A 288,358-nucleotide genomic window follows, 5' to 3' on the forward strand; every position below is an offset into this window, starting at 1 on the left:
CACCTTTTTTTTTTTTCCCTCTCCATACTTGTAAAATCAAACCATTCTAAGTGTTTCAGTTTATAGTACAGTGTAAATACAATGCAAAATCCCACCAGTCTAAACTACAGAGAGAATGTTGAGCAGTATTACAGAAAACACATTGTTGATTTTTTTTTATTCTCCTACCATGAAAATTTTAAGGCACATGATAGTTACAAACACATTAGCTACTAATTACCAGTAAGCTTCTTGGTCTAGTTATTTTGTTTTTCTGAACAGTAAGAACCAGATTGGCAGGCCTTGTGGTATCTCCGCTATCTTCCTCCTCCTCACTTTGGACCTCAGAACATCCTACCCTGATGTAAAACTTAAGACAGACAAAAAAGGTTCATAATACCTTCCCATTAAATGCACTAGATTAGTTACTGTACCAATAAATCAGAGAATTTCTGTCAAAGATAAGTAAACACCAGATTTCAGGGGCATCAAAACAAAGACATTTTTGCAAGAAACTATGCCTATATAAACACCTTCAAAAACTGAGAGAGCACGACTGTGCCCCAGCAGCACAAAAATCCTGACTGAAGTTATTGGCACACTGTAGTTTTCACCGAGTGGGCATTCGGACAAGCAGGAGAGGCTGTAACCACCCGACTTGTGCCCGTTTGGCTCCTGAGGCGCTGCGTACTCGAAGGGTTTACCACGTGCCTCTCTCACGGGGAGCTGAGCCGATCGCTCACCTTTAAGGCAGGTAACAGAAGGGAACTCACCACCTTCAGTCTCACAGAACTGCTCTAGGAGCGAAAACTGCTCTGCCTGGCGTAAGCCTCGCATGCTAGAAGGCATGACTGGAAACTGCTCCTCAGAGCTGGCAAGAACTAATCTGCTGGAACAAACATGCCACCTCCTGCTTTCCTTGCGTCACTTACAGCAAGTCAGTTCCTCCTCCCTAAGACAATCCCTTTTGTGATGTCTTGGCAACAGAGACAAGATTTTTGTTCCTGATACAGACGCGTTCAGAATCGGCATGTCTGAGTGCACAAGAGTAGAACTAGGACAGGCATGTCTTTTGCCCAGAAGACACTGAAGATCAGGATCTATGGCTGCCCAAGCTGTTCTCTGGGGAGCATTTCAAGCTGGCAATACATCTTGAGTTGTCAAGTTACACTTATGGCCAAATTGCTACTGAACTCCTGACAGAAACAAAACGTCCTAAAGCCTTGCCTTTCCACTCTCCTCCTTGAATGCTGCAGACAGACCGACCAACCTGGGAAGGCTCACACATTCAACAACCAAGCTTGATGCTTCTCCCAGGGAGGAGTCTTGACACACAATGCTTGTTTTTGATGTGGTTTTGTTTGTTGTTTTTTTTTTTTTAAAAACCTCCACAGCTTAGGTGAAGGTGCCTGGGAGGAGTGCAAGCCACCTCCCTGGGAAGAAAGTTCTGCAGTAATTATGTGCCATCAGAAAGTCTCCCTCTCCTCTATGTTATCTCAGCCCTCACTGGGCCATCAAATTTCCTCCTCCTCTTTAGCAGGAGTCTTGCAACGCCATCACTTCCTTCCACAACCATCCCTCCCACTAGAATTTCTGCAGGTAGAAATCTTTTCTACCCCAGCCCTTTGCAGGCAAATTCCCTCCAGTTTTCACAGTGGAGCCAACAGGAAAAGAGGAGGTCACATACCCGAGCCCTAAAACACACTGCCTGCCTTTTAGCAGGAGACTCCAGATCCTACTGCAGCTTTAGTCACACACACTGCCGCTTTCCCTTCTTTACATACAGTCCCTGCTGCCAAAATACAATTACTGGTTCATCCACCTACATCCCAGAACAGCTCAAACTGCCAGTCACACTTGTGCCAACAAGGGAAGAAGTAAGGGCGGGTGTGGGCACACATCCCACCAGTGAGCCTGTGGCCATAGATAACAAGGACACTAAATCACCAGACCTGGTTCAAAGTATCTTGCTTTGGATTTCAGCTGGTGGGCTGATAATACGAGGTGATAGTCACACAAGTCACCCCCCAATCTATTTTCCTTCCTCAATATCCAAACAACAGTTTGGTGAGAAGAAAAAAACCACAGTAATGTAAATGATGATGGGTTATTGCTACATACTTGGGAATTCGTCATTATCATAAGGCATGGGAAGGGCAGGGGTAAGACGTATGATTCCCAGGGGAAGTCTTGGCTCATGGACTTGGTATGTGGCTTCTTGATATACCATCCTTTGCTTTTCTGCAGCAATAAACCACGTTGTCAGCTCACAACTACACTGGCTGCCATGAACACTTACCCCCAGGAAAACAAAGAACAATTTGCTACAATGACTCCGGGCAGCCAATGCCATCTCACCTGACAGGGACGTTTGCTCATCACAGGACGCGATGTAAATACAAAAAGGATTTTTAGGGGAAAATGGGATAGGGTCTGAATTTGCTTCTCAAACACTGCTTGGTGTTTTTAGCCCGTTAATGACAGAGACCAAAGTAGATTCCAATCCAGATGTTGAGTGACCCAGTAACGCCCCGAGCGCCATGAGATGCATGTGATAGGATGTCACGGACGTAATTTGTCCCTAGTCGCTTCACTTCCTCCTTCCTGCAGTTTTCTCTGTTAACCTCTTGCTGGCTTTGAAATATCTGTACAACGACTAAATCACAAAGTCTTAGCAGAGACTCCTTTCAACAGTCAGGTCTTTATTTTAAGTGAACTTTTGCTCAGACTCCTTTGGTAAATATGTGGTTTGAAGTAGATCAGGGACAGACTGACAGCACGGCCCTTCTCTTACACTGTTCTAATCAGCTACAAAGCAGGTTTCATTGCTAATTACTGAACGTTTTTAAAAAAATCCTTTCATATACAAAAAAGAATACACCAAGTACATAACCAAAAGCGATATAAAACTCTTCTGTGTAGCTTGGTTAAAAGGGTCTCCGCGTATTGGCAGAACAAGTATGAAAAGAGCACCATTGATATAATATACAGTCAGACTATGTATCTGGTTTCATTGCCACACTTTATGTCTACACATAGAGAGACACTGCCCCGACACAAATGCAGATAATCACAGATGTATCTCTCTGCTTCCCTTGATCCGCTGAGCATCTTTGGCCCAATAGGACTCCCATGTGGGTGAAAAAACAAACCTTTGCTATCTTAATTTGCTCCAAGAAATTTCACCTTCCCCAGGATCCAGAAGTGACCACTGCAACGTATGTGGAAGATGAGCGTGAAAAAGGGAGGGTGCGAAGGAGCACACGTATCATCCAAATCACTGACAGCTTCTGGCATCAGTCTTTTTCCCTGAATCAACAAATGCTTCCCTCTCCTGCAAACTACTTTACATGGTTTTGTTAACCTATCCTCTGCACAACAATATATATATATAGATATATAGATTTTTTTATTTATTTATATATATGTATTCATGTCAAATTTTTAATATACTCAAGAAGATACAAAGCTCTTGGTACTTGCCTTTTTTTAAAGTTTTTATATTTTTTTTTTACAAAATGTTTACTATTACAGTAATATTTTGGGGGAGGTGAGGTTGTTGGGTATTTCCCCTTTTTAATTACAAAGGAAACGGCAGGCACTGAAAACCGCAAATGATGTTTGCTAGATTCAAAAATGTGCTTTCCAGTCACACCGTTTTTAGGAGCTTGTTTAAAACTAAATGTGGCAATCAAAGAACAGTGGCAACCAAATAAAATCAGCAAAAGTCCTCTGATGCTACCAGACGTTTGCTTCCTATTCTCATCTGCTGCCCTTGACCAATGCCTGGAGAAAATCAGTGATCTGAAGTCATTTAGTTCACGGCATTACCAGAAACCATGTATGCAGAGTACGTTCTTGTGAAGTAAAAATTCCCCCTTACACAAAGTAGGCCTTGGCATCTTAGAGGAGAACCGTTGCACGTGGGTGATTCTCACACCAAACGAAATACGTAATTTCAAAACAAAAACCCAAGGAACACAGAAATCATGATGATGATTTAAAAAATGCCAAACCAGTTCCCTTTGTGGCATTTTTCATCAGGATCTGTAGCCCAAAGCAAACATGGATCCAATGTTTGGATAGTTTTTACCATCAAATATAAGTGACAGACCCATCTAAAATTTATAGCATGTTCAAAACAAGACATCCTACAAAAAAGCTCCTATTTTCTTCCAATGTGTTAACAACTATGGGAAAAGAAATTGTTAATCATCATCATCAATGCAACACTGGTACATTTAAAATGTAAAAGCTCCTTATTGCAACTTTTGAGAACAAGAAAATAAAAAGCCAGCCAACTCCATTTCTCAGCATAGATTTCTGAACCAGGGACACTGAAACCTTCAATAAACTGCTCTTCAGTAGTGGAAATAAAAACAGAGCCGTTACAGAAATCAAAAGGCAGAAGTATTGTACACCAGATTATAATGATAATATAGCACTGTGATTGATATAGCTTACTCTAAAAGCAGATTATACAGCTTGCATCAATTCTGTCATCCACTCTCCAGTTCATTTGACCAGCGTTTAATAGTTTTTATTCTGCATTTTCTCCCTTCATTGAAATCCAATAAACCCACTCAACATTCCTGCACTTTCTCTGGAAATAATAAAGAAAACCTAAACATTTTTCAAAAAGCCTTTAAAAATGCTAGATTCACAGTTCAAAAGGAATCCCCCGAAACAAAACAAAACAATGTGCCCCAAACCAGAAAAGTGCTATTATCTTCATGGCTACACCTACGATATTATCTCAAATATTCTGCAGTTTCTCTTTCACTTGTGAAGCTGTCTTCTTTCCTGCCACGTGACCTTCACTTCTAATACTTGGCACCATCCACACGTAAGAGTAACATAAGAATGCAGCCAGCTAGATGGAAGCTTGGATTCTCTTTTCTTGCTTGCTTTCTTCTTGCAGGAGTGGGAGGGAGGGGGAGGCGGTAGCTATTTCTGGTGGGAATGTAACTGAGTTAAAAAGCAAATTGTCTCGCTGTAAGGCATGGTGCTCCGGGGTTGCAAGGGCAGTCAGTTGTGTCTTCTCCCCACATCCTCCTGGAATCTGCGGCCTGGCCAGTGATGCAGTGCCCTCCAAATCTGAATGGCAGTGGTGACTGATGAGATCCTCTGTGTCAATTCAATGTTTGTTTCTCCCCCTCAATTAAAAAAAATGTGGTTGGACTCTAGCCCTGCAAAATAAAGTCAAAATTGATTAATACCAGCAAGTAACATGACCCTGGTGATCTCCATGACCCAGTAGTAGGACAGTGAGTGACTGGAAATGCCAACCTATCCCCAATATATGGGTTCCTTGAAGGGTATGAGTGGGAGAAAACAAGCACAGAGTTAATTTTTCAAAGTCTGTACCCCTCCTGTAAGACTCCACTGCTCAAAGGAAGAGTGCAGAAGTGAAGCGTACAGGCACAACACACATACATTTATCTCTGCCCTTTGGCTGAGCCAAGACTGACCATGCAGTGCTGACCAGCTGTGGGAAGCCAACCGTGCCAGGGCCTGCTCCGTGCCTACCTAAAGCTGCCTGGCAGAGTTGAAAGTCTGCTCTGGGCAACTGCTTCCAACCCAGGAACAGAAACAATCTATAAACAGCACTTATACTAGACTCTTAAAAGAAGAAGGAGGGAGGGAAAAAAATAATCCACCACCACCAACCAAAAACATACAGGAGTTTTCTCTCCCACTAATGCAAGTGGTTTCCATGAAGAATTATGGGGGTGCATGACGCTCCATGTTTTGGAATTTGGGCCTTTAAAGGCCGATTGTCCACTCTGATGGGAAAGTTGCCCAGTGCCTTCATGACAGTCACCAAGATTTTCCTTTAGTCATAGCCAGGGGCACAAAACCTGCTGTTCCAAATGTAGCGTCCCATCTGATGGAGTGGTAGAGGGCTGTCCAGCAAAACAGCGGGAGACAGATTAGCAGTGGCAGGAGCAAAGAAAGGCCAGTGACATTACTGAGCAACTTGGCACGTGGTGAAGGCAGAGAACTAGAAAGTGACAAAAAGGCCCCTTTCTGTAGCAACAGGAAGGAAAAAAAAAAGGAATTGAGAAGTGGGAGCTGTGAGTCAGTGTTTATTGTGTAACCCAAATTGCCTCTCCTTGCAAAGTATCTTCTGTACAGCCAGCAGCTTTCCTGCAGGTGGGAAGGGCTGTGTAATTCATGGGACCCTCGGGGGACATTCATAAATACTCAAGGATATGCATTTCCTTACGTCTCAGGCTAATCCTTGTAATGAGCATAGAGGGGGAAAAATGGTTGGAAGCAGGAACACACTATTCCAATTCATTCCCATGGCTGAACAGCAGAGATCTTTCACATTTCAGCTGACAACCAATCATTCACGATATTAATTTTCTGTCTGGTTATTTGACAGGTTATTTTTTAATCAAACAGTGGTATTTGATTGCATTTCATTAAAGATACACTTTATAATAATAATATGAACACCCCTTTTTTTTTTTCAAATGCATTTTCATTTGGCTGAAAGGACCCAGTTAGCCTTGAAGAGATTCCACAGATCATGCACGAGACAAGTTAATCACAAGCACCAATTACCATTAAAAGGACCTACCATGCATGCAAATTAGACCCAGGAGTCAACAGGCTGGGGTTTAATGTCACGGGCATCCACCAGATTCACCGAAGCCCTGTTACTCCTGTTAATGTTTTTCCTATTTGTGTCATTCTGCAGCACAGGGTGCGGAGTTAAAGGCAAAACAGAGCGGATTAATCAAACAAAACCACCAAACAAGTCAGCTTAAAGGAGCGCAAAGGAAAATTAGTGGTAGAGAAAGAAACAAGATCAGCAAAGGCACAATACCGACAAAAGCATCGCAACAGCCAAAAGGCTGCACTTTCCTGCCGTCATTATTCAGTTCTCGGCCACTCGTGAGCCTCAGAGCCACAGTTACCAAACGATTCACAAGACACAAGATCCCACAGTATGTTTCTGTTTCACAGCATAGGGAGAAGGATGAGTAGCAGCTACTCAGCTCTGCCCAGCTGAGGGCATGGTGGTGCCCACCTTTGAGGTGTACAACGGGCGAAATTCAGGCTACTTTTAAAACCAAGAGGCAACACAGACTATGGAGACACATTGTTAAGGTGAAATATTTTTTCTCTTTTTCTCACGAAAGCAAAGCAGCTACTCACTGAACTCTGGGTTGTGCTTCATTTCAGATATACACTGGAGTTCGGGCTGCTTGATGTGATTTTTGAGGGTTGTATCGGACCACTTTTATGAATTTTGAGTGGTAAAAATAACAAGTATTTGTTAATTTTCCTGCCTTATCCTATTTTCCTCAGACATTTTCTGTCAAGCTCCTGTTGATCGACATTCGTATGTCACATTATTGCATCCATTCCCACTGCATCCTTGCAAAATGTATTAGAACTGCGACGGGGGAACTAGAAAGTTTGTTTCGTTGACACTGGTTCAAGCAGTTCAAGCACTGGCAAATTGAAGAGAGTGATCTGTGCTTAAAAAAAGTCCAGCTGGACTGAAGCCATTCTCCAGGGCACACCTTCACAGAAAGGCAGGACACAGAAGGAAATGCGTGACCAGGCAAGTTAATACAGGCAGACTGATGCAGCAGGACATCTTCCTAACTCATCATCTATTTTTCCTTCAAATCACATTTTTATTTCCCTTCTTCAATAACAGTGGGTTTTCCTTTCAATTGACTGAAGTTTAATTGTTTCCACTGAACATGAATCACCTGGATTTTCTGATATTGTCAGTAACGTGCTGAAGGTTATTAAGGACAGCCTTCTGCAGACTAACAATAGTGTTTTCTACCACTGACTTTTGTTTCACTGAATCCTCCTCTTTCTCCTCAAAATTACCTCCCTGGGGAAAACACAAGCTTGTTTTGAGGCCAGAGAGAACTGATGGCCATGGCATTAAGCGACTTTTTAAAAGGCACAGCAATGCAACAGAAATTACATAGAGCCTACTAAGCTGCATTTGCACACAACCCACAATACAAAGAGCTTTGTGAAGATTTTTTTTTTTTTTTAAATTATAAAGTTGTCTACATTTGTTTTTAGAAGACACACACACAACTACGCATGTTTCTCCCTCTTCATTTCCTTGGCCCATGCCTATAGTCCACTACCAGGATGGTGAATGAGTGTTGCAGAAACTTACGCTGCTCACCACACTGCTGTACAGAGACACACCAGCTCACACCTACTTCTCATGGTGAAAACAATAAAGCAGTATGACAGTTTGAAGTGACTATTCTCAGAACAAAGTCTGAACACACTTACACACTTTAGGGCTAGGGAATGCTGCCTGGATGAGGGTGACACAAGAAATACTTTCTATTTTTACAACCTCATTCATTTACAAGAATATAGTGATTGCCTGCTTTAGTTCCTGCACTGGAAAGCAGCATTTTGTTTTTATTTCTAGTTAGCTAAGTTACGAAATGGTGCCTTTACCTTAAAAAAAAAAAAAAAAAGCAGCCCTTTACAAGCCCCTGCTGAGTAACTACTCTGTATTTCTTGTTGAGGACACCAGGCTGCTTTTCTTTTAAAGGCATTAACTAGCATTCAGCAGTAAGAGGAAGCTCACTTTTAAAGGTTCTTTCTCTGAGGCATCTCCTGTGTTATCGCTGGTCTTGTATTTGCGCTCCTTCTCCCGGTGATCGATGGTGGAGTACCCATCTGAGGAGAAATAACACCACAGTCAGGCATGAAGCACAAATAAGAGCAAAACCAGAGCTGACGCTAGCGGAATTCTTCGGCAAAGAAACAGGAAAATAAACCATCACAACCCAAAGAAGCCGTAAGCCTGCTTTTCATGTGTGCTCCAGCTCTGAAATTTCATTTTTACCAGCTTAAAACAAAACAGAAAAGCTCTCTTTTTATATCACTGCCAGATGCTGGCACTCATTAGCAAGCAGCACTGTTTGCATCCCGGGCTGCTGCAGTTTTTCGTGTGCCCAAGGAAAGCAGCAAGTTGTCATCTCGCGCCCTGTGGCTAATGAGCTCCAAATTCAGCCCAAATCTTGTGTTCCTTGCTTAGCAGCCTCATTAATTGGCTGTGTTCATTCTCTGAATGCTCTGCAGCATGTTCCCGCTCTTCCTGAGCCTGACTACTAGCAGGACAAGACAATAATTTGGAAGAGTCCCTTTCAGAGCACTGAGAAAAAGGGCCTGTCCAGTTGGAAGAAGTCTTGACGCAAACCCTGCTGTTCTTGGACTGTCTTTCATTACAAAGTGGCACCTGTTGGTGCTTTTTCTCCTGACAACTAAGAAACAATATAAAAGCGTGATAAACACAAGGAAGAAAAGCAAGAGAGGGTTTTATAAAGAAATGGCTCTAATTATTTCAGAACCTTTGCTTTGAATCACTGTCAGTCAATGAAAATCTTAATTTATTTTCCTGATGCATCAGATTTCCCTCATTATCAGTGACAAATAGATCCTCTCCTGCTCTGCTTTGACAGCATTGTAATCTGGAGTAAATGACACTCAAATTTATAGCTCCCTGTAGGCTTTTCTTTTCCTCTATGTAATTGAGGGATCATTAACGTTTTCATGTCCTGACAAACTGGGCTCTTAGAACACCACAAAAAGGTTTTACATAAACTACCAAAAGGCTCCTCTCTTGGTCTATTACTTGCCTGCAACAGGTCGTTAATAAAAAGTCAGTCATGTTTTTTTGTGGGGTTCCCATGGCATAAAGAGGCAGTTTGCCCACATGACAAAAGCACAGGCAGCTAGAGTGACTTGTACCAAACAGTCACAGAGCAGGGCCCTAAATGATGTTTATGCTGGCCACAGCCAGGTTAAGTTTTAAAAGATCTGTAGTTTTCCTATGCATCTTATAAATCACAGACCTGCAGAAGCACCTGAACTAGCCTATATTTATGACATCATGGATAGTAACAGATTATTTAACCACACTGCCCAAAAATAACTATAGAATTTTGGAGTTATACATGTAATACATAGGTTTAAAGCGTGAAAATAACTGCTACACAGAGCTTTATTTAAAATTATTTGTTGACAATGAAGATGCCTAACATTCTTGGCTATTCCTTTTGAACAAAAAAAGAAAAACCCTAAAGCCTACCAGCTGCATCCAGCTCCTTAGCCAGCATTTGTGGAGGAACGCATGACCAATAATTCTCTTTCAAATGATAGGCATGAATACTGCTAGTAAGTCATATCCCAATCTAAAGATTCATCATTTATTTAGGAGTAAAGAGTTCACATAGGTACGTATTTAGGAAGTATGTTGACTACCCAAAAAAATCAAACTCACAACAACTGAGTGGTAGCTTTTTACAAGCTAATATTAGTTATACTCGCAATGATTTAACAGATCACTTCGCATTTTTGTAGTGCCATCATCATGGGTGATCCACAAACATTTTTTAAATTAATTGCGAAGATACAAAGGAAACCTTTAACATACCCCTAGAAAGCAACAGCTACTAAATGAGTACAGCAGCTGTGATACTTCCCAGGGAGGAAGGTCAGAAGTAAGGACTGCAATCACAAAAAATTAAAAGCACAACAGATCTTTACTACTACTACAGAATTAAAAAAAACATGCTCAGCCAGTACAGCAGCAACAGGAAGATCAACCTTTTGCACAGTGGCAGTTATCAAACAACAAAGAACGGTCAAGAACTTTGTTCTTCATATCTAAGTTCCAACAGATTTTGCAATTCATACTGTCAGCCCACCGTTGTGTGGTCTGCATGCTAACGGTGCCGTGCACGTCAGCACTAATGGATTATGTGCTTCTAAAAACCACACACTGTGCTGTGACTCTGTCAAGATAAGCAGCAGCAGAGACAGTAAGTTCATGATTTGACCTAATAAAATAAGAAGTATCTTGAAGGAGGCTACATCAGAGAAGTAGCATCTCAGTGCCCCAAGGACAACAGCTCTCCAAAGAAATTAGAAAGTACTGCTTCTCCCATGTTTTGGATTCATTGTAAAAAGTGATCAGAATTAACTCTGTTTCTGTGGCATAAAGGAGACTTACAGAGATCTTACTGCTACAAGGTATAAGTGCATTATTCTGAGTTCATACAATCCAGTGTATAGACAAAAGTTACAGTGGTCAACAGAGGCACGTCCCATTCTTGGCTTGTTTATTCCTCTCTCTCAACTTTCTGCTTGTTGTCTTCTGTATTGCTTCACTGTCTCCCATTCACCGTGGAGCAACATTTTAATGTCATTGCAAATCACATGACCAAATACAGGTTAGGCAGAGAGCAGCCCTGAGGAGGACGACTTGGGAGTGCTGGTGGATGAGAAGCTCAACATGAGCTGGCAATGCGCGCTGGCAGCCCAGAAAGCCAACCTTATCCCGGGCTACATCAAAAGCAGTGTGGCCAGCAGGTCGAGGGAGGTGATTCTGCCCCTCTGCTCTCATGAGACCTCCCCGGCAGTGCTGCGTTCAGCTCTGGTGTCTCCAACACAAGAAGGGCATGGAGCTGCTGGAGTGGGTCCAGAGGAGGGCCACAAAGATGATCTGAGGGCTGGAGCACCTCTCCTATGAAGACAGGCTGAGAGCTGAGGTTGTTCAGCCTGGAGATGAGAAGGCTCCGGGGAGATCTTATAGCAGTTTGCCAGTACCTAAAGGGGCTACAAGAAAGCTGGAGAGGGACTTTTTACATGGGCGTGTAGTGATAGGACAAAGTAATAGCTTTAAACCGAAAGAGGGGAGATTTAGATGAGATTTAAGGAAGAAATTCTTCACTCTGAGGGTGGTGAGGCACTGGAACAGGTTGCCCAGAGAAGCTGTTGGATGCCCCATCCCTGGAAGTGTTCAAGGCCAGGTTGGATGAGGCTTTGAGCAACCTGGTCTAGCGGAAGGTGTTCCTGACCATGGCAGGGAGGTTGGAACTAGATCTTTAAGGTCTCTTCCAACCCAAACCACTCTATGATTCTATAAAAAACCTGCTGAGTGTCAGTCTATCCATGCCATCACAGCTCTCAACTTACAAAGATCAACCTCCGGACCATCAAAACAGAGGAGGAGCAGAAGGGAAAAGTTATGCCTGAAGATAGGCATGTAGGACAGGGGCATCTGAACTATGTGTCTCTGGTCTGAACAATTCTCAGCTCCCAGATGCACTTGCCTGGTTGTCAGATAATTGAGACACAGATATAGTTCTAGAGAACTCACAGAATTGGCATACAGCCTTGAGATCACAGTTCTGCTGCTTCTACAGACAGCTCAGCGTCACAGCCACCCCCAGGCAGCACCATGACAATAAGCATTGATGATCTTTAGATTACTCAGTGCAGAGCCACTTGTCTGGAGCTGATAAGGTCTGACAGACCTGAGCTAACTCTGCACTGGGCTCTGTAGTGTATCCCACAGTAACTCACAATACATGTTTTCTTCCATCTCCCATGACATCCATGCTCTCCCCAGGACTACCCCCCCTCCCCGTTGCTCCAGACAACAGGAATCTGACTGGTCTAGTACTGCCGGCCAATGGGGAACAAATCTTTCCGCCTCCCTAGCCACAGTGATAGTGAATTAATTTCTTTTATAGAGAATGATGACTCCCACAGCATTAGCAAACACGCTGAGATACCAACAGCAATCATTTTGCAATCCTGAAGAGTCGTCAACCTGGGTTAACAGTAAAGGCCCAGGCACCAAGACAGCTGAACCTTGGTAAAAAGAGGCAATAGACGAGTGGCAGACAGGCAGTGATGTTCTGGAATAAGCAGTTTTGTACACTGCAGGGAGCAGATGAACGCTCTGGGCTGGAAGGGGCCCGGCTGAATGGATGAGTACCTGTAACGTGTGGGGCATGGACATCCACTGAATTCTGCACTGACACACCGTATCGTGTTTGAGGCAATTACAGTTCCGTAGCAAAGCAGTACAGCAGAAAGATAACTACGCAACCTGGAAGCATCTGAATTAAATGAAATGGACAACACAAAGCTGGAGGCAGATGAGAATCCTCTAAAAGACAGTGAATATAAAGTAGAAAGATCTTAGGGCACGTGATGTCAGAAAGAGAGGAAGACAAGGGAAAAACACGCAACTGAAACCAGGGCACAGAACTTTCTGCAATAAAAAGAAATAAAAAGATAAGCTGGGATGTCGAACAACTTTCTCTGGTACTCTGTCATGCATTTTCTTTGCAAACATAAGCGAGGTCAGTCTCTCCTGGAGGCTCAACATAGACTGGTGCGGAGTACATGGGGACACAACCAAACTGCTTACTGGAGGTACAAACCCAGAGGACTGCGCACTGATGTTCTGCTCCTTATATCTGCCAGTTCAGTCCAGAGTGGAAAATGAACAAAACCTCCAGAATACAACAATGAAGTTAAAATCAGAAAATATAGTCTAGAGCAGCTTCTCATCTAAGTATGCCCATAAGACAAAAAAACATACAGCATTTCAAAAGTCTGAAGAAAAGAGATGAAGTACTAAGTTGTTATTTCAGTTCCTTGGAATTAAGGATAGTAGACTAGTCCCTTCTCAGTTGACCTCTGAAACAGCATGAAGTGATAGTCATATTGGAGTTAAAAAGCACTCAAGAACTGGGGTCAGGAAAACTTGACAGATTTCATCTTCTAAGAGTGATGAAAAGATTGGAGAACAGAACGGCCCAACAAATCTGCCTGATGTTGTACATATGCTGTTAATCTGCGTTTCGCTTTGTACTCGGAGCTGTACCAGCAACTCCTGAAAGCATAAGGCAACAATTAATACTGAGACTATAAACAATCAGCACTGCCCATACTGCAGCACCTGCTAGCACTCAGCTATCCTGCCAGGCAATCTTCTCTGAAGTTATTTTCTTCCATTGTGACAACAAATGTTTCAGTGTTCCCTTAGACAAAATACACATGGACAGTTGATTCATGGCAGGTGGCATTTCATTTTTCCTAAGAATACAAAAGGTAATATATACCTGTTATTTTAATTTTTGAACATGCTTGCCTTTCAGCTTGGTTCTAGACTTGATTTTTTTTTTTTTTTCAATCAATCAATTGAATCAATCACAAATAGCAGTATTTCAAACAGTTTGAATTGGAGGCATTAATTATAGGTATTTAAATAGAAATAACGTCAACTGGAAGAAGTAAAGCAAATTCCCCAGAGACCACACAGCACCTTTATTTACCTCAGTAAAGAAAAAACCCCTTTACAAGTCTTAAACTACAGAGCTTATCAATCTCAAAGCACTTCACTGACAGTAGATGGCTGTTCTCAGTCTGTATGAAAAAGCCAGGCTCGGCTAGAATAAGGTAAACAAAAGGTGGAGCCAGGAATATCATACGTACTAACTTATTTTTGGTTTTACCTACAGAAAATGAAGGCAGAACGGATTTAAACACAAGCATTACACTGAAGTAAATTTTCAGCTCCTTTTTTCCTTCTGAATTCCCAGACTTCAGTATCTGTGACAGGGAATGCAGCTGCCTCGAGGGCCAGAAACTGGAATGAAAGCTAGGTCAGTATATCTCCAATATATGCTTATAGTGGAGAAAGTGGTGTGTAAACTCTACATATATTTAAAAGAACAAAAGACGGGAAAAAAACCCAAAAGACAATGACCAATCTTTTGTAAGGTAATGTTCTGTTTTTAAATGTCATCTTTATCCATCTGAAATAATATCTCCTAGAGAAATAGTTGAACTTTCCTGTGAGTGACAGTGTGCTCTATTGAAACAGACAGAGAGTTTGATCTATGACCGAATTTACCTGGGCCAAGTTCATCCATAGGTATCATATCACGGCTCCCAGCCTTCTCGTTATCTATAAAACAGAAACATTGAAACAACTTGAGTTACATTTGCTTTTCTCAAAACCTGGTAGTTTTAAATTAGTCACAGCACCAGAGAGGTCCATAAAGCACTGAATGCAGAGACTATTGTAAAAAAACCCCAAACTATTCAACTGTTATCCATTCAGAAAGGGAGGTTTGATTTAAGCTCTCCGGAGAGCACATGTAATCCTTGTATTTTCTGCTTTGGCACTGTAATATAGAACTCCCTCTTTCCAAGTGATAACAGAAACCGCAGTTCTGCTTTGGACTACCTACTGCTACGAACAAGCTTCTCTCTGGTCTCCAGAATAGAAGAGAAAGAAAATAAGTAAGGGTGCAGCTTCGCATGGCACACAACCCAATCTAGCAGCCTGCTGAGCCAACAGAGAGCTAACCCTCAAAGAAAACAAGCAGCTTATTGTCAGATCAGCAAACTGACCCAAGTCATCCTCCGTCTGCATAACCTGCCAGACTTGATCAAAGACAGGGATCTTGGAAGGTGGAAACAGGCAGGGCAGTGTGGGGCTGTCTTTTTTTGCAGTAATCTACAGTAAAACCAGGTAAAGCGCAACATGGCAAACTCTGCCGTAGGAGACTAAAGATTTCTGAAAAGAAATTTTGACGTCTGAGTGTTAGAAACTAGAATCAGATTCAGAGACAAGGCAATCATCATGTAATTAAAGCTGGAGCTACACCAGTGCTGGTATGGCTGTGGCAGGCCTCCTGAAAAAGCACAGACAGGTTTAGCTGGAGTTTGGATAAACCCATCCCCAACGAAAAAACCTGCACAGCAGAGGAAGAAGCACTGCCAAAGCAGGCATGTTTGTTTAGAAAGGAAAAGACTCCAGTACTGAGCAGGGGTAAGGCCAAGGCCACCGCCTGGCTGAAGGCTAGATTTATCAATATACAACATTGTCAGATAAGGATGTTCTCCTCTTAAGTTCCAGCTCACGTCTATCCCAAATTCTGCCAGGAAGATTTAGCTCATTATGTTGCATACAAGTTGAGAAAACAACATCAGTAGTGTACATTTCACAAGGGAAGGAATATTATCCACATGCAGCTAATAGGATTGATCATTCTGGGACTGTGGCGTAAAAATCACCACACAAATAAAACATTACCCCCTCACACCATAACACAGACATGGCAAATCCAGAAAACAAGTAAAACAGAAAAAGTGATAAAGAGCAGAACTAACCTTGACTTTTATCCACCAGAGGCAAAGTACTGTCATCATAGCCAGACCTGCCAGCAGTACCTTTGGAACTCTTTGGAGTTGCAGAAACAGACTAAGAGACAAAAATCACACAAATATGAAGTTGCTACTCAGGGAAATTGAACAAGAAAAATAAACAAACCAACAGTATGGAGAGGAATTATGGAATGCTGCAAAGCTGCCCCTTCTGTGGATAACAGGACACTGGAGTATTTTTTATTTTCATATAGATTTCTTGGTGGGATTTTTTTTCCTGTTATCTAGACAGTAGCATTGTTGGTCTGTAAAAGGAGCAAAACCTCTTCACAAGGAAAGATGAGGAGGCTGCATGTCAAGAACAGGTGGCTGCCCTACGCTGCTGGATGGAATGTTTCAAATGAGAGACAACTAGTTAAGACAAAACATGCTAATTCTTCCTCCAGTAAAGCACGAGCATTTGGCCGATAAGTGGTGGCATGCTTCCAAAACCTAAAAAGATACATTTTGCAGATGACTGAAAAACATACCCAGCAAGTATATGTATGATGCTGTGACTGAACAGATCACAATGCATTGTTCTATCACCTAGAACAACAGAACTGAAGGCCACAATCTATCAGACTGTAACATTAGACTAAGGTCAGATATCTTCCACTCAGACATTTCTATTACTAAATCTAAGACCCAGCATCTTTACCTGGAAGTGTGATTTGTTCCACCCATCCTTCTGCAGGGCGTTTCGTAGCTCTTTATAGCTCCAGATCATCTGAAGAACGTGAGATGCTGCTTTTGTTTCTCTGGGAGACTGGCTGATTTGCAAGATAAAATTAGAGCTTAAGTATCAAGCAGTACAAGATTATTTGTGTTAACCTCTTCGTACCAAAACAACGTCCAGGAGACAACCTAGTACTCTATACAGCTATCCTTTGAACCTATAAGCTATAGGATATATGAGAAATCATTCAGTGACTTCATATCTATAGGTATCTGCTGACAAAAAAACCCAAAATCCAAACAGAAGTTGCAAATTGTGTAGATTTCTGGGTTTTCATGTGTATTGCTGGGCAAGCACTGAGGCCAGGGTGACCCTTTTGTCTTGTAGCTGTCATTAACAAAAACTGCATGGATTCCATCTTGCCTGGATTTATGTAGGAAAAAAACCCAACAAAACAAGTTCTAAGACACTTTTCAAACCTTCGTCTCAATTTACATGTATTCCTCACAATTCAATGATGTTGCTTCATGGTTTAGAATACTTACAAAGCAATTTGCGTCAGTGAAAAAGAAACTATTTTAAAAAAGAAAATGATATTTTATCCATTCCTTACTAAGTCAGTACACAAGCACTCTCTGTAACATAATAGAGGGATAGATTCTTGGTTGGCTATCATATTTCGTAACAATACAGCCAAAGTCTTAGCTACTCTCCCAAAAGTTTTCTGAAAACACACCTGTAACATCTAAGCAGCTGAACTGCATAAAATAAACTTTTCTCTAAAGCAGTCAGAATCATTCAGTTTTCAACAGAACTGCAGAGTGAAAATTTGTCACTTCAAATTACCAGCACCAGCCCTTCGGCCAGAACGATTACTGCACGTCATTAACTATTTTACTTAAAAGAAACACGTTTCATCACTGGCATTCCAGGAATGGAATGCTGCCACAGGACAAAGGCCTCCCACAGTAAAAATACAGATCACTGTTTCACTGTAAATGATGCCATACATGGTGTTAAGATGTATCTGACAAGAAGAGAGCATGTCTTAACACGACTGAAGTGACTACTCAATTAACTTTTTCTTTTTTAATCAAGTAAATCTATTAAAAGCGCTGACTTTTTACTGAATATATATTAATTGATCTGAAATTAAAGGCTCTGAAAGGTTAGGATGCTTGAATACTTTCACAAAGCAAAGCCGCTGTTCATAGTGACGTTTTCATGTTTGCAGTGAGTTCTTAAGCATTTTGCTTTCAACTGTCACTCACCTTGACTTGCTGATAGCTACCAGCTTCTGAATGCCCTGCGTCTGGATCAGAGACCTTGCATTTTCTGAGCTGTCAGTAATGATTTCATGGATGGTATTCAACACCGCGACCACTGTATCCTCTTCCAGGTTCTTTGCAGATCTCTGTTGCCTGCTGGGCAAATTTCTTACCAGCTCACCCATGGCATAACTACCTAGATAAGGGGAAGAGACACCACTAGTCAGCCCTAATAATCAATTCAGCTTCCCATCTTGAATGGTAAAACTCAAGGGTGTCTGCCAGGTCAAAAAACTTTAGAATGCACATGTTTTGAACCTCAAGACTCTAACTTCACAGTTTACTTATCATTCGTTATTTCAAGGTGATTGAGAGTTGAGACCCAAGACAAACTCCATCACAAATGCTAAAAGGTACTGGGGAGGAAGAAGAAAGTTATCTTTATTGAGAATTTTACAGCCAGCATCTATCATACTTTGCAATGAAGCAAAAAAGCATCCAGCAGCTGCTGCTAATGCCACATCTTCATGCTAATACACGCACATGGCTTACTCAACTTAGCCTCGTAATAGGCCTTCTGAGGCAAGGCGTGCAGCCATGCATTTATTAACCTTCCCCCAGAAAAGGTAAGAGTATTTCCTCCCGGGTGCAGTTAGCCTTCTCAGAGTATAGTACTGGAGAAAAAAGGAGTCCGGAGTTTATCACTCCCAGGTGTCTGTCTGTACCATTTGCCTAGCTACACCTCTGAACTAAAGAACCTGATGCATTAAGGCAGAATCTCACCTTGCTATTTCTTAGCATCAACTTGGATGATGGCCTTAAATGTGTGACTAATATTTCCCAGCCTGACAAGGTTATAGTTTAAACAAATACATCAGTTAAATACAGAGGTATCCAGAGGAAAACTCAACCCACAGTTGAATCTTTCAGATTCCTGCTTATGGGCAGGTGAATGCTTATTTACCCCCTTGGATTGGAGCTAGTGAGCACTGCTGAAGAACTAACTCAAAGAAAAGTTGCTTGTAGAAGCTGGACACCAAACGACTACCACGCGAAAGGATGAGAAGGGAAGGAGGAAGCAAGAAAAAGGGACAACTTTAGAGCCCATTGTGCTTCCCCAGGTTAGCTCAGCATGCCAAGGGCAAGACTCCCACTCTAATCTCAATAGCAGGCCTAAGGAGCAACGTCTCTGTAACCACCACGTGTGACTAGGAGCACAAGCGCAACATCAGCCAGAGCTAAGGAAGAGACAAGAAACCTCTTAACCCACCCGCTCCTCTGCACACCTAAGCACACTCCCCTCTCCTGCACAAATCTACATCTGTTTTTACTCCTGAGTTAAGAGATTTCCCCTCAAACCGTGGCTTGTCTGAACGGGCTGGGAATACATTCTGAGACGACAATCCTCCACTTGGTGGCTACAGAGTAATCTTAGCACAGATGGAAACTGCACAGAAAATGAATCCTCAGCACAAAAGACAGAAATTGTGAGGTCTCTTAAAGGTATCCAAGATTCCACCCTGGTTAGAAAAGTTCAGAAGATACCTATAAGATCTTTATTGCGACGATCCATGGAAAGGTTTCTCAGAGCAATTGACACAGCCCTCACAACCTTGTCAGAATCGGACTGGAGCAGCTCCACAAGCACTGGTAAGCCTCTCTCCTTCCGCACGGTTGCACGGATATACGTGGACCACTGATCCGCATGCACAAGGGAAAAGAAACAACACAGTATTATGAGTTCATATACCTGCCCTTTCCCTGCCCCTGGCATTTCTTTCTGTGCTGTAATTCATTTTTTTTTCCTGCAAAGACTAGTTAGGTTGTGTGTGCTGATGCATCTGTAACATAACCCATCCTTCAAGTTCCTCAAGCACCAAGGAAGAAATGATGTAGATGTTCATCCTACAGCTTAGCAAGCTGCTGGGGAAAGAGGACAAAAATAGAAGGAAGGAGCATCATCCGCCAGCATCTGTTCTGTACGCACCTCAGTGTCAAAACATATCCCTCTGGATTAGGAAAAAAGAGGTAATTTGGAGGGAACAGTAAAGCATCCAAAGCATCTGTTCTCTTCCCCCACCTCCATTTTCATGCTTTTATTCTGTTTCATGATTGATTTTAAAATAAACTGTATTTAAGACAGCAGTGAAACACCACCCTGATGATACTCAGGTTGCTGCTCAGTCCCACTTTGCCATGCCGTTCTAGAAGTGACCAGGCATACTTTTAAGAGAATTGTCTGATTCATGCTACAGATGCTTCAGAGGACACTTTGGAGTACAGCCTCCTGAGCAATCTGACAATCCAATGAATTAAGTATTCAGGACACTTTACATCTAACAACAGGCTTTTCTGAATGGATGCAGCAATGGTTAAGTGGTTTAAGTAGTAAAACCTGCTCATGGTTAAATTGTCATGAGCTCAGTGACACTTCCAGTACATAAACACCATCTGTCCAGAAAATGCAAAACATCTGAAGTGGGCAAATAAGATGAAAATAATTTATGTGGAGTTTCCATCTCCTTCCTTTTTAAAGGAGATGTAAATGCACAAAGTAACAGCGCACTTATAATGGGACATAGCTTGCTCTTTCCTTACACAAAGGAAATGAAACACGCAACAGAAGACTGCACTCACCGTCCAGTTGCCAGCGCTGAGATTCTGCAAAGCCCCTGCTGCAGCTTCCAGAGTGTTGAAGTTCTGACTTTCAGTGAGGATGGAGAGGTACAGTCGGACCACATCTGGCTGATACAGTAATTCAAAGCCTGCAGGTTGGGGAAGATGAGAACAGAAGCAAGAGAAGCAGAGAAGGAAATGTATGAATAAATGCATAACATACCTTTATTTAATCACATATAAGAACAGCCAAGAGAAAGCTACACCACAGAAAGAAGGGCTTCTGCCACGTACAGGACATTTTATCCACAGTTGTTGAAAATGGTGCACAGGGGAACTCATGCACAGGACATTCACCTCGGCTGAAGGCCTCTCTGCTTGTCTTCAGGCTGACAATTCTTTCTGCAATCTATGCTATGCTGTATACCACCTAGCGGGCTGAGTTACTACACCACTACTACACTATGCATGCAGTAACAAGGTGACAAGAGACAATTTTTGCCTGCAACAACTCTTACTCTGCCTCTGTAGATTGGGTTGCAAATTCATCTTGTGCTCCCGTGTTCATTCAAATCTATCTCAATCTCAGTACCTTTAGACACAAACAACAGGGCCAAAGAGAGCAAGCTACAAAATCACATCAGTCACCCTCTTCTCACACCTAGGTGACAAAAGAAAGATGCAAGATGTCAAAGTGACTAGAATCCCCAACTGGCAAGGGCAGGGAGACATGGTGACTCCAGTTCAAATATTAAGTAAAGAAATAAAACAGCATCGTACCACACTGGGAGACTGCGACAGACACAGATGTTAACTAAATATCCCCAGAGTCACTGTATCAGCTTTGCAGTTTAAGCACAACAAGAATGAGAACTATTCTCAGCTCTGCCATGGATTTCCTTTTGTGATGCTGAGTAACTGACAGTAGCATCCATGGCTTGACTTCCTCATTCAAAGGATTAGGATTTTACAAGGATGTGTAAACTGATAGGAGCTTTAAACAGAAAGAGGGTAGATTTACGTCAGATCTAAGGAAGAAATTCTTCACTGAGGGTGGTGAGGCACTGGAACAGGTTGCCCAGAGAAGCTGTGGATGCCCCATCCCTGGAAGTGTTCAAGGCCAGGCTGGATGGGGCTTTAAGCAACCTGGTCTAGTAGAAACTGTCCCTGCCCATGGCAGGGGGGTTGGAACTAGACGATGATCTTTAAGGTCCCTTCCAACTGAAACCATTCTAAGATCCATCTACCCACATTAAAAAGGAGGCCTTAGGCAAGAACTCCATCATTCCAAGTTGCATATTTTGAAGCAATTTTTATCTTTCTTCACTAAATGTGGCATGACACGTGGCATCAATGAGGGAAGAATATGCACGCATTCGGTTAAAGGACTTCCCAGACAAACATCATCTCAAATATCATGATGCTCTTCAGAGTATGTGAACAAAAAACTAAATACCCTAAAATGTTTTGGTGAGTGCAGGAAGGCACAAGCAACCTATGGTCAACATAGACTCATCTGCAGTCACTGTAGCTGGAAGACATTCCTGGATTGGTGGCTTTTGGGGTGTTTGCAATATGTAAAGTTCAGCAAGCATTACCTAGGAAAAGATTTCTGGTTAAATATGACATGACAAAAGGCATAAAGGTGTTAATGAGCTTGGGCAAAGAGGAAATTTGAAGGTTGTTTGAGCAGAATATTTTTTTATTATTATTTGTACACATGAAAAGAATTCTTTTCACATAACAAGATGTCACCCTACAAGTGTACCATAATTCAAAGCAAGTTTTCCACTAGCAAGACAGGAAACCTACAAAATCAAATCACTTCCTCTCTTCGGTGCTTTCTCTTTAAAATCACCCATCTCATATACATATTTTTTCAGCAGGTATGACAGATTATCGCATTTCAGACATCTCAGATCAAACCTAGAAGCAAGAAAACTGGACAATGCTATCCTGTCCAGTGGATATCCTATCATTTTTTCCCTTTTTTAAATCCTCTGGTGCTGAAGGCTTTCTGAAATTAAAGCCTTACATTTCAAATCTAATTGTTTCTCAACATTTTTCATACTAGTTATTGCTGTGGGGCTATGTGAGTCAAGATCTCAGAACTCAATATTTAAACCTTGTATAACACTACTTGCAAACACAGGCTGTGTTAACCTCTGGATATACAGGGCTTATTTATCCCATTGAACGCATGAAAACACACTTCATCAGCCAAGGGTTTCTTTGCCCCAAAACAAAAAAATGATCTATACATGAGGATCCATGAGCTCCCATGTGCTGGCTCATACCTTCCCTGCTCAGCTTCTCACATGCACCCCAGCACACTTGCATTCTTCTCAAACGAGTGGACAGTTAACCTGCTCCATGTCTGTGACTGGTTTTAATGCCAACACTTGCTTGCTACATGACACCCTACAGATATATGCAAGCTGCAACAGATGGCAATCCCTAAAGGCATCCTGCCAATCCATACCACTTACTTTCCTCTTCTCCAGTGTCCTCTCCTTGTGTTGGGATCATTGCCCTCTATATTGAATGCTGAGAAAAATTGTAGTTACTTAATACATGAAGCATGAACAGTTGTATAGCTTTTCTCCATTCCTTGAATAAGTTTGTGATTATCTGACTCCAATATGACCTTCATATCACCTTTTTCCTTTGCCACTTCACAAGGTGAATTGGCAATCTAAGAACTTCTCAAGAAAATACATCGCTGCCTGATAAGTGTGCAGTATTCCTCTCCTGAACACCATTACTTAAAAAAATCTCTTAGGATGGCTTACTGGAATTTTGACATTGTGTTATTTTAAGGAAGCTTTGCTGTAATGCAAATCATCAGCAAAAGAGATGAAGGCAGGTTCATTAACAGATAATATTCATATGGAGCATTCACCACTCCTGTATCTGAGCTCAGACTCGCCTGTGGTTGAGTAGTAGACAATTGTTCAGCCAGTCTTCTCTCACGGCTTTGTTTTCAAGTGCCTAGTCATAATTTCGGCATACTTGCAAACAGCCTCACACATTCACCCTCTCATTTAAGTTCAGTCTACAACGTGACCTTTCTGTCAGTCAGTACGTTCCTTTCTGGCTGGACACTCTTCCTTCTGCGCAGCACCTCACTGCGTTTGAACGCTAAGACGCAACAGCCCTCTCACCTCCGCTTACCTCCTGTGGACAGAGCTGCATTCCAGTCACGCACCTCCCACCCGCTTTCTGTCATGACTTCTCTTCATGCATGAAAGCCTCTCCTTTCTCCTACTTACTAATGTAAGAGCATCTCAGAAATGTCTTCACCTTCTCTCTTCAATAATGCACAGCATTACAGTGTTTCCTCTACCAATTACCAGCACATTTCTGCTTTGGGACATAACCCCTTAGCCAGTTTGGTGGATGATTCCCACCTCATTCCACACATCCCCACTTCCCAACTACATTTATGCCTCTGCCCCCTTAGCATCTGCTTTAAACAGAGTTAGCAAGTGCTACACACCACGTATGAACTGTCCTCCCTCATGTCTCTCCCTCTCCTAACTGCTGCACGCTTCCAGCACTGCAGCACTTCTGTGCCAGCCTGGCTACGCCAGAAAAAAGGCAGGAGTTGCTAAAATAAAGTATTATGAATGTCCCTCATGGATGGCTGCTCATTAGCAGAGATGAGAACCTAATAGCGAGAAAGTTACTGCGGCACCGGAGGGTTTTTCCCTTATTGACAGCAAGCTGACACTTTTCATAAGCGTTATAGTCCCTTAAAAAGAAACAAATAAGTTTTATATTTTCTCCATCTGCCTCCTGTCCTAATGAATCCAGCTCTGCTATTTATAGGATGCAATTTATCCGAATTATTATACATTTCCTTCCAGTGTTGTGTGGAGGCCTCGCACATTTTTCCATGAAGCGCTTCAAGCATGTTCCTGGGAAGCACAGCTGGTTTCACCTCCATTAAGCACCTGCTTCTCTTCAAAACTGATTTCCTTAATTTCAAGATCATCTTAATTATTTTTTCAGGTAATGCTACTTTTGTGCAATATACAGCTAATTGCTTATATCCATTTTTTAAATGGAAATGAGGAAAGAGGGTCATTAGTGATAGGTAATACATCAAACGAGAAAAACATCCACTGTTTTTCTTTTTCTTTAAAAAGTCGTTGTAATTATAGCCCAGATTCAGCACTGCCCTTAAAAAAACAATTTCTCCTGTAATAAATGAGACTTTTTCAACAGTTACAGATTTGTGCTGAGTTGCAATCTACATTGTTTCCTCCTAGAAAAGCATGAGGATAAGTCATTTATTGCCTTTTTTCATTGCAGAAAGCAAAGTAAACGAGTTCATTATATTAGGTTTTGGCTTTTAGAGAAACACAAAATGCCTTGGACACTGATGTCATTGTGAGTGCCAGACATTTTACAGCATCTAAGCATTCCTCCCAGCTAATGGCATGAACATGTACTCAAAGGAAGATCTTCCACATTAGACTCTTCCTTCACCAACATGCAGTAGCCTCACCTTTCCGAAAAATGGAAGATGAGCTTCTTTGTGGCAGAGTTGCTCAAAACTGGCAAATGGATTCTTTCTGTGAGGAATTCACGCTACCAGGAGGTGCCAAGTGGATTATCCTTTTTTTTTTTCCCACAGAATAGTAGCACAGACAGCAATTTCAACCCTGAACAGAAAACACCTAAGGAATTAGCTGGACACGATTAGCCATCTTGATCTATTCAGCTCTCAGTGTCTGTGCTGAGAATGATGCAGCAGTTCCTGGATTATCTCCTCCACAAACCTATTTGCTTTCATCTTGGCAATACTGATCTGCGCCTATATTTAGCTACATTCTGGCGCTAACATGAAATACTGCACCAGGTGCCTATCTGTGATACGCCAGCTTAATCCCAAATTCAGACAATTCTCTTTGGAGCAAGGTTGCCAAACTACTTCCCTTCACCACTCATTCCCTTTAGGATTTATTCTCCCTCTACATGCATGGGAAATTATACACTTGTGGATACTGGTCAGGTGAGAGTTCTACTGCCATAGCAGAAACGTGATGCTTCATTTTCTGTCCATACAAAAACTCTGGGCTGCTGTTTAAAAAGAGGTAAATTTCATATGAAGTTGGAACAATACTGGCAACACTGTAGGGAAAAAATGAAAAAACTCTTAACCCTGAAGGAAAAAGAAAATAATAACCAAAAAAACCCCACTAAACCAAACTCTGTGACTCATTCTTGCAGTGTCCATAGGCACCTTTACATGAGCGTTTTGATTCAGACCATTTTCAAAGCGAATTTCCCACTCACTATACTTTAGTTCCCAACACAGAGAAGTGTCAGCACCGCCTGGACTCCTTTGGGGATTAAATAAACCAAGAGACGCACTCTGGGACCACACCAAGGGTGTGCTGACCCGGGATGGAAGTTCAAGGACTGATGTGCCCGTACCGAGCCACCGCCGCGCCGCCCCGGGAGCACGACGTGCCGGTTACCGGCAGATGGAGCGAGAGGAGCCTGAACAGCAACTGCTCCGCAAGGTCAGATACTGACAAGACTTTGCAGTATAAGAAAGCAGCTCCCTAAGCAACTAGGAAGCTATGAGCCAGAAGAAAGAAAAAAATAAAAAAGTAAAAAAAAGGTAAAGAATCACGTCAGTAAAAGAAACGAACAATTTGATTCTGCAAGAAAGAAAAGCCCCACGGATCTTGGGCTCCTGCCCTCTGCCGACAACAGGCTGGTAACTTCATTACAGCCTGGGAAGCTCATTGTTTGCGAGTTAAACAGTTGCAAACCAAAGTTCAGAATTATATTTGCTACAGAAATGTTTTCAGAACATGTAAGCAGCAAATCAGCCCAGCAGTTTGACCCTCCCCTTCCAGGAATGCTTCTCCCCACACTATGGTTTTATAATAGACTACATGAAAAACGCCATCGAAGGCGGGGGGGAGGCAGCTGGTTACTTTTATAAAAACAGTAATCAGATCCTTAAAAAAACCGACCCATCAGCTCAATTCCATCTGTACGCTGTGCTTCAGCAGCCGGTGCACAAAGCAGCTTGAATGCCAACATAAACTTGCAAGATTCTTCTAATTGAAAGGCTTAACAGTAGCGAAAACGCAGCCAGCTCCAACAGAGCCAAATGCTCGGCATAATCGATGGAGAATGCAGCTCGATGCAGATACATGTAGAATACTGAGTGTCATACAACAGAAGCATACCAAACTTCTGCAAAGAAGAAATAATAGGTGGAAAGTTCTGAATAGTCCCTGTAGCTTTCACTTCAAGGTACAGTACAAGTCAGGACAGGTATTGCGCTTACTGCAGAGATTCAATCAAGAATGCGGCATCCACCACTGAGCAGGAGCTCTGAAGACAGACAGAACAGCCTTTGAATAGCATTGAAAAGAACAACCAGAATACTATGGGACACAAGAGACTCAAATCAGGCTTGAGGAAACGTTTAGGGGAGTTTTTCTATTTAGAAAATGAACATCATAGCGTGTGACCTTTCCTATTAAGTCACACATGAGTTCTAAAATTACGTAAACTCTTCCCAGCTTACTACGTACTCCCACAATGAAAGAAGCAATGGCACACTAGTTAAAAAGGGAAGCAAGCAACCCCCCACCCCAAAGGATGTACCAGGAACGTTACCAGCACTACCAAGTGTGGAGGTATGCAGAAAAACAACCCAAGGAGCCAGGCTGATTGCAGGGAAGACAGAAAGGCAGCAAGGAAAGGAAATTGGAGGGCAAGGCAGTGCAGGAGAAATAAAGATGCCTGGGAAAGCAAACTGTCTTTTGCTATTTCTAGTATTCTTTACATTTCCCAAGCTCTACAAGCTGCCACCAAAGTAACTTCTCTCACAGAGAGCGCTTTGTAAGCGGTTGGTTATATTCCACTTCATATCCAAAGAATATGCAATTCAACAAAGAGATGGCTCAATTAAACACAACCCATTTTGACCTTGCGTGAGTTCCAGCACTTCTGTTTTCTGTGAGCAGACATTTTAAAGCTAACACAGTTTTCCCTTTCCAAAGGCCCTGCAAGCAGCGTTTCTCGCACCAGTGTTTGACACGCTGCCCAATAACAAAGGCTTTTTCAAGCATATGCAGCTAAGTCTCCTGGCAACTGGAGATGTTCCGTTAACAACCTTCTCGCCTCTGCTCACTAATCAGTAGCGAAGGCTCTGGAGGACCAATACTTAATAAGGATCTGAATGTTGCTGCAGATAACTAGAGCACTACCCAAGCTCCTAGTTCAAAAGAGGAACGTGCTTGTCCCCGTAGGCCCGTTCCTGAAGGACAGGAAATACCTGGCAGCCAGGCGGACATGGAGAAGGAAGAGCTGCTAAAGGTGTACACTGAAAGGGCGAGGAGGCCTGCGGGTGAACTGCAGCACATTTAAGCATTTGTAGGTCACCTTTGGCAGCGTTTTTTGTTTGTTTTTGAGAAACATCATTGTTACAAGATACAATGCTTTGGACCTGAAGTTAACATTAAGCCCTTTGGCTGAATGGTTAAAATGGATGGTTCATGTAAATAGCTTCCTTTACCTCAGTCCCAGAAGACTTGCATCTGACCTTGGAGACTTAAGTACAGTACATGAAATGTTAACACTGGCTCTCCCACCAGTTTCTCTAATTCAAAGTTATTTTTATTTACTTCACAGTGACAACTGAACGCATTTCCTTTTAAAAGGAACAGGATAATCATGTCATTCCAAAAGCAAGTATGTTTTGAAATGCAATTTGTATCCAAAAATCAAACATTAAATAACATTTTCTCCCTCTCTTGCACACACAATATATGTTGGAGTCTCTGCTTTGTGAGCTACATATCAAACACAATCTCTTTGGAAGTACAGGTTCCCCTTTTCTCATAACTGGCTTACCATGGTGTTTGCAAGCCTTCAGAATGCACCCCAGGCCCTCCATCGCCACTGCAAAATCCCCGAATGGGACTTGGTTCAAAATCCCGGCTCACGTACAGAAGTGAACAGGAAACCCATTCGCATCAAAGGTCTGCCAGCTCTGCAGGGTGTCCCAGTGTGACACTGCTAGCCATGCAAGGGCACTGTGCTCCTGGCAGCTCAGGCACACCTGACACTCTAAGCTAGGGGTGAACACTCTCTTGCCTGGAGAAATTCTGTGTCTGTGGCAGTCTTACCGGTTGTCATTTACTCTTGTCTCAACCACTACAGTGTTTTAAGACAAAAGACAGATCAGGCTTATCAGACTGGTCATCTCACTGACAGTGGATCGATAGCTAGGAGAGAAGCCATGCAAATGCTCCTAGAAGCCAGCAATCTTGTGGGCTATCTCCAGGGAAGCTTCTTCCTGAAGCTTTCCGGTCGGACACATGCCTCTAACAGCTGATACCGAAAGGACACTGGGCACAGTGATGATGTGCTTTGCTCTGGGGACTTCTTAAACAGACAGCAATTTGGTCCATGCTTACAAGATCAATACCAAGCGTGTAATCGATCATGTTATGTTTCCGTGGGAGGGGAAAAGCTGAATTTCCAGATGCTGTCTGCTACATAACAGGAATATTAGAACAACAGTGAATCAAGTCAAACGTCCATACTTCCTAGAATGGCTTAGTTTGGAAGGGACCTTTAAAGGTCATCTAGTCCAACCCCCTGCAGTGAGCAGGGACATCTTCAACTAGATCACGATGCTCAGAGCCCTGTCCAACCTGACCTTGAATGTTTCCAGGGATGGGGCATCTACCAGCTCTCTGGGGCAACCTGTGCTTTTTACCACCCTCATTGTAAAAAATTTCTTATGTCTAGTCTAAATCTACCCTCTTTTAGTTTAAAGCCATTATCCCTTGTCCTATCGCAACAGGCCCTGCTAAAAAGTTCATCCCCATCTTTCGTATAGGCCCCCTTTAAGTACTGAAAGGCTTCAATAAGGTCTCCCTGATCTATTCTTTTAGATCTCAGTGCTGCTGCTGCTACTGCTGACCATGGGTGCTTCTGACCCGTCTGTTCCTGTCTCTGAGCGAGTCCAGAGTTACACATGACTGACTCGTTTTCTTCCTCCTCTCTGAAAGGACCCAGATGGCAGTGCCTGGGATCGCTCACATGCCCTGAGGGGTCTTCTCCTTTTTCCTGGCACCAAACAGCTCTATTTTGTCACCCCTCCTTTTCAGCCACAGATAGCAATTGCAAGGACTGCACAATCCAAGCTAGAAACAAGAACGTTGCCCAGGCTGTCTGGCTTTGGGTGTTTGGGCCAGTTAGGGCAGCAGAAAATGCAGAAGCTCAGGGAGGTGTCAACTTACTGTCCTCAGAGGTGCAAGCACAAGCCAAGAATATGTGAGGACGCCACAATAATCCAAATCCGTAGCACTGCCAAAGATCATTCCCCATTTGCAACTTTGGAGAGACACAATAATGAGGTGACATTACAGAAAGCCTCATTTGATACAAGCAGGTGTGAAAGCTTTCTTAATGGGGAAAGCTTTTAAATGGAGGAATCTCTAGGCTGAAACTTGCTTACTCTCTGCCTTGGTAAGGCTTGAATTCACTGCTTTTTGGAGCATATTGCAAGCCTTTGCCGTTTAGCTAAGCTTTCCCAAAGGAACAGAAAGATGGTTGGCAAAGCTAATGAGGATTTGGAACTGGAGGAAAATTATTATTTTTCACATTACATAAACAAATGTGGTTTTACAACTGTACATTCATGTATACATGCCAGACATGAGCGTTTCCAGGGACTTTTTCTTGAACTGAAAAAAACAAAGCCAGGTAAAAGCATTTTCCTTAGAAAACCCACATATAGCTCAGTAAAGCATGCTGCTGCTTTTCTGATCATAGTTGCCACATGATGCAGCTGAACAGACCTGAGATCTAAGACAGACTCTTCACGGCTGTTACTAGCGCAGATGCCTAATTGTCCAGTCCAACCACCAGAAGGTCTGAGCTTACTGTATAAAATGTGTTTATTAAAGAGATGCTGAGTGGTTCCCTGAAGGAAAGCCCATGAAAAAATACAGCACAGCACAGTTATGTCCAGTAATAAAATACAACGTGTTGCTGTTAGCATCTTATCAACAAGTCCAAGAGCCTCCTAACACAAAAATATCTCAGAACTAGAGTCATCACTGAAAATCAACAGCACTGTTAAGGGACTCCTTCCTTCGACTTGTGGCTGCCTGGACCTAAGCATTTTCTTTCCTCTGGCCTTTTGTGTGTGTTTAACTAAGGATCATGTGTTCCAAATTGCCCTTTTTTGGCCTCAAGCCCCTGTAAAACTCAGCTTTGCAGTTCCAGATGCCAATCAGCTGCTTTGACTCTAGGAAGCTAATGAGCTTTTAGTTTCCTCCCAGCTCAGTAGTAGAAACCTGTCTGCAGAGAAAAGCTTACTGCAAAAGGAATCGTGCATTAGTCCTTGGCTCCAGATGCCACTTAAATAAATTTATTTTATTAAAAAGATTCTGACATTATTCAGAACTGTTTAGATGTTGAATAGCTTTATAAACTTAATGTCAGAAATCCCAGCAAGTAGGGAAGCACAGAAAATGAGAAGAAATACCACAGAAGACAGCTGCAAGGCAAAATAAAAAAGCCTTCGTGATAATACTTAGTTGAAATATCCACAGACCTTCAGTACTTAAAGGTGGAAAAAGCACAGAAAGCTCTTCTTCACCTCCGCAGACCCAAAAGTGCCCTCCCCTGCTATGTGATTTATATGGGACATAGTAAGCCAGTAAATGAAAGCTCATATGGGGCTGTGGAGCAGGAGAGAGGCCAAAGTGCTACACAGTGCAAAGCTGTGAGATCCAGCATCAGGTGGGAAGCAGCTGTCAGACTGGAGAGCTCTGTGCTTACCCACCTGCGATGATCCCACACAGCCGGCAGCTAGGGAAGGGCAGCAGCCGGCTGGTTTTGTGGGGCAAGAGGGCTGGAGGAATTGCATCCAGTGGCCACTTCTTTGTCTGGATGCAGCGTCCACACTCCTCCAGACCTCCATGGATGCTATTTCTCTGCACCAGGCCTGTGGTGAGTCAAGGTGTGGGGGGACCCACAGGACCTCGTGGCACCAGCCCTTCTCTGCCTTTATGTGTTGGGGTACTGGCACTGAATCTCAGCCAGCAAGGCAAATCCAAATCCTCCATCGCTTGGGAGTTTACAGAATTGGGATTGCTTTGTCAGGTATGGGACTATGGGGGTTTCCACTGACTGTGCTTCAAAACACTGTCTTGCTGCTGAGGGACTTTCTGCTCTGGTTTGAAAGCCCGTGCACTTCTGACAAGCGTTGGGATGCATCAGCAACGGGCGCTGCTTAGAGCTGCGACAGACAAGGATCAACAGACACTATTTCCACTCAGGCTGGCACGTGTCAGGTTCTCCCCTTCACAGCCTGTCTTGAGTTTTATCTTCAGTACCAAGGGAAAAACAACTTCAAGAAAACACCCAAAATCTTTCAGAGCTCTCACACACTGAGCTACACTTTGGAAGCCAATTTGAAAGCATCTTTCTGGGTTACTCATGCTTCACCGAGTCTACTTACACTTCCACATCTCATCATGATTTTTTTATATAAAAGTCTCATAAATGCTCGTAAGCCATTACACAGGTATTGGGTTATTCGTATCAATTCAGTTGCTTGTTAGAGGCCCATCTGCTTAAGGCAGTGAAGGGCAGCAGAACTCCACAGTTCGAATTCCTCAAATAAGGAGGAAGAATAAACCTGTCTATTCTCCAGTGGCTCTACCCTCATGGAAATATCAAACACTTCAAAATACTTCTCAGTAGGAAGGAAATATCTGGATATAAATCAATCTTTTTTTTTGAGGAAAGGTTATCAGAAACCAAGCTGAGAAGAAGCTAGCAGGTGCAGTCTCAGCCTAGAGAAATGAAAGATCAGTGATTCCGCGTCACCAGGACTGATACTGGCAGCCTGTTTGGTTCATTAAAGGCAGACTCCTGCAATCTTGCCTTTATAAGCATTTTATAAGCAAATGCCATATGGAAACACTCCCTCACATTATTAAATAATTTATTATATGCCAACCCAAACACTTCCTCCAATCCTGTTTGTGTCCTGAAATTGCTAATTAGTTCCTGCCACAGCTTCCAAAGTCAAAAGTGTGTTTCAGTTCCTTTCTCAGATTCATGAAAGCTGCCACATGCACCCAAAGGCAGCCCAGTGCCTCTAATCTGCCTCAATTACAGTCACTATGCTGCTGTCAGCCAATTCAAGTATCTCCCAAGCATCTCAGAAAAAGAATTTGATGTTTTCAATGTCAAATAAATGTCAGGCCAGAGTGGATGCAGCATGAACAGAAGGTTTTCTTCAAACAAAAACCAGACCTTGCAGCCCAGGTTTTCAAGGTACAGCATTTAAGTACTTAATTCTCATGGATTTCAGCATAAGCTAGAAATCTTGAAGGCATTTAGAACAGAGATTTTCCATTCATCCTCAAAGCACTGTGTCCAGGCAGGGGCTACAGATGGTGAGAGGTGAGAGAAGATGTTGCTGCTCCTCCCTCATTGGAATTGGGACGCACAGGGATGTACCACATTGAAGGTGTGGAGTGAGGGGGTACTTTCCTCCTTTCTGCCAACCACTCTCTGCAGCTTTTTAGAAAACCAGGAAAGTTTTTATTAAATGTAAAAATGTCTGTTGTTTGATGCACAGACTGAATATTCAATAATCCCAGGTGGAACTGACACAAAACTAGCTTTGCCCATAGAATGATGGGTTTCCTGGAAGCACAGATGTTGCTACAAAACTTATATTTGGATTACAATGTCAGATAAGACAACACAATCTAAAGAGGACTAGCGCTCTGAAGCTTTAGCTGTCCAAACACACACACACATTTTACAACCACAAATAAACCTATTTGCAAGTTAAAAAAAAAGAAAAAAGAAAGATTGGGGTCTCAGTGTCTAGCAACAAGTAAGATACTTGGTTGAAACGAAGCAGAGATGCTTTTCAAGAGACAACAGGGGAACATTACACATCGTCCACCTGCAGCCTGGCCCCATCATCCTACAGGAATGGCCCACCAGAAAGTCTATTGAGAAATACTACAACGAAGCCAATGCAGACACTACCTCAAAGCAACTCTGACAGCTGCTTTGAAATCACTTCATCACCGTTAAAACAATGAAAAGATCCCTAACCAAACAGCCACTTCATTTAGGACAGTCTTCAATTTCAGTGCAGCTTCCTTATGGCAATATCATGCAATTAAAAACTGGGCTTAAAACCACCCATGTAAAAGATTCCAAGCAGAAGCTGAGATTTACTGCAGAGGTTGTTCATGCCTATAGAAAACTCTGAAAAGATCAGTGTAATTGTAAATAAGGTGACATACTTCTTCAAGAGCATCAAAATTTCTATCATCTTACAACCTATACCCATTTCTAATGACTCTGCATATATGCAACGCAGTGCTACGAATCCCTGATGGCTACTCATGGGCCATCTGAGTCAGTAGCTGGATCTAGAAATAGGCCTCCAGACTGCAGTGAGGGGAGTGGCAGCAAATTTTAAGTGTTTCAGGGAAGCTAGGATCCAGCCTCACAGAAAACTGCCAATACAGTTTAATTTTGACGGGTTTAAACTCAGCATTGTTTTCAGCAGGCAGATACATAGGATTTGGAAAAGACCTGCTTGTTAGGATTTAACTATTAAGCAAAACCTTGTAGAACTGCCCAAATCTGGAAGCAGTGCTCACTTAATTGAATAAATGGGATTAGGTCTCATGCTCCTAACACTCACACTTTCCCATTCCTTGAGAAATCCCAAACACACTGCAATGCAGCTAACACCTTAGTTATCCTGGACACTTCTCATCTCTCCTCTTACACATCTGTAAATTGCCTTTTGTGCTCTGCAGTGATCACTAGCATGTTTTACGACTCAATGCACAAAGTATCCCCAAAAGAGGAGAGGGAAACCTGCATTTGCAAGGAATGCAGACTTCCAATTTCTTAAGTGCTTAAAGGTTGTTGGGGACACACTCCAGTTAAGGCAGATCCTTCCTCTAGATCTTATTCTTGTCCTTTCACATTTGAGTGAGTCTTCAGAGACGCTTTTCTTGCTCATCGTTTTTTAAGCTCTCAGCAGGACAAGATGCAATTATATGCTCAATCATGATTACAGATTTGCTGGTTGCAATTTTAGAGGTCTCAAAACAAAATTCATTAGACATAATATTCTTCCTGGCTTTGTATGAAGAACTGATGTTTCCTAACGGAGTGGGCTTGCTACCTGGCTTGTTAGCATGAGCCAGCAAGAAAGATATTGCTCTAGGAACCAGGAAATCTCTTTATTCCCAGTTTGGCCACTGAAACGCCATGTAACTGCACAACTCACTTCAGCAATCTGTGTCCCCCTTTCCCCTCCCACTCTGCTCCTCTCTTGCCTATCTAGACTGGTCTGTTCAAGTAGACTGCCACAGCGTGTCAGGTACCTACACTTTACTAAGGCTACTGGTAAAAAAAAGAATATGAAGTTGCTGTAAATGTCTCCTATAAAAGCAACAATACATTCAGTAAAGTAAGGAGACTGCAAGGCGTGGAGAGCATGACAGAACTGGACATAAGGCGGAAGAATTGCTCTTTGTATATCTTCCTTCCACATAAGCCTGAATCATGGTTTATTCCTAAACAGACAAATAACATTTCACGCTGTTACAGACTTCCAGTTTTCCCTATGAGCAAGACACAGAAAATTCAGGGCTGAAACTAATGGTCTGAGAGGTTGAAATAAAAATGTTCTCCTTTCTACCACATACTGATCAACATTCAGGTGATACTGATCACCTGAAAACGTCTGGGTCAGCAATCAAGGACTCAGTAGGTTCAGAGCAAGGAATGGTTGGATTGACATTGCTTTCTAAACCACACAGAGGTAAGATTCCTGCCCCCCTCCCGCTGACAGGTAAATTTAAGTGTCTGCTTTACAATGTAAAACGCCTGCCTCTCACTTCAAGGTCATTTTTCTTCAATCCACAGACAGAGGTATATGGCACACTACGTCATATCATTCCCCTGTCATGGTAGAGAAGGGGGGAGCTTTTCAGCCTGTGCAGAGCACTCAGGGTTACAGAAATAAATACAGCTTTATACTGCAGCTTTTGCATTCAAGATATCTTAGCAGTTTACAGAGTAATGAGTCAGATAACAGGACTGCAGCAGCTGTGTAGGTAAACGCGCTAGAAATTAATGCTGAGAAAACAGAAGTCTTAATTTTTTGATTCTCTCTATTTGCCTTTCTGCAAAACATGACTGCTGCTTCAGTCTGACTAATGAGCATCAGTGACTTCTGCAATTTAGCATGCACAGGCTACTTGAGATTCCAGTTTATTTTAATTTTCAGATTAACTCCATGATTAAAGCTCTCCATTAACTACAATAAATACTGTTCAAGCAAAAGTGGAAAAAACACTAGCCACCTCACTGCATGCACCTCCCGTGTCGCGGCTGCATTACAAGGAAGGCCGCCTTGCCTGATCTCTAGTACCTCAATTTGCAATTACTTCAGAATCATAGAATTTCATTTTTATTCCCCTTTCTCTCCCCTCTCATTAGCTGTTACAAGCAGACCCTCAAAGAGTGATTAAGGTAATGTTGTGAGGACTCCATGGTTTATTGTGCTGGCACCAGAGAAAGTACATATTGTAAGCAAAAATATATTTGCCTTTTAAAAAAGTCATACCTTGGGGGGGGAGGGGGGAAATCAATGAACCTGAGATCCACCAGTTAAGATGTATTTTGCATATATGCCCCTTTCCTAGGTTCCATGGGCAAATGGGCTCTCTCATTCTTCTTCTCATCTGAGTCACCTAGCTAGCTGTCATGGATTAAGTAGTTTTGGAAAAGCCTTGTCTCTCAAAAACGAATGTGCGTTTTTTTTTTTCAGACAGAATTTTTTTGGTTGACTTTGTGATCAGCTAACAAGAGTCACACAGAGCAACTAGGTTGAAAGAGAGTGTGGAAGGTCACCTGGGCCAGCTTCCTGCTCAAAGTAGGTTCAATGCTGAATTTAGACCAAGTTATTTGTGGCTTTGTCCGGTCAGGTCTTGAAACCCTTCAATTAGAGAGAACCCTTCAAAACACTCTGGGGAACCTGCTCCAATGCTTAACTATAGGGCATTAGTCTGCATTTTTGTGGGCAGAAGAATACCAGATGGGACAGCCAGAGTATCTGACCGACGCTTTAAGTGAGATTCAAGAGATGTCTCTCTAGAGTTGGGTTTTGAAAACATCCGAGTCACACAGGCCTCTGAGAAAGCTATCCACGTTCCTACTGCTCCTAAAGGCACAGCCTTCATAACACTTACCCGGAGCTATAACGACTTCCTTCACTTATGCATACACTATTTCTGGAAATCTGGCAAGGGATTTAAATCAACATTACACCATTTTTCTGCCTCAGCTGTTCTGAAACTTTCTGCCTTTCTCTTAACTTGTCAAGTAGCTTTGTCAGCAGAACTTTGCTGCAGTACTTTTGACGGACACTAGAGACAACCGTAACTTTATGCAACAAGGTTTTTGTAATTGATTTTGACATGAAATTTCATCTCTAAATTCTGACAGAAGCTAAGTTCCTTGTTCTTCATGGTAATACTGCCTAGGCAATCAGGACAACTTTCTGATTCAAACCCCTCTTCAAAGTATCGTCTAGTTTTTTACGCTTATGCTAAAAGAGGGGGAGAAAGTCTCTGAGCTTTCATTGTTGTTTCTCAACCGAAACTGAGTGACATTGCAGAAATCTGTCATAACGCAACAGTGATGGATGGATGGAGTTTTTCACCACAGTGACTAAGCCCCAAGACTAAGGCTGTTACAGTTAGGTGGGATAAGCACCTACCCACCAACTCCTGCTTTTATTCCTGGCAGGCTTTCTTGGCACATTGTCGTTCTGTAAACAGTCCTTGAGCAGCGTTTGTATAATGAGCCATGCTCTGTAATAACAGGCATTCTATTTTAGAGTAACAATTAGAATTGCTTGTAAAATAGAAATGCTAAATGAGACATGCAAAAACATATACACAAACCCAAGGGTGGGAAAAGGTGAGTATTAACCATTCTTATCAGGGGCAAAAAGTACAGGGAGGACTGTAAAAAGAAAAAAAATATGACTGACAACGATCACTTTCCAACATTAACTATTTTATCATCAGAAACGTTAGCCAATATAAAGGACACAAAAATCCCATCAGTGGTTGAAGGGTTAAGATCCTGCATTGCCAGAGCGTGCACAGTGCTATAACTAAAGCAAATGCAGCTGAGCTGTAAAACTTGCCAAGGTCTGGAGTTATGTATTGGTTTCTGTATACATCTATCTATACAGAGCATCATAAATAATATAGTTGAACTGCTACGTAAAAACATACAGTAAGTGTAATATGCATAGCAAGAATATAAAGCAATTCATAGTATTACATATTTTCAAAATGCTCTCCACAGCATGAAGTCCTCAACCCTATCCCATTGGGGCAAGCCACTACCATCCACCTTTATCAGAAATTGCGTTTTTATTCAGTTTTTCTATCACTGTGGTGCTAGCAACAGTTGTGATACACAATACTTTGGCAGAATTTTCCTGTTTTTACAAACATATCATGTACGCTCCATCTGCACTGCAGCAGTGAAAACACCAGTGATTACTCTAGTGAAGGCAGTGGAAGTAGCAGACATTTCATGAACGAGTTCACTATAGCCCTGGCATCTGAATGTAATTAACTTAGGCGCCTAAGGCCACTCAACAAGTCAGTAGCAACACTGGAATGTGAAAATGAGACTTTCTTACTTCCAGCTCTGTCTTTTGCTGAAGCTCCAGATTACTCCATCTCCTTAGTAGCTGCTGTAATTACCATGTGCTTGAGCGGAGTTCCTGCTGTTTAGTTTTTCACAGGCTACTTTATTATGCAAGTATATATAGGCTGTTCTAGTTTAAGATGTTATAACCACATGCATAAGTCATTTTCTGTGCATTTATAACTTGGCCACAAATTCACATCAGGCTAGAAATGGAATTTACCACCTGGGATTCTTGTCTTTTGAAGATACTGCTAGTTATTATAATAGATCTATATTCTTGGGTGTCAGCCTCAGGCAAGAAGGCACTGGAAGCTGACTATTGGAGTTATTTCTAGTCCCATGAGAGTTGCAGGTAAAAGAATCTAAAAGTGGAGAGGGAGAATCTTGTCTCCAGCTGCCATCTTTTCCACTCCACGCACTGAGGAAGACTGAACATTCAAGAATGCGTGAGAAGGAGAAAGAGGAGGAAGAGTTATGGATGTTCGCTCACTATTTCCAGGATAACCAAAGTACCTTATAGATGAGTCAGATTTTTCTCATTCAGAAGGAAGAGTTTGAAACAATTCAGAAAGACAGCTGTCTTCCTAACTCATCTTGCACAAGATCTCTAGCTGTTAAGACAGAGGTAGAAAGAAAAGGGAAAAGGAGGAGCTCTGCAGGCAAACAAATTATAGCAGAACCAAGAAATTACGGACAAGAACAACCACCTTACGACTTCATGAAACGCTTCACATTCTCAACGTTGTATAAATATAGAACTGAATGAAGTACTCATATCACTAGAATCGCTCCTCCTGCCTCCCCCTCCCAGCAGTTGTTTCCCACTGCTCCTGCAGCTTAAACTTCAAAGCTACATAACCTAAAACTGAAAAAGACGTTCACACTATGAAGTGTCCATACTGGGGGTCGGGAGGTGTTAGAGGCATATAACTATCACAGCTGAAATTTCTTTTCCAGTTCACACTGGTTATATATCCCCTCCATGTAGCAGGACTCTTCAGGTTCCCAACTCAAACCTTCCTTAACTGGGCAATTTATAGGACAGTCTAGTCACACAAACACTGTGCTTCCCCGTACTACAAAAAACAAAGCTTTTCTGTTCCACAGATGCCATTTCACCTCTCCCAGGAATCCAGTCTGTCCTATCTGTAAATGCAGTTCTTGCCTGGATGTCCCCATGGACAAAGCAAGGGACCAGAAAGCACAGCTCAAAGGTGCAATGTCGAGGCGTTCTCAGAAGCGAGAGCGCAACAATTTGACAAACATGGTAGCAATTACCAGAACGCAAAGCCAAAACTATTCTTCGCATTCTTGAGCGGACAGATAACACCAGAGTAAGAGTGGGTCCTGTAACGGTCTCAAATTCCTCTCGCATGATTTGGTGGAATAACTAAACCCCACACAGCAGAGCTGTGAGAGTCTCAGCAGCATTGCTGTACACTGTTACTGTGCAGGGTTTCAGTCATATCATTAGTATTTATCCCAGAAAAATATTTGTTTCCTCACAGTCTCCAAAGTGAGAATGTTGTAGGATAGAACATTGACCAATTAAAAGAATTAGTGGCAGAATTCAGAAAGGCCATACACACTTGAGAAAAGCAAGGTTGAAATGCGAGTCCTTACCAATATTTGAATATTCCTGCAAAAATAACTACTACGAATATACAATATTAAATGCCTACATGAATGCAAGTGATCACACCCACCAATGATGACGGTAAAACTACAGATAAGGCAGACATGCATCTTCCACCTCAAGAAAATGCTGATCCTAAGACAACACACACGTACGTCAGCGGATAACAGATGTATCTAGCGGCTGACAAACGTTGCCATACCTAGGTAACTACTGAACTACAAACATCACTTCAGGCATCTGTATGTGAAGAGAGAGCTAAAAGGATGTAGCTCTTGACAAAAACCACATTTGGCCTACAAATGAATAGTAACATAACAAAACAAGCAGACCATAAAAGAACCTTGGACACTAAGCAATGTTCAGTGATATAACTTAACACCCTCTACAAAGGTTTGCTGACTCCTACACAGAGCACTTCGTTTTATTAAATACAGATTCTAGCAATATAATGCAATACAAAAGCATAATTATGCCCTTTACATGTTTGTCAAAGTCCTGTTGCAGCAGCATGGACCAAGATAAAAGCCCAGAGATTTTGTGCAGTTGCTGCTGTTTAATGCATTGCACGACAATCTTGTACCATGGGTAGCTGTGGGTAAAACATGCCATCAGGGAAAAATCTGCTGCTTTAACTGCTCAGCTAGCTCAGCACCTCTTAAAAATAGTCTGGAGTTGTTTTGTTTTTTTAAACCTTACGCCACTGAGTAATGTAGAAGGAAACAAGATGTCGTTCCATGGACAACATCCTTCAAAGGCCAAGCTGTTCAAGGCTTACTACCTGCACAAAAGTAACACAGAAGGAACAACTCTTAAGAATTGTGCTAATGATTTATTTTCGGCAACATCTGTGCAGCAAGGTGAGCTTATCACGAGACAAGACTGTGAATCACTAACTACTAGGACGACTTTAGCAATGAAGTCCAGCACTCTGCATGGGTATGACACAAATCTACCAGAAAGAACTGACTGATCCTAGCAATAGCAAGGACTGAATAGCCAGTAACAGGTAACATCATGGCAATGAAGCAGTCTTTATTCAACAGGTTTCAAAGTCAGCTGTCCCTGAAGAGTGAGGCAGACCCTTCTAACTCTTTCCTTCTCCTGCCTTGTTGGCCTACATAAAACTTCTCAAGCAAAAACTGCAAAACATTTCTAATCATGTACAACTCCATAGCAAGTTTCCTTGTAGGTACTCTGCAGTATGTACTGGGACTAGGACTGTGGCAAAAATACAGGAAAAATACCTTCTCATCTCTGCAGCTGAATCACTACCACCCACCACTGCTTACCCCATCTAGAGTTTACAGAAAACTTGTGTAAACCCTGTAAAAAGATGCCTGTAAAGAGAACCAAACTCCTACTAGAATGATTTTTCTGTTCTAAGGAAGTTTTATCAAGCTAACTATTGGCGGCAGAATTTTGCACTCCATTTGAAACCCATGCTAAGCGAGTAACCATTAAACCCTCTCCGCATCTGACTCATGCAAGAAATGTACACATCAATAAAACACAGGAGGTGTCACCCTGTGCCAATATAGGCTACAACTCTTACAGGCTTAGGTCAGTCTACTTGACAATAATCACTGTTCTAGAATACACTTTGCTATTAGTTCAAATGCTTGAGTTGTCATGTTAACAACAGTAAGAAGCTATTTCAGACTTATTCTTTTCATTGGAAGAAGATATTGTAGGGCCGAAACAAGACAAAAGACATAACAATACTCCTGGACCTCCAATTCACATTCCAGCTGCATCTCCCCTCGTGATTTTTCAAACTCTTCAGTTTCAACCTTAAACTTACAATTTATCTTCTACATAATCAAGTTTAACAGATCCATAAAGATCACAGATAAGAGTTTCCACCTGTAGAGCACCACTCAGCAGGCCAGGCAGCAACCCACTGACATGTTTCAACCCAGCTTTGAACAAACAAGTGGCTCAACTTAAGAACTGCTGAAGATCATGACAATAAAAAGCAGAGCATTCCAGAACAAAGAGCAGTCAGCTATGGAAAGAGTGTGTAAGCAAGAAAGGTGCCTGTAATCCACAGGTGCCTGCTCTGAATTCCTTGCAGATGTTGAGAAAAAGAATGCGAATTTACAGGTACCAAGCTGGAGAAAGTTCGGCAAGGGCAGGCTCCATATGGGAATTTTCTTATTCAAGGCAATGAATTTTCTCTGACTCAAAGCATTGGAAGACAGATGAGAAATCTTTCACTGCTTTGTAAATTATGAAAAACACGCGGGACCAAAATGAACACTCTACTCAGTAAAGCAAAAGAAGTAAGAGATACTTAATAATTCTGATAGGAATTCTCAACAACGCACATGAAATACTTAAAAGATGTTAATATGAGAACATATTACTTGCTCTCACAGAGGAGATCTTCCCAGTCCCTCAATTTCCACTAGCAGGCACAGGAAGGGTGTGGATGGTACCATTAATCAATCAGTTCTACTCACTTATTCACAATATGACAATCAAAATTAATGATTGAAGGGAGCTGGAAAGGGCAGGTGAGTGCTTGAGTCAACTTGTAAAGATTTTAAGAAAGCAAATTAAAATTGCAGTGAAATGAGAACAGCAGCTAATCTTAATTACAAACCTAAAGGCAGGGTAAAGCTTCAGTGAAGTTTCTCTCCCCACACTACATGTTGCCTTTAGCTGAAGACAAATTGCCGGCATTTTTGTAATCTACTAAGTTAAAGTCATTACTCTGACAGTGCCAGGAAGTCTAATTTCCTGGAGCAGTAACACAAAGATTTATACGTGAATTTAAACACTCACCTTCTGGAATAGAAAAATCTATCATCAGCACCAGGCTACATGGAAAGTAACTGAGGATTTCAGGTAATGGAGAAAGAAGAAATTCACCTGCTGACAAGTTCACCTAACCTACCTACGAAGGCTGCTGATCAGGGTAAGTCTACACACAAAGCTGAGCTTTCAAATGGATTCAGCTTCTCTGTGAGGTCTCTGCTGCAAAAAAACAGACTTGTTCAACTATAAGCAGCTTTAGTACTAGTTCAGTATTTCTGCTCAACTCTCTCCTAAACTTATGTTTCCATTAAAATGGAAGTAAGCGTAAATAATCAAAATGGAAAAGATAAATTAATGGCCACTTTAATAACTGATTTAAAGGAGAGAATGAGTTAGCTCATCCACCAGGCTGAAACGTACCTGCACACCTTATGGCTGAAAACTTTCAACTCCCTAATGAGACAAACCAAAACCGTAGCTGAACTTCCACACCTAAAGCACCTCAGAGCATCTACTTTTATGCCATTGGATGTTTGTGCGCATGAACAAGAATCCACAAGATTTGCTTAAACGAAATAGCACAGAGGTCTAGATTTAATTAGGAATAACCTACTGATTTCATATAAAAAGCAGTTTTGCTCTTTCGGACTTTTCTCTCCCATGTTCCAGCACTGATGAACAGAGGCAGACAATCCAATACCTTCACATCAGGAGGATTAAATGTTACAACCTCCACAACATCTTCAGAGGGCTGACACGTATCAATGCCGATTCTTTTCAGAAAACCTTATCACACAGTCTGCCATCTGAGACACTGCTTTCCACTGCACAGATATGATTAATCCTGATCTTCCCCCCAATGCATGAGCCTCCTGTCACTATTCCTGCTCAGAAATAAGGACTCTGCGAACAAAGCAAAGGAATTGTACTATGCTATGCATTTAATGTGCACACAGGAGAAATCAGCACTCGCACCGCGGCAGTGCAGAAGAGAACACACTGCTGAGCAGCCAGCCAGCACCACTATCAGTGACCTACTTTATACTGGGGAAGGGATTTCAGCAAGACTTCCCCTCCACCCCTCACGGAAACAGGAATTTTTGAAAGTACTAAATTTAGCAAGGTCCTGAGGACAGCATTCATAATTTCTTGTCAGTGCGGTCCCCTTCTCATATGGCTCTCTGCAAGCTCTTATCACTACCCAAAAAAATTTATCCTCTCTCTCTCTAACTGTCAGAAAAATATACTCTCCTTTCAACAAAGAGGAAACAAGAAGCTTCTCTTTCACAACCTTTCCTCATGAGGACAGCAGGACTCTGGACACTGGCAGAGCATATATATTTATTTTTTAATATCAGATGAGACAGCTTCTGAAAGCACTGCAAGTTCTCCCGTCTGACATTATCCAGTTTACCACAGATAATGACCCTGAACTGGAAGCTTTCCCCTGCCAGAATGCCTAGCACATAAAATTATTAAAGTCTTAGAAATGGTTTCAGGGTTGCTCAAATGCTGTGCTGCAGCAAAATCTGATTTCCATTAAAAAACCAAGAGCAATCAGAAGAAAAGGAGACTAGTTCATCACTTTGAAAAAAGAATTGCCTTCATTCAGCCATTCCTCTCCAGAGCAAACAAATTCCAGGAAAAAAATAAATTACTAGCATTTAAACTATGTAATAACTCACAAGACCCTCTGGACTGTTCAGGATATGAATGTGTTCCTAAGCTGCCTTGAACAAAGGCTGAGAAAACACAGGCCTCTCACACAGACACTAACCCATCCTCACCCCCCAACTAGAAACTACAAAAGTTTCTGGGTTTATGACGTTTGGCTACAGGACAGGCAGAGATTCTTGCAATTAAAGTAATTTGAGACCAAAAGAAGTTTTCAGAGATGATAGAAAATAGGTCTGAACTAGTTCACTGCTTCTAGTTCACATATTTTCAAGTGATCGTAAGCACACTATCAATTAAGCTCAGTGATCACACCTAAGAATATTTTATAGGGAAATCATGACGTCAGGTTCTTGAAACCTCATTCAGATCCACCACATAATCACCATGGATGTTGGCTATAAGATTACAAGAAACTTAACAACCCTGCATCCCAATATTCGTTAACTACCACAATGTTCATTTGCTGCATTACATGAACAAATCTCATTACTGCAGTTTCATTTGCCCACAAAGATTCCAGCTGAAAACTCACTTTAATATGGTTTTAATAATACATGAAAGAGATTAATCTATAATTGTTGATTTTTGAAATAGCACTTCATTGTGTCACTCAAACTGAGTGCTTTTGATCATTAAAACTTGCATGATTTTTCAATCTTAGTAACAAGGTTCTGCTTCAGCTGAGAGCTGATCTCATCAGAGCCAATTATACTCTATGGCATAGATTTGACCGGAGTTTTAAGGGTTTGAAAACTGCAATTTTATTCCTCTTATCTTACAGAACAATTCAAAGTCCCTGCAATCTTGTTAGAACCTTTAATATCTATGAACTCTCATGTACACTAGATGCTTAGCAGCAAGCTACTAGTAAAAAAAGTGAACAAAAATGCATCACTGAATTTATTTTTTACTCTTAGCACACAAATTAATAGTTTCTCATGCCTTTTTCCATGTCAAAGAGCTTCTTTCAAAATGCTGTGGGAGATTCATCCCCTGACTTAATCTAGCATGAGATATATAATCAGATTAAAATCTATTCTGCTTAGATTAAATGGGAGCGTCTTGAAATTATCAAACAAAACCTCAAGAGTGTGTGATTTCTAGCAAATGAATATCACAACGAGCTGCGTAAGCTCAGAGACAGACATGGCTCCCATCAGATATGCCACAACACTACTACCATCAGCAGAGCCGCATGAAAGATTTTTATCTTATTTTAAAGAAAGTTAAGCAAGATCCATTTCTTTGTAGAAATCCTTGATTTCCATCTTTTCCCTTTAGTGGTACCTACATTCCAATCACATTTAGAAAGGAATGAAAGTGCTGAAGCCCTTGCTATATTTTGCATTCCTTTCTTTTTTTGCATCCTTAAGAAGTCTCCTTGCTCTGCAACATGACCAACGCCCAGCCCTGAACTGATGACATGAAATTAAAGGTTGGTGAGGAGAGGTTTCCTGCAATCTGAAATAGGATGGCATTGCACCTTCTAAGAGGTGCATTAGTAACTTGTGCAATAATACACCAAATGAAAATTAGTGTTTAGACATTATCCTAGAAACTGTACTCATTGTAAAGGGTGTCTGTGAATAGATTAGATCCATCTATGTATTAGGATTAGTTTGCATGTCGTCAATCAGAGCTTCACTGTCCATGAATTTAAGTGAGAGTGCGGCACTTCACGTGTAATTACTATACCATTATTATCAGCACATCTCTAAGAATGTTAGATATGGCCTCTGTTGCTGCCTTCAGTTTACAGTAGGATATTGAAGCACAAATTAGTTGATTTGATCAAGGTCACTAAAGTAGTATAATTCAGGTATCCCAAGTCCAAGGATCGCTCTGTTGAGTCACACTGTCTCTTTATACTCTCTGAAATTGTACAAGTGATGCAGGAAGAGTTTAAGATTTTCCTTCTGAAGAATAATCAAGTAGTTCTGGGTATGCACAGATCATTAAGGTGAGTGTGCTATGGGACAGCTTTTCCTGCAAGGCTAGGTTGACAGGGTGGCACCGCAGCAGCTGCAATGGCAATGGCTGAATCTTTGCAATGACATTGCACGCACTTCAAATGAAAACCTGTGCAAGTCTCAAAACATCGATCAATGCTTTAAGAAGTCTGACAAGATCCCAAATCATCTCCTAATCTCCAAATAATAAGAGCACCACACATGCAGGAAGGGAATGCAGATTGTTTGTGAAAGATTTCACCTCTGCCAGAGCTGAAATACAAAAGCACAATGTAGAAAAATTTTTCTGTGAATCTCCTGATTTTGGAAAACTACAAGTACTGCTCACTAAAGACAAAGAGGAATACTGCATTCAGGAGAAGAATGATTATCAGTAAAGACAAAAAAATGGAACTCATTCCCTGCCGTCAGTCTCAAATTTGTCAAAACAACTGAATAACTACTGAGGTGCCAGCGAAGGGAAAGGTTAGTGGTAAGTACACTCACCTAATGCATTTCCTAACTCCTTACATTCACGTCTACTGCAGGTGATTTGCAAATGGAGTTGTAAAGGAAGAGGGCATGCACTCATCCCTCTGTGGAGTTACAATCACCTAACACCACATCAGATGGGATTCTACAAGATTCTATCAATTCAGCAGCTTTATATAAAAGCTGGTTATACCCAGTATTGAATACTAGGTAACAACAAGCACTGTCACATCTATTATTTCAATTAACTGAATACAAAAGAAAGAAATCAGCTCAGTATGCTCACGTCTCAAGTCCCTTTAAGAGCCTCCAGCTCCCAGGCTACTTGTTATTTCCAAAAGCACAAACATTAGCATTACCTTTTGCTGCTTCAGACCGCTTAGGCAAATCAAGTGTATCAAAATTCCTGTCCAAATCTCCATTCTTCTTTCCTGTGCAAAAAAATAAGACAACAGATGGAAAAGACTGTCAGTATACTGACAGGTAAGTTACTGTCATGTGCATCTACAAGATGAGAGAAGATACAGACTCATAATATAAATCACAGGCTACTACCCATATTTGTACATATCTGACTTGAATCCAGCTGCGTAGCTGTGGCTTTAGCATGAGCAACTTTGGGACAAAAGTCCGTGCTACTTTCACGCTGATCTGCAAACATGCTTAGCGTAGCATTTCAGTGGGTCTTAAGAGCGCTTAAAATCTTGGAAAATTGTGCCATTTCCCTTCTTGGCAAAGCTATGCCCCTCCCTCAGAAGCCCAGTATTTACTTGTTATTTTCACAGAGGCATTTTGACCTGAAGCTTAGCTGAAGCAGAAACTGAGCAGCAGAAGAGGAAAAAAAAAAACCCAGGCTTGCTTTGCAGCCTCTGTTCTCATTGCAACTATCAGGCAGGAAGGCCTGGATCTAATATGTTGTACAGACAGCAGCCAACAACTTAACCTCGAATTACCCTTCAATCCATAAAGTGCCATTTTGACTATTTATTAGAAACTAAAGGAAATAATTCCATACTTTTGCTAAGAGGCAGTTTCGAACCAGTACGTCAGCTTTAATTTCTACAATCCTTCCTAGAAAGCAGAATGAAACCTGGACTTTAGTTAGGTTAGGAATTCAAGGTTACGTAAACAGCTGGGGAGGGAAGGGTTAATTTTCATCCCCTCTTCTTCCCCCAAGGAGACAAACTGCCTTGGGTAAGCCCGAAAGGGTGCTGTGGGATGAGTGGGCACTTTGCCATCAGAGAAGTCCTGACAGCAGAGAGAGAGATTTGGAAGAACATGCAGGAATCTGCATGGCTTCTGAGGACAGCAGTGTACAATTTAGCTTTCCCAAATGGTTTTGAGGGGGGAAAATAATCAAGTTATTTAGTCCCTCTCCCTCAAAATCAGGGAAGGCAGGTGTGAAGGGATGAATTCAAAACAGCACAATTTAAGCTGCCAGAGGCGGCTTCCAAACAGGGACTCTACCAGGCTGTTAACGGAGGCTTATGGGAAGGGCTGAAAGCTCCACAAGTCGGGATGCTTAAAAGCAAACAGGAAAATGGTCCTTGAAAACGCGACATGGAGATTAGTCTGACTCTTAACTAGGAACGGGTCACAAAATGGGAAAGGCCAACCCCTGCTCTGTTGTAGCAGGGAGCCGGTACAGCTTCTGCGCAATGAATTCAATGGGCCACTCTACCTTTCCTCTTGACAGAGGATAAACATATGCAGTACTATATAGACAAGAAATAGAGCTTTTAAATACCAATATGAATACCTTGAAATAACATCAAGAGGAAAAACACCACCACCCTGAAGGTAGTATTCCTTCCTCTCCCTATCTTTGGAAATATCACACACTTTTGTTTTGAAATGCCAACACAGAGTACCAGCCAACTTTAACTACTGTGCAAAACAAAACACGTATCTAGAAGTTCTGTTCACCTGAACTAATTTGCTTAATTAAAGTATGAAAAAGCCCATCTAAGCTGCCAAATGGTCATGCAACCAGGTATCACGCCACTCCTTTGAAAGGTATCTTTTCTAAAGAAAGGGACAGGAATTTGCTGCACTTTGCAGCCCTCCATCCATTTTTCGATCCATGAAAGAATGAGAAGCACGTTGCTTGGGGAACCAAATACCAGAAAGAAAAAATGCTGTGCATCACCAAAGGACGTTGCATTTCATAATGGCAGCTGAATTCAGTTACCAGCTGCAAACCCTTGTTGACCCTTAGAGCACAGGCAGGAAAAAGCAGGGCAGAGGGAGGGGAGAAAAAAAAAAAAAAGCTTTGAAGGAAGTCAGCATTTAGGAAAGATTACAGACTTAAGGCAGACCAATAAATGTGACTCCATCTTATCTACAAGTAGGACAAACTGTTTTTTCACATGACCCCGAATTTGTTGTCTCTGGCGTTAGTTTAAGCTCAGAATATTTACTTGGAGAGCCAGACCTTATTCAACACAACTACTCATTTCAGAAGTTCTCTCTATAATTTAAAGGTTGGGGTTTGGTATTTCTATTAGCCCTGCAGAACTGAGATGACACAGTAAGAGTTCCCTTCTTTCTAGCGCAATATTTAGTAAGCACTATGTAATTGTGCACAACGTTTTAAGGAAGAGATTGTCCAGGAGGGCAGTGTTGGCTGCTACATCCTGTTGGCGATGCAGAAGCAGTTGCCTATTTACTAAATCATCTTTCATTAAGACAGCACACTCCACCTGCGCTCTGTCATCTTCAGTCGCAGTGTCTCAGTTTCTGGGCCAGACTGCAAATACTGGCCATCTTCTGTGAAGCTTTTGCTAGTTTGTCTCTCAGCCCTCTGAGAAACCAACCCACCTCGCAGGCAAAACCACGGCTGTTCAAACCAGAAGCTGCCAGCTGTTTACGAATGGAAGCAATTCAGAACACAGAGCTCTGACCAAGGGGATTTCAACTCTACAAATTACTTGCTTAATCAAATTGAGCAAGGGCCAAGTTCAGAAACACTCGAAGCACCTACATTTCCCTGGCCTTTCCTATAGAGGGGAGGTAATGAAGCTGTAAGAAGACTCCAAAAGAAATCCATCTTGAAGGCAAAGGTTTCAATCTGTGGCCCAGCTGTGTTATTTTTCCCATTTGATTTTCATAGGATCAACAAATATTGGCTTGGAGTTTCTAAAAAGGTGACCACATTTAGCAAGTTCAAGAGCCTACCACTTACAAATCTGATACCATGAGAAAACCAGCATCGCTGCCAGCTTCTGTAGCACTGAACCCCTGCCTCTGTCACTGAAGCCCGTCAGTAGTGCCAGTGCACAGGGATGCTGAAACACCACTCTAGCAGCAGAAAAGTAGTTTAAGATCCTGGTTTTGTTCATTTCAATTTCTGCCTTTCTGTGTATCTCCCTGCTCCCCAAGTTTTCCAGCCTGAGGTATGCCAGAGAAAAGACGATGCGGTTGCATCAGAAGCATGGCTCCAAGCTCTGCCAAGAGCCAGGCGGCTCCAAACATGCCTGCTGACAGGGCTGCTTTACGAGACCTGGCTGAAGGAATGGGCACAGCACTCTGCTTTGGGAAAACTGCCTGACGTGAGACTTGCTTGTGCAAGATGCAATTTACCATCTCTGAAACAGTGGGATTAAAATTCTTTCCCTCTCTCCCCCCACTACTTTTCATTATGTGAGAAACAACCAAAACATGACCTTCGGCATTTTCAATCTGTCAGAAACTCAGTACAGACTCTGAGGTGTGACCCAGAGTTATTAACCACTAATGTTGCTGTTGATCTTCCTCAAATGTCGTTTTGCTTTACCGAATAATCAAAACAGCTATTCAGCTAGACCGTTCTGGCTGAAGGATTAATTCCCAAACGCTTCCTTTCCAGTTAAATGAAAAATTTCAAGGGAAAGAGATTCTTCGTAACAACCTCCCCTCACTCCTCGCAACAGTCAGTACTGTGCTTCTTCATACACCCACTGAACCAGACAGACAGCACAAGGGCTGACCTCTGTCTTGCCAACACGCCCATTCTCCACAGGCTCACCAGTCAAAGTCTGAAACCAGTGTCTCACAGAACACTACTGAGCACCATTTGTTGGGTGGAGCAGTTAGGTGTTGTGTATTTTTTCCCCAACATTTCTCCTTTGTCTGAATGCTCCAGAACCCATTGTTGTGAAGCAAGTGTCACAAACTGAAAATGACTCTGCCTTTACCCCCAAATCAGTCTCAGTGACACTGAGGAAGTCTCCAGGGCACTCACAGCCTAACAACTTCCCAGCTGAGAAGCGAAGAAGGAAACTTTAGCCTCAGCCTTGTGTATTCCAATTGCAATTTTACTTATTGTGCTGGGATGAGAAACTAAAGGGTGCATCCCTCGAGGCATCATCTAGCTAGTCTGAGTGCCAGTAATAAAGATGCAGCAGCCCAGGCATGCATGCCCAAGCAGACAAAATACCAAGAAGCTTGAGAATACGCATCTAAGCTGCTGAGTCTTCATGGCTGCTGCTAACCAGACCGGCTCGAAAAAGTACCTTGATAGGACTGGGTTGGTGAGGCAACTTGCACACTTTGGTGTTCCCTCTCTCATGGGGTTATCAGGCCAGCTGCAAATCAATTCCCTTACTGCACTTACACTAGGAATGAATAAAACCTTGTCTTTTCTGTTCTCAGGGTGGGAAGACCAAAGTGAAAATGTTCACTTATTTAGAGGATTTCCATGCCTACTGAAATCAACAGGAGGATGCACTGGGGGAGCAGAGGAGAAGGCAAATGAACAAGACCTTGATCTCAGCTCTTAGCCTTGCATGTAAAAGCTGAACAAAGCATATTATGGTGATGATGAAAAGAAAGTAGAGCAAAGACTCACCTTGATTGAACCACTCCTCTAATTACCAGAAAAGCAGCAAAAGAAAAACAAAAATTTACAGGAAGGAAGAAAATACAAAGGAACAGTCACAAAGAGGCAGAATTTCACAGAACAGGTTTAGAACCTGAGTATTACAAGAATACTACAGAACTTTCATCAGTTAAAAAAACAAACCAAAACAAGATATTCCACTTCCTCCCTTTTGCTCCTGCTGAAAAAAGTCTTCATCTGCACTGTTTTTCTTCTTTTCATTAAATGAAAAGGTGCTCACAGAATTGAGGGGATAAAGGGTGACTAGCCCTTTGCAAAGGTGTTTGAAATGCTATGATCAATGACCATGAAATAAAATAAAATAAACATGGAAACAGTGCAAGATTAAGTGAACAAGAGGGGGAGAGAATTGATCTATTTTCAAGTCCTAGACTGAGAAAATTAAGGCAGGTTCAACAAGGTATTCACATAAATATAACAGTGAGAAAAAGAAGTTTGTTCTTTTAAAGCACGTTTATTAATGGACTTAAATTTTTTTTTTTAAACAACAGTTGTCTATCCCCCCTCTATCCTTCCAATCTACATACTACCAGATGCGAGCTCAGCATTATTACATAGATTTCCCTCCAGAGAACAGCAAACTTTAAAAAGAGCACTGCAAAGAGGGGAAAAAAAATATTAAGATATACTTCAGAAATGGTCATTTCCTGCTGAACATACAGAGACAAACCCAAGCTGTCACTGAGCGCCTGCATCGCTCGCTGAAATCTGTGGGTTCATCGTCAGTGTCAGATGATTTTGAGACCAATTTGTCCGAAAAGACATGATCAGATGCTTTGGCTGATAAACAGAAACTATCAGGGCGTACAGACACAGAAGGCAGATATAGGTCAGCCCCAACAGAAACAGGCAGACACTCGACAAAGGACAGCCACCTGAGAGCACTCTCTTTCCACTGTCATAAAGAGGATGATGACAGTTCTCAATCAGCACGCTCCCCTCCTCCCACAGTGCACACTCAGAGCTTTTATGTCTAAAAATGTTTTCACTGACTGTGTTGCTCTCAAGCAGCAAAACAACAGGGACTGCAAGTGGCAGGGAACGGGCTCGAGTCAGCACATGTTCAAGGTTTCCAAAGGATATCACGCTGAAGCTTCATTCACTGTGAGAACAGGCTGGCCAGGCAGGTAAAATTCTTTCTTCAGTTCTTCCCCAGTCATTAAAAGATTCCTATCAATTTTTACTTAAACAACCACAGTTTAAATCTAGTTGATGACAGACTAGTCTGCAAAAGCAAGTTCACACTGTGGTGACTTCCCTAGTACATATGGAAACATGTAACATTTTAATAACATGTACAGGTCAGATCAAAGGAAGAGTACGGTGTGGCACACAGTCCATCAAGTTCAAATAATTCCATATTGGCTCTTAAGGACAAAAAACCTTCCTTAGACTTGGCTATAAACAGTAAGCCAGGATGCAAGTACACTTCAATGAGGAGAATGGAGCCTAGACAGAAAATGGAGTTAATTGTCTCTGTATTCAGTCTAGAATAGTAATTTCTCTAAACCAACAAAGAAAATGGATATAATTTGAGTGTCTCATTCTAAAGGAAAGATAGAAGGGGGGGTTACTGAGACTTTTAATCCTCTCTTGTAATGAAACTCATTTGCAACACTCATGCCCCAGAGGAGAGAACAGGTCTAAAAGTGACTGACAATTAAAAGCTACAAAATCATGCTTGTAATTTAAATTACTGAGAGAGTGATAGAATTGGGAGGTGTCATGTTTTGGTTGTGAGTGGGAGGGCAGGCTTTTAGTTTGTTTTCAAACGTGAAACTGGAGGCATGGAAGACACACAGACAGGACTACCATGCACAGGGACGAACACGCACTGGCCTGGCTTCCAGAGGCTGGGACACATGCTATACAGCCAAGCAAACAGACTTAAGCATACATTTGACAGATGCAAGAACACAGCAACGCAGAGGAGAGGCAGAGCAGATCCACCTTTGTCCAACAGCAGTGCCACCTGTCAACATGCACCACTCCTATTTGAAGCCAAACAAAACCACAGCAATCATGGAAAAATTCCCAAATATCTAGTAGCAATGCAACAAGGGTGATGAACACATGCCACGACACTACAAACACATACCTTCACAAACCGCATCATTCTACACCAGCACGATGAATGTACTTGCAAGAGCAGGCCTACACAGCAAAATTTATCCCCAAATCCATTTCCAGTTCTGAGCTCTCTGCAAAACATACCTTTAGCTTTTTTTCCACCAAAACAACCAGCATCGTCTTTCTTCTTCTTCTGAGAGCCTCCCGTGCTTGTAGTCTGACTGGCATCCAGTTCTTGGTACTTATCAGCTCCGGGGACCTCTTTGTGGACGTGATAGGACAGGTTCCGCATGATGCACACGCAGTTCTCCACGGACTGTTACAGAGAAATTTATGTCATAAGGAGTATTGCACCCTCTTATTTGCAAACTGTTCTATTACATAGTGGATGGTTTGGGGGAACTGAAAAAAGCCCACCTGTCCCAGGAAAAGAATTTAGCTTTCAAGGAAGGTTTAGTCAGGACCCCTTAAATTAAGCTTCATTCTTGTTCTAAAACCATTTTTATTCTTCCAGAAGCGAAGCACTTCATAAATAGTACCCACTCAAACTGAAAACTCTCTAATCAAAAATACCACCTAATCTTAAATAAAGAATACAACTCACCAAAAGATCAGACACACAGCAGAAAATGATCATATAAGGATCTTATTTTAATGCAAGCCTCTCCCACTCTTCCGGCCTTTACAATCCCCAAGGGGCCAATTTTATTAAATTTTCTGTGGGTCAAAACCTAGGCCTTGTGAGGATTTCAAAGAGAACACACACCGTCCTGCAGTAATAGCTGATCCATAGCATGTCAGGTTCTGACAAGAGCAATGCTCTGTAGGTTGCAATGGAAACCACCAGGTGGTTACAAAATCCGCTTCCAAAATTATCTGATTAAGTGACAGGGCTTTAGAATTCCCTTGCACAGTCCATCACACAGCAGTACTCAGAAAGAATAAAATAACAATGCTTTACAAGCCTTACTGGTGTGATAAAGCAACAGTATGCTCCCTCTTTTTTAAACAGGTTACACTTATGATATTCCTTATGCACATAAATAACACTTTTAAGTGCCACAGGATAAGATGATGAAAAAACAGATGCATTAAAATCTGCACCTAAAAAAAAAGCCACAAAAAAGTGTTGCAGGCTTGAAGACATATCTTAATGTCTAAGCATTACTGTCTTTAGAGGTGGTGCTGGATAAACTCTTTAAAATGGGAACTAACTCCTTTGCTGGTATTGTGCACAGCACAATACAATGGGACTCAATTCTGATTTGGAGACTGCACTTATAAACGTCAATTAAGTAATGCAGAACAACAGCAATAATGTCACTGACAATAACAAAGGACTACTCTGCCCACCTATCACAACCTCTTGCCTTTGCTCACCTCATCAGGCACACAAGGTAACATAGCAGAATCACGCTGATACTCCATCAGTAGTACCATGGACATTACGACAGAGATGAGAGGAAGATAAATATTTTGTAAGGCAAGCATAATCCTGTTCTGATACTACCACATAGCATTCAGATCCCAGTGCAACACTTCAGCCTAAATTAATGGAAACATCCATTAAGTTTTAATACTCATGTTCACCTTATTGTCTGTATCCTTCTTGCCAACCGCAGACTGTAGAGCATGAAGGAGGGCATCCACCAAGCCATCACACTCTCTCAGTCTTCTGCGTGCTTCTGCTCCATCTGAACTTACATTCCTAACAGGAGAGATTTAAAAGAAAATTTAGCCCTCTAACCTTCACCATAAAAGTGTGTCCGTTTATGCTACAATTACTAAGAACTCGTTATCTTGGATGAACAATTTGCAGGCAAAGTAGTCTGACCATCTTATTAAATCTCAGTAAAATACGGGCAATGTACTTCTCCAGCTCCCTAAATCTGAATGAAAGGGGAAAACAGCCACAGAGATGCCTACAAACATTTTTCTGAGGTGCTGGTGAGTTCAGTCATATACCTTAAACTGGACAGGAGTTTTCAGAACAAATGATACACAAGTCAAAAATTTAATTTAAAAGTGAGGAAATTTTAATCTGAAAAATACTTTCACCACCTGAAGAAAAAGAGGCAAAAATCACACGACTGCTCAGCAGTATTCATGGCCACAGAAGTTGAAAAATTAAAAATATTAAAAACAGGTGTACAATAAGCTATGTTCTGTTTAATCAATCTGTGTATAAAACTGATCTTCACTTTCTTTGGCATCTCATCCGCTCCAAAGAAATCAGGATAGGAGTCATCATGTACGACTGCTGTCTCCTTGACCGCTCAAAGTTTCTCCAAATCTGTTCTGCACCCCGAGCTTTCTGACTCAAAGTTATTGCCATCCAGTTTAAATCCCACGTATTGACATTTGCAGCCCACCTTTTGCCCTGTGTACAGCAGATTCAGCACAAAGCCTGGCTCAGTCACACTGAGAAGGTAAGAGAGGACAGTCAGTATGTTTACGACTCGGAATTTCTCAAAACATTGCACAAGGGAAGGGCATGGGTAGAAGATGTGAGACAGAGCAGTGAAAGGCTGCCCGGAGTTGTGAAAGTTGCACAGATCAATGACTGGAGAAATTGTCAGAGGGGAACTATGAACTCAGCCTCACTCGTGCAGCGAGCGTGCGCTCTACACACTGAAGCCCCAGCCTTGCATAAGCATCAACCTGCCATTATCCAATAAACAAAATTCAAGTCAATTTTCCAAATGCTGCCTTTTTTTTTTTTTTTTTTTTTTTTTTAATATTTTCTTTTTTGTGGGAGAATGAAGTGACAAAATGATTCTTATCTTTGCTTGCTGGCGAAAACTACATGGGAAGATTTCTCAAGGCTGAAAGGCACTGATTTCGACAACACAGCCAACATGTCAGCTTTCAGGGTCTTTGAATTCTACAAACCCGTGCAAGGTTAGCTCTCAAAAGCTCATGACACAATCCTTACCTTCTGCTATCGGGATCATGCAGCCAATTTTTCTTTTTAACTAACTAGAGGGACTGCCAATCTCCAAGTAATTAACAAATCAATCATGGTCCCCTCCCATGTCCTCCCAGCACCCAGGCAGGCTGGTATGTTAATTGGATGACTAGGAAAAAACCCCACATTTTCCCAGAGACCTCTCAAAATCTGAAGACACTTAATTGTGAGCTGGTTGCTGTAACAGCACATTAACTTTCAATTAACACCACAAATGAAATGCACAGATAAATGATTCCTTTCCCCAAATCCTAACACACAGCCTCACCTCTAGCAATGGCTGACACAAGGCAGGTAAAGTAGATATTAAAATACAATTCCACAGGATATATGGAAGAGAGAATTCTACATGCTGTTTTTCCATCTACAGTTGTACTAATCCTTTCATATCAAAGCCCAAATGTGAATTTTAATGTAAAGTCTTTATGAAACTGAAATTAGAATTCAAATTCTCTGTGATACTTTTCAGGAGTTATAACAATAAACGATAGCAACTCCACTTTCAAGCACATCTGTTAAAGTGGAACATTACTTATTAAGCTTGAGGGTGACAGAATGAACTAAAAATGGTCTTATCTGGAGCTGTGTACCACGTTTCTTGTTCTCTCATTAAGACTTAGAAACAGACAGCTGAAATAGATATGGAACACCTGTAGACATCAAAAAATAAAAAAACTGAATTTTGAAAAAAAAAAAAATCCTTCACACCTTTCTTGCCTCATGGCCCATTCATAAGAGATTCTTCTATGGTCCATTTGTGCTACCATGCTTATAGCACATCTGTTTTACTACTTTGGTTATCAACAGCATCACAGTATTTTGTATCCTGCTTTCTTATTTCTTGATCTGTATTAGGATTAATATTAATGTAGATATTGATAAAGTTATAATTGAAAAAGATACTATAAAAGTGCATCAGTAAGAGCATGGCTTGCTGATACTACTTGCTGTATCTTCAACTATAGAAAAATCTACTGAAAATTAATGCCTCAAGAAAAAATTCTCACATATATCACACATAAATAAGCATGAAAACTCTGCAGGATCAAATTAATAGCTAATTAATGCTATGAATAAGTCATCCAGACATCAAACTTTGCAGTTTTAATGTTGTAACTAACACATCAGCAAACGTATCCTTATGAACACATCTGTAAATCTCACCACTCTTGGGATTCTGCTGGTTCTCCCTCCTTGGGTGATGAGATCCCTGCAGCCCATGGGATTTATCTAACATGAAACAACAAAACTCATTTACTTGTCTGTAACTATAACCCAGATCTACTAGAAAGCTCAGCTCACATTCTTGTCCAAGAATTCTGGGCAATGCAGATCTCAAAGACTAAGTGCAGGGAGATCAGCACCTGCTTCACAGAGTCTGCTCCTTCTGCTGCTCCAATGCTGCAAAAAGCAGCAAAAATCTCCCAATTCCCATGGGAATATTTGCATTTCAGATACATGCACAAGTACGACAAACATCCCTAAGCACAGGTGAGCATGGTGAAAATCAAGAGTATGCTTTGAGTAAGCTGTCATCTGGCAATCCCAGGAGAAGAGCTCCCAGGGTTGGTTTCCATGATCCAGAGCGATCTTCAAAAGCTCCTGCAACCCGGGAAGATGCCAGGTTGCATTTCTGCCTTGGGGTGTTAAGACTCTATACTATCTACCTCCTTGAAAAACAGCACCTGGTAGTCATCAGTCAAATTCACATCTTGAGTCTTCAGAAGCAACTTCAGAATGGAGGCAAAAGTGACTACATAGACAAGAGAGCTAGTGCTAGTACTGGTCATGAAAAAGGATGGAAACTGCAATGGAATAAACAACTTGATAGTGCACTCCGCTGACCAGAGCCAGGAAAAGTCTCATCTAATCATCTGCCCTGGAATTGTTCTTGATGCATCTTTACCGATTCATTACAAATCATGGAATGAAAGACGTAATTAAATCGTGTTTCCTTTGAAACACCCAAAGCAGAAGTTTCTAAACACCTTTCTTTCAAGAGTGATGAAAATCAACAAATAGGTGACAAATTCCAGCAGACGTTAACAGAGGTTTTGTAGTTGTCTTACACAGGGCAACACTCCACAGAAGGAATGTAAAGCCTCACCCAGGTTACTTCTTTATGGAGTTGTTTTAAATTTTGTCCAACATGCTGGGCACATGATTTCTAACACTGAAAATAATCAGCTGCAATTAAGCTCAGGGTCATTTGTAATGAGGTTCTGCTTTACTCAGAAAAACCATGCATATTTGACAAAACATCAGAGGATTCACCTATTCTTCAGTGGATGGAGTGTTTGACACAAGAGACTGACTAGAAACCCCAGCTGAGGTGCTGGTTCGCTCTGTTACTTCGGAGCCTGGCTGCCATGGAACAACTGGAACGGCCCAAAGATTTCGCCATTGTACACGTTATCTCAGTGACTTCCTTGCTGGGGCAGTTTAATATCAAGAACCTCTGTGGATGAAGTCAAAGACACTTTTTAAGTTTGACCAACTTCAGACACAAACTCTGCAGGGCTTCTGAGGCACTGATTATGGGCAACATCCTGTTGTAAGTGAAAATAAAGTTGACTGTCTGTCTATACGGGTGGGAAGGGCGAGGAGGAACTACCTGAACTACTTTTATACGAAACAGTGATGAATGACACCTGCCATTCATCTCTGGTGTTCTGTACAGTCTGCTTCCCTTTCCTTCTCTCTTCACTCCCAGAGAAGCCTCTGCTGCTTTCCCTGACTTTCCCTGCTTTTCAGTGCTTTTCCAAGAGTGCACTAAATGAAAAACGTATTTTAAAAACAATAGTATCTTTCTTGCATCACACTGCAAAGGGTAACAGAAAGCCTCACAGTGTGCTTGCCGTAAATATATACACCACATTCAAAAGGCAATTCTAGGAGCAAGACATGGAATTACTGTCCATATCACTCAAAGTACACAGGAAGGAAACCAACTGTATGACTGATTTTATGTAAAACAGTAAAGCACAAATCTTATTTCAGAGATTTTGAAATCCCTAGCCTTTAGCTGGAAAAAGCGACCTGGATGCTTCCTCAAAATCTTGGAGTCCAGACTGTAGACAGGACTAGTGAAAGAGGATTTGTTAGGATGTTCAAATATATGCTTTCCCTGGGAAAACATAACAGAGGAGCACTAAGTAAATGTTAAATAAAAGTAAATACCTACCAGCACAGAAACACATCAGGCTAGGAATCCAGTCTGCTGGTATTAAAGACTTCAGAAAATGGTGAGGAATGTGTTGAGAAATCTGTTCATGCTTTAGATAAGGTTATCATTATCACCAAATAGTCTTCCTAATGAGATGCAAGTCTGAACGTTAACATTCGCATCCGCAGAACAGAGTTGGCATTCATCACTTCTAGGATAGGTGAGCTGTTGCTACTATCTGTGCCAAACACCAAAATTATCCTCAAGAGAAAAGATTTAAAAGTAATTAAATGCACGGTACTTAATTTGCACTATTTCAATGCAAATCATGTAGCAATGTCCCCACTGTGCTCTCCCTAACAATCTGAAAGATAAAGTGGAGATGTGGAGAGTTTTTGTATGGGTTTTTTTTTTTTAATGATGAAGAGAAACTTGAAAATGCAAGCATCAGGCAGACATATTTTTTTCTCCGAACATTAAAACTAGTATTTCCAAGACTATTGCTGTGTCTGCCACCTGGCTGGAAAGGGCCATCAGTCGTTATCCCGCAGTGCTGCAGCTGAAGCTGAAAGCCAGAGGTTCCAGTATTACTGAACACTTACCATCCGCTTCAGTTCAGCGGTGTAAAAAGCATTTTGTTTAGAGACCCTGTTAGGGACAAAGACAACAGGTTGGGGACTTCATTTTTTTTTTTTTTTTTAATATAAACAGAAAGCTAAACTGGAAATTTTTAAGATATCCTCCTAGTAACGTTTCCACCTTTCTCTGGAAGAAGCATGGATGCGAGCTGAAGCTGAGACAGTGATGAGCTCTTTTCAACAGTCTCTTTGTGCATACTGCAGGGTTTCTGAGTGCCCAAACAAATCCTATTTTTACTATTGTAAACAACCTTCCAATAGCTATTTTTGCATTGCCTGGCTAAAAAGTGACATTGGCTCCTACATAGTCTGCCTCGGCACTGCTGAAGAAGATAAGGATACCTGTGATCATCACGAGCCAGAGAGCCACAAACGACTGGCGTTTCCTCGCGGGCTCAGCCAGCGTACTGAGTTACGGCAGCGCTGCGGCGGAGCTGCCAGGCAGCACATACACCTCGCTAGACCCTGACCAACATCATCACTGGAGCTTTGCTGTTCAGACACCGAGTTTTATACACTTCAGCTGATAAAAAACCTTCAAGGTTCTTAGAAGTCTAATTTAAATGTATTAGTTTTCTATCCGCCTACTCTGGCAGTCAGAACCCTTGCTATAAAAATAGCCTTCCACATCCACGCTTAGCTTCACTATTAAGAAATTTTTATTTGGATGTCAGCCAAAGGAGATTGATAAATAATAGTTGCAGTAAACGTACTCTATTTCCAAGCATATTTCTAGGTACTGAATGTCCCAAAGGAGGAATATAAAACATTTTAAAATCATTCCATCATTTCATGCAGAAGCAGAATGAATTCCATACTTCAGTTCACATGAAATACCAAAAAGTTTAATTGGTATTAAGTTCATTGTTCTGAAAATAAGAGAGAAACAGAAAGAAGCTGCCTGTGACACAAAGATAGCCTGATCCAGGCAGCTCTGGTAAAAGAGCCCTGTACAACACAATGGAGCTTGGCAGCAGACAGCTGAATCAGAAACCGAGCAGACAATATTGTAAAGAAAACAGGAAGAAGTGAAAGTCAAAACGAAATGAACAGAAAGACAGGGGAGCTCTACTGCTGGTGAAGTTAGGTAGGGAGAAGCTGTTCAACTGAGAAAAGGTGTATCAGATCTGGACAGGAGATCCCACTGGAGACTTCTGCTCCACTTAAGCATCCACTTACCAGGCAGACCCAAAAGAGAAGCAGCGGAGCCGCCCTGGTTGCATTGCACGTAAAACTCTTCCAGCTATTTGAATAAAGGGATTGGTTTTGCTTAGTTGGTCAAACGCTCAAAAGAGAATGTACCAAAAGCCACCCCTGAAAAAGGACTTCACCAGCTTAGTCTGCACTCCAGTGACACTGGCACAGAGTAAGAGGTCTACAAAGCAGTGCCACATGTCTTGTATTCATATCAGCACTGTCTGTAAGAGCTCCCTGCAGTAAGCAGAAGCTCAGCAGCCAGGAGTCCAGTTTAACAAGGCACAGAAGTCAAGTCCATCCTTTGTTATTTAGAATCATAGAATGGTTAGAGTTGGAAAGGACCTTAAAGATCATCTAGTTCTAGTTCATTTGTGGCTTTCTAGATCCAAAACATCACGTAATGTCTTTTCAGTAAAATGCTGACTGGTTACCTCCTACATGACCTACTTGGAGGACCTTTAGCTTGCTCTCCTGTAATGCAGAATGATGCAGAAATGCAGAAACACAAGAATTCCATGATGCCCAACAGCTACTTAGCTTCCAAATTATTCCAGTGTCTGCTTGGAGGAAAGGCTAAGGCGCTCCTCTGCTTGATTTATCACACACGCTTGCTGCACTGTGAAAAGAATCTTAAAAATACACAAATGAGGCAGTATTTATCTAATAAAGGAATATGGCTCACATGCCTTCCAAAGCAAACTATGTCCATTACAGAGGCTGCAGTGAGCTCTGTTTCAGTCTTGCTCTTCATCCCACCACAACGACAGTCATTTTTGTAGACTCCCTTCACTGACAGCCCAGGGAGAAGGGACCTAGATTCATTCCTAAGTAACGACAGAAGGTAATAAGCAAGTGTACAACTTTAAATTTATACTTCAGATTTGATTGTAAAGCATTAAGGTTGCATGTAACTAGGTTATGTCTCTGCTGCTAAAATCTATGCATAATTTATTTATATTACAAGCTAAACATCAGAAACTGTCAGGAGGAACCCTAACAGCTCCTTACTAGCACGAATTAAATGCTCTGCTCATCATTTAAGCCCCAGGACAGCCATATGCTGTGATCCTGCATAGTATCAGTAAGCTAATTAAGAAACTGCCTTTGCTCACTCCTCTCTATTGTGTGGGTTTTTAATTTGAGTTGGTTTTTTCCCGGTCTGGGTTGGGCAGATAAGCTTCTCCCTTTTCTGTGCTGCTTGCTGCCTCCAAAGTGGAGATTGACAGGAAAATTTCTGTTCAGTTTTTATCTTTTTCTAAAACTATTCTTTTGCTGAAAGTCCAGTTCAAAAGTACCTGTTCCACAACACAACCCTGACAGTATCATTACCTCCAGTTTCTGCAGCAGCAATCTCCAGAAGGCTGTGCCCCGTATGAAAACAGTAGGAGCGCAGCAGCCTCCAAGCACGGTAGGTGGATGGACAGGGACAGGGCAGCATCTGCCCTCATCTCCTCTGGGCAGGACAGGGAAGCGCTAAGCTTTGCAAGAAGTCCTGTCCAGGCCTCCTTGGCTAAGCACCTGCCCTACCAAAACATAAAAAGGACTACTTGAACTATGATAGGGGAGGACATTGATTAAGAGGAAAAGTCAACCAAATGACTTTGTCAAAGAATACTTTTTTGGAGTAGAGGAAAAATGTAGCTGCTGCAAGGAGGGCTCTGTACTAATGCTAGCCTCGTGAAGCTCAATTACTAATTTGCTGCTGATAAAAAAAACAGAAAATAAAAGCTGGCATCCGAAAACTCAGAGTCACATATCTCCTCTGTCCTGCCATGCTTCAATAAGCAAAGTTCCCCTGACACCAAGGGCAGCTTGGCTGCCAGCACTGTAGCAGCATCACCTGAGCTTCACCTCCTGCGCCCTGCTCGTCGCCAGACAGTGCTTCCAGCTCAAAGATTTGCACTTAAGTGCCTTCTTACTTCAGTCAGTTGGAAATGAAGGCTGCCTCTAGTATATGACAGTGTAGGCAGAACAAATATTATGTGACTGTCACCACATACTACTATCATGCCTGCAGGATTTAAAGATGGATAGAGCTTGAAGGTAATTCACTTTGAAAGCTCTAACTTCCAAGCACTTTTCTTCAGAGAAAAGCCATACATTAATCATTAATAAGAAAGGAGGACATAAGCACCTGGCTTCGACAGCCTTTCTTTCTTTCCTCAAATTCAGCATGCAGTGATGGGAAGAAAAAACAGACACACCAGTATCACCGAGACACTCACACAGTTGTTTCCAGGGTGCAAAGGGAGAGAACTTTTCTGCCAAAACAAGATCATAGATTCTGTTTGACAAACCTTCTTTACCTCCACGTGCCTCCAATGCACACACTCCTCCTACAAACAGTGTGCTGTAGGTGTTTGCATGCACACATATATTCACAAGTGTATAAAGACATTAGGACTCAAGGAACGAGTCCATTACCATCAAGCCATGTTGTGTATGATCGAAGCACTGTGAGTTACATCTGCAGGACAAGATGTACATGCATGTACCTTACTGCTCTCTGTCCTCCTCAGAAAAAGGCTTACAACATTCTCATACAAAAACTCTACTTGGCACATCCTAAGCATTAATGATTTCCCATCAAGCTCCTGCAGTCCTCTTTCCTCTGAAGTACATTAAAGTAACAGGAGCCTTGCAGACTCTTATACATCATTTCTCATCCTACTGGATTACGTTTTTGGCTCTGCATCTACCAAGTCCTTATCCCATGTTTTCAAACATTGTATCTCACATTTACCATAACTCTTAGGTTTTGATTCCATGGGACTGAACTCTTAATTTATATCTACAGGAGGTGCTTATTTCCAGTTGTTGTCTCTAGGATCAACCACTTCAAAATCCTTGAAGTACTGGTATTTACCAACTTCGAGGAAAGTAAGGACAGAGGTGTCAATCCCATGTTAAAGACTGGAAAGTGAAGATAAGTGACTGAAGTCTAGATTCACTCAGGCACTCAGGAGCCTGAATCTCACCAAAAACCAGGAGACAGGGCTATTAAAAATCAGACCACAAAAAGGTTTAGATCATTAATCTTGGCTGTAATTATGTCAGAATAGTAGCAGGACAGCAATTAAATCCATCCTCCTTAAGTCTCGTTACAGCTCTAGCCACCAGGTTGTCCTTTCTCTTCTCAGGAGCTGATGTCTGACAAGCTGTTATGTGCAATTTCGATCTGAGGAAGGCATGTTTTCAGTGGAAGTCAAGTGGGTGCAGTTTGTGTTGGCACACCCACGGCCAGGTCTCTGAACCCTGAGGCTATTTGTGAATGCGAATTTCTGCGTACTTGGAGAATTGACAAGAAATGCTGCAACTACAGATGGTACCCTGGAAAAAGGAGCACTTTGCATCTGTTTGCTATGCAAATTATTTCATTTAACATTTGTTGGCAGCAGGTCAGTTTAGCACAGGAATCAGGCTAGAAAGTTGGCAATTTAGGAGCTAAGTTCTACTGTGTCCTCTTAGAAGTGAAAAAATCCAACGGAGATTTAAAAGTAATTATGCAGAAAACAGTAATTAAGCCCAGAATTAATTTCCTTTTTAAATCATTAAAATCCTTGCTGCTTCCAGAACTAGGAATCAATACCTACACAGAAAACAAAAAAGACCATGTGACTGCAGCAGCGCTCTGACCCACAGATGTGGCACTTTCCCTCTAAAGCAGAGAAGCACCTTAGGAGAAACCTGGAGACAAGGGAAGGTCTCCGGCACTGCCTGGGTGCGTATGAGCCAGCCTCAGCTCCACCAGCCCCGCACACAATTCCACTTGCACTCTTCTCCTAAAGCACCTTCACGTCTGGGTCAAAGTTGTAGGAAGGATCATGAAATGGCCTTGTTAAGACGCACCAAATCATTAAATTATTTACACTAGAGAAGAGTACAATTTAAAAACAAATGCTTCTGAATTGCAAATCCCAGTAGGGATTTAGGGGTTTAAAGAAAACAAAAAACAAGACAGTAACCAGAAGATATTCTCCACATACTTAAAATAATAAAATACAATGTGAAGACATAGAACTTGTACGCCAAATGAAATAAAGGAACATCTGTGCATATTTAATGATTCTCTTAGCAAATGCCTGCCTTACTTCTTCTCCAGTCCTACTTTTCCATAACCAAAAATCCACTGAATTTCAATAAATCAGTCTTTGCCTTGTTTTTCACTGTTCCTTTCCAGATTTCCACCATACCTATTTCTCTCAACAGGTTCAACAGAATAGAAGAATACCTTCATTTTATAAAATTACATCCAAGGTAGCATCTATCATAAGGCTCATGACCATTTAAAGTAGTAAAATTATTACAGATATTGTAGATCTATTCATCATATTGGGTCTGCCCCTAGAAATAAAACACAGCAATGTAAGAGGAACATCTTTTTCTTCATCTCAGGATGAGAACAGAGACAAAATTATCATCACCTGCACTAGGTTCTGAAAACTTCAGTGTTTCTTGGTAAAGATTACAGAAGCAGCATGCAATAAACTTCATTATCAGATCACAGTTTGCAAATAGGCTGTGCTGCCAAGTCTTTATTTGGCAAAGGGGAATACAGGATTCCCAAAATCTTTGTTTGAAGAGAGTTTCTGGCAAGTCAAGTACATGGATTTTTTTGTTACTTCAGAAAGTGGGTAGAAATCAGGGCTATACAAAGCCAGTAAACTGCCTTAGCTTTGGGCAAGGGGCAAAAGAGTGCATGGATCATAGATTCACAGATTTCTAGGTTGGAAAAGACCTTAGAGATCATCGAGTCAAACCATCCCTAATCCCCATTAAACCATATCGCTAAGTAGATCATCCACCCTATTCTTAAACACATCCAGGGATGGAGACTCAACCACCTCCCTGGGCAGCCTATCATACTGCCTACCTTGCAAAGTTAATTCCCAAGTAAAGCAACTCTGGTGCAGGTACAGATGTCTGCTAAGATATGGGCCCCAATTACTGACCCCTCTGCTAAAGGATCCTTCCATCCCACATATACCTGTGGCACTACACTACCTGTGCTGCTAAGACCAGATGTTAATCCACCCTTAGGCACACGCAGGCCAAGTTGACTCGTAGGATGCAATTCACCCTGCCCTGCCCAGACCTGGACACACACCAGCACCTGAACTCCCAAAGTGAGGAAGGAGAGAGACTTAAAAATTACACAGGGGGAAAAAAAAGGTATTGTTGACAGGACAGGATTGGAAAGGAAAATGGGATGGATCAGGATTTGAAGAAGAGGTAAAGGCAAATAAGTTTTTTTTTGTTTCATAGTGTTTTTTTTTTTTAAATTACTTGTTTTCAATTATTTTGCAATAAGTGTTTCCAAGGCTTCACATTATCAAAGGAGAGACCCAGACTGAGAAAAAAGTAAAGATGAGAAAGCAGTGTTAAAAAAAAAGGCAAATAATTAACTGGCAGTTCACGCTGTGAATCACTGAGTTTGAAACAAACTCGCCCACATCTGTTGATAAACTTCATTAACTGAAAAAACGATACTGAAAAGAATGCCGTCCTGCATGCGTAACACCTGCCTTCTGCTTTGGCATCCGAACTGCAAGAACATCTGAAACCTCAGGAGTTCAAAGATTCTCTTGGTTGTTTTGGAAGACAGCACAGCACACACCTGATGCTCGCTTCCAAAGGGGACAAAGGAGGCTGGCACACCATCAAGAGGACTAACCTCCCAGTTAAATATCAAATTGGTAAACAGTTTGTAGTCTGCAATAAGCTCCATTCATGGAAAATTGAATTTCTAGGACCAGCTACCACGTCGATGAGAGAAGAGTAGGCAAAGGGGTTTTTACACACTGGCGTCTGCCAGACAGATGGCTGCAACCATTTATTCTCTGCTGGTGCAGCAAACTATCTTATCTTGTTGGTGCTTTTAAGGATGAGCTGCGGAGGATTTCAACAAACAATGCAAAATTATTTCCAATAGTAGTAATCGTAGTTACTTTTGATATGTCCATTTTTATCGCTAGATCTGGAAGTGCTCTTACAAAAGGCAGGTAATATCACCAACATTGTAACAACAAATACCATCAACAGAACGACAGGTCATATCTCACCAACTCCTGCATCTTTCTTTGTTGCCCTGGACTCACCTTATCTCACAGCAAGAAGCAAGGAGACAGCAAGACAGTTCTCCCTCCCTGGAGAGGTTGCTCTCTCCACGGCACAGAGAGACATGGAAAAACTACTTTTTCCAGATTACCTTTCCTTGCTAACCTGCCATCACGTCTCCATTTACCTTAAGCAACTACTTTCAAGCATGAAATCACCTTGCTCCACATCTGACTGAAGCTTCAAATTTTCTACAAGGAAGCACATAGTCCCACATGACTATGACAGCAGAGACTATAGATGAAAGGACCGGAATGCAAGATTGAGCGCACCCTCAGCAAGTTTGCTGACAGCACCACACCAAGCTGAGTGATGTGGTCAACACGCTAGACAGAAGGGATGCCACCCAGAGGGATCTTAACAGGCTTAAGAGGTGGGCCCATTTGAACCTCATGAAACTTGACAAGACAAAGTGCAAGGTCCTGCAAATCAGTTGGGGAAATCCCAAGCAGAAGTACAGGCTGGGTGGAGAATGGATTGAAAGCAGCCCTGAGGAGAAGGGACTTGGGGGTGCTGGTTGATGAGAAGCTCAACAAAGAGCACTTGCAGCCCCGAAAGCCAACCGTATCCTGGGCTATATCCAAAGAAGCATGGCCAGCAGGTCAAGAGAGGTGATTTCCCCCTTTACTCTGCTCTCGTAAGACCCCACTTGTAGTACTGCGTTCAGCTCTGAGGTCCCCAACATAAGGACATGGAGCTGTTGGAGTGAGCCCAGAGGAGTGCCACAAAGATGATCTGGAGCACCTCTGCTATGAAGACAGGCTGAGCTGGGGTTGTTCAGTCTGGAGAAGGCTCCGGGGAGACCTTCTAGCAGCTTTCCAGTACCTAAAGGGGGTCTAAAAGAAAGCTGGAGAGGGACTTTTTGCAAGGGCGTGTAGTCATGGGACAAAGGGTAATGGCTTTAAACTGAAAAAGAGGAGATTTAGATTAGATCAAAGGAAGAAATTTTTTACAATGAGTGTGGTAAGGCACTGGAACAGGTTGCCCAGAGAAGCTGTAGATGCCCCATCGCTGGAAGTGTTCAAGGCCAGGTTGGATGAGGCTTTGAGCAACCTGGTCTAGTGGAAGGTGTCCCTGCCCATGGCAGGGGGGTTGGAAACAGATGATCTTTAAGGTCCCTTCCAACTCAAATCATTCTATAATGCTATGAAATACATTTCCCCCCTTCATCAACAGAAGCAGTCACCATTCACTGGCTGCTGTTCTGAGGCATTTGAAAAGTATTAGGACCACTTTTAATTACCAAAAGTTCAAACTCTGTAACTAATGTATCTCAGTACTGCTATGCTCCTCACGCCTTTTCATTAGCCTTAAGAATGTAATGTCCAAAGCGGCACAAGCTTTTGCATGTCCTTACTTTAAAATTAAAAAATCCAACCAACCAAAAAAACTCACAGCTATCCTGAAATGTAGAGGTTCAAGTGGACCCACATACTAATAAAAATTTATGATGTGGATTAGGTTAGTCTACTAATGATCAATTTATTGTTTACACTTACTGGAGAATCTCATATTCATTCAGATAATCCTTTTATCCCCCACCATGACTAATTTCCTCTTGGAGAACACCATTAGGAAAGGAGACACTAGTAAATAAGAACCTATGATGTCTGGAGCCTACTTAAAGGATGTTAGTTTCCAGTGGGATTGCAAATGATTTCAGTAATGGGCCCTTTCCGAACACTTTTCATTACTTTCTTCATCTGTGAAGTTACTCAGGGGAACAGTTACTGCAATTTAGAGACCACAAGCCCAAGAAACAGAAACGAGCCAACTTCTGAAGATGCATTCATCAGTAGAAATATGGCAGAGTATACTTCAGAGCAACAGAAGGTACGATGCCAAATCTTTATTAGTTTCGTTCAAACTAATTTACTTCATTATAAAGCTGAAGAATCTAACAGGGCATCTCCACTAGTTTATCTCAAAGAAAAGTAAAATGAAAGACTCTGTTTAGGGAACATTGGTTCTTCAAGTTTTTCAGACTGCATTAGGACTCCTCCCGATCCCAGCTTCTGGCATGTCCTACGCTCAAGGTGCTCTCAGAAATGCAAATACAGTTTCTAACCAGAAAAGGCTTCTTTGCAATGAACATCACGAATAGGTTCCTAAATGGTCAGTAGATCAGGTTCTTAACTAATCTCTCATAGGTCCTTAATCACCTTAGCTTAGAATAAAAGTGTGTCCACAAAAACACTTGTGGCTAAAACCAGATCCACGTTTCAGGCTCACTGTAATTCCACAAAACCAGTTCCCCAGGATCTGCAAAAAAAAAAGCCTTTTGATAGGGGAAGACCTAAAACCAAGAAGGGAGTTGCTTCAAAACACGCTTTTCAAATAAATAAAAACAGCACCATCAAGAGGAGCAGAGAAGGTACTCGAAATTTGTAGAAACAGCCCTCTGATCACACTGCAATAGACAAATGAAAGTGTGATTCTCAGTAATTGCAGCACAGTTTGCATTGCAAAATGGTTGGTTTTTTTTTTTTTTGTACTTAGCTTGGCAGTTAACCTTAGCTGGGTCACTCTCCATTGTATTATAGACCGCCCTATATAGATCCACTTGCCCTGACTTGCATAAATGACCTACTTTTCACACTGACTCCACTGGACAGACCTATACTGACAAGTCCTTCAACAAGAGTCTGTGGCACCTCCAAGTATTGCTCCTCAAAATGAGGATATCTCTACAAAAATTAAAGACACATGATACTTTCCTTCAAATCAAAGTAATTTTAACAAAATCCTAAACACAGGATGTGGTGAACAGATTAATACTCCATAGTTCTGCCTTACCGTAAGCAACCAGAAGTGTTCTTGAAGACAGTTGTCCACTCAGCATCACGAGGCTTAGAGTCCTCATTCGGCTCACTCTCCCAACCTGAATGGGGTATAATCACCTCATTGGTAAGCGTCTGCAGACCGTGGTTGATGATGACCATCTTCAGGGGCTCATAGGAGGATAAGTTCCACAGGGTGCCTGCAGGAGAAACAGTGATTATTAAACGACGAGAGAATTATAACTATTTAAAATCTCTAGATTAAATAGAATCACTAGAAGGTTAAATGATAAAACTAAATGAAAAGGCGAAACCACTTGACGAGACGCCAAACTGGCACATAGCTTAGGGAAAATTCCACAGTCGCTAAAACAGAAATGTTTCTAAAAGCATGGAAGCACTTTTATCAAGACATGGATATTGTTGACATCATCAAGTCCCACAACAGAGCACATAAATGTGATGTGCTGTTGAAGATTAATGGGATTTTTCTGTTACATATAGAAAAATTTAACACACACACACACACAATGTACATAAACTTTAAGCCTAGCTATGCCTCAAAGTAAAAATTCAGCCAGTGCAGCAGACAAGTATTTCGAGCAAGTCTTAAAAACAGAGATTAATTTATGGAGTATCATTGATCTTATGCTTATCCTCCGCACAAGACAATGTTTCAGTCAACACTCCTCTCTGTTTACTTTCACGCTTTCCTGCCACAGGCAGTATCTCTGTTCAAATCACACGATGCCACAAGCATATGATTCCTTGAAGAAGCTGAGAATCAAAACTCCTCTGTCTTTCCATTTTTACCTCAATTATGAGCCAAAATACACAGAAATCAAACATCAGAGTAGCATAACAGAACAGCCTTACAGCTGTAAAAATACCCAGCCTTAGATAGGTGATGCAAGTTCTCAGGAGCAGACCTGTGTCAGTATCCTGACAGTTATGGCTCATTAGGTTAGGATTAGAAGAGGACATTCACTTCAGAGATAATTTCTGCACGGGCCCAGCCTGGCAACATTTGAGAACTAGCAGTAACAACACTTGGAGGGAGCCAGTTACACACTTTTGATCTCCAAGGAAAACTGAAGACTACCAAAATTTCAGAGAGACCAAATGGAAAAGCTACATTCCCTCAACACACAGGAAATCTTTCCTAAGTGGATACAATATTAATCTGAGGATCCCTGTGTTACTACAGCTGTGAGTTTGTCCATATTATAGTTGTAGATACTCACCTCTTAGTACACACGTCTAAAGCAAAACAACAAAGGTACAACCCTTTTGTTTCAGTCCCTTTCAATCACTCCGAGTTTTAAACCCTACAATTTTCAAACTTTAAGAATGACTGGAAGAAGATTTTGGATCTATTACTTTGGTCGCACAGCCCAACAAACACACGGCAGCCAACGGAAAGCAGGGAGCTGTGAGGGAGTTTGCAGTGGTGCAACCATCCCGCGTGCCGGAGAGCTGCCCGGGCCACCCACCGGAGCCAAGGCAGCTGTCTCGTGGGAACCCTCCTCCACACTCAGACCTTCCCTGCTACAAGTTAGAAGTGTCAAATGCCAAATGTCCTATTTTAATATCAGAGTATTATCCATATAGGGTCATGACAGGTACCCGGTCAGGACGGGAATTTTATCTCCATTGGAGCACTTACATGATAACCTCCAAGGCTGATGATTAGCAGAGCCTTGGAAGTCAAATGCTATGGTGTCTGCTCTTCAAAGTGATCTTTACAAAATCCAGGCATCTGTTCAGACTTAGGAGACCATACTAATTAATAAAGAAACTCTGGGGCAGACAAGAGAATGAACACCGCAATATTTCTTTCAGTCTTTTTCTAAAACCATATAAAAATATTACTTTTTCAACCTGATTCTTTGCCATTCATAGACAACTCACTGTATGAGATTGTCATAACCTACATTTTTAGCTTTCAAACAAGACTGTATAGGTAAAACAGAAATTAATTTTCCCTTTATACCCATTACAATAAATCACCCTTTGTTATTGCATAACATCAAATACAATGGACAATACAAAAAACCAAAACCAAGTAGAAAATGCTAACTGGCCCCATTTTGATGTGGAAGAAAGTCTATACTATAACAAACTGGATCAAAACCACACATCATACAATAAACAGACACCCGTCAATATTTATAATAAGACTAAAAATTGACATATAAGCTACCAATTAATTTAAAATACTTCACTAGACAGTCTTTCTTTAGTTATTGTACACCAATTCCTTAAGTGCATCAGACTCACTGATATACAAATAATAATTACAATTAAATCCCTAAATGCATCACTGGCTCGGTACTTCAAAATTCAAATGCAAAATCAGAACATCAAGCACTGAACTAGATGGATTAATCCCAGGAAATTATACAGGATAATTATCTCCGGAGCAAATGTAGATTCAAACTGAGAAGAGTGGGTACAGAATACCCTGGTTCTGGAGGGTTATTTTCCCTCACAGGAACATAAATGGTATTTGCAGTGCTCAAAAACACAGTATTAGGAAAAGACAGTATCAACTGAGGAACCCAGTACAAAACATTGCAACTGGAAACAATGTGAAGACTTAAAATCTTCTGTATGCAGAAGAGCTAAGTTTTAAAATCTGACAGCCCTGCACATGTAAGAGCTCCTTCCTTAAATGCATGTATTTCTCTTGCACCTGAGATGAGACTCTGCCTTTTCCTCTTTCCCAGAGGAGTGACATAACGTGTTATCTGTAGTGTGAAACTACAAAGGCAAATTTCACTGCTTAAGAAGAACTAGGCAGATATATACTTAAAAAGCCAAAATTACCTATAAAGTTTCCAAGAGTTACAGGATCATACAAAAGTCTTCCAGTGCTCAAATCTTTTACTTGTTTTAAGCTGTAGAGATTTGTGTCTAGATTTCAATACCTTCAACCCCAATGTGTAAAGCAAAATCATCACCTCCAAATTCCCTCTTCTCTTATATTCTCATTCACCAGTATTCATTTCAAGAGACTAAACGCAACTGGGATTCAAGAGTATTCTAACTGGATTGCAACACTGAAACCAGCAGAAACCCACCAACCTACCACACACAAGTCAGCTTCGCTGAAGCCAGTAACCCTGTCCGGACCAACAGAGCTACCTGCCCTTACGAAAGGGTCTCTTGTACATATTTATCCAGAATTTTTATGAAGAGGCTGACTGCAATTTATGCAATAAACTGTTTAAGGCAAACACATTTTGGCTGTCAATCTCATTGAGTGGCTACCAGGCAACGGGGGCTGAAGTTAAACAGAATGTCTTTCCTCCATCCTCTTTGAAGGGAAAAACCCAACAGTTTACAAGCTTTTCAATTTCTCATCCACCTCCCATCTCCTAAATGCTTCACAGAAAACACCAACAGACTGTGAAGAATAAAAGACAGTCTTACTATAAAAAAAAAAGGCACAAAGCTTTCAAATTATTACAAAACATCATACCACTTAAATTTGTAATATTCTCCTTGATGGCTGCATAAGGAAAACCGGAATAATCCCTTGGCTGAACAACACTCAGCGAAGGAAAATGTGCAGCACTCAACAGAAAGGTAGCCCAAGATAAAACAAGGATGAGGGAATCCTGTGGTTCCAAAGGCAAGTAAAAAGTTCAGACTCAAGGTTAACTTAATTGAGAAAATATTCCACAAGAAGGGATATAGAAAATAAACAGTAATTTTTTTTTAATTCAAAATTATGAACCAAAGAGGTCTAAATCCAGCATCCTTTCAGCTCTTGAGAAATAAATTCCATGGAAAAGATACTGGTGGCAGCCATGGAAACTTAAAAAAAAAAAAAAAAAAAAGAATGAATTCAGATCATACTGTAGGTTTTAGCAGGATGAGAGAAAAAGTTGAGTTAAAAAATATTAAAATCTTTGTAAATTTGACATCCATCTTTAAAAATCATTCCCTGTCTCTATTAGCATAATACACTAAACGATCTAACGAGCTGGAAACACTGTTTTTAAAACTCTAAGTATAATCAATTCAAATGAATAGCACTCAAGAGAAATCAAGTCACTAACACGGCAGTATAAGGCAAATGAAGTTATCCAAATGTTCCATGCACTTTCACTACAAGTATTGGCCTTTTTGACCACAAACTGCATGAATTTTACGACTAGAGAAAGATGATTAACTATTGCTTTTCAGAATATTATCGCAATCGTTATCAATTTTTATTTTATTCATAAACACTATTTGTAATATACGTATATAAATTCTAACTACAACCATTATCTCTACTCCTTCGGCATGTTAAGCAGAGACAATAGCTACAGGTTTTTATTTCAAACATCATGATTATTGTAAAAATACATTAAAATTTACTGTAAGCTATAAACATAGCTGTATGATTTATGTAACATTAAAAGTGATTACGGCCACAGCCATAATTTCCTAAATCTCCGCCTCCTCAGAGCTGTGAGATTTCTAAAGAAATTGTGACAGAACATGTACATGCTATTATCTTCTGAAATCCAAGGGAAATCTTTTCCTGCTGCGCTTGCTTACTTGCAAAAATCCAATGTCACCAAGAAATGAGATGATGCAGCTGTTTAATTCTTTATCTATGGCCCATACTAAATCATCTACCATATGGGAAAATAAAGTGCTCTGCATTATATTCACTGAGCACTTCTTGTTGCATGTTAGTCCTGTATGCACTTGTTTGACAGACGACTTGGAATCATTCTGAGTCCTGAAGATCGGATTTGTGCTTCTTCCAGTTAAGTGGTGGCCAGGCTGAGAAACTCAACATGAATCACTGTGTCGTAGAATACACCATGGAAAGGTTCATCCTTCTGACAAGCTTTCTAGTAGAAAATGGAAGGAGTAAGCTCATCTGTAATCAGAAAGTTCAAGACAGCATGGTACTTCAAAGGGACGTTAGCATCAGATGAGCTGACAGGATTTTAGCATACATTAATGCCCAGAAGGTATGAATTCTGAGTAAGCCGATCAATCTGCAAGTCTCCCTTATAGTATTAGGTTAAAATATTTCCTCTGCAGAGCATTTTGAAGGTCAACCATTTTTCAATTAAAACCAGTTTGGCAACATCCAGCATCAGGAAAATCATGTTCTGCACCACTTAAAAAAATCAGTGCAATGTCGTTAAACAACAAAATTACTATCAATGTTCTCACAAAGAACAAAATTATTCATTAAAGCTACCAACTTCTGATTGTTTTTCAAAGAACGTAATAGAATTTTGGTCTTGCATATCTGATGGGAACATTTGCTCCACAAAAAACTTATCACTCAAGATAAAACTTTTTGCAGCTTTCCCAATCAGAACAGATTTAATTCCTTATCAGCTTTAATCCTTATTTCTCTCTGTTTCTCAATAAAATGACTCACTGAAAATTCATTAGTACACTTCCAAGATTAGAGAGGGATACATAGGACAATTTTGGGGAATATTTCTCATCACAACTCTACTCATGATTTACTTACAGACATTCTAACTGTTAAATCAAGCTTTTCTCAGTGCAGTAGGTGGAAGACTTTTTGTCACTTCACATTTTAAAAAGAAAGAAAACTGAGATCTGTGGTATTTCATGATTGTATCTTGAGTTTTGAAGGTATTTTTACAGACCTCGCGTATCTATCTTTCCTTGAGGGACATCATGTTTTAGTGCCATTTGCAGATATATCAAGAACGTCTGGTAAAACAGACGTGGTATTAACCCAGAGGTGATTTTCAAATTCTACTAAAACCAGTGCTATCTGAAAGAAAAAAGCTACAGACTTGCTTAATCTGACAGTAGTGTTGTATCAGTGTACTCATTTTACTTCCAAAATTGCATGTCAATACGTTGTCTAACTTGCGTTCTTCAAAACATATATTCTGGGAAGTAGTCAAGTGAACACAGTTCTGACACATCAAGTCTCACAAATTCAGCACTGAATGTCACACATCCAATTCCCCCTCATGCTCCCCTGCCACTGCATCTACCTCTTGCATGTTTTTAATGTATTGGCATGGCTTTTTTCCCACTCCATTAACCCACTGACCAGACCCAGCTGCCTGGTCTGATTCACACTGTTCTGGACAGCTGCAGCTTCTGTGTCAGATCACCAAGTTAATGAGAGGCCATAGAGCTGTACTAAAGCCAAGGACTGACTCTCAAATTAGATGAGAATGATGCTCTCTTTTGCCAAAAAGCACCCTCTCTAGCTGCAAATAATGTGTCTTATTGTATACTCCTATGTCCCTCCTGTCCTGAAGGCCAGCAGTGTCCCACACTCAGCCAAGCAAAACTTCATGACTGGAAGTGCTCTTGAATCTGGACATCTGAATTATTTGAATTTCTTTAAATTATTTAAGTATCTTTGGAGAGCAGGATTATTTTCTCATTCGTCCACATCTGGGATGACTGGCTGATGATCACTATTCAGCTTTCAAACTGCAGCCAGTATTGAGTTAAAGAAATGTTAAACCACAGAAAAGTCAATGTGTCATACCAAATTTCAATTTGCAGCCTGTTAAAAGAAATAAACAAGCAAACCTTGTATGCTGTTGTCTTTTCTTCCTTCTCCCCCCCCCTCCCCCATTGCTGCAGAAGATCCCACAGATTTCACCCCAGACAGAATGAGAAACTTTCATGGCAAAGGTAGACTTTGGTTTATCACTAGGGACAAGTACCCTGATAGGAAGTCAAGACTTCTACTAGGAGAACATTGGAATTGTGATCTGAATTTTTGAGGCTGCAAAACACAGTCCTTTTGTAGCAGCCCTGGCTGAATGCTCCCTTTGCACTTCAAGTCGGCTCTTGTTTCATTCTGCTGACTTTCGGAGCTCATTTTTCGAATGGACAATTCCACATTATCAGCCGAGGCTTTGAACATTGACTGCAAGTACACCAACATCAGTCACAGGGGCATTGCTGGAATACTCTTCTCTTCTATACTGATGCTTGAATGTCTCACACCGGATCCGGTGATATCGTTTTAGAAGTGGAATGGAATTATTCCTGGTTAGGTGGAAATTAAATGCACGTCATCTGTTGCTGGACATCTGTTCAGGTTACTGCCCTGAGTATTCCTGGTGTTTCTCAGTAAGAGGAAACAAAGAGCTTTAAATAGCAAAAACCAAAGTGGAATAAAAATACAACATTTAATTAGCAGGAGGTACTGTCAAATGTAATGCATTTGAACTGCAAAACTAATTAATCAACTGGAAATCAAAGCAATCGCCATTTAGAGTGAAAAGGGAAAACATCCAGTTTGTTTTTGCCATCTCAAAAGTGACTGATTACCACTTAGCTTTATAATGATATTCCTTCAGAGTAAATTATAGACTGGCTTCTCCTTTCTTGCATCTAAAGAAATAAATTTATTCCTTCTCAGCACTCCAGAAATTAGTTTTGAGTAAACTAGAACAGTAGGTAAATAGATATTTTTTATTTTGAAAAAAGTAATAAATTTAGGTCAGCCATCATACTAAATGAGTGCAACAAATGCAATATAAATACTACTCAGAATTTCCATGTTAAGAGACAAAGCACAGACAACAATCAAAGCACAACCAACACATGATACTTATAGGTTCTCTGACAAAGCAGTCAGCTCTCCTTTACCAGCTCACTGGAAAAATATCCCTGCTGGTTTCTACACTGTATATTTAGACTTAAATATCTTCTAATAGCTGGGGAAGAACAGTTGGAACACTCAAGGCCACTGTTCATCTCAGAGAATTATGATTACCAGTAAAAACTTGGAGAGCTGCTATAATATTTTTGAGGCTATTATAGAATTATGATATTTCCTTCTAATGGCTTAATCCATGCTTGCAAGAGGGTCTGTCTGGAGAATTCAACACTGATAAGGTAGCTAAAAACAGTTTCAGCCCTGGACCCGTTTTCACACTCACAAAACTTTCTGAAAAATTCTCTTCTGGCACTGAAATTCTTTGCAACTGCCCTGGTCTCCATCCAAGCACCCCCTGCTGCTTCTGAAGAGAAAGGGAAATCCATTTCACTCCTCATGAGCTATGGGAGACTGAAGAACAATATATTTCTCCTTAGTTTAAAAGCTGACATACTTTTCCACCCTTTTCCACTTAATGGCTGAACTTTGAAACTTGGCATATGCTTTATTACTCTTTTTGGATGATGTTCAAGACTAAGATCAAATAAAAACCAGGTTGAATAATGGAGTTATAAGTAATTGAAAATTCCCTGCAAAGTGTGCACAAATTCAGTAACCTCAAAACGTAAGTCTCCCTTTCCCAATTACTGCAACTCCTGTGTCCAGAGCATCTCAACAGCAGACTCCACACTCTTTAAAATCCGAGTTTCCCAGCCCAGAAGTGCTGCAACTTTATACACAGCCTCAGAGCACCCTGCATCAGGGGCTGGAGACTGACTGTTCTATCGATATGAAGTAGTCAGGACATGGCAGCAGAATTGTTTTATAAGAGATTAACAAGGAAAGTTTTAGATTAGCATATCTTACCTCATGATTGTAATACACTGAGGGCAAGCACAGTACAAATTACCTGTCAATGAAGTTGCTATAACTCATTTAAGCTTCAGTAACTCAACCACATGCAGTTGCATGCTACATCCAAGAAGCATCATTCATCTCTCAGCAGCCAGGGAAACCCAAGTGTGCTACATACACAGATGATCTGAATTTCCTCCTGAAGGACAGGTTTGCCTTAGGCTTTCTCACACCACAAACATGGTGTGGCTAAAGAGACAGCTGCAGCCAGTGATCTAAATTCTCCTTCAATCCTCCAATCTCCAGAAATTCTTGGTCCTGAAGCTGAAAGCGCTCCTCTAAAGAATAAATCATTAAAGAAACTACAGCCACTGACCTGTAATTAGCTCTCTGACTTCCATGTCATTTGTTTTTCGCAATAGTCTGATCAATGCAGGGATCCCATCACAGTTCTTTATAGCCACTTTGTTTTCATTATCCTTCCCGTAGGAGATGTTTCTGAGAGCCCCACAGGCTTTACGATGGACCTCCGGCTTTGGATGATCAAGTAGGCCCACCAAGATCGGTATCCCTTTAAGATGTCTCACGTCCTTTTTGATTTTATCGTTCTCATAGCACAAGTGCTGCAAGTAGGCTGCGGCGTTAGACTTAACTGGATCAATAGGGTGGCTGAGCATGGCAATTACTTCGGGGAGGTCAGGGTCCCTCCACCGGGGGTCTTTGCGAATGCTGTCAATAGAGGGGGAGCGCTTGCCCAGACGGTCAATACTAGCCATGCTTCCTCTCTCTGGCTGTGCCAGTGGTGCTGCATAGCCACCATGAAGGTAAGGGATCCTCTCTTCAACCATCTCTGTCTCGATGGGGTCATCGTAGCCCCTGTAAGAAGCAACAGTCCCAAGAGAAACGAAAGGGAGAAAAAACAAAAAAGCACATTTAAACACTCTGTACCTCTGAATCAGTATGGAGATTTCAGCTGTGAGCAAACATTTTAATATCACAAACATCATTAGGGGCAGCATATTTACACTTTCAAATAATTTATTTGTAGTAACTTGAAAATTAACCATAGCTGAGTACTCAGCAGCAATGGGACCAGAGCACAGTATCTGTTTGGCTAGCAACAAAACAATGACAGGAACTGCACGGCATCAAACAGATTGCTTTCATTTCGGTCACTTAGCAAAACAATTATGGTAGAGCTGGATTGCATTTAGTAGGAAACACTGAGCTTCATTAATGCTGCTACTTCTGCAAGAAACCAAAACACTAATTAAAGGCATTCGAGGCGTGGGCAGAGACCACAGACTTTTCAGTGAATTTGATTTCAGATCAACAGATCTCACATTTCAACATAATTTCCATATTGATGCTCACACAAGTATAGTGAACTCATTGATATATATAACAATGTCAAAGATGATGGAAAACCTAAGTCCTGAATCTAAACATGTTAAAAAAAAAACAAAACAGTATCTTGTACAGAATTACTTGGAATACAGGTAAGAGGCTGATGTCAAGAGACCTGGGTCCAGTGTTTAACACCAGGGTAATTTTTTTGACATCCAAAACAAGCCTGGTACTCTGAGCTTTCCCGCTCAGGATGGCAACTAACCTGGATATTAGACACTTTAAGATCGTTCATAGCATCAGAATGAACAGCAGCCACCTTGTGCCATCATTCACCGTGTGTAACTGAACTAGCATCAGTCACAACCAGCTAACACGCCTACTCAGATATTACTGTCTTAGTTCACACAAAGGGCAAAGTTACAATCAACACAGTTGAAAACATTCTAACACAGTACATTCTCACTCTACAAACGCCCATATTCTTTTTTTTCTTAAAAAATAAAAATCAGTATTTGACAAATACTTCTCTTTCTTTTAACAACCACTGCTGCAACAATAACCTCTAACCTTTGGAAAAAAATCCGCCCTCTCCAATCGCTTCCTACAACTAGCTGTTAAAGATGGAACATTTCTGCAAGAGATTTGTAAGGAAAGGCATTTACAACTTCAGAATTTGTTTTTGAGATTCACTTCATCCCTTATTCAAAGTGACACCTTTCATCCTCCAGGACACGCAGAGGAGCTTCAGCGCACGTACCGTGCACCTGCCCGGGAGACAATCCTTAAGTCCTTCGGAGAAGTACAAAAGGAAATCTGAAGCTTGCACACAATGACCCACTGGTCATAAATTCTTCAATTTTATATGTGAATAAGCCCACAGGGCAATAAGGTGACTTGCACCCAAGAGTTATAAACTCCTACAAGCCCTTCCATCTTTGCAATCTCTCCTTTCTCAGGCCTTGCCCCAAAGGCTCACACCAGCTCGCAAACCTGGCTGAGAAGGATGAAGAGCTGAGGCGATCCACTGGGGAGCTGCATCAGAATTCGAATTAATCCCACTGTTTTAAACCTCAAGTCCAGAAGATGATTCTTCTTCATCCTCCCTTCCCTCTAATACTACTTAATACTACTCTTAATACATGTGAACATAAATTGACTTCTTAGGCACTGGAACAGGTTGCCCAGAGAAGCTGTGGATGCCCCATCCCTGCAAGTGTTCAAGGCCAGGTTGGATGAGGCTTTGAGCAACCTGGTCTAATGGAGGGTGTCCCTGCCCATGGCAGGGGGGTTGGAACTAGATGATCTTTGAGGTCCCTTCCAATCCTAACCATTCTATGATTCTTATATATTTTATTTTTTTTTTTTAAACAGCAGCAGCTTTTTGCCCTACTGTTTTTTTCCTGGACAGATTAGCTGTGTTCTCAGTATTGTAGTTACCTCAGTCAAGCAAGTAGTTTTAATTGCTACAAAAAGATTCTTAAAAACTTTCATTTTAAGCACTGACTGATGTTACAGAACAATTTCTGATGTCACACTGAAGGAAGCATAGACCATTAGAGCTCAGAAAGAAAATGGAGCTTGCTGTTATCCTAAAGGGACTGCTAATTAAACTAGGCTCTGGGGAGAAGAGCAACTGGAGGTGGAGACTGAACTAAGTCTTGTACAATTAACGCTTTCAATGTTAAAAGCACCTCCAGTGACTTTAAGCTGCTTTAATTGCTGTTCTAAACCATAAACTGAATGAAAGGATAAAAATGGGCCAGTATCCAAAACTCAGAATGAATCTGAAGAAATCCTTTTATCGATGCAGTTATTTGTGTATGTATAATTCAGTACTCGCTCTACGCAGTAATTTACAACGTCGGGACAGCCGTTGTATTTTGTGTTACAGAACAAAGCTGTTTCCATCTTTCCAAGAAGAAAGTATCAACACTGAAAAGATTTACTTTTGTACATACACACAGGGCAGAAGTAATAAAAAACACTCCTTAACTAGTCCTCAAACAAAATTCCAGTTTTACATATGCAAATTTGGGACAACCAGCATTAAAACTACAAGAAAAAAAATCATTTCTCAAACTCATCCTCATGTTAAATTCTTTGACTGCATAAAAGAAATAGCAGAAGACTAATTTTAATAATTGCCCTCTGCACAGCTGTTGCTGGCTTGACTCGGTAACTCACAATTCAGCACGGCTCAGTCCTACGAGCTGCCCACAAGATAACTGCTCACCTCCTCAATTACACTGGCACAATTAAGTTTTTCTCTCCTTCTCGTTCATGCAAATACACAAAGATAATTATCGTCTTGGGATGCAGTTTGTTTGCCTTATTTCCATGAAGCCTTCCAAACAGAACGACACAGATGGGCCCACCTTCCTCATGCTGTATCAGAGAGTCATAGAACGGTTTGGGATTGGAAGGGACCTTCAAGATCATCTAGTTCCAACCTCCCTGCCATGGGGAAGGGACACCCTCCACTAGACCAGGTTGCTCAATGCCTCATCCAACCTGGCCTTGAACACTTGCAGGGACGGAGCATCCACAGGTTCTCTGGGCAATATGTTCCAGTGCCTCACCACCCTTAGTGAAGAATTTCTTCCTTAGATCTAATCTAAATCTCCCCTCTTTCAGTTTAAAGCCATTGCCCCTTGTCCTATCACTACATACCCTTGTAAAAAGTTCCTCTCCATCTTTCCTGTAGGCCCTTTCTAGGTATGGAAGGCTGCTATATAAGATCACCCCAGAGCCTTCTCATCTCCAGGCTGAACAGCCCCAACTCTCTCAGCCTGTCTTCATAGTAGAGGTTCTCCAGCCTTCAGATCATCTTCATGGCCCTCCTCTGGACCCACTCCAGCAGCTCCATGTCCTTCTTGTGCTGCGGACTCCAGAAATGAATGCAGTATTCCAGGTGGGGTCTCATGAGAGCAGAGTAGAGGGGCAGAATCACCTCCCTTGACCTGCTGGCCATATTTCTTTGGATGCAGCTCAGGATATGGTTGGCTTTCTGGGCTGGTATCCTCTCCCCTGTGCCACACAAAGCTCCTTGGTTTCATTATGTTTGTCCAAAATAAAACTTCAGAGTTGGGACTTTAAATTGCAGCACTGTCGTAACAAGAGAGCACCATATAATTCTTCTACCAACAATACTAACTTTTTTTTAATTGTTAATCACTAGTTCTTAACTATGAATGTGAGTATCTGAAGAATCAGTCATTTAAAAGAAAAAAAGAATAAGAAAAAAGATCACATCCCAACTTGCTACTTATTCTAACAAAGCTTTTTTTAAAAAAAGGGTTATTTCTTCCATCGTTCCGATACAAAGCCACTGATGCACCAAAGACAGCCAACAAGCTTTGATGATTCTTGCCTTTGATGATCACTCTCTGATGAAATCCCCAGGACACCGAGCTGGGCTAGAACAGGATATGGGAAGATGCTAAGTGTTTCATGCTGCAGGAAAGAGGTTGCATTCCTCAGTGCCGTGGGTACGGAGAGCTGCAGATGGTTTAAGAGGAATCACGCAGGTGGTGGTGGGGAGGGCAGCATTGCTTAGAACCCAGAGGCTACTGCTCCGTGGTGAAGTGGTGCCCAGAGCACGTACTGCTGGCCCCATCCTCACAGCAGAAGCAAAGCATCCTCAAGGAACGAGACCATGAATTGTAAGTGACTTTTAAGAACTGTTGGCCTTTTCACACAGTCCCATTCCTACATGAACTGTTCACTTGTAACTCTGCTCCTGCCAATCTCAACCTGATTCTGCTGGACCATATCCTTAGTCAAATAAGATTGTAAGTCTAACACAACCATCTTAGTACACAGACAGTTAATTTGAAACAAGACAATGTCTCTCAAGAAAGAGAAAGGCTGAACACAGGGAATGCCATTGCTGAAATAAGCCCACACAGGTCAGATCCAACATACCTCTGCGGGGTGAAATGGTGTCAATAGTTGGCCAGCCACTGGTTACTGCACCAGTAACAAAATGCAACAGCTTTACTTGGCAGCAAAGTTAACACCTGGACACTTGGCCCTTCAAGACCCTGAGAGAAACTCTGACATCCTGGTAATGAACTTCAGAGCTGTACAAGAAAGCTCAGCGAAGGTAAGTATCACACCAATTCAGATTCACATGACTAAATACAGTGATCAAGCCTGGAGAAGGTACTAAAAAAAAAAAAAAAAAAAAGAAAAACTCAAAATAACCCACACTGTAATTAAAGGAAAAGAGTCCTAAAATATTTTACAAGGAAGCTCTCTAAATACTAGCTTTGCCACTGCTTAACAGCATTGAAGGGAAGCAGCTCACCAAGACAGATCGTCTGCAAAGGAGCACAACAACTGATCGGGCAGGATAACGCAGAACCACCACGAGCTGCCTTGGCAGGAGACCCCCAGTCTGTGCGAGCGAGGGTGGTCTGGCCCAGGTCAAGTCCCATCTCCCTCCTTTGGCAGAGGGCCTGGGGGGTCAGGAGAGCAGGCAAGGCAAAGGGTGAAGAAGTCAAAAGCAAATATCTATCAGGGAGTTAAACACATCCAGTTTCTGAAGACAAACGAGTAAAATTAGCAACTCATTTACACACAGAAAGAGTAAAGAAATCCTCTAACTCGGACTTGTGGGGGCCAAATGTGATTTTTCACTTTCACACCAGCAAAGCAACGACACTGGAAAGGTAAATCACCTGACACAGAAGGACTAACAAGAGCTTCAGTAGATAGAGTCATCCATGATCCGGAGGCCAAGAGCTCTTTACTCTTGAGACTGAAGAGACCTGCGTATGCCAGGGCTGCTGACTACACGCATCTTGCCCTCCGTCTGTCTGTGGCAGGGCAGCTGAGCTTTCAGGATGCCGTGGGTCTCACTAATCACCTATCTCGGGGAATTGATCAAAACACATTCTAGCACAGATAAAAACTGGGAGAGAGCTTGCGGATTTATCTTCCTTGTGGCTTCAACATAGGCACATTTGAGGAAACAGGTGAAGGATTTACACAGTTAATCCTCAACAATTTATACAAGTATTACATTCACCACAGTTTGCAGCTGGTGTCTGCTTAGGAGAAAAGACCAGAAAGGCTTGGGATTTCAGTAGGGAACTTTGTACCAAACATCCGAGAGGAAATCTAAACACTTTGCAGAATGAGGTCCTACTTTTGCCAGCCTCTGTTCCCTGACAGAAGGATGCAAAAAAGGATGCAAAACTGGACCAAAACCTCTCTGAGACAAGTATGAGTTAGAGCCATATGGCTAAAACACTGAAGTCGGATTGACTGGAGCCACCTAAGAGCTACTAATGGATGAGCTGACTCAGGCTGCAGCCTCCCATATAAAACACAGCCATACATTGGTCTGCTGCTACCTGCATCCAGATCAACTCCCACCAAATTCACTTTAAGGAGGAACCTCAGGAAAAAACCTCAAATCTTTTCCAAACTAACTGCATTTTTTGCTTTACCCTTTTCTGCCCAGGTGTCTCCATACACTCCTGCCCCAAACTAGACAAGATCCCAAGGTCGACTACATCCTGGTGTCACACTTACGGTTGGTCATTAAACCAAAGAGGCCAACATACAGTGTGAGGTGAGTCCTCAGCTTTAAAGACATCTGCTTGAGTGCTGCTGTGAGACCACACTTGAAATGAGTGAAGACAGGCCAGAAATGCTGACTGAAACTTTATCTACAAATATAAGCCTTTATATTCTAGACTGAAAAAAACTCCAGAACATGAATAACGTGTGTAATACCAATATTCTCACACTGTCTGTACGTAACAGAAGCAAGAGAGACCTAGTGTTACAGTTCCTTCATCTAAAATCTGGCTCGTTTCCTGGTAAAAATAATTTAGACCATGGAGTGACCAACGAATATAGTTTCAGTTTCTTAGATCAGGCTTTTGTCATGGAAAATTTAACAGCAGAAAACTGTTTTGTTGTTGATTTGGTCAACATTAAAAATTCATATCCTGTCTAGTCTGGAATAACAACACTGGCAATAGCTGCTCCAGTTTTTAGGAAAAAATAAGTCCCATGAATGCTAGTACAAGCGCAAACTGTAGTACTCCAGTCTGGAAAGAAATTACCACAGAGGCAAGAGACAAGAAGCTGAACAGAAGATAATTTACAAAAATAGGATTAATTATGAATTGCCACTTTTCTTGTCCATTTGTGTTAACTTCAATTTAATGATTAAAAACTACTCAAACAACAGTAGGGATGTTTTTCTGAATTAAAAATATTCAGTACTTCCTGTTTCTCTTTGGAAAACAACTGTATACAAAACACCTAGCAAGACCGTAAGACTACACATTTTTAAAGACTATAATTAAAAAACCTCCTAAATTAATGAAGGCAACCTACCAAATGAAGGAAAAAAGGGCATAAAACCAATTAAAGATGTGTAAATACCTTCAAAAGCAAATTTGAGTAATATTAAATCAGTATTATACACCCCAAATGCCTTTCTCTCACCCTAATTTATTATGCAATCTGACTTAAACCAAGCCAGAGCACATACTGAGAAACAAAACATTAAGTGCCAGGTATTCTTGAAGAAAATAATATATCCTACAGCAGAGACTCAGTATAAAAGAAAACAAGACACAAACTCAGCCACAAGCACTGAAGAGACAACAAAGGGAATATTTGCCTTTGTGCACTTGGCTGGATTTGTAGATGTTTGTGAGAAGGCACATTTTTCCCCAGTTTAAAATGAAATACAAGTAGCTTAAAATGAGGCTGCTGATGATAGAAGGAGAGCACAATAGATACTTATCTCTACGATCAAACGGAGCAGGCAAGGGATGGAAAGAACAATCTGAACTTGTAATCCCCTTGACTAGGATCCCCTCCAGACACAGCTGGTTGCCTCCTTATCACACAGGAGGTGAGACTCACTACCACAGATTCAGATGAGAAACCTCCGTTCAGTTCTCTCAGACAGAACGGCATCAAAACGATGAACCAACAGCAAGGACCCTTATTCTACTTCTAAACTATTAACAAACGAGGGCACCACTTAACTAGGAAGAAAATGAGAGAATAACCCCACAGTAAGTTAGCCAACAGAAGAATTCTGTTCAGAATACAGTGAGGATGCCCAAGCCGAAAGTCAGTGTGCTGTGGATAATCTTCAAACAGTGCTATTATACCTACTTTACACATACAAACTTTTTGAAATCAGAAAGTGCCATTACTTTATAACATTAATTTCATCATTTTCACAAGGAATAACTTATTTTAAAAAACCTAGAGAGGAATAATCAAGTAGTAATTACCCTCGTCTAGTACAAAGCACTATTTGTAGTCTTTAGTTTCTTGCAGATCAGTAGCTTATCTGAAACACAGGTTTATTGAATTGTTCAAGTATTTCTTTGAAATGTCAAAAAGTAACTATTTATGAAGAGGCCCTCATACAATCATCTTACATTCTCACCAGCTAAAGTTTGCTGCCACAGTCAGGCTAATTATTTGTCAAAGCCTCTTGATCATATTAAATAAGGAAAAAAAAAAATCACAACAAAAGAAATGTAAAACAAAAATTGTAAATTGGTCCTATCCAAACTGCAAGGAACAATAAATCAAAGGAATGTTTTTTTCTAAAAAAAAGACTTTAAAAATGCAAATGGATAGATAGGTTCTAAGAATACATTTAATTATTCATTGTGCATACAGTTTGAAAAACATTAATAAAAATTTAAAAGCACTTCTGACTGACTGTTTTTAACAAGAACCATAAACTTGCTTAGATGCAGGGGAGCACCAATTAAAGTTTGATAGATTGATCAGTATTTTGGCACCCACTGGCTTGCAGCTATTCCCTTTAGCTCCGTAATATGTTGATGTGGTTCCACTGGTTGGTAAGCTTACAAGATCAAAGATATCACAAGGGACTTAAAGAGGGTTCTGGGAGATACGCCTTGACACTTTTGTCTCTTTTTTTCTTTAAGATATAGATGACAATTTGCAGGTGCTTGATTCCATTTAGCTTTAAAATGAACTTCCAGAAATGTGAAGGAAGATAAAGCTATGAAAGTACAAATGAAACCACAAATGACATAACATCTACAAGTAGGAGTGCTCCAAGACAAGAGAAGGAAAAGCCCAACCCAAATCCCACTGACAACTACCGCTGATGAAGTGAAGCCTTCGGTCGGAAGTATTAAGTCTAAAGACCACATACACACAGAGACAGGTGACTTCCAGACTCTCTTTACAGCTCTGGAAACTACTCTAAATTAGAAGGAAAATGACGAGAACTAAATCCATATCAAAACATGAATCATGAGGATACAATTTCATGCAGGCACGGGCAAAAGATTGTACACTACTTGGAAAACAAAGTATACAAGTTTGTCAGGTTCATACTCAGATGACTTGAAGCTCAGTAATAAGACTCTTCCCAAGCTTGGGTTTTGGTTTTTTTTTTTTTTTTTACTCCAAACGCAAGAGCTGATAGCTGCAAGCCCAGCATCAACAACTAATATCATAAAACACTGCATAAAATAGAACATCCCTTGGAAAGGGATCGAACCAGAAGTAATTTGTGACTGGTCACTTTAGTTACATTAAGTGCAACACAGATGCTCTTATCTCCCCTTTATATAGGCACAGAACAAAATAACAATCTCCTCTTACAAAATGTTCAAGTACTTGAGTGAGGTTCAGCACAATCTGGTCACACAGCTGAGGGTGTGCAGTTAGCACAGGATCCGGAACTGAGGCTGTCAAACACCTCACAAAACAGCTTTTATACAACATGGCATCCCTTCACCACCAGGTATCAGCTCGTCTGCAACCCCAACCAGCTGTTTAAAATTTTTGTTTGGCAGACGTGCACGTAACCAGACCTGTCAGAAGTCACACAGATACAAATCCCTTTTTCAACTTGCTAGTGTGGGATGGCTCTGGGACAACACAATGCAGTCAAAACTCTCTTTTAGGAAGAGGAAAACAAGTAAGTTTGCCCTCTAAGTGATCATCTCTATTTCTAAATTCAACCTAAACTAAGCAGCTCAGAAACAACGTGAAAGGGTTCTTCAGCACTACCCTCACTCCTTTCTGTATTTCATGTGTGTTTTGCTGTTATTTATGGGCTAATGAAATGATGGGTCCTACCTTTTTTTCTCTCAAGCAATTCCAGAACTTACCAGACCATTGAGTTCAAATGGACATGTTCAACTAAGCAAAATAGCTACAGATAGTATTGTAAAAAAACCAAATGGGTTTTACCTTCCTTTGTGAGGTCTTCCTCTCTCTGGCACACCTGCAGATGTCCTCCGGTTCACAGTGGAGTAATCAGGATCTAGTTCATATCCTTCATCATCTACTCCAAGGCTGCGGTTATCATCTTCCAGTCCATAGGGCTCTGGCTGGAAGCGTTCTGGCTGGGAGCGGTTCAAGTCAACGTTGCTACCCACTGGCACCTGAGGCTGGGCAACAGGACCATAGTTATCCCTTCTGCTTGGCAAAGTGAAGCTACCATCATCTGGCCGGTAACTGTTTCCTGGCACGTAGGCATAGCGAGGACGGTAGTTGACACCACGAGACAAGCTACCGTAGTTGTCAGATAGATCTCCATAACCGTCGTGACTGATGTAAGGGCGATACTGGCCTTCGTGGCTTTCAGCGTAAGAATCGTTGTAGCTGTTGTAAGATCGGGTTAACGTGGATGATGCTTGTGGTGTGATGTACCGCTCCCCATTCTTCATGTACCTTCTGTCTATTGAATCTGTGTAGCTTCCCATGGGAGACGAGCCATCCATGGAGGGCAGGCCATCGGGCCCAAGTGGCACCTGACGCACTGTTCTGGTGGTGACTGTTTTGACCATTTTGGTAACCTGTGAAGAAGTAGCCAATAAATATGTTAGTTTTCCGCTTGCTGCACAATGTGATGAGATATATGGGGAGCTAGAACAGTAAAACAGGGAGACAGCATCACAAAGCTACTAGAGTGACATGACTGTTGAAAGGAAGCACTGGTGTACTCACAAGTTCACCTATTAGGTTTAGCATCTAATACTGGGAAAATATTTCTAAAGAAAGCTGAAAAGACAGGCCTAGAACCAGAGTTAAGTGCATTTTGGGGCTCTTGCTACCAAATCAAACATTCTGCAGTCACATGACAGCATGTGGAAGCAATATGAAGTCATTACACCAGTTCAAACTTGACCAAAATGTTTCCAGGAGGCATCTTTCCTAGAGCAGACTTTACAATGTTAAGGAGCCACAGCCTGTTCTCCCACGTTAGCGTAAATACCACATCACGCTCTCTAGTTTAACAGAAGTACAGTTATATGCTCTTGCCTGATCAGGATCAAGTTTTTACCACTGTGTAACTTGATGGAGCTAAAATTTGGTAGTAATATTTAAGAAACCATGATCTCAAAAGAGAAAAGTTTCAGGCTTCCAGCTTTTGGACAGCACAACTACTTTCTCTTTTACGATGTGCTTACATCTGACTATGATCATACCACCCAACAGGTAGTTAGTGTCATTCCATCATTTTGGTGACTAAGAAATTTGCAATAATGAGCACCAATGTCATGCTTCTTTTGCAACCGCAACTATTCTAAGCATACTGGGCTAGACAAGTTTGTTTAAAACATTAAAAGAAAAATCTGCACACAAATACATCTTTATCTTCTTTTTCCTGTGAATCACATTTCATTTCAATACAGATAGCATCAGACTATTTCACATAACCGACAAAAACTGGAAATGCTAAGTGTACAGAGGGCACTTGTGTTGAAGGTTTCTTGCTAAAGGGTTAAGAACAAAGACTCCTCAAGAGTTTCCAAGAACATTCTGCCTTCAAGGGAAAGGTCTGGCAATCTGAGTAAGACAGCGTTGGACAAAAGCCACTACTATTTGCAAGCTAGCAAAGGAACTTCTGTTTTGGTTGGTATCTGGGGTCCATCAGTTTCTGTACTGTCTTCCAGAGTGACCAGCAAAAGCTGTTTTGGAGAGAACACAAAGTCCAGCAGAAGCCAATCTATCCTTGGGTTACCTTAACCCCAATAAAGTTACTTTAACCTATAAGAGTTACCTGAACCCTAGTAAACAGTGACTTTCAGCCCTTTGTAAACAAAACAAACTAAACAACAACACAACGCACCCGCAAAGATGAGAAGGAGAATCAATCCACCAGATAGTATCGCACACAGGGAAGAGAGGAACACAAAATAAAATTGTTAAGAGATATTTTGGGTTTCTAAAGTATTAGAGGTAAATAAGCACCGGTAAACGACATTTTTCTTCAGGTAAGCCACAGAATCAAATGGGTACATCAAGAGAAACAATAACTATAACATGTACTCCTGGGTAGCTCAGTGGCTCTCAAGTTCAAATAAATATTTTGACCTATAGCCTCTGATTTGAACATTTAGATCGGCACCATATTAGCCAAGCTGCTGCTAAAGCAAAGTAATTAGAGTACATCTCTTGAAGTGGCTCCAGACATGTCCTCTAGCCAGATGTTTTCACACAGAAACCCCAAATAGAAAAAATTCACCCAAACAGCATTTCTCTTCCTTGAGACATCTGTGAGCAAATGATACTCCAGCCTAATGAAGTAACGAAATCCTGCAAGACTGAAAGCTGCACAAACGGCTCTCCACCAACAGCACAATTAAACACCACCATGACGCTGAATAAAGCACAGCCAGGTACCAACATGACCTTAGTCTCTAATTCAGGCCAGAGCTGAAGGAATTTTCCTCTTCAACCCAAAGGTAAACATCAGGAAAGATGTTACCTTCCACACCTCTGAATCCTCTTTTTTCCTTTCTTTAAAAGCACACATTTTAATGATGAAAATAAAGGAAACTAGAAACTAACCATTTATTTCACAACAGAATCCAACAGTGGGTTTTGCTTATTACCTGCACACAATACTTCTACTTTCCACTCAGTTATCAGCATGACTGCTGTCATGGCATTCATAAAACCAGACAGCATTTAGTGAAGAAAAAGAGCTGGCGTAGCTTACAGTAGCTCTTTGTAAAGTGGATATACACAAGGCAAGACAGCTCAGTATTCTCCCACTCGAGTATGAAACAAAAGTTTTATTCAAAGTAATACGCTCATAAGTGATCTTCTAAGAGTAGAAAAAGCAACACTTCTCAGGCCTGAAATATGCGAGCTTTGCAAAGCTGTGACAAAACTGGATGCAAAGTGCTGGATCTTTGTTTTCTTGAATTTGGGAACCAGTAACGGGAACACCAGGAAGTATGGTAGCATTTCAAGGATTTGATGAATCAGAAATCGATACTTTTGCCCAGGAAGGAACAAAGAGGCAGTTTTCCAGATGACAAGACGAGGACTCGCATAACCTCACAAAGCCCTTTCAGCAATATTCAATGGGACCTACATATTTTAAATCTAATTCCGAGTTTTGCTTTTCAAGACATACGTTGCCATGCATGCATAATTTGTCGTGCAATTTTTCATAAAGTTGTGAAGATCAGACAATGCAAGACACCAAATACACCACGTCTGACAGCAGAAATAACACAAAAGAAGGAACAAGCTTTGACCTGCAGCATCCTTGGACAAAGGCTGCTGTATGTCTTCACCCAGCATTCCTACTGACAGTTCTGGACTCTTGCTCATTTTTGACTGTTTAATGGGTTTTTTTTGCAAATCACTGTTACTGTCAAACAGGACAAGGTAACACAACGCAGAAACGATATGGTAAGGACAACTGTCTACCAATATTAAGCACATGTACACAAAAAAATACAAAACAGAATTTCAGAACACTTTGAAAATCAATTCCTAGACAATTTGTTTACCAGTTACACTTAATGAGATTTTCACCATGCTCTGGTACTCTACAGAGTATTTACAGATTTTTTTATATATATATATATGACCAATACAGAATGCAGGAGATTGGGGGAAAAATTTCGAATTATCAAATTAATTTGCCTTACTTCCAGTCTTCAAGACTAGCATGGTGTTTTCAATAGCTGTGGTTTGGCTAGTCAAAAAGACACACTTAGCATCACCCAGCACATGGAAAAACAAGTTTAGGATGTTAGCAGAGCTTCACCTCTATCACTTTCTGAATGCTGCCCCTATTAACAAGTGGAAAGAATCAGGACAATCAAAACCCCCTTGTCAGATACATAAAAAGGAACATTTCACTCAAGCATTAAAGTACATATTTCTCATGGCATAAAAGCATTCAGTAATGCTAAAGGTGTTATGAAAGGGGAATCAAACCGAGACTTTTTATGTCTTCAGAGAGAGGGAGTATTGGCACTCATACCTCATTTGTCAGGGGTAAGCATTGAGATAGAAGATTTATCATGTGATAAACAGACTTTGTTGCCTACAGAACAATAAAGGGAAGCTTTTCAGAAGCAATTAGCCAGCAGACAGAGGAACGTCCATTTATTAGGTTTCCAAGCAAAAAAAACAACCCCAACAAACCAAACATCTTTATTTCAGGAAATCCAGCTCAAGGGAATGTTTCTTTTATATTTCTTAAAAGAACACAGGCAGTCTTCAGCAGCTGGCAGCACAGTATTCTTCTCTCCCAACATTTTTGTGGTTTCCTAAATACCGATCCATTAGCCAGACAGAATGAAGCTATTCCAAATGGGAGTCCCAGCAGACTATCTTATCTGAGACACACGAACCTCCAGATGCACTCAATCTCGAGAAGGATTTATTAGCATGAACTCCTCACTACAGATATGCTCTAATGAAAAATTTAGAGATACAAATTACTTTAAGAAAGTGTAATTTGACTTCCTATGTTTACTTTCCATCTCTAAAGAAAATTTAAAGACTTTTTTTAGCCCAATTACAAATCAAAGATGCTCAATTGTTTCGTTGCTACAATCTCAGATCACCAGATAAAAGCTTCAGATTACTTCCCTATGAAGAGGTTGTCCAAGTATGCTTTAAATGTATTTGCAATTCTTTATTCCCTGTAAACTATATTAGGGTTTCAACCACAGTAAAAAAGGAAAAAGTTCCAATATACCAACTTATTCAGGCCGTCTGTCTGCAACCAAAATCCGATGAGACTGAAAGTTGGTGCTTTAATTGCTGTCCTGTCCCTGTCGAGTGTTCTGTCCCCCCTCCAGATACCACTACATTTCAGGTCTACTGACCTTACCATTGTTGTCCTCCTCCAGATAGCAATTATTTTGTTAAATAATTCCTCCACAGGCCCCATGATAATGTTTTCCCTAATTCTGTTTCTAGAAATACATTTGCCAACAGAACACAAAGGAAACATCTGAGGAAAATACATTTGTTGAAAATACATTTGCCAAGAGAACACAAAGGAAACACATTTGAGGCAGATTCTGTATTTTTCTGTCCCTCATCCTTCTATTTGACTTGAAGAAAAGAGAACAAACATGAGACTATCCAGTGATTGAACTTACCGGATGCATGTGCAGATGGTACAAATAGGCCCCTCGAAGTGCACAGTACCGAGAGGAAGACAGACAGTACTGAAATTTCAGTTGAAGTGGGCTGTCGCGGTCAAATGCAGTCATCTTAACCAGTACCTATAATTTTGCCTTCCATTTTGTTATTGACGTTTGGTTTTGGTTTGCCCCCTTTTTTTTTTTGTAAATTAAGTACATTATAAAAGCTAACAGGGCTAAAAATTTTGTTGAAACTATGTCACAAACCAAAAAACAGACGAGAAGGAATGCGTGAGGATAAAAACATTCTGACACTTCTGAGAGCTTATTTTTTAACTAAGGACTGTAAAAATTAATCAGCCCAAGCAGGCTGAAGCTATTACCTTTCTATTAAATGCTGTGTAAGAACTCGCCCCATAGGTTTTCAAAACAACAGCTCAAATTTCTCCCTTTCAATTTTGAACTCAACATTTCACATTTTCAAAGGGCCCTCAACTTCAGCTGAAATCCATTCCTGCTCTATTACCCAATTCCCTTGAATTGCCTGCAAAGTTTCAAAGAACCATCTCTCAGGGTACCTGGCACCGCCACAACCAGAGAGTTTGAGTCACAAGCACTTTCCCACCGCTGGTGCTAGGAAGTGGGAGCAGCAGCTCATCACTGTTGGGCCACTGATCTGGCCTTGCTGAGTATTAGAAAGCAAATAGACTGGAAGTGAAACAACTTTATACACAGATTGATTCCACGGTTTATCATAAAATATCATTTTCAATGAATAAAAGTGTCCTAAATTCTCTCCAATCTTTTAGAATTTCAAAGATAGAAGGTACCTGAAGAAAGGAAAAAAAAAAAATCAAACATTAACACAAGCACACACAAATCTAATTTGCTTTACTGAGTTCTCTCCAGCCACTTAGAGACAGGGTCCCTCTGACACGTGGCAGTGTTCCAGCCGACGGGCAAGAAGTGGCAGTCTTCTCCCCAAGGTGACTTTCACTGTTTCAGCATGATACGTACTTGGCTTCCAGAGAGATTATAAAGTTGAAATGAAGTATTATCTGCTACATCTTTTGTGCAGTGAATCTTATGTAGGGACTTAGTGTAGTACTAAGAGAATAACAGTTTGAGGAAAATTACTCAGAGATATCTCTTTTTGAAAAGGCAGATGTTCTCTATTTAAAATATGTCAAATACCAAATTCTATTATGCCTTCTTCCTGCTTCACCGCTACAGGCATCTTCAAAGATGTGGGGAAAAGTGCAGCAAAATGCTGCAATGCTGTCAATGCTTCTGGATTAAGGTTGTTTACTTAATACAATACGGAAGAGAATAACCTCTATAAATTATGGTTTTGAAACAACAATAGGGAAAAAAAATAAATTAACTGCAGCATACAGGAACATTCCCATTTACAGCTTCTGCTGTGCTTCAGTTCAAGAGGAGGAATTTCAGAGGCAGTCTCCACAAAGCTAAAAGTTATACAATTTAACAAAAATAAAAAACAAATGTCCTTTAAAGATCCAAAAACACACACTAAATGTCATTATGTTGACCAATCCCCACATAATCTATCCAGTAAAAAAAGTACACATTTGGAAAACTTCTCTGGTTTCTTTGGCTCTTAAACAGGACCTGTGTTATTTACTCTGTCCGGGGAAGCATCTTGTGCTGTCACTTTCTTTGCAAGACAAATACACTAGAGATTGAGACTGGCGCTGTCCAGAAGAACCTTCTAGTTACAGAGGTAATAAAAATAGGTTTTAAACCCTTCCTCAAAGAAGCCTACAGCAAGCACAGCAATGCAGAGCATAAAAAAAAAAAAACAACTTTATTTGTATGTTGTGCTAATCACTTTGATTTAACAGATGAGACAGAGTTTTTTTTTAAAAAAAGAGAAAAGCACAAGTGCAACCCCCTAACATTTAATGGACACAAGATGACTGTCTCAACTTTAAACATTACCCTTATTAAGTAACAGATTAGATATTACTGAAAATATATGTGAGGACTCCCATCATAGGAAAAGCTGCACCTTTACAAGGATAAGAAGTACCTGCACACTAAAAGCAAGGCCAGATTCATGGGGGTTTTTTGTTAGTTGGTGGTTTTTTTAGCATTTTTTCTTTTCCTTTTTTCCTTTTTTTTTTTTTTTTTAAATCTGAGAGGGAACAGCAACACAGAACAGCAGTTTCTGCGCTCAACAGAGATCCTGCTACTGCACGCCCAGCAGACGTGTTTGCATCTCTCATCCCAGATAAATGCTTTCCTTCACTGTCCTCATCTAAGCAGCAAGGTCAGAATTTTGCCACTGCACAGAGGAACCAGGAAACTTAATTTTCTCTGTAAGGCTCTCATATGTAACGATATGACCTATAAAAGCACTGTGATGATACCTATTAGAAGTGATAGCAAGTCGATGCCAATTAACTCCAGGACACTTAACTGATGCTACAAAACCTGACTGACAACAGTTTTTATTTTCACATTCCCTATAAAAATAAAAAGCAAGTTGAAGACCAATGTGATTAAAAAAAAAAAAATTAAAAAAATTCTGACCTCAGATTCACATCTAAGAGCTGTTAAATCTATGTCATACTATCACAGCAAGGAAAAGTCAAAACAAAACCATTTCAGAGACAACAACCACCTCAGCAAAGTCACAGCACCTCTCCTGACAGAGCCAGGGCTAAGCCAACCCCATCTGTGTTTTGAGATTTCAGAATGGCTTTTGCTCAACAACTGGATTTTTTTTTTTTTTTTTTTTTTTAAGAGCTGGCCTTTTTAGCAATGAGATACCAGGAAACACCTCCGGATGGTACGTAAGTTGAAGTCAGTGGCATTAATTGAAACAACACAAATGCAGAGCAAGACAGCTAGGCACCCTGCCCCATTCCCGACACGCTTCGGTGCCTGGAATGAAATGCAGCAAGGGGAGGAATCCTTGCTCTTTGAAACGGAACAGTAGCTTTAGGGTTGCTGCTTTTTCAGTTTTCTTTTCCCATATGCAGATACAGTGCCTGTTCTGGAGCTGCCACTGTTGTCGTCTGTGGGAAGATGGAGAAATGGCAGGTACACCTCACAGAAGAAAATGGCACCTTTTATGCTATGACAAACATGCAGCTTTATCAGTGGCACGACTATTTCAGACAAACTATTTCATTCCATGTGGTCCCGTTATCTAGGGACCCCTGACAGCCTCTCCTCTATTTTTACAGTCGCAGCTATCATTTTATTCCCTTGCATAGTTGCACTTAGAGTGTCCTAAAACTATGCACTACTATTAGTGCATATAAAAAGGTGTCTATCACCACTGTAATTTTATCTCTTCCTTCCTGTAACAGTTGTTGTTGCTGCCACTAGAAAGAAAACTGAATTTCTTTCAAATAAGCTACAGATTAAATACGCTAGATTATTTGAAGAGCTAATAAAAATTTGGCGTTTTTTTTCTGCCTGTTTTATTTTTAAGACCTTTGTCTCCTTGCAACAATGAGAAAATAGGCCAGTTATACTTACCTTCTCACTAATCACAACAAACATTAAACCAGATATTCAGTTTACAGAAAAGTGTGCAGGCCTGCTGACCTCAGGAAATCAACATTCATTTACACCAACCTGAGGATGTGATGTCCTGAATAGGTATCTTAGAGGACCGCAATGCTGGAACACCAGTGAAAATCAACACTGATTTATGACCTCTGTTCAACTCCTTTTTACAGAGAAAGCAGTTGGACAGTCTATTTTTTTTTTTAAATCAGTGCTGTTCAGAAATTTTTCAAAAGGGAATCACCCATAATCTTTCACAAGACCAAAACCTAACCAAGATGTCAGCTCAACTTCAAAGACCCCAATGCCAAGGTATATTAGTGTTCCAGTGGTACCCGAAAGCACGTGAGGTAGCCATGAGCATACAGCACCTTCTCAGCAGAGACTGCAAAATTATCTTACACAAGGGAACAAAAAGACATCAGGAACACATGCAATATCTGTCATCCAGCAGAACCTGAGGTACAGGTTGCTTGAGAACACACCTAGCTTTCCCCATGCATCAGGAGTACAATTCCATTCACGAGATTGTAGCAGAACTTACAGGCTGTGGTGTTACTTAAATAGGATGCCTCTTGTTCTGAAGGACAAACACATAATCACATACTGTTATTACAGATCATAACTGATTTGTGGACACATTTCCAAGCATATTTTCCTCAGCCAAAAGTAATTTAGTCCAAGCCCTACCAACTCATCTAATACTTGTATCATCGTATGTGTTTGCAGGGCAATGCTGTGAACTGTTCCAATAAAATAAAGTGAATCTTGAAAGAATAAACAGCCTGGGATGGGGTTCTAGTGTTTTTGTTTGCTTAACCTGGATAATTTCTACTGTTCAAGTTCACAGCTCCATCAACAGCTGTATCAGCACAGCTGACAGGGAACAAACTAGACAGAGGTGAAACTGAAAAAGCCCTGAGCTCAGCTTCACTGGCAAACCAAACATTTAAAATCACTGAGGATCACAATAGCATGATTGTCATCACCCATGCTACTCCCTGCTATTTTTATTTTGTGATTAGGTGGTATATTTTGCTGTTTTCCTCATTGGTTATTAACCTCTCACCTTGGTTTCAGTTCTCCTTGTGGTTCCATCTTCAGAAGTGACAATAGACACATGGGAAGTGGGAGTGCCTGGGTCTTCCTCCACAGTAACTGTCTCTTCCACCATTTCTTGAGGCTCTTGCATCATTGCTATTGATGTCTGGTTACTGGGACTTTGTTCCTAAAGAAACAGGTAAAAAAAAAATTAAGTTTTCACCTCTACCATCATGGTATAACTACTCTATTGATTTCCGCTTTCTCAACTGAAAAACACATATTACCCAACAACTTGCAAGTAGAGATTCAGAGAAAGAAATATTTACCGTCTCAAAAAAGCATACTGCAACTACACTGGTACGGCTGAGCTCAGCTCAGCGAATGGAAATCATGTGAAGCATCTATCAAGGACTTCATATTTATAGGCAACCTACTACAGACTACTATCGTATATTTAAACCCACTTTAAACTTTCTCCTCAATGTTCGGCATAGGAGGAGTGGAATTTTTGTCTGCAAAAACATTCATTCTGTTCTGCAGTGAATAGGACCATTGGCATTCAGAGCAGTTAATCTTACACACCATTAAAAGTTATTTCCATTTGATAAAATACACTCAGTTGCAGACTATAGAAGGCTATAAAACATCAACACCTACTATTGGCTATCAAGACCTTATTAAACTGACACCTTTCTCAAACTGTCCAAAGCAATGATAATTTTAAAAAATAGATAGCTAGAGATTAATAGCTGAATTATATGAAATGCCCTTCTGACACCTTCCCTTTGCTAAGTCCCTAAGATCTAACTGGCTATAAGCTTATTTAACATTTATAACTGATAGACAACATAAAGAAAGACTAAACAGAAAGAAAGTAGATCAAAGGCTGGTTCTTGCAGGGATACTGCCCAAAGAGGACGCTTCTGCTCCTCACCAGCACTAACGTCTGAACTTTCCTTTTTCTTATGCAATTGTGTGTCTCAGCACAGAAATCAGAGAAGCTCCCCTTTGGTAGAGGAATCTTTTTCAGAAGTTTCACAGCAAGTGGTCAATAAAGAACTGGCTTACATACTGAGAAATAAGACTTTTCCCCAGCATTATGAATACTCAAACTACGTAAAATGAAATGACAGACTGTTCATTTCATTATGTGCCCTGAAGGTATTGGATTACACAGCCCTCAAAGCCAAAGTAGGGCTTCTATTTGCACATCTTGTCAAACAGGCACACAGAGAACACCCTTTATTAAGGAATATATGTATACACACACATGAATATACACAAACAGACACGCTTTTTTCCCTTAAAAAAAAGAAAGAGGAAAGGAATGACACAGGGCCCTAAATTGCAAAGCGAACGTGTTTTCCCTAAAGAAAACACCCTGGGCAGATTCAGTATACCTTTTCACATTGCAGGAAAACAAAATGATTGGGATGAAACTGTTGCTATAGAGGTGCTGAGTCGAATTACATAAAGGTTTAAATATTCTCTACCTGTGAGCATCTTTATCACCAGGGAACTACAATATTTTATTTCATAACATTTTATTTAGAAAAATTGCATTTCATCCCAATGAGGAACTTTCGATTGCCCCCTTTGCTGTGCCATGTTTTGCGCAAGTGCTGAAGGACAGTATCCTTCCAAGTGACTTTATGCTGCTGACCAGGAGTAGGGCACTCAGGTCTCATTAAGCTCCACTGGGAAAAACATCATTTAATCCTTGCGTGATCTGTAATTTGCTTTGAAACAAGCTGAGAAGTCCTTGTTCGGTTTCCTTTATTTACAGCTGTATTCTGACATTCTGGAACATGGACGTCAGTAAGGAAGCCACTTTCATTTCCAGGTAAGCACTAGTATTAACCAAGACCATGACAATAAGCTTCAGGTAATCATCTCAACCAAAACGCAACATGGACAGCCTTCACAGATAACACACGCTGGACCACCAGAGTGATGTAAGCAGGCACTACTTCCATTTCTATTGAAACCACAGAATAACTCAGGCTACAGAATCAATTAATGAGAATAAGGCTTCTGAAATCCTAAAGAAAATAACTCCTTCCAGTCTGCAGTACTTAATCATTAAGGCAAGAACTTATGATACACGCTATATTTCTTATGGTAGGGTTCAGATGTCAGATTGTGTCTTCTGCTCACCGCTTTAGAGAGGAAAACTAGCTCCTGGGACAAATATATTAATCCCTTCACGTTCTTCTTGGAGATACTATTCTAACTGCAACTCCCTTTTCCCCACCCCACAGTAAAGATTCCCTCTAAACAAAAGAATTTACACAATATTGCAATACAATAAAGACTCAGAACTTCTATTCATCTTCATGTAACCTCAGCCTTGTGAGCAGCAAAGAAATCAGTGCGTGCGGAGATTTTTTTTTTCCATTAAACCTTGTCTCTGTGAACCTCATCATCATCTCCAAGGCACTGAATGCCAAAGCTGCTTCAAGGTGGCACTTTCTCACTCCTCTCACACACGTATGCACATACACAGATCTCATCCATCATCCTCATTTCTAGCTGCATCTCGAGGTGACTGCATGAATCTACATCTCTTCATTCCCCTCCAGATCCTTCAGATGCAAACTCTGCTTTGTGATAATAAACCTGAGGAGATGGAAGATGGAAAGATATATTTTGCTCTTTGAGCTTTTGCAAAACTTTTTCTTTATGAAAAAAATAAAGTCTGCCTTTGTATTCAGACTGCCTGTGGGCAAAGGAAACCTTTAAAGCTGGGCACTTAAACATGAGCAAATTGCAAACTAGAGCATATTGACTTTAAATAAGCACTGCACTAGTTTTTATCCTCTGGCTGCTTCTAAAATGAAGATTCAAGCAGATATGGTACAGATCTGCATTCCTAAAGAGGAAAGTATTGTTAGCAAGGGACTGTCCTAAGCATCAGGAAGAATAAAAGCTTGCGATGTTCAAGGTGGATATTCCAACACAGGCAACTAATCAGACTGTATCTTCCTGTGTCTTCCTTCTTATCATGGGAGCCACTGAGGATGGCATGTGGGCAAAGAGGACAGCATATCATCCAGCTTGCTCTTCCCTGAATTAGTTCACGGAGGCAGTTCTTTGATCTCCAAGCCCAGTGCTTTCTCCACAGCTAACCTGGAGTTGTCACGAGCTAACATTAATGTAGAAAAGATGCAAACATTTTGTTATCTGCTTTTAGTTTCTATCATTAAGGATTTTAGGTCATCACAAATTGCAGAAACTGGGACACATTACCCCTTTCAACCACCTTCCTCTGTGCTTAGCTTCTAAGTCAGTATTTAGGACGCTCTTTTGCTAAATACATTTCAGCATCTCAGATACCAAACACTTGGCAGGTAAGCCTAATTATTAAGTAAAATGCAAGTTGCCAGAGAGAGCTGGAACACGACACCACTAATGAATAATCCTACCAGTAGTTCCCTGCCTGCTAGAGGTAGCTAATTCCAGTTTAGAACACCACACACTCCTTCATTTACCTTGCTGGGGGCTTTCAAAGCAAAAGCAAGCACATGGATCCTCTTTTCCTACCACACTGGCCAAGACCCTGTGGTCCTTCCTGTACCATCAAACAAGAGAGTGTTCCCCAGCACAAGAGGGATCTGCCATGCTGCAGCGATCACTGCCATCAGCTGAGCATCTCGAAAGACCAAATCTAAGGGAGATCTCCTCTTCAGAGGGAGACCATCAGGTTCCTTCACAGCTCCTACAGGTTGGCTCCCTCCTCCTCCAAGGGCTCTCTCTTTGACAAACTCGAGGCACAACAGCCATGCTACTGAAATCGTGTCAGGGAACATCAAGGACCAGCAGCTTCCCGAGGGATGTGGCACTGAGGGGGATCCTGCGGATGGCCGGGCAGGGGCCTCGCTGGCTGGGGTCTAGTTCCACAGCACTCAAGCAAGATGAGCAGGACAGCCCTGAGACGGCAGCCAGGGCCAACTCAAGAGGCAATATCACAGTGATGAGGGTGGCTCAAGGTCAACCTGGGAAGCAAATCTGCATGTCAGGGATCGGATCAGGTCCAGAGATAGCCAGGCAGGTCCACAGTGGCAAGGCAGGTCTGAGGTCAGGGTCTGGATCAATGGGGTCCATGGCCAGGCACAGGTATGGCTATGGCTCAGCTGGAGATGAGTACTCCTCCAGCATAGTCCAAGCACAGACTGAGGGCCCAGGGCTGAGCTTGAATAAAGCTCCCAGCTCTCTGGGTTGAGAATGTGGGTGAAAGCCCCATGTGACGCTAGTCAGGTCCAGTGAGGTCTGTCAGTGCCCTCAGGGCCCCGAGGGATCCCCCACAGCTCCTCTAAAATGGCAACAGGAGTTCTCTTGCAATAAACACACACATTTCAAGGTCCTATTCCCCTCCAAATTGCTAAGCATTACCCATGAGGTCCCTTTCAAATAATAATCTTTGGCTCCTTCCAAGAAGATTAGAAAACACCACCAAATTACGAGAACAGATTCCAATTCAATTATTGCATATGGTGTCAGTAGTCACAGCTTTTCTCCCTGCTTTTCTGAAAGCAGCAAATGAATCCTATCCTGTTGATCTGTGCTTGCATCTCCAGTGTGCTTTTAAAAAGCCAAGCTATTTAAAAAGAAAAACAACAAGCAATTTATCCCCAGCCTGTAAAAGTAAGTGCAGATGAAACAGCTAAAGACCTTGTAAAATAAGCAAGAATCATAAAATAACAGTAATTCTTGTTTTGTTAAAAACCAGAGTGATTTACCATTTAGGGCACATATCTCCTAGGGCTTCCTTTGTATTAGAATACTACAGCTTCTATAATCATCACCATTTCAATTCCTAGAGTTACATTTCCATCAAAGTAGTTATTTTATATCTTTTTTAATAAAAGAATAACCTCCCCCAGGAGGATCAGACATTCCACTTTAAAACAGTAAACAAAGTTATTTATTCTCTGCCACAGAAACAATTTAAAACAGTCTGGAAATAATATAAAATTGGAGATTATTACTTCCACTAAAACAGTCCCTCTTCAAAAACACTGAAAACATGTACATCGAATCATCATTCTCCCAGAGATATCCTTTGTTCAGTAGATTGCAACGCAGGCTATTCAGGCTACTGGTTACTCCAGGCTACTGTCAGATACCAAATTTTAAGGTTTTTGCAAAGCACAAAGGCTGGATTCTACATCAGCAGACATACTTGTCCTCAGCCAACCCCAGCACAGACAAAGCTCAAGTGTATCAACTCCTGTGAAACACATTACAAGTCTGGGCATAATTAACGGCACTGGACAACAATGCTAATTGAATTAAACGTGGATTCCCTCTCCTCCTCTTGCTCTTTGTTTAAATTACTTATTAAAGCTTCAATCTCCGTGAAGCATGAGATTATAATTTAAGTCCAAAGCAGGCAAACATTGGTTACATTGGTTTTGCCAAAGTCTCATGCTGACGTTCTGCCCCACTGGTCTCCTTCCAACTTAGGTCTGCGCTTCCAGCTCAGTCATGTCCTCAAGCTTGTTATGTGCCGAAGGCATGTGGAGAAAGAAAGACAAAAAAGGCAAGTCTGCAGGAACACAGCAGTTCAACATGTCTGTCTTGAGATCTGCATCAGATTGGTATCCCAATGGGACATCAAAAAGGAAGAAAATCACTGGTGGAGTTTGTTGAACCCCAAGTACTTGTGGCAGATTTTTCTCCAATAAAAGATCCAGCTCCCCAGCAGCTGAAGACACTCAAAACTGATTACTGTCTCATTCTCCTGCCTTGTCAGAGCTCCCTTTCTTTTACCATAGCCTGAAGAACCTTGCTGTGCTCTCTGCCCTGGATTTCTCTGGAGAGCTTTTTGTGCATCTCAGTAGCACAACAGCTGGTACCCAAGTTAACCAGCACACGCACATCACTGAGCCTGCCATCATCTGAGAGGCAGCTGCAGAGGAGGCTGTCTTACTCTTTTTAGATTGTGCTTCAGGAACAGAGAAACAGGTAAGCCCTCACATACAGCAGGGCACCTTCTGGAAGCACACGGAGGCCGTGTGTTCAAGGACTGCCACATGCTGCACTACTCCAGTTCAAAAAAACACAGCAAGGTCCAGGTCTTCAGCACCCAGCACGTGCCCAGTCATCCCTCTCTAAACTCTTCACAATCAGGGGAAGGACTGCTGCAAGAATGGAGCATTATGCAGGCAAAATGGCACCGGAACAACAAAAAGCAGAATATCTTGTTCCAAAATCTAGGCAGCATAAAACACTGAAAAGAGAGTTTGCAAGACAGACAATGGTTTTAAGATAGGAATACATAAATACCTACTTTGCACAGATAAACTGATCTCCACTTAGTAAGCCTACTTCTCTGGTTAAACATCATGTGAAACAAAATGTGGGGTTTATATATATAAATATATACATATGTATATATACAGCGGATTCAGCTCACTCCAACGTGACCCCACACACATTAACCTATGACAAGCTCCAAGCTCTGTCAGAGCTCTCACACAGGCTCTGCCCTAAGGCTGGTCAGTTCAGAACATAAGGAAAACGTTAGCCCTAAATGAAAGCCGGCTGTCCTGGCATGGGGTACCAGAATGAATTCAGCCACACACCACAATGCATGAACTGTTTCCTGAACGCTTACACACTTCCTTTGTCCTTTAGAAACACACACGACAAGCGACGAACAAATAATGCCAAGAGCGTTTAATGCGCCAAGGTTAAAAAGGAACATTTCAGCAACTGAAAAAAAACACCCTCAACTACAGAATTTTTGAAAAGCCACAAAGAGCAGCTTTTCTTGCAAGCAGGCATGGTAATTCACCATCTGAAGGCATCACACCTTTCAGGGAAAGCAAGAGGCAGAGGTGAAGGAGAAGGAATCAAAAACCAGACAAGGTCTGTAGTAGTAATATTCATCCCCCAAGTACTGCAGGACACACTGGGGTTCTGTTCAGCCACGCGGTAACTGCCCATCACCAGGGAAATCTACAGTGCTTGCCCAACGGTCAACAAAGAGGGCTTTTATGCTATTTTAAACAATCTGAAGTGTCTCAGTTAATGGAAGACCGGGCAATTGGCCCTCAACTATTTCTAATTGACTGGAATGATGGATGAAGCTAAAGGGAAAGCTGACCCACTGAACTTTTCCATACAAAGCTAGAAAACTGAAGGAGATTGTAAACAGTTTATAAGAACGAGAAGTGGGAGAGGCAGAATCCCAGAGGCTTTGCTCCTCTCAACCTGCTGTTGTTTCAGACCAAGGAAAACAAAGAGCTTCAACTCAGAGCAACAAACAAGAAAAAATACAGGGAAGGCCTAAACAAATAGGGTATTTTTCCCATGCTCTCCTCCCCTTTCTCCAGTAGCTACTTAGCTCTGCCATGCAAGCTGGTCCTTTGAATCAGAAAGGGCAATTTGTCACTTTGACAAGTAAGACGTCTCTCAGGGGTCTGAATTGCCTTGCCCTGCTTTTCAGATTGACTGGGTGTTAACCAAAGATGCCAAGACATTACATCTCAGTCAACTTCAACAGATGTGATCATATATACTTAAAACTTAGGTGTTAATCAGTCCCACTACACTAAAGGTAACGCTCAGCAAATCACGCGTGACCATTGATTTTCAGAACAAAACAATCCCAGTAGCTTTTGTACTGCAAAAAGGCAATACTGCTGCAATGTGACAGAGCAGTCTGCTGACCTAAACAGCTCTTAGGAGGGAAGACTGAGGATGTACATCTTCCACATAGGGAAATGGATGCATAACAGGCTCGAATTCACAGCACTTATCCTCAGGCAGCTTAAGGAGGTATCTAAATGCACAATAATTTCATTCTTTTCTCCCCCAGTGGTTCAGCAAGATCAAGTAGTAAAATAGACGGATAAGCCATTATTTTGAATATGAAAATGATAAAGGCAAAAAAAGAGAAGGAACACCTGGCACACACAGTATTAGGGCTAGCTCTGTTCCTCTTAGCTGTCAACAGCATGGCTAGTGTTTATCTGGAAAGTTTGCCCACTAGGAAACCATACTAAATGAGCAGGAAATGACTATTTCTCACCAAGATTTGTACAGAGAGTTCACTGTGATTTGCCAACCTCCCAAAGACAAACACAATGTATATTTGCATGCTTAATCTTTGACCAAACCCAGAACAGATCCAACGTGCTTCCTCTCTGGAGTCTTTCAGATGAACTAACCAAGGTTAAACTAGGGAGATTTTTAGTGGGATGAGGTTACATCACAGATTACAGTTTTCCAGCAAGCTTTTTCCTTCATCTCCACCTGCTGCTTCTACAATGCTGGCATTAAGGGTGGTGTGGGATGACTCATTTGCACATTCCTTTCTGCAAGACAGGCATTCAGCTTTCATTTCTTTTTGGCCCCACAGTGTTTGGGTTATAAATTGAACTGATGCATGTATTACTAAATATCAAGTCCACAAACTTACATGCACACAGGTGTCAGAAGTACAAGCTAGGTCCTTCATCTAAAACAAAAAAAAGAACTGTCAGTTTGTCAGAGTACAGCAGTAAGTTTATGCAGTCCGTGTGTCCCAGACTCTACCCCAGCCACTTAAACACGCCACTACTGCCTTAAACCAAAATCTGCCAGACGCAGCCTGTCAGTTTTAGGCTAACACATGCACGCCTACTTGCACTGCTACAAAACTACCTTAGAGAATTGCTTTGTTAACTTCAAGGCAGATGTAAACCATTTCTGCATTCTTTGAATTATGACCAAGACTGGAACATTATTTGGGTGTCCTAGCAGCCATATCAGATTAGTGTTAAATTTAACTAATCTCCTCACCCACCCACAATCTTGCCTGTAGACCTGAACTAGGCAACAAAAATGCTTTTTGTGGCAAAACACAATGCCACAACACACACACACACAACTAACAAAAAAAAACCCTCTTACGATCTTGAGGGAGACAGAGCAAATGGATCACTAATGAATTTCTAAGCCTGCATTCCAAGTGAGCCGTTTCTTAAATAAATTATTTCTCATTCTAGGGAATACAAAGTGATTTACAATAAATCTCATCACCCTTCTCCTAAGGAATGTGCTTGCCAATGTCTCCCACTATTAAGTACCAAAGCAGGTTTGCTTGGCACCAAGACAGCAGGACTGCTGCAGTCCAAACTGCTCCCTAAGAGATTACCGATGTTAAATCACATTCTGCGTCTTGCCCCCTCCCTCCCCCTCCCCACGCCACACCAAAAGCCACCGTCTAAATAAAACCTAGCAGGAAACGTGTGAACAGCCTCGAACAGAGGCCCAGCTCTCAATATTACGTAACTCCAGAGAGCAAAAATGTGACAGCAGGAAAGAAACTGTGCGGGAGGTCTCTGGATGACTGCAAGTCCATTTGAACACCGAAAGACACAAACAAGCCAACAAAGCCAGAGGCCGCTCCATCTGCTGTAAATCTTCCAAATGGAAGAGATTCCAGCAGAAAGACAATTTTCCCAAGTGCGATGCAGTTACTGAGCTATTTCAACTGGCCAAGAGATCACCAATGGCTTTTTCTCCCCCGTAGTCCATTTACTTCACATACTCTGTGTATTTTGTAAGACCGAGCTTACAACTGCTACTTGTACAAGCACAGACCTCACACAGACTAGAAAGACAGCAGGTAGACTTGCTAAGCCAGTGTTAAACTAGCAATGAGCAGTAGAAAGAGAAGGAAAAAAAGAAGACGAAAGCAAGCACTTGGATATTAGGGAAGATGCTGAGTAAGAACATTTCATCATCTCTATTTGGCATCTGCATGGTCCCTTCTGGGACAACTTGTTCAGCTCTCCCATCCACAGCTGGGGAAGGATGCGGATACACTGCAGTGGGCTCAGAGCACAGCTAACAGAACAGCCAGACAGAAGGATCAGAAATAGAAGGCTGAGGTACTCAATGAATTTTTTGCCTCAGTCTTCAATGGTAAAGCCTCTTGTCTTACCACCCAAGCTGTGGAAAGAACTAGCAGGGACTGTGAGGATGAACCACCGCCCACTGTACTTGAAGACCAGGTTCGAGAACATCTGAGGAACTTGAAGGTGCACAAGTCCATGGGACCTGATGAGATCCATCCGCGGGTCCTGAAGGAACTGGCGGATGAAGTTGCCAAGCCACTGGCTATTGTATTTGAGAAGTCGTGGCGGTCTGGCGAGGTCCCCGATGACTGGAAGAGAGGGAACATAACCCCCATTTTTAAAAAGGGGAACAAGGAGGACCCGGGCAACTACAGGCCGGTCAGCCTCACCTCTGTGCCTGGCAAGGTCATGGAGCAGATTCTCCTGGGAACCATGCTAAGGCACATGGAGAGCAAGGAGGTGGTGGGTGACAGCCAACATGGCTTCACCAAAGGCAGATCGTGCCTGACCAACTTGGTGGCCTTTTACGATGGGGTGACAGCATCGGTGGACAAGGGTCGACCAATGGATGTCATCTACCTGGACTTGTGCAAAGCTTTTGACACTGTCCCGCACGACATTCTTCTCTCTAAATTAGAGAGTCATGGGTTTGATGGATGGACCACTCGGTGGATAAGGAATTGGCTCAATGGCCGCACTCAGAGAGTAGTGGTCAACGGCTCAATGTCCAAGTGGAGACCGGTCACGAGTGGCGTCCCTCAGGGGTCCGTGTTGGGCCCGGCCCTCTTCAACATCTTTGTCGGTGACGTGGACAGTGGCATGGAGTGCACCCTCAGCAAGTTCGCCGATGACACCAAGCTGTGTGGTGCCGTCGACACGCTGGAAGGGAGGGATGCCATCCAGAGGGACCTTGACAGGCTGGAGAGGTGGGCCCGTACCAACCTCATGAAGTTTAACCAGGCCAAATGCAAGGTCCTACATCTGGGTCGTGGCAATCCCAGGCATAAATACAGACTGGGTGGTGATTGGATCGAGAGCAGCCCTGAGGAGAAGGACTTGGGAGTACTGGTGGACGAGAAGCTCAATATGAGCCGGCAATGTGCTCTTGCGGCCCAGAAGGCCAACCGCGTCCTGGGCTGCATCAAGAGGAGCGTGGCCAGCAGGTCGAGGGAGGTGATTCTCCCCCTCTACTCTGCCCTTGTGAGACCTCACTTGGAGTACTGCGTCCAGTTCTGGAGCCCCCAACATAAGAAGGACATGGACCAGTTGGAGAGGGTCCAGAGGAGGGCCACGAAGATGATAAGAGGGCTGGAGCACCTTTCCTATGAGGACAGGCTGAAAGAGTTGGGGCTGTTCAGCCTGGAGAAGAGGAGGCTCCGGGGTGACCTTATAGCGGTCTTCCAGTACCTCAAGGGGGCCTACAGGAAAGATGGGGAGAGGCTGTTCAGGAGGGCCAGTTATGATAGGACAAGGGGTAATGGTTTTAAAATAGAGGGAGGTAGGTTCAGGTTGGATATTAGGAAAAAATTTTTACTATGAGAGTGGTAGAACACTGGAACAGGTTGCCCAGAGAGGTGGTGGATGCTCCATCCCTGGAGACGTTCAAGGCCAGGTTGAACAAGGCCCTGAGCAACCTGATCTAGTTGGAGATATCCCTGTTCCTTGCAGGGGGGTTGGACTAGATGACCTTTGAAGGTCCCTTCCAGCCCTAACCATTCTATGATTCTATGATTCTATGAAATGTGTCTCATCCTGTCCTAAGGTCCAAGCTATTCACCTCAGAGAGAAGGTCAAGGGGTGATTAGTGATTACAGTTCAAGTGCTTCAAGGTGCAACGGAAAGTTGATAGAGAATCCTTTGGTTTCAGAGATAAAGGTTTTAACTAGTCCCAGTGCCAGGAAGCTGAGGGAGATAAGACACATATTTTGTTCTAATTTTTAGACAGCAAGTACGAGCAGTGCAAGAAAAACATATATGCCAATAGGCTGAACATATTTATTTTTAAGAAACATGTTCCTTTTTAATCAGAAACCTGATAATGAAGAGGTGCTCATGTGCATGCACAGAAGTACTCCTACTTGACTGCTACATTGCTCTGAAGATTTTTTCCAGTCTAAGAACAAATTATTTAAAGCTTGTGAAGGACTCCCCTCAGCTCGCCTCTAGCAAATTATACTTAAATTCAATAAAGAGATTTTCGCCAGCAAGGGAAGGGGCTAATGAAGGTTCCCCATTCAGCAATGATTTTGGCTTAAGGAGTTCCCTTTCCTCCCACCAGTGAGGGGCCAGCAGTACTACAAATAAGGCTGAGTTGCAAGCCAGAGCATTGTGTCAACTAAGAAATCACCGTCGCCAAGGAATCACTCTGTGTCCCATCCCCCAAAAACAGCTCCCAAAACCTGTTGTGCCAGCATAACTGAGATAGTTGCATAATAGTAGGAACCAGTGACTGATGGGCAAAAAAGAAGAGATGAGGACCATTTATTCAGGCACTGTCCCCTAGAAAACTCATAAGAAACCACTGGGTCCATTCAGTGTATAATAAGAATACCAAATGTCGACAGTCAGGCAATTCAGCAAGAACTACTACTACTCCACTATGAACATGAGTTTCAGAAAGGAAAAGTCATTTAAACTGAGGTGGAAGTCTTTTGCCCAGAGGTAAATATCTTCACTAGTAAAGTAAAATAGCTCTAAGTTTCTTAAACATGCTTGGCTTTTTTTCATTTTGTATCAGCTGTGGCTAAGTGTTCCACATGCTTGCTGGAAATACACACCTTTGTGACCACTCCTATTGGCACTGAGTATACAGTCAGCACTTCTGGATTAAAGCATCTGAATCATAAAATCCAATCATATTCACCAAGCACCCGATTGTTTATAAAGTATCTTTTTTATTATTATTTCTGATGTGCTTTTGTTTGGCACTTCACAATGGCATTCAAATATGATAAAGATTAAGACAAGACACAGCCATAGAGCCAGCAATCTAAGTCACTTTCTAACAGGTTCTCAGAGGGCTTTTCAGAGAGCCATTTCTCAATTAAACACACACAGATAACAACAAGAGATCATACAGGATGAAATTAAAAGACTTGCTATTAACGAGCATCAGTCAGAAAACTAGATTCATGCTCTGAATGCTCTACTTCCCTACAGCTGGCAAGACAAGCTGCAAGATTGCTGTTCAACCCTGGGATAGGATAGCTGTGTTTCACTCCCACTCCTTATTGCAGCTTTAGCCCAGGAAAGAGGGAATCTTTAATTTTTCCAGAGAAGCCCTGCCAAGCTAAGGCTGCAAACAGGATACGGTGTGTTAGTAAACTTCTAGCCAGCTTGCTCATACCCCGGCCAGCACTCTTCAAAGTGCCTTATTCCCTACGTACATGCTGGCAGCATTGACTACTACCTCGCTTTCATGCAAACCAGTCTCCTGTGTTAGTCTCCCTTTGTTATTTGGGATTGTACAGGATGTGTCATTTTCATCTGTTCTGGCAGAATATGCGGCATCTAGGTATCCAGCCTTGCCTTCTTTATATAAAAGGAACTGCTTCCATAAGACCCACCTTCACTATCAAAATTTTGGCAGAAATAAGCTGGTTCTTACAGTGAAACTCCCGTAAGTGCAGTAGAGGAAGAAAGTTCTCCGTAAAGCATTAGCAGCCCTTGTATCATCTATACACACAGCTGTCTTTCTCAGAGTTCAAATGAAGTTGTTTTATTTTTCTTCAAACTCTTCACAAAGAATCAAAAAATAAACAGCCAGTCATCCCACTCACCTTTTTTAAACAGTTGGACAGACTCAATCAGTACAAATTTAGCAGCAGCGAGCCCCTGCCAGTGATGGACACCCTGCCAGTGATGGACACCCTGCCAGTGATGGACACCCTGCCATCAACACTGCTCCTGCCTCCAGGACTCACCCTGACCACAGCACTGGAAATGTCCTCAGAAATACACACTAGAAGGGTTCGTTCTCCTTTGGTTTTCAGCTTTTGGGTTTACTCGGTTTCTAAGAGGAGAACGGTACCTTAGTAACTACTCACTGATTTAACAACAGATAAAACATAAGCACGGAAGAGAGTAAGTTTGCCAGCAAGGAGATGCAAAAGCAACACCAGGAGCCAAAAGCACACCCAAAAAAGATGGGATGAAGAGAAAAAAGCGTTACAAAACACACGAATCTATCTAGGAAGAGGAAAACCAAAACAATAAAGCATGGCAGGGAAAGGGCAGCAGGAGAACAGGAAAAAATGAGAAAAGACAGAATCCATCAATGGGAAGAGTAAGTGTCACGTGAAAGTCAAATCAGTGGCTTTCACATGGGAAAAAAAAAAAGCACAGTAGGAAAAGTGGAGGAGGGGGGAAGTATGAGAGAAGTATTTCAGTCTTTAATTTCATCATGTTAACACCGCTTTAGCTCACCATGTAAATCTTTCGATGAATAGTAGCTCTTTCCACGCACGGCAGTACATTAAGATTCTTTTTTAAGGCTTTCCAAACAACACAACGTCATTCTTTGGCGTTTTATGTGGTTTGCCTAGACTATGTTTTTGTTGCTAAGCTCTCATTAGGTGTATCTTGTACTGATACTTACTGACAGGGAAGAGATTATAAAATACAAGCAACGCAAACACAAGCCCAGCATTCAATTTTACACAAGCAAACACTCATGAGCAGCAGTATGATGTCTTGCCTGTGACTTACGAATACTTCTATAGAAGTTCAAGTTGAACTGATGGCACCTGAACCGTTTCAGAGGCGTGTGAGCAATTCATTTAGGAAAGGACAGAAAGGGTCTTCTTGAGGCCCTCGTGGAGAGAGAACACAACTCCAGATGTATCACGATCCACCTCCCGCACCAAAAGCTGATGTGCTACCACATCATTTCCAGCCTCCCAGCAGGACGGCTCACTGCATCTGACGCAGGAGCTTGGGATCGGGGAGCCCTGAGCCACAAATACCAGGGGAACACAAGAACAACACAAAGACGGAGCCAAATTAATAAATCTTGCTTACAAGGGATGACAGCTAGCAAGTCAGGAAGAGCAAATGTAACAGTCTAGCTATTTGGGTGGAAGACAAAGATATCCATCCTGAACAGCAAATTCTGTCAAATACCAACGAATGCTTCACACACCACAGGCAGAAAACTAGCCCAATTCTACACTTAATTCAATTATCCACATCAACAGTGACCAAACACATCAGTATTTACAGCTTCCCACCATTTATCAGTTCACACATGCAGAAATGAAATCGACTTCTGAACAAGGAAACCCTGGCAACTCTGATCACAGGAAAAAAAACAAGAAAAATATTTTTGCCAAGAAGTTTAAACTGAGTACAGCTCCATTTAAAAAATTAAAGGAAATCTAAGGATAACTGTATGATTCACTTAAAAACTACCCAATGCATTGTAACAGGCTCTTAGCATGTATTTAAAATGTGTTTGGAAACACAGAAAATATACCGGATAACGTGCTCTGTATACCCACAGCAGTAGGTGTTAAAGCTATTCTTAATCCTAGCTTTGTAAACCTTGTAGGCGTAACTCATTGTGCTTTTAGATCCATAATATTTTGCAAAGCACTGCAGTTCGGTGGCTTATAAACATGCCCAGCCAGCTCACTGGGTAGAAAGATTTCTGCTGACTTCATGTATCATTTCAGTTGCACTCATCAGGGATTAATAATTTTCCCCGGTAAGAATATAGGCTGCAGGTACTAAGTAGAAAAAGTTATGGATGTGTCAAAGACTGGTGACATTTTGATAGGTGATATTTGACTATACCAATAAAGACATTAAATATAAATTGTACTAATGAAAACCAGGGTCCTTCATTAAAAAGCGAAAAGCACATAAACAACCCAGAAGTGACTGAATACTGCAGAGCACTGCCTAGTGCATTGAATCACGTTCTGAAATAACCAAGATTTCTTATTTATTTACTATTCACTATTTATAGGTGTGTTCAGAGAGTTTTTCCTTGAGAAAGGGGAACAGGGTATGTGGCAGCTGTTCTATCATACTAATTTATACATGACCACAGATACTCAAACATTAATAAAAGATGCTTTATTCTCAACTAATTAATTTCAAAAATCTCAAACTTTTGACAAGCTGCCGAAGTAAGTCCTCCCCTAACCCAGATACCTGCTGCTCTTTAGAAGCAAGACATTTAAACCTGGAGCTCTCTATGTTCTCTGACCCATCACAAGCCGCTGAGATCGTATTGAAGAGGCACAACTTCAGAAGGTACGCTGGGGAAGGCACAATACAAGGCTACCACTGGGAAATACAACTCTTCTCACAGTATTTGTGTCCAGCCCTACTGCCTCCAGTCATTCTGCCAGCCAGTTACAATCCAGGGAAACAGCTGGATTCACAATTAATTTTATCTGCAAGAGAAGGTCAAGTTGTCCCATACTAACGATGTTTCCAAAATCCCCAAAGAAAAGCTGACAGCAAAAGCCACATAAACACATATAGCAAACAAGCACTGAAGAGGCACTTCACTATTTCTTTCATGAAGTTCAAACAGGATATTTAAATTTCAAATCTTTTGGAAATCTTACTGCTTTTTGAAAGACATAATTGATAAAATTGCTTTGTCACTGTAAATGCATTTTATACCCGTAACTTCCCCAAGTGGTAGCGAGATCATCAGATAAGCCTCTGCATTCTTTGCAGGTTTTCATGAAGAAATTTCTCCTCTTTTTCACATAGTTGAACACACACCGCAAGAAATAAGACCATTTTTTAATGGAGAGTATTTCACGTAATGAGATGAACCTGGAAACCATAAAGGGAGACTAACTTAAACATTTCTGGCTCAGTTCTCTATCAGTAAGGTCACATCTCAGCACACTGCCAATTCTCCTTATTTTGCAATGAGGAGTGATTTTCCATCATCGGGTATTTGCATTCCAATAATAGGTTTCTATCTTTATACTCAGCAGGAAGTAAGAATACAAATCCACATAATTAGTTTAATGGAATTTTACACAGTTAAAAAAAACTTCAGAACAAATCACTGAGTGAATTGCTTCAAGAATATTACCTTCACACCTGCAGGAACACCATAGCAGAAGAAATCATCAGTGAAATCCACTGCTTATAGCATTAAACAGCATTTTGCAGTTTCAGCAGTTAATCAAGTTCAAATGGTCAGTCGCAAACAGCTTTTGTAAACCATTTATATCTTGTTACTACTAAACAAGATTCACAAGAGGACTAATTCGCTGTCAGGACCAGGCGGAGAGATTTTAAGATCTTCACCATCAATCACCATACTACAACACAAGCATTAGTTTACTGTTCTCTCTTGGAGCTATATGATCTTGATGACAGACGAATGGACCTTTTTCTAAAAGACGATAAATTAAATGAAGGCTTGTAATTCAGTTAAATTGCCCTGCAGTGACTATTAACTATTCAGTCTACAACACTCAAGTCAGTGCAGATGCAAACAAAGCTATATGATATTAAGAAGGCACTGAAAATACACTGCCCATTCATGCAACAGCTTTTTCCCAACTGTATGTATATGCTTCAATACATAAAATAGCTATATTCTGAGCTGATAGCTCCACATGCACACCACTGATGAACTGTGCTTCTCAGCAGTCCACAGGGCAATGGTGAAAACTGGCATGTGTTGACATCAGTTGTATGTGAAAATGCTGGTGGCTGAGAGACAGCTTAAGCATTAACTGCAGTCTGCTCTTCTAAAGGCCTGGCAGCAATAGTCTAGAGGAGGCGGTCCCCAGCCTATCGAGAGAAATAACAAGTGACAATTCAGGAATGCATGTTCAATGTCCATTCATGCATGCATGCAATCTTGGGCCAAACAGCAGATGTGTTAAAAGGTTTTCCCCGGAGGAAAAGTGTTTATTAATTAACATCTACCGAATTAATTGGTTTCCCATATGCTCTGCCATGTTTCTAAGACTGCCCATATTACTGGAAGGTGTCAGGTGTAGTGACTACTCAGGAAGTTCATCAAGACACTTCAGTCAATCCAAAAATCTAATTTACTTTTTTCTCTTCACCAAATTCTAAGTGTGTCCATCTACACAGAAGTCATGCAAAACGCATTTAAAATCTCCAATCTATAACCACTTAAAAGAAGCAGCCAATACATGCTCTTACTTCAGACACAAGCACGGCATAGAGCAGAAAAATAGAAGGAAGATGCTGATCTGAGGCCATTGCCTCATCTACTGGCCCGTTATCTGCAGTAACCCTAGTGTTCCTTTCACATACTTAACGTTACACTCCTTACATCAATCTATTCCTAGTAGCTGGTGCCACTACTACCAAACTAATCTTTACATCCACCATATCCTCTGCTCCTACTCCCTTTCATCAGTGCAGGAGAGGTATTTTTGGATTCTGACTACATCTGGCATAAGTATGTACAGTGACATCACTTTTCCAATGTTATCAATCTCATTGAGAGACTTTATCCATCATACATCAGTGTCAGCTGGCAGGGTCCACGAGTCCGTTCAATCTTGTCAGTAGTCATCCTTCACCAGCCTGGCTGCATAAACTCAGACTGTAGTAGAGGAGGAGGGAGAACAGTCCTTCAACCATCCTCTTGTAAACATGTGCTAGCACGTATTGTGCCTTCTCATCTATAAGGACAAGTTACTCACCAAGATGTTCCTCCTCCACTGCAATGTCACCTCTCCAAAACCCCTGGATGCACCTACACAGTGCACAGCCCAGCAAAACCCTTTGTCAGATGAAGGGAGGACAAGTACCCATTATGACAGGCTCTCTAGCCGATTCAAAGGCCTCTGACGTTTATTTAGTCCAGGTCTCCAATTTCAGCTTTCCCTCAGGTACACAATACCCACTTACTCCGATTCAGAAACTTGAACACCGACAACTATAATTACCCATACCCAGTGGTGAACTCAGACTGCAGCAACAGCATCCATGACACAGATGAAGCTAGCTGCCCCAGCTCCCTTTCATAAATACTCTAAAGTCAACATCTATAGGAGAAAAGCATTGTCCCAGCTAAATCAAAACACTGCATTCCAAGGTTTTACTACTACACCATCAGTACAACAACATGCTGCCTATGGCAAGCTGAACAGGCCCAAGGACCAGATGTTCGACCACTGTTTAGACAGAAACTGCTCTCACAATATCAGACAGGTCTTGCGTGCAGCTGTAATACCATACTTGAGACCTCAAGAAAACGAAGCTGGAAGCAGCTCAGCTGTAGAACTGCAACAAGACACTTCTGCTGCAGGAAATTGTTAAAGCACCCCACAAAAGAAACTTATCAATATACACAGGTGGGACTGTAACGTGTTCAAAAGTAGCTTCCTACATAGGAAGATATCACCAGGTCATGCTAGTAAGAAACAGTAGCAGCTGTAGAGAAGGCTTCAAATCACATTCTTCAGTTAGAGGCCTTGCTAATAATAATTTCTTTACAAGTACGTAATCACTAGAACAAAAATTAAAGCTACCTTCAGAGAATAACGTTTGCTGTGAAGAAGGCTGCAAATGAGAGTCAGTAGATCTATGTTACCTGTCTGGCAAAACATATTTTCACTCTATACTGGGCATATGACAAGCAAGACTATTGAAGTGATCACTATAAAACATTAGCACCAATGCAGTGGTTAGGAATGCAACAAATGAAAACGGTGGGAAACTCCTCCTGTCTGGGAGAGTTGTTTCTGAAAGATTTGCAACATGCCACATGGAACTTGGTACAGCACTTCATTTTTCCAAGAGATGGCACATCTCTCTCAAAGCTATGAACTACTCCTCTTTAATTCGGAATATCTGCCCCATACAATGATTAAATCCTTTGACATTTCATTTAGGAGGAAGTATTTATCTTCCAGATGCTAGTAAAAAGCATACAACAACAAAAATGATGAATGTTCAGTTTCCAGCCACTCTGACGCAGCATAAGGCTACACAAAGGATTTGAAGAAGCGGTAACCACAGTACCCAAAACATCACGTCGATATAACCTCAGTAACCCCTCTGCGTACAGACTGAGCTGTTCCTGGAGGCATCTGTTTGCTCTTCACAGATTCAGGCTTGAGGGGATCTTTTCCGTGCCTTTCACTTTGTTTTGGTTCACTACCCTGCACACAGATACAGAAGACTTCGTAACACATTTGCAGTCCACCTGGAAGACATTAATGATTAATTTCCAAGCAAATCAAATATAGACAGCTCTTGGGCTTTCTCTGTTTCTTCATTGCTTTCTCTGAAAGCAAGGTAAAATCCAGCTAGAGATATTAAAAAATTGCAGTATATTTCAGTCTCAGCACAATAGCTGGTGAGTCTAAGGTTTTAATCAAAACCCATGGATTAGGAGAAATGATTTCAAGTACATGAAGTGCATGCCAAATCAAATCTTGTCTTCTGTCATACCAGCTAACCGTTGTACAGTGGAGTAATGTACAAATATTATTTTAACTGGGTTTTATATAAATCAGATTAGGTGAAAAGATGTGAAGGTATGATTTTTACTGCCAACCTCACCCCTAGGAGCACAGAGGCTGAGGAGTGAAGCAGGAGTTTTATGAGGTCCATGCTGAAGAGGGCTCTGCATGTAGAGACAATTCAGTTGGTGGCGAAAGATTACAGCCATCATGACTCCCTGCCTAGCCCTTTGGAAGATGTCATATTCATTCTTCCATGTCTGCAACGCAGCTCTGGGGAATGGCTAAACATAGACCAAAAGGCAACCGACAAGAGGCAACACACACTCACGTCGCTGAGCGCCAGTTCAGACCCTTCCAGGCAGCTCTTGCTCTAAAGGTGTTCCACAAAAGCAAACTCAAGCAAGCCACAAGAAGCTAACGCATCTCAACTGCCGACACATGAAAGCATCTGACAAAAGCAGTGGGGAAATACCAATTAGAGATTAAAGAAAAAGGAAAAAGCCACAGCTACATTTTCATTTATCTATAAATCGACGGTTTGTGCAGTCAGTGGAACCAAGCTATTTGATATAGCTTTACCTCACCTATCAGTTCCTCCCTCTCGCAAAAGAAAATACTGTTCAGGTTTTTCAAGAGAGTTAAAAGGAGCTTCCTGCAAAGATCTCCCCAGACAAAAAGCACTACTGACTTCTTGCAAGATATAAATATACTAAAAACTCAAAAAGTTTCTGAATTCAACTTTTGCTTTCACAGTACAGGTTGTCAGATGAGTTCTTGATGTCTTTTGTAGTTGCACATTACCTGGAGGCTGACTGTAGGAAAGACACAGCCACAGCTTCTCAGAGTAACTCCTGATGCAAATACTCTGTCCTGAAGGAAAAACAATGCTCTTTCGAAATAAAATTAAACCACCGGTAAAGCAGAAATTACTCTGGAGTGAAGCCACTTCTAATAATAATAAAATCCATGCAAGGACAACTGTAATGTATAAAACTTACACTGGAATAGACTACACAGATCAGTACCGCTATCCTAACATATCTGTCTCTGTTCAAATTCACAGGACTTTTTCCTCAGTATAAAGGCTTGCAATAGGAATTCAGGAGAATCTTTGACAATTTGATACACAGAACACACAAAATATCGAAGTACAAAGAAAAAATAATCAAGAAGCAGCTTCATGGAGCATGCTTAAAGGCTTCGTTTCCTGCCTGAAATTTGCCTCCTGATGGAGCAATCCATGATGACAAATGACAGTGTTTTTCCCATCCAGTTACCATTCCAGATCACAGATGTTCTGAGGACAGTGGGAGGTAATAGTCTTAGCAAAAAAACAGCCGGATGACCAAGGAACGAAAGGACAAAATGGTTGGACTGTTTTAATAAGGAAAGGTCAGATGAACATGTACACATAGCACGCAAAAAGGACAGGGAAATGAAATTGCCTTGATTGATCCGATTTAACTGCTGAAAAACAACTCACATCCAGAGATTTGCTAATGGTGTTCTCCCAAGACAGGCTTCACATGACAGATGCATTTTGTACCTCTGGTAACACCTTTAGAAAGAAAACCAAATCATGCGTAGAGCGCATACAGCAGCATCCGCTCCCAGCACTGGTCTGTGCAGTCAGTCAACTTCCTAAGTCTTTTTTCCTTCGTTCTTTAAAAAAGAAAAGAGGGGAATAGATCGCATCTGTGACACACCTTTAAGTAACAGAAACTCAGCCAGCTTTTGCAGTAATCTGAATGACTCCTCTGAATCACCTTGCATTTTCCCACAACATACATGAGTCCTACACAGATAGGATGCTGTATTGCAACAGATAAAGAGAAAGCCTGCAGAACTGAGGTCAGGGGTTTACACCACTGGTAACTGCTACTCCTTTTCATTGGAAAAGGCAGTGGGCTACACATGGTGTGTGTAAAAGAATGAAAGCTAAAGCAAACAGCTTGCCAGTCTTGTTAAATTACCTGTACTGAGTAAGAATCATAAAAGCCATGCAACATACAAAGAAACTATTAGGCTCAGTTAAGTTGGCACACACTGATCAGGAAAAGACATTAGAATACTGCCAGAAGTCCCAGCACGAAAGATTTCCAGTTTAGGATCCATTCACCAAGTGTGAAGTATTTTAAGTCCTACAGCTGACCAGGGCTTACAAGAAGAATCCATGAGCATTGTAGTGTAAGCAACTCAGCTGACTGATGGCTCAGGCGTAAAAACTAGTTAAGGGAAAAGAAACAGTAGCTCAGAGAATGGCAAAAACATAGACCAACTTCTACATGTACTCCAACAGTACCTGGAAAATTGTGTTATAGTCATGATCTAATTAGACAACAAGTCATATATTAACATTTGATGAATTGATGATCTCTACTACTGTATGAAAGAACCTGAAAATTTTTTACATTTAAGAAAACCATGAAAATATTTTCAGAAGTTGCATATGAGTCACTCAGATGATTGTGCTGTCCTTCATTGAATGTCAGAATGGTTTGAGGTGGAAGGGGTTTTAAAGACCATCCGGTTCCAACCCTGCTGCTGTGGGCAGAGACATCTTTCAGTGAAAGCCACACTACATTTTCTGTTTGTGGTGTTCATTCTTTAGAAAGAAAGAGGGAAAAAAACCCTTTTTGCTAGGGTGCAGCTAATGGTAGAATGAACTACCTCATTCATCTAAATCAAGCCAGCTCTAAAACCTGCAATAACCATTTAAGTGCCTACTTTGTTAATTATTTCACTGTTTATCTAATTCGTTATGAGCATCTAAACAATAAGCTCATTGAGCATAAGCTGAGATCAGAGACACTGAAGACACCCATTCAGACTATCTAACCTTCTGCTCGCTGTGGTCTGTCCCCTGCAGCCTCACTCAGCAGCGTTACTGGGTTTCTTACCCCCTCGAGACTGTTCAATCACGCCACAGCTCAATACAGCACAGCTCTACAAAAGCTTCCTCTGTCTGTTCTGACAGCAGGTCCTCTGTAGCCTTTGTGTGTACTTTGGGGATGGTTACCTCCGATCTTCCAATCTTATTGCAGGAAAAAAGGTCGCCTTCCAGCATGAACAAGGACGATATTCCCCAAGGGAGAGAACATGTGAATTGCTGTATTCTTAATCCACTTTCCTTTTCCTCACCTGTTGCTTTTGAATTCATTATTTTGCATACAGCTGCAACAACAACTGTTCCTCTGAAAATCAGGTCTTCTATAAATAGATACTACAGCTCACTCAGGAAACAAGCACAATACGCTTTCGAGAGGCCATGAGGAATTCAAACTGTACCTCCTACATGCCCTCCGTAACATTCTCCATCCACTCCCTTTCAAAAGGCTGTACAGCACTTGTGATTTCCTTAAAAAGACAAAATGCATTTCACCTTTCTATGCTTCATTTCAGTTTGGCATTTATATAGCTCAGAAGATAACTAGACCTTTTCTGGCAATTTTAACATATGATTAAGCGTGCCTCAAATTGAAGTACTTTCACTTTTCTTGGAGATGGCAATTGAAGCTAGCATACCTACTGGCCTGAGAGGCTGTATTAGCAGTTCAAACACTGTTCTCTTCCACTCCTGAGGAGTGATGTAATCTTCAGGTAGAGTGTAATACCTGGAACCTTGGAGAAAAATAAAAACGGAGAAGTGACTGCGTGCCTTTTCCTTGGTGGACAAGCCCATGATCACTTCACTCCTAGTGGCAAAACACAACTGGAACAAATCAAAACAAAGCCCCAGCCACGCTTGAGTTCCTTCTAAGGGAGTGGTATTTTCCTCAAGTATTTCCAAACAGCGGTCAGGGTGGGTGGGTGTGGGGAGTCAAAGCCTTCAGTACAAACTGTTTATTTAAATAACTCCTTTTAATTGCTCTTCCTCAAATAGCAGTTTTTAGCCACAGAATCACTTGTGCCCTGAGAAGGGGTGAATGTGTACCATTGTGACCACAATTACAGCACAGTTACTAACACCAGTCTCTCCATTTCTGAAATAGAAGCTTCCTAAGCTAATAATGAATTAAACCATTAAAAAGCAGTGAAATTGATTTTCCATTTAGCAATAGTATAGGAACTGCCAAATGGTTTACTCTTGACTGTTTACTGAGCACCTAAAATGATGCAGATCATTACTTCCAGCAGGTACCAGGGATGTTAACCTGAAGATTTACACAGGACTCAAAACCCAATATTGTAATATAGCCACAAAAATGCAACCATACAATGTATGCTAGCTTTACATAAAACAATATGCTCTTCTGAGAAATTACAGTAATTTGAGTATGAGAGAGCGAAAAGCCTTAAATCTGGCCAAATATTGTTACAACAGCCAGGGTGAATTTACACAGCACACCAAATGCCAATTCAAAACATTAAACAAAAGCCAACCATCTTGGGCTGTAAATTTTTGCCTCCCAACTGCTGTGTAGGCACATTATTTAGGGCAGCTGTGTTATTAAAAAAAAAAGCTCTTATGCACGCACACAATTCCGTGCAGACCTTCGACCTTGCAGTGAAGGACTTAGCGTGTGTTTAGGCCAGCAGAACCTACTTGACTGGCGTCCCAGATTTAGCACCGAGAGGAAAATCCATCTACAGCATAACTCTATTAAACGAATGTGGCTGCATTTAAGTCAAGAGCCAAGTCTGGCTCATGCAGTCAATGCACAATTAAGTATCAGGCAAGCAAAACGTTGGAACGAAGAGAAATTTCTCAAATGAATGTTATAAACTGGGATAAATAAACCACAGTGACAAGGGCCATCTTTGAATTACAGATCCATCACAGTTAAGCCATAGATTCTCAGCCATTTCACAGAACTGAGAAAAAACGTGATCACTTCTCATTTTGCAGATAGGCAGCCACATGCCGAACGACAGGTCAGCAGCAGCAATTAGAGCCAAGCTCTTCCCTTCTGACCCACTCCCGTACCCCAGGAACCATTCTTACCTTTCCAAAATCTAATTTTTCACGAACTCATAGGATTTACTTTCAGTCTATTTCTTAACACCTCATTTAAAAGATCTTTTAGCAATCTCAAACAGCCCAACTTAGGCCAATACCATAGCAGCTACCCTAAAATTAAAAGCTCAACCAGAGCAGAAAGCTTAGTGACACAGGACATCTTTCATCAGGAAGCCTCCTTTAGCTATCACCTATAATGCCATGTCTAAGGCACAGCTCTGCTAAATCTATGTCATCACAACAGTACTAATGAAGGAATACATGGCTCCTGCTAGGATAAAGCCATCAGAAGAAAAGAAAAGCCAGACAAAAAAAAAAAATTCATCTGGAAGCTTTTATAATTTCTATTGAGTGTTATACTACTCTCCCCCACTTCTGAAATGGTTCAGGAACTCACACAAACACATTCAAAAACACATATTTGAAAAGACAGAAGCATATAACAGAGTTTGTCCTGGAGGCACAAAACAGAACTAGGTCAGAAATCGGGTAACATTTGACTTGCTCAGGCCAACACAATCAGGCAAAAAATGAAGTTTTGATTGGATTATGGCCATGCTGGCTTGAAGCAGTTATCTCCTACACTGACTTCAGTCCTAACTGCCTTGAGCAATGACACTATCACGTTCCACATTTTGAAGAGGACGTGCTTGGTTTCATCCCTGCGCGTCTGCACATGCACAGCCTCCCTTCTTCACCCACCAGCAAAGAGGAAAAACCTTCCATAACCTTTTCCTGAGCTTAACTAAAAGTCACCCGCTACTTGTCAACAGAAGCAAGAGCAGAGCAGACAAAGGCCATCTCAGAGCAGGCTTGAACCTCCTCTCTTGCAACACCCAAGCGCGCCTATGCAGGTATTGCCATTTGCCTTACACCGTGCAGCGCATACGAATGCAGCCCCAAGCTTCCTGCTTCTCCCCATTAAATCATTCTATTTTGAATACCACAAGTATCTTAATATGGGATTGGTTAACCCTGCACTGTTTTACCTATTCCAAAACTTACCCTGATTCTCTGCTGCTAGAAAGAGTCCCGGGGTAGAAATTTTCAGAATTTTCTCTTCCTATCCACCGTTTTTCTGTAATGGGCTTTCTAGCCCCTCCTTTTTCATTTCTTTGTGGTTTTTTTTGTTGTTGTTGTTGTTGGTTGGTTGGTTTTGTTTGCTTGTTTGGGTTTTTTTTTGGTTGTTTTTCTTTTCTCTCCCATATGACCAAAGGCGGCAAGATTTATTTCCCCAAAACTGTTGAATCAAGACAGCTGAATAGAGAAAAAAAAATAGAAAGCAGTGGAAGGGTAACAAAAGTGGATAAACAGGGAGGTGAAAGCACAGGGGCGGGACCCCACTGGGAGCCGGCGTAAGAGCTATTAACACCACGCAGTGAAACCATGTTTAGACAAACCCTGAGGATACACATCTGGATGGTATTGTCAGAAGTGACCTTGCTACAAAGTAGGGACAGCAACAGCTCTCCAATACCGCAGGAGATGTCCCAAGCAAACACAGGCCCTGTTTTCATTCGTATTGTGTAACTTGAAACAATTCAACCGCCTTCCAATAATATTTTACAGTTCATAATCATCACCTCCTCTATGTCCTGAGAAGTTCAAAACCAGCCTTCATTTTAAGTCTCCTTATTTCACAGAGGAAGAAACCGAGGCACAGATTATCCCTCGGTGTTTCAGCGCCTCCAGTTATGCTGAGCTTACATGACAGGACAGTTGTCAGCAACAGCCAGTAAGTCTCAAGTGCATCAGTGTCTGACAGACTCCTGTCTCTCCCGTCATCCAGAGGAGACTCCAGTTCTTCCACTTTTCAGGCCACTGAAGAGTTAGGCTGATAAAGTTTATTCTTTTTGTGCAGCAGATTTGGTGAAATGTCCCACAAATAGCAGGCTGCCTCTGGAACTCATTTATCAGGAATTCAGCAATGCTCTACACAGATGTTGCATATCACTTTAGGCTCCTGCTAAAACGCAAAATGTGTTGGACTCGAATATGAAGGATTAACTCCACAGGACTTGAAACTGCAGAACTCCCATGAACACTGACAGCAACTCCCTCTCACGGCAAGGAGAGTATACCAGCATAAAACAGTGAAGCGACCAAAGCAAGAAACTACAATTCTCTGAAGTTCACTGGCCTTGTTAGAGCCCTGAAGCCTTCCCCCCCTCTTGTCCTCTTCCCCTCATACTTTTTTTCCTTCTATTTAGTCACAAGTCAGATCATTTGCTAAACTTTTCCTAAGCGTTCCCCACGCCAAAAGCACTGGCTGTCCCCAGTTTCTAGTCAATTTTCTTACATTCTCAACATCAGCTACCAATTCTATAGCACAGCAGTTCTAATCTCCTTTGCTATTTTCAAACAGCATTCTCTTTCTGCTGCTTTATTGCCTGTCCTACCTTAGCATCTGATGTCCAACATCCATCTCCTTCAGTATGTGCCTGAAGCACTCAGCCTCCCATTTAGTAACTCTGAAAAGCCAGCTCTTCGACCAATACATCAGCATGAGCCACTTCTTCCTCCCCTTTCACAACAACCTTTTACAACCATCAAATACAATTCACGGGAGCTCTGCCTCAGAGTTTTATTACCAGTTCCTTTCAATCAAAGGCACTGGGCCAAAACAAACCATCTCACTTATTAGTCCTACAACCTACTGTCGATCACTGCCATTCTTAGCATACCTGGGTCTGCTTTCCGCTGCATTCTAGGGATTGCTCGTATTGAGAGGTATAAGGAACAGGACGCTGAAGTGGGGCACCTGACTCTCCACTGGCATAACGGAGAGCCTGAGGAACAAGGATGAATAATGACTAACCCAATGTCATCCATCTATAGAGACAAATGACATGTTTATCTTCTTTAAAAGAAGATTTATGACCTGTAAGTGTTCAAGTTCAGGTTATTTGTAGAGCGTTAGTTCCAATTCCACAGAGCCTAACCTCAATTTTTGCCCAAAGTTGCACTATTAACAGCAGCTTCTTTCCTCCTGGGAAGTATCAACACAATCATCTCTCAGATTCTTTAATATGGGCTTACAGCGAAGTAAGGCAAAAAGCAAACAACAAAGGAGACAACAATCCAGCTTAGAGAGTTCTTACCTTTTAGTTGGCAAACAAGTGAAAACTCCGTATCTACAAAGGTAGATCAAGTATTCCAGAAACACTCTCTGTCCCACATGTCTTATTCCTACATACTGAGAAAGCCTTTTCCACTGGATTAAAGTCCTGCAGTTCAACCTCAACACTAATACAAACTTTTCAAGTATTTTCTCCTCTTGCAGATAATCCATGTGCTTTTTATAAAAACCTTCTTCTCAGAAAAAGAAGAAAGTTCTCTAGTCTCCAACCTGAAGCTGGCTTACACACATCCATAGGTCAAATCTCAAACCCTCCTATTTTTTCACATTGACGAGAAGAAAAGCATGGCTGTTGTAACAATGTACAAAGACTAAAGAATCTCCCAGTCATGTGAACCTAAGCCCTGCTTAGACAAACAGTTGCAAAACACAGCATCACTCTGTAGATTTTCTAGTCTTACAGCAAATTTTGACTGTCTGTGTACACACATTTGCACGCTTCTCTTACAAAGTCTCTTTAGTTCTTTTTGTAGTTCGCCAGCTCACTCCTGCCTTTACTTTTATAGGCATCATTCCACAGAAACAATTTTTTCTTCTTTGCATCCTTGCTGCTGATGTCTGTGTTAATTAATCAATAGACATGGTTCACTCTAGCAATCATTCCTTGTTACTACACGGCTCACCACAACACTGGTCTCGCCATCTGCTGCACTGGTGAGCCTGGCTTGTGCAACAGGATCTGCTGGCAGGCTACAAGGCAGGCAGCCAGATAGCTGCTGCCCTAACATCATCATCATCCTTCTCTGTTAAAATACCACATCCTTCTCCACACAAACAGAGCAACTGCTCTCCAACTGAGCCATCCAAATCACCCACTACCCTTAGCATGAAGATATATCCCAAGCTTTGAAACAAATGTTTTTGTGTTTGAAGGATGTCAGGGGTTACATACAGCAATCTATTCAAACATTTCCCAGTGCTGTCGGAAAGCCAAGCGCAGAACAGGCAGTCAATCTGTCAGACTAACAGGCCAGTACCAGCTGTCTAGAGAAAAGAGACACTTTGTTGGTCAAAGGGTGGCTTTACAACTAAGTTATTATGAGTGGTTGAATGATACCCATAAAAATTCTTTGATTTGATGCTAATTTGATGCAAATGAAGTAAATCACTAGGTTAGCCCTAGTCTTACCGGCTTGACTTTTTTCAAGCTTAAAATTTTCTTTCTAGTTTATTGGGCAACGTTTTCAAAAGCACCTAAGTTCTGCTGACACCCAGTATTTCCCCCACCAGTGTAAGTAGATGCGCATCTGGAAAGAAAACAATCCTTTACCGTACCAAAAGTGTTATTTTGCTTGCAATAAGCTAAAGAAACCTTACAATAACAAGCGATTTCATCTCCTACGCACAGGAAAGCATGAATAGGGCAACCATGGTCTAAGGATGTGATAAACGATGGAGCAAAGCTTTTTGGAACCAGCTTCCACAACACCAGCTATAGTGACTTGTACACACAAGCAAACGCGTGGCTGGCACTCAGCGTGAGCACGAGAGTGGCCTGTGCTTCAGCCAGCTTCTGTATGAACACATCCGACAACAAACCACTCATAAAACACAATCTTTTGATGCTCTTAACCCCGTAGGGGCCAGATTCCTCAAAATGGTAATGCAAAAGTAGTACAGAGGACTGCTAGCTTAACATGGTTGCATGAAGATATACAATATGAAAGTCATATACCCTGGATGTTTTGTCCTATAGTAACGCAAAGCATTTTCCATCAGTACAAGGACAGTCTTTCGTTAGTAAAGGAAGATTTCTAGGGGAAAAAAAAATATCTTTTTCAGTTTCTGAATAGAAAAGTAAGAAGCATTTACAGACATTCTTTTGAAAAAGGACAGTTGAGACCATTCTGTTGTCTACTTCAGAGACCTTTAAAGGACATTTTGTAATTTCCAGCCAAAGTATATCAGTCTACCATGGGGAAGGAAGAGGAAGGAAAGGGGAAAACAGTTTAATTTCCCCTGCTCATCTGAACGTGCATCAAGTGAGCCTTTCAATAACCTCATAAAAATGGGCAAGGCAGACAGAAAATAATTTAGGACGCATTTAGAATTTATTGACTTGGCCTGGTCATATTTGATAACGTATCTTGCTGTTGGTATGGCAAGTGGGGAAAATAAAATTAAAGTTGATCTGTGTAAACTGGCAGGTTTACTTTTCAATGGAGCTCAAAACCAAACTAAACAAAAAAATCTCTGACCTCTTTTTGGAATATATACTCTTAAACACCTCCAAATTAGTCATATTTCCTCTAATCAAGAAATGGGCTCCAAACCACTCCTGATGGTAGACATGAGATGGAGCACTTCAAGGCTAGTCACTTGCTCTTTCCTCCTGCAGCTCAACACGGGCAGTGGAAGCTTCGTTTACAGGAGAAGCTTCATTTCAGAACTGCTAACTGAAAGCAGCCTAGTATCTCGTGTCCTTCCTACGTCAGTTTGACTCAGCCTTACTTACTACCTCCTTCTTGAACAAAGTCCCTGTGTTTTGTTTCAGCATGAGGAGGGAGGTGGGGCTGGTTGTTTAAGCCAAGAAGAGTCTACAAAGCATGGATGCATGATCTCTGTCTTTCTATTATGCAACAATTCATCCTTTCTCCAATCCTTCCCCATCACGCAGCCAGGATGCTGGCAACTTTCTCACCATGACTTTTGCAATGATGGCTTTGTGTGGCACTAGCTGCCACTGAAGAATAACCTGCACCTCTTAGGGAAGCTCAGTATTCACTTTAGTTACTTGTAACTCGTGGTTCTACACAAGAACTTCAAAAAGAAATCTTAAGTTCTCCCAAGGCTTAAGTGCAGGAAGTATATTAAGAGACATGAGATGCTTCAATTTCTTTATGCTTTTTTAACTCTTCAAACTTAGGTCAACTTCTCTTCTGCACGTGGGTCATTTCTGAACCCCCCAGTTGCCAACATAGCACACCAACCAGCACACACAAGGAGATCCCAACCTGGAGAGAAGATCAGGTACAAGAAAAAACAGACGCACTGTTCAGTCTCTCTAGCTTATGTGTGGAGTAAGTCATCTGAATTTGATTGTGTTTCAAAAGAAACAAACTGGAACACCCAGTGGCTTTTTTCTCATCTAGTTTTGAACACACTTCATCTAGTTTTGAACTTCACTTCCCCCAGCCAGAAGGGGCTGGGGAAAAAGCCTCATGTTGCAATGGGAAGCTTTTTGCCTTACAGCTAGAGAGAGAGCAATCCAAACATCTACAAAAAAAAAAAAAAGCACAGTAGAAAACAAAAATAGCCAAAAGCTCTTGAAAACGATCAAGCATAGTGTTACCTTGCACTCTGTCTCTTGATTACGGAAGAGGTTTGGGATGCTTCAAAGGGCACAAAATTTTATTGAAAAAGCCACCACCTCAGCATGGACAACAGAACAGCAAAGCCTGCTCCGGGTTCAGTGCTGAAAGGTACCAACCTCAATGGCCTGTTACCAGAGGATTACCTTTGTAGCTTCCTATTCAATGCTGTTTAACACACCACAGCACACATTTTAGCTGCTAATTCAACTCTCCAGTCAAAACAGGCAGAAGCAGCAAATAAATCATTTCTCCCCAAACCTTAGTTCTAAACCTACAATCATTTATTTTCATACAGCAGTGTTTACACATTCATCTCCTCTGAAACACAAAGCTCAGTAATCTAACATGGTTAGCATGAGCCTAGATACATAGACTGAAGTAGGGTCAATTTAAAAAAAAAACAGCCAATCAAAAAACCACAAACAAACAAACACAAACAACAACACCACCACCACAACAACAAAAAGCAATAAACTACAAGGGAGACGACGATGTTTCAAGGCATGAAGCAGGTCTCTCTTACTAATCACTATGCCAGTTTTTCCAATGAGCTACAACTGAAAAGTCAACTTAATAAATACCTCTCATTTCAACAGGCAGGACAACACCAGGCACCAAGAAACGTTGCAGCTCAGCAGAAAGATAATGCAGTGATCATTGGGTGGGTATAATAGGGGGATTATTTTACAATTACAGCAACAATGAAAAAGCAATTTACACAGTAACACACTGATGTACTGGCAAGCGCCTGTCCAAAGGGATTAAATAAAAGTCTGACACAGACTACAGACAGAAGAATGTCTTTAGCAAAAGGTTTATGAACTTCCCTAGACAGTCATATTTCTGTGCAATGTTCCTTAAAGACAGTATTTTGCATTTAGATCCGTTTCAGATAACAGAGGCACAATACACAAATAAGAAAAAAAGAGCACTTAGAGAATTCTTATTTATTTAAAGAAAAGCAAAAGCATACACGAAAGGAAAGGTCACTTTTCATTGCTTCAGAAGGCATACTTCAGTAGCCCCCAAAATATCTTTATTTCTTGGGTTAAAAACGGTCAAGCAACCCCAGAGGCACCACTGGGGGAAGTTCCTGCAGCAGCAGCAGCAGCTTTAATAGAGGATCTCAGAAGCCCTTAGCAAGGAATACTGAGAAGTGACCATGAGAGGGGACAGCTAGGCACAAACACCAAGCTGGTGGAGAGAATGGTTCCCACTGTCTGATGCTGCTAAAGCGACACCCCCAGTATTTTCTGAAAGAGATCCGCTTAACGGAAACAACTCGCAAGATAACCTGCAGGTAGATCAGGCCCCCTTCCAGAGCAGGGAAAATCCAACTGAGAGGGGTGGGAAAAAAAAAGTATTTCAGAAGAGAAATTCAGGTAGTGCAAAGGGAGGGCAGACGAACATTTTTACAAACCACAGAGCTTTTAACTCTGGTTGATTTATTAAATGGGTCGTCCTCTTTTTACTATCACTTCAGGCAACAGTTGAATTATTCAATGAGCTCCAGTTGACTATGTTGTTTCTAAAACACTTGGGCCACCTCTGGGGGAGGAAGACAGAAGGCAAGGTGGAATGAAAACATGTTTAAAAGTTAAAGAATTTAACAGAAGTGGGTCCTATCCATTTACGAGATGTCTCAGAAGCAGGAGGGACTAAGTATTTTCTGTAAGCCTTCTCCTAAGGGAAGTGACACCACACAGGCACTACCATGAACTGGAGATGTGCAGCTCAGCTGTACAGCTAGCAAAATGAAGACAGTCTTGTCTCTCTAATAGTAGTACAAGGGCGATAACCCTTCTGCTGCACCAACAAAATAGGATACATGGCTTCAACCTTAGGGATACCAACCATGTGTCTGAAAATAAACATGCTTTTCCCCTGGAAGTTTCCCATCTCTAACAGAAGTATCAGAAGAATTTCTCCTGCAGTCCAGCAGAGTGAAAAGCTGGTTCTTGATAGTCCTTCAGAGCTTAGAAAATGCAGTGCTTCTTTGCCAGCCCAAACCAGACAGACTCTAACTGGGCAGGGAGAACAAGAATGAAGCCAGTCTCTAAGTGAGGAAAATACCAAACCACCAGTCTAATGAAAATAACACTCCCTTGACTACACAATTTCTGATGGATCACCAATTCCAGGACTCAACTTCATAGTGGCTCATAGTGGCATTTAATTAATGAAAACACTGTGTGAGCTCATGCAATCAGTGGGTAGTTTCCAGATTTCAGCAGTAGCAGAATGGTTGGTCACGAAAGAGAAAAACAGGTGTTGCAAAACTCTTCCTGACCTAGTGAAGAAGAGGTATTTGGTCCAGAAAAAAGTAGCTTGCTAGAAGAAAGCCTGTTGACAGCAGGGAATCTTGCTATCATTTGTGCCTAACTCAGTAACCAGAGCTGGTTGCAGGAAAACACAGGAATCAATCAGTATGTCAAGACAACATCAAATTAAGTCATACATAAAAAATAATATAATGAGAAATGTGAAGGGCGGGGCAGCAACTCACTGAAGCCAAAACCACACACAGTTCTTCACTACACTCAAAAAAAAACCCCCACAAAAACAAAGAAACTCCAAAAACCTGTCAATAAATTACTTCCTTATGACATATGTTATTACTGCTCCCCAAAAGCAGTCCCCTTGCAAACAGATATGCATACTTCAAAATAAAGCTTGAGTTATTCATGGCTTCTTCCCTCTTTAAAGATTACAAGAAATTTATAGGCACATAAAGACACAATCAGAGCATTTTGAGCTGAGTAAATGACAAGATTCCACATACCAACTAATTCTCCAATATAAAGATTAAAACTAGAATGCAGCATTGATAGTTAATAAGCGCTTTGGACTTTTATAAGGATTTAATGTTTTCTTCTTGGCATCTGTGAGAAACCGCTATACACAAAGATCCTTCCAGACTTCTCCCAATTCTCAACGTCACTGCCCCTGGAACAGTTGTTTATATCTACTCAAAGGGATTCAAAAGAGGTATGTATGCTACAGCTAACTCTAAAAATACCGATACCTACCTTTCTGAGACGTAAACAGACGTAAGGCTACAGCAAAGCCTGCTATTTGGGACAGGCAAAGTTCAGATGTTTGTCACTTACCTTCTCTGACCTGGTTTTCTGCAGAGCAGCAAGGACTGGCATTGTCACGCCATCTCACAGAATGACAAAAATTCAGTCCAGAAATTCAAAGGCTACATAGAGCTACCTCTCAACTACAAGTCTGGGGTGGCTGTTTTTTTGAACATATAGAAATCATACACATATGGAAACCATGAGAGAAAAGAATGCTGAGTTTTCTAAATAGCTGATAATCTTGACGAATGAGAAAGCTTCCCAGTTTCCTTTTAAAGTCATTCAATCTTTCCGGGAATCATGACTTTATGTCTTAACTCAGATATTTAGTTTGAGACTAATTTAAAGTCTGCAAGTAACTATAATGCCTGAGAAAGATATCTCGAAGTCAATGAAGGAAGTAAATATTTCTCAAGAACATCTAAAAACAGTAAAACTCAGCAAAACTAAAAGTCAGCGACAATCAACAGGGACTCAGACCTGGACCCTATAAACTGCCAGCCCCACCACGTACCATGGACCAAGCACCGGAGTCTGGTTATCAAATCACCTTTCTTTGCCCTCAGGTTAGATGGATAATAGTCTATTCTCACTGGATTTGTCTCCCACAAAGAACTCCCATTTCTTTCAATTTTTGCCTTGAACCAAAACACTCCGTCCCAACTGTTGCATTGTCTTGGGAACCTGATTTGCTTCTTCCCTCTATACGCTACATTTTTTATTACTAAACAAGCAAGATCTTTTTCCAGAAATCTTTTCATTATTTCTTCCTGTGTCTTGATCTCCTAGCTTTTTCTTTGGTAGCTGTTTATCTTTGTACAGATGGAGTCTGTCCATTCTAGCAAATCCAGGCTCTCTCATTACTGCAGAAATAGCACTGATGCAGGAATTTTAAAAATGTGGGTTTAGTTTATGCATGCTCTTTGGGATAACTATTAATGCAATGTAAGAATTACTCATTACAATGATTTCAAAAGGATACTTTAATAGCCTTTATGTAAAAAAAGTTCAAGTTTCTGAATCACCTATGTAAAACAATCAAATCTGCCTGTTTTTTTCTTTTTTAAACTAAGAACATAGTTTTGTTGTGTTCCAGTAAAGCTGCTTCATTGTAACCACGCATATTGCACAATGCCAATTTTCAGGCTCTAGTGTCATTGGGAAATTCTCACTCCAGTAACTCCCATTCAGTCCTAGCCAAGAGCATTAGAATATGTATTAAGCTGACATGCCATTACCCAAAGAACAGCACCCTAACCAATCCATTTCAAACAATCAATGAAGTTCATTATACAGACCCAAAATTCAATATTGCGAACACATCTTTGAAGTAATCTAGAATATCGTCACTGGGAAAATTATTCACTAAGGCCACCTTCTTTTCTCATTAAATTATTTTTGCCCCTTTTTTTTTTTAACATAAGCAAACAAAAACTATCACAGAAATTATGCAACAGACAGAAAAGGGGCTTATATAAAGCAAACATTGCCTTCTGTTTGCAACAAGCTGAGAGCATTTGGTAAGCATTTTCTCTCCTCCCCTCTCCCTCTTTTTTTAAGAGTAACCCTTCCAGCTGGCAAATCAACTTTGAGAAGAGATGTGCAGGTGAGTCATGACTCCCTTCTTGGTGTGGCCACTCTCATGGCACCACTGAGCGGGAAAACTGATAGAACATGGTGCAGATTTAACAGTGAGCAGTTCGGACACCAAATGCTGCCTGAACTTGCACACATTTTTTTAATCTTCACTTTTTGGAATGCCAGGTACACAGAGAAGAGCAATGCAAGCTAGAGAGGCACCTATCAGTAGGTTTAATGCAATTCAAGAAGACTTATAGTTCCTGTTCAAATAACTCTACCTTTCTCAGACTTTAAGGAACATCACTCCATCACACAACCTTGAGACAGCTCCCCAAAAAGATGTCTTGCATTAATCAAACTATGCAGCACCACAGATTATCCTGGTTCATAAGGGGCTACTAACAGGTTTTCAGCAATGAAGAGCGTAGGGGCAAGAACCTGTTAGAGATGAGTAACCTCTCATCAATACCTTCTCTATAGACCAGTTCCCTCAACAAGTCACAGGTAGTCACGTTTTCTCCTGATGGTCAGCAGAGGAAGAAGGCCAAGACCCATGAAAGATTCTGACAAGGGAAATAATTGCTCCAGGGAGCAGCTGCCTCACATCAGCCTGGGAACAGAGGAAATCGCCTGCAACAGCTCCTGACAGCCAAAGAGGAACTGTCAGAATCTGCTTGCACGGTTAGCCTGTGTACTTACAGTTTCTACAGCACTCACACTTCTGCCTACTCCTTCAAACAACCCAGGGCTGCAAGCTGCCAGGGGACCTGATACAGCTACATCTCATCTTGCCAACAAAGCTACATATGTTAGCACTCTGATATATGCACACTATCAAATAAACTTGGGAAAACGGAGAGAGGACAGAGGTGCCATGGTACTCAAATTAGACCTTTCAAATACCAAACCAGCAGCAGTCAGGACAGCAATCTGACGCCATCTCCAACAGCCTACTTTAAAACACTTTACAGGAACCATTCACCAGAGCAATCTCCTGAGTTTTCACCAGCATTCAGGTGATAAAACAGCAGCTTACAAAGAAGGTTTGCTCTTGGAAAGTTTCCTAAAAGATGATGTGCCACCTGCCACCCTACCAGCCTAACTTCCAGCTTTGAGTGTGCTCCCTTTCCCCACTAAGTCTCCAGCCTTTTAGATGATTACCATGTAATGAGTAGCAGCAAACAAGATTCAACTCTTTTTACTCCAATGAGGAATCATGGAGGCTTCTTGTGCCCAGGGAGTAAGGTGAGGAAAGCCGGGAACAGTAACCAGGAGAGACCAGCCAAAGACACAGCAACACTCATAAGCAAGGCTGGAGACCCAGCTCGTAACAAGGGCAACCTGGGGAAGAAGTAGAAGCCTGGGGGAAGAATGGATGAAGGAGGAGCAGAATAAGGAGCAGCCAAAAGACAGAGGAAGAAGAATTCTGAGGGGAACAAGGGAAGTCTGACGGTTGGGAGAGGATGAGGATTTTTTTTTTTCCCCCTGCCTAATCTGCCAGGGAGAGATGGAGCTGGAGAAAGCAGGTAGGAGGCCTTGCTGCACAGAACCACCACACATTTAACTGCAAGTTTCTCTCATGTATTTTTTTACTGTCCTGCAGAAACAGGTCAGACTTGAGTTATATATGTGCAAAAACTCCTCACCTCTGTACTTTGCAGGCGATGTTTACTACATATGTTTCACTTGCCACGTCTCTTACCACCTAGTGAATACACAGGGATAAACATCTGGAAGCATCACTGTCGCTGGCAACACAGCCATAGCTAAAGTTCAAACCATCAGCCCTAGAGCCACGCATGATTCCTGGCACATCTAAGGAATCCTAACACACCAGAGCACGGTTCCCCAAGACCAGAGCCAGTATCAAACCCTTCTTCAGCCTGATGATGGGCTCTCAGAGCTTGTACTGACTCTCGGCAGCAAGAGGAGCTCTACACTCTTAAGTATGTGTGAATTTTTTACATCTAATAAAAACAAGGCATGCAACATGGAAGGTGGAGAGAGGGAGAACAAATCAGACAGCCCAGGATTCTTTTTTCAGATTCTGTCTCTAGAAAAATAAATAAACCAGGGAGTCTTATGGCACAGGAGGTTCTAATTGTTCTTTGTAGACCTTTGAAGTGCAACAAAGAGAAACAAAAGACATTAATCTGGGTGGTAACCATGCCAGTGACCACATTCCAAAAGCCATGGTGCAGTTAAGGTACCTCACTGCTACACCAACATCATGCTATATCCTCTTCATGGCAGATGAGAAACACGGAGCTGGAATTCTTCAAAACCACGGAATGGAAATCTCACATCAATTCCAGGAATGAGTAAAAAGTCTTAACATTCATCCACTTGACGGGCATCTATCACATTTAAAGGAAGACAAAAAAACCCTTTCTGTTCCTTAAAGTCTGGAAATTTCACAGGGAGCATTTCCCCAGCAATGATCCTCCTACACTTGGCTAACTAGTTTGCAGCCATTCCAAACGCCTCTGGAAACATCAGCAGGATCCACATAGCACAATTAAAAGTTGGCATGTAATCAACCACACTGCTGAACTACCAAATGTTTGTCCTCCAATTGCTATACAACAACTCCCTCTGCAAAAACGCCCCTCCAGCACTGCACTCTCGGCTTGGCAATAGTCAGTTTTGGAAGTTTGCAATAGTTGTAACTAAATGTATCACTTTCAGAACCAAAACAGTGATGTTTTTCTAGACATAGTACAATCAATTTATCTCCCTTACTAAAGCTTTTTAAACCTGTCTTCAAGGCTCTCCTACCACTCAAACTGTCTTTTATTGGATAAAAGCAGTTCCTGGGAAATTAATTTGTCCTTCTCATTCAACTGCCCTGTCTTCATCTCTCACCCTCAGACCTGCTAGAGCACACATTACCATTAACGGAGGCCTCATCTTCAATAAAATCTACAGCATAAAAATGCAGAAATAGGGAACTCAGTAGAGGGGGGGTCATAACCACACACAAAATGTGCATCCAACACATAGACCACGTATGGCAAAATAATGGTACACAAATATGCTCAGCCTTCTCTACAGTGCTCTACAAATCACTGCTCCATCTCACAGTTCTCAAGGCTCACACAAAATGCCTATTCTGAAAAGAGCCCAGAGTACGACTTTGGAAGAGTCAGGCAAAGGAAAAAAGCCAACCATCTCCAGCTATTAAGCTACGCAGCTAGCACAGACAGTGCACCCACCACAGCACAAGAGATGACTTCTATTTTCATGCTGTTACTGAACTCTCGTATTTTATCATGATCACAATTCCAGGTTATTTCACAAGATGCTGCTGCTATGTCCTTCCACAGTAATCTCTAAGTCAAAAAAAAAAAAAGTACTAATGACAAGAGAACCACATCCTGCTTCTGTAGGCTTACAGTAATTCTGATCAAATTTCAGCTTTAGTTAATTTAATTGAGACATTTCTGAACAGAAAGGAAGACTGATCTTTCACGCAGAGTTAAGGGTTTCCAGCCTGAACTCGTACTGACCCCATGGCTACAGCACCCACACTGGCTGACAGGCCCTACACTTCAGTGAGAGCTCGTTAAAACCAGCTGAGCAGATGGGCCATGGAAGACCCTGGTGAGGACAAAATAGGCTCCACATGATAGACTCCCAAAACCATTAAACTGACTTGGGAACTTTTTGGTTAAAACACCACCGTCCCATTCTCACTCAAGAAGTCTAAGAGATATCCTTCCAGACAGGTACAATGCCATGTTTTATCCTACAATGGATACAGTGTCACTGTGCAAGAACAAAGAAATCAGTATTTGGCCTTACATCATTGCTCTCATGGATTTAAATCAAACTCCTAATGTCAGAAACATTCCTTCAGAACTGAAAACTCAAGACTAATCTCCTCTTAATTCTTACTGTCACTAAAAATAAAAGCAAGACTTAGCTTGAATTTTGTGTCGTTGCTTCCAGCTACATCTCACAACTCTTTTCCAGTCTGCTTTGGTAGAAGTGAATCTAGATTTAAAATTCTTTTTATCATTCTCTAAAAAGTACGTAAAATATTGACTTTAATTTGGGATGGAGGGAATCCTGACATGGGCACATGCTAGTTATCCATATTCAAGGAAAAAATATTAAATTCTATGTTAGACTTTAAGGCATTGATGACATTCACCTTCACAGAAGTCACTCAATGATTAAACTTACTGACCAAGAGTGAAGCATAAACCTTGTCAAGTATGCAGCTTTATTTTATTTGCCATCTAGATGAAAGGAAGTGAAATACAAGAAGATGCCTATATTTCACATCTTTTCCCTGGAAGCCCAAAGTGTTCAAACATCTGTTTCTTATTATGCTAGACTACAAAGAAATTTCAATGTCCTACAGAAATTATAACTAAAATGCATCTCCTGCAGTTTTCCAATTTAGCAATTTAGTCTTCCCACCTTGCTGCTTTTCCACACACCTACAAACAGTTATTGAGGTTTCAAACGCCTCTGAATTAGTCATATTCTCTCCCCATTCATACCATTCAGGGAGCAAAGAAGCAGCAACACCAGGGCTATTTTGCCTCGTTGGGCTGCACAAGACATGCAGCTCAGAAGCACACAGGCGTGCCCCTTCCAGCAACGGGCAAACCGTCGGGGTGCACAGAGCCTCAGAAGAGAGGGATGAATTAGCCCCTAGAGGTGCTTACTCCTTTCTGCTAAGAAGTCCCTCAAGGCTTCCCAACAGACACAAAACACCTACCTATCATTCACAGGTTTCGAGTTCAGTGATTCGAGCCCCCACCCATCCACATTTCTTTTTATATGTAGTGTTCAAATTTTGGTCCTTTCTCTCACTGAAGAGGTTTCAAAGTGCAGAAATGAAGGCCTTTTCATGATTCTAAAAGCGGATGCGCTAAAAGTAAGGTTGTTTGCAGCTTCTCTAGAAGATCCTTGTAACTGTTGAGAACTGTAGAACAAAAAAGCTGACGACATTTCACAATCAATTTATTTACACTGGATCTCCCTGAACAAACAACATTCAAATGGAAACCATACGCAGTTCACCTGAAAAGACAACAGGGAGCAGTGAACTATAACATCTCCTAAAAGCTAAAGTGGATATGCCTTGCAACCTTCTCCTTTGAGCTGGTCACTTCAACAGAGAGGTTCTGGAAACAAACAAAATCCCATCAAATCACTATTCTGTTTGCTCCAAGCTGCATGAAATAAACATGCATCCTTCTAAATCAGCTTATTGGACTTCACAGCACCATCTGAGCTTAAGGTGTGCACACGAGATTTTTTTAAAGTTTTTAAATAGGAATGCTGGAATTTTCCAGCATTTTGTCATGCTCACAGCATTGTTTTCCAACGTTTCAGACCAAAGGTTATTGTTTAAAAACAGCATCTAAAGATATGCCAAAGTGTTTTCACTTCAACAAGTTTCACTTCAAGTTTCACGTTCAGTTCAACAAGGGAAGCCCAAAGTCGTTCCCAGGCACCAACACAAGCTGGGGGCCACCCGGCTGGAAAGCAGTTTGGCAGCAGAAAAGGATGGGGGGGTCCTGCTGGACACCAAGTGGAATGTGAGCCAGTCTGGAGAGAGAGGATCTTAATAATGTAAATAAATACCTGAAGGGAGGGTGCAGAGATGACAAAGCCAGGCTCTTCTAGTGGTGCCCAGTGACAGGACAAGACACAGGGCACAAACTGAACACAGGAGGTTCTGTCTGAACATCAGCAAACACTGTTTCATTTCGAGGGTGACTGAGCACTGGCACAGATCACCCAGTGAGGTTAGAGTATCCATCCTTGGAGATAATCAAAAGCCATCCGGACATGGTCCTGGACAATGGTTCTAGGTGGCTGTGCTTGAGCAGACAGGTTGGACCAGATGACCTCGAGAGGTCCCTTCCGACCTCAACCATTTGGTGATTCTGTTTCTATTTTAGCCACTAAAATATATTCTACTGTTTTGAAATTATAAATCTGTATTCCAATTCCTCTCCAGACAATCCCCACCTAAAGCAAGTCAACAGGAAAAAAAAAAACCACCTCAAAGCATTTCTGAATTGCATCCTCCACATTCAAATCTGCAGCAGCTATAATGTATGCATGGTAATGATCACCTTCACTTGGGGCTAAATAAACAGACTTCAGTCAGCACTGCTTCTTACTGTGACACAAAAGACCATGAGCTTCCTTTCGCTCATCAGACAGGCAAATGTAGATAAAAATAAGACTGTAACACTTTAGAACATCTTGTCTTCCAGATACCTACTCAATCCACATCATCTAATTAAGTTAATATGCCATAATCTGAAGTGATACAGATTAGAAAAAGAAATTCACTGGAGTATCTGTTCCACACAGTTTAAAGTGTATCTCTGCTCTTTCTATGTACTTTCAGGTATGGTCTGAAAGTTAGACTTCTCAAACACCAGAAGTAGTGAGGTTTTCCCTCAGATAACCCCAAAGTCATATTCCTTTATTTCCTCATTGCAGAGCACAGCATCCAGGAACTGTAACACGCTTACCTTTATCTCAATAACAAAGTGCTGACAATCCCTCCAGAATTCACTCCCCTGGATGAAACAGCACAAGGATCTTTCAAAATTATCTTTAGCAGTTGACCAGAAAAGCAGAGATGTCCTTAAAGCCTGCCCATTCTGTCTCACCTCCACTCTCCCCAGCTCTATCGGATGGCCCAGCAAAGCCACCTCTGCACACCTTCAGACTCCTGTGATCCCCTAAACGTGACTGCTTTAAGAAGCCAAAGCACGCAAACATACACTCCACAACCTCTCTTTTAAAAAGCTCCTTAAAATCCAGCTTTTCATCAATCATCATTGCAAAGCCTCTCCACTCTCTGCCTATGTGACCTGACTTATTGAGAGAAGAGGTTTCTGAGGTTCTCATCCTGCAAATCGACCCATTTAAATCAGGCACCTTTAACCGCATGGTCCCAACTGTGGGTTAAGAGGCATGTTCTCATGTATGTTCTTTGCATCTGCAATATATTCGTAATACCAAAACGAATACTTGCTCTCTGTCACACTTCTGTGCTTGTTTAACCTTTACATCATTGTTTTCCAGAATTAATTCCATATAATTTCTAACAGGCTGTCTCCATGGTATTGACACGTCCCATATTATTACATGTTGACATTCACAGCCACTTCAGAGAAAAAAAGGCCCTTGATCAAACTCTAAATCAGTAGCCAATTTTTGGTCTAACGTGCTTCTCACTAAACTGATCCTTGCTATCCAACACAAAAAGCAACTGATACATTGCACACAATTTTCATTCACCACATCTCAATTAAAATTCTCTAACAAGGAAAGACTGAATTCAAGAGTGATCATCTTAACCTGATGGCTGAAAGTTCAACTCAGCACCAGCAAAAATAACTTGCTGTGCCATCAACACCCTCCTCTTAATAGTCTGCTGCTCTGTGTGTTTGGTAGCAACACACTGGCCTCATAAAGCAAAAAAAAAAAAACCCAAACAACACAGAGCCTGGATCTAGTGGGACAGTTTGTAGCATTTAAGCCACCTACAAGGCCTCTGGAGTGTAAAGATGATGCAATATCAAGCAAAAGGAATTCCTCAAAACATCTAATTCCTCAAAATACTCTAAACAGCATTACCATGTGCCGAGTTCTGACATCACCTTTTCCACTCAGTAGTGATTTCAAGCATACCAAATGGTGATGGTCACCACTGGGTATCTGTTGTGAAGTCCAGAAGAAAACTGAGGCAATGCTTCTTCATATGCTTCATCGTTCTATTTTACCCCTTAAGAGAGAGCCCAGAGATATCTTGCCACTGCTACTGATTCGTTTGCTTTCCAAAGACAACTCAGCAGGAGGTATAGCAGACTCTCCTGGACAGTCACACTGCTCCCATGGCTGTTCCTCAGACATCATCACTGAATCTGAGGAACAGCTGAGCCTCCAGGCTATGAAATACTTATGTACTCATGTGATGATGACTTCCAGTTCTGGCAAACTATAAAGCAAGCTGAAATTTTCAAAAGCATTATTACAACAAGTCAGGCATCGAGTAGCTCCCAAACTTTCTTGACAGCTAGCTTTCTGCACTTAGTAAATTCCTATGAATTAAGGGAAGAAGTAATTGGCTGTTTGCATTGTATTGTCCCTCCAAAATAAGGAGTACCCGGCTATAGAGGTTTATTCTCTACATCTTGCACTACTTCAACAGACAGCTACATATAGTAAAATGGTGATTATTTAGCACATCTTTACGGCAACAATTTCCCTCCCAATTAATTTTCAGTTCCTCAGATTAATTATCTACTCAAATTTTCTTGATGCACACACTGCAAGAAGCTGAATGCATTTCCTGTAAATTAAGTTGCCTTCAGAGATAACGATGCTCCTAAAAGAACTTTGACAAAGCAAAGAACCAAAAATCCATTCCACTAAACCTGCCTGGGGGTAGAAGGCAGAAACCAATGTCTCTGGACAACGAAACTCTGGAGCTTGAACCTGAGCAATAAGCTGCTTTCACTTGTCCTCAGGGTAATGACCCTAACATAGTAAACAAGAAGCAGTTCTGGCCCAAATAAGAACAAACTCAAACAAACAAACAAAAAAAATCAGGATAATCAGTATTGCTCACAACTTCAGCCACTGTGGACCTGTACTCAGGAGTCTAAATGTCCACTGAGCCTGCAGATGGTCCAAACCTATTTCTGTCGCGTTAGCGACACAGCCCCTGTAAATTTCTGTAATACCTGATTGGAAACTTCAGGAGAAAAGTGGAAAGCAGATCCTCTGCAGAGAGATCAAGTACTTCCTTCTCTGTGTCAGACCAGAAGTACCAGAACAGCAGTTGCAACTGTGCGCTGTTGCACTCAGGAGCAGGAAAAAGAAAGCATGTAGACCTTTCTCCATTCCAGCAGCTCCTTTATTTTTTCTTGCCATTCTTTATTCTCCTACTCCATGACCTGATATGAGAAGGGGCAGTGCTCCCAACTCCTAGGAACAAAGCAAGAGAGTTGTCCAAGCTCAGTACCTGTCAAAAGCCCTTTGCTAAAACCAGCAGCTGTATTAAAACCATTTAGTGGAATAGAAACCGCTGTCTGTACAGGGAGGCGAGCAGCACCAGAGGCACTTCTTCCTGTGCAGGGCAAGGGGAACAAAGCACCCCGAACAGCGGAGCACTCACCTCTGCGTGCTGGTACAAAGGTGCCAACAGCTCACCGCTGGACTCTGCCCTGCTCAAACTCCTAGTGCAATCAAAGCTCAGGTCCCTCAGCTGGTTTTCTTGCCACGTTTCTTTCAGATTGTTTGGTTATTGTTGAGTGCTGGAGTCTAGTTCTGCGGTCACACGCCTGAAACATTACTACTGTACATCGACTGCTGCACAGGGACTTTGCTTTCACAGAATGTACTCCTCACCCAGTTGCGACAGGTCTCAGGCTGAGCAGTGTCTTCATATTGTATCCTGCTGGCATGAACCTGCATGGCTTTGCCTCATGTTGGAGGCATGAGGGGAGAGGAGACACCCTTCTTTACAGATGTAAGATTATTTCAGCACTGTACAGTCAGAACACACAGAAAAAAAAAGTTTCTTACTAATCAAAGTTCTATCATTTGAGCACAACAAAGGGGAACTTTCAGAACAAAGCATGTCTGGAATCAAGTACGTGCTAAAAGCTTACAAGTTTCAAGCCTGTCTAGACAATTAACAGGTATAAATGGAAATGCACAATCAGGCAATAGAAAGAAGGCAGGGTTAGCATACTATACACTGATCTTATAAAATATTTAAGCAAAGCATGTGACCATTGATAATACGCACTTTAACTGAACAATAGGCTACACAAACAACGTTTTTTTTTTTCCCCAGACCTTTAGCATATAGGTATCTGTGGGAGTGAGGGAGAAGAAAGAAAGAAAGAAAGAGAAAGAAAGAAAGAAGAAAGAAAGAAAGAAAGAAAGAAGAAAGAGAAGAAAAGAAAGAAAGAAGAAAAAGAAAGAAAGAAAGAAAGAAAGAAAAGAAAGAAGAAAGAAAGAAAGAAAAAACCAAACCATACATAGGGACATATTCCAATTTTTTATGTTACAGCTCCTGTAAAATGTATTTGTAATATTATGCACATTTTAGTTTAGAAACAGACAGATGTACACACTAATAGATTCTGAAACCTTTAGTCTTTTGAAGAAACATACTCAAGAGGAATGATTCTGCTGAGAATAAAGCTCTTGTACTTACCTCCAGTCAGCAACTTCAGCAGTCTGTGCTCTGCACTGAAGCTGGGCTGGACAAAACAAACAAGTCTGTGCTTTAATAATTGATAAAGCCCCCACCCAGCTAAGGCCAGCATGCAGCTGTACAAGAGTATAAACATACTGTAATTGAGTGTGTTTAATTCGCCTGCTTAAATTCAAACAAACATGCATTTTTCAAAACAAAGTAGAATATCAAAAGAAGACCAGGTAACAGAAGTAATTTAGTTTCTCTTCTTCTGAATCGCACACTTCGTCAGATCACAGTAGCTATTCACGAAATGAGCTATGGACAAAGCCTAGGTAGGCTCCTTAGGCTAACGAAACCAGCAGTGATAACTTCAACTAAGGAACACCTGGTGAGAGATGGTTATTATTTGCATGCTCTGCTGTTAACAATAAACAGACTGAAATCAGCCAAAAGCCAAGTTCTACTGGACCTCATACAGCACACCAGAAGTAAAATTCACTTGCTTACAAACCAGTTAGGAGTGGAAAGCTTGCATCCAGGAATATTCCAGGTATAGGTATGTGACAGATCAAGATTCCTGGACAGAAGTGATGGAGACTATAGGCTCTAGCTATGAGTTATGAAATTACTGTCAGCCTATGGACAGGTATTTCATAAGTAGGAAGTAGGGAAAGTGGTCATGAACCAGTCTCGGTTCCAGCCATCGCTTGGAACACTGTATTGAACTGCACGATTTCTACATTACAGCTCATCCATCAGCTGCAAAGATAACAGGGAGCTTTGTCTCCCATTATCTAGGGGCATTCCAGTCTTATCAGAAACAGCCATACAACAGGCTACTGTTTTTTTGTGGCAAGCGAGGAACTCTACACCAGGAGCAACGCTCAGGCTTACTAGGAAGGGTAAACTCACACACAACTGCTTACTTTAACTTTGATAAAGTAGTAACAACAACACAAACCCACTTGCTTCCTAGGTTTAAAACACAACACGTCCTATTTATTCTCATAGGGAAAAAAACCCAACACAATTAAGAATGCACCATATCATGTCTTTTTTTCCTACTCAGTCTACCTACATACAACTGATCAATTCTTCTGGAACAGGTGAACAGTGGGTATTACCTAAAAAAGCCAAAGCCTCAAGAGGACTTCACTTATTGTCTTTTAAGACAGAGTGACCGTTCGTAAACTGAAACATTCTTATACGGATGCCATATACACATGCTTATACGGTGTCTGATCACCACCACCATCCAAACACTAAATAGTTTCTGTGATGCAGCTGATGTTATGCAAAACTCCAAGAGATAATGAAGACACTGTTCTCCAAAATCATAGCTACTGTACCTTGTACGCTAACAAAATACTACACCAGCTAAAACAGCTATGAAGACAAAGATGATAAATAACAGAAAACATAAAAAAATTGTTAGAAACAAATTCTACTCTGGCAATTTGTATTTTCAATGCTTTTAAGACCTGTAACACTAACCCTATATATTATAAGCTGGAGTGGTAGTCAGTCTACACTGCAATGAAGCTTTCAACGTTCCAGATTTTCCTGCAGTGTCCTCACTTGCTCACCTACAGATTAAAAACAAATTAAAACACAAGTTGATATTCCTGAAGCACAAGTTTACAAGTTTCCCACTATATTTGTGATTATTGTATGTGTTTAGGCTCTTTGCCGTTTGCATAGTGTTTCTTTGAACTGATGTCTATCAGATAGAAAACAGAAACAAAAGCTATAGGAAAGTTAATTAATTCTGGGATAATCCCAATACTGGACAATCATACAGTTTATTGGAAAATGTAATCAACACTGCAGGTATAAAATATTAGAAAAATATTTAGGCCAGTATCTCTACTCCTCACAACTACTACAGGATGGAGCTGCACACTTCTGCTGCCATTGCTGGGTGCATAAATAACTGGCTTTGAATTAGACCCAGAAGAGGAATGAAAAATTGATGTTACACCAGAACGAGTTTTTGCTTGAGGTTCTTTTTTCCCCCAGTAAAGTTGAAACATTGATGCCATTTTTACAACAATAAAATAATTACTTTTCTGTTACTGAACTTGCACAGGATACCCCTGTCACCAAGGCAAGGGGCTGACACTTCCATGAAAGCATCACTTCTACCTGTTCAATGGGCATGTGTGGGGTAGGGGAGGTGGGGGAAGAGGAAAGGAGCACGGTCAGGTCATTAAGCTGAAATCTCAGGAGGTGACCAACATCATATTTAGGGAAAGATTCATTCAAATTCATAAGCCTACTGAGTGAATAAGGTAGGCAGAAAGGATGTTGGTATCAAAAAGGAAATTAACGATGACCTGAATTTAAAACACAGCAATCGCCCACACAGCCACACTGACTCACAAACACTTCTGTGCTGCAAGGATCCGTTAGAGGAGGTTGCATTCTGGGACATGTCAATTAAAATTAAGAATGAAATACTCTGTGCAACGGTGCTGAATGGCATTTTCTCTCAGAGACCACAAGTTCAAATTGAGATTTCAGCTGTGCAATCAGATTTCCATTCTTAACTCTTTCATTTCCAATGCAATTGATCAGCTCATGACAGTCTTCCCTGTCCTTCAATTCTCAACTAAATCCAAAGACATTTTATAGAGACCTGCACCTGCCTGAAGTCCAAAGTCTGGACGGTGACAGTACTTCTACAGAATTAATGAGACATGAGTTCTGCCAGAAAGCCGGCTCTAAATTGCTATAAGTGCTATCAGAATGGAATTGAGAATTTCAGGGACCAGTAAAAAATTCTATGTGGCACCATAACAACAGACTGAAGTGCACTGCTCAACTAGTCCAACTGGGCAACCATTTTGAGAAATTTGTCCTCAACAGTTGCCAGGGCCACTATGTAGTTATTTGTCCGATTGTGAAGTTGGCCTTCGTCACCTCCCACCCACTAACCATGTGTGCCATCGGATCCCAACCATGCTTCACAGCAAAGTTCACAGCCTGCGACCGTTCTGGACGAAACCAGGAGCCCACACGATCCTGTGGGAATTGGTACTGCATTCCCACCACTGTTACGGGAAACACAATACAGCAGAACCACAAACAGTATTTCTCCTTGAGCTGTACTATGTGAAGTGCCAAATAAAGCCATCTTGACATTTTTCCTCAGGAGAATATAGAGTGGAATTTTAAGAGGAAGAAGAAGTACCTTTACCCAATTCGTCAGCTACCCAAAAATACAGTCGTTGTAATCCACAGGAAACATTAAAAACAACATCGTTTAAGTGGTGTGTTTCCATCATTACCTTAAATTTTAAAGGCATCTTTAAAAAGCATTTATCTACAATTTACACCAGAACAAAGCTAATTCTCCCTGTCCCTTTAAAAGAAAACAGATTTTTTAGAAGAATAAAACAAAACACTTAAGGGAATTTTAAATACAGGAAGGAGGGATAAGAGCATGGGGAAAGAACCCAACAGTCTTCGTAAATATTTTTGTGACTCTAGTTGCCAAAACAGTATCCACATAAAGTATCTCCGCCAAGTTTCTCCGAACACAAGAAAATCCAAAGAGCAACAATTCAGGAAACATACCCACACATTTGCAGTGTATTTATACAAGCATACACAGCACTTCAGCTGCTGTGGACACGACTCTTCCTTTTCTGTCTTGATATACATGGCAGATGCTGATTTTACCAGTGTCTCTCTTTTCTGGAAACTCGCTGGAATCCAGCCAAGCTGGGATGGGTGTTAGACAGTATTTGCTATGCCTCTTGGTAGAGACAGCAAGGAAGAAAATTACATTTTGTTGAGTATTGAAAAGTTGCGTTGGCACTGTTAAGCTGAAATTTTAATGTGTCAGCGTTGTGAAGAAAGAAAGAAAGCAAAAAACAAATGGAGCCCATGGAAGTGAAACACAAAGATGATTTTGACTGGAGTCTCAAAAACTAAGTAGTAGAAAAATTTACCGAATTAGATGCGTGTTAAAACAACTTGCAGACATATGTTTCATTTCCTATTTACACACCTAAACCCACAGCCAGATTTTCAGAATTGTTCAGTGGATTGATAAAGCACTCTCATTGATCTCTAATCATATTTAGGGTATACTTGAAAGGTCTGAAAGTCTGTCCCTTATTTTTGGTTGCCTATATAGCAGCCGTTTTTTATTTGAAGATTTGGCCCTTGGAGAACGGTAGGAAAGAATACATTTTTAAATCCAACATATCAAAACCAACCATAACATTTTCAACCATGGAACTGAACAACATTCTCTCTCTCACTTCACATTCTCATAGAGCTGATAGAAAATACTTTTTTTTAATGTTAAAATACAGAAGCTCCAACTGCAAATACAAAGGCCTGCCTGTCACTATTACACAAATAACGAATTTGCACTTCTCTGCATCTCCTTGTATTGTTGCAGCCAAGAGAGAAGGGTGTAGTGTCACCTTCTGTTTGCTTCATATTTACTGAATGTTATCCAAGGAAGTCTTTTCTGCTATCTCCTACATCTAAAATGATTGATGACTGCTAGTTTTGACGTAATTACAAATGGCTCTCCCCTCCAGAAATAACCTGCTAAAAGAATACTGTACCTTAGAAGCAAAACATTACCCTTAAAAATTGCCAGCGGTATGCACTAATACATAGCCCCAGTATTACTATGCCACTAACTGGTGTCATGACTGTCACTGACAGATGAAAAGCTGAATAGGAAAGAGAAAAGAAATGGGATGTGATAAGATCACATCATAAAATACAAGATAAATGTGTCACCATGACCAACATGCATTCTAACCTCAGGTAATAAAACAACATGTCATGGTACAAAGAGAAAGAATGACCCAGATGAGATGAAATTGCTAAGGACAAATGCGAAGCGTTCCTCATCTAGCATACACTTACATACACCTACTCACATTTACATCTGCTAAGGTGAGAAATACAATTTTTTAAAACTCTTGTAAACACACCATAGTCCATTTCTTTTGCGCAAAGAGGAAAATGAAGAACCAGAAAGTACAATAAGCTTATTAAAAAGCACGGGGCGGGGGGCAGAAAAGAGAAGAAAAAAGACAGAAGCTGCAGCATCAGGTTCTGACACTCTTACTGCTAGGACACAATCACCCTGCAGAAGTGAATGAATGCCATAACTAGCAGACTTAAGAAAGTTTCCATATATTTTATTAAATACCTACTAACTTGCTTGCCAGTGCTAGAAGGCAAGGTCAGGCTTTCCACGTAACTGATTCATTCAAATTTCATCCAGAAAACTGTGGGCTTTGCTTCACCCAACCACCAGCGATAGCTGGCATCCACTCCCATCATCCAAGCTTGTTGCCTCCCTTCCTGGGGAGCAAGACAGAACTTTGTTTCCCCTCCTATTCGCAAATCAGCAATAGGGTTCACCTGTAACAGCAAATAAACTGTGCAAAGCACTTCTGAAGCCCTTACCATGGCAGTGTAGGTTTCAATGCAGTGTAAACCAAGGCATTATGTATGTCCTGAATTCTTAAGTTTTGGGAAAGTTTTAAGTATTGCCATTCTGATGCCCAAGTAAGGTGAGAGGGTTAAAGTCTCATGTGGGTCAGGAATGGGGTAATCAAGTGCTGCTTTAGGAGGGGCTTTTACCTGCTCGCTTTTGTTACCCAAATGAGCAACAGGTGAGAACACCCAGAGGGAAATATCTCACCCATTAAGTCCAATTACCTCTTTCATCAGCATTCGAGAATGGTTATATGATACAAAGACCAACTCTCCTCCAGTACTGAGATACAACCATATTTATAAGATCTAGTAGCAAAAAAAAAAAAAAAAAAAGGAAGAAACAACTACAGTAAAGAATTTATTTGCAGCTCACCAGCTAATTTCAAAGTATGACCAACTCAACAGAAAACAACTAAGGCATGATAATGCACAAGCCAAGCAGCATTTAGGGGAAGTAATGAAACCAAACAGCTTTTCAAGTTACCAGCACAGAAATAACCATTCCCTTCTCATTAAAGGCAGTTCTTAGTATCATTAGTTACTCTTAAAAAAAAAAAAAGAAAAAAAAAAGAAAAGTCTATCAGCAATCCAGGAGTTCAAGGGTTTGTCTCATGGACAGATACCATGAAAGCAGGAAGAGTCAGATTTTACAACAGTAAGCAGCATCAACACGTACTGTACAAATAAAATCTACAATTTCCAAAGTCACTCTTTACTTTCACAGCATCTGGCATTTAAGTTGAAATACTTTACAGCCCAGGAAAAGAGTATTTATAACTGTTCCCTCATTACGGCATCATAAAAAATGATCTATAAAGAGTTGCACTCTTAAGCTAGTGAAAACCATATCTAGGATTCATCAGAGACTTGAAATGGCAGAGAGATCACCAAGACAGCGCAGCTGGGCAACACTGATCTCCCAAAACATATTGCTGGTTTTTCAGATGAGCTGATAACCAATATAATTGAGGCCAGTAGCATAAAGCATCTGCTGGATTAAGTTTACATGGTAATACACTCCTAATTTAACATATAAGAACAATAGGAGAATTATTCTGGTCACCATTGCTACCATTAGGAGGAAGGTTTAAGAAGGATAAAACACTAATAGAAGTCAGCAAGGTGACTGAGAGTAAACGATGTACTTGGGAGAACATCCACATGATCTGATGCAGAACCAGAGCAGTTGCTCTATAGAATTTATGCCAGCTCGAGACAGTGCTACCATGGAAGAGCTTCTAACCACCATTTCAATTTAAAGAATTAGGGTATGGTTTACCAGTGATTAACAAGGATTCAGGAAGATATTGATAGCAAAATCCAGCCCCCCACATCACCTATTTTACAATCAAGTAATTTTGTCCATTCAAAACAAAATAACTTGGTTTGCATTATGGTAACGCAGTACCGTGTGAAATACAATATAGAGTCTTACATACTGGTTTCCTCATCAAACCTTTCTCCACAGCTACTTGGAATTTAACATACTTTCAATAGCCTGTATTAAACTCCATCTCATTCAAATCTGTAAAGCTCTCATCTCTGCATAACATTCTGGTATAAATACTGGTTGTGTCTTTGTTAAATGCATCCCAAAACCAACCAGCTAAGGCCCTCATGCTGCCATGCCTGGAAGCCAAATGGGCCTTTATTCCCGTAACACTGAATTCCCCTGAGAATCATATCATCAAAAGAGACGGATGCAAATAGCTTCAGATGCAAAACTTACTAAAATGATTTGAAGGAGTTTACAATTCAAACAGCAGAACAGTCCTGATCACACACAGGAACCGTTTACATCTCAGGGTTCTACCTACCCATAAACAAATTGTGCTGCCTATCTTTTATCAGCTCCTTAAAGAATTACAAGTTTGTAAATTGAAAAGTCTTCTGAACATTCCAGATTATTCTAATCGGTGTTACACCACACATCCAGAGTGATCCTACTTAAATGAAAACATCTTCTCTCCTCCATATATACACACACACGAAAATACATTCTCTAAAGCATAAGAATAAGCCCTCGCATTCTGGTTTCATTTTAGGCTTTCAGGAACATCTCTTTCCCTGAACATTACAATAGTCTGGCTATGAAAGTTTTACTAAAAATAAAAGTTCAGAACTGTGCCAAATGATTTAGTTCGCAGAGGCAGAAATTCTCAAGCTCAAAAATTCTCTAGGTTTACTTAGAACAGTTTTCACTTTATTTTTTTGAATGTCAAAGAGAAGTGTTGTGATGCTAAGGATAGATGCGTGGGATTAGCCAAAAGGGAAAACTCGGGCATTTCAATTTCCTGCTGTAAGCAGGTGTGGGCTTGACTCATCAAAGAGGCAAAGAACACCACTGAAACTAATGAATTTTCACATTACTGCAGTATATAGGGAGCACTGACTCCTTGGAATCACCACTCCTTAGTAAGAGAGAAGAGATCTTGCCCACCCGTTTGTAGATACAAAAGATTAAGATTCTCCAAAGAAAGTGAGATTTTAGCGTCTGCGTGCTCATCAAGCTTCTCTCAGGTACAGTTACAACTGGTCACTGCTTAGGCATGCAGACAAATGAACAAAAAAAATCCCAAAGCCTGGCTGCAACCTGATGAGATACGTGAGACACAAAGGAAGGTGTGAAATTTAAAACTATCAAAGTCTGAGTATCAGTTTTCTTTTTATCCAAGAATTTGAAATACAGTCTCTCTAGTCTCAAGATTTAAAAGAGATTCACTCTTAAACCTCTCTTGCTATTTATTCCATGGTTGGGACACAGGGAGGAATCATCAGGTCCCACTCATCCTTAAAAGGAAAAACAAAACTAAAGAAAACCTACGAGCAAAATCCCACGTTCCATTTCTCACTAGAAACAAAACCTTTGAACACAGACTAAGCATCATCTCTATTATCCTAACTTAACTACTGTGAAAGCTACTGCAATATTAATTTCCTTCTCTTACCTCCCGGAGTATACACAAGTCTGTGCAACGCTATGAAAAATACAGAGGCTAATAGGAAATTATGAGGAAGACTCCGATTAACAAAAGTACCTTAGAAGGCACAGTTAAATAGAAGAAAGTCCCCATCCACTACTGACCCACACAGGCACCCTTAAGTTTTTCTGCTATTTTTCCACTGTCATTGTTGGGCACAGTTGAGCTTTGCTAGACATCATCAGTCACATCAAGCATATTTTTCAAAAACATGAACAGGGTCTTTTTAGTGCTCCACTCTGTCCTCTGGGAGATCTGACCAAACCAAATGTACACAGAGCTCCCAGGCCAAGCCAGCTGAAATAGGAAACCCCTGTATTGTCTTGATGTTGTTTCACCAACAAGAGTAGCTACATGAGATCCTATGCACATGCTTCTGTTCTTTTCTTGCCCTTTTCTTTCTCCCACTAACCTATTTTTAAAAAAGTCGCTTCTCCTCTCTGTTTCACCCCCAGGAGGAAGGTATAGATCTGTCTGTAGCCCCTGGAAATCTAGTTTAAGATGTCATTCCTCTTCTCCTAGAGCCTGTAGGGTTTGCTTCAGTTTTTATGAGGCATCAATTCACTGGTCTTGTCCACAAAACGGTCCTGAAAAGGTGTGTTTGCATAACCAAGAGGGCAAACTGTTGCATAATTTGGGAAATCAACAGCGAGCTGCAGAAAAGGACAGGATCTTAACCCAGTGAAGCTGAAGCTCCCATCTCACACGGCCATACCCACAAATATTTCCAGAAAGGAGAACAAGCAGTGGTGGAGTTTGAAATTTCACATTATCTTAGAAGTATTAATTCTGTGTCTCAGAGTGGTATATTGGGGGGTGAGGGGAGGGAGTAACACCTCTTTAACTTAGCACAGGCATTTCAGACGTTTTGGGGTGGGAAGAAGCAGTAAGTTAAATATGTTATGGTATGTTCCCTACAACTTCATGGCATACTTCAAATGAAACAAGAGCTTTTAAGAAGTTTTTCTGGATATAGTTCCACATATCAACTTAGAGCAACTGAGGAAGAGATGCAGGAGCAGGTAAAGACATGCTGAGAACATGCTAAACTCCTCATATTCAGAGAAATGCCTTAATTGTTTAACATCCAAATATAGAGACACAACTGGCCCTAACCCTACCCCTACTGAAGCCAGTATCAAAACCTTAAATTAACTTCAGAAGTGAAGTCCTCAGAGATAAGTGTGAGATGAAATGTTTGTGAACAGCCTTGTTGGAAACACACAGCCCGTGCAGTTTCAAGTGCAACTGTTCAACTTGCTTCTCCCGCCATTTTATCTTCCATAATCAGTATTTCTACATTATGAAACACATTGAGTGTACACACTTTTTTAAAAAAACCCTCAACTTACGTTTAGTAACTGCAGTGTAACTTAAGCAAAAAATGCAGACAGCCTGATTCTGCCTGTACACCAGCTCACCTCACGACCTTTGGGACAGGTGCTTAAGCAACATGGCCTCGGGAAGCGCAATCGCTGGAATGCTTTGCTTGGTATTTCTGTTGCTGTTACAAAGCTGTACAGAGGCAGACACGCAAATTAGACATTATAAACCCTCATACCCCAACAGCACTTTCAGAAGAACATGGTGCTTCTAACGGCATTTTCAGAAACAGAACGCTTCTATTCTCACAGCCTACACAGTGTGTCCTGCTGCAGCTCCAGAGCATCCTAGTCCTGGTGAAGGACCTCACCGCGCAAGCTTCTACCAAGAGGTAAAGGCACATCTCCACATCCGCGTTCTGAAGTTCCGCACCTGAGTTAGGCAGTAAAAGCCTAAAGAGTTATAATGTCCACCCTCCCGTAGGGAATTGCTGCCTCTGTGGCAGCGCTAGCTGAAGGGAACATGTGCCTCTGCTCAGCTGCTCCAGTACACAGTTCAACATCTCAGTAACTGAGTCCCAAAACACATTCCCTTTGCCCAGCTCTACTACAGAGGTCACGACTGCTGGCAAAGGGTTTACTTCGGGGAGCAGGGAAGAGTCAACATTGTAGACTGCTGCATCTCTTCACTCCAAGGTAGCAAAGCACATTAGACCTGCTTCAGGCCTATTAAACGTGAGAATCCATGGGTGAATCTGTACAGAGATCCATGTTAAAAATTAGGTTCCCTTCTTACTTGGTTTTTCTAGTATGACTTGTTCAACTATTTGGAAAGTGATGATGCTTTTGCATGCTGCACTTCCATGAACATTTCTTCCATGAGATCTCCAACATCAGCACACACTCCTCTCAGGTATGTCACTAATGCATTAACCACATTTTTGTCCTGCCAGATCTAAGATTTCATACTCTCTCACATCAGTGTTATCCTCTAGCGAAATGCTTCAGGGATAAAGTGCTGAGGAAGGGCAACCTTACTGAGTTCAGTGCGTGAATGAGGAATGTTAGCAAAGTATCTTCTGAAGAAGGAATAACACAGAACTAAAGAGTTTTGGCCAAATTCACTTTAAGTGACTCCTTTCCCCTTCAAAACTTCATGGCCCTGAGGCAAGCCAGCACTTCAGGTTTCAAATCTAGATCAAGGCTGCCTGTCATATTTTAACAGCTCCAGACTTCAAGATACTTCGGAGTTTCACAAACTTTATACTTACTTTCAGGCCACTGCAGAATGTCAGACTGCAGATACTCAGCATGAACTTCAGCAGCCTTCATCCCTCGTCAGCAGGAAGGGAAACGGCCAAGGGAGAACCCCAAGAAGGTGATAACTGAGCTGCATGCTCACAGCCACAAGAATAGTTTTTCAGCATTTGTTTCTTCTATCAGTGCTCCCAGGTACAATACTGCTTCAAGAAGCATAACTATTGCCAGTATAAGCCAAAAGCACAAGTAGAAGTTACTCTTGGTTCTTTTCAATTAACAATTTCCTAAGTGTCTTTAACTAAAGACATAATGTGTTTAGATAACGAGGCAGAAGTCCATTCTAGTATCTCATATTTTTGTCTGTATGGATTCTGTAGATGTGCCATTCACCTCGAAGTCATTTATTTGTTTGGCTTAGTTTTACTTAATTGTGATCATTAAAACTAAAATATTACTTTCTAGAGGCCCTGTAAATGCACAATAAATTTATTTGACAACTCACGGTTTAAAACTACTGCTTTTCGTTAAGCAAAGCACACTCTAATGCACTGTCGTGCTATCAGACTGATCAGTCATATTGCAAAAAGACCTCGGATTGAATCAAGAACCCTTGCTCCATCAGAAAAGATAAAATAACAGATCTCTGTCTAATCATCAACTATGACGGGCAGCATGAAAATTAAAACCATGAGATTTTTTTTGTTGTGATATGGAAGGAAGAATTTACAAGTTAACTGAAATGCATAACCTAAAGTAATTAACTGTAATCTTCCACTTTCACTCAAGCTTTTCCTCCCATTGAAATAGAAAACCCAGAAGACAAGAACACAGCTCTACTGTACAGGTCAAAAGAATTTAAATATACCTCTTCTACAGTTAACATTCTGCTTCTTACCTCTAGCTTTTTTTTCTTCATGTATTGAAAAAAAACAACAAAATCCCAAAGAGCTGCTAACTCTATCTATCTAAAAATCAACAACCCATGGCATGTAATTTGACAGGTACTGTAACTTCAGGTCAGGCAGTACCAACAGGGCCACATACAGAAATAAAATCCCTTCTTACCTAAGAAGTCCACAGGTAGCATGACACACAAACACCCACCCAAACAAAACCAGGATTTGGTCACCTCTAGCAGGCAGGGCAGCAGTTACAGGGACTGCCTACAGACAAAGAAATGACCACTCAAGGGCCCAACTGAAAGGGCTAATTTCCCCTCAAGGGAACCAACACCCTCTTTGCATCAAGAAATGATTCAGCCTTCTGTTACTGAGGCGGACAACTTGAACGCAGCATGATTAAACCAAACTGAAGCACCTCTAACAATTCCAGTGCACTGAATCTAAACAAGTTCATAGATGTATTATCAGTGACGTATTATCATTACCTTTCCTTATCCTAAAATAGCGTTTTAAATGAAAAAGGCAGAGAAGAAAAAGGAGGGTTAAGAAAAAGAGAACATCTCATCCTAGTCTGAGGAGCAGCTCTCCCCTGCCGCCACCTGAACTCATAGGTTTCCCAAGGCTTACAAGGTAGATGAAGGAGGCTAACATGGTAAGGACTTTTAAATTACAGCAGCCTACATGATCTCTGTTTATTTAAATCCAGTCTGCAACAGCTTTACTCTGCAATGCCCAATGACACTCCAAGGTAAAGAATGGTATTTCAAATCTTTTTGCACAGAGCTGTAAGTCTTTTATAATTATTAAGATGACAGCCAAGAGGGCTTTTGGTTTAAGATAACATTTAGAGTGAAAAACTGAAGTTATTTCCCTGGTATGTTCAACAACAAAATCAAAGAGAAAGCAGTGGAACACCGTATGGGAAAAGCAAACATTTAACAAAAGCACAATAGCAAAGCTTTCTTTTTTAAAAGCACTATTCCTAGCTGTTCATGTCAAAGAGTTCCCTAGATTTATTGAGCAGGACCAGAAGGTCAAAGCAAACAATGGCTTGCTTTTTTGGGTGTTTCACCAGTTAACGCACCAGAGACAAAAGCAAAATCTCTGTCGAATGCTCTGTTAGAAAGAGCAGCTCAGCTTTTGCTCTTGGTTCTAAGTTAAAAAAAACCGGCCACCCGAGTAAACAAACCCTTCCAGCCCTGACAGCTTTCTCCTTCCCGCACAACCAGGACCACCGCACATGTGGACGCAGAGAACTGCCAGAGCCCGAGGGGACGGACACAAGTTGAGCACTAACCTGTTTGAGTTCCGCAGGCATTTATGCAAGGTGCCAGTTTTACCGTCCCTGGCAGAGAACAGCTCCAGCCTCCTGCAGACCCTCTGGGACCCAGCCTTCTGCTCCGAGAGCCTCCAAAGTCTGTTTCCTCCGTGCCGCTCGCTCCTTTTGTGCCCTGACCAGCAACCCGGCCGCTCGAGAGCCCCTCGGCAGCCTCCCTACGGACAGAGCCCATCCAGGGCAAAGAGACCACCGACCAGCGCCGCTCCGATGGGAGAAAACACCCCGCCGGCGGCTCCCGCGCGGGACGCGTCCCTCTCACATGGCTCCCCCCGCCGCTGCCCGGCGCCCGGGAGGCTCCGTCCCGGGGGGCGGAACTGACGGGCAGCCGCAGCCGGAGCGCGGCCACGCCCGGCGCGCCGGGGGAGCGGGGAGCGCCCGGCGCCTTCGGCTTCTCGGCTGGAAGCGCAGGCTGCGGGCAGGGAAGAGGAGGGGACGGGGGGGCTCGGCGGAGGCGCTGCGGCGGGGAAGCCTCGCTCCGTGCCCGGCGCGGGAGGGCGGCGGCCCGCGGGCGAGGAGGGCACCGACCGGCTGCGCGCCCGGAGCCCCCGGGGTTCCCACGCTTCCCGGCCCGCCCCCGCGGATCTCTGCTGCTGGATTAGAGAGACAAAGAGGGAAAAACGTCGCTAAGCAAAACGACTGCTGGCAGCGCCTCGGAACCCGTAACCTGCCGGCTGGGGAGCCAGAAAGCCCCTCACGTACTGTCTGCGCTGACGGCGCAGTTGCCTCGTGAATTGCAGGGAGGTCGAACAAGAAAGCGCAAGAAAGGAAATGCTCGAGCTTGCTTACTTTTTGCACTTCACTTCGAGATGAATGCCATTCCTGATGCACCAGCAACAGAGAAAGATGATTATCCATCACAGCCTCCTCCCTTTCCGATCTTGCACAGATGCCGCGAGGCTTATAGCTCAAAGTACAAGTGGCCTCGTTTTTTTAAAACCATTCACCTGCCCACAAACCTGTCTCACATTCATTAAAAGATTGTCTTGATAAATGACTCATTACCAAAATGAATGCCAGATGTGCTGCACCTTCCATCCACCACATTCTCCAAAAAACCTGGGACTTCACGGCACAATACAGCATGGTTTTCACATCCATTTATTGCTAGTAAATTGGAAGTACTCCGCTTATAACGTTCGGTCTTTGAACGGGCTGCCAGGCTGCGAACCTCCATGATATTCCTGGGAAGGAGGAGAGCCTCCCATACTTCTTCTAGGATCTGATCCTTCTTTCTGCCTTTCCCAAGAAATTGCAGAAAGGGTATGTATTAATAAACATATTAAGACATCAAGTCTTATAAAAAAGAGACCTAGGTAGGTAGGTGTAAACCAGCCTTAACTAAACCTGAAGACTTTTCCCCCTCTGGACCCACCACAGGGGCAGGAGCACATGCTTACCCAGCACTGGAAGTAAAGCCTTGCTCTTCAGGTGAAAACAGTCAATGGGGTCTATGAGGCAGCCAGCTAGGTCCTCCCCAGTGCTAAATAACCAGCACTGCTTTGCAGTCACCAGCCACGGGGGAATGGTTGTTTTTCCTCCTTCGTACTAGGTTTCTGAAGCAAACTAAAGCAATAAAGAAATCCACCGCTGTAACAGCTGGTGGCTGAACAATGGTAATTAGGGACTGAAAGCTACTGAAATCAAATTAGAGACCATCCCTGGAAAACAGGGATAGTCAGAGACAGCAAGACCAGCTATAATGCAGAAAGGAAGGTACATCACAATTTAATCATCTTTAATTATCAGAATAGGCGCCTTTGCACAAAGTGTCTCTTCATCCCAGCTTCAGGTTCCTTGAAAATTCTAAAACATGCTTCCAGTGTCAATGTAATTAACATGTTAATTAATATCACTTCTACCAGATCAACATGAAACTGACATTTAAGACCAGAAGGAAAGTTTCAAACTGATTTAATCCTAATTTCAGCTTTCCTGTTACTGTCAGTGTCAGAGTTCCAGCTGAATATTAGAGCTAAGGCTTTGTATTTTAGGGGCAGAGCACAGCGCAGAACTACGTTACCCAACTCTGATCCTAGTTTGTTTAAAAATAAAGGCTGTAAAGGTTGACAAGGGCAATGCTATATGTTCCACAAGGTTTAGCTGAAGCAAAGTATTTGCTTCACTGGAGGGAAAAAATATGCTCTGAGTCTATCTACAGTGGAATAATTTAAAGGCAACTGGTAGTGGCCCTTAATAAGATACTTAAAGGCCAAAGTGAAAGGAACACATTTTGTATGAGTCTCCTGCAGTTTTGTACAGCATTCTCCCTGCCTTTCCCCCCACCCCCCCTTCTCCTTGTCCAACTTTTCTTCAGTTAACAAACTAAAATAGCTCAACTTCTGTTGAGGCCATGCTGGCATAGAAAAGTACCATTCAATTTAGGCATGCACATGGATATGTGCCAGACCTTTATACACTGTCAAAGAAAAAAAACGTTCTAAAGTCTATATCCATAGGGCACTGAAGTAGCCACTCTTGCATGCAAAATGACGAAACTGAAAACCTTCCTGGATGGACTTGCCAATTCTGACTCACATAAGAAGTCTCTCATGTCGTAAACCCACAGGTATTTGTGCAAGCCATGCAAGATTAGCATTGCTGAATGTTGAAGTCCCACCTTCTGGAGTCAGGTTTTATTTAAAAACATAATTTTCCTTTCAAAAACATAATAGATGCTTGTAGGCCTTTAGGTTGTAAAGTAAATTTTGAAAATGTTTTGACTTAAAGCTAAAGATTCTTTTCTTAAAAAACAGGCAAAACACATCTGAAGTCTCCTTATTTCTTAGCCACTTGTGATATTTTACCAGCTCATACGATGCTGAATGCTGGGATTTGACAATGCTGAAGTAAAAGAACTAATTAGCTAAATAAGAGTTATGGATTAGATCCCTGAAGTTATACCGAACTGTTAAATTTTGACAGCAAACACTCTATCCCTTAGTATCAGACTGCTGACTACATCGCAACATCTCACCCTTTTTTTTTTTTTAAATGAACCTTAATTTCTTAATCTGCCACATTTTTCCCAGGTGCAAAAGTAGGGTTAAAACCGTCTTTCTTCTCTCTGAGAATTAAAAATTTATAAATAGGAAGGGATTTAATTCTTTGGAAGATGGAGTAGTATAGTATCTGGGCCAAGCTCTCTTTTTTTCATTTTCTCCCATTACCCTTAAAAAATTCTCCATCACTAGTGCTGCACTATAAATTGATCTGCTCTCAGAGGCAGTAAAAATGAAATGGTTTACAGCTCTGCCTGGAAACATAACATATGGCTTCAGTGATATGTAACTTCCATAAACCCAACAGAGCAAGAAGGCACAAGATGAATCAAGAATCCCAGCTAACCATATAGGCAAAAGCACCATGATCACCCATGACAACTCTCAGGGTTAGATAGCCTATAGTCATATAGGTGCTTCCATGCCAAAGGTATTTTATTGTTGTTCTGTGAATTTCATGCAGCAAATAAACAAGTGAAAGAACTAAAGAACATTACACTGTGATGTGTCAGGGTGCCCTACTGTAATGATTTTAATACAGACAAATGAAAACAGAACTAGATGATCTTTGAGGTCCCTTCCAACCCTAACCATTCTATGATTGTATCTCCAAGATACATTTTGAAATCTTTCCTGTTAGCATTTCCATAATTTCTAAATATATTTGAAAAATTACATGAGCCCTTTCAAAGCATCTGTACTTGCTCCAAAATGGTTGCATGACTAGTCAGACAAATGCACCAAGATATTTTTAACATTTTCCATCAACATGGTTTTGACAATCTTTTTGCTTTTATACTGCAAGGTTAGAAATAGAGACAAAGCCAGGTTGCCTCTAGCAAGGAATAGTTTGTATATAAATGGACGATGATTTTATGTGTCATCCTTATTTAAAAATCCAGTATTACAGAAGAGGTCTACAGGATCACAAGGCTGAAGAACACTATGGCAAAGAGGAAGCAGACACGTTCTTTAGAGGGACACCATTAGGCATTTCAGTAAGTTCAGGGGATTTTCATTTGTATACAAATACAGCTTCCATCTTGCTACATCTCATATCACTCAACTCCATTTCATCCAAGTTGTCATATGACAGGACGAGAACAAGGACAGTCTGGTGACAGCACTGCTTACATTAGGAATGAAGGACAGAGGAAGCTACATGTCACTGCATATAGGTCGCAGCTGAATGAATGACCTATGTTTCTTCCCAGCAGCTTCATTTAGGTAAGAATCAACTACATTTTACAGGGATAAAATTAGAAAAATCTCCTCCAGTTTAAGAAAAAAAAATTAAAATGGAATTACATTTATAGCAATGACAACAGCAAGGAAAAAAAAATCAAATTTAAGGTTGATACTGTGACCATAATTTCATGCTATAGTTATTGGAAAGGAAAACAAAGACACTCAAATGCAGGAAAGACAGACCCAGTATTAACCATTCTTCGTTTCTTAGATTCTGTTTTGGGTTTTGGATTTTCCAGATGATTTGTGTTGTGTTTCAAGCTGCACAGTACAATCACTTGTTCAGAAGATCCCAGGTTAACATGCCATTCTCTCATTCAGAGGGCAAAAATGTGATTTGCCATTATGTACTGGATTGATGGCTGTCTGTAGCATGAACCAATTTTTATGGTAATTACTATTCTTTTCAAACCAAAACCTGAAACTGTTTTGGATTTTCTTCTTAAGGTCTGTGTATGAAATGTTATTCCAGAGCAAGTTTCTTGTATTTGAAATACATACGAAAACAAGACTGCAAAAAGGCAGACGTGCTAATCAAGATGGGTTACAGACACAGAGACTACAGATCTTTTCAATCTTTAACTACAGTATTCTGAAAACATCACTCTGCCAGCAGCTAAAGATACATTTTAGATTCAGTCCCTAAAATGAACTCAGATAGTACTCTACGGCATTTCCCAGCCACCACAATTATGGTTAAAAAACATTCTCTTCAGCTAGTAATTTGGTGGCTTAAAAAGGAAGCAGTTTTGGTGGGTTTTTTTTGTTTGGTTTTGTTTTTTTAAATATATGTATCAAGAGTAACCTCTGACATTTATTTAAATCAAAGGCTTTAATTATAGTTGGCACGCAGCCTCAGGCTGCCCATGGCCATCTTTGGCCATTCTGTTCTCAGTCACGCCGATGACTTCAGTGAATTACTCGCCGTTTGCGACAAAGCAAGTGAGAGCATAATTCGGAGCATTAACAAGATGGCCTAAACGAGCAAAAGGCTCAGTAATTTATCAATGTCATCATAACGCAACATTCACGTTGGGCTCTTTCAGCATTAGTTCACAAGAGCTTACAGATACTGGAGACAGCTGAAATGGAATTGTAGAAAACTTTTGGTTTTAAAAGGCAGGTTGAACCCTTCAGGTTCAAAGCTTAAGGGGCTCAGGGCAAGAGGAAATTGCCTCTTTGCCTGCTTGTTGGTTTTAAAGTTTCTGCAAAACATTCTGGCTGCTACATGTGGATCTGCAAGGGTAGAGGCTTACGAAGACCAACCGCCTCCTGTGCAATGCCTTGGAGGGATGAAGGTCTGCCGCGCTTGTACGCGTACGGATCAAGGCCTATAGTAGCAACAAAATCTTTTCATAAAATTGAGAGATACAGTGCAAAAAAGGTTTTGTGAGGGTTTAAAATCTTTCTTCTTGACCATCCCAGCTGAACTAGTACAGTAGTATGCTTGGGAACTAAAACACAGGAGAAATAAAAATCTTAAAAAGCCAGGACAATTAATCGTGTTCTGCTCTCTGAGCTGAGAAGTAAACAAGCTGCAGAACATGAAAAATAAATCACAACTTTAAAATGAAAGATGTTTCATGTTAATTATCAAGAAGCAAATGTGGTAAATGTGACTAGAAAGTTTGTTTTTTTAAGAAAAATCCTGTTAAACCTCATATTACTCTTTAATGTTTTAATGTTTACATTTGAATGTTCCTGTTTTAAGACATTTTTCATAATTATTTGCAGTTATACTTACTGATCTTAACAACACTCAGATGTCATGCAAAAAACAGCCTAGATACCCATTTGCATAATAAGGTACACACAAGTAAGCAGAATTTATTATTAATGTGTTTCTCTTGTGTGTATTTCTAGAAGAAAACCTAGTTCTATTAGTAAAGCAATGTAAAATCATGGAAAATTATTATTAAACTGTGAATTTGTCAGTCAAATTAAATAATTTGAATTTAAACTTGGCACAGTTCCAGGCCAGAAAGGTTAACAGTTGTCAAAAATTATTCCTTCCCAAATCTTGGCAAACAAAATGAAAATCTTTGTCTTTCAGTTGCTTCCTAAACCTCATTAAATAAAAATTCACACAAAACAAAAGAAGTTAAGACATTCCAACGCAAATGAAACTGCAAAAATATTTCTGAGATGCTCAGGGTAAATGTGATCATTGCTTTGCACTATTATAACCATTATCATAAACCAGTTGCTGTCCTGCTGACAAACATTAGATGGCACTTTGGAATTTAGCAGTTACCACATAAAGTTCCAGAGCAAATACTTCAGAGATGAAGTGTGAGACATGAAAGTGAGGTACTGTTGATGATAGAGAGAAAAGTGAGACTTCTGCAAAGGCATGCATCTTTGAGCTAAAAGATGATTTTCAACCTGCACATGTAAAACTATAAACTAGTATGTAATTAAATTTTGAAAAAAACAAATCATTGTGTTGGAGAGAATAAAATCATTCTTTCCTTACCAGGCAGAGGGTCAGCTTCTCTGTTGCTGACTTCCTTTTTTTAAATTTCGAATGAATCTTTTGGGATCTACTTTTTAAACTAGATTTGCTGACAAAGTTTTATACAAACACTTCTCAGATAACGCATCAGATTTTGCGTGGATTCTGCTGCACGCCAGCAGATCTGACCCCCACATAACTAAAAGTGGGGTTTAGGTCGTTCACTTATCAAATAAATCCCCTTCTGCAAAGCACTTTACAGCTTCTGATGCAGTTGGTCAAATCTGGTTAATTGTAGCTGAAATTGATGCTAATAATCCCATTCACTTTTGTATCTATGTTTTTACCACCTAAGGCCTTAAATGAAGACTGAATATGAATAATCATAGGGGAGAAGCTCTAACAAGAAATAGAAGAACCAGGAAATTTAAATTCTTGGAGGAACACTACTTGAGTCCATCTTTCAGAGGCTCTCATATGATACATACCATAAAGCCTGTTGCACACTCTTTTTTTTGTTAGCCTTGTGCTGTCGCATTCCCCCTGCAAAACAGGAAGCAGCTTCTATGATTTCTTTTGGAATTTGGGTAATCTCAGCAGAAAGGCAAACAGCAGGAGCTCCGTGATCTCAGAGTGGTGCAACATGCCATACTGTCGCTTTGGAAAGTCTCTATTTGAAAAACCTGCAGTAATTCGCAGAGGGCTACTGCTCCGGCTGAATTCCTGTACGGTGCAGGCCGGCGGAGCAACACTGTCGTAAGCAATCTGCAGTACTTTGGCCCTGAGAAAGATCAGTTCCATGCTTCCCGCTTCCACTGTTGCTGAGCCATCAGCAAAAGATCCTCTTACTGTAAACCAGGAGTTGATGCTTTCACAGAAATGGGATTATGTCCATAAAAAAAGGCAGCAAAGGCTCCAACCTCCAAGCTAAACTCAACTATTATCATCTCCAACACAGCGGAAGCCAGAGACGGGATCATGCCTCATGCATGGGGAACACATCTCCCTGAAAAGCAGCTGAGAAACAGCTTCTGGTTCAGTTTCTAACTGTGCTGGGATTCATAGGTACTGCAAATATCTCTCCACTCACACTGAATTCTGATCTAAGAACTCATTCTCCCATGGGAATCATATTCCCAGATCTCCCCCCCTCCTTCCCCCCTGGAACCTTTGAATAGTTGCACATATGCGGAAGCTGAAACCTGACCCAGATCATTCCTAGAAATTCAGTAAGACTACTCATATGTACTGAATTTACAGGATCAGGCTGATGGCATAGCTAGTGCATGTGTAACTGCACGGTGATCTGTAGGCCAAAAGAACACAAGAGCTGAATTACAGAGATCGGGGAGCTGAGAGCAAGGGCACCAGCAGTGGGCTGGAGAGCAGACATTATATGACTCTGACACCGAACCATACTGTACCCCTAAATCAGAACTTACATTGCTATGGGTTCAACTGGTTTTATAAAGGAATTAAGACTACCCTAGAAATTCTTACAACATTTTGCAATCTGCTCAATACTAGAACGTGCATGGGTTAACTACCGATGAAGTTTTTTTCTGGGTATTTGGCCTTGTAGCACTGTAACATGGGGGAGCTGTCATGAATCGACAGCATTGTTGTCTGTACCTGACCTTATCTGCAAGGCAAAAAAAAAAAAGGTCATTTTCCCTGTTGTCAGTCCCTCGATATGAGCACAAATATGCTATATAACAAAGGAAGCCAAGAGGGACTACTACAAACTCGAACCAATTCCATAAAACTTTACCTACAAAGATGGAACTGCATTCTGTTTGAGAGGGAGAGGAGAAGAAAAGGTAAGCTGATGACTCAGTGCAGCTCAGACCCATTTTTGCTCTTCTCCGCATGTCTCCAAACACATCCGCAATATTAATGCACCCATGTTCTTACTATTAAAGCACAGGAATCAGTCTCTGTGTTCTAACAGTCTGCACTGTGTCAGTGTGGAGAAGAGAATCTCAACCAAAAGTAATGAAATATAGACAGAAGAGTTATTGTTGCCCAAACTGTAACTCAGAAAGGTTACCTTGATGGTACATTCTTAGACAAGCAATTTGAGCTAATCTTCTTGTAATTTTTTTTTTTAATTCTAACCATGTGTTCTGGTGTGCTTTAAAGTTCACCTTTTACTTGAAACTGACCCTCAATTAATAAAATGTCATTTTTGGCAGAAGTCACAGGGACCTCAGATTAACATAAAGACTGAAGAATATTGGTACTTAATTATGGCTACAAAATCGCTGCCTAAAAAGAAAAAAAAAGGAAAATGTGTTTTTTTCCATAAGCTGATTTTCCTTGAACAGCTATAATCACATTTGCAAAATGAAGAAAAAAAAGATTTATTAACTTTGTTGATTATTGACATTTCAAGATGGCCTTTTGGGGTATTATTTGTTGGGAGGAGGTTCGCGGGTCTTTTTTTGGTGAGAGTGTTAATACAAAAAAAACAAACAACAAACCACTATGTGATTTCTTTCAAGTTTCTTCATTCTCACCTCTCTGCTTTCCTTTCAACTCTATTTTGTTAATACCTTGATTAAACACAAAGTTAGGGAACATCTGCACCAAAAATATATATCGATTTATGAAAAAGCATGGTCAAACATATGTCAGACCTGGAGAAATATATGAAAAAAGCTCTTACCAGTTATAGAGGTAGGACACTAATTAAACACGATAGACAATTTTGAGCCTGTGTTTCTTACCATACCTCTTAACAAATGAATAATCACAGCAGCAATAAAAAAAGACTGACTCGGAAACCTCGTAACAAATAATTTGATTTTTCCTGGTTTGTATTTTAATAATTTATTATTGTGTTGTGCTGGTTTTTGCTGGGGTAGAGTTAATTTTCTTCATAGTAGCTGGAATGGGGCTATGTTTTGGATTTGTGCCGAGAACGGTATTGATAATACAGAGATGTTTTCATTGTCGCTGAGCAGCGCTTACAGAGAGTCAAGGCCATCTCTGCTTCTCACCCACCCCACCAGCGAGCAGGCTGGGGGTGCACAAGAAGTTGGGAGGGGACCCAGCTGGGACAGCTGATCCCAGCTGACCAAAGGAATGTTCCGTACCATACGATGTCATGCTCAGCATATAAAGTTGAGGGAAGAAGAAGGAAAGGGGGGACGTTGGGAGTGATGGCATTTGTCTTCCCAAGTAACCGTTAGGTGTGATGGAGCCCTGCTGTCCTGGGGATGGCTGAACACCTGCCTGCTGATGGGAAGTGGTGACGAATTCCTTGTTTTGCTGTGCTTGTGCACGCAGCTTTTGCTTTATCTATTAAACTGTTTTCATCTCAACCCACGAGTTTTCTCACTTTCACCTTTCTGATTCTCTCCCTTATCCCACCGGGGAGGAGTTGCTGGCTGGGGTTAAACCACGACACGTGTCTATTTACTTAGTTCAGAAGCAACAGCTTTGGTATTGCTCAAACTTCACCACTTTCAACAGGGCCAGATGTAGAGGGGAACAACCCACTAATAGGACTTACACAAGATATATTTGTAACAGTGTCACTTACCATACCTGGCATCATACTAATTACATTCTTTCAGTTTAAAGAAGAAGAGAGGAAAAAAAAGAAATCTAGATGTGTAATGAAATAGTTAAGGTAGTACAAAATGACTGTAGAGCAGGCTTCAGTGAATCATACACGTAATCACAAGCCCTATTTCAGAGAAGCCTGTCTCAGTCACGTCTAATGGACCAAATTATTGTGCACAGTATTACAAAAGGTACAAACAAGGTCTGTTCTGCCTCCAACACCATGTTCATGCCATGTTAACTGCTGCAATTGCACAATCATGCACAGGGCTGGCTTTACAAGTAACCAATGAGAAGCTGGTATAATAATGTCTATTACTAGGTGTAATAGCTGCATAAATATGAGATATTAAGCTATATTCATTGGTATCACATCCTGCTGATTCAGCTTGGTTTGATTATTACAAATTTCAGCCCATACAACACACTTGCACACTTTACCATTAAGAATCTGAGCAAGACTGATCATTACATGATCCATGTCATGGAAAAGCACGACAGAGTGACAGGATGAAACCTCAGAAGCTGCTTGCCTAATTGCCGAGTGAAAAATTTATCAGTGAAGCTGGCTGAATTGAAGTTTAAAGTCAAAACATGATCCAAAACTTGTATTTTGCTTTTGAAAACAAAAGCAGCTATTTTATCACACCTGTTAAGGGAAGACTGAAACTGATTTAAAGTTGCAGTCATAGGTCTCTTGGCACATGTTGACTGACAGACCTCTAGAAAGCATACACGAACCCTACAGCCATTGTTCAGTCACTATTTACTCCTTGGCAGCCTTTACAAATTCCATGGCATCAGGACTGTAACAGAGCTTCCTTCTTATGGGAACTACTGTTCGATAAGTAAAAAGTATTCCGTAAAGTACAGCAGAATTCTATAAAACTTGCAACAGGAGTACCAATTTAATACCACTAGGTTTTAAACAAAATATCATTCTAAGAAAAAAATATAGACGAGTGAATTTATGCTGATAGGCTTTCTTAATAACAGGCTTTGTAAAAAGCATGTGGGAAAATCTCTATTATACTAACATGTCACACACACCATCTCCATTTGAGGTATAATCTATTCCAGTACCTCCTTAGCCAAATGTGCTAGACGATATATCTAAAAAAATCAAACATAATAACAACCCAACAAACCCACCACAGGGAACCTAAAAGAATGGAAGTAACAGTCAAAGTAAATACGTTTTTAATTATTGGATGATTTTGTCAATGCAAAGACTTCTCAGATCAACTTATGGTGGTACTTACAGGCATAAAAGTCAATGTGATAAGACTCTGCACCAGCATGCAAGGGGCTGATTTCTGTTATTAACACCACGTAAGATTTGGCAACTCCCACAGCTTTCCTTTCTGTAAGAAGGGGTATTATACCTACCTTTTTTATGACAAGAATCCCTCTCAAATCCTTGTAAGTCACTGCAAGATCATTGAGGTCAAAGTATTGTTACAGTGTATTTGGCAAAACCGCTTTATTGAATGCTGTACTTCACTTTGGTTATGAAACATTAACAGGAATGGAAATGTCAATGTGCACCAACGAGGAAACAGTCTTTGAATGCAAACATTCTTGTTCAGCTCCTCAGCTGATCAGACAGGACAGAGCTTTTCTGAAACCCATGGAGCCATGCCAATTCAAACCAACTCAGGATATAGCCTTGTGTTTAATAAGTTTCACATGTCTGTTGTTTTAATAAAAGTTTTAAAAAAAGAGATAATATTCTTTATTACTAAAAAGTTATGCTCTGAATGGTTAGCTATCCAGTGATAATACTGCCGCTTTTTGCATTCAGCCCACTATAGTACATGCCCTACACATGCACTTTCATACCTTCTCCCTGTCCAACTTTAGTTCCCACTGTGAAGAGCAGCAGAAGGTTGATATGAAAAGAAGTGAAATAGTACCAGGTAGATTAAACTAAATACCTCACACATGAAGAGTATTAAGATTATCAAGCTTGTAAAAAACATTATCAACCAGATACTTTAACATGTAGAAGACACATGATAGGTGCTACTCACCAGTGACTTAGCCGCTTATTGGACTATGCCTGCACTGGTAAACTGATAAAAAGGCAGACCGCCAAGACTCTCACAGCTTGGGATACTACGACAACCAAAAAAAATCAGTTTTTACATTCTTTACTGCAAAAGTTAGGGAGGCAAACACAAATACACATCAACAGACAGCTCTGCTCTTTTTAATACAAGATTTTCACTTTCAGAAACAAATAGCAATGGCCAGCCATGCAGCTTCCACCACTCAAGGGCAGAGTAGGTCACAGAGTCAAGAACATCCTTAAAAACTGGAAGGATTTTTAGGAGATAAAAGCTCTATGATTAAAATGTCATTAAATATTACATTTTTCAGAGTAATGCAAAGGTTTTCAATTAAGTAACTAATGACCTTTTGTCCAGAGGGTTCTTAATCTGGAAGAACACTTTATTTGACCACTTCAAAATCCACAGTGATGCATGTATAATGTTGCATAGCTTCCAAAAGTCCTAGAGTTGAAACACCCTAATTCACGTCACTGGCTGTACACTCAGCAATACACTCTAATTGACACCAGCCTTCGAGACTGGGCAAGCTATACAGGGCAGAAGTTACATTTACCCACTTATTCAACAGCATTGTCCCTGTTCACCAGGAACTGTGCCGGTTAAAGCTCCCTGTCCTATGGAAGTAGCTGATTACTGTCTCTTGCAGGAAGGAGAGATGGGTACAAAACTTTTGCACAGCCTGAAGGGTTGGCAGGCACTGCCTTCTACAATGGGCTATGAAAACACAAATGCTTCGGCCACTAGCTCAATAAAAGACTTTGGGAGACATTTCAGCAACATTTAGGATCTCTTGTGAGGACAGTATCTTCCAGAAATTCCTCCTCTGGGAAAAATTCCCATAAAAGAATAATCTCAGCTATTTCTAATTAATATCTGAACAAACCATTGATGATTTGGGTAGATTGTCCAAGTAAACAACTCCCATTAAAACCAACTTCAAGATACTTTTAAGAAAAATCCCCTTCCACTTTCTTAATGTAAAATTAAGACGTCAAGGCACACATTTTTTGGCAATTACAGCACATCCCTGACCTCATTTGCAGATCTGATATTTCTTGTCAGGGCCAAAAGACACAATGCCATATATGCTCCCTGCAAATGTCAACAAGTGCACCACAGTTCACATGTTCTATCTGAGTATTTGAAATTCATACTGAACAGGCAGAATTCGTCAGTAAGTGAAGTGAAGGAAGTGGCTAAATGGGCTGCCTAGGACAAGGAGCTATTGTTATGGAATGAATTTAAAGTTGGTATTAAAAAAAAAAAAAAAAGTGGCTGGCAAAAAAACATCCAGAACGAATTAATTAGAATCAGTATTTGCATAAGACCTTGATTTTGTCTTTTGAGGACTTCAGAAAACTCTTATACTTCTGGCACATTGCCTATATACTATTTTTCCTTTTATAAATTTTTTTTAAAAAAGAAGGGAATAAGTTTGGGAGCGCTATTACAAAAAAGCACTGAGACTGTTAACAAAACCCTGACTATACACACTTCCCTAACAAATCCCTTTGACAGATTCTACTTTGACAATCAAACAACATGGAAAACTGATGCCTGGTTGTGGAAATCACTGAAGATTATTTGGCATTCCCAGGAAATGGAGTTAACCCTCATTTTTTGTCCAAATTCTACTCAGAATAACTCGATTAAGTATAATCACCTATGGAACTGCCAAATGGAAAAGCTACTGCTTATTTTGTACTATTACTTACAACAGAAGGTTGAATAGGATGATAAGCATAAATTAGTCCTCACTGAAACACAGCTTCAGAGATAGTTGCATTTCCCTGTAGCACGTGAGCAATCCTTACAGACAGCAGAATATAGAGTGCCTTTTGCTTTGTGTACTCTAAACAATGAAATGCAATATATAATAGTAAAGATGAAATCATTATATAGTCTGCATAAGACTGAATGTACAGATTTCATCCTTCATTTAAACACTATTTAATTAATTCTAGTAAGTCAGAAAGGAATTTGTCCCGCAGTACATTTAATGAAAATTCACACAAATAATCTCACATTCATTCTTAACTGTGCATATTTAGCTAATCAACCATTTGATTTCATATACAAGCTCCTCTAAAAAACCTAAACACTAATTATTTATGAACTAAAGCTTCCCCCCCACACCCAGTGGCAATGAGCTGAGTGTACACAGATTCAGTCTGGGGTCACTTACAGAGGCTGTTTCTCCATAAGAGTCATGTAGATTCCAGTAACTTAAACTCTTTTATTAAGTTTTCTTGGAACCGGTTAAACCTTAAGCCATAACACTGCAGAAAACTCATGCTTCATCAGTTTTGTGCATAAGGAATTTCATTCTGGAGCTATTAATCAGGCACTTTGCACAAAGTCATTCAGAAAAAGTGAAGGTGAACTTGTCCTTTTTCCGTAAAAAAATGTGTAAGCACATCTCCCCTCTCCCCAGCCCAGCTGCTGATCAGAGGATAACACCCCACAGCTCCTACCAGCTACTGCCATACTTGTATAGCGTAACCAGGGCAGGCTGCTCCTTTCCCACCAAGTCCCACATTCAAACATCTACACATACAGAAACATGGCAGCTGTTAATAGAAAAGCTGTGCTAACATAATATAACATCAAGTTTGCCTGAATACAGGTCAATGCAGGTATAATTGTAAAACAGTCTGGTGTAATTGGGAAACAACTTTTAGAATCCTCAAAGCCTGGAGTTTCTCTCTGAATTGAACAACATTTTCTTAGGAAACAGACCTTCACAAACAGTACTATTGCTTCTGCATGACTTACCTTGCATGTCAGAGTGATTTGCTAGCTTCAGTAATTGAGAGATGTAAGTATTTTATCTTTGCACATTTAAACAATTAAAGAACACTTATCAAGCAAAACCACATTTAGAAAGCTAAGGCTACCACAAAGCCAGTTTGCATCATTGAAATAAAGTCTATCAATTCAATAAACATGAGAAACAAATTATGAAGTCCTCCCTACACAAACAATAAGACTTCGCAGGAGGGAAATCCCTGCTTTTCATGCTGTTCCCTCTATTCAAAGCCCAGCTATTTCTAATGGAAATTTTGTTTGCTATGGAGATCATGATTCAGCCTTGTTTTTCAGTCACCAGCACATCACCATACTTACAGCAAGTGCACAGATTTAGAGAAGGGTGTGAAGATCTCTCTTCAAGGTTTAATGCTCAAGGATGCATGCATTTTTAAAAGTATCCCATGAGCTAAGAGGAAGTAAGAGTAACTTTTAAGCCAAGGCTCTGAAGTCTGAGCTACCAAATTAATCGACCAAGCATACCCACTCTGGGGTACCAGAATGAAATGCTGATGACAAACAAGATGCACCTGACTTTCTGGAATGGCAAATTCTGGAATAGGAGAACTCTAGCAACAGGTAAAAGGAGCAGGCTGTTACCTGCAGTACAAGCTGCTGCCAGGCGGTTGCCAGTGGCTGACCATTGCCAATGTTGCAAATGCTCATTCGGTCTGTGGGCTGATTGGCACGCTCGAGTTGCAAGGAGACATTGCGCCGCTCTTCCTCAAGTGCACGGGTAAGCCGCTCGAAACGAGCTTCTTGCTCCTTAACAGATGCTAAAATGCTGGCAGCAGACCTGATATCATAGTCATCCATGATTGTTTTCAAATGCTCTTGCCTGTTAACTGACCAGGGCAAATGGAAAGGGTTAGGTAAAGGGGTGGGGAGGGCACAGGTCAGAGGTTAAGAATAAAAATGCACATTGTTAGTCACCCTACTAAAATACTGTTCACTCTAAGAAGCAAACTGCACTGCTCTTTGAAAAGACTTCCTTTCCATCCATAGATTTGATTTTAAATCAGAAGTAATTAATCCAAGGCCTCCCTGTTCAAAAAAGGAAAAAACCCACATGCTCGCTTTGGAGAGAATTTATATTTAATTCCTTTGATCTTTTTGCTAAAATTGCTCTGACAGGGGTTTTCATCCCTCTTGCAAAGCTAATTTCACTGTGCAAATAATAATGTGCTTTAAAGAACTATATAAAAAAAGACATGGCTTTGGAGAGCATGAGGAACACAACCTTTCTTACTCTAGACACCTGGAATTTTTGTCTTTAACAGCAAAAGTGAGATGTTTAACATTGTTAAAGACAGAAACTTCATGTTACAAGAAAACAGTTGTGTCCATTTTTTCCAAGTGAATGGAACCTCCCCCCAAATTTAGCAGACAGTAGCTGAAAATAGTTTTCATTTTTAAATTATAGGAGTACACTGTAATATGGAAATATTTTAAAATGCAGACAGTGCAATTGCAGTTGAAATGTGCTTGATGATTTCAGCATGGTAGCCAATGAAACAGTCCTTCATGCAGCTGTTTGCTAATAATGCAAATGAAAAAGCCAAAATCAAACATCTTCCATGGAAAACACACAGGACTGCTTGTCTCTCAACGCAGGAAAAAGAACAACTCGGTGAACAGCTAGACAGGATATATCTTCTGCCTTTTGTCTTCTCTAGTAGGGCTCTAAAGTATTCCATTTAAAACTCTATCTTCATCTGTATGGCGCATAGAGCAAAACTCCCCACCGATTCCACAGATCTGTCACGTTAACATCAATTTAAATGTTTTCATGAGTATAAAATCAGCAGCATAATATAAGCTTAAACAGTGGCTTCAACAGAACCCTTTTACTAAAGCTAAACAAGTAACTTGTTTACTGCCATTTGCTACTGAACTACTTACAGCACCTCTGAGATGAGAACAGAGGCAGAATTTTCTCCAGCTCCTGTAATTCAAGAACAGTTCGTATTCTGTGCTAAGAGTTAAGTCTCTAGAAATTGTCCCTTGATGCAAATTGAGAGTGATTCTTCTTGCTGCCAGAGATTCCTTGTTTTCCATCTATCAGCAAGGATTTCTATGAGCACTGGTAGTACCAAACCCTGGTTGTCTAAAGCTTTACATGTCCTTGCTCAGTGCCTTTAGATAACGTATGCTCTTGACTGATGCCTTTTCCATGACAGTTACATTTATCAGGTCTCTCTCCTGTGATGATTCATTGGTACCTAATGATAACGTGGTCATATACTGTTATGTCCCCAAAAGAGGGATATTAGTAGGTATTAAGCTGCATGTTTTCACATAGCTTGTTGGAAAATCAGAAGTAGGCCTGAGGTCTCCCTTCTCATGTTGTACATAGTTGAAATAACCCAACAGGCCAAAAGACACTGGAGCAGAAGTAACAGACCCCAAAATAATGACATACACCTTGATTTCACAGCAAATAACCTGCCAGTAGCTCTGTGGTTCATTGTTAACTCCTAGGGAGCTGCTTTTGAAAGGAATCAGGGTGATACGAAATCACATTGGAAGCAGTGTAAGAATTACCATGTATTAATCTCACAACTTTTATACATAATCATGATTTGAGCCTTTCATGTTTTCAGACCAGTAAGCAGAGGTGACTTTTCTCATTTATGCATTGATTTAACTTCTATTAAGATTCTGAAGAAAACCAAAATCCACCAAAGATTGCATTCCAGATGTTGCAAACTAGTCAAATATAGACCAAGCTGTCAACTTCAGAGACCTTCCACTCTGAACCTTGTTTTGCTAGATTATTAAAAGTCTATAAAACCTTCAGAGAGTACATTGGTTTCTGCAAAGGAGAATCACAACCATCCAAAAGGACAGTGTGACTCATGGGAAGTCTGTATAACGCAGGACAGGACTGCGTGACTCACCTGCTACGTCTCAGCATGATTTAGCCCTGGCACAGCTACACATAAACACAGCCAGGCTCTCTGGACTTAAGCTGGTTTGTGTGCAGCCAACTTGCATGTTTCTGCTTTTGTGCTTCCCTGCTTTGCACAGATGGAGGCAGCTCTGTTTGTTGTCTTTCCTCCCAGTAGTGCAGACATGCTCACAGACTCTTTAGAGGGAGTGTGAAAGAAGTGGGACTTTACAGACCAAGGCAGTAGTCCTATTTTGGGAAAAACATACAGGGGGGTTGGGGTGGGGGGGCATTTCTAACTATATATCCTTAAAGACAGCTATCTGGTTACTAATTATCACTGCCCTTACTCTAGAGCGGAGGAACAGCCTGACCAATACACAGATCCAAATACACCTCCGATGGGGGGATGTTCCAGGCCCAAGGGGAGGGGGGAGGAAGGGGAAAAAAAAAGAAGAGAGTCATCAGAATGGCATTAATGAATGAAGACAGACTCCTTAGAGGTGCTGCAGAGCAGGAACTCAAGTTTCTTCAATCACTCCCCGCAGGGGCCCACCTTTCAGGCAATTCACTGTCTGCAGCTAAAACAGCTTTCTCACATGGGACTGTGATGCGACATAGCTGTTATCTTTTGGGGGCCCAAGAGGCTGGACACTTCCATGGACTACCTTCTAAAAGTGAGTCAAGTAGAGATATAGGAAGAAGATGACAAGATGCAAACTACAGTAACTAGATTAAAAAAAAAAAACAAACACCAATTTCCCTGTAGAATATGTAATGCGAGTTTCTGTTATAAGGAAACGCATTACCAATAGCAGCATGAAAAAAAAAAAAAAAATCGAGAAGCACCTCCTCTAATACATATTCTGAACCAGTAACAGCTTTAATAATAAAAGTCACAGTTGATGACTGAGCTGGTATATAACTTTCAAGTCACATTCTGAGAATGTGACAAAGATCCCATTCAGAAAATCTTTAATGAGCTATAAGCCCTTGATGTCACACATGAGAGAACCTAGAAAATTTGGGTTCTATAATCGGTACAAATCTCTAGAGAACTACACAGATCTCCATGCAGAAAATATAATGTTAACCTCCTTACAACAATAAATATTGTGCTTCTTTTCTCTGAGCAAAGAAAAACACAGGCAGAAAATAAACTATATAAATTTTCAGATGTACAATTAGCGACCATAAAAATCCTAATTGCTATGCAGAAACAGCAGCAGGACCAATAACTGCCTTTTAAGAACTGTTGGACAAAGACAGACTTCTGCATTTCAAATGTTTTATTAGCAGATAAATACTTGCTTGCTGTTGATTGCACTCCCAATTATTTACCCAGGGTTTCGACAATTTACATTATCAGCAGCCTAGACCAGAGGAGAAAAATAAAAGTACTGACTCATGAGTTAGTTACTCAGGCTGCCACTTGCAATTTGCTACCATTTGTAAATAAATTGAAGTGTATTGAAAAGGGTATAAATAAATGAAAATATTAGACCTATAGCAGCCAGGTAAAGATTATTCCTTAGGCTGCACTTCTAAACACAGCAAACACTTGCCTACAGAGTGTCAAAGGCTACGCTGACAGCAGCAAGTCTCTCTCCTGCCTACGTGACTCTAAATATATTAGTGTTGCATTAGAGTTAGAGCAAAGTAAGAAGATCTGTGTTTTCTGACTGTCCATATGAAGAACATCAAAAGGCCTCCTGTAAGTCAATACAGCTTAAGTGCTCAATAGGGATGAAAATCACCCCTGTGCAAAGAGCCAAAAAGGGGGTCCTACGCACTACTATTAATACCCCAGCTCATGCCCAAGTTTGAAGGCTCGTGGAAACGTTGACATGCCTAGGGTCACTTGGTACTCTGCAAAAAAAGTGAGTTAACTCTGCACACTAATTTTGCTAATATAGGATGTGGCTGATAGTCTTTTAAGAACCCTTGAGATTAAAGGGAGGTCAAGTTCTGTGAGATTTGGACACCTAAACCCTAACAGTCCTGGAGAACCTCAAATTCCCTGCACTTTTTAAAGTATTCTCCCTGCCTAAGGCAATCAGGTACTTGAGTGAGCTGTGTTTGAAGACAGCAGTGTCCACTAGTCAGCTACAGAACATCACAGAGGCTCCTCGCAGTGGGAGGGGAAGTGGCTCTTGGGGCACACAAGAGATTTCTTGGATCCAGTAGTCTGAATACTAAGCATAGCTGTCCCACTATTGCTCTCTCCCGGCCCAATTCCACTAGGTCCTGCTATCAAGAGACTGTACTATGATGAGCAACAAGAAGCTTGTGCATAGAGCCAATCAGCAGCTGTAGGTGCAAACATGAAGGCCTGTGAGCATGCATGGAAACAGTAGCTATGTGCTTCTACAGGGAAGAAAAACATCAGAATAAAAGCAAAAATGGGGCTAAATAATCTATGGAACTGAAGTGTAATGCATGCTAATTATATTTCCACCCTGAAGTGCCACAAGAGACGAGTAGCCTAAAATGACTGTTATCCCTCATGCAATATCGGAAAGCATGCAGAGAAAACGAAGCGATACACACCGAGTGGATTACTGGGGTCTGAATGTTAGAGCTGCTGTGACATCACCCACTAAGACTAGAAAAGTATAGACAAAGCAGGAGAGCAGCCTCAAGCAGAACCAGCTACAAGAGAGGAAAGAGAAGACAGAGTTAGTTTATAAGGTATTACAGCCTCTTCTGTACAGTCATCTCCCAGCTTCTCCCCACTATATTGTATAAGTTATTTATTATACTGTTTTCTTCCTAACCTGGAGGAAAAAGAAACAATATTAAGAGAAGTCAATCCTGAGACTCTAAAGGAAAAAAAAAAACAAACAACCACCTTGGTTAATCTGATTTACTTGCATGTTCCTGTGAGACTTACTGTTCATGTCCTAAACTAGGGAAAACTCTGGACTGGAATAAGGATTTTGAATGCTACAAAACCGGATGTTGTAGCCAAACATTTTAAAACACAGAAACCTAACATGACACTCTCAGAAACGAGAATAATTATTTAGGCATGCAACTTTAGGCTCCATGTTTGATGTATGAGCCCCCAAACAGCTCAAGATCATTTCATGGATACCTGTTCGAGAAGGTGCATTCATTTCTAAAAGGTGCACACTGCACGGTACTTTACAGCCACTTTGTTCTACCTGTCTGTAATCTAATCCTACACAAAACCCAAGTGAGAGTAGGTTTTGGGATATTAAGTCGTCTGTGTAGCTCTGTAAATCTCTGATCTGTTTTGTCTTAAAATATTTAGCACCAAAACTTCTCTGGGTCAGCGACTGCAAATTTAGTACCTGTTTTTGCTGGAGAATGTACAGAGCAGAATCCATTTTGCAAAGGAATGGTTCTGTGAAGCAGTATATCCAGTTTTAAGCTACTACCGCATCAAAAATGCTGCAACCACATGGCATGAAACGCAGAGCCAGTACAAACTCACTTTGCTGGTTCAAATGTTTTAGAACATTTTCAGGGAGTTATTTTGCCCCAGCAGATTTTATGCTTGACCAGGTACTGTCTGCCTGCCTGAAGCCAGCATAAACACAATTTCTTGTGTTTCAGCCAAATTACCAGAAACATGATCCTTTCTTTTCATGGATCCAATCTCAAAGGGCATAGAAATATCATGCCAGAAAATTTGTTTTTCTTAAACTAACAGAAGTAAATTCTATGCTCAAAACTTACTAGATAAAGCAAAATCATGCAAAGATATGTCCAAAGATGAAAGTCAGGAGGCAGAGTGAAAGAATAATTCTCAAATAAATGACCAGAGGGAATAAATTAAGCATAATTTGGTTTCTACAGACAAAAGAGCAGCACTTTAGAAAAAAAAAATATAAAACATTTAACAAATTCCAAATAAACTGCTTCTCAGACCCTAAGGCAAAACGTATTGTGAGCCTGGCTCCTTGGGTTGCTGCTCTGGTTGCCTGAGTTCTAATTTGACTCTTACGTGACAGTCTCCACCAATGAATAGCAATGAGGAACTCACAACAAAAGCTATTTCAATATAGTTCTCTCATAGGCACAGACAGACATACTGTGGTGGTGTCACAGAAAAAAAAATAAAAGCTGGTCAGGGGCTTTTTGTTCCTTTGGACAGAAGCAGCCTGTGAAACAAGGCTTAAACTAGGGAAGGAACAAGAGCAGAGGAAATGCTAACAGGAAAACTCCTTGAGAAGGAACTTAGGATCTTAAGGACATAGCAATGAACACTGCAGCTCACCAGTTCTATTATTGCAGAAAAAATGTCAATGTGTAATATTTCAGGTTTTACATCGGTAGGAAATTTCATTTGATCATCCAGCAGGAATAATTTTGTAATAAATTTGCAGAATATCGTACTGATCATACTATGATCTGGGTTTAGCAACACCAACAAAAGAATCCAGACAAACATACATCTTTGTACACACAATACAGTTCCAACACTTCGCTCGCTACAGAACTGGCCCTGGTCAGTAGCACCATAGCATCTCTAATCTTACAATAATGGTTCCCAGTCCATTGAAAAATTAAGACTTTAATTAACCTCTGAGTTAAAAGCACTGAAATCATTTTGCATTAACTTACAAAAGATACAGTTCGCAGTAAAAAAAAAACCACACCAGAATTTTCTTATAGCTAATACAATCTCTCTCGTGGATTAATCAGCGCATGTTTAAACGACACCAGTCGTCTTTCTACAGTTTCCCTTTGGCAACGATTCACTTCAGTAGTTTGCCTCTAGGAATTTTTCAGGTTTTCCTTCCAAACTTTCATGCAGTGATTTCAGGGCTTGGGTGATACATTGTGCCTACATAGCTTTAATTACACTGTAGCTCTATTTCCCTAATAAGATACATTTCAATTGCTATATGGTACTCCCAAATGGAAACGAAAATAAATTAGAGCAATACAGAACATCTTTCTAACAACTGCATACATACAGCACTGTAAATTCAGTAATGCATTAAACTTCACATCAAAATATTTTTACAAGGACAATTTTTAAAATAAATGTTTTAGCCTATGATTACTTTTACTCAACATAAAAGATTTCCAATTCTCCTTTAAATTTATCATTTATAGACACGAACAGCATAACAGCACCTTTCTGAAGCAGAGCTCTTGCTCTCTGGGACCTAAGAACTTGTCTACACTGAGTAAGCGGAACTCTTCCATCACAGGGCACTCCTTATGCCACATTTCCTTCAAAGATCATTGTTTGTGTTAATTAAGCAAAAAACAGCACAGCGAAGTGGCATCACGTTACCTCACTCCTACTAAGTGTCCACACTAAGGTTTAATGGGGTATGTGATAGTCTATAAATTCACACTGTGCACTGTAAATTCTCTACGTAAACAAACACTCTCCATATATTTTCAAATGAGTGTTTAGGTGGAATAGTTTTGGTTTTTTTTTTAAATCTTGTAAATATCAAAAGACTGAAAAACGTAGAGATGGCTGAATTCTGACTTCAGTATGCATCTGCTGAATAGGGATGTGACAGTTAACTGAATCCCTTGCTATTGTTCTGCCTCAACAAGTGTTAATTCTGTCAACTCAGCCACCACCATGAAAACTTTAGCATCACTAATACTTCCCTACATGAAGAGAATCACTGTTTTGCACAACTTAATTTCTATTTATCTACTTCAGTTGGGTAGCATTTGGAATATAGCACTTCCCCCCCTCCCCATCAAGAAGCCAACTCTGAAGTAACCAGCTGAACTGAATGATGTGCACAAATCTCATGGAAAAACTCAGGATATTTTGATGATTTCAGAAATTCCATTTGCTTAATACTGTACATTATAATGAACAGGGCCTATGTTTACATATCCCCAGAAAAAAATTATATTTTCCTTTGTATTTTTTGTTTTTCTATAGAACTAAAATGCAACTTGGAAATTAAAGCTAGAATGAACAAGATCATACTTTGCTCTCTGTTTTAGAACATGAATAGTAAATTTGCTGCTTCTCAAACTCTGACACCTTTTCTTCTGCCTTGGAACTCTCCAAACATGATTGCTACCAGCTTGATTAGTTCATAGGCCGATCACTTTAACACCCTAGAACACATGTCGTTGCATCCTGAAGCTGCTGCATGTCATTGATTTTTCAAAGGTCTCCCCCACTGAAATCGATGAGGAGTTCTAGTTAAAAATGGATTGCACTTCGTGGTCCCTTTCCGATTCATGTATATTCAGGTTTCCAAGTATTCTCATAGCTGCTTTTAGCAGAAGCTACATGTACCAAGCTTCACTCACCACTTCCTCTGACCCCAATCTGCTTCTCACTGACATCAATAGACGCTTTAGCCGTTGTGCCTGCGCTGCAAGCAGAAACAATCTGTGCAAACGTCTATTGAGTAGAAAATTCCACTATAACCATTTTACTAGAATACTGCCTTCCAAGCAGCTAGGGAAAAAAACCTCAAGCAGCTTATGTGAATGCTAGATCGCATCAGGCATTAAATTAACTATCAAGGCATTGTTGTCTGCGTGAGGTTGTATGGATGGACTGGGTCTAATCTAATTTTCAAGAGAAATCCTTCCTTGCTGTAGAGGCTACCTTGCAAGCAGAGTCACCAAAAATCAATACATCTATTCTTAGAACGGAGCTATTTCAATGAGAAAGAGAAAAAGATAAAGATCAAAAGCAACATAGTTCATAACTTTGCTCCTTAGTTCTTCCCCTCATATTTTAAAACTTGGCTTTGTTAATATACAATCCAATTTGGCCACAAATAAGCCAATCATGTGAACAACCCGTTATAACCTTATGCAATTACTTGCACAGAATACTTAAAAGATTTCACTAAAATATACAAGTATCCTCATTTTTCTTGGCTTCTAGATGTTTGAGTTTTAGTAAAAGGGCTTCCATTTTAAGAGAAAAGCCACTGACAGGAATGCAGTCTGAAATTGTCTGTATGTAGGCAACTACAGCTGAGAACAGCCATATATTTACAAGCATTAAATCTCCACTTCACAAAACACAGGAACAAGAGAGGCAGTGGGTAGGCAGCAATTTCCATAGCCAGACCAGTTTCTCATCAGTAGAATGGAATAACTGAAATGTAACAGCAAGGCTGGAAAATCCTGCAGATGGTCATAATAATTCTTTCATAAAACCTACTATTGTGCTATCTTCTAACAGATAAAATAAATAACAAAATGGCAAGCAACAAAGATCAGGTCAGCGACGCAGTTAGGCAGACCAACAGCCTGCTTCGCCTATTCCAAATGCTACAATAACGGTGTCAGTAGACCGTGTATTTAAACTAACTGCCATTCCTTAGAAAATCATCATTTCACTACACAGTTTGAGAGGAGAGGAAAAAAATCCAACTGTGACCCCACAGAACAGTGAGTGTTTAAGCTCAGCAACAGATGTGTAAAATGACTTATCCCAACCATCAGGAGTTAATTGATGCTATAAATAGTACTCTGCAGAGGAAAAAAAAAAAAAAATCCACTTAATTCTTGTATCCAAAGCACACAGTCTAGCTTTGCTTATCAGTAAAACTATTTTCCTTTAAAGAAGTGGGCTTGGGTGTTTTACATGTAGATTAACACAGAGAGATAATTTGATTTCAGCCTATTGAGAGATTTCCTTCCTTTTATGTTTCAGAAGAACAGGGCTACATGCAGCTAAATGAGATCCATAGATTACAGTAGAAGAAAGGCTAATAAAACTGCAGAGCTACATTCGTGGGTAATAACAAATGTTTTTTAATTCTAGGTCTCCAATCTCAAGGTTTATGAGGGCATATTCAATTACTACTTTTAAGATAAACGCATATAAATGCATCAAAAGGAAATCTTTTAACCCATATGAATAAAATACTTAATATCTTCTATAGCATTTTACACCAATAAACAAACTGGCATTGCTAGGGAAAAAAAAAACCAACAAACACACCACAGTTCTGAAGTGTCCAGAGCAAGCATCTTCCCTGTGGTTTTCTTACTGCTTTCAGGAGAAAAAACAACAAAAATCCCTCTCCTGTTTTTCTAAACGTGTGTCTTGTTTAACTCTCACAGTCATTTCTAGTGGGTTGTGTGGCTGCTCTATTGCTCCACCAGGGAACTGAAAACAGTATAAACAGGAAAGAAAAAAATGTCAATATTCATGTTTAATTCTTGAAGCTACTAAATCAAATGAATTTTATTAGCTGCTTACCAACCAATCCCACTGCATTACTATCCTATATTTCAACCTCCCTCATTAAAAACAACCAGGGTTTCGACTTTAAATTGCTTTAAACCAGGAATAATATCAATGAAGAGGAGATGAAAGCAATACAAAAAGAGGGAAGAAACAGAATGAGGCCCACAGGCTCTAATTCTCTCCAGTAACATCTGTCTCATTCTAAATCAAGTATTTTTTTTTTCACTAAGCTAAATTTAGAAACCTGAGGCACTAAGTAAACCTGCTTCGTTAGATCAAAACTATAGATCTGCTTGCTGCAATTGTGTGTGGAGATTCAAAGATGGCAGTGACAGATCCATCACTGTTTCAGCATCTGTAAATTTAAAATGCTATCCAAGTTCATTTTACCCTTGTAAGTTTAGGATGCTATCCAAGTTTGTGCTGATTAACACCACAGCTTTTTAGTGTTACAAGGCAAGCATGCATTTGAGAAATAATAAATAATATCTGAGCAAAATAAAAGTATTTAGCTCATCTGATGTCTTGAATAATCATCCAGTTCATGCATAAACATATAAAGGCAGGAAAAACAGATACATTTTAATGACAGTCTCGGAGAGACTCATCATTCCATGTGATGGATTTTGGCACGTAACATCTCTCTAACATTGCCAACAGAACAGTCTTTGTCATACATTGCTGCCTGTTTGAGGGGCAGAAACAATGTCACGAGAACTTCCAATCTATCTTCTGTTTTCAGGTGCAAGACATTGCTGAATTGTAAAAGCAGAAGTCTTTATCACTCAGAAGCATTTGCTGTTCTTCTACCAAGCACGTTGGTGTCTTTGGGGTTAAACTGACAGTCAAATAGCCTTCAGAGAATAATGTTCAGGGTATGCCTCGTTCATATCGTTGCGTAAATCAAGATGCCATAGTAACCCCATTGATTAGTCCAGAGTCAAGCATTTACTCATTTAGATCCTCACTTGCACGAAACAGAAATGCAGTGCTGTGCTTAATCTGCAGTGTTACATTCACATATTTATCAAAAATTATTTTTATTACATCACTGCAAGTAGCAATTTTCACAACTAAGGTTCATATCTTTATTATAAGAGCTTTTTATTCATTAGCTTGTAGCTCTATCAAAATTTAAACATCTGGGCTGAAGTTTTCCCTGATAGATCTTTCCTTCAGGCTGAATTTCTCCTTTAGGAAAAGTCATCTAGAATAATTTGACTTTCTCTCGTATCAGTTAGGGAAATTTTCTGCAAGTTTCTTCCATTAGTGGCTCTGAAAACACGGTCAAGCAGCTTGCCATCAGTCAGCAACCCTACAGCTGCCAGCACAGCACTGGATATGGTGTCTCCCTTCTCCTCTCTATGCAGCTGACAGGGTGGCAGAGGTCACCACAACCTTGGAACTGGCAACGTACCAACACCCATACTCAACCTCCAGGGATTTCCCCTTTTCCCTATCCCTCTTTTCCTGCCTATGAAACCTGTTCTGAATTTGACCTTATCATATGCGTCCATTTCAGCTGGACAACCACCACATTTAATCCACCTCTTCCGTGCTGAGGTTGACCTTAATGTGAAAAATCTGTAGGAACTGGGGAAAGTATTGGATTTAGGGGGTTGCTATAAATTGTCTTTTGGACAGACCATTTTCTTCCAGATAGCTATATAGTTAGACACTGACCTCATCCTTTCCAAGGCTATTCTACTTTTTATCTTTGACTAATCTTAATGCTTTTTGTAGCTTACATTGCCCATCAATAATATTTCTTCTTTCCAGGAATGCACTTATCACTAGTGTCTAATTACAGTTATTTGGAAGCAGAAATATTTCTTCCAGATCACTGAAGACCTGCTCCAAGAACCAGCTTTCTATTCAAACATCTCTTTTTAATAACCATTCTGCTGATAACTGTGCTGAGTGGGAAAAATAATAATTTTGCTTTAACCATCTAGCCACTTCAAATGTTTAAAACAAATTCCCTCTGTTATGTCAAAATCCAGCACTGTATGAATAGGAATGTATTCCAGCTATAATAAACACTTTTAACTGATTTTGTTAAGACTATATAAGTAACAGAGGCAAGTAGCAAACAATTCAGACTAAACTCTGTTGAGAATACTTCCTACAAAGAGCTTTGAATTTTTAAATGGGCTATATACACTTCCAGTTTTGACATATATAAAAAGCACAATGCTTAACCTAAAAATAATCAAATGAAAATGGAAAGAACTTTATAAAAATCAGTAACATGGTACTTGTAATTCAGAGGATTATTTTTGAAGAATGCTTGGCTAAAACCATAATCCACCTACACTGAGAAAAATAAAGCAGTACACAGAAGGGAGTAATATTTCAGGAAAACAAACAACAGAGTACTTTAATATTTAATCCCATTATTCACCACCAAGCCCCCAGATTTAAAACAGACACACAAAGTATTCAAGTGAATTCACAACAGCTGAAAATGCTTTTGGTCATCCTCTAAGCAACCAGAGGACTGGCCTTTTCTTCTCAAGACAGGCTGAGACATAGTTGGCAGGGAGGGAATGCAGAGAGGAAGACACATATTAAGAGTATGACCCTTACTGCAGAAAGAGGTGGGGTGCAAGACGTAACCATGGCCTTTAATCTGGCTTCTTCAGGTAGAGAAAAACCTCAGGAAAGCACGAGCACAAGCTGAGAACAGGATAGGAAGTGAATGCTTAGAGTCCACCTGCTGTAAATGTGGCTGCAGGGAGAAGTCACACAATAAGAGACATTCCCTGCTCTGTCAAAGGTAGAATCAAACTAAATGAGCATTTCCATGGTAGAAGGAGGAAGACATGGATCAGAGATGGTGTGAAGTCACAAAAGAGAGAATCATCATCCCCCTTTTCCTCAGCTAGCACTTGAATTCTACCCTCGCCAGTGCCTTGGCTCTCAACATAATATAGAGTTACAGAGGTTTCTGTCCTAGTTCTACAGTTTTAAGAATTATCATGGGTATTTTCTTCTGTCTGCCCCTCAACCATTCTACCACTAATCTAAAACAAATTTTAGTAGGCCTTCAATAGCATGCAAACTATGGAATTTCTGACAGATGTAAAGATAATTTAAAAAAATAAAAGAATAATGATTTAAGAATATACATGATGAAAAAGCAGCAAAATACTCAAGACACTTGGTGAGCAACTGCAGAAACACAATACCTTTTACAGGGTTCCTTTCTCGTAGTGGCTCAAGATAGAAATTCTCCCTTGGTCCGATGATAATTCTGTCAGAGAAACAAAGAAACATAACAAAAAAGACATTTTTATTCTATCTAGGGGAAGTAGGAAGAGGGGAGTTTTTTTAAATAATTGATAACATTTACATAATACAGTGGAAATCTATTAGTTGTATCTCCCCTTGGTTTCCCATCTCTTCCTGAGTCATGCTGGGGTACAGAAAAGTGTTACTTCTGACATCTATTCCACCATCACTTGAGACTCCAAGAAAATCCCACAGAACTGCAGTATAGAAAGTAAACTCCATAGGAAGAGCTTGTTTGGCTAACTAGCTATTCCAGTCCTCTTGATCTCTGTCCCAGTGCCACCCATACGTGCATATATCAAACTTTTCCAAATTTAGAACTTAATATAATATAGATTTAATGCCTCACTGATTCATAGATTTAAAAGTCAAAAATGTTTCCCTTGTAAGCATACACCATAGCATTTTCAGTCAGCCACATTTAATATCATCTAGTGACTCTAAAAATGTCAACCGTGGCTACATAAATACACCTCATCCCACTTGAAATTTTTTCTTCTAGCAGCAAGAAATAAGAGAAATTAGAGCAGGGAGACAGGCACCTTTGAAATTCATCAGAAAGAACTCAACATTTTTCAACATCTCATTTTTTCGTTTGAGCTTCAGGTAGCATTCCCATTATAGAATTTCTTATCGTAGAAATTTCTCATACAGATAACAAGCAGATGCTTTCTCCCAGCTTCCCAGTATCCTTCTCTCTTTCTGAGAACAGGAACATTTTTAGTAGATGATTCCTGCAGCCCATCCTTGCTTTGTTCCACTCAGGCTAAAGTTTACCCATAAAACAGACATGCTACTACCCTTCCACTTCCAGCTTGCAACATGGCTTCATCATTAGACCCTTCCGCTCTGCTCCTGCTTTGGCTGGAATGTACAGTAAGGCCAAATAAACGTATCAGAGGTCAGTAAAGAAAAACACTTCAACCCTATAGTCTCACTGTAACCGAACAGGTGCTAAACCAAAAATTACACATCTCTGATGTGAGCGTTTCTTTCCTTTGAAGCCTAATTTCTTTCAGCTTTTGTCTCATAACAAGAATATGACTACCTCCTCTAAGCAGACTAATTTTATGTATTTTATTAAAATATTCTCTGGTTTTAAGCCAGAAATAATTCATGATTTATGTTTAGTGTCACCTGGAGCAGACAAAAACTACTGAAAAAAAATACTTTGCTTGATTTTTCCTTCCTCCTTTTCCACCTATATTTTTTCTTTTAGTTGATTCAGAGTCAAGAAGACAAGCAGCCTAAGGCATTTGTCTTGACTTGGGACATCCTGGGTAAGACCCAGAACCACTATAGCCTTTATTTAGGGCTGTGGACACATTTAACCTTTTTTTAATCATAAAATCTGGGAAGAAACTATATTTTCCTACTTCACAGAATCTCATGAAACTATATATATAAAATATCATGAGGTATCTTCAGAAAAGAAACAACACACTATTACTGGTCTTCTAGTGATTTGTATCTGATTTGTATCAGATTTGTATCTGATCACATTTGTATACTCCAAAATTTAGGGTTGATTATCAAGAAAAAACTACTTGTCTTTTCAATACAAATCTAATTGTTTAATTTCATTCTTTAAGCAGATTTTTTTTTTGTTTGTTAAAACATTCAATACCTTGTGCAACCAGAAAGTTTAGCAATAAGATAAGATAAAAACAGATGATCCAGGCAAGTCTGGAGGAGGCTGCATTGCCAAAACAACACATCCACGCTGTGGATAAAACAAAGAGATGGGTCAGCAGGAGTTGTGACAGCAATTCAAAACCACATGGACTAACCCTAACTCCTCTTGCAAGACAGACACTATTCTACCTACTTTTGTGAGTGACAGTTCCTAACGTGCTGTCTGGGTTATGGCAAACAACTGGATCAGCTTACGCTGACGGACCACGCTCTTCTCCTCATATTCACACGGGTGCAGTCTAACTGACATTGGGAAACCAAATGTTGGTTTACGTTGGCTGATGCCAGCTGAGAGCTTGAGCCCAAAATCCTGGGAAGCCTGGAGCTTGCTGAGGGTCATGGCTATATCGCAAAGTCGCTTTTTCAGCCCTTGGTTGCTGTCCATTTGATAGCACGACCTGTACTGCAGGGGAGTGGGAGAGGGGAAAAAATCCACCAGCTTGGACCACATGACATTTAATAAAACACCTGTACTTCATTACAGGAATGCTGCTTCATTCCACTGATATACTTTTATTGCTGATTTTAATCAAGTATCTTACAGCTCTCAGATGAGAAAGGTGGAGAAAAACCTGTAATGCCTTTTCAAATTGCATGTTATCTCTCATTTGTAACTAATTACCCTAGTCACACTGTTAAAGATTCTGAGCAGTTTTATGGTCACTTGCCAACAAACGACTAAAAAAATTAAATTAGACAATTAGTTTCCAGCTATAACTACTAATTAAGATAAATATTTTCAGAATAAGGAATTTAACATCAAGACACTGATACTGCGAAATGCATGGGAAAGTAAAGCATCTATCAGCAAACAATTTCTTGCCGTTCAGCGAGTTCCACAATTGCATCCCAACCACCACTTCATTCTTTTCCTACTCCAGTGAACATAATTAGTTATTAAAACTTCTTTCTAACGTGGTGAGAATGTGAGTAGCTTACTGGGCTACAGGAAAGCTTAGGGACAAATTTTGATGCTGCACCATCGCCAAGTGTGTGCAGCAGTGCCTGATCAGTATCTTTACACAAACAGCATGAGGAAAGTGCTGTAGCGACCTGTCCTACCATTCGCTTTTCCTAATGTCTTATTTTGCATCATCCGCTAACCCTGCACTGTGCTGGTAATCCACTCATCACGCCTTCTTGGTCCCTTACTCCAAACGCTTCTGAACATGCACCCAGTTCTTAAAAACAATTCCTGTGCAGCCAGTTGTGTGAGAAGCAGTCCTCGGACAGGTAAAGCATGGGTAAATCCCCTGAATTCCCTGGACTTGCCTGGCCTTTGGCTCGCCCTGCGCTGCCCTGCTTACGAGTGATGTGGAGACAGCGTCACACAAAACCTCTCGTGAAATGCATTCTGTGGCACCGAGCGGAACCCTCGCCCGTGCCTAGAAAGAGGTGCAATTAAAACTGCCAAGTGTGAGGCAAGTAGTGAAGACCAAAATAAGTGAGAGGGACAATAAAGTGGTGCGGATAAACAAGCAGACTACTTCTCGATTCAGCTGCAATACTAATATAAGCACATATTGCAAAATCTTGCCAAGGGCATGAATGGACAGCCTGTATCTTTGGCTCCTTCTGTCACTCAAATGAGCTTCTCTCTGGCATTTCTGGCACTAAAATAACTAATAAAGAATTTAGATGATGTAATTTATTTTGTAACAGAAAAATTACTTGCAGATTCATAGCCACAGCCCTCACAGTACACTGAACAACCCAAAATCAGCCTTAAGGAACTAATGTTTCTCTCGCTTACAGCAGTTTATTGCAGACAGCACAACTTCAGTTAACAAGAGTTACACCAATGGAAAAAGAGATCACTTGGCCCCAAGTTAAATTTGTTTGTCCATGTTTTGTTCGTATTGATTGCAAGAAGCTCATACCCTCCAATTGTATGTTTTCCTCAGCAGGGGCTTTGTCACAGATAAATCACCAGAAGTATAGGCAGAGCTGAACAGTGTTCTTTGAGCTGTGTTTTGCATCTGCTGTGATTTACTTTTCTTAACCAAGAGACAAGGAGGTGAGGAGAAGGAATTTTTTTCCCCTAAGCTCCTTCTTCCTTCACCATATACCCTTATTTGCTAAACTGCTATTTTATTTCACAGAAAATAAGTAGGATATTTTGACTGACAACAGTGTTCTGCTTTTATATAAGATATCTGATGGTAAACATGAGGTATCGACATTATACAACTCGGTATGTGGTTATATACTCTGTCACGGTCTGCATCAAAACATATGAAACAGTCATGGAAAGAGAGGTGTCTCCACTTAAAGATGTGACGCGGACACAGCTACCACAAAACACACTTAACAGCAGCAACACTGTACACTCCTTGTAAGGCGTTCCACCAAAAGAGGCGGACTACACGCTGTTCGATATTCTAATATTTACACTCAATTATCTTTAGAAATTTATTTAAAACAGTGTTATTTTTGTGTTACTTGTGAGCTTTGAGCTCCCTTATAAACTCCTACTCATTTAATTATAATGTAAATCAGCATGTTAACATCGAGCAAGCAACCATTAACTAAACCAGCTGATACAAACGCAGACGAACTTCGGACAGAAGCGGTGGCAAAACGCCCAGAGAGTTACAAAACCCCTCTGAACAGCTCAGCAACATGGACAGATACACAGACCTTTCAAAACAGATGCTCTGGGTAACAGCAGTTGCTGCCAATAAATTTTATATAAATATTACAAAAGCAGTAAAGAGCCCATGCATCAGTACACAGACATGTCATAGATAAGAACTGTGGCTTTTTAAAATGTCAGGACTGAAAATGTACAACAGCCTATAAAATGTTGCTTAAGTCATTACATGCTAACAGTGATGTAAATCATTTATTAGGGAAATGATGGCTGAGCTAACTTTGGCAAACTAGATGCACCTACTATGTTAGTGTGTCGATAAAGACGTAGCATATTAAAAGAAAATTTATGAAATATAGAGCTCCAAAAGCCAACATATGGTGACTCACTTCAATGTGCTACGATACAAGCAAGTAAAATTAAAGCTAATCCTTACCACTGAAGGAAATGTCACAGACTTTTGTGCGTTTGGTAAATTAATATTTATAAGAAGCCCAGAGAGTTTAGTGTTTTTAATATAGGACTAGGATTTTCTCCTAAACATCAAACAGAAAAATTGCATTAAAACTGCAGTTTCTTGATTGCCACAAACCTAAATGACAGTATTTCCAAGATTTGTTTTCCATCATATCATACAGATTAGCAACTGTACACAACTGGGAGATTTGCAAAATCCAAGAAGCCATGAATTATACATTCCTTCATTCCTTTAAAGTTAATGCATAATAATCTTCCTCTCAAGAGCCTGCTGATAGCTACTAGTACTACTTTCCTAATATTTCTCATTACAAACACAGACATCTAGGAATGGAAAAACAAGCAGGTATACACAGAATCTAATACCACACAGGTGCACATATATATTACACGTATATGTAACGAGTGAGAATTTGCCAACAACATTGTTTAAAAATTACGTAGCAATAAAACTGTAGCTGAACACCTTTTATAAAAAATGTAATTTAAATTTTAAAGCCTCATATGCATAAGGATTCATCACACCCAATTAAAATGCAGCCCTTGATACCCTTTTATGAAAAGTGTGAAAAGGAATTTTGTTATATTATATGCTAATATGGAGTTTCATTTAATTTATCTGATGAGTTACCTAATTTTGTTTTGCAGTATACTAAGGATATCCCAATCAAACATGATAGCTTTTTACAGGGTAACCAAAGTCTAAAAATTAAAAGTCCAAAAATTAAATCCTGGTTTTAGTGATAATACAACATGGGTGCCAGTAAAGTTCACAAATACTGTAGGACACTCTGGTTGCAGCTGGTTATATTCTCCAGGGGAGAAACTCCTCTCATAAAGCAAGCCAGACCTAGTTCTGTAATCGCTTCCACGACTGTTTAGCCTGGATAGAAATTGCACAGTTAGGCCTGTAACTGCTGCTTAAAACCCTCAAGGCAACAGCACTGAAGTTACTGACTGGACACCAAGAGCCTCTTAATATGCTTTCGTTTCTTGTTCCGAGAAGTTGTGTGTGCCTAAGCATCTGCTTACCCAAAGCCCAAATCGTTATCACCATCTTCATTTCATGGCTCTGAAGGGCCACGGCAGGATTCAGTGGTTTTAGCTGAATTCCTGCTAGCTTCATAAGTCTCAGCTCAGCTCCCACTAGGCAAGAATGAGAGAAACTGGCCCACAGTATGCTCACAGCGCCAGCAGGGCCTTCCAGAGTGCCAATCAAACCCAAGGGATAATGGAAAACACAAGAAGAACAGCGAGTGCTGGTCACAGAGTTATGTTGAAAATACAGCATCAGGCTCATGATTGTAAATAAAACTCCAGATTTTTTTTTTTTTAATCTAGGCTGAATCACCCACCTGAATCACCCACTATATACAAATAATTCCTCTTTCAAATACATTTGCTGAAGAATGTTGCACTTAATACAGATTTTGACACAAAGAGTTGATCAGTAAAGTTAATTTACCATTACGTAAGATCTGAGTACAGGTTTAATTTCTTTTCTTACATCTTACACTTTTTTTCCTCCCAACATTACATTATACACCAACTAGTTCAACTCCGAATGTAAGCTTAACATTAAACTAATAAACTTGAATTTCTGTAAGAATTATTTTAGATTTGAAAAACGTGCTTTGCAGAAGAGCTGTTTTCTAAATAAAGAAGCAGTTTCTAGTTACTAGTACTAGTAACCATATTCCTGTTAATTAATGACTATTATACATTGATTTTACATGAAGAAATTTAATTGTAATGTTTCCAAGTGATATAAATACCATTAAAGTGGTTTTAAAAATATGAATGTTCAGTGTAGCCATTCAATCATGAAAAGCCAAATGATCTTTGCTTATTGAAGACTTAACTTCAGTGTTACACAGCTTCTTAACCAATAAAGAAGTCCAATTAGCAGCCTGGAGGGTAAGAAATGGCTTCCAAGCTTGATTTCCTAATTCAAGGTTAATGCCCCTGCGCAGGGGACCAGCAGGCTGCAGCCTAAACAGAACAGAAGGACAGAAGACACCAAAGGAGACCAGGAAAAAAGTAAGAAAGAAGGAATCTCAGAAGTAAGGGAGAGTAAAGGAAAGAAGGAAATTGTTTAATTTGTGGATGAATAGCCAAGTTCCATTTTGTCTTGCACGCTGACTGCAAGACAAAATACAGCAGCCGCCAGCTGTGAATTTAGCCAAGGGTCTGTATTTTAATTTCTTAAGGCAACCTATTCAATTCACTGTCATATTTAATTGAAATAGTAGATGAAAAGAACTGAGAAATTAAGCTGCCCCATTTGGCCCTTATTTGAAAATGTTTTGATGAAAAAGAAAGGTCTTGCCTAAAAACCAAAAAGGACGTTTAATACGTGTGTGTCATGGCTTCTCTACCAGGTTTGAAACTTATTTATTGTACAGTCACACTATAAAGTTAAGAGAGTCTTTAAGTAAGTCTTTCAGCATGGACTTCCCAAACTAGAATTTTTAGAAGTAAACTATAGAAAGGAAATCTTTGTTGACAATTTTAATTCAAAAAAGAAAACTGCAATTAACAATTAATATCTTATTGTACTCATACAACATAGATTAGCTGCTCTAAGACAGCACAATGCTGTAACCGTTTCATTATGATTACAATAACCAGAAGCACTCTGCAGTCAACATTGTCAAATGTTTCTGTGCTGATCTGACATCATTCTAGCATGTTAATTTTGCAGCACTGACTGCCAGTTGCCAACATCTACTGGCTTGGTAATTAAGCTGGCAAGGTCTCAACTCTGAATAAAAGGCAGATACCAGATATTTCGTCAAGCTAGGAAATTTCTTACCAAAAATATGTACTTGAAAAACGCCCAGTTCTTTCTGAGCACACTTTCTGTGCCCAAATGGAAGAAGAAAACCAGCCTGAAAGAAAGCATAACAACTAACAATATTTTGTGAGTAAAATTATAGAGTAGCCTAGTTTAACCTAAGAACTATATTTTCTTGATAAATCTGCATTCATACTGACTGTCTATGCTGACAACTGGAATACTTAAAGCAGTCACTGTTACAATGGTACCCAACCCCTGTAACTGGCGTAAGACCTTATACCATAGATAGACAGATTACCATTACATGCTAACAAAGTTAAAGGAAAGGAATGTAAAACACAGGGAAAGACAGACGACTGAATGAGGCCTCAGTCACATCTCCAACTCTTACAGTTATTTACATGAAGCAGGATATTTATTTATTTATTTATTTATTTAAACAAGAACACAGAAAACTACCTTGAAACAACTGGAAGTCCTGTAGCAAACCTGCGGAATCAATAGCACTCTCATGGATGGCAAGAGATGCAGACATCTTCCAGAAAACCGATCAAGTGGATGCATGTGTCTGCAGCTAAACCTAACAAGCATTCCCAAACTAACAAAGTACATACAAAGGGTGAGGAAATCAAAAGGTACAGGTCATCAGGTTATTTCGTATGTTCTGGCGTTTTTGTTATTTTATTCTATGTTTCACAGAAGCATTGATCTTACTAATGAGGTTTTGGCTAGTAGAAATTGCAAGGATGTGAAATCTGTACCTGGGCGACAATGAAAGAGTATAGCACATCTGTTTGACTTAGACAAAAATTATGTGTTTCTATTTAATTGCATAACAATGTTTCCATTTTTCTTTGCTGAAAAAGAATTTAATAAGTACTATTAATAAATGATGATCTGAAGGGAGAAGTTCACATGTAGAGAAAAAGTAGGATCTCTACTCAGTCATGCACTATGTTACATTAGCACAAATTAAGATCACTAACACAAATTGCTTCAATAAAGCAAAGTGAAAATTAAAGGTGAAGTACTGTAACAATCTAAAAGAAAAACAATTGCCAGGGAAAGATATAAATAGCATCCAAACTTGTTGCTCTGTGAATGTTAAAGAGATGGCTAGGAAGAAAATTTAAGGATAGAAGAAATGAATCATTTGTATTTGTTATAAATCAGAGTTTAGTAACCTTTCCTGGCAAACTGGGAATTCACACATGAAACTGAGGTAGCTTACAGGAAACGGAAATACAAAGAATATTTGTATTCCAAGTCCCAGAACTCTTACAAGCTACATGCTTCATTTTAATACACAAGCTACCGGGCAGTCATATTACTGCGGCTATTTAAAGATACACCAACTTATTCAAATACTTGGCTAGAGTTTTTTCAATTCCCAGGACAAATGAGCAGCTGAAATGTGCAGTATTAGCTTCCAGAAGTATGTGCTTCCACATTCGGAAAAAGGTTATGTAAGTACCTATAATCTTATGCTAATTGAAGCACAGTAAATACATTTATTTATTAACATAGCTTGTTTCCCAGTGCTTTCAGTGCAGAAGTTTAAGGATCGTAGAATTGTAACACTTTGTGGGATTTAATCTGGTCTTTAAACACTAAAAAAAGAGTTCAGCCTCTTCTTTTAAAAAGATTAAAACGAGAAAGCAGTAGGAATTTGGTTATTAAGACACTTTTTGTCTTATCTAGACACTACTTGCTTGCCATACTATTTCCTTTTTTATGGTAGCTACTCTCATCTCTTTTTCATGTGTTACTGTAGCTCTTCTGATATAGAAGATTTACTACAATCCTACTGTAAAGAAGTCGAAACAATTTTAGACCCACATGGTTTTACACTTCTATTTAAGGCCAATAAAGGGAGATTAAATTAAATCATATTGCTAAAACTCTGACATCTTGCTAATTTCAAGCAACTTCTTGTTGCTTTTTCTAGGAAATATTGGAGGGATGTGCTAAAGAAAACCTAAACAGAAAGAGCATTAGGATTCTGAGAGTATGACAAGCCAGTATTAAAAAAAAAAAAGGAAAGAGAAAGTAGATTTATTTCAATAGTTGCCTATTTTTTTTAAAAAAACCTGCAGACTTAGGTCTCTAGAAATTTGCCAATTAGAGTAAAATGGTGAATCTAGTTCAGTGACAGCTTGACCTCAGAGTCCCAAATATTGCATTTTGTTACTAGTGAAGACGCACACAAGAGACAAAGATGTCTTTGAAAGGCCAAATTAACCAACTAAATGCAGCAGTGGTAGTACTGAAGTGTACAGCACATGCTAGAAAGCCTGGTAATGAAACATGCTGACACCAAATATGTTTGAGAGTGGGAAGAACACAGAAAAACTGGCAAGGAAAGGTGCTCAAGAGACCCACATTTCCACTGTAAGCAGAAGAAGTAGTGCCAAGTGTGCACTGGCAATAGAAGCATGTGCCAACCTGCATTTGGAGCTAAAACCAGAGAACTGTCAGTGTGCCCTTTGTAGCACCCGAATCACTGAATTTATCCCTTTCTCTCAGTATGTGTTTCATGTGGCTGCTGTGATAACTTGCCTGGATAAATATTAGAAGGTATGAAGTAGCGATGACATAATTAATATTAATTAATATTTTTGATACCTGATTTAGTGACTGCAGATGACTTACTTTGTAGCTAAGCAGAGGAAGAACAAGCAGAAAAAAAAAACCCACATGCAAGCAGGGAAACAAGAAAAATAATGTTAACAGTGAAGAAAGCACACACTGAGTCTGTCCTACAGAGCTACCACTTGAGCAGGAAAGGGAATAGGTAATTAATAGAAGAGAAATAAATCAGTAAACAACTCACATACATTCGTGCCATACTATAGATCCTGCTATTCATGTTGATAGTAGGATTAATACATATTCCTAGTAAGATTAGTAACTGTGGAACTGCATTGCTTTTAAAATTCATATATTTCTCAGTATACATTTGATATACCTGTTGAATCAGTTTTTCAGTACCACATAACCTTTCTTCTTTTGCTCCCAAAACAAAAAGAAATAAAATGAGAACCAAATAGGTCAGAGAAACTAACAGTAGCATTTGAAAGTGTAGCTACACCGTGCTGCACTCTTGCTCTCTCTGGTCTCAGATGCAATTGGAATATTGTGCCTTTCAGAACTTTTTGTCGAAGCACACTGATCATTACAGTTCAAGCTTACAGGAGTGGAGCAGGTAGAACGGGACATAAGATGACATGGGAAACCATAAAGCAGTCAAAAAGCTGGCAGGTCTAATTTTAGTTCTGCCAGCCTGGACAGTGTCCTCTTAACAAGCACCAAGCGTGATAAAACTGATGAACAGGCCTTGCCATGAAAGAGACAGAAGCAGCAACCCTACCACAAAAGTCTTATTTGCATCTTAAATATTTACAGTCTTCAGATTTAAGAGACAGAATATGGCTGCACATCTGTTCTTTTAATCTAAACGCATGCTTTTTAATATAAGCAGCTAAGCAACTGCAAATACTACAGTCAGGACCCTTGCGGGGGACTTTGCAAGCCAGCTTTCAGTCTGACTCCATCATTACAAGGCTGTGGCAGATCACGAACCTTCAGATGCTCGTTTTCTCCTCTCTCATTATGTTATTCCTCCTCAATGATTCAGTGATGCCTCTGGTTTCTGTGGCACTGAAATGCAGCAAAAGATTGATGAGGCCAAAAATACTAGCCTTGAAAAACCTCAGCTTGACTAGTTACTTATTACAAAAAAATATATACTTTATATATACCCTGGAAAATAGCAAGATATTTTGATTTCCAGTCACAACAGTCTGTAGGTGCTTCTCAGATCTCAAAACATACAGAAATGAAATGCATCCTGTGAATATAGTATCAGGTATAATGACACCATATCAGACTCGCAAAATTGCACCAAAATATACTTGTCTGCGACTCACTAGAATAATTGTAATGAACGAACAAATAGTATTCTACTTGGTTTCAAAAAAATATAATCACTAAGTAGGCTGAAAAAAAATTTGCAAAGCTTTTATATATTAAGCTGCTCATATAACGCTAATACATCTCCATGACAAAATAAAACAAGCTGCTACTCCCTACAAGGCCTCATCTAAGTCTTACTTTACTGGTCTCTTAGAAAGGGAAATGGACTTTTCCTTGTGTCTAGAGGCCACTCAGATACTAAAATAAAGCACAGAAGCAAATATACTCTCCACTGAAACTCTGCCATTAACATACTGTGATTAATAGTACCAGAGTTTTAATAAAACAAAATTAATTTTATGTTATTAAATAAAATTTGTCTATAAATTTAATAAAAGTTAATTGTCCACAGAAAGTCTGTAAATTTTTGTAAATTTTGGTAAAGCTATAGAATATGTTTTCATAGAGTTGGTGTATGTATAACCTTATTATTAAAAAATCTGATAGTCTCTTCAACTGTTGACCACGCACAGCTCTCTATGAAGGCAATGCACAAACAGATTGTCCAAGAACTACATAATTTCACTATAGATAATTAAAAGAAATCACCAGACCCACAGAGGTTAAAATCAATAAGAGAATAAAAGTTTGCATTTAGGTGGGATCAAAATCTAAGTCCACAATAAATTTTAATATTATTCTGTGTTCACTGGTGTTGAGATCTACAAATTGTAATACCTTTGCCGGTGGAAGTCACAATCTAACATTCCTTTCATGAAAAGTTGTTTAAGAACATGACTGAGCTTTCATTGGGTCTCTGTGATTTACAGTTTTGAAGGGCAGATTTTAAATGTATGTGTGTCAATCAAATCCATCCAATTGTCATGGAAACACACAGTCATTGCAATGAAGACTCAAATGATTAACTTGGCTGCTGGAACAAAAGTTTCATTGCTGCAATTTACTGAAGCTGTCTGGTTTGCATACATTAAGCTGAATGGAATCACAGTAATGGCCATGCCACTGGACACAGTGCTCTGCCAAGATTTTCAATGAACTTGATACTTAAACTCTTTGTAGAAAACATGGATTATTCTGATTGTATTTAAGCTGGCAGTATATTATAGGGTATACTTCAATTCTGTAAGACTACCATGTTTTTGTCCGCCCTCAAACATGACTAATTAGGTTAATTGTGTCAACTGAGAATTTAAGGCATAAGCAAGGCGTTACAGGCTTAATATACTGCTTTCACAAGTAAGTATTGTGATTCTTATAATAGCATTTAATGTGATACCTCTGTATCTTTGACAAGTGATTTTCAAAGCAGTAACAATAGTGAGGTCATAATTGCTTTTCCAAATCAAGAAACCCACTTACTTGGTGACAATTCCTCAAAAATCTGTTTTGTGATCTGTCACTAGGGCTATCCTCCCAACAGGATGCGAGTTGCCTCTGAGGCAGTGTGGTGCTACTATAGTTGTTTTGCAGACTGGGAGATGAAACAAAGAGAAACTCAAGCCCAAGTTCACCAAGTTCTTTAGGTACCTAAATCCCCACTGATTGCTGAGGAGTTAGGACTAACTCATCTAAAGTAAAACAGAAAGCCAAGTAATGTAGAAAACTTAGGGGAACCTGTAAGGTTCCTTACAGGTCTTCCCAGATCTTCCTGCTTTCTTCTTTCTTTTTTTCTAGGTCTTTCACTTCTTAAATTACTGCCCTGAACTCCAGCCATTCTTTCTTCTTACAAACCTATGCACATAGGTTAGATCTCCTGTTTTGCTATCCATACTTTGTTTGGGTTATCTGTTTTTTCATTAATATTGTTTAGAAACTGATGAGCACATACTAGTCAGCAACTGAAATTAAAAAAGCCATGTTCCTTATTTATACACATTCACCACTCAAGAATTGGAAATCTGAAACAAATGTTTTAGCCCCTGAAAGAGAGATCTGTAAAAGCAGTGGCGTGCTATCAAAAGCCAATCCCTATAACAGGCTGCAGTTACTAACACTTTTCAAAGTAATTCAAAGCACAAATGTCAGGAGGATGCTTAGTCCTTAATATCTGTAATGACATAATCACGCAAAAAGAAACTTAGAGTGACTGTGAGCTTGGTTTCAGGAGCTGGCTGTTGTAATAAGTATATATAATTAAATATATTAATTTATATGCATATGTAATCTGGTTACAATGGAAACACCACAAGCACAGAATTCTAGCGTTTATTTCTACATCTTCTTTTCTCAGCTGCACCTAAGTCCGTACTTGTGAAAGACTAAGAGGAGGAATTTGAAGAATGTGCAGTAACATTTATTCAGACATATCAAAACACTGGCATCCACTCCTCTCCCAAAATGTTAAGAAGAAAGAAAACTACTATAGAGACAACTGTATACAGTGGCAAACAGCATCTCCAGATTCCAGCTTTATTGAACTGAAAGCAGGAAATTTATTAATCTCTTTTAACCCCTTTCTGAAATCTGTCAGTTACACCAGAAGCAAAAAGACCAACTGAAGTGACTGACATCACGCTACATTCCAAACTGACAAGTTCGAAAGATAATCAACTCATGGATTCTTTGTCACAGTCCTCTTCCCAACCTGCACAGGCTGCTTCAACTCTAAAGTTTCAGATCCCTAGAAAAACTCAAAATACTGTCTGATGTCAAAAAAACAAGTATACTAAATATAGAAAAAGCAGAATAAGTTTTTATAATTTCATTCACCAGTAAGAACTTAATGAAATACCACCATTAACATCATAATGCAAGTATTTCACATGTACAGACCTTTTTCAACTTCAGACTTCAATGTATTTTCCAAGGGAAGCAAAGTTATCAGCAGTAATCGCTATTAGAGACACACTATAACGTATCCAGGGTAAAATGCACAGCAAAACTTGAGATTGGAAATTATTTTTTATTTTCATTTCCACATTCCTATTATTTGATCACCACGCTGAGTTCTAAGAATGAGGTAGCTCAAAGGGGAATCGAAAAAATCCCATTAAAATTCAAACCTGTAGATAACAGTACATATTTCCACATGCGTTTAGGATTTCCTGCACACACAGATGTGTTCAAACATCTTTTGAAGCCGTTTTCAGAGCTCCTGTGAAAATGTAGTAACTACAGTCCTCGTTAACTGCAGTTTCAATGCATGTGAGTGCCAAGAGACCGAAGCAGAAACGAGTCCTGCTGCAGGCACTGGCTGAACACTCAAACTCCATCTGAAGATTTTAACTTCATTTTTAGAGTCAACTATGGCAGATAAACACACAGACTGACACACATTAATGAGTACGCTTCGGATTATAGCGGTGCTGCTGGAATCTTACGTAATTTTAGAAGAACATATTTTTTCATGCAGTTTCTACGTATCTTCAAACTCAGCTATTTCACTGTATATAATATTCTTTTTAATTTATACACTCACTGCAATGATTTTTCATCTCACAGAAATGAAAAAGATCACATCAGCTCATTTGCTGTAAAACTAGACAACCTTAATTGGCTATAAAAGAATTGGACTGCAAAAACTATCCAGGCTAAATGTGGAAAACTGGGAATAGAAGAAAAGGATGAGGATTTTGTTTCTTGGAACAACAAAACACAGCAGCATGTAACTAGATCAAATACTTTATCCAATAGAGAAACAGGTGTGGGGAGGGTGGTGGGAGTTTCTTTGTTGCGGTTTTGTTTTGGGATGGGGGACAAGGGGGCAGCATTCCTTCAGGTATTTTTGGTCTGAGGTTTGACTGTTTTTTAAAAAAAGTGACACAGCAGTTTCATTCCTATCTTGAAAGCAGGCTAAAGCAAAAATAAAACTCACCATAAAGTGAATGTATGAAGCAGAATCTGGTTCGTTGCTCTTCACAATTAAGTCAGCCACAGTATATCCCCCCTCTTGATATACCACTGGTATTTCATGTTACAAAGCTATTTTGCAATAAGCCTCAATAAAAATGATCCTTTTTTTTTTTTGTATGTGTGTCTAATGTACACATAAGGGTTTGATGGAAGCAACAGCAGTGATAAACAGCTACCCACGTACATAATCAAGACAGTTGTTACTCACGGTAGGATCAGATACAGTCACTCTCAGTTACGGAAGTGAAATGTTGGAGTGAAATAAAAGCAACCAAACTGTCAAGCTGTATCTGAAACTGTGGGAATTTTTAAGTTCACAGTTAAACGGAAATAATTAAACTAATTTTAGGGGGCAGACAAATACTTTTTCATGATTTAGAGAAAAACATCCCCAAATGAATATCTGATCATTTTATGTTTCCATTTCATTAAAGAGGATACAGTTAAATCAAATGAGGAAAACTGCAGACAGTGTTCATCTGGAATCATATCTAGTAATACAAGTTTCCCAGTCATAACCCTGAAATGTCATTCCCCTGCCATAGCTCTACTAAGTTTTTACATCTACTGTAAAATTGCGTAACCTTCATATTATTCCTTCTCTATGTAAAACTGCTCTTCTGAGTCCAACTGAGAAAGAAATCAGATCATTAAAAAAATCCTCTTTAACCAGAAACACATGAACAAAGCTAAAAATGTCATTCTAAGTGCTGTGTCCTCCTTTAAGTTTATTATACCAATTTACTCAGACTCACTCACCATCAGCAGCTGTTGGACTTAAATTTCTCCACTCTTTATTTATACACATACTGCCTGGTACAATGGGTACTACTGAAAATTCTCATTACACAGTGAACTATTCCCCTTTGTACTTGAAATTTATAAATAAAGGTATTGACTGTGTCAAAATTTACTTCAAAGAACAAAGCTATGACAGTTAACATGTTTTATTAAATAATGAGAAAAGAATAGATTCAGAATTGCATCCTTTACTCGTGTCATTTGTCCTACTGGAGCTGGGAAAACTGGCCAATGAGTGCTACTGCCCTGAAGCCATGGTTTGGGGTGTGTGAAATTTCATGCTACAATATCTAAAAATATGTAGAAGCTAGAACAAATTCAGTATCAGTGCAAGTCTACTGAAGTATAAGACTGGCCTGAAATATTTCAGCTATTCCAGCACTCTGGACTCCTACTTTCTAACAGTGGCCAATAGCTGATGCCTAGGAAAAGTACAGAGACAAACTACTACAGAGTAGTACTTTCTCAGGATGATTCATGAATCTAGATGTTCCACTACAGCAGAAGCATCTATAGAACAGCCCAAATACTACATTTCCTGCATATTTCCTCTACTATATTATACTAGTTTTCCCATAGAGAAATTGGCAAATCAGCTTCAGATTTCTTCTTCCTCCATTCCACCACAACAATGTTGAGCTCAGAGCTCTCTCTTTTTTTCTTCTTAATCTTCTTCTCCGTACTGTGTCATAAGGTCCCATGATAGCCTGAGAAGCAGAGTTTTCAAAAAGAAACTTGAGGCACATTTTGGAGTATACTATATTTTTAGTAAGCTAAACAGAGCTAAACCATATGGTCTCATATTTTAATGTGATGTAATCTAAAACTACTTTTTATTTTTATTTATTTTTTACAAGCTAAGACAGTCCCAGTCTTTACAGTATTTTGCACTTCAGATTGGTCTTCTAAAGCTGTCTGTTTTGCCTGCAAGCAATTTTTGATAATTTGTTCTGGATGTTCTCCAGGAACAGGAAAGAAATCTGTGCACTAAAATCTCAGGCATTACCTGGGACTTTCAAGAAGCAAAAGAAACAAAGTTCTAAACATATCCCTAACTGCTGCACACTTCATCACAAATGAAACGAATCTAAGGCAACCCCCTGTAATACGTCTCTACAGTGAGCTCTATATTCTGTTTCTGTAAATACAGAAGAACCAAGTTTAATTAAGCTGACACGGAGAGATTAAGTTTGGATCTCAGCTCCTAGCCTTCATAGTAATTTCAAAATATTAAACAGTTGGTTATAAATCCCTGTCTCTAAAACCTAAATGCAGTGCTGGTCCATGACTAGGCATCAGAGGAGCTACAAAAAAATCTGAACTACAAAAAAACCCCGTAACATTCACCTAGCACTTGTTGGGGCATTCAATAACAATTTCAAATCTTTGTACCTATTTAAAAAAAAAAAAAAGACTGAAGAGAGATTTAAAAAAATAAAATCACATTGTGGTTTTTGTGTGCTAAATCACTTTTTTTCAATATATGTAATACATGTCCATCTTAGGCAGCATCCAAGATATAGTGATAAATGTTTGAAAACTTCTGTTCCATTTTTGCATGTCATTTAAAACTTTGCTTGCTGTTTATTCTGACTTTCTAAAATCAGGATAATTCAGAAATTTAATGCAACAGTCCGTGCAAAATCTTGTTTGCTAAACAGTGCTTTGAAGATACAAAATACCCAAACACTGTTTAACCACTAGAACTGTTTAGTAGCAACTGCTACAAAAACAGGCAGCAAATGCCTAAAGCAGAATTTCACTTGTTTGGATTGTTTACTAGAGAGATTTAACTGACACACCAGCAGGTTATTTTGCTGATTTCACTGCCTGTGCTCTGGTTCTGCTCACATATGAATCAATGATGTTCAAATCCTGTTACCTGCCCCTGCGACTTCATAACATCTGACTGTGCAAATTATTATTTTATCCGTATTCATTTGGTAGGCCAGCTGTGTTACGCACAATATTGTCATAAAGAGATAGTATCTCCTCTTTTAGCAATTCAATACACCTTATAATTAAGAATCATTTATTAATATCCCTGTATCTGTCAAGCCGTTAACCCCACACAACACATATGAAATTAGATCTGCCAGGAACCCTGTTAAGACATAGCAGGATCAAGATTAAAAACTCTTGCAGCTAATCTTAAGGCTTCACTTTTATGGTGGTCACTTCACATTTTTGGGGCAAACTGCCACGAAGGATGTCAGCCCTTAAGGGCAAGCAACCTACCTACCTTAGAAACTGGAAAAATGTCAAGCCTATCTTTGGGCTAGTGCCTGAAACTGCTCCAGTCCCGAGGTTACCCAGCGGTGCAGGGCAGCAGGCAGGGCACATCGCCTGCTCTGGGTAACACGTGCCCTCTCCTGGCAGATCCAAGCACTATTCTAGGATGGCTGGCACCTGCCTGCATGAAGGAAAACTAGTCCCTCTGCTAGTAATACCAATGCATATTACTAGAGGATCTTTATCTAAAAATTCATGTACAAGGAACTGCTCTTAATCCTATAGAAAATACACTGAATGCGTATACTCCAAATAGCCTGGCATTTTTGAATAGGTCTGGCCTTAGAGTACATATGGGAAAATCATAGGACAGCTAGGATACAGTTAGTCTTAGTCATCAAAACGTCCATTAGAGTACCAAAACAGAGGGGGAAAAAAAAGCAGAATATAAAACCGTGACTTGGTTTCAATATTTTTTGTTAATGATGGGCTTTATTCTGCAGGGCTCATATCCCCACTCCCCATCCTGCTGAAGAAGCAAAGTAATCTGTTCTTTAATGCAGGCTCCATTTTGTTCAGAAGAACTATCTCCATAAAATTCATGCTACTCTCTTTCTGTATAAAATTCTGCCACTCACGAGCAGACAGAAAAGCAAAAGCGAGTTAGGACAGAAGGGATGCTGTTTAATATTAAACAACATAGGTTTAATCGACTAGTGTCTTGAAGCAGGTTCCACTGAGCAGCCCAGTAAATCTGGTAGAGCTGCTTTGAAACTATGCTCTTTTCAGAATTGAACTTAGAGTGTCAGCAGAACTTGCATTGTGCTTTTTAATCTTATAATTACAGCAAGTTTAGAGTAATTCATAGTATAATAGAATGGTTAGGGTTGGAAAAAACCTTAAAGATCATCAAGTTCCAACCCCCCTGCCATGGGCAGGGACACCCTCCACTACACCACGTTGCTCAAAGCCCCATCCAACCTGGCCTTGAACACTTCCAGGGATGGGGCATCTACAGCTTCTCTGGGCAACCTGTTCCAGTGCTCTATCACCCTCAGTGTGAAGAAATCCTTCCTTAGATCTAATCTAAACCTCCCCTCTTTCAGTTTAAAGCCATTGCCCCTTGTCCTATCACTACATGCCCTTGCGAAAAGTCCCTCTCCAGCTTTCTGGAAGGCCCCCTTTAAGTACTGGAGCCTTCTCCTCTCCAGTCTGAACATCCCCAACTCTCTCAGCCTGTCTTCATAGCAGAGGTGCTCCAGCCCCCGGATCATCTTCCTCTGGACCCACTCCAACAGCTCCATGTCCTCCTTTATGCTGTGGGCCCCAGAGCTGAATGCAGCACTGCAGGTGGGGTCTCACAAGAGCAAAGCAGAGGGGCAGAATCACATCCCTGAACCTGCTGGCCACGTTTCTTTAGCTGCAGCCCAGGATACGATTTGCTTTCTGGGCTGTCAGCGCACATTGCCGGCTCATGTTGAGCTTCTCATCAACCAACACCTCCCAGTCCTTCTGCTCAGAGCTGCTCTCGATCCTTTCTCTGCCCAGTCTGTACTTGTGTCTATTGCCTCAAAATATTTTATGGGACTCTTTATTTATGCAGTTTAATTGTTCTCAGTAGTTTGGATTCTATTTCCAGTTCCTTTAGTATTCAGGCAAACAATTTGTCCAAGAGAACGTTTACAGAAATGCTAACACTGAGTAAAAATTAAAAATATGTTTTGAAAGGCAAGTTTTGAATCATTAACTAGTTAGATGTGATGCATGAATCTTACAGCTCACCTACCTCATCAAGTCCAGACCAGCTTGAATTCTGAATATTAAAAAGAGGTTATGATCATGGAATAGAAATAGACCACTGCTAAAAAAAAAAGAGAAATTGATACAAGTGAGTAAGTGCTACCTGATATAAAAAGTAAATGTTCCATCACTGTTAAGAAACATCTAAGGCAGAGAGATCAAACTGGCTTGTGAAATATTGGACTTTGAGACAATAATAAGATGACACCTCCTAGAGGAAATAAAGGAATGAAAGTCCTCTTTCAAAGGACAGATACGTTTTTGTCTCCTTCTGATCATACTGCTGGATAAAATGCTTTTCAGTGCTAAAAATGGTGCAAGTCCACTCTAATCTGATAATGAAGTCTTAATACCCAGAACTGACACCTTTGCTTGAGTCAGGAAGTAAGTCATCACAGCAGAACAACCCATGCCTGGACTAACCAGGAAGGAGTGGCTTTGAGGTCTCCAAGATTTCTCTGAAAATTAAAGCAGAGACTTCAGCAAAGAAATTAAAGTAAAGGTTTTCAAAGATCTCTACAAGTGGAAGTATAAGGGAAATGGGCAAAATACAAAACACACATTGGAAGTAGAACAGAAAAAAATAGCTATTTATTGGCTGAACCACTCTGCCATATTTTAAGACTATATTTTCTTCCTTCAGGTGCAGGAACTATAAACAGGCACGACTTCTGCCTATCACAGTTCCTTAACAGATCTTACACAATCTCAAGTGTACTAGAGTCCCTCTTGTTTGCCCACTCCTGCATCCCTTCTGCATTTTCCCAAGGACATTGCCCATGTTTGCACATTTTCCCATATGGAATTACAGCAAGTAAACATAAATGGGAAATGAATCCACTCCTGCAGAGGGACATGCTGCTCTGAGACCAGTCGGACAAGAACTGGCTCCTGGTGGATGCTGGAACACTGTTCACTCGACACACAGCAACGCTGTTAACACACAATAATGCTTCATTTATGAGTTTTTGAAGTGTTACTGCTTTTTCCAGCCAGCATAATTCTTGTCCTGTGTCCCTTTTCCCTTCCTTTACTTCCATGGAGCACCAGAACTAACTCAGTAACATTTTGGTTAGAGGAGATTTCTCGTTCCAGACTGTTTTCATACCACCCATCCACTTCACCAAATCACTAGAGGATTACAATCCTTTCCCCAGCTTATTTTCTCCAAGCAAAAATGAAAATGACAAAATGTTTCTTGCCTCATCTGTTCCCCATTGGTGCAGAGCTCTACAGTGAAAACACTCATCAGAGCCAAAAGCTTGAGCATGACTGAACTTTAAACAAGTTAAACATCAATGGGTTTGATTTATAGCCCCAGGAGACCAAGTCAATAACAAAAGACTAAAGTAAAATTAATTTGCCATTCAGAGCTGCCTATAAGACATGTCTAGCCTGAAAAATATAAAAAAAATAGTATTAAGTAGAATGTGTAATTGTTTCCGTTGGACAAAATGGCTTAAAATTCCATCTCCATAGTGGTCATATATCTAGAACATCCCTTGCTCCCTGCAGGCACTCAATTTAGGATTTCCCACACTGCCCTCCCCCCACCACACCATTGAGTACTACTGACTCAGAGGAACACTGAATATACAGCATCTGAGCTGTACCAGATTTATGATATCTCTATAACTGGACTGACTATCTCTGGCATCTGTTTGGGAGGCACAGCAGAAGGCAAGTTCATCAGTTCAAACCTCACTTATAAATAGATGCTGCAGATGCATTTCAGAGTAGATATTGTAGACTCTTCCATTTGAGAACTTTGCATCTTTTAGGTAATGCACATACATAAATACAGAACATTAACATAACAGCTTAAGAGATGCAATCTGGCATATTTTAAGCCACACAAGAATTTGCAGTTTTATGACAGCATCAAAACAGTTGTTAGATTCAGCTGCAGGTTAACACAGTGCCAGATCTTCATTTCTGTGATACGCTGGATGTGAAGTTCATGTGGCACGTAGATCAAAAGGTAAACTGTTAAGAATGAGTAACCATTGTCAGACCACATGCAGTGCAGCACAACTGGCAATCTTCCCATTAGCAAATTCGCTTGGGAAGGGTTGTCTATCATTCATGCCGTAGCTATCTAGCTTTCAGCCACTCAGGCAGGTCCCTACATCACAAACAACAAATTCACTTCCCAAAACTAAATTGTCTTATAAATTACAGCCATTCAATATTGTAATTGTATTTCTGTGGCTTAGATTGTGGCAACAGGGAATGAAGCAAGCAGGAAGAGAAGGCTAATTGTAAAAGGTAAAGTTCTCTTTGATACCAAAATCTTTTTGTTACAAATAATGGACCCAGAAAAGAAAACAACTATTGATGAATCAGTGATAGAACAAAAACTTAATCATTTGCTGAGGTCATTTAATCTGTCAATATTAAAAGATTTGAAAGCTTCTAATTTAGTTCTTCACAAAAGCAGCTCCCTGCTGTTAACAACTTCACAATGAATTTTCAGCATTTAACGTCAAATCAAAATCAGTACTGTAGCTTAGTACCTGATAAAGAAGCCTTAAGTCAAACTCAAAGCTCAAATCCTGGACAGAAAGCATCACCAGCTATTTACAGTTTAAGCAACTTCTTTTTACAGATAATAAATCCAAGTATATATTTCAATCCAGCAACTGAAGTCTGATTACAGAAATATCTTAAATATCAGTTTATGCACTCAGTGGAGTTCTAGTCTAAACAACATCTACATCAATCTAAATCAAGTATCCAATTAATAACATATTATTTTCTTCTTTTTTAGTAGGTGTAATGAGAACAGTGGTCACAATGATATCAAAAAAAAAATTTAGCTAAGTTTCTGCAATGACACAGAACACAATCAATCTGCTAACACCTGACACCTGATAAGTTCACAGTGTCCATAAAATGTACTACTATGTGTATGTGTTGGAAACATCCATATTCTTGGCTCTTTACTCTCCTATAAAACAGGAGAGTGGAATTGCTCTCCTGAGATTCATAAACAGATTTTTATTTCATCCAGGAAAATCTCCATCTTTCTCTTTGCAACAGAAAGTTCTCCCACCTCAACTCATTCTTCTTTGCAGCTTCAATATAACAGTATGATTCACGGCTTTGTGGATAGCGCAGTTTACATCACTAGACACACAAAAAAAACCCCAAACCCACAGCCAGTAAGAGTTTGAGAGCTATTTACAGCTTGTGAGACAAAGGAGATTAAGACACATTTATATTAATCAAGTATATCTTTTCCTCCTTTCTTATGGGTTCCATAAAAGATATTTTATTTCACTCCATATATTCTATGTTTATGTATAATGCCACTTCCATAAGCCCTGACTCAAAGAGAATAACTTCTACTAGCCAAAGAAATCAGCCCTGCCTATGGTCTGGGAGATTTGCCAAAGAAAAACAAGCTCCATGGTAAAGGTCATTAGGAATAAGAGACATTCTTTACACTGCGCTGAGTACAGAGACTAATCCACTTCTTTTGGTAGGAAGTATGCAGGTAGGGGACGAGTAAGCATTAGCTCCAGACTCCTCCACTCCTGCTTTTCTAAGTATTTTCAGGGAATCATCCATTTTGACCTGCTTTTCTTTTGTTTTTGATGTCATGTGCTACAAATGCCAGCATTATGCTTACTAGGACAAATCTATTGTACTGTGCTGGAAATCCTCTCTAATAGTGTGGGGGACGCTAGCAGTAAGGGCAGTAAGTCAGTTGGCTTCTGTTATCATCAATCAAGCATGAAGGCTCTGCTATTCTGCAGCCTGAATTCTTTATCTAACTGATTAGTCATACAGGCCAACTGTATTACAGTATTGCTTCCCAACTCCCATTACGGAACTCCTCCATTTGGAGTATTAAAACACCCAGCTGATGAGCCCAATGTTGCATGAAACGTGCTTTGGAGAGGAAGGAGAATATATACAATCCCCTTACCCTTACAGATCTTCATGCAAAAAGCGAGTGGAAAGCTTGCAAATCAATTCAAAAGCAAATAAAGCAACAAGAGGCGACCACGACAAACACCAGAAAGCTATTTAAAGATTCAGAGTGAATTAAACGTGCAAAGAAATGGAGCATGGCAAGGAAATAATCTTAGTGGCAGAATTAGCATTTCTTTTCCTGTTTGTTAGACAACTAAGACGTTTCAGAAGAGTATCAGTAACACAACTAGGTTGAATTTGCTTTTTGCTATGCTCAGAGAGGTTCTCTATTTCAATAGCCCTCCTAAGAAAAACAAACAGACCCCTTAAAAAACATTCCCCTGTTTTCTCTATCATGTTCTGCACTGTTCTCCATAGAGACTTTATGTCAAAGGTGGCCTCTGCTGACTTCAGAGAGAAGCTACTACTCAGCTATTTCTCCTAGTCAAGAAAAAGAAAACCACCTTGCTCAAGAATCCCATTTCCGGACTGTAATCTATTTCACTCTTTTCCCATACACCCCTACACACGCAGCATGCCTGCTTGCCAGTAAAGGATTAATTCAGGGACTTGACAAGAAGCGATCATATTTTAGCCCAGAATCACCCATCTTTCTGCCCGCCTTATCTACACAAACCTGTTTTATTCACTCATGCCGTTTCTACCGCATTTTTCTTTTTCCACTGAAACTCACACTTTGTTACAAAAATCTTTGAACATAACAAAGTACCACAGGCAACAACTTAATCTAAACAGATGAGCATTTACCATAATGATCTCCACATTGTACAGCACACAGGCACTAAAATAAGATACTTTACCCATAAATGTCTACCTTTGGATAAATGTCTCTCATCTTACACCCTTGCCAAGCAAATTTTTTTTATTTAAAATTAGATCCATCTTGTCTTAAAAGCAGAGTTACTAATCCAGAGACGTCCTCGTGTCTCCTTTTTTTCCCAGCCCCTGACACCACTCCCCTGTTTCAGAGCGTTCACATACCCTGGAAGTTGTAGTCACTTCTCCATAAACAGTTGCACCCTAAGTGACTCTCAAGCAGCTTTTCTCTCCAGTGCAACACATCGAGCGCCAGATACTACACACCACACCAGTGTCTCTTCTGCTGTTTAAAATATTCCATTCCTACCATACCTGCTGGTTTCAATATTCAGAAGTTAAAGCACTGCTGAGCAGGCACCCAGTGGGATTGCAGAGCAGAATGTAAAGAGGAATTACTTAGAAAAAACAGCCTGCAATGATGGGAGTCCTGCAGTCAGAAAACGCTCCAGATGCAAAGCCCTCTCCCACCAAATGCTGAGGAGATGAGAGAAGCAAGAAAAAACACAGGTGGGCTTGCCCTTCCATCCTGGTCAGATAAACCTACAAAACACACCTTCACAGAACTGACTGCAGTATATGCCTGATAAATAAAAACTAATCCAAGTACAATCGTTATCAATACGCAAGACAAGTAAACCAAGCATGCTGTGTATGTGGATACTCTGTAGTAGCTTGCTCTGCTGTCTTCTGTCATACATGGATACAGATAAAGACAATTGCAAAACAGAAATAGGAATATTTTGTACTTTATATTCGTTATAACAGGAGCTGACTTTTTTCAGTTTAATATGCATCCACAGAGACCTAACCACAACTGTCATCACAGCTAGATTTCTCTAGTGAGCTTCTTGGGAAAGGACTGACTTAATTTTCCTCATTTATACTGTGCCAAGCACAGTATGGTCTTAGTCCCAATTGAGGCCTCCAGGCACTGTCACAACACAGTCACCAGAGGAATATGTTGAAGTGCTCAATGCAAAATTCCTCAGTTTTAGTAGGCAGCGTGAAAGATGCGAGGATAAAGCACTGCAACAGTGGTAAACATGACTTGATTTTACTTTTAAAATAAAGCTGCTTACTCCTGCTTTTTACTGCTTACTCCTCCATTCTCTCTCTTGCTTCTGTTACTGCCTCTACCTGGGGATACAGTTTACATTTATTATTCCAAAAAGTGCTTAGCTTACCGTAGGAATAGCATAAAGTAAGAACTATGTACAGTGAGACAGAGGGTTAAAATAACGTCTTTTTTTTTTCCCCTAGCATTGCTGAATAAAAAGGCTGAAACGTTTATTTCTCAGCCAGTAATGACAGGATAAGTGTCAGACGTAACCCAAAAAAGTTCCACTAGAGCTCTCTGCAGCTTAGCTCCCTGTTAAATTTATTCATATTTGATTCCACCCTCAGAAAGTCAGTCCTCTTCTGAATTTTACTGTTTATATTAGATATAGTGAGTCATGGAAATAAAGTGACATGAAACCACATTTACGCTAAAGAAATCATCCCACATCTTTTCAGCTTCTCTTTCCTGCTATTTCCGTAGCGTGCCTACTATTGAGTCTGGGAGATTGATTACCCAAGCAAGGGCTAAGCACTTCTTCTTGACTCCAGTTATTTAGCTGCTCACATTCTCATCTTGGCACGCCAATTTAGAGGAAACAGATGCATTATCCATCAGTTGCAGAATCTGAATGAGTGTATACAGCATTATCTATCTGACCTGTGCCTATAAACATCAAAGTGACAGTAATGCTAAGCAAAGATAATAATCTAAAAGTGCCATTAGTTTCTTTTTCTATGTTTGCACAAGTTACAAATACCTTAGAAGAGATGGCTATCTCTCTGCATGTAAGAGGTCAAGGGCAACCAAAAGCCTAACTTAAGTACCTCAGGCACTATGGAGGCAGAGCAGAACATCTTCCGAAAATGGAAATTGGTGTGTTTTAGGTATTAGGTTGGACATAGACTATAAGAAGGAATGCATCCTACAAGAAGGAACGCATCCTGCTTTGCAGTTTTGTGATCACTACTTTTTACAGTCAAACACTATTTCTAATCCGAGTCTCCGTACTGTGGCAAAAGAGAAAGGTGACTCGTACTTTTGGTGACTAAATGAATGAATTGGCTGACTACACAGCTGACAGAGGAATTTCTCTTTCGCAAGTAAGATCCTTCTGCAATAGTCCAGATTTGGAAATCAGTATTTATTAAGTATTCTATTTATATTCCTCTACAGAACGGTTCAGCTACATGAGATGCACACCCAAATATGCTGTACATTTAAAAGAATGCTAGATTCAGCACAGCAACATGCCTGCAACAGCTTACATGCTTTCACTTGGCCACACAGTCAAAAACTCTGGCATGTGAACACACATCAGAATCATAGAATCCTTTAGGCTGGAAAAGACTGTTAAGATCATCTAGTCCAGCCGTAAACCTAACACTCCCAACCCCACCACTAAACCACGTCCCTCAGCACAACATCTACACGTCTTTTCAATACCTCCAGGAACGGTGACTCAACCACTTCCCTGGGCAGCCTGTTCCAACAATTGACAACCCTTTCAGTGAAGACATTATTCCTCATATCCAATCTAAACCTCCCCTGGCACAACTTCAGACCATTTCCTCTTGTCCTACCACTTGTTACTTGGGAAAAGAGACCAACACCCACCGCACGGCAGCCTCCTTTCAGGTAGTTGCAGAGAACAATAAGGTCTACCCTCAGCCTCCTGTTCTCCAAACTAAACAACCCCAGTTCCCTGAGCTGCTCCTCACAGGACTTGTTCTCAAGACCGTTCACCAGCTTCAGAGTGACAGGCCTGCAGCTCCCCGAATCCTCCTTCTGGCCCTCTTGCAGATGGACGTCATATTTGCCACCCTCCAGTGAACTGAGACCTCCTGGGTTAGCCAGGTTAGATAAACCCTGACCAACATAAGGAAAACATAAGATAGGAATTACTCAGTGGAGGTGTGTTTAACCCATAAAGAGCTCAAATCAAGAAAATGTCTTTGCTATCCTTAGCCAGTATGTGAAAGTTACACTGCAAGGCCAGTAAAAAATGCAGGTAAGGTCCCTTCCCTTTTTTTCATTCCACTTGGGGCAGCTGGATGAACAACTTGGACCCCACCTTTGAGATGCTTCAAACAATTTATAGTGTTGATACCAAGCAAATATTGAGTCACAGCTGTCCAACATTTGCCATTCTTAATTTCATAGAACCATAAGGTCACTGTGGGCTTACTGTATCTTCCCCAGGAAAAGACCAGAGTTGACTCAATGTTCTATACACTTAAACATTAAAATTTATAGCTTGCAGAAAACTTATGCCCAGCTAGTAAACTTCAACTCTTTTTATCCTATACAGCAGAAATTATTATTGTGCATATCTTCCATCAAATGTATTAATGATGTGATTGGAAATTAAGAGACCACTTTAATTTTTGCAGTAGCTACAACTGCAAATGCAGACAGGTCTTCTGCATAAAGCAGATCTACAGTAATCTTCCAAACTCCAAATTTAATCTTGCTCCACGCATTCTGCATATATCAGCTTTAATAGCACCTGACCTCAACTCTTTCTTTTAAATTTAACTAGCATCTCCATCCATCAGTATTCAAATTAATTTTTACTTTATTCTTAGAGTGATGCTATTTCTCACACTTTTGCATGTTGTTTCTAATGACCCTAACATAAAGATTTTAAAATTAAAAGTAAAAAACAAAAGTCTACGCAACCTTTATAATACTTTTTAGCTATTATGCCATGAAAAACTCCTAATGGATTTAGCACACCAGTTTGCAATATTTTACTTGCTATTTATGTGTGTGAGTGTGTGATCTGAAACTTTCCACTGTAAATTCTGTTCCCAAAAGCCACTGCCCCCAGCCTGGTCAATCTGCAATGGTAAGAATCACAACTTACATCCATGGTAACTATCATACCAACTATTACTGTGGTGTTTCATGACTAAACATATTTAAGTTAGCCCCGTGTGTTATCCATGGAGAGTGTGACTCCTCAGTATTTGAAGGTGGGTTTTCTTCTCACTGTTTAGCTCAAGCTAAAAGGGTTACAGTGAATGGTTTATGATGGAGTCAAACCTAACAAAGCTTCCCACTACTCACATATGCCCAGTCTTACAAGGATGTCATAAAAGGTTTAAAGGCACTGCTCTAAGCAGAGGTTGGACCAGATGACCTCCAAAAGTCCCTTCCAACATAAATTATTCAGTGATTCTAAGACAAAACACACTCTGGTTTCCAAAGCCTTCAGAAAGGACCAACACCTTCAGGCTTTATTCCTCTGAATTTTCAGCTGGTCAAATGCTGACAGAAATCAGGCATTAGCAATTCTTTTGAAGTCACTGGAAATTACAGCCCCTGATCCCTTCGGTGGGTTTTGGCTTAGAGATTTTAGTGTGACTACTAACATGAAGACAAACATGGTGGAAAAATTCAGGTTTAACTTCTTTTACTCTCTCTTCCACCCCAGCTTGCACTGATGCATACGTACAGTCTCCATCACCAAATAAGGCATTTTTCACCCTATTGTAGATCAAACACTTACAAACAACACTACCTGTTACGATTAATCAGCAGAATCAGAGCACAGGAACACGACAAGCACTATTAAAGGCTGACTGGTTTAGCTTGACATCACTCCATGTTCCTATCCACTTACAAAGCCAAGAGTTACTCATCATGGGATAATCTCAAAGCTACATACCTTCATGGAGAAGACCCAGTACGCCCTACTAATTACAGTTGTATCAGGAAGCTGTGAAAATTTTTACTTGGAACTAGCACAAATACTGGTCTCTTTAAATGTAAAAGACAAAAGAGCTCCCCCTGCTTTTCAATTACACAACATTTGCTGCTGCGAAGCCTTATTTCAAAGCCAGACATATAAAGGCAAAATGAGATAACAAGCCTAGGCTGCATAAAGTCCAAGCTGATGATTCCAAATTAACTTAACTTACGGCAACAGCAGCGTATGATAGTTTATACAACACAGCAAGCAGGACGAGTCCTTCCTGATACCTTAACTGATACGCCAATATGTAATTAACTTAAAAGAAATCTGCTTGCAAGTCTCAAAGCACAGTATGTATTTCCAAAGTATTTTGGCAATTACAGTGCACAAGTAACACATTCTAGTTCAATCTCCACTGCCATCCTTCTAGTAAATTTCTGTATGGAAATTCCACCCAGAGTAAATACTGCTCCATGCTGGCCACTGCACAATACTCTCACGGTTACTACTGTGTGTAGCTGCAAGGGATGGAGATCAAGAAGAAAAGAGAGATGAGAGATATCTATTCAAAGTAATTCTGGCATTAATAGAGGCAACAAAGGATCCTCTCTCTCTGGACTCACCAGGATCTACATCACTGAGAAAAAGAGTATGTTGCCAACTTCTCAGACAAATTGGTCCCAGGAAAGATGTTGCTGCTTTGGAAACTCCACGGGAGAATGTAGTTAATCTCTGGCTCTCACTTAGAGGTTGTTTATTTTCTCAGAACAGGACTTAATGTGGCAAGTGTGAGGAAGCTTGTGCTTTAGGAGGAGCTGGGAATTGTTAACAGGTTCCCTCTTATTTCTCTGAAATATTTTATTCTTTGTTTGTTATAAAACACCTAAAAGAACAACTTCTCTCATTCATTACTTATAATTGTTCCATCTGTTGTTACATAAGAAATAAAATTTAAAAATGAATGGAAAAGTTTCATTCTGCTGCTGCTTCTGTAAGTATTCCAGACTAGGCAGAAAAAAAACAGTGTAGCTTCTTGCAGCTAAATTCCTCTGAGTCGCAGAAAAATGATAGACTTTGTATCAGATGATATGAGTTTTTATCACTAGGTGGCTTCATTTTTATTTCTGTACCTTAGTCCTCTTATTTATAAAATGAGAATACCACCCTTAGAGGTCTAGCTCAACCGTGTAAAAGTAGTTAGAAACCAAAATTATTTTGATTTCTATTACAGCTAATTATTTTTTAAGATATGGTACTTTCCACTTTTCTGAAAGAATTAAGAGTAAAGCAGCTAACAAGCTAAAGCTCTGTGTATGCACCAGAACCCAAACATAACTTGCTCCTGAGTGTATCACAAAAATCAGTCTTCTGACTATACTGTGAAATTGTAATGTTCTAACATCATGTTTTATTTACTTATTTAATAATAATGCAATCAATGGACAAACAAATGTTACTGTTTGTGTTGTTTCCAGGAAAGGGAACACAGCAAGTAATTGCCAATAATCTCATTAGTCATGTTTAGTGACAGTCTTCCAGATACAGTCCTAAACATTCTTCGGGAAGAGTATCTGACCATGTTTTGGTCATTATCTGTGACTGGAGGAAAATCATGCCTGGGATGAAATAAGTTTTCAAACCCCAGTTTTTGAATCAATAAAGATAAAAATAAAAAAAAATTACAGTAAAACAACACAATATGGATCTGGGAAAAACGTCAAGTGTTTTCTTTGTATTTTCAGTGCATAATTAACGCTATGCAGAACTTCCTTTGCAGCTGGGATACACTGTGACATCTCTGAAGGGGTAATCATGGGAATTGAGTTTTTTATTAAGTCTATTTAAGAAGTACTGTAATGAAAAAAGAAAATTTAAAGGTTGAAGGATCCGAACATGAAATAAACATTACCCTTAACTCTGATGTGAAATAAAAATGTTTGTTCTTCTTGTTGATTTCACTTACTACAGCATGAAAGGTGAAGGCTGAACACATATTGCTCTTGTTTTATTTGGCTGTAAGTCTTGATGCAATAGATACACCTGCCCACATATACAATATTTGTTTACTAAGCCCCAGTATGAATTCATAGAATCATAGAACGGTTTGGGTTGGAAGGAACTTTAAAGATCATCTAGTTCCAACCCCTCTGCACCTTCCACTGGACCAGGTTGCTCAAAGCCTCATACTATTTTCATGAGGACAGCTTATAGTAAAGGATGAGGGAAAACTGTTCTAACCACACCTCACTGCAGAATGTCCCCCTGAATGCTTCACTATGTCACAATCTTCAGGCACCCTTGTAGCGACTTCGTGCTTTCAAATGAGCAATTCTTCAATCCTCCCAAACACAATTGCTTCCATTTCCAGTTGTCTATTTCAGAGCCACACAAACGGGGGCAATTACAGCTTGTGACCTCCCGACCAGCAGATAATGCAACACGGTCCATGATTAGGTTTTGTGTTATACCACAATACAGACACAATTACCAGCACTAACAATGTTAGTTATTCCACAGCATTTGTGCTTGAGTGTACATTAGCTACAGCACCTTTTTGTCCGATTTATTCTTTTCTAGTCATATAATTTTCTATTAAAATCAAACTTTCTTTCAGATGTGAATGAAGTTGTTTTCTCAGGTAGCTGGGCTCAACTGAGAGGCACCTCAAGCTTCATATGCTCTAGGACAGGTGCAATAGCAGTACATCAAATGGAGCTGAAATTCTTTTTAAACTACCCCAGAAGAAATTTATGAAGGCCAACAGAGATCCCATGAGATCTGAATGGTCAGCAGACCCAGTCACAAAGACCAGTTCTACAACCTAGGCGAGAGAGCAATTCATCAAGAAAATGTATGGCATTTCTAAGCCAAGACATTCATGTTAGAGCCCTTACAACCATTTGCCTTTAAGACTGTTGAATCATGAAACTCATGAAGGATGAAAGGCAAGGACACAGACAATGGGAGGAAGCAGCCAATTAGCGTATTGTACAGTAATCTAAATTAAAGCTAAGTCTGCAGAGTCTATAAAGGATGTTATATCATAAGTCACTAATGACTTTCGGGGATAGGAAGAAGATAGCCTGGTAAAAATCGTGAGAGGCAATAGTCAGGATGTACCAAGATGACAGGAAAAAAACAAGACAAATTGCATCCACATCTTGCTTCAATAGCCTGCTTCTCAGTAGAAGAGACTCCCTTTGCCCTTCCTTTCTCTCTCCTCAACACTTCTAAATGTCCTACAGCTTTGCAACCTCTTGGGAGCCCTGTGTTACACAGCTCCCTCTACCATGCCCCTAAGGCAGATGGTATTCCCTTCAGACATCCATCAAAACCATGTCTGCAGGGAAATGCTTCTGAGAGACAGGCAGCACTTTCCAGCTCTTCTTGGAGCTAGTGACTGGCTCTGCAGCAAGAATATAATCTTTTGATTAAGAGAAAAACTCTGGTACTGACCTGACCAGATTTTGATTTGTTCCTCTGGTGTATCATTATAGCTGGAGATAAGCAACTATTTCAAAGAGGCATAGAAACAATTACGTGCTTGGTATGTGAGTCCCAGAATCATCTATTGCTATAATTTTCTTTGTCACACATCAGCTTTTACTGTAATGAGACCTTGAGTTAGAGGAAGGAGGAAAAAAGAAGTATCAGTAAGGGTCATTGAAACCCTGTTATGGCCAGATGAAGTACCAGATTTCACTGGCAGCAAGGTCATACCAATTAAACAATAAAACACTATCTGTTAAACCCAATCCGTAGTCAACACAATGGTCACTGTTCTGCTTACACTTAATTCTATGAAATCACTCATTTTAATGTGCGAGATCCAGAATGTATATTTTTATCTGTAACACAGTAAGGTGGCTGTGCAAACAGGTAGGACTCTGCAACCAGTAGCAGAGTATCATTAGGTACCTGAAGAGAGAGAACTATGGTCAAAAGTGGAAAATAAAGACCACAGATTTGTAGGGATTATTTTATTCTTGCTAAGCCCCCTCCATTTTTCAGTAGATCCATCTGAACTTCGTCTGAGTTCTAGATCTTAAAAAAAAATATCACTGTGGAACCCCTACAACTCTCCAATGGATGATCCCTTCACTTATTGCCCAGTCACTAAATGCAACCATTCTACTCATGCAAGCACTAACACATGCAACTGCCACATGCATAAACCTCTCTCATCCATTATATTGCAACACTGAGGCACCAGGACAACATGAAGAATTTTAATTACATTTCTAGGGCATATTCAGTGACAATGAAAGCAGTGGCATAATATTCCAATAATCCACAAGTTGGATCTAGCACTTCTGATGGTAAAGGCTGACAACTGCTGCATGTGTGGTATCAGGAAGAGTGACAGGAGTCGTCAACTACCGGTAGATTCCAGCAATAAATAAAAGCATGGATCTGTATTTAATTCTATTTTTAAAAGGACATTGGCAGGAAATTCTGATCAAAAGCTCCAAATTTCACCTTCTTGCAAATATTTTCTTCTCATGAACCCCATGTCTACATTTACCACTGAGAAATTAATAAAAAAGCAATACTAAAGAATGCAGAGATGTATATGAAGCCCCTGCATACCCTCTGCACTCACATCAACACTATTTTGTGGAGGGCAGTCTCTGCCCATGCTCAAGCCACCTGGAACCCATATAGCCATAACTATGAATCCACACTAAAGTCTGGGTTCAGCTGCACTCAGGAAGTTGCATTAGCAAGGCTCAGTGCCATGCTAAACGTGTTGGCAAAGATTCCAGATAGGAACCAGTGCCACCCAGCTGGCTTCGCCATAGAAACAACATATAGACTTGCCTTAAGAAGCCTGTGTAGCAAGCAGTGTGCTACTAATGTTATAGATTATGACCATGCACAAAACAAGCCACAAATAAAAGCCATGGTAATTTCGAGTCCCATGCTTGTTTCAGAAGAACATCAGTATATGACTAATTTCAAGCTCTACTGGAAATGCAGGAAAATCACGAGCCCTACTGACAAGCAGAACAAAGCAAAGTCTAGGCCCTCCAAGGAGGTTCTGAATATGCATGTTTCAAGGGACTCTACAAAGAAATAAGGTGTCAACACACGGAGAATCCTTCTCAAAAATTATGTAAGAAAAGTTTGAGAGTTAACATAGTGGGAAGTAAGACAATTTAGGTGAATGATAACGTTCTTACACTTATATTTTCATTCCAGAGTATCCAAATATAAACAACTTGTGATCTACAAAAAGCAAGAATGTAGACACGGTCTTCTTGAAGTGATCACAGCAAGCTAATACCTCAGGCAGCATTACCTGATCTGGAGATGAAGTAAAGCTATAGGTTTCTACTACTGATACCAGCTTCACTCTATGTAAAACTGTCACCAATAGTATCAGGAAGACAAGTGAATGAGAGATTTTTCCTGTAAAAGAATTAAGGTTACTGGCAGAATAGCTCTGTGAGAATTATTTGCAGAATTCATGTATGTCTCTCATTTCAATACCATGAGTTTAAAACCAACCTGTGACTTTTTATGCATTTCTGCATAAAATATATAGAGAGAAAAAGATCAGATACTGGAAAGATAATAATGAATTTTTTAATTGAGGAACCGATTGTTTATTTCTGTTAGTATAGTAATGGAGGTGCATTATACACCACTGTTCATTTATCTACTTTCTAACTACAGTATTCAACCACTTAAAAAAATATTAATGAGCAGGTAAGCAAGATAAACACAATTTTTAATATTCAAATGAGTATATTAACTGAGTGAAATCATTTTTGTCTCCCTGTATGAATAAGGTGAATAAGAGCCAGAAATTTACCTTGTACTAGAAAATAACTCCTCTTCTGTGAAATAGCTTCTTCTAAACGCAAGTTAAGGCAATAATCAGCAATTCATCTGAAATGCTATCTATCTTACAGTCAGTGATCCTACAGCAGATTTTGAAACAGAAGACACATCAAGCCTAACATCACAAACAAATCCCAACATAGATAAGCACATAGCAACTACGCCATATACTCAATGGTAGTCAACCCCCAATGACCGTCAGTGGGTAACGAACCTTAATCTTTAGCATCAAAGTACCAACACTGGTTGACTTGAGTTAAATAACTCACTCTTTTAGCTGGAACTGGTAGCAGTCTCTTCCTTGCTAGTCACATCAGCCAACTGAGCAATCACAAGACAGCCTTCACCAGCATATTACACCTCTAGTAGTTCCAACTGGAAAGAGCATCCTTGTTTCCTGCCCTAAGCTACAGACCAATCCTGCTCTTCAACTGCTTCTGTGTTTCACCCAAAGCTGGTTGCACTTCAGCTACAAATCATTGATTGCTCTGCAAGTTTTACATATTATGGGGATTTAAAAAAAATAAAAATTAACTCAGTACCCTGGACAACTTTTGCCAATAAAAAGTTGTTTCCCCATTTAATTCTGCGTACTATGAAATGACTAGCTTCCTGCAATGCTACAATGCAACCTATCAGCAGCACTCCAGTAAATTCTGTACCACATGCATGGCTACAAAGCAAAAGCAAGGTTTTAAACATTTCTGTATTTCATATGCCGATTAAATTCTAATTACAATTATTTTTTTACAGTAGTCATTAAAGGTTGGATTTTTGTAAGACAAGAATTCTCATATCATAGGTCACAGTCACTCAGTAAATTATACGATAAGCATCTTAAGTGATTATGCATGCATGCAAATGTCCATATTATTTTTAAAGACACTGGTGCAATTAATCAGACTAATATAATTTGAATCCCTTTAAAATGTAGTGACTGACATACTTTAGATTTTGAGACAGGAATTTTTCTGTGTAACTGAATTTAACCTGTGTGCATACATTTACACATAATATAGACATTACATATTTCTCATATTCATAAACGGTCCAGTAAGACAATCTTAAATGATAGTATTTTTTACTAAATTATTTGACAATCAGGTATTTACATGAAATCAAGATTAGGATAGAAACCTTTAAAAATTTTGCATGATTACTCATTTTAAATCAAATGCTGCAGCCAGAAATCAGATAGGTGACTTTTTATCAGAAAAAATATTTTCACAATTATAATTCATCAAATATCTCTTAAGTCACTAGGATTTGCATTCATTTGTTCATTTTCCAGATTACTTGCATAACTATTTTGTATCTCCTTTCTAAAAAGATATTTTAAATCAAATGAGTAGAGAAATGAAGATGACTATGTAACAAAGAAGAAACTGCTGTAAAAGCAACAAAAAACGGAAGGAAATATGCAGGCAATCCAAATCCTTAAAGTGATGATCACTGCTTACCTTAAGAGCTGTCTGCCAATGATAATGTTCTAACATCTGTGTACCTGCATATGGAATTGGTAGGAGTTCCCTAAAAATGAAGTTACTATTTCAGTAACGGAAACGAAGAGCACTGAACTTACAAGTCATACATCCAGCCCAGCACTTTGCAGGCAGAGGTCTCAAGTCCGCAGACCCATCCCTCATCCACTCCACAGATGACTGGAAACACCCTGGCCTTATGTAAATAAAGACCAGAGAATTTTCTTTACAACAGTAAGTGGATTGATTATGCTAAAAATGTAACACCAGTCTGGTTATTATGAACCTGTCTTTAAGTCAAACTTTAAGAGAGTTTGCAGTATCAACCTCCAGTACTTTTATTCTCTTACAGTCTCTCCAGTACAGCTTCTTCCTATTCTTGGAATACTTAGCATTATCCAACAGCATCACAACATCTGTATATAGATCATTCTCTGAAAGCTAAGAGCTCCAGAAAAAATATTTTGTAACAGAATTAGCTATTGCAGCCTAAATAGAACACTAATCTTAATTGAATAAAGCCTGTGTAAAGAATAAATTTACACTGTCCTAAATGGTTCAGAAGCACTGCATCCCAGACACTCCAGTTCGGGAAGCAGCCAGTAAATCCACCACTGCTACTGAAGAATTTGTCAGGTGTTCACAAGGTACAACAGTAACAAAGCACCTAAAGATACAAATACGCAGGTTCTGGAATTTACTAAAAGAGTCAATATGGAGCTGCCCCAATTCTCTAAGTCAAAGAGTATTAGACTCCCAATTTATATCAGTGGCTTGAAAAATCTCACTGGATACCTAACTGTATCTTTCGATCCTTAAATATCCTTGCAAATCCAGCTCATCCTTTTATATTCTGGCTTTCCAGTGTTGGTGCTACTTTACAGGATCTTTTCCCTCCACCTCCTATTACTGCTCCATGACAAAAAGCCATTAACATCTGCTACCCACTACCCTGCCCTCATTGTAATAGGTTTGTACAAAGGCTTTTGCTTCTGCAGATGAACTTCACCAATGTCTGCACTCCAGGATGCCTTACAGTGTGTAGTTTTTCAGTCGTCAACTGTGTCATAAGGATCATGCAGGACTTTGACCTCTACTGGACTTTGGATGAAAAAAGCAAAAACCCAAACCCACATCCACCTGTGACAAATCCAATACATTTTCAGTAATGTTTGCTGACATTAGTAAAGACAGTATAACAGTTGGACCACAACTGTAGGGAACAAAGAACTCATCAAGTGCTGTAGGCAGGTTTGAGAATGGGTAGGAGCCTTTACAAATTAAAGGACAAGCTAAATCTTGTTTAAAAGGGGTCTTTACACATGCTAAAAACCTGGACCTAATATCTGCAATATATTGTTAGCAGTAGTTCTACTAGTGCATCTGTTTTAGATGAAGTACACCAGAAAGAAAAAATTATTTTCAAGAACAGAGCTTCAGCATATGGTTCACACAGTCATCACGTTCAGCAGCATCTCATACTGTAGTACTACGTACTGGACATCATAAATCCACACCCAGCCACGAGCTGAGCAAGAGGAACACAAGAGCTTTCTGAAGCAAATACTGGTTTAAAAAACCTGCACATTCATATTTTCAATTGTCTCTACATATCTACATTATAACGGCATATACATGTTTCCAGATATCTGTTAGAATTAAATAAAGAAATGAAAATAAAACAACTTCATGTGGAATCAACAGCAGAACGTCACATGCCGTATACCAGCTTTATTTAACAATTACATTTAGAAATTGATGAAAAAAACCGCACTAGAGCCACAAGCTCAGTAGCTATAGCAACGTGCTTAGCTTCTCAGAAGAATCAAATAAGATAACCTGCCCTAAAATAGATGCAAAATAGCTGTAATTGCACATGTGTAGTTTCAGAGACAGAGCACAATCATAAAAATGAAATTTTTTCAAATGCACAATGCTCCCTTTTACAGAAGCCAAAAAGCTACCCCACAGGCAGTGGGTGAGAATTGAGTTTAATTCCTTTACTCTCAGTGTTTTAAAAGCTAAATCGTTTATCTCAAAGCTTAATTGTGCCTTTTAACAAATTAGACTTCACTGGAAATCATTATCTGTTTTCCCCCCTTCTTGTTACAATTCAAAGGCAGCATCTGTTAAAGAGCAAAAATGAACCATTTTCCCCTCATTACACAAAGAGTAAAAAGTCATCCCAAGTTCACATTACTTCGGAAGGTAATTTCTGTTCACCAGAACAATTTGGTATGTGTTCATTCCTCCACATCCAGTTTTGCAGGCCAATTTCCTCAAATATTTAGACTTAATTTGGTTTGTAACCATTAACTATGATCCTGTTACAGAAATCGCGTGTTTCTTTAAATTAGTATTCCATGTCAGTGCTGCTAAAAACATTCTGTGGTTTGTATCTTTGTTATACTGTGTGGTCATATACTCCTCAAAGCATTACACCGAGAAAAACGAAACCTGGCAGCTCTCAGAACCCTTACAGGCCACTGATCTGCTCCATACTCTGGAGCCCAGGAGAAGCTGTCTTGCTCAGGCGTTCCCCTTCTGCAGGAGAAAAGGCGGCAGCGTGTCTCTGCCCTCCGTCGAAGAGGCGTTTCGGAGCCACAGCTGAAGCTCCACAGGAAGGCGACCGACAGCAGCTGCATCCTAAATCATCGGATGGGCGGCAACCAGCCCGAGCTGCACCACTGGGTGTCCTTGTTGCAACAACCTGGCTTGTATCAACAGCTCTTTTTCCAACATGAGGAGTAACTACTTCAGAATTATTGAAGTACAACACATAAGGAGATGAACAACTACGGGTACCTCATCAGGAACCACCTCTGGAGCGCAGCTGTTCTTTCTGAACTAGAACAAAAGCTATCCTGCCTCTTGCCAAGGACCCCTCTCTCCTTCTGCACCCCGGATAGCAGCACACTTCACAGAACCCCACTCTTGAAAGACTTTCTCCAGTAGCTTTCTGGCAACACTGCTGCTCTCATTTGTTTGTTTGGATTTTTTTTTTTTTTTAAAAACATCCCTGTGCTACAATTAAGACTGCAAAAAAGAGATGGCACAGGCACTAGTTTTGCACTGCAAGGGGTCAAGTCAAGTCAATTAACAATGAAGTACTAATACCGCAAGCCAGGGCTTAATTTGCAGCCTTATTCACAGAAGAAAAAGGAGTTATAAACAAGTCAACTAGCAACAAAAATGTCAGTGCTAACTCAGAATGTGAGCTTAACAAAAACCCTCCCATAACAGCAAAACAACAGATTTCAGGGGAACCAAAATAAACAGAGCATTCTATTTTTTAAACAAAAAGTTTTTAAAGTATAAACAGTGGCTTCTTGTGATGGGCTTTTCCCTTATTCTGCTTATTCTGCTTCTGCTCATGGACAAGCAGAATACAGATTCTGCAGACACAGCTTTCTCCTGAACTGTAAATCTGGTAATCCTTATCTACATTTACCTTTGTAAAAGTGCACAGATACTATAAGTACAACTTAAGAAGAAAAAGAATTAATAAATGTGAACACAGGTTACACAGAATGCTCCATCCCTTCTGGTAAGCACATGGATTCATTTTTCGTTTTCAGAGTGACACATCTCATTTTCTCTGACACAAAGTAGAATTTTATCTGAACAGGAACATTTGTTTGTTTCTTTAAATCTGATTGCAGGTAAGAGCAGAGCATACATCAGTTGAAGCTCAAAATAAAAATTCTCTAACTGGAAATACAAGGGCAGTAATTATTTTTTTCTGAATAGCTTTCTCTTCTGCTTTAAAGCAGCACCAAAACTATTATTCCATTGCTGTAAAGTAACAGATTTACATGTGTCAAGCAATAATTTACACTGGCGTTACGGAAGTCCAGAACAAGCATATGGCATCATAGAAGTTCAGAACAAGCATATCATGGAGCATGTTTCAGCATGACACCAGAAAACTACATCTGAAATTTCCATGTCTTCAAGAGAAGCCATGCAGCTTCCTCCACAAATTCAACTTACTGCTCTGAATTTCAACATTAGCAGTATTTAGCTTTTTTAAAAAAAAATTAGAACTTTTAAAAATAATTTATCTTCCATATGAACTTAGACTTGCTCAATTCTTAACATTCAGGATACATTCCTACAATATGGAAATACAAGATAATGTAGTGAAGACTGTTTCATCCCTTTGGAAACAAAGAGCAGAGAACAGTCAAAAAATACCCTCAAAAAAGGCCTTTTCCCCACTTTGCTCTGTTGTTTCTTTAAGAGAACTATACTGAAACTTACAGGGAGTCGCATGGCCCATGATGTGCTGAACAGAAGTAGGGGTCCATGCACTTTTAACCACACTTATATCAGATCTAACATTTCCATCAGCATCAGTGTTTGCTTATTTGCTGGGCATACACTGCTCACATCAACACACGAGGAAAATCCAGTGTGCTCTGACAAAGCTTTGGGTATTGGGAAGGAAGATGAAGCACCTATATAAAAGCAGTGGACATAATTAGGATTTCCAAATGTCAGGAAGTGCACAAATACAGATGCAAAAATCCTCTTTCAGAAAGACTTACCACGATTTTAATTAGATATTTGTTGAACGTGAATAAAGCTGACAACTGCAGTATTTGAGCATTTTCATGCAACAGTCAGCAAAAATTGTCCTATTTTCATAATGCACGAAGAAATAAGAGTCTATTTTATTATCAAGTTAATACACACTTTCTGGTACATGCAGCAGTACCATTGAGATCAAAAGATAAAAAGGCGGTATAGCATTATAAAGATTTTTTAATATATATTTTTTCTCAGGAGTTGGAGGTGGTACCTGTTACCCAAGACTTACATAAGTAGTCTCAAGTGACTCCTTGACTGTTGCAGAAAAACCCTGCAACCAAATCTGGTTTTGGAGAACTTCAAACATTAGCATGGTATTTGAAAGTTCTCAACTATGCAACAAATACAAAAAAATTTAATTTCCTCAGCACTGAGCAAATGCAGGAAGTAACTTCATTTCCCACTCAGATTCCAAACTGTATCTTTGGCAATTTTTGAAGCTCCTTTCTCTTTAAAAGCAGCATGAGGATTCAGTGACCTGCACTTTGGGAAAACCGTGGGTGGGTTTCCAGTTAAAAACACGAATCATTTCAAAGTATTTACAAGTTTACTTTCCACTTCAGTTTTCCCAGGGGAATGAGAAAAGGAGATTTTTAAGACAAAGCTATGCATCCCTAATACTAAATGGTTTCAGCACCTTAAACTGTAGTGATGTTTCGGCTGAATTAAGGATGCACAAAGTTTTAAAGGTCTTCAAAGACCTTTGTGTCCAGAATTCCTATGGACTTCAGCAAGTCATGATTTGGCTCTTCAGTTTTCTGTAAGCAACTTTATAGGAAACAAATTATTTATACGAGTCTCAGGAGGATTGGTGAAAAAAGTATTAATCTTGATCAAGTAAGTTTTTTCCATCCCTCACTTAACACCTCTCAATCAATGCCAGCAGTATTGCAATTGATCTAATTTCATGTCAGTCAATCCAACTATTATTCGAAGATTTTTCTCAGATATACTTCCTCAAGTGAGAACCTGGGCAAGGAACCTTTGGGATTTTTTTTTTTTAATGTAAAAAAAAAAAATAATGACAAGAACTCACACTCATTATCAAATTTAATACCTCTAATACAGAGACGAGAAAAAGTATATACATATATTCTTGACCTTCCTCAAATAGCTAGTTTTTTCCCTGGTATATTTGGCATACATCACATCTAAAAGGGAAATAGAATCAACTGTTAAAAAGACAATGGAATCAACTATTTGAACAAAAAGAGACTATCGTGATGTCTATTATTTCCCTGTATTTCAGAAAGTGCCAAGCTCAGCTTTCAGTGCTGGAGAAGTTTTTATAAAAAAGGAAGGGGGGAGAAGTAGCAAATGAGAACTCTAACCACACTCTTTTTCTAGGAGAGCATTGAATTTGTCAGCTGGAGAAAGTGGTTCTTTAATTGTAAACAAAGTAAAATAAACAAGTCTGAAGAAAAATAACAAAGCCAGGCTTAATAACTCAGAAGTTGCTCATCCTCTGTATTCTTCTGCATAAGTTTAAGCAAAAGACAATTCAAACACTGTGCTGACCTGTATCACTTATTCTCTCTCCGGTGCAAGATCCAGTGAAGGCATCAAATGATATCTGATCTCTAGCAATAGCTAAGACAATGAGACACAATAAATAAAGACAATTAATTAGCAGACTTGTAAGCTGAGTTTTTAAAATTGGTTCTCTCATGGGGACAGATATGAACCATGAGGAAGGCTCTGTAGAAACTTATACTAAGCAGGATCCCTCTTTCAAGCAAGCTCTTTCGTTTATGGCATTCTGCAGGCAGGGAAAAAAAATTGGAACACAACAAACTGACATCCAACTCAAGGTGTCAAAACACTTTTATGACCTGTGTGGGGTCAAGTTGCAAAACATCAGGGAAACTCTACTGGATCATGTCTGTGTAGGTAGAACTTCACAGGTTATGTGACCTCAGTTACAGCACATGCACATTGTCTCTCCCCCTGTTCTTTACTGCTCCATGAATCAGATACAGTATGTCAACAGGACACAGGTCTGGCTGGTCATCTGCGAAGCACATAAGGAATGGCCAGCAGACAGTTGCATTGCATCAGAAACATGTAAGACAGATCCAATTGCTGCACAGTGATGAGGAGTGTGGAAACAAATTAATTGATCTCTTGTGTAACACTTAGCAAGCCTGACTGTAGTTACTAAATCATGCTACAGTTTAAACTGTCACATCCAAACAACACGCACTTGTTATTTTAATACTCACAAGGAAGTGTGTGGCTGGAATATCACTGCTGCAGTAGCCAACAGCAGAAGGATAAAGACATGTAAAGATAGTCATTCCTCTCTACTTAACTCAGCTGATTAATCTCTACAGATGCCTCTCAAAGCAGAAGTTCCTCACAAACCTTTTCTATGTCAACTATGAGGTTTTGTCTCTTTCATTTTTCTTTTAGACCACAGATAGGTCTAACAACCTAGTGCAGCCCCTGTGATACAGCCTTGGTCATGGTGGCACAGGAACAAAGGCCAGGAACTAGCTTTCTGAGCCAGCTCCATCATGGAAGAAAACTTGATATACACCTGGAGCACTAAAAATCTGTTCAGAGAAACACTGAGATTGGCTTAAGTAAACTGTCTTACCAGTTGTCTCTATGAAAGGATGAGATTTTTCAACACTGAAGAATGGTTGTGGATTTCTACCTCAAAACCACTTTTGGTAAGCTCTGCATCTCACTGTTGAGCCCTTCTCCAAGATGCTATTGGGATGTATGTCAAAACCAGGGTTCTAGATGAGCTGCCAATTGACAGAGCACAGCTACATTAATCAGTTCTGGTTTGTCTAATTCAGTCTAAGTGCAGCCTGAGGTCATGACACACTTTAAACTGCGAGAAAAAACAAGACCAACCTGGAATTCCTGAAAAACTGATTAACCTTCCAGAGTGTTTGTCCCCAACTAAGTACAAATCAACAGGGGTTTAAAAAAGAAATATGAACCTGTAAAATTAAATCAATGGGTCTTTGGAAGAGTACTGCTGAAACAAAGTTTAACTTCTCTAAATAAATGTCCTGTTTCCATGGATCTGATATTTTTTAATTTAATGTTTCCTTTACAGTTAATGGGTTTATGACAAAAATCTCAATTACATGACTAAAATGTAGCTTCTTTTGCAGATCCAGCATATATGTTCACAAAGATACTAATGACAACTGTACAAGAATGACAGGCTGTCCATACCTAAGTATGTTTGACATTATATATTTTTACAAGTTAGGAAAAATTTAAGACCATTCTTCCTAAATATAGAGCACAGACAACCAAGTACAAGGACAGTTAATTTTTTAATGTATTTTTCCTATAGAGTACTTAGCCTGATTGAAATCTTCACAATTAAATGAGGAGGCTATCTTCTGTGCAACTTGATCTGTTTATCAGTTAAATATGATCCCTCTTGTTAGAAACTTGACAGATAACCAGATAACTTGTAACTTTACAATCTTTACTAACATATTCTACAGCCAAAGACAGATTATCTTATGCTTCATGCTAAAAATAGATTCATATGATATCAATCTTTTGGTTGTGCTACACCGCAGATCTCGCTGCTGACCTTGCCATTGCTGCAGTAACGTCAGTCCTCCGACCTTCTCCCTGCTGAGAGTCCAACTGTGTCAACCGTTTTGTGGAAAACATATTGCTGAGAGGAAAAAGGCACACTTTTCCCTCCACAAGCTAATAGGCAAATGCTTTGCAGAGCAGTTACTCAAATGTCTAAACAGTATTTCTTCCAGGGACATATTGTGTAGAATTAAATTTTCAGCAAATTAACATCAGGCATTGGTTGTACCTTCAGCAATTCCTGCATAGTTTTTATCCTCACAGTAGGATAGACTTGGCATAGTCGTCTCTTCCTGTTCAATACAGCCCTCTCTCTTAGCCAAGCAGATGCTTCTTTGTAATAAATCAGTTTACGTTGTTAAACATATTTGTTATGTTTTAATATGACTACATTTTTTTTCCACTACAATGAATAGTGTAATCTTGAAGTTTAGATCAAAAGACAACTGCAAATTTTCCAATCTCTTACAGAATACTATCTTCATAAAATTTTTCATTTGAAATGCTATTGAAAGCATTTTAAAATGGTTTCACAAATCATTTACTTTGGTATCACAGACAAGGAGCAGTTTGCAAGATTCTGTCCAGAAACCACAACTCTCAGAACAGTACCCACCAAAACTTCAAAGTTTAAGAAACCAGCTATTCAAGAAAACTACTCCAGGTTCAGGAAAACTAAACAGGGCTGGTTTTGGTCTAGATTCAACGTGAAATCTTCTATTGCAGATTTTAAAAGTGTATATATGATCTGGCTTAATCAAGTCCTCTCCTTAGCAATATGAAAACAGACAAAAAAGGTGTTTATACCTAGCATATAGTGCTTTCTCGATTTGAGTTGCTTAGAGGAAGGAATCCATACATGATTTTTAAGACTCTACAGGTTTCTCAAGAGAAATGTGAGCGTGCATTTTCAATTAATTTACTGAATATGCACTAACAGTATATAAAAGTAATTCTTCTCTGTAATGACTGACCAAATAAATCTTAACAGCTGAATTTGCAAATCAGTTTCTTTATGTCAACAGCTTTGTCATGTCAATAAATGCAGCACTGAGCTAGGAGCAGGATTATTAGCCATCTTCTGTTGTCACCTGAGTATAGCTACATAACTTGCCTGAAATCGTCAGGCAAGATTTACACTCAGCAGTCAAGAAAAAAAGGACCTAATGTATCATAGCTGTCATCAGGGAAATGAGAAGAATCTAACACGTCTTGAGGAAAAGAAAAAAAAAAAAAATCCCTTTTGAATCACAAGAATATAATCTGTAATCTTAAAAATTTGCAGTAAAATAGCCAGCAAACCTTGAGAAAGTAACTTTGAATTCTGAATTAGTGAGGTGATTTCATCAAAGCTTACTATCTTTCTGCAAATTGACATAGTTAAACATAATTGCTGGCTCTCAGCTGTGCTTAAACGGATGAGTAAATGGATGGGTTCCAACAGAGTGCTGTCATCCTACCACTGAAATTGAAGCATCTCGCCTCTGGCAATCTAGACCATCATGATATTCAAGACAAGATGTGAACTGTTTCCTCAACATCATGTAAACAGGTTTTAGAAGGGATGTGTCAAAGTCACACTGAACCTTAGCATCAGAACAAATTTTTGTATTTTAGTCTCCTGTGGCAAATTAAGAGTTAATACCGTTCTGGAAAAAAGCCATAAAACTGAAAAATACTCTACTTTAAATAGTCTTTAATCTGTCAGCAGTAGACAAAGTCGAAATTCATTTTCATCTAAAAATGTCTTTCAGATTGTGTAACTACCACACTATGTACATAAGCTATGGTACCTGCCATATCAAAAGCTGGTATTTTAATATTCATGCAATTCCTTACTTTTATGTTCCAGCAGTATTGCCTTGAAGGCAGACGGAGTAAAACACAGAGGCATCTTGACTATAACCTCCTCTGCAGGCAGAAGGCAGAACCATTACTTGATACGTGGTGCTAAAGCAACATGCCACATCCTACGGAGACGATAAAGGTGTTGAGTCAATGCCGTAGATCTCATAATTTATTTGTACAAAGAAAAGCTCAGCACAGCGCTTGCTGCTGTGACTAGTTCTTTTGAGTGCAATGAAATCCTTTGGAAGAGTAAGCAGCGTGCTCACTGTAAGTACAAGAGCGCTCCTTTAGGCACCTGAGATAATGAAACACTGAATGGAAAGATGACGAGAACAGAGGCATACATAGCACGCCAGGAAACAAGGCGTCTTCCCAAGTTGTACATTATAAGTTTATGTGTATTTCCAGTTATATCATGATATTTATAATTCTTTAATAAACGCATGCTTAGCAGGACTTGCAAGAGGGGTGCAAATCAAGTTAAAAAAACCCGACGCTCAATATAAGTACTTAAAGGCTTTGGGTGTTTGTACCTGTAACTGAAGAACAAGAAAGGAGTATCCCAAGCTTACTCTCTTAGTACTTAAAGCAGCAAACCAACAGCTGTAATAAAGCAAATTTAACTTAAATTTTTTTAACCATTATAAAGTTGTACTGTGGATCAGGAAACTTCAAGCAGAAGTACACAGAAGAACGAACAATAAGCTGTAAAGCATGTCTGCTAAGGAGCGGAAAATGCTTTTGAAGAATCCCACTACAGTTTCTGGGTTCTGTCTCAGATAATTCACCTTCAGATTAAAGAGTGTGCCAGGAAAGATAGAGCTGCAGCAAGACATCTAAGGGTCTCTTCCAGGATACAATCAAATTCAGACTGACTTATGAATACACAGACAGTAAACTTATTGTGTCTACACCCACACACAGTGCTGAAGAATTCTAATGAATTTTTGCTTGTATAGCCTTCTCCAGGATCCTAGTTGTGACTGATAAGGAGGAAAAAAAACTAACTTTGACTGCCAGATGGATATGACATGTCTCACTGGTACCCTGGGTGCTGCTGACAATCTGCCTGTACTGCCTACCTGCTTCCTAACAACTATTTTCTCTAAGTTAAATACAGCAGGTATTTCAGGTCAGCTCTCTATTTCAAAAGACACCTGACCATCTGCTCAAGCACCTGAGTAACTTGACTGTGTATTACCTGCTAGGTACGCTGTTTTATTGTTACAACATCAAAGACAGAAAGAGAGAGGTGTCAAAAGATCTTAGGGCTACTAAAACAATGCATCTGAGCAATGATGTTTACTTTCAGAATAACAACTTGAGACTGGAAAATCAGTGTTCCACTGATACCAGAAAAACTCAAACATAATGTTCTTTAAATTAAAAAAAAAAAAAAAAAAGAGGTAAAATACTTAATTTCTAGTAAAGGTAGTTAATTTTATTTACAATCTTTACTTTTGGTCCAAAATGCTCATCAATTCAGAAGATCTGCAATGCAAATGAAGTTTATTCAACATGCTAAAGCATTGCTGGCAAGAAAAGCAGCGCTGCCATTACTACCCCGCGGCTGACCACCCACAAATCCATGCAACTTGGAGCAATACCATATTGAATTTGCCACCAGATCATTCTGCGCGTTTTCAGGCTAGAAGTGGTCAATTTACTTTTCTAGGATGAGAAGACACAGATAAGAGAACAGTTTCTGCCAGGGGATCGGAGCTCCTTATCGCACTTACTGACGCTCGCTCCCGCTACACAGATCGAACTGAAGTCGTGTCAGTACAACACCGATACACGCCGTTCATCAGCAGCGCTCTTCAACCATCCCACTTCCATGCTGGCTGTCAGACATCAAGCCAGAAAGGAAAACATGCTAAACATTTTTATTCTAGGAATACCATTGTGTACTTTCCTCTTCCTGGGCTATTGTACACAACGATGATGAAAGACAATTTACAGAGTTGTTTTATTTATCCTTAAATTCCTTAGTTTATTTGGAAAGGAAATTGGAATTGATATTTTCAGTTACATTTTCCAAAAATAGTACATTGTATCAAGTATGTTCTCTACATTAAATAAAAACATATCCAACTTATTTTAAATTAATTCACTGTTCAGTAACTGAAGGCCTCTCTCCAGAAAGTAGAACTGTATACATAAATGCATAATGGAAAGATTATTCTATTTATTAAGTTAAGGTTGGGGTAACTTTTGAACACTTATTATAAAAAAGTACGTACCTTATAGCCATTTTTCACTACACACTAGAGAAGTCAAATGCTTGGTAAAATCAGAACTCATTGCTTTCCTATCATCTATCCTATAAAAATATAATTTAAAATAAATTAATACTTCACATCCTACCTTTCTCCTAGGTAAAAGGAATAGAAGTAGTGCCAATATTCTTACTCTGAATGGGAAAAAGAAGTTTGTTCCATGTAACATTAAAGTATTTTATGATGTAATAATACATATCTAGGTAACAGCAACGTGCAGTTTTAGACTGAGAAATTAGGTGATCTGGTGCAGTTTTAGTGGGATACTTAACTGTGTACCTAAATCCCATCTAGCGCTAGTAGAACTAGAGTACATGCCTGAAGTTACACACATATTTTAACTGAAAAAGGGTGTTCAAATACAAGTACAAGAATGTCAAACCCAAAATATGTACCTATACCCTATATATACCCCTCCTGCGATAGGGTCTCTTCCACTATCTGTATTGAGTAAACCGGCACAGAATTATGAAATAACACCTGAAATTTTTCATACAAATTCTCATGCTTACACAAGCACAAATCTGAAATCAGAATTCGTTTCTTAGATCTTACCAAGACATGAAAACTATTCCCAGGAGACTTCTTGAAGCATATGGTTGGACGACTTCTCTGGCAAAACATCTTCACACTGCCACTGTAACTTCCAGCAGAGACTTCATTCCCTTTACTAGGGCACACAACCAGCCACCATCTTTCCTGATCATTCAAAAAAGCAATTCCTGTGCATAGCTGACCAGTCCTTACCACATCAACTGTAATCAGTAATCCTAGAGCTGGGGTCCCTGCAGTAGAATGAAGCACAACTACGCAAACGTAGGTAACTGCACTGCACAACTGGCCCTAGCCTTAGACCAGCGAGCCCACCAGCCAACTTCTGTTGCCCTGTTAGGACAGAGACAGGCACATGTTAGTTAGGAGACAGAATAATTTCTCTCCAATTGCTACCTCCCGACACATCATCACCGAACTTGGAACTAAGAGAAGGGAGGAGGAAAGATTGACCAGTCACTGTTCTTGACTAGCAAGCACCAGCATAGCCTCCCAGCAACACCGTGGCCCAGATCAGTGTTCCTTCTCAGCTCTGTTGCTCCTGAAGAATAACCTGCTTGACTTTCTGCAAGCCAGGAGCAGAAACCCAGTGTCACAGGGGCACCTGCACAGTACCATCTTCCAGCTACTAACTAGCACCCAGGAAGGACATGCTCCCTTGGAGGCTCTCTCTTCCCACATCATGCTTGCACAGACTTTCCCAGCATAGTGAGAACAGATAGTAGAGAAGAGCTGTCAAGGCGAAGCTATTTGCATGGCTTGGTTGGTGCTGAGCGGGGAGAGAAGGCCTAATTGCTGGTGCAAACACACCCTAAGGCTTCCTTCCTAGCACCTTGCCGTGAGCAAGAGCAAGTCCTGCCTAGCAAGTAATTAATACCCTAAGGGAAACTGCTCTGGACTCCATCACAGTTCTGCACTGTATTTCCCTCATTAACATCAACTGTCACTGACTTTCAGGGAGTAGATAAGTAGTTTCAATATTCCCATATTTGTCTGAGACAAAGAGCCAACAGAAAATTCTCACTTATGCCTGACTAGACATTACTAAGAATTGCCCAGATAAATTAAGACTCAGGTCACCTACCAAGATAAGATGCTTTTGGATTATAGCATTATAGAACTTTCTCCTTTAAATAGTTATAGAAATGGACTAATTCAATTAAGTTTTACAGAAAACAAGCCAAACATTCATATCTGCATTGGATTACCGCTGCTTCAAAAACCGAGGAACAATTTGACATATGTATCAAATCACTAACAATCAGTTTGAGCACTGTGCAAGGTGGGACTTTTAACAAAGGCCAAACTGATTTTTCCTGGTTCAAGAAGTTTTCTGAGAATCCTAAACTCCATTAAGATGAGAGCATCCCAAGACCTTTTCCGTAGCTTTACATGTTTAACATAACACACACAGACTAGCCCTAGACCTTAACTTGCTCCATGAGACAAAAGTACAGACAGTTCCCCTACACGTGGGTTGACACAGGTATTCTTGCCTTAGGTCTGGTCCAGTGAGGGCAGAGAAAGGCAAAGACATAACAGATTTGTACTAAAGGCAAAACACATCCCGTGGGCTTCTGAACAACTTCTCCCTATAACCTGCTCCTTCAGTTGAAGCATAATATGTAGTTACATGATTACAGACTAAATTGTAAATTCTATTTGTTTGCCATAAAATCATATATGGATATTTCTAACCAGCGGAAGTTGTTGTTATTACAATAAAACTAAAATATGAGAAGTTAGTCTTTATAAGAAATTTTATACTACTTATCTTCATTGCTAGTTAGCAGTTTTGTATGGGAAATATCAACACACACAAAAAAGTCAGCAACGTGAGTACGATTGTGAGTCTTTTTTAAAAATGTCACCTCCATTGCAGCTGTGAGCACATCCAAAGCACTTATTACATAACAAATCCCAGAGTTCTCTTACATAACAAATCCCTGAATCCCAATCACATTAGCTTATTACTACGCATATTTTTTCCACATAACTGCACACCTGACATTTGCAAAATCTGGCTGAACATTTTTCATCTTATATCCCTATTTATTTAAAAATACATACTGCTATTCAGTATTCACATTATCATTAATTTTTAAAAATACACTTTTCTGTTTCCTCACTCCCTATTTTTTTGTTATGCCTAATTTAAATTAGTTTCTAAATCTGCTGTGTAGCTCATTTCATTTATGACATTCATATATACATGCTCATGCATATATGTGATTAATGCATTTTACAGAAAATAAAAATATCCTAGCACAAAATTACGTATAAATCTCCTGAAACACTGTGAGTCAGTTGCATATATTTTTACATATTATATATTTGTATGTCATTTTCACCATGGCAAAGATACCATTATAAATGAAGATGTAACATCTGTTTTGGTGGCATGTGATCACATATTATCCTATGCATCGTGGGTAGCAATACAATTCTCAGGTTGACAGCAAGTATGCATTCTTTAGGCTTTCATTGCTCACAACGTAAGTCTAAGCTGAAAAAAAAGCTGCATATAATTCTTGTGCATTATTTCCAAAAGAAAAGTGCTAAATTAATATTATGAGCAGCTACAACAACAGGCACATTATGAACCAGTAGAGTTGTACCACGAAGCTCCACTAGAACTCTGCAGCAACGAGCCACACAAACTACATGTATAAATGTATTTCCTAGACAGGAAAGATTTGCATATCGTCCAGAGCAGGACAATATGTGGTCATTTTCCTCTGGCAGCATCTGCTTAAGAGAGACCAGCTGCTTTGTCCCCTTTTTCCCTTTCTCTTTAAGGTAGGCATGCACTTTCATTTGTGTTACACATAGTGGCAGGCAACTACAAAACAGAAGTAGAACTGGTCTTTGGTCCAAAAGGTATACAGAACAAAGACAAAGATATATACAACAGAGCCATACAATTCACCAAATTCCAGAACAATAATTCTTACTAATAATCTGGCATTCTTACCGCACTTCTCAGCAAAGATTTAATGGCTAAGTTTCTGAAAGGTCTCATATTATGAAGACTTCATTACTTTCACAGAATATCACAGGATAAAAGAAGAATCATAAATAATTACAATTAAATTACACTTGTGAAAATAGACCATACAATATTTGGTGATGGTGTGTCCTTGATTATTTATGGCGTTAGTTCACTTACTTTCTAGGAGTCTTTCTTACTAGTATGAAACATCCGTGTATCAAATCCTTGTGCAATTTGTCCAACAAGGGGTTTATACTCAATATTAGCTAGCAGTATCATTTTGCATCATGTGACTTCTCTTTTCAGAATCTAGCACTCTGACCCCAAAATGTAAACTTTAATATCAATTTAAAGGCACAACCAGATCCTCAATATCAGCTGGGACAAGACTACACACTGGCAATATTTTAAGAGGAAGAAAAATTGGTTTTGGAAACAATGTCATAACACAAAGTCATAATTATAGCACCAGCTTCAATAACATCACAGGCACTACAAAATTGGATCTCATGAATCACACTGTAGCTTACTGCATAATCATATCGTCATGCATCAAAATCAGGTAATATAAACTTAGGCCATAACTTCAGCACTGCAGCAGGTCCTCTCTACCAGCAGGCAGTATGACCTTCATAAGAGGGTTAGAAAACGACCAGCCAGGCACACAAAGAGATTTTTGAAGCAGGTGACTATGACCAGAACATTGTAAATCTAGATACTTACGCACAAACATTTTATCTTTAAAACTTCATTAGGTTGACATTTTTTATTCAACAGGATAAATTAATGTTTTGATTTGCTTTTCTTTCCTGTGAAATACAATAAACACACACACAGATTCTTAAGGAAAATTATAAAGCAGGTAGGGGGAAAAGCACCATGTTAATGACAGGTTGATAGACTCAATTATTTATGCACAATTGCAAAATTCCAGAAATTAAACTGAGCATTGCCATACGGAAGAGTCGAACTTCAAATCAAAGGAAGATTCAAATCAGGAAGTTACTGAGCACCTATCTGAAGTCAATAAAAATTCTTCAGTAGCAACGTTCTACAGCTTATTGTATCGTGCCCAAGCATTGAGTGACTCTTCTCTTCCCTTATCCCCACCCAAAAAACATCGCATGTTCAACTGAGGCATAAAATAAAGCTGAAAATGCCTGCAATGCACTGAAGGAGTAGAAATAGATACAGCACAGTTTGGCTGCTGCCCAACTCGGGAGCAAAAGACGTGGCTTGATTTAAAATGCCCAATTCAAACACTGTTAAACTTCAGGAAAGTTTCTCTCCTATCTCCACAACTTTAACATAGTCAGTGGCCTCGCGATTTAAACGTGATTTAATTCTAAGCTCTCCCTAACTGCAGACAGCTTCACGTAGTGGAGAATCAGTAATTTAATAGTATTTAAAAAAAAAACCAAAACAAGTCTTCTCTGGCAAAAAGGCTTTTAAGTCATTCTGTAATACAGTGTTCAAAAATGGAAGACTATGCTTCTGTCATAAAATTAAAACAATACTATAAAGCAAATTTCCCTGCAATTTTACTATGGCAATAGTAAAAGACCTAAGGAGCAAGCGTTCAGGAACATGACATTCTTGGCGTAGTCCTTTCTCAAGGCCTTCAGATTGTATTTTTATGTAAATTTGCAAAGAAAACTGAACACTGGGGTACACATGGGAAAAGGCAAATTGCACTAAATCTGGAAAATTTAGAATGCATGTAATAGAGAATTGATTACAAGTTTTAGTTGGTAGCAAGTACAGCAAGCAAAATGATAAAGCAATTTGATGTTAATCTTAAATTTGCACTGATTATAGGAGGTGTATTTTTCTAAATACCTCAGTGACTAAATATAAACTGTACTTATTCAAATAAATGTTTTACAGTGAGGATCCCGTTAATTGTCCTATTCTCTCTAGAGGTAGCATTTATAAGCCAAGTTAAATGAAAGGAAGGTTGGTACACTGCAAGATAATTTTAACACCATCCTGTAGCTAAATTTGTCTCTTATGTTACATGAGTCTAAATCACAAGCTCTTTGAAGCAAACAGACAGCACAGTACATGGAAAAAGCAGGAAAAAGTAGCCTTCTGAGCAAACGTAAGCAGAAAGCAGTTTAAACTAACCAAGGCAAAAACATGATGTACATTTATATATCATATGTTATCATCAAGAAAAATAAAACACTTATTAATTTAAATTAAAACACAAGGTACTAAATTTAAGGACATTCATCCTCTTTTGAAAAGCAGCCTTTCAGAGCCAGTGATAAGGGCAGACAGGCATACAATTGCTGCTAAACAATAGTAAAAAGGAACTATAGCTTTAGGTCAGAACACAGAGACTGTATTTTGAATTCAAACTCAGAACGTGTAAGCTACAGTTTGAACCTGGCAAATCTCAACAGGCTGAACATCACTGTTGTTGTATTCAGTTCCAAAAGAGAATTATAATAAAAATATATTTATTATATACCAATTCCACAGACAGGGATTGCCAGTATTCTACAAACTTAAATACATAAAATCTTTTATTATTAAAGGAGTCATTTAGTCACTGCTATCCCTCTTCATATTTTTCTCCTGCTTAAAAAAAGTGTCGGTAAAAGCTCATACAACATAAACGAAATGTGTAATGCTGCAAAAAATGAATAGAAGAGCTGGGGACAGAACGCAGACCTCCTCGCACTAAATCATTTCTCTCACTCGCTAGACTATGGCTCTGATTTCAGCAAGTCACATTTTATACTCCTAGCTAGTCACTAAGCTTTAAATGAAAGTCCCAAACGTTTGTACACTCCTTGGACAGTCAGGCTCCTCCATGGCACACTCCAAGGCTGCCAGGAGAAGTCTGACAATCGCACTCAAGCAACAGAAGTTTAGCAGAGCAGATGCACACCGCAGGAGTCGAAGGGTGGAGATCCAGGCTAACATTTACAAAGATATCCAGCCCAGCCTCCATTTCCTAAATACATCATCCCAAACCTTCCCACTCACCTCTCTGTCTCTGGGAGGTCTACATACACCAACAGCTCCAGCAGTTGCTGGGGTACAAGATTCTTAGTCAGAGTCTGCAACTGTTCTCAGTCGCTGCTAAATCATATGCTAGGCTCTAGCCACAGGCTACCAACCCTTCACAGAGCTAAGCCCTCTGTAACAGGCCGGTTAAGAAAGCACGTTCAAAAGACTCTGGCTTGCTCCTCAGTAAAAACTCCACCTTTGCAAAGTCTTTGGTTATCACCAGTGCAAAGAAAGCATTCAAATGCTCTCAAATCAGACTTTCAGAGGTGTTTAATGAAATAGTTGTAGTAATTACCCTGAATCGGTTCTTCATTGAGAGAGACAAATTTATCTAGTTCTAGAAGTTTTTCTGATAACTTCAGTGACTTCAAAATACCCGAGGTTCCACATTTTAATTGGGTAACCATTGGACATAATCAAGAAGACTCAGTTTAAAACACCTTGAACATATAGCATTAAGTGGACATTACAAGAAAGCTGGACTAGCATCTGTTTCTCTTCTCCTCCTCCTCTTTTTCTACTAAAGGATGAAAGTACAAGGTCTGAGTACTGTTACAGACAAGCATTATAAAATCTAAATGTCTGCTCCAACAAAGCCTGTTCTGTAAGTGGATTTTAGCTACCCACATAAGGTGGCAAAAACTGCAGGAAGCATAGCTTGTCCTTCCTTGAAACTAGATAAAACTCTCCCATGCTATAAATCAGTTTGCACTAATGTAACCTGGAATCTCAAGGTAGATGCGGTTTGATTGTATCTTCAAGCAATATAAATTAACAAGTTTGTACCTTATCCCATCCCGTGCATTTGTGATAATCTTGTAGATCCAGCTTTCCCATTAGGTACCATTTACACATAGCAAGGGTTGTTTACAATGAATCTTCAGCACAAAGTCTCTGCTCAATTACACCACTCCGGCTTCTCTTTTCTTGATAATAACATGAGAGAAAACCCGGGACCAAACATTAGAATTCTGATGAGGTTTTTTTGTTTAGTTTTTATTTGTTTCTTTTGTAAGAGTAAGTCAATTTACTCTAAGAATGTGTAAAAGAATAATGGTACATCAGTAATAATATTTTGCTTTTCCATGTGCTTAACCCTGCTTATCTTTCTTTGGACAATAGGTTGCATTATTCACAAAAATCAGGACCTTGAAACTCAAGATAGACATTGTATTACTGTCACTTCTCTAGAAAAATCTATACTAGCATCAGAAAAGGGCTAGTGTTTTCTGAGATGGGGGAAGAGGAGAAAATAAAGAGGAGGATTGATCAAACAGCAAAAAGCATTCAAACACTCTCTGAGAAAAATTAGGTGCACACAGTCTTGGTATCGTATTGGGTTGAGGAGGGGATGTTGTTGTAGTGGAAAACTAAAGAGTTTCTTCAAATTTTAGAGCAAGAAAGAATGATTATTCCCTGAAATTTGAGGATTATTCTCCTTAAGAAACTGTCAATTAGCATAACTTTGAACCCAGCAAAACTCTTTCTGACTACTAGATGTAACTATGGCAACAAGATCCGGGAACCTACAATAAATATGATACAGCGTCAATAACCCAGGCTTTCTCATGTAAATAGATAAAGCACAAGGAAGACAGAAGACCATTTCCAGTGCTTTAGATTCAATTTTTAGATCTCTTCAATGGTAGGAATGTTAGCACATTCCAATGACTAATAAAATAAAGAGTAAGAGAAAACAAAAGGGAAAGAAAATAACACATCTCATGGAAAAACTATTTAGAACTTAAGAAAGAATAAGACCACATTTGTGGACTTTTTCCATTAAACCTGTGAAATTCTATAAACAGATATAATCTCTATTAAGTTCTGTAAATAGGTTTCAGAACACCCACTCAGTTTAAGGAATAATAGAGATCTTTCTAGCAGAATTTCTAAGTCAATCCTAAAAATAAAATAAACAGAACAGAAAGCTTTCTAGTTTTCTTATTTGGCTACATCTCCCATTTGCATCTCCAAAGGAATAGTATTTTCATACATGGGAATGTTAAGTCAGAGCTTTATACAAAAGCATTTACAGTTGTGAATCACTGCCCAAACATAAAATTAAATTCCCTCCCCCATTCAGCATAATACAGGAACTTCATGGAAAAGTGTAACACTTCCTTTCCAACAAATTAGAAATGGCTGATAGATGCACGACAAATGCATCATCATCCAGAGAGTATTTAGACCTTGAAAAATTTAAAAAACAGTGGCTTCTTATTACCTAACACCTCCTTCTCTGCAAACTAAAATAACACAATAGAGCAAAAAACCCCATGCTCTCTAACTAGGAATATAAGGCACATATAAGAGCACAAGCCATGCAAAGTGTTGTCAAAATTTAAGCCCTAGACCAGAAAACACAGAATGATATTGTGGGACTGAACAGGGAGGAGCATAAAGCTGGAGTGAAACAGACAAAGATTGTTAGAAAAAAGTAAAAATGGAACACAAAAATACAGGAAGAAAAGAGACTGATGATGTAAAGAAAATCCTAGGCAAGATGCAGAAATGACACCAGGGAAATGAAGGTTCATTACAGAGTTCTGAGCTGAAAAGCTATAAAGTCACTGTCTACCAAAAGGATCCTAATCCAAATGCCATTTCTGCCTCCCTGTATCTCTCTCCGGTTGTGCCCAGCTATGAACAGCTGACTAATATAAATAGTTCCAAATCACAGCACTAAATTGCAGCAAGAGCTTGAGACACGTGCTGGCCTGGGGTAACCAAATGAAGACAATAAAGACAATTCCATCTCTATACAGACGGGTTTTCGGGAGGACAGACAGTCACTTGTCACCCTCTTGCTGACTGCAAATTGCTAAAGCACCTTTGCATCCACTGACATCCTGAAAGGGACCATTAGAGTTGTGTATTGCCTCCAATTAATTGCTGCACTATTTTTGCCTTAGGTCAAGTATTCCTTTAGGGTATGGATCGCCTGACACAAGTCAAAGCAAGTCAAAGTATGCAGAACGTAGTGTCTTAATATTAACCACCCATTCATGACGCATATTTTTAGAGGCAGTAAAAAACGATAGGAGCTAAAAAAAAAAAATTAAAAACTTCACAGCATTACATCAAAAGAGTCTAAGATTAGATCTGAAAAAAGCCTCATTTATTGAAATATATATAGTTTAACATTTTTACATTTCTTGCTGTGCACTGACCTATTTTCTTATAGTGAAACAGATTATCAATAACTGGAAGCACGTTTGTACTTATGTTCCGCTCATGTTGGCTCTACAGTCACTACATCCTGGACCATGACCTCATCAGAACTTAAGTCTCAGTGGTTTCAGCTTCACATCGTACTTGGACAGACATAAAATAAGTTGCCTTGAGAATTCAGGTGTCATTCTCCCCATCTCGTCAATAGCAGCTATCCATCCCAGACAGTGTATTCTCCATATGTTCCAGTTGACAAAGATTCCACTGCACAAACAAACAAGAAAACCACACACCAATAAAATCCACCCAAAACAACAAAAACAAAACTCAACACCACCACACACTTCCTTCCCTCCTCAATGTCTAAGCTCAAATATCCTGCTTAGAACTACAGAGAGAAAAGTTAACTGGAGATAATACACTATTTCATTTTTATGTCTTAACTCAGGCTGTGTGAATAATTGATTTCTCGGTTCGCAGATCGAACTGAATTTGAAATAGCTCCTTCTCTTGCTCAAACCCTCTCAAAATTTCATTTTGACACGACATGTTTCATTTCAGTCTTGTAACAAAAGCAGTGAAATGAAGGCCAGATTTGCAAAATGGAGAGGAGAAAAGGGAGTTCCCTGTGCCTCCACCGTCTCTTGTCACTGAGACTCTACAAGATGGCTAAACCAACGCATCAGCTACCAAGTGGGGACAGGAGCCATCCAGACCTCCGTGCTCCCGCTATGTATTGCGACACCGGAGAGACCTTTGGGCAGCACTACCTACTAATTTAGCTTAGATCTATCACAAACCTGATCCTTCCGTGATCAAGTACTGCATTCAAAGTGAACTTTCTCCAATGGAGAGACCAAAGGAGACTTATCTTAGAAGCAAGCAGTTAAGACATCTTTCTGAACTCAAGTCTCCCGCCACTTAAATCTAGTCTTCAGTTAATTCAAACAGAAGATTTGAAGCAAGTTGAGACATTTTAATTATCTTGGAACAACAGCAACAGAATAAACTGAGAATGCCTGGGCCAGGAAAGCCTGCAGTAAGCATCTGCCCAAGATGGAAGGGGTATAATTTACAGTCTCAGTGCTGAATCACGTTTCACACATCCTGGGCACTGCTCTACTCAGTACACTTCTGGATAAAAGTGAAAGGATGTCTCGTTTTCTCCAGTTTGTAAATCTAAACTCAGTATTTTTCTTAGGTGAAACTATTTGAATCTTTTTGCAAATAGTTTCAGAACCTATGAAATTTCATTTTTTTAAGAAATCTTCCCATTTGCCAAAAACATTCCCTGAATCGTTGTGCATTAGTAACATCCTGCATATAAGCATCATTCCTGCCCAACGTTTCACTTGTGGATGAAATGTCCGTGTCTATAGGAATGAGAGAGAGACCTGGTGTTTTCAGAACATACTGCACCTCCCAGTAAGAAACGACAAAGCAGAAGTCAGTTCTCATATAGAGTAGGAAGGAGGAACCAGGACAAAACTGGGACACCAGAACAGTAATTGAAAACTGCCTGCTTTTGCCCAGATGCTAAACCAGGTGAGAGCGCTCAGAGCTGCTACGACAGCTGACAAACACCAAGTCTAGGGGAATACATGACAGTTCTTTTTCTAAACTTGTTCATGGGGCTTTTGAATTCCCCCACAACTTCTTGAATCTATTTTTGTCAATAAATGAATAAAAATATTAAAAGGAAGAAAAAGAAAGCACATGTCATGAAAGGATTGTCGAATGCCTTATGAATGGAATACTCACTGGACTCCATAAAAATATCGAAATCCTCATACACCTCATACTCCTGAATTGACTTGTTAAATTCAAAGACAAATTGTGCTGCTAACTTTCTGAGGTAATAACTTTATTACTCAAATAGTACCTGTATTCCTCATAAGACCAAGTGATTCATCCAAGGTCACAGTCTATGTCTCTTGACATCAGATTATACTTTAATTGTGACAGTTAGCATGCCTGAATTTAAAGGTGAACCATGCCAGCAGAAACTCGGAACCAGGCATTGCAGCGTTACCAAGAAACAAGATACAGTCATGAGATCTAACCTCTGTAGTACATTACATGTCCATTAAACACAACCAAGTTATGACGAATTTGCAATTAATACAGATTCTTTTTTCCAGTGCAGCATATGGAAACAAATAGGCTATTTCTGATGACCAATAAAAAAGATAAAGTTAAAACTAAAAAACGTTCCACACTTGTTTCAGGTTTTTATTCAATGATGCTCAAGTTGATTATCAACACCCTAACAGCAGTGTTCAGGACAACAAAGAATGCAATTTTTCTTTATAAATTGCTACTTCTGCTGAATTTTTAAATAAACTCCTTCAACAGCCTACTATGTAGCTTATGAACAGTTAAGGCAAGTACTATCACGTTTTGCCAAATTAGATCTAGAATTTATTAATAATTTACTGTAACTTTTAGTACCATGGTTAAAAATAGCTCTCCCATGAGTTTTTAGTCCGTATCGGATACCGTGGTAATTATCCTCAGAATCTAAATCATTACAATAAAAACAAAGTAACCAGCTTGAGCAGAAGCAAAGCCAAATTTTAATCTTCATAACATCTCTCACTTTCAAGCAAATCCCTGCAGGTATATTGAAGGCCATTGAAACAGAGATAGTTAATTAGAGATGCTAGTAAAATTAAGAAAAGTATCCATGCAAAAAGTGAGGAAAAAGAGCCATCTCTAAGCCTCTCCTTCCACATGAAGGATTTTAAATCACCTCCCTTGCTTTCTTTATAATCCCTCCTGTTTTGTGTTTTTCCCTCTCTACACTGCCCCCACCTACATACAATCACTATGGAAAATAAGCTCATTATAGTGCAGCACGGGTAAGCAACTGCAGTCAGAAATGAATCAATGGACCCAACGCTTCGTATTAGTGGCTGCCATTTGCATCACCAGGAAAGTGTGATGGCATCCCCTGCAGACAGTAATGCACAGTGAGAAGAGATCTGGATTCATCTTGATCAGTTTATGCTACCAGAACAAATGTTTTCCCCCCATCTTCCAGGTCACCTTGACAGGATTCCCTGCTACAACATGTTAATCTCCATCACTATGGTTAATATTATACGAGATTCTTTTATTTCTACATTAAAGCTAGTTACATGAGAGGTGTGGTTGAGGACTTTATCAGCATAGAGTCAAACTCATCAATATCTACACACCTGTCTTCTCTCCAGGAAGTATTAGCACATTTACCCCCTACTTTATGTTATTTTAGCTTTGTCTATAAAGAAATAACTGACAAGCAGCCTCTTTGCATTTCTTTGTATTTAATTTTGTTGAAGAATCTGGACATGACTCAGCTGAATCAATAGAAGGACATAATTAATATGATTTTTTTCCTCAAGTTTGTCATATGAGATTTATGTTGTCATAACAAAGATTTATGCAGTAATAAAATTGTACTATTATTAAACTTGCTACTGCGTATCAGTAACAGGGATTACACAAATTATGTTTTCAGTACATCTTTGTAGACCTTCTCCCATTTAAAATATATGCTATTTCAGACCTTGGCAAAGTCAAATGATAGAAATATGAGAAGCGTCAGATGACTTAAAAAAAAGTGCCTTTAAGGTAAGTTTAATAGGCATCTTCAGAGCTCTTAAAAATCATCCCTGTGTATAGCCTTATCTCACAATAAACTCATGTAATTCATTGGACTGTGTCCAACAAAATCTAGCCTAAAGTTATTAAAAAAAGTTCACATTTGACCAAAATTTGTGTGAGGCATATTCTATTCCAACACCACCATTATATGAAAAGTTTACTTGTTTGTCTGTCTTCACTTACTCTGCTGTTATGGCAGAAAAACAGCAGCTCTGCCCATAACCAACCTGAACTTATCAGACTGTACAAACAAAAGAGAAACGCATATTTTATTAAGAAAACAGATCATGATATCTCTCTTTCACAAATTTATTGCAGATACAGAAAAAAAAAATCAAATTATTGCCTCGAGCATCCTCTGATCCCAAGCTTAGACAGTCATTTTTGTGACAGGGTTAACCATTATGATCAAAGCATATTTTGCAATCTAGCATACCTGCTATCCAGAATTAGCAAAAAGGAGACTGTAAGCCAGAAAGGGACAAATGTAAGGGGAAAGGGAGATCATAGTTAAAATTCCTTCCAGTCCACTGAATGGTTACCCAGCCTTTATAAATTGTTGAGCCTCTAGAATATAGTTCAAACCAAGATTCCCAAAGGGATTAAGAGAAATGGGAGGGGAGCCAGCAAACTGAAGACAAGTTTTACGTACCAAACATTCTCTTCAATAATTCACAAGGCATGAAATTGTCTTATATATTATTTGGCTTTGGTCCAAAGCAAGTCTAATTTGCAGATTCCAGAGAAAAGCAAATCCATGTATACAGAAGTGACATATGTAATGCATATATTTAATAGACTCCAGGATTAAAATATGTAATTGCTTTCTTAGGAAAACACATTAAACACCATGTTAGTGAGCCTTTTATTGTCAGGAAGGTATGTAATTTGCTTCCTTCCCAGAGCCCTACGTAAGATATCATGTATATTCTTCCCACTTCGTGTTTCAAGTCACATGCACAATCCTGCATGTCCTCTAATTTCCATAAAAATTCCATATACAGAAAGCACAAAGTAACAGACACCAAAGGAATAAAGTATCTTCAATGCATCATTTTGCTGATCCTAGTGCAGCACCACTACTACAGCACGTCAATTCAACTAATGTATAAACCAACACCAGCATTCAGACAACTTTTCCTACGTGTGCTTCGCCTCTCAACATGAGTACTCCGCTTTAGGGTGGATACAACCACATCAGGGAGGAAATAACATCAAGGAAAGCACTGAAGAAAAAATATGCTACTTAGTGAGCCCACTGTGATATGTGGAAACAAGCAATGCCATCTTTGTAGCAATTGCAAAAGACTCTGTTTTAACTATTCTAAACACAGCCCTATTTCACGTTAAAATGGTTTCCTACTCTGAAAAGTGTCTAAAAATTGCATGGGATTTCGTATTTACTGCTTCAAATTGCCAAAGCAAATTTTGCTTATCTTGCAAACCGAAAGATTGGTTCTTACAGCTAACTTAAATTCCATCTAGAGTCATGGCAAAACTACTTCCGATTCATGTACTATAATAATATTTTTTCATACAGATATATATTGCCTATTCCATAAAATATCCATATAAAATAAATATCTAGCAAAAATGTGCTTCCATAAAAAAACACCATTGACAGTTTAGAAGACAAGTATCGAGTTATTACTACCGGGAAAAAACTCTGACATATCTTCTCTTTCAAAGAATAATTTTATAATAGATGAAATAGTTCCTTAACTTAAAAGTCAAGATCTTGAATCATTCACGAAACAATCATCCTGCTCCCCTTGCATTTTGCTTAGTGTGCAGGCTGTGTTTGCAGTTATTTGCAGAACAGACATTCATGTTATTCCAAACACAAGGTATTATTATCAATGCAAACAAACTTTAATATCCCCCTCAAATTACATTTGCTACAGCATAAAATCAAAACACCCACTGTACAGTGAAGCACCTTAATTCAACCAGTGACAACAAGTCTGTAACATGAAGGGAAAATTAGCAGACTAAGACATGTGCTATATTGCTGGATAGCTGCAAGGACGAAAGTAGGGCTGAGAAAAGCATTTTATACAGCACAGCTAGTTTTCCTAATATACCAGTCAGTACGTAAAGCAATTCCAGAGAACAGGAGTGTCTAAGTGGTCTGCTAGCAGCGTGCAGTCTACTGGATAACTGCAGTGGATCTAAGGCTCTCCCACTTACTCATTCCTAACCTAAGGGCTCACAAGATGTGTACCACAAGATTAGGTTGCAATCGGCTGTGCCCTGAAAAATACCATGCTACTGTAAAAGATGTTAGTGAAAAGAATGAATCCACTCTCAACCCACTTGCTTCATGCTCTGAAGAGGCCTTCAGCAACACTGGTGGCCAAAAGCAGAATGAAATCTGGCCAGCAAATACCTACTGTTAGTCTGCAACACACAAATTACACCGAAAGCAATATCGCAGGCACAGTTACATACGTGTCATTTATCAAGAATCACAACCAAAGATTTTCTTTTTCTTTTTTATTTAATACTGCTTGCCTTTTATTTTTTTAATCAAATTACAGCATTACAAGGTTACAATATCAACACTATGTCAAGATACAGGGGCTTGCAAAAGTGAATCTCTGCCGATTTCTGAATGAAAAAAGCGCTGCCGTTTCCCCAAACATAAAAGTCCTTTACATTACCTATTTAAAAAAATTCTACACAAGGTATGAGATGAAAACTAAAGGCAATTGCTACTGTAAAACTAATCAGAATGTATTTTCTCATTTGCTACCAGGCAAGAGAATTCTTCTCTTTGTAAAGATTATCTCAAGTGCCTCTAATTTCCTTTTCAATGTTTTTTAGCCAAAATCCTTACAGATGCATGACATAGAGAACACATACAAGACAGAAAAACATGCTTTGTAAAGTGCAACCACATATCTTTAAACAATCTATCTGCCAATTTTAAATTGAATACATGAAGACCTTACAACAAATTTATGAAAGAAATAAAAAACAAGTGGAAATCAGATTTCATTCATTGGCATAAACCAGTTTTATTCTTACCTTGTTTTGATTTGTTTTACTTTGTGGTATTTGTGGATATGAAAAGCACCAGCATGTTGAACATATCCTGTGACAACGTTACAAAGAAAAATTGCAACCTAGTGACCTTAACTTGACTCATCTGTTTGGAATTAAGTTGCATTAACGGCATTCTGCTGAGAAATATCTGCATGACCAATATAATTAAATGGCAGTTTAATGAGTTATCAGTCTCTAACAGTCTTTTGAGCCATCTCGACCAACTGATCAGATTCACAAACTTCTAGCTAGGCCCCAGATCAAGATTACGATTTGGGGTTGCTTGATCACATTCTCTCCACAGTACAATTGGTGGGTGGGGAGTATTGTCAAAATAAAGGGGAAAAGCCCCCAAATCTCTTCTTACTTGTTGCTTAAAATCTAAGGGAATTACTGAGATTTAGGAGGATTAGGGCTGTGACACTGGGAGAAAGACTAAAAATATTCATGACAACGTAGCAAAGTAAAAATAAAATGTTACTATCTGGAGTTGTAACTGCCAAAAGAAGTGTGACAAGGTGGCTTGATAATTCTCTGATTACTGGATTCCTTTTCTCCTGGGTTCTGTATCTTTCTCCTTCAACTGCCAGCCCTTCCCAGCAGTTCTTCTTGACCTCACAATCCATGAATAAAACACAGTTTCAGTCTCGCACCTTGTCATCCATTCATCACTCTGCTAAATTCCTTTGCTGGCTCTGTTTCCCAATTTATGCATCGTAAAATTCTGTACACGTTTAACAGAGCAGCAATTTATAAATAGCTTTTATTATATAAGGCAGGCTTGATGCTCAAACAGGAGGTCAGAGATACTGGCACTTAATCCTTAAACTTTTCCATTCTGTTGTTCCTCCCAGTTTTTCACAACTAGCTACCCACAAAAAAAGAATGTTACTGTTGATTTATAATAATCTTTTCTCTTTGATGAGCCTACATCTTTAATAGTGGACAATATCTCCTTTTAATATGTGAAATATTAGAGAAATGAAGAGACCAGGCAGTTATGCCCTCACTGAGCCATAAATCAGCCATAGTTCTACTACTTAGTAAGCCCAAGGCAGATTCCCACAGCAACATATGGATCCTTTGTTATAGCATCATTTTGCTCAGATATATATTCTGGAGGTGGGAGAACCAACGGTAAACAACAAAGTAAATGTCCTTCAGTGGTAGACTGAACTGAAGCAGGGCCATTGAAATGGCAGGTGAAGCAAAGGATCAAGTATGGATTTCACATCTAGAAACCACTACTCCATGCTAGTAGATAAAGAGTTCTTGCATCCATCTATTACGGCTTCTTGCCAAAGTCAATTTAAGCTTACCACTTTCCCCACGCCTGAGAGGAATAATGAAAATGCTTGACGAGCTATGGGGCTGTCAAGGAGGAGAATGGCTAACGCTGCAGTATGCTGGAACCAGTGGCTCCAAAAGAGATGGAGTCTACATATTTGTATGAGAAGAGAGGCTGTACAGCCTCAAAGAGCCACAGGGTAGTGCCCACAATCTAGTAATTCCCTTTCCCTTGATTAGGGTTATGCATTGATGTAATACCCTAAAATAGCTGAATAATGGTGGAAACAAAGAGTTCACAGGAGTAGAGAAGTTGTATGCTAAAAAGACCTTCTCAAGGAGAAACATTAATAGTCCTTAACAACAACCTCTTCCTTTCCTGGTTGGTTCATTTTCTGGCTTACCAGTTCTTTGTGCCAGTATTGCAATACTAGACACAAGTTTTCCCCATAACACAACAACTCATCACTATGCTTTATAAAATTTATCCAAAACTGAGGTTCTATAGTGAAATTATCATATAAGTAAATTGTAGAGAAAGCTTACGAAGAAATGCAAGAAATCAAAACAATTGCTACTCAATTATCAATTTAAATACTACCTAAAAGCATTAAAGAAAATTAATAATGCTGAGCACTCTGAGACCAGTTTGTTAAGACACCCACTGATACGAATACTTGACCCTGCACTTAAGTATTTAAATCTTTTTAAGGTTCATAGCCCACCCATCCCCCCTTGAGGTATAATCTGACACGCAGCCAAGAGAAAAGGCTGTTCAGAGCTCTAATAGCACAGAAACCCATTTGCAATTGCTCTTTTCATTTGTCCTCTACAAAGCAGTCAAGGACCCAAGCTCTTGAAGAAATACTGCTAAATTGGACTCTGGTATTACTACAATTGCTCAGTAGCAAGGCTGCAGATGGAAATAATTTTTTTTTCCATTGGACTAAGAAACTTCAGAGCACCCCAGTAAAAAGACTGATAAAGAGAAGAGGAGAAAAACATGAAGAAAGCCTCACAGTGGTTTGTGTTCAGCACATGCTGAGCCCTTCTCCTCCCTGGGCTAGCTAGTGAGGAGATCTGGTAACACTCCACGAATGTCTCAGGTTCCATCCTCTCTTGGACTGGGCTTTGATTTCCACATTCTTCTCTTCAGTGTGTGCAGCAAGAGTGTCACTGCAGAGCAAAGCAGAGGGCACCAGAGATGGCTCAGCAGCACCAAAGGAGCCTTCTCAACACTGCAGGTCATATGGGGAAGTAGCAAGATAGAAGGCTACTGTAAGCAAGTTCTCCCAAAACTCAATTTCTCTTCTTCAACAGAGAAGAGGAAAAGAGAAAGGTGGCAGGGGAAAAAAAAAAGGTCAAGCATCATCAGGTTCCATTAAAGTTCTCATTAATGTTCTTATTTAACAGTCATTAGTCTATTGCTTTGAAAAGAGGAGCTATTTGTGCCATTAGTTTTGGTGGAAATCAGGATGATTCTACCCATCAGAGGAATAACATCTTGAAAGCAACTCCAAATCAAATAAAGAGGGACAAAACACAAACACTTATTATTTTTAGGAGGAAGCCTGATACATTTAAATATATAAAGCATCATTGTCGTGACAGAAAAGGACTGGGCTTAGCGACTCTTTTCTAATCAATTTCAAATTACGAATGTCTACTTTGAAGTGCAGCTCTGTAATTCTTGCCCATCAAGAGGTCACACATTCAAAAAAAGGCACACAGAGTAATATTATTATATAGTCCTACACTGCTTCAAAGCTTCGTCCTGATTTCAGTGATGCAGTACACAGTTAACATGCCAATGCATCTGTAGTTCACTGCACTTATCAGGCTTTTGAAAATGCTTCATAAGGTCTTCATCTACCAGGAGCACAAGTCTCTAAGCATTCCAGTTTCTTCTTCTGTGCAAGTTTTAATTCTTTCAGGACATGTTAAAGATGCATGCATTTATTACTGATCTGTTCTACTCACTGATATTGCATCCTGTAGAATATTTGTAACTACCCAACAACACCTTTTGTAAAGCAAAGCATCTCAAACACTTGACAAGTATCAATTAAGTCTTGTTATGTAGAGATAGCATTTTTCTCATTTTGTAGATCACGCCATTTAATTTCTTCAAGAGGTGGAATAATTTAGGAGAATTTGTCTGCAATAAGATTAACACAAAGCTCTTGCAGTTGCTGTATCTAGAAATCTCTGTGCACCTGATAAGGATAAGCCTCATAACCATGCACATGGTATTTGTTTATCATTTTGTAAATGTCTCTTTCCATTTTAGAGTGATACTGTACATGAGACAGCCTCATTAGAAACATTACACTATAACCAATAAAAAGCAAAGGAGATAGGGTCCAAAATGTAGGTTCCAGCAGGCAACGAAAGCAATAGCTGAGATTAATTCCTAACATAAGTCCCATGACTTGAACAGAATGCAAAGTGCAGCGATTATATTCAAATGCGATGAATGCCATAATTATGACTTCAGAGATAAGTGGAAATATTTTGAGAAGCAGTAGTTCAACTACAGCCGTATTTAAAACAGGGAGTGCTAGACTTTACCTACTATAAAACAGTCTTAAGGGATTAAAAATACTTGTATTTTTAATTATTTATGTCCAACGTATGCTGGTTTGGAATTAAAGAAATAAAACCTGCCTAACACACTACCATTAATAACTGCTACTATAAGGACATGAAACTTCTCTCTCTGAATCAAGGAGAAACTAGTGCCCAAATGTTTTAAGGGACACTTCATTTTTCCCCAAAGACCTGTAAAGCTGAGGTCTTCAATACTCGCAGTGAATATTCATGATTAATACTGACTTCAGAAAGAAGACAGTACAAGCAATGAATTCTTTCCATATAATATCATTTCCTCTGAGGTCATTGGAAGAAGAAATTTAAACATTTATTCCACAAGTTTAAAAACAATCGGGGAAAAAATATGGAGTTATCACAGACAAAGTTTGATGGGAAGACTGGTCATCCAGAAATTAAAGGTTTTCCTTACACAATTTTCTTTTTTAAGATATAGAAAATGATGGCAGGAGAATGATACTTTATCTTCACAAGTTATAGTGGCAGAAAGTCATAAGAGGCCAAAGTAATTTTCAGCTAATGTGATATTTCTGAATGTGAGATTAACAACAGGTATTTCTGATTTAATTTGCTTTGTTTTAAAATCACTTCACTGCACACTAATACAGAACTTCATGACAGCCATAATTCGAAGGCTGTTCATAAGTACTAGAAGAAAATTCCACAATCAATATAATCTGCCACTTCTAGCAGGGAGGGCAGTATTTTTCAGTAATCTTTACCAAGTATTTCTATGAAAGAAAAAAAGGTAAGAAACTTCATTCCAAAAAGTTTACAATCTAATAGCCAGCTTGCAATTCTGTGTGTTTGGAACTGGCAGAGATGGTAATTCTTCTTTTTAAGCCAAAGCAAAAACTAATCACAAATATCTTTCTGGTAGTATGCAGACTTCGATTTCCAATGATGCCCTATAAGGAGCATACTGAAATTTGTGACAAGGATCAAAGCTTAGAAAGACAGAGTAGATGATGGAATGAATGTGAAGAGGGAAAAGGGAGACACAGATTTGTCATACAGGTCTTTGAAGGTAAGAATAAACAGAAGCTTGAGAGAAACATTGAAGAAAGGACAGTCAGCAGTTGACCAAGAAAAAATCACGCAAACAATATGCTGGATAGACCAAGCGAAGAAGCATCAAGGACTTTACAAGAGATCAGGGAGAGAAAGGTATGAAGTATAGGCACAACAAATTATGCTTTTACAATTGAGAGGACATTTTGCATTACAGAAATAAAAATGAAGCACTGTCAGAAAGCAAAGACCGCCTGAGTATTAGAAGAAAAGACAAAAGCACAATGTTATACAACTACAACAACAAAAAAACCCAAACGTATAAACCCACACAAAACCCTAAGGATCCTAATTAGAGAGAACAGGGCTGACCCCATAGTCTTATTTTCTTTCAAATATTCAGCCAACAAACTGCAGAGAATTCCAGTAGCTAGAATTGACAGTGACATTTTAAGTCAATGAGAATCTATTTTACTCTTCCTCCCACGACACAAATGAATAGTAGTGGTAATGAAATTCCACTCCTATTATAAACTGACAAACACAATCCTGCGTTTATCCCTTCCAGCAAAATTTGCCTTTTAACAAACTCAAACTATTCTGAAATACCCTGTGGTCATAATATGACAAAACAAAACGCCACTCCCTCCTGCACTGCCCTTCTTCCAATTAATTTGACTTCAGTGGACCAAAATAACACTTTTTCTACCGTATTTTACATCTACAGTTTTGGATTAATCATATTAAAACTTAAAATTTTAGTCACAGACTTAAATACAGCCTGGTTATTTATTTCACATTCGATCAAACGTTTCTGAGGATGGGCTTCTAATTAATTACACCAAAATAACTTGCTTTTAAAAAAAAAAAACTCCATACGCACTGGTTTCCAGTGCTATCTTCTCCAAAATGCCAAGGAATTACATTATATGCAGGAAGTTTACATAATAAAAAGAACTGACTGGATCTTGGACCAAGATGCAAAATATAATTGTGCGTATTATTATTCAGAAAAATGAGAGAAAAAATTCTTCCTCCTTTCTTTTTCAAATGAGTTTCTTCAGAAAGGTTAGATAACCTTTTCCTATTTAATTGTGGTATACTAGGAAAGCAGTCCTTTGTTTCTCTTCATCAGAAGTGTATAGAGAAAAAACTGTTTCTTTCAGGCAAAAAAGAAATAGCTATAATATTTACTAGCAAGAAAGAAAAATGGAAAAAAAAAAGAGAAGTGTTATGCTGTGAGCTGTGTGTTCTCTCAAGCGAAGCAGGGTGTGCTCAGCTCTCAATGCAACACACCAAAGGCACCAGGTGATGCAGTAGTGCCCTCTGCTCTGCTTGTGTTGTACAGAAAAAAGGAAGGCAAGAGCTTTCATATTTAAGCTGAGCTGTAAGGTGGTCGATTAGCCATTAGCAAGCGCTAACAATTCCATGGCACCTGTGTTTCTGCTTGACAAATTCCATAGTGAGTAAAGACTTCTTTTCCACAGTCTCTAGTTTGTATGTAACTCTTTCCTTCCATCCCTGAAAAATTATGCACCCTGTTGAGTACAGTCAGTAATTCGCTCAACCCGAAAGTCGACTAACATGACGCATCTCCCAGCAAGTGCTCTCAAATTTGAGACTTGGTGTCTGCTGGGATTAAAGACAATAAATAAATGTAGCACATCAGCTTCAAAATCAAGTGTGTTTTCTGTATTTAGCTTTAACACAACTGAATGGCATAAGTATTACAAGTGTCACCGTTCGTTAGAAAAATAAACAGCTTTTCTAGCCATTTTGTGAATCAGTCCAGACCTGTACTATTCCATCCCTTGCTTCCACCATCATCCAGACACACACTTCAAAGAATAGTCTTCCAAATTCCTTTCTAGAGTTTGCCTTCATCTGAACATCAAGTATCAATGCCCTTAAGATGTCTTCACCTACTCTTGACTTAAACACTGTCTTCCTCAGGGACCAACTAAGCTTTTCAGTACTTAAGAACTGGATCCAAGTTCTCTCACCTACTGCCTTGTCAAGTCAATTATCCCACAACTCTTTGTTGGACCTGAAAACCTGACTTTCCCTCTACCAAAACAGACAATAGCAACAGAAGTTTTGTGGTAACGTTGTTATAGCTAGCTTTGCCTGTAGTCATCTTCGTAAATGCTCCTTATTTCTTCTAAATCACTGCTAAAAGAGTCAAATTTCCATGAGAGAATAAGGACAAGTGAGGGTAACGCCACCCTTCTCATCAAGTTTCTAAGACTAAAGAATTCCCAGAACATTCACTGCTTTACAAAGTGTTTTTTTCGTTCTTTATCTTAACTATACACACTGATAGCTTCACTGAAAAGGAAGGTGTTTTGGTCAAATATTTTCCAGTCCACTGCTATCACATACACCAAACAAAACAGAACCTGACAACCAGGCAGCAGTAATTCTGCTCACTTTAACTAATTTAAGGATTAAACTCTTTAGTCTCTGAAAATTAAGGAAGTATTGGCATGAAAAGAGAGGAAAACTTACAGCAAAAAGTATTAACTTTTGTTCCGCAAAAGTACCCAAATACTTTTCCCACTATTACTGCTACAACTAACACGAGTTGCGGACCAGCCTTCTCACAAAAACACTATACAAATACCTACAACCTCTACATAGAAAAGGCAGTTTGTTTCCCTTCATGACATCCTTAACACCCCAAAAAAGCACAAGCTCATCTTCTCTATTTTCAAAACCGTCCTTATCTTTACCTCTTACAGAAGAATGGAAAGCCCAGGGAACAGTGAAAGAATTCAAATTCACATCCGAATTCACATCAGGTCCAAGAGCAGTTAAGTGTTCATAAAACAGCGGAACTTGCAAATTTTGGCACAGCAAGATCCATTACGTTTCAAATCTTAAATAGGATTTTCACAAACCTTCAGCTTCAGTGATTGGGAGAGAGACATCAGCCAGCCAAAGACAGAAACAAGTCAATGGATGAGTTGTATATATATTTCCACCTGCTGGCAGAAAGTGTTTACACAGCAGTAGTATGCTTTTACAGTGGTTTAAGTCAGGAATAAATCCAATAAATCAGTGGAGTTTTTCTCCATTAAAAAATAAACACGAAGCAGCATTTATCCTACAATGTCACTGGCACACGAAGATCATTATAGAAAGTCTGCTTTTGATAAGGCTGCATACATCCAGGTCTGGGGCCCTAATATTAGTCTAACTGATGTATAACGTATCTTTTTTTTAATTAACAACTGAGTGCTACCAATACACATGGCAGTTTCCCAAAACTGTAAGAAATAAGCTTAAATTACTAAACACAGAAACATGTTATGATGGTGCTAATCAGGTACAACACTCAGCAAAATAAGTATTTTTCAGTTGATGTTCATTTGAAATTAAAAGGTGCTATAAGCCAGGCCTCACCACATACCACTGAACTGCTATAACATGAGACCAACTCATTTCTTCAGAACTGATTGTAGCAAAGCATGATAAAGTCAACACTCCAGTTGGAAGAGGCCCTTTCCAAAGCCTTACAGCTATGTCAAAAAAGCCTCTATTGTCTATAAACAGAGAGGGTGAATTAATCTCTCTTCTCCATTACATTAACGAGTATTGCCAAGTACAGACACCATCCTCCCAACCTCACCTGGAAATTTTTCCGCACTGTGCACTTCAGTCTTTCATCTGATACCACTTTTAACATGTCAGATCCATAATCCATCATCAGTGGGTTTTATTCAGTATATTCCCTGTGAGTTCAATGTTCAAGTCCCAAACACTAGTGTGAGCTAAACATTTCATGGAACACAAAAAACTGAGTCATCTCTACTGCAGGAGTGTTCAAGAAGCACGAAGAGACCAGTTCACCAGTTAGCAAACTAACATTCTATGCTCCTGTAACAAAACCTTATTTGAAACGCTGAAGTCTCTGCTTTCTCTCCCTTCTGACCTTGATGACGTGTGACAAGGCTGCTTTCAAACATATTTCCGAACTCAGCTCTGTAAAAAAAACTTCTTGAAAGACACTATTGCATTAACACATGCTGTAAAGCATTTAGCCTTTGTGCTGGCCCCTGTATCTATAAATACCCGGTGACATGCAACTACCAAACCAAATCCAAACTTCCTACAAGAACGCTGAAAACTTAATCTTTGCCACCAAATAAAGTGCCAAATCTTTGTGCCAAAATAACATCTCATACATGTACATAGTAAAACTTGAAAAAAACACAAGCAGATACTTGCACAAACGGCTAGTGCCAACAGAAGAAATTCTCAAAACAAGAAGTGCTGTGATCCATTACAGCATTATGAATTCAATCTTCTGTCATGCGGCTCATTGAGGTAACTTTCAATTCTGATTCTTTACAGCTCTCTTAAGAAGAAGAAACACTTCAGGAAAGCAAAACAATTGCCATACAAGAGGCTACAATTTAATTAGAAGAAGGAACATGCTGAAGATAACATCAATGGAAGAAAATTATATGATCATTTTAGTGAGATAAATATGCCCTCATATCCCAAATCAAAAATGCCTGAGCTGCATCTTTGCAATGGTAGGTAGCAGTTGCAAGAAACAAAGTCTCCCTTTCTACTGATGTGGGCGATGCTAAAGCTGCAACAATGACTGGAATTCCAGTCAGGAAGGAGAGGAGGAACAAGCGATGCTTTTAGCTTCCGAGACATATCAGGGCATATTCCCCTTCTGTTTCTGAACGCACTGTTTCAGAGAAACAATCCCCTCCAGAACTCTCACAGGACAACACATCTCCACAGTTGTTCAAGCGTAACCCTCCAGACAGAGGGAAAATTCAGCTTTAAATCCAAAAGAGAAAGGTGATTGTTTTATTAGAGCTTAACGCTCTTGGCATTACTATGTAGTTATTTTAAGAGTCTATTTCAAATTTAACAAAGTCATCAGGTTTTTAACAGGAAGACTCTTAAAGCTGTACAAGGAAAAAAAAATCTAGCAAAATTGTTATTGACAATTTTCAAGAAGTTTCTACTGCAAATTTGGCAAGTCAGTTTTGGAAGACTTGTTCCATGAACACCCCTGTTGAAGCCAACAGCACCAATTTATACACCATATATAGCTTTAAGAAAATTAAAAAAAAGTTTAATCAATGATTACCATAAAGCTTTTTCTGACACATAACTTGAAAGTTTACAATGGAAGAATAATACTAGAATTACAAGAAATCAAGAAAGTAGCAAAAGCCAAATAAAATTCCCTGTCCTCTTTTATGAAGTATACTTGTCAACACCTGGAGAAAGAAACAATTAAAACCAGTCACCATGGCAGGGAGCAGCAGTTGAAAATGACTGCATTTCAGTCACATCTATCAGTTCTGTAATTTAAAGTTAGTTAAAGAGGATATGCTTCTCAGCGGGGGCATACAAAGGAACAGGCATTGTAAGGTATTTCTAAGATAATGCTTTATATTTATTGTTTAATTCATTTCATCATCTATTCTTTATCTGCTTGGAAGGGGCTTTAATGGATGTAAATAAAACGAGAAAATTTGTCAAACATTTACGCCTGCCGATTCTGTTAGATGTTGCTGTAAGAAATGTAAATCAAGAGATTGGGTCTTAAAGTTTTATTCACTGAAGTTTTAATAGACCATGCCAGTATTACTCCAGTATTGCCAGAGATGTCTCCAAGAACACTGAATGAATACTAAGAAGGCCTACTATGACTCTTGCTATGGAAGTACAGATCAAATCCTAAACTTTTAATCTCCCAGTTGAATCCACATGAGGAAATTCAGTATGGCTTCAGGGAATAAGCCAGCAAAGATACCATAGAGGAGGGATATCTTTAACCAGAAGGGGAACACGCACAGATCTTCAGGATCAGAAGTTACATGTTTGTTTTCAATACTAATGTGTGCAAGGATGTACGACTCTCTTTGATAGGTGTACATTAGCGTGTTTCCACTGCACATACTGTCTCCGGATCATCGGCCTTTTTGGACCAGAAAAGCACAGGAATTTTAACACTGATGCATTTTAGATGAAGTAAGTTTTCTGAGTCATGAAGTAGGCAGCAAGAAGGTGCGTAATGAAGTATCATAGAGGCTTCAGCTATGTGAAAAGTCCACTTTTAAGGCCAACCTTATCCAGGCAATTCAATTAAACTCTACTTCAGACAGATAAGTACTTTTGCAAGACATTTTGCTAATAAGCAGGTCATATGTGCCATGTCAAGAAATTGATTAACTATACCCTACTAAAAAAAGCCTGCCTGCTTTGATAATCAGTATTCCAATAGTTCTGATGCACCCTAAAGTGAATTATAATATAACCATAAAATATTATTTGTAGTAATACAATTTGTCTTCTGTCAGTGCATAGGTAGCTGCACAAACAGCGAGCTGGAGGAAAGAAAACAGCCACAGCCTGGTGCCTGTTGCACCGCTGCTGCAGAGTACCAGGCTTGCTCTTGTTACCATCATCATTGTTAGGAGAAGACCGAAGCATGCAGGGCAGCAACTTCCAACATCGCACTGGCTTGCCACCCAGGGCTCGTACAGGTTAAGAGGAGTTCAACTCTTCAGCTGCCTGGACCACACAATCATCAATAAACCACGCCAGGTCATAAGCAGCACCAAGGCAAATCGCTCACGCTTTCAAACAAGTAACCATTTTTAATTAGGAATTATAAAGTGATTCCAAATTAGACTATCAGAAACACATGACATTAAATCCATGCATATTGTACGTAAGAATCCAGCATTCCTTTTTAAAACCATTCAACACCACCAAAAGCAGGATAGTTGTGTGGGTAATAACGAAGGCAAAATTAGGACTCGTCAGCAATTCTGGAAGGCTTGTATGATCATTAACTAAAGAATAACACATAGAGGTAAATTCTCAGGCACACACCACAGACTTAGTTTGTAAACCATGTCATGCAGAGACAATAGTAAAAGTTCAAATCCAAGATAAATAAGCTTGGTGTCAGATAAACCAGATGTAAATTATTTCCAAGAGCTATGTATGAAAAAAATCTCTAACTAACATCTATATATAATATACACTATATGGAAGGAAAATCCCTTTCTAAAATTACTTAGCTCAGATTATTTGTTTATGCTGCAAATGTTTATAAACCGAAATGCTATCTATGGGTCATTTGAGTATTTGGGTCATATTTTGAATTCCCAGATGTGACAAAGAATCATACAATCCCAAGACTTAATTTTAAAGTAAAGTTAACTGCAGACAATTTAAAAAAAAAAAGCTTACGTGCAAGAAATACCAAGCATATTAAGTAGGAGTTTGATTAATCTAGAGCAATCCATCAAACAAGATTAATTCATAGTTCTTGACTGTTCCAGAAAAGATGGTAGAAACCCAAAACAAGCAGACATTAATCTACAAGTAATAAATTAGGAGAAAAAATTAATTACAAGGAAAAAAATTGTTTATAACAGACAAAAAACACATGTCTGAATGGCTCAGGTGTGAAATCTGGCAGACTGGAAGATGTTTCAAATCAAGTCAACTCTGTTTTGCACATCACAATCAAAACTGACCATTCAAATCACACAACCACAGCTCTAGAAGTATCTATTTAGTATTAGTTCCTAAAAGGCAGTTATTTTCAATGTTTCATAAATAATTTCTGGGCAGTCATTTGCTAGAAGCTTTTATGCTAAATTCACTTGTAATAGCATCTTTGGGGGTGGGGGGAGAAGAAATTCTTAATGAAAGTTATTGCGTAGCGAAAACAGTATCTCACTTTTTGACATGTTCACCTTTGAAAAAAGTAGTTAATCTTTTCCTTGAAAATGCCACTAATAATATTACATTAAGCTTTTATTAAGAGTTGAGAATTACACCACAGTTTTGAATACATAGTTTACATCTGTTCTCGAAACTGCACGTTCTCTCTCTTATCTAAATTCCGTGTTTAGATGATCGGTAATATCTGTGACTGCAGAATTTAGGCCATGTCTACCATCACTCCATTAAGTATTCATCCTGCAATTCTCCTCCTTGCCTCATGAGAAGACTCTCTGTCTGTTCAGACCTACGTCTGCTTACAATATAAAAAACCAATTTTTATGGTGCAATGATTTTAAGAGCTGTAGGTATTTAAAGAAAAGAAAAATCAGTATGGTGGCATAACAGAAATGATTAAAACTTTTTTCTCCTACTTAGGAAATATCTTTTTTCCATAATCAAGTAGTCCAATAGTTACTTAGTTTTCATGTAACCCTAGCTATAGCAGACTATCTTAAGCAGTTTTTGAAAGAATAAGAAAAGGCTTCACATTCAGACAGTATAATGTTACTCCCACTGAAAGCCACAGAAATTCTACTGCCGACCTCAGTGGGAGTAAGGGCAGTTCCAAATGGCTCCAACTTTTCAGATTTTCCACCGAGACATCTATTCCAAAAAATTGCAATTCTATTTTATCATTAAAAGCCAGTAACGAACCAAAATAAACCTTAAGCTGTTTTGCAAGTGAGCAGTCTCAGCCAATGAGTCGCACTTGTAAAGGAACTAACCAACATTCTTCAGGGCTGACAAGCAATAAATCGAAAGCACCATCATTCTGAAAATGTATGGCACACCTGATTAAGGGTGACATACTCTTTAAAACAAGCACAGAGCATACCTCACCTCTGAAACAAGCAAATCAGTCTTAGTCATAAACTTTATAAAAAATATCTTTAGTAATTATAGCACAATTACTACTATTTCTTCAGCACAGGAGGCGCAGGAACATTTTCAAAGTTGTACAGTCCTTTACTTCACAAATATGTGCAGAATAAGAATACATTGCTTATATATCCACAAACAGCATCTCATTTGATTGCCTGCTACTTTTTTCCTAATTTTGAACAAGCAGTGAGGCTGTTTGGTAAAAGATAACTCCTCCCGGTTCCTGTCACTTTATTTCCTTTCACCTCTACAATTATTTTCCTTTGCTATAAATACTACAAATGACTGTTACAGTGAAAAGTCTCCTAAGAAATGTCCCACTTCTTCTCTGTTGTTTAGGAGATTAAGAAGCAGTAACTTTCAGTTTTGCTTGTACTATGTAAACTGTATGCCCATCTTTCCCCGAAACAAAGGTAGAAAGATACTATTAAAAGAAATAAAATTAGAAAATTAAGGCTTTCAAAAATTTTAATTATTCAACTAATTTTATTCATTTAGCAAGCAGAACAAAACGTTTTGAAAAGACCCATTTATAAAGTTTTGGAAGCTTTATTATTAGCTACGTTATATGCACTTATTTATTCCACATTTTGATTATACAGACATTTGGGTTTATGTGGTGGTTTGGTGTCACAAGCAGATTAACTCAAACTCTTGCACATTTTAGCATATTCAATTCAACAGTCCTGCTGTTTGAGAAAAAGGCCACTAAAGACTATTACTATAAAACGAATTAAGTCTTTCTTCACGTTATTGTTGATTAAAGAATGACCACTGTGAGACTGCCTGCAACAGTAAATAGCAAGAATTTTGCCCTATAGATTTCATAGACATGAACATGTGTAGTTAGTAAATAAAAATATACGTAAGGAAATTTCGACAACTCTTACCACCCTTTCAGGTGAGTTGTTAGGCCCTTTTCCTTGTTCATAAAGCACAACTTACAGCTATGGATATCCCTGAAAAACATAACAGACAAATCACACTGAACATAAACTCTGCAACTACTGTGACTAATAGCTTGTTGAACTGAGTAGTGGGACAACTCCATGAACAGTTTGACAGCCCAAACACTTGCCAAACTGCACTGCTATCCCCAGTCCAAAACAGCCAAGTCAAGACTTCCACCAGCCTCTAGAGTTCCTACTTCCTGAAATCAAAGTTGATGGTAGAAATTTCTTATCTGGTTTTAACATTCCAGTATGTGGACAAGTTTCTCCTCAAACCTCTGGATCACAAAAATAAAAAAAATCATTTAAGTGTACAGTAACAAGATACAGGGTTTCCCCTAACAGCAATGATTTAAGTAATCAATATTACAAATAACTGGGGTTTGTTTTGTGGTTTTTGGGGGGTTTTTTTGGGGTTTTTTTACAGTTCCCCAACAAATAATGCTCACACACAAAGCCCAACCTGAACCCACTAATACAAGTAAAAAAATTGCTAACACTCAGACCCATAAAAGATGTGCACCCAATGGGAAAAATAGATTTTTATATCAGAGAAACTGATTTATTTTAAAGAGATACAAAAAATATGAACAAAGCTATCTGCAGACAGCTTTTATGAAGGAAGATTTTGGTTTTTTGCCCCCATTCTTGTAAGCCAGTCAGCATTTGGCTGCCTTACAAAAACCATGTATTCTCCCTGTGTGTCTTCACCTTCCACAGTAAATTTTATGTTTCATTTTCTAATTTACAAGTTATACAGCAATACTATCTCTTAATACAGTAACTCCAGTGACTTTAGGATGACACCTGATGAAAATTTATCTAATTAGTAAACAGGATGCTTTATCTATCTTCAACTCTGATAAGTAAATGCATCTAAAGTACTGCAGAACAAAGGAGCAACCTCATCATAAACATGAAACACAGTAGCAAGTAAAGCACGTACACAGAAATTCAGTTTGTCACAAAATAAAATTTCATTAAAGGGGTCATGTTGTGCATGTAAGGGAGATGGTAGAATCATAAGAAATGTGTTGCATCAATACAAATCCAACCTCAGGCAAGAATTTTCCTCAAAAGTTTCATTTTTATTAGCAGTTCAGACTTCGTCTGCTGAGCAATTGAACCCAGAGGTTGGAAGTAAAATCTTGCTATTGCTTGCCCTGTTAAAATTTTTTGCCAAAAAATTTTTTCCAAAAAATAAAATAAACACACAACTCCCCCTAACCAAAAAGTAATGCAAACAATGCTAACCATCAAAAATAATATTAAACAGATAACGGTGAGGTTATATTACAGATTAAAAAATGCCACTAATAGCTTAAGTTTTAAAACATTGCAACAGATCCTAAACTGACCTTTCTAAATTTATTTTTTGAATAAGTATGGCAATTCTATATGAGCTATTTTAAAAGCTTCTACTCTTTAAAAAAATGTGGAAAATTATGGCCTACTTAAAAAAAATCATCATTAAGAATCTCAGTGATTAACAAAATCAAAAGCTGAACAGCAAGCCATTTTAATTCACGTTTTCACTATAAATCAAGATGTCACTTGAGTTAAGAATCTGAGTACTCTGCCACCTATACACACCTGCAGCACATAGGAAGATTGCAGGAAGAAATTATAATTATGTATAACTGGCATCTATGTAGGTTATAACTTTTTCTCTTTTCTGAGCAACACAGCTCAAAAAACATGTTCCACATTTCGGTAATTTTCACTTGATTAAAAACTAACCACTACTCAGCATCTGACTCAGGAGAAGAGGAATTCAAGCACATGATACACAGACTGTAAAAAGATCAGACTAGTGCAATTCTTGATAAGAACCATCACTTGCTGTTACAATGTATCCCTAACTTTTTTCAATAACAGACTCTTAAAATTGCAAGGGGTATGGATATAATGCGATTTGGGATATTCTTGTGCAGTTCAGCTCACCAAAACTCTAGGTAAGCCAGGCAGCAAAGCAAGAGAATGAGATTTCCAGTCTTCACTTGGAACCTTGTTTAAGAAGTTTAATCTGCCGAGCTCCAGGTCCCAGAAGGTCTGAACTTCTCAGGAACCAAGCCAACGTTGAAAACACAGAAGCAGTATAAGTGGACCTGTATTTTGAACCCGCCAAACAAGTATCATGGCTTAACATACAATACTAGGAGAGAAGAAATGACAAAAAAAGAGCACCTAATCTAGTTGTCTGTCATGAGCTTGACCAAACTTCGTTCTGCCAGACCAGTTACCGAGAACTAATGAATAAATACTGAATAACTGCAGTAAGGACTCTCTTCATAAGTCTCTCATAAATATTCACAAGACTCACCATATTAGCAGTTCCAAACAGAGTAAAGGGTGAAGGTCTCTTAAAAAACAGCTCTAACCATGATGCAGCCAATTCTGACTGGAACCGTATGTTGAACCAATGTTGGCTGACAAGGGCAAGACCTTCTATTGATGCTGAAAACGATGACTTGGTTCAAATATTGTTTTGGTGTGCTGCCACAGATTTAACGGGTCAGGCTTTGTCCCCATGAGATGAGTAAAACATGATCATTAGGTAACAGTTCCACAGAGACGGGATTTTAAACAAAGGCTAAGTATCTTTATTTTAATACTACAAATATGTCCTCCAGGTGCTTTAATGCAGACCAGTTGTAGAGGTGAAAACTCGGCACAGATCTCTAGTCTCACAACTGTGCCACAGCACCACATTCATCAGTGCAGTCCTCCTGTTGAGAAAGTTACAGGTAATATTAAATATGTCAACAAAAAGCAGTGAGTACTGAGCAGAAACACAGCTCAATACGCCATCACAGCGATTCTGAGGCTCTTCAAAAACATGCTCATAAATAAAAGGAAATAATTTTTGCTTTGTTTATCCAGTTAGCAGGCAAGATAATTATGAACTATTTTAGCAATTTCTTTCAGCTTGTCCAAAGTATTTACTGCCCATTGTTGTAATCTTCCTAGTTACAGACATGCCAATGTCAGACAATATCTGTTACAATCAACTTGGATTTACTATTCCTACCATCTGTCTTAAGTCTAACCAATAAAGTAATACTGAACAAGAAAAGGGGATGAGAGGAAGAAGAGAATCAGAACACCACAAAGATAAACAGGCAGTTATTTCTTACTTTGAATGCAACAACAAGAACTCTAGAGGCCAAAATGTTCCAGCTGAGCTAACTATGGCTTCCTGCTGCTGTTACTAACATGGTATTGTAAAAAAGTAATTGCAAATATTACTCACAAAGTACAAAATACCGAATAGAACCAAACAAGATAATGGAAGAAACATGTATCTACTGGCAAAGCCAAAACTCATTAGAAGATTATATTCAATAGGCTTTGAAACCAGCCGTATAAGGTGACAGTGGAAGCCTTTAAATTTAAGTAAACCTTTAAAAATTCTTTATTTCACTCAAGGCAGAAGTTTACCTTGAGTGTTAATTTAAATGGATACAACAAAGTTGGTTAAAAAAACTCAAACAAACTGGAGTTTCACAAACGCAGCTGCTAATGGTCCTCTCAGAACTGCAGCCACATCCCAGCCTGACCCACAGCTCTGTCCATCCAGCTATCCCTTCACACCCCTTGCCTATGCTGGGAGATTCACTGGTGGGTTATACTCCCTGGTGAGAAATGTAAAGAGAGACTGTCTTACATCCTTGAAACCCTCTTCTGGACTTCCTTCCCTTAGCACCATCAAGATCCTTGCAACTTTGCAGCTTCTTGTAGAAGACAGAACAATTTGAAGGATATTCAATTATTAACCATCCTATTTTCACAGAGTCACAGAACAGTTGAGGTTGAAATGGACTGTGGGAGGTCATCTGGTACAATTACCCTGCTCAAAGCAGAGTCAATTATGGACAAGTTGCTCAGGATTTGTTCCAGTCAGGCTTTGAAAATCTCCAGGAATGTAATTTCCTCACCCTCTCTGGGCAACTTGCTCCAGTGTTCAGTTCACCCTTACAGTAGTTTTTTTTCTTCAGTTTTTGATCAAAATAAGACTTCTCCACTTTGTACCCATCAGCACATTAGGCGGTGCTGCCTGTTGTAGTATTCTTGATCAGTGGGAGCTGCTTAAATCAATGAGCTCTGAAAACGACAATGAGATGTATAACCATGAAATTTATTGAACATGCCTGCATGCATTAGTAATGACACGGTATGGCCTCTGGGTCCAATAATGCAGAGAGCTGGATTCCTTCATCTTCCAATGCCTGCTCTGAATTCCCTAGTCACACAAGGATGTAAGAAACAGGCATACATTTTTTTACTCCTGTATATTACACCTACTTTAATCCACTTGTCTTGCTATTGATAAGTTTCTTTCAATTTCATAGTGTCAAAGATACTTCAAATAATTAGTTTCTCGCAAAGAAGTTACTATTAACATTCCTTGCCTCCAAAAATACATGCAAGCAGCTATTATGAGGTGGAACTTGGAGAAACCTGTATAAAGTCAATGCTCTTGAGATTTCTATCAGAAATCAGTCACTCGATTTCATGTGAAATGACAAGAATGCACAAGCATATTTTTGGGGTTTTTATTACAAACGTCTCAAGTGACATTTGCTGCAAGGACAATGTTAACAGGCAGTGAAATGTCAAAGGTTTCCCAAGGAGAAGTCAATTCTGTTCATGATTCTTCTCTTAAAACATGTAAGTAATTCAGGTGTATTCAGTCAAACTACACCTGTGTGAAGAGAGAAACGAGCGTCAGGCAGTTAATCACTAACACTAAAACTGTGCAATAGTTATATTTATGCACAATTCCTTTCTCATTTTATATCCTCCAGAAGAAAATGCCTTGAGAGATTTCTTTTCCCCATTAGAATTCTCCAAGTTGCTGTAAATATTTTATATCTGTGCAGCTATTCAAGTCACTAAATTATCAATCTTGCACTCTAAAATAAGTCAGCCTATTTCAGGGTCTTCCCCTCCCCTTCATTACAGCTATTTTCATTCCGGACTTTCCACACACTGTGTGCACCTGTAATCTGTATCTACATTGTATTAGTAGGATCCTCCTAATTAGATTTAGTTTCTTCAAGTGAGAAAAAAGTGACATGCTAAGCCTGCCAGTTGTTTGAAGAACGTCCTAGAAGGTCAAATAGTGTGTATATAAGGGCTTTGTGATCTATGTGACACAAATAAGATGAGGCTGGTCAACATTTCAGATGCCTTCAGTAATGAAAAGCAAAGTAACCGGTATTGACATCATTCACGTCAACCTCAAAATTGATAAACGAAATAACTATATTCTCTGTACAGCAGCCTCGTGGGTACATGCAGATCTACTTAATAGATCTACCGACAGTAGAAAGCCCATTTAAATCAGACACTGTGTGAAATTCCAGTCATCTTAATTGAGCTACTATGCAGACAGTAAAGCTTCCGAGATCTCTTCATCACTTATCCTTTTGAATTTAACCAAAGTCAAAAACTCTCTGAAGATCAAGACTTTTGCTATAGATTACAGCTCCAAAGTTTGTCTACTTTGAAACAACAGCTGTTCTTTAACAGCGATACCTGTATTACTGTTTTCGAAGCTTTTACAATACCGAAATATGCTGATTTACTGCTTTTTTAAAAAAAATAAAATAAAAAATAGCACACTCTCTTTTTTGAGACCATGTGCTTTCCCCTAGATGTCAACCTCTCATCACAGGAAATAGCTGTGTTTATTCTGTAATTCTTAGTAGTCTTTCCCTTCTCTTGTGGTACCCATGACAAACTGCAACCTGGATTATTTTTTTTTTAGGCCTCTCAAGGGCTAAAAGGCTTTTCTCACAGGCCTTGCTGCCTGCATCATTGGTGGAACCACACAGTACAATCACATGCACACTAAATCTCTAGCCTACAGCCTCCTATTCCCAACTGCATTACTGCAACAGGCACATCTGCATTTGGCATCTGTAAATTCTTTATTAAAACAAATTGATCCCTGCAATGAAAGTAAAACACAGCACTTAAACACAGCAGTATTTATTTATTATCGCACAGGTAATAAGACTGTAGCACAAAAAATAAAACCAATAAAAAGCCAACACATAGTCTTAGTTATGCTTGAAACACCTATTGCCAATTGTTGCAGTTCTCTCACTCCAACTAATACCCACCTTCTAATGGGGAAAACAGCCTCAGTCTCTGTTAGCATTCTCTAACATTCCCTATGTAGTCTCTTAGTTCACATAAATCCCTCCTCCTTTTCTAGACATAGGGTCCTGAAACAGTTAGTGTTACTGGCACCCTCTCTCAAACTGACCAGGCTAAAAGAGAAAAGTCACAGGTCTGAGAAAAGGTGTAGAGCAGTGTATTCCCTCTTACATAAGGCTTAGCTATTTTATTTGACTGTTAGTTGGGATATTGTCCATTTATCCAAGCCATTGTTTAATCTCTAGCGCCCAGCTCTTTATACCAGCCCCTTCATCAAGTCTGACAGAAAAAGCAACAAAACACGGTCTATTAGATTATATCCGAAAATGAAAAAGATTTCTTTCGTAAAACACGTACATTTTCAGTAAGCTTAGAAACTGTAGACCTCGATTTCTTCAGGAGAAAAGGGGAAAAAAGTATTAATCAATTACATAAGAACTGGGAGAGCTGTACAGGAGAAAGGACAGTGTAATGCTAAGACCTAACAGTGAACTATTTTCAGTAGGAGGAGGGAATTGCCAATACCAGTGCATGCAACAACAGAAGAACTGCATCTGGAATTCAGTATGATATTCCAGAGATCCGTATTAGAGAAAGATTGACCCCGCAGAAATATGAACTACTGAAACCACCTGGGAATGGACCGCCTATTTTATGAGCAGAGAATAAGAGTTTGGATTATTCAGCCCAGCAAAACAAAGGCTGAACGGAGGCAGAACTGTCCTCACTAAATATATTAAACATGCAATTCTCAAGAGAGAGAAGAAGACAGAGAGAGAAGTCATTGAAATACAAAACCAAATCAATATGAACTGGCTAAATAAAAAACAACAAATAAATAACTTTTAACCATCAGAACAATCCGTTCTGGGAAGCTGACATTATGTAGAAGATGCTTAAGAGGCAGAAGAACAGCAGAGCTGCCCAGACTCAAAGGAAAGCCTACACACCCAAACTTCAGTGGAAGCACCAATGTGAAATTATTTGCTTGCTCTACAGCTCAGGTTTCTGCAACAACAAAGGAACGCTGTAACATACTAGCAGTTTAGGTAATACCCTTTTAGATGTAACTACCATATCATACTTTATTCCCCAAAAATGCCTAAGCCAGGCACTTGGCTGTAGGAATACAGACGGAAGTTATGGTATCTATACAAACTCATATTTGAAAAAAAAAAAAAAGAAATAATATTTTTACTTAAGTATAAGAAAGGGAAGGAAGTGCTAAATTCAGACTACTGCCTCATACCTATGAGTTTCAGAGGCACAGCTGACACAGGAAACATGACATATGCTGTGGTAAATATTATATTACCAAAATGAGTATTACACACTTTGTCATAACCTGAGGCCCCAGGAGCAGTACCTCTGCCCTTAAACACTTAAATCTTGAGAAACAGGGTACTCGGAAGTAAAAACGGGAGCAGAAAAGGGAACTGGAATGAAATTCGAGGTCTCCTCCTTGAATTACTACACAACATGGCAGTTTAAAACAAAGATTATACATGCTATATGGAAAAATATTGCAAGAGATGGACCAGATGATCTGACAGGTCTTTAAGATTTAACTTGCTCTGACTTGTTTTCTGTCCCTCTAGTCGCAAAGCTTTTCCACTCAGCGCTTTATTTCTTTAAGATACATTGCAACAATAAGTTTTTGCATTTTATTTTGACATTGCTGAACAATGTGGCAAGTTCAATAACTAACGATTATTCTCTATAAATTAATTTTAAACTTATTTCCTGATGAAAGCACAGAAGGAAAGAAACTAATTTCATGAAAACCTGTGTCTGGTCTTGCTCTGGCTTCAGGTGGGTGGGAGTTTGGAATACTTCTCTTTCCTGACTAACAAAAAAAGAGGAGAGGGGGAAGACAATTCACACTGGTTACTTTCCAAATACAAGTTACAAGGTCCCCCTACTGAAATATATGACCTCCATGTAGCAAGTATGAGATTAAATAGTTATTCCTGTTTTGTTAAACTCAAGTTAGTTATTTATTTAAGAAAATCATGCAGATTATACTGCGAATTAGACTGCATCTCTCAAGCCTGCCAGCTACAGCATCAACTTTAACACATATTTGGATAATACAGATGTTTAAGAAAGGAAAATGCAAACATCCATTAAGAAAACCAGACAAACTGAATTCAGTATTTTCTAAAGGTAATGCTACATAGAAAGCTTACTGCATTTCAACAAGAGGCATTGTAGTCCTTGACTGATACATAAAACGAGGTAAAAAAATTGCAGAATTTATAGCTTTGGTTTCCATAAAAAGGAGATTTCTTTGTATTGTTCCTCTGCCTTAGTTATATCTTTTATAAATTTCAGAACATTTAATTTGTTAAACTCTCAAGTTCTTCCTATTCCTTTATGGCAAGAAAACTGACTTCTATTTATTTCTATATTCAGATGGAGAATGTGAAGCGAATTTCTTGTTTGGGACATAACAAGATCTAAAAGAAAGGGAGAATACAAGGTCAAAATGATATGGGAAAGTAAAACATCTTGTAGGACAGGGCTTAAGACATTCACAGTTCTATTGGCCAACGTTAAGGTTACCAACATCACCACCCTCCTACAGAGAGGGAAATGAGAAGAATTTGCTAAATATAGCTAGAACTCTTTGGAAGGATGCCTATCCTTATTTGTGCATTCATCTGTTTAATTGTGGGCAATATAGTCCACTAGACAGCCTGAGGCAAGCATGGATGTTCAATATTCTCTGAATTATACTATCTCAACTGGAGATCGGACTTAATTACACAGTTTACAATAGTATAAATGGAAACTTTGTATTCTGAAACTCTTCACAGTCTTAAGTACCTCTGAACGTTTTTTACTCAAGTTTGGGAATGTACTAAACGCCTTTGAAACCATGTGCAGTTTTAAACAAGCATGGTGAAAAAGGCCACGGAATTCTTGTGTTTACTGTATATCTTCAAGACTTCCAAATCCAAATGTATACAAATATATATTTATATTTTGACATCAATAACCGAGTTTTATGCTAAAAGCTCCTCTTAGTTTGGTAGTCTGAGGAAATTGACTTTTTTTCCTCAAATTGATCTACAAGTGCATTTTAAAAATAATTGCATTAATTTCATTCTTTAAACATACCTGTCAATACATCTTACCAAATTAACCCATCTTTATTTGAAAATAAAGCTGAAACAACCACACAAACCTAAAAGAAATAAGTCAAGTGAAGTTTATACCTGTGATCCAAACCTTCGGAAGGATTCCTAAACCTAACTCCCTTGGTTTCAGTGACAATATGGTAAAGAAATAGAATGGAATTTAACAGATACTCACTGTAACATAAAAAAAGAACATAATATCCTACTTGAATTTGATCAGATTTAGTCCAAGCTTGGCATGGAAGAGTTTCACTGAACAGGCCTGATGCTGAGCTTCCTCATGCTGAGTACTGCACATCTGAAGCACAAATCAGTCCTGGTGTACTGCAACTGTTAACACAGCAGACAAAGGTTTGGTGCCACTAAACAGAAGACAGGCAACAAATAAGTTCTAGAAGTTAACCAAGAACTACGATTTTATTCAATAATCTGAAGAATGGTAAATTCAAAGACATTCATATTTTCTGGACTACACTGAGATTACTCCTGTTGAAAAATTGTAGGTATGTTTGGATATAAAGATTGTAACACCACCAGAAATAGAAGGCTGTGTATCTAGGAAGCCAGTGCATGCAGTATCTACAAATCTGAGTTTTCTGTTTGTACTGGGTTTGTGGGGCAAGGTTTCGATAGCAGGGGGGCTACAGGGGTTGCTTCTGTGAGAAGCTGCTGGAAGCTTCGCCCATGTCCGATGGAGCTCCAAGATGGACCTGCCACTGGCCAAGGCCAAGCCAATCAGTGATGGTGAAAGCACCTCTGTGATAAGATATTTAAGGGGGAAAAAGCCTGCTGTGAAAACAGCAGCAGAGAGAGGAATGAGAATGCGTGAGAGAGAGAAACAACTCTGCAGACCCCAAGGCCAGTGAAGGAGGGGGAGGAGGTGCTCCAGTTCCTGCAGCAGACGTTCCTCTGCAGCCTATGGTGAAGACCATGGTGAGATAGGCTGTCCCCCTGCAGCCCATGGAGGTTAACAGTGGAGCAGAAATACACCTGTAGCCTGTGGAGGACCACAAGCCAGAGCAGGTGGATGCCTGAAGGAGGCCGTGGCCCCATGGGAAGCCTGTGCTGGAGCATGCTCCTGGCAGGACCTGAAGATCTGTGGAGAGAGGAGCCAATACTGGAGCAGGTTTTTGGCAGGACTTATGACCCCACAGGGAACCCGTGCTGGAGTAGTCTGTTCCTGAAGGACTGCATGTTGTGGGAGGGACTCACACTGGAGCAGGTAGTGAAGAACTGCACCCTGTGGGAAGGACTCAGGTTGGAGAAGTTCACAGAGGACTGTTTCCCATGGGAGGGACCCCACACTGGAACAGAGGAAGCGTGTGAAGAGTCCTCCCCTGAGAAGGAAGGAGCAGCAGAAACAACATGTGATGAAATGACCACAACCCCTATTCCCCTTTCCCTGCACCGCTGGAGGGAGACAGAGAAATCAGAAGCAAAGTTGAGTCCACCAAGAAGGGAAGAATGGGGGGAAAGTGTTTTTAAGATTTGGGTTTATTTCTTATTATCCTACACTGATTTGATCGCTAATAAATTAAACTAATTTTTCTCAAGTCCAGTCTGTTTTGCCCATGACAGTAACTGGTGAGTGATCTCCCTCTGTCCCTATCTCAGCTCACGAGCCTTTCGCTATATTTTCTCTCCCCTGTCCAGCTGAGGAGGAGGAGTGATAAAGCAGCTTTGGGGGCACCTGGTGTCCAGCCAGGGTCAATCCACCACACTGTCTGACATTCAAATCAAGAATTAACAAAGTATACATGACCCTATATGAAAACTGAATTTGAAGCATCATATAGGCTTCACACAAGATTATTTGTGATACATCGTTTAAGTTTTCTCAGCATACTTAAAACCCACCAAAAAATTTTATTCTAGTTGATAAAAATACACAGTAATTTTCCATTGGACTCGTGGCTAATCATCTGATCAACTAAACAAAAAGAGATGGCAAGTAAGGGAACAAACATGTATCTTCAGGAAGCTAGGTATTACTTTCAAGGAACATTAATACTCCCAAATTCTTGGTCATAATCTGTACCTTCTGTTCAATTTCACTGACTTTAGGCTTGGAAAAGAAAATCAAGGGATAGCATCAATCTTTTAGAATGTGTTCCTCTATTAGAGAGACACACAGAAACATTATAAAAATCATACGAAAATCTATCAGTATTAAGAGAAAATTACATTCCAGTTTAAGGACGGAACTGGAATAAGGGTTATTTTTACTAATAAAGAAAGGTTTCAAATTTATGGATTATACAATTCAATAAGACTCCATTGCCACATCACACTAAAAACAGCATCTTACCCTCCACCTCTAAAATACTGCCTCAGGAGAGGGAACATGGTTTTTTACTTCCATTATCTTTCAGCCTGCAGTAAGGAAGTGCCTTGGTCCTGAATCAGAACCCACAGGAATTTAGCAAGTGCTATTTTTGCTTGTGGTAAAATCTTCAATAGGTAATTTACATCTTGATATGTCATCATTTCTTGGTATTTAACTTAGTAACAGCTTCTCTAAAGTAGAGATTTTATTACATAAATTATGAAAGTAGCAGGCTGGGTGTAGTGGAGACAGCATAAATTCCTGAATCAATACAAAATATGTCTCTGGTAGTAGTTGTTATTCTGTGCAGGTGTGTTATTGATTACAGTCATAATGGTCTCACTTTAGCTGCTGTCAATAGCTTGCTACTTGTATTGTCACACCGAATTAAAGAAGAGACAGTCCAAAAACACGTGGAGAAGTTATACCAGCATACCATGACCCAGCTCACAGTGCAAAGAAGTAGAACATTGCCAGTTTAAGTTAGAATTTGTGTTTGAGGCTTCACTTGATGTTACATTGATAAAATGAAGTCCAACGTGATATTATTCAGGCAGAAGAGATTATGTCTTAAACATACTGGAAAACTCTTAAATTTATTTCTACTGCATACAATAAAACTACACTTTCAATACTTTGGGACCATTATTAGGATACACTTGCTGATACGCAAAACCGAATCAAAGTTTTATGGATGGTTATTATCATTTTATTGATCAACACGACTGACGCTTCCTTGCATCAGATTAAGAATTGCAGAAGGAATGTTAGGTTATTTCACTTTTTTAAATAGAGTTCATTTCTAAATCAAAACTTGACAGCAATATACAACAGCAGAATACTAACCACAAGCCAAAGATTCGTGAAGTATTGAAAAGTACAGATAATGTTATTACCACAGCTGTATGAAACACTTTAATAATGTTAGCATATATAAGCACTTTTCTTTTAAATACTTCAGAGTAGACACGTAGCAAAAGAAGAACATTCATTGTCACTAGCCTATCAAAATGGAGAAACAGATACAGGCATGAGAGACAAAAGACTTCCTACTTCCAGCAGTCTGATATTTATGTAATTTTAACACACTGTAGAGGATTAATAAAATGTTAGGATTGTATCTCAAAGGAAAGACCAGAATATTGTCAAAAGTGCCTACACCAACAATTACAGTGTTCTCTACACGTTCTAGAGAGGCACTGCTTAAAGAAACCCCACACATTTTAAAGGAATACTGTGTTTATAAGACACTTCAATTCCATTTTCCACGTCTTCTGTTGACACTTCTCCTTGACAAGCCCCAGTATAACACCATAAGCTATGCTCAAGCCCACTTTTCTCTCCATATGCAGTCTTGCCTAAGGCTTCCCTCTCTTTCCCAGGAATGGCAAAACAGAAACAAACACTCTTGCAATAGCAAGCTTATAAATTCTACTAGACTGCTACGAGTGATGTTGCATCAACATACATCACAAGAAACCAACCATCAACAATTATTTCAAAGTTCTAACAACTTGAATGACACAAGAATGACCAGAATTCTTTTGTTCCCTTCACACAATTAACCTCACAGGAGAGGTATGTATAAACTGTTGTCTAAAGAAAAATTCAGCCCATCAATGAGCGATTAAAATACCCACCCTATGAAAGTTCTTCTCAGTTTTGATGCATACATAACGAGAATAATAGTCACGCTGTCTCGCTTGCGGCACCTGACACACATGCTTAATTTCGGAAGCTAGTCTCCATATACTATCCATATTTGCTACTCAGCAGAGAGAGACAGAAAGGCTCCTTCAAAGTGCCAGTTAAAACCCCTGACTCAGACTCAGACTGAATCAGCCTCCAGAGAAGTCTGTTTGCCTCTTTGCACTGTTTTTATTTGCAGCCAGAAGTGGCTGCCCTTTCTAACTCGGGCATCCAACTGACACGTCTGAAGTCATTGTAACTACCCTAACTCAAGTGTCACATCTCAGATTCTCCTTCCCCAAGACAGTACATGTTTTATGAACCATATCTGAAGTCACTCTGCAATTTGCTTTCCTCTGGGGAATCTCTGCAACCTTTGCTACTGTGCATACTGTCAAAAAGATTATTATTTTTTCATTTAAAATGTGCAAAAATAAAGCTACAGAATATCACTACATACATTCAGCTCTCAAAGCTGTGAATCCAGTAGACATGGACACTGTTGATTAGTCATAGGCATAATCCAGTAAAAGTCTGTGCTATCACTTCTGTCGCTGTTCTGAATAGCAGTTACTTAAAATTTTACCACTACATGACTCAAATTCAATAGAGAATGTTTACTGTAATGAGAAGGTCCCATGGAGAAATTGTGCTGATATACTTCCAACTCATGGGTAGAAATTACACCTCCAAAGCAGATAAAGAACAGGCAATTAAACTACTGGAAACAGTAGCTCTGGTTGTACTAACTTTACATTGCAATGAATATAGATCAATTAAGAAAAGACTTTCTCACAGCAACAAGTTAAGGCAGCATTTTTCTGTACAAAAAAAACATGATCATTCCTTCTACAATAACAGAAATAAGAGAGGAAAAAATTAAGGTTAGAAAACAAAAAAAGACACATGTGATACAAAGCCCAGATCCTGTAAAGATTTTTTTTTTTTTTCTGGCCAGTACTCTAAATTAAGCTACTGCTCAATACCTCAAAGTCAGTCAATACCACTGCACCTGCAAGAATTCTTACAGGGATTACTTCATTAGACAACTCAAAATATATCCAACTAAGAGTGCAAGTCTTGATATCAATCCCCTGTAAAGTCCACTCTCAAGGATGATTGTGCAAAGGAAGAAGAAGTGATACCCAATTCTATACTCCCAAATTATTAAATTCTGAAAGAAATAAAGAAAAGAATAAATATTTTTAGTTTATCATAACTACACAATGTCAAGATTGGCCCCAAACTGATTTGCTCACGTCGTCCCTCTCACTTGCTTGCAATGTGTAAGCTGTAACTCTTCAGTAATGTATTTCAGGAGACAGTAAATGCTTCACAACGCTTAAATAAACCATGAGCAGCTGAACAGTAACTGTTCTGGAGAACAAAGGCCTGTTGGCAAGGCACTAGACTTCAAGCTTCCAATGGCTTATGACAGCAATAATAAAGCAAACAAAATAAATAATAAAAATGAAATTGTGAAAGATACCTTGACAGTGTCCTTTTAATCTTCGGCCAACTTGAGATGTCATGTAAGCACTGAAGCAGCAAAGAGATGATACTGCTTAGATAGCAAAATATCACAATTTCTCCCTGACCTACAAATCACAAGCTAATAGATTAGTGGTACCCTGGCATATATCCACACAGTAGCTCACAGAAACCCTATTGCAGCTTCTGAAACAAAACGTTTGTGCCCCAAGACGCAGAAAAATCCTAACTATAAACAACATGAACTGAAGCATGCACAGAAGACTTTGACATTGCAGTCAAGGACCTTATAGAACAGAGATCCTAAACTGTCCAAGAAAGCCATCACATCTCTAGAGATAAAGCCTAACATATGCAGTTCAGAAACAGAAAGGTCTTCCCAGGGCATTATGAACTGAGGAGTCAAGCAGAGAAGCACCATCCTGCCCAGGTGTTCTTAACAGATCTTAGTATCTTGTAACACTGCCTCCAGCAGTATCTCCATCAGACAAGCAGCAGATGAAAATCACATTCTTGGGCTACTCAGTTTGCAATCTGTGATCTAAGTATTACAATTTCACTCTTTCTAAACACTTAGTTCAGACTCATTATTTTCAGAAAAAGGCCACTTGTTTCAACAGCGGTACGCTCTCAGTCATGACAACTCTTGCAAGGCAACATAGTCAGTCGTGTTCTTTGTAGGAACGAGTAGTGACTAGATATGAGCTTCATTAACTAAACTGAAGTGTTCTCTACAAGAGATTGAAATATTTTAAAATGTCACCTATATATACACACTCCTATCGGGTCTCTTGTACACTTTTTTAATCCCCAAGATTAACTGATTTTCTGAGAAAGGCATGTATTTTTGTGAGTCAAAACATCAAACTATCTTGAAACACAGTGGCAATCAATGAGACTCATCAGGACTCTAAAATGATGTTTTGTTTGATGTAGTGCCTATGAGTTAATGATGAACAATGGATGCTATCCACTTACTATTAAGTTATTAGCCATTTACACACCACACACCAAAACCGCTACTTCTTGAAAACATGACTACTAGAGGGTTGACTGCTAGCCTTTCAAAAGACAGGATATTACTAAGCTGAGCTGCCTGTTCTTATAACACTGCAGAAAAGCAGACATGCAAATACAATTAGATTCACTAGAATTAGTTATTTGTCTTACATACTACTTAAAATGAATGCAACCTAAGCTAATGCTTAGGATCCAGACCTCTAGAACCTCAGCATATAAAGCCAGAAGTAGCTTTCCAGGATTGCCTGTGAAATACAAGAGTAGGAGTTGAAAAGGACAAACAAGGAACAAAAAATTTGCACCACAGTTTTTTGGTTTGGCTTTGTTTTACACAAGTTAGCCGAAGGAAATAAAAAACACTTCATTATGTAAGACGGTTGCTCCTTTTTCCAGATGTTGAGATAGGTGGCTAACCTTTTGGCTTCAGCACACAGGTAGACCACATCCCACCTGGAATTTAAAAGAATACTTCAAGATCTCCTTGTCCTTCATCTAATGCTTTAGCAATAGCATGAGTTTATGCCCTTTTCTGAAGAAAATACATTTGCCAAGTTACATGCATACTCTAAACGTTTTGCATCACAGAAAGAATGCTTTTTCTAAACATATGTGGATTTTAATCTTAACAGAAACCTCAATGTCAATTTCCAGGTGACTCATATAAAGTCTGAATAAGGTAACTACATCCAACACAGCTGGCAAATTCTTTCCCTATCCATATTGGTGTAACCCTAGAGCTGGCCTTTTTCCTCCTTGTTCTGCAGACACAGGCAATAAAGTAAAAAATTTGACCTAACCTTTCTGCTTTGAAGATTATTATGATGGCTATTAGGAATAGAATGCACTCAAACTAGACAAGAGACTGTCATACTCTGGTTAAACTGTAAAGACATAAGCTAAATGTAATCTCACACTTAGCTGCTACAGCATTTGTTTATCATGTCTGTGTCAATGATTTATATTCACACAATGAAATATTAAGAGTAACAAATTATAAACCTGGTAGCACAAGAATTCTAACAGGTTTTCCTCTCAGTGTATCAATTCTGACACTAACCAAGATCCAACAAAAGCACTGCAAAAATAACGATGTGTTGCATTACATAAAAATCAAATACAGAAGCTTAGTTTTATATAACTGTAACATGCACGCAGATGGTCTTCAGAATAAGAGATCTTCTCTAAACTGCAGTTTGTACAAAATTTGAAGCATAAGCAAAAAGCAGGAATTTTGCCATTTCTAGTGCAGTATCCTAACTCAATATAATGGGAATCTCTCTCTATTTGCAACTCTTACCAGTTCTTCCACTGTTAAAGAACTGCTGAGACTGAAATCCATTGCAGAGATTTTAAATGAACACATGAAAATCAAAAGAGGGAACTATTTTTCATCCATTCTAGCTAAACTGTAGGTCAAATCTATGGTTACATTAATTCAAATTCAGTTATTTATGTTGATAACAACTATGGCATAAAAATAAAAACCAGCAAAGTCAACTTTATAAAGATGACCAATGTCAAATAAAATACAGTCTATGCATCTCTGAACAATACATGAGGATAAACTATGCAGTGAAACTATGCAGTCAAACTGTATTGTTCTTCTAAACCTTGCCCTCCTAACACATTCCTTTAGCCAAGCAATGGGAAGATAAACCCATTTGCCTAATGGAGCATATAATTTAAATATTTCAGACAAGCATTTACAGAGATGTTGCTTAAAATAAATTTAACAACCATCCATCCAAATATCTTACATGATGAATAGCATAGCATAGTTAACTTATTTTTTTCCTGTAGAAACTGCAAACTATGCAGCCCTTTCTTTCAGTTACTTTAGTCATCATGTATATGCTGTATTGCTTTATTGTAACAAATCTTTATTTTTCCACAGCATATTTAAGATGAAGCTGAAATTTTTCTCTTTTGCAGTGCCTTGCAACACTCCCAAAGCCACTAAAATTTCAGATTTTACTACTGCACCATGTAGTCCTGCACAATTTTGTAAACAAAATATGTTCAAATCTATAGAAGCTTAAAGGGCTAATGTACTTAATACAGACTGCAGCACTTCATCCACAGGGAGATACAATCAGCCAACGTCAATATTCTGTCACTTAGAATCATGATTTTTACCATAAAGCATTCCCATTAATACAAAACAGCGATTTTTTTCCCCGCACAAACTTGTACCTAGTGTTTAAGATATTATTAGGACAAAAACAGGTCTTCACTTGACATAAAAAAAAAAAATCTGCTTAGGGTTTGTTTTATTTTTTTAACATGCTAAGAATCACATTTTGTATTGTGACCTACCTAAGGCACAACAGTACACTGTACAAAGCAAAGTACATGTGCTAAGAATCCCCCCTTCCACATACACAACTGCCTACATTAAAAAAAAAAAAAAGGAGAAAGACGGTCTTTACTCTTTACATGCTAGAAGTGAACATTTTAAAGAGTTGATCAAGTTTTGCACACATCAGATTTTAATCATGTACAGCAATACTGCAGGGAAAATGAAAAGAAAAACAAACAAACAAACAACTAACTTTGGCTTTCAAGTCTGTAATGGATTTCACGTTTGTGAAGAAATAGGTTAGTTCTATTGGGTCTTTGCTACAAAGAGACTCATGTCCTATACACGCCACAAATAACCTGAGCAGTAACTACCCTCCATGACAAGAACTGCCCGTCATATCACAGGATTAATACAATGTTGGTTTGTTTAGGGGTTGCTGGTGTGGGCGCCTTGCATATGTAATTTTAGCCGTTCGTATACCTCAACTCCTCGATGCGTATCTCGCAATAAACTGATGAACGCTGTTAAACAGCAATCTTTGGCAAACAAAGAAGGCTAGTCTGCAATCGTGATGCAAAACCATCCCAAACGTACTACACCCTGCGAGAACCTCTCTCAGAAAATAGCCCGGCAACCTCATTCATTCCCCCCAAACCCAAAGATCTGCTCACCATCTCCTCTGTCTTCTCTTATTTCTCTGTCCTCAGCTTATTTTCCTTGCTTCCGCGGGCTTCAAGGAGGCGTGAGTACCAACAAGAAAAAAAAAAAAAAAAAATCAAGTCTTCAATAAAATACTCAGCAACCGCCGGGTAGCATATCAACCAAAGCCCCTCGTCTTCCTCTCCCGCTCCCCGGGCGCAGGAGCCCCCGCCGCGGCGCTCCCCGCCCCGGCGCAGCCCGACTCCCCCCGCGCGCCCTCCCGGGGCGCAGCCGGGCTGCACCGGCCTCTCCGCCGCCTCCTTACCCACCAGGGCGACACGGACGGGGTCGGGCTGGCTTTCCCCTCCCACCTCCACATTCCTATTTACAAAGGGTATCCAAGACCATCTTTATCCAACCGGGGGGGAAGGAGG

General features: G+C 39.9%; 1 protein-coding gene across 3 annotated transcripts; it reads right to left on the reverse strand.

Moving 5' to 3' along the window:
* Positions 1-6,580: 6,580 nt before the first annotated feature.
* ARVCF (ARVCF delta catenin family member) lies at positions 6,581-175,317 on the reverse strand. Of its 3 annotated transcripts, XM_086623807.1 has the most exons (18): positions 175,102-175,317; positions 107,931-107,969; positions 99,528-99,686; positions 89,757-90,364; positions 79,555-80,054; positions 70,707-70,890; positions 55,415-55,532; positions 53,969-54,140; positions 51,704-51,721; positions 47,235-47,306; positions 20,590-20,717; positions 19,498-19,648; positions 17,956-18,148; positions 16,667-16,778; positions 15,973-16,063; positions 14,708-14,761; positions 8,576-8,667; positions 6,581-6,682 (listed from the first exon to the last, which is right to left on the reverse strand). In XM_086623807.1, exons 1-18 carry the CDS (start codon positions 175,315-175,317, stop codon positions 6,581-6,583), a joined length of 3,009 nt encoding a protein of 1,002 aa, XP_086479933.1. The 3 variants fall into 3 exon arrangements, with proteins under 3 accessions (XP_086479933.1, XP_086479934.1, XP_086479935.1); XM_086623808.1 differs by lacking the exon at positions 107,931-107,969; XM_086623809.1 differs by lacking the exons at positions 51,704-51,721; positions 107,931-107,969.
* Between the last annotated feature and the right edge of the window lie 113,041 nt (positions 175,318-288,358).

This window comes from Tauraco erythrolophus, chromosome 19, assembly GCF_009769465.1.
Source record: "Tauraco erythrolophus isolate bTauEry1 chromosome 19, bTauEry1.pri, whole genome shotgun sequence".
Taxonomy (NCBI): domain Eukaryota; kingdom Metazoa; phylum Chordata; class Aves; order Musophagiformes; family Musophagidae; genus Tauraco; species Tauraco erythrolophus.

What these genes read in the sequence shown, in the direction of transcription:
- ARVCF (XM_086623807.1), bottom strand. Translation starts at nt 175,317, where the DNA reads ATGGATGACTATGATATCAGGTCTGCTGCCAGCATTTTAGCATCTGTT. An exon ending in AGTCAGAGAGCTAATTACAG is followed by an intron (nt 70,891 to 79,554) that starts GTCAGTGGCTGT and finishes TTTCTCCTGCAG; the next exon opens with GCACCCTGTGGAACTTATCC. An exon ending in TCGCAATAAAGATCTTATAG is followed by an intron (nt 18,149 to 19,497) that starts GTATCTTCTGAA and finishes CCCCTTATCTAG; the next exon opens with GTAGTTATGCCATGGGTGAG.